A 256,747-nucleotide genomic window follows, 5' to 3' on the forward strand; every position below is an offset into this window, starting at 1 on the left:
TATGCTACTGGCATTCGTATAATTCTGATGGGCCATGTTATGTAGGAATCATAAGCCAATTAGTTTTTTTTTCAGGATCAGTTTCCTCCATAAAGTTAAAAGAGAACTTGGAAGGGGGGCGTTGGCATTGTGTGTGAAGGGACGTGTAGATTTGATGGCCAGAAGGTAATCTACTCTTGCTTTAATCACATAATGTTTGGAAATGTAACATAAAGGTCATTGCAGATTTTGATCAGAACTGTTTTAAAAGTGTTTGTCTTCTTGTAGGTTAAATTTATGCTATCAAATTTCTACCTAAGAGCTCCTGGGACAAGTTTATTGAATTGGTAAATTGGCAAGACTTCCATGCATTAATACGCAATTTGTTTAACACGTATTTTGGGTGACCACATTGAAAATCTAGAAATAAACCAATTTTGAAAAATGCGTATAATATAATACAAGGGTTGCAAAATTTCCAAATCCCTGGTAGCCCTTCGGGCAGGCACTCATAAAGAATTTAACAAGCCAAAAGAAAAAAAGAAAATTGGACTGGAGTCGAAATATCAATCAAAAACAAAACTGTAATTTCTATGAACTTCTATCCCGACCTGTCTTTTTTTTGAAGAAGCAGATCTGAAATGCCAGTGTAAATCAATGCAATGGCCTCTTAACATTTTCATACACACACACACACACAAACATACACACATATATTTTCAGAATTTTCTCCACTGCTTCTCAAAGTCTGTTCAAAATAAATTTTCTTTTTCCTGAACCAGCCTACAAGATAGGAGGAATGCCCCTACTCCATGCAGACAATAGAATTATTTACCAAAATGTTCAGTAAATAATAAACAAGCAAAAAAACAACAGTCATGAGTGGAACTCTCGTTTTACTTCACTTATGGTTTCACCAAAATAAAAAAATAAAAAAGTACAAACAATAGGAGAACAACAACAGTTCTGATAGAACCTTTAAATGGTACTCAGTTCACTCAAAATTACATTACAGATGTTACTTTCCATGTCAGATATTTTTTTTCATGTCAGTCCACATACCGGAGTGAGAATCACAATCCAGAGATACATTTTACCTCACAGTAGAGCTGAGCTGGTGATATGGCAGGATAATTTAACCAACAAATGGCAACCTGTTCAAAAACATCTCTTTCTTACAAAAAAGTCTCTTCTTTCTTCAAACACAAGAAAAACAGTTCAGTGAAAATGTTCAAATATCAATATATTATTATTATTATTATTATTATTAATTATTGAATATATGATCTCTCTCTCTCTCTCTCTCTCTCTCTCTCTCTCTCTCTCTCTCTCTCTCTCTATATATATATATATATATATATATATATATATCATCCACATGAGCTTTTCCCATAGACAAGGTGTTTTTTTGTTTTAAAGAAACCACAGTGATGCAGATTCGCTCAACAAAACGGCTACCAGTTCAGAAAGTTTATGCAGATATAGGCTATGCAGAAAGTTTGTTCAAAAAGGATTTTCAAATCTTAAAATAAAGTAAAAAAAAAAAAAAACACTGCAAAGTGTCCAAAAAAGTAATTATAGAGAAAATATAGAAATGAAGAAAAAAAATTCCCTGGGTCAGTGGCTGAAGTGCTGGAGGAAAATACTTTCAGAGAAAAATTTCAAAGAGTTCGCTATGCCGTTTGCATCCACATAGCGACACTAATGTGTCAAAAATGGCAAGCAAGGATTTTTCCTTTAAAGGGATCCCCTGGTGTTGAGACTTGTATGGCTTAATATAACATAAATGATGTCTCTTACTGAATTATGTAGTAGAAAACCCATGAAAGATCTACGTTATTTAAAAAATCGATTTTATATTTGGACCATGGGCGGCGCCATTTTGTTTGCGTTCTAGGTTGATGACGTAGAATGGTTGAACTCCTCAATCAGCTGGCGTTACCCGTAGCTATTTTTACCACAACGCAACTCGAAAATTGTTTCAGAGTTAAACAAAACCAATGAATTGCTTTGTAATTGTACTAAAAACACACTCAAACATACATGTGCACACAAACTCACCTACACAAGTCACAAACAGATCGGCAGGCGGGCACACACACCTGACAGACTGCGCTCTCAATCGAGATTTTGGGCTGCTCAGTCTCCACGACAGGGGCTGAATCCGAAATCGACCCCCTATACCTTGAAATAGGGCATTATTTGAAGGGACGGCCATTTGTAGTGTTGTCCGACACCATAGGGACATGTTCGAGTGCAGTCATTCAGTCTCACGTTCACCGCAATAACGAGTGTACAGCCGATTTACACACAACAGCTGTCCGACTTCACGCACTCGATCGTCTTCATTCACTCCTTCAAGTTGTATTAGTGAACAAAAGTAGCGAAAGTAATTTGTGTCTTAAAAGTGAAAGTTTAAAGATTGAGGTTAATTCACTGAGCTTGTGCTCAAACTTTAATGCACAAACCAATCCCATGCATCATCACCAAAACATCCTGCCTCTCTTCCTCACGTTAACTTATCCCATCATCCTACCTAGATATTTCCCTCTGCTGGATACATTAGGCATTACAGTTAATCTACTGCATATCAACAGTCTATCTATGATATCAACACAGGGAATAGTGATTGAGGGTTATGTATGCGCGCACGCAGTGCGTGTGTGTTCGCGCCGATCTGTTGGTGTGTGTGTGTGTGTGTGTGTGTGTGTGTGTGTGTGTGTGTGTGTGTTCGCGCCGATCTGTTGGGGTGTGTGTGAGTCTGTGTGAGCGAGAGAGTTTGTGTGCACATGTATGTTTGGGTGCGTGAAGTCGGACAGCTGTTTGTAAATCGGCTGTACACTGCGGTGAACGTGAGACTGAATGACTGCACTCGAACATGTCCACTATGATGTTGGACAACACTACAAATGGCCGTCCCTTCAAATAATGCCCTATTTCTGGGTATAGGGGGTCGATTTCGGATTCAGCCCCTGTCGTGGAGACTGAGCAGCCCAACATCTCGATTGAGACAACGCAGTCTGTCAGGTGTGTGTGCCCGCCCGCCGATCTGTTTGTGACTTGTGTAGGTGAGTTTGTGTGCACATGTATGTTTGAGTGTGTTTTAAGTACAATTACAAAGCAATTCATTGGTTTTGTTTAACTCTGAAACAATTTTCGAGTTGCGTTGTGGTAAAAATAGCTACGGGTAACGCCAGCTGATTGAGGAGTTCAACCATTCTACGTCATCAACCTAGAACGCAAACAAAATGGCGCCGCCCATGGTCCAAATATAAAATCGATTTTTTAAATAACGTAGATCTTTCATGGGTTTTCTACTACATAATTCAGTAAGAGACATCATTTATGTTATATTAAGCCATACAAGTCTCAACACCAGGGGATCCCTTTAAATAATAGAAGCAAATCACTCGATCTGCATCAGCTTTATTCCAAAGCAAAAAAAAAAAAAAAAATCTCAGTGTATTTTCTTCTGGATGTCAACTGCAGTTAAACAAACAATGGCGAAAACTCACAGTAAAAGCTCCCTTAAATCGGAGAGACTCGGTCAGACTGTCTTAGGCCCCGATCACACAGAACACCTTTTTCAGGTTTGAAAACGCGAGGCGCATATAAAGCAGTGCGCTGCGTTTTTAAAAAATATTTCTGGGCAACCCCCTGAATCAAGCTGTCCTGTCAGTCAAATCAAGGTAAAGGTCAACACAACGGAAGGCCCGCCTCTCTATTCATTCGATTGGACAACAGAAAATAAATGCGATGACGTCAGACGTTTTCCCGCTTTTTCCCAGCATAACATTGCCCAAAGCATCACACTGCGTCTGCCGGCTTGCCTTCTTCCTATAATGCATCCTGGTGCCATGTGTTCCCCAGGTAAGCCACGCACACGCACCCGGCCTTCCACGTGATGTAAAAGAAAACGTGATTCATCAGACCAGGCCACATTCTTCCATTGCTCCGTGGTCCAGTTCTAATGCTCACGTGCCACTGGTCACTCAAGCGCTGCACCTCAAGCGCTGAGACCCAGTCGTCTCGCCATCACAATTTGCATCTTGTCAAACTCGCTCCTGCTTCTAACACATCAACACTGAGCACAAAATGTTTACTTCCTGCTTAATATATGGTGCCATGATGATAATCAGTGTTTATCACTTCCCCTATCAGCGTTAATGATGCTATGATCGGTATGTATACCCTTTTTGGCTTCAACATCTCCTCTTCACTGATAAGCTGGTGTGTTTTGGATGGTCTGGTGCAATATGGCTGCCATTGCATCATCCACATGGTCCTGCACATTGGTGGTGGTTGAGGAAATTCCCCTCTTCCATATTCAGTATTTAGTGCTCCACTCGTATTTAATTAGGTTTGATTATCTGACCTGCTTCTCCCGAAATTTGTTCTAAAACATCACGACATGAGCTGTAGAAGCAATTCAAGTATATTACAATAAATCTATTCAGAAAAATACTTCTTCATTCAAAATTGACCAAATTAAGCCTAAGCCTACTTCTCTATGGCATCCTTTTGTCCACAGTTCCCCATTGTTGTAAACCATTGCATTTGTTCCCTTATAGTCAAAGTTCTCTACAAAAGCTACTCACGTTTTTATGACCGGTTAAGATCATTCAGAATGAGTTTCTTCACTATAAGTGCTTTTATTATATGTTTTTCCATAGGTGCTGGAGAATCATGCACTGAAGTAAGTTTTCTGAGTTTAAATCTGTTCTTCATTACTGTTTTCATTGACGTTATTATTTAATTTAACCTTAGGTTACAGAGAATCTGCACTACTCATGCATGGGAAGAAACCTCAGCTCCATACCAGCAAGTATTCCTTCATCGGTTCAAACTCTGGATTTCAGTTTTAATGTTTTGAAACACTTACAGAAGACTGTATTCCCAGTTTTGTCTTTTCTACGAGTCCTTGATCTGTCAAGGTAAGCAATGTTGTTACCATCTAAAACTCTTTTGTTGTATAATGCGTTGTTCCATAAAAAATATTAAATGTATGTATTTTCTTTCAGATGCCGCATTAGGCATATTGAAAAGGATACTTTTTTCAATGTTAATAAATTGACTACATTGATTCTCACTGGAAACCCTATTACATATTTTGGACCTGGATGCTTGAATACTTTATATGATCTACAAAGACTCGTTCTTGTGGATGTTGGTCTCACATCATTACAGCTTCAAGTGAATAACCTAACCAAGCTGCAGGAACTTAAAGTTGGAACAAATAACATTCAGTCCCTGTCTCTCCCTCCATTTATGAGCACCTTTAAAGACTTCTGTTTACTTGATCTACGTGCCAATAATATATCCATCATCACAACTGATCACACAGTTGTGTTGCGAGAGATTGGCAGAAACATGACTTTGATTCTCTCTAGGAATCCATTAATACACATTGAACCAGGAGCGTTCAGAAACGTTTATCTCAGACAGCTGGATATTCGATCTGCCTTTGTTTCATTTGCTGCTCAGAAAGTTGGTCTAAAATCACTATATGGTCTTAATGTCAAAAAATTGTTATTTGGAAAGTACAGGGGAGATTTCAAATTTCAGTTCTCAGATGCTGATGCTTTAGATGGCCTTTGCTCTATTTATTTCCAAGAAGTATATTATTATATTAGTGAAAGGCCTGATGAACCGTTTTCTATCTTTCGCTGTATGATTAATGCCACAATTGTGGTTGTGAAACATGGTATAATTTATGAAATGGAGTATGTATTTTTTCATGAAATCAAGGAGCTTTACTTGATTTCCAATCACTTGGGTACTTTGCCAGGTAAACAACTGTCACATATTCTTACTTTAGAGAAACTAGTTATCACCGACAACAATGAAATTATTCGTGAGGAATCCTTCATAGACATGCCTAAGCTTCAGTTTGTGGATCTGAGCGCCAACCAAATGACATTAAAACGATGCTGCACAACACTTTTATCTGGCACCCCTCAAATTAGGTATTTGAATTTGAGTCTAAATGCAGAAATTAATCTTGATGGTCCAGCATTTGATGGACTTGGTTCTCTTGAGATTCTAGATTTTCATCACACAAGGGTTGTAGGAATAGGACACATTTCACTTTTGTCTACCTTAAAGTATTTGATTTATCTAGATGTTTCTTATTCCAGTATAACTTTTTCTAGCATATATTGTTTTTATGGATTGAGCAATCTTAATGTTCTCAAGCTGGCTGGCAATATTTTTCAGGGTGATGTAGTGAGATATTTATTTAATAATCTCACAGTTCTAGAGCACCTTGACATGTCATACTGTCGTATGGTAGAGTTACACTCAAGCTCTTTTAAAAGTCTTCAAAGACTTAGACTTTTGAATCTGAGAGGAAACAATTTGATGACTATAGATTTTCTTACCCACCCATACCTGAAACAATTAACATCATTTTATGTTGATAAAAACAGCATTACTAACATCCCACTTCATGTTCTCCAAAAGTTGCCCACAAACCTTTCAGAGTTTGATTTGTCCTCCAACCCCATCGATTGCTCCTGCTCTCAGACAGATTTTATTTTGTGGATTATGCAGAATCAGAACATTTTGAAGCAATCAGAAAATATTTTCTGTAAAACCTTATCACCAAGCTCAGATTTTAGAGCAACAGACTTTGACATTGACAGCTGTGTGCACAAGAAAATACTCACAATTGTTTTATTAGTAGTTTTTGTTACATTAGTAGTTTTGTTATCAGCGTTGGGTTATAGGTTCCAGTTTTATCTTCAGTATTGCTGTATTCTACTGAGAGGCTACAGAACACCTACTCAACAAGAATGTTCCTATGACGCATTCGTGATTTTCTCCAGTTATGACGAAGTCTGGGTCGTGAATGAACTGATGGAGAATCTGGAGAACGGTTTTCCATCTATTCATCTTTGCCTTCACATGCGGGACTTTCAAGCAGGGAAGTCCATCACCTCCAACATTATCGATGAAGGAATATTGGGCAGTCGTAAAGTCATTGTGGTTGTGTCTCAACACTTCATTGATAGCGCCTGGTGTCGCTTTGAGTTTGAATTAGCCCAGTCGCGGTTTATGATGGAACGCAGTGCCAACATCATCATCATCATTCTGGAAGATGTGGAAGAGAGGAAGACTAAGAAAGTGTTTGGTCTTCATAAGTATCTGAAAAAGAACACATACCTGAAGTGGAGCAGGGACCCTTTGAGTAACATGAGATTCTGGATACGGCTCAGGAGAGCTATTATTGACACAAAACAATAACATTACCTACTTTTTATACAGCATACATGTTTTTAATAAATAAACTTTTGCACAAATTTAAAGAAGATTTATTGCATTTTATGTTGTCCAACCATTTTTCAAAGAGTAAAGTTATTGCTACTTTTAAAGGGGGGGTGAAATGCTGTTTCATGCATACTGAGCTTTATACACTGTTAAAGACTTGGATTCCCATCCTAAACATAGACAAAGTTTCAAAAACTAATGTTGGACGTTTGATAGAATATTTCTGTGTCAAAAATACTCCTTCCGGTTTCTCACAAATTTCAGAGAGTTTTTTTCGAGTATGGGTCTACTTGACGTTAATAGAGCGGAAGGTCCTTGTATGGGCCGTACGGGCTCTTCTCCCGTTAGGGTGCGCGCGCGCGTGACTAGAGCGAGAGAGGAAATGCACGCCCATAAACAATGCTTTCAGCTGCAGATCCAGTCGTCCGTGAACACTTATGGCGTTATAGTCCGCGCCGCGCTCCACTTTATTCCTATGGGGGACATCAAGCGACTTCAACACTTCAGCACAGCATTTCGGGAAGGCAGCGCTGCATTTGAACCGATTTGAACGCAGAAATGACGGGAAGCTTCACAACATCGCGGATCTCCACGGTCACTGCTGTCAGGACTTCACCAAATCATACCAAAGAAGTGTGTTTTTGACGGAGCGGTCCCAGCGATAAAGGTTCACGGTCGGTGAGTAAAACTGCTTCAAATGTCTGTGCTGTTGGCTATCGTCGCGTGAGTAAACATCAGTGAACGACACGATTGCGTGCTTCATCATTCAAATGCGCTAACGTTACTCAATTGTTTTTCTTTGTATAACGTTACACTAGTCTGACGTGCAAAACCGTTTTGGTTGCTACTGCTAAGGTTTAGTCGCATACAATAGTCCATAAACCGAATCATGTCCTCATAAACCTTCGAGTAAAGACACACAAATGTTGACAGGCCACTAAATACAGTACATACCACAGAGACAGACGTCCTGCTGTTGCTGTTTCTCCTGTTCAATTTATTTCAGCCTCCGAATGTGATTCTAGATCACGTATTAGCTGAATCCGATCGATAGCCATGAGTTTCTCCACGTTTGAGAACGTCACCGCTTTGTGCGCACTCGTCATTCTTTAGCTCCGCCCACACGATACGCCTCCAGGCGCTCGTCTTTTTCTGGAAAGTCTCGATACAGCCCATATTTCTTTTATAAATATAATAAAACTGAAGACTTTTCGGAGATATGAAGAATGCAATACTACTCTATAGGTACTCAAGATTGACATGAGACTGACTGAAACTGAGTGTTTCACCCCCCCTTTAAGTACTGCACGTAAAGCTTTCTATTCATCATGGGAATGCACGTTAAATATGAATAACTTCCCTTTTGAAACAAAAGGGAGAAGTAAGAGTTGCTTGCACGCATACAATACTTCGACAAAAGAGTATGAACAGATTTATGCTAAATGGTGAGCTTTACATTATTAATAGCCTAATATTACAGCTTCACAACCACTGATGTGTGTATTGTTGTAAAGTAATATTCCAAATCTTGAGATAGAAAATCTTTTAGTGTGCTGTTGAATGATTTTGGATCTCCTGACTTTTTTTTCTTTGTCACGTCAAGTTTTCCATAGATCTCGTTCATTAACATTTCTCACAATGATTATGTCCTATCGGGAACAGATGATTTTCATCTGCTCAATCTTAATTCTTGTGAATGCTGGAGAGGGACAGGAATGTACCACGGTAAGAACAATATATACAGTTTCTAAATAATTATTGTTAATATAGTTTATACTTGGAATTACACTAGGTTCTTAGATAATACTATTTGCTTAACTTCTGTTATAAAAAATAAAAAAACATTTTTACAATCAGTTAATGTAATTTAAATTTAAATTGCTTAAACATCCAAGTTGATTGTACTTAAAAATTTAAGTCAGCATCTTTTATTTATTTATTTATTTTACAGTGGTGTGCCCAATTATTGTAGTATTTTGAAGTAGTAGTATGATTCATAGAAGGCTATAGTATTATAAACATGCCGAACTTCTTATTTTGCATTATTTGACCCTCATGTTCTTTATTGTTCTTTATTGTTCTCCAATATTATATTATATTATATTAATTTCCAAATTAGCCTCTTATTCTATCTATCTATCTATCTATCTATCTATCTATCTATCTATCTATCTATCTATCTATCTATCTATCTATCTGTCTATCTGTCTGTCTGTCTGTCTGTCTGTCTGTCTGTCTGTCTGTCTGTCTGTCTGTCTATCTATCTATCTATCTATCTCTATGAATATAAAGGACTTTAAAAATTAGAAATACCAAAAATATGTTAAAGTAAAAATAAAAAATTGGCTTCCTCTGTCTTTGTTTCATTAATAGATAATAAAGAGTATGGAATACTCATGTTCTGGGAGAAATCTGACTCATATTCCCAGCAGTCTTCCCTTCACTGTGACGTATCTGGATTTCAGTTTCAATTTCTTGAACTCTTTACATAAGTGTGTATTTCCTGTATTGTTTAATTTGCAAGTTTTGGATCTCACAAGGTAAATTAATGCTACTGTTCATTAATCATCATAGTTTACTATTTAAACATGTTAACTATTTTATTTTTTATGCACTCATTTGAAATCTTTTGGCCTTTCAGATGCCACATCAAGCACATTGAAAATGATTCTTTCTACAATGTGAAGAATTTGACTACATTGATTCTCACTGGAAACCCTATTACATATTTTGGACCTGGATGCTTGAATACTTTATATGATCTACAAAGTCTAGTTCTTGTGGATGTTGGTCTCACATCATTACAGCTTCAAGTGAATAACCTAACCAAGCTGCAGGAACTTAAAGTTGGAACAAATAACATTCAGTCCCTGTCTCTCCCTCCATTTATGAGCACCTTTAAAGATATTAGATTACTAGATCTACATGCCAATAATATATCCATCATCACAACTGATCACACAGTTGTGTTGCGAGAGATTGGCAGAAACATGACTTTGATTCTCTCTAGGAATCCATTAATGCACATTGAACCAGGAGCGTTCAGAAACGTTTATCTCAGGGAGTTTCACATACAAGCTGCCTTCGTTTCAATTAATGCACAAAAGAGGTGTATAGAGGCTCTTACTGGTCTCAGTGTGGATAAGTTGTTTATTGGAAGTTACAGAATGCAATGGAAAATCAAGGTGTCAGATTCAAATTATCTTGATGGTCTTTGCTCAATTAATTTCAATGAAATACATTTTATTCAGAAAGAATGGTCTGATTCTGAAATACACATGTTCCATTGTATGATTAATGCGACCAAAATCACAGTGAAAGGTGGATATTTCAACAGCATGGAACATGTTCCATTCCACCATCTCAAGGAACTGTATTTAGGTCGCACTTCATTATCTATTGTACCATTTGTTTCACACATACCAAGCTTAGAAAAACTGGTGGTGAAGAATACTATGCATATGACCTTTAATGGTGTCCATGACCTCCCTCTTCTTCACTATGTAGATTTGAGTGGAAACTTTTTGATTTTGAAGGACTGCTGTAAACAATTTTTTCAAAGGACACCAAATATTCGACACTTGAATCTCAGTCGAAACTCTGATATAAGGATAGTCGATAAGGCATTTTCTGGACTTGAATTGCTTGAAGAGTTGGACTTCCACCATTCAAAACTAGTGATAGTTTTTTACCTTGGGTTTTTGCAAGGTCTAAAAAATCTAAAGTATTTGGATATTTCCTACACAAGTATTACTTTAACAAACTACATGACTTTTCAGGACCTGCAAAATTTGACTGTGCTTAAAATGGCGGGAAACACTTTTGGTGAAGATATATTCAAATATCTCTTACAAAATCTGACACATTTGGAGGTTCTTGACATCTCACACTGTGGCATCGAAGAAATATCCAGGACATCTTTTACTGGCACACAGAAACTAAGGCATTTATATTTAAGTAAAAACAAGTTGATGATTTTGGACTTTCTGGCCCAACCAGAGCTGAAACAGCTTACATCATTTTATGTTGATAAAAACAGCATTACTAACATCCCACTTCATGTTCTCCAAAAGTTGCCCACAAACCTTTCAGAGTTTGATTTGTCCTCCAACCCCATCGATTGCTCCTGCTCTCAGACAGATTTTATTTTGTGGATTATGCAGAATCAGAACATTTTGAAGCAATCAGAAAATATTTTCTGTCAATCTATTTTACTAAGCTCAGATTTTAGAGCAACAGACTTTGACATTGACACCTGTGTGCACAGGAAAATACTCACAATTGTTTTATCAGTAGTTTTTGTTACATTAGTAGTTTTGTTATCAGCGTTGGCTTATAGGTTCCAGTTTTATCTTCAGTATTGCTGTATTCTACTGATAGACTACAGAAAACCACAAGAATGTTCCTATGACGCATTCGTGATTTTCTCCAGCTATGACGAAGTCTGGGTCATCAATGAACTGATGGAGAATCTGGAGAACGGTGTTCCACCTATTCATCTTTGCCTTCACATGCGGGACTTTCAAGCAGGAAAGTCCATCACCTCCAACATTATCGATGAAGGAATATTGGGCAGTCGTAAAGTCATTGTGGTTGTGTCTCAACACTTCATTGATAGCGCCTGGTGTCGCTTTGAGTTTGAATTAGCCCAGTCGCGGTTTATGATGGAACGCAGTGCCAACATCATCATCATCATTCTGGAAGATGTGGAAGAGAGGAAGTCCAAAAAAGTGTTTGGTCTTCATAAGTATCTGAAAAAGAACACTTACCTGAAGTGGAGCAGGGACCCTTTGAGTAACATGAGATTCTGGATACGGCTCAGGAGAGCTATTAAAAAGCAATAATCTGAGCATGTACATGCAAATGTATTCAAATAAATGGACGCTTTTTTATTTCAACTAATCTAAAATAGACATCATATTTTATTTTGTAGTAAATCATTTTTCACAGGGTGCTATTGCCATTGTTTTTTTGTTTTGTTTTTGTGAATACTGCACACAGAGGACTTTCAGCTCAACTTTTGGCAGTGCACATGAAACAAAAGGGAGAAGTGAAAGTTGCATGCACAATACAGTGTAAACAGATCTTTATCAAACACTATTTTGCTTTGTGGTCAAATAGATTTAAGCCCCACATCTCATCAATGTGTTACTGGAAACACTGATATGTACATTTTTAAGTAAAATTCTATAGCAACAGTTCCTAGTGCAGATGACTATGTAGCTGTATTTACAACATTCTGACTATAGTTTGTTGTTTTTCTCTTCATTACATAATAATAGTTTCACATATATATTTCCTTCTGCCTGAGCATCGAAAGTTCACATACACATTTTAATGAAAGTTATTAAAAATTAGTTATTATAATTTTGGGGGCATTTCAAATGTCATATCCATTAAATTTATAATAATATTTTATTCTTAGGCACGTTTATAAAATCTACTTATAGGTGCACTATGTAGTATTTTTGCAGTAAAATATCCAAAAACCACTAGGCCAGTGTTATATATTTTGTTCAGTTGAGTTCTTACAATATCCCAGATGTTTCCAACTATTTGTAAATTATGAGAAAATAGCAATAACCAATGACCAGGACGTTTCAGCATAGCGTTTGAGGGAGTCGCCTGTCAATTGTGTCAAATCTGCGCTACCCTCGGTTTTATTGGGCAGAAGCGCTTTTCTCTTAGCAGTCTGACAGCAGCGTCGATCGAACGCACAGAGTAATGTCATAACATCATTTTAACCACACTTAAATGTATCTAACATGATAAACAGAGCTGCTTTACCTTATACTCATGACCAGAAAAAGCGGAAATAGTGCGGGCGCCCAGCGACTGTGTCCTGTCCCGTCACGTCATAATAAAAGTCCCGGTGTTCGCGAGGCGGGTGTTTGTATAACAATCGCTCCAGCGGCCGTGCTCAGCTCTACAACACTCGGTCCTGCTCTGCTTTACACTACAGTAACGTTAATAACCGCATCCATGAACATGATTTCTGCCCGAGTCCTATTTTCCACCGGCTGTGAGGTGAAGACCACATGTCCCAAGATGCTGCGCTCAAACTTGGCGTCATCAAACTACACCTTTGTTTTGAATAGACGCCCTCCAGTGGACGGAAAGTTGCATAGTGCAGATTTAAAGGTCCTAATTGAACTAAGGCTTAATCTAAGCCCTTTAAAATCGGGCCATGGAAATGTATGGAAATTTAGCTTTCATTATAGTACGGGGCTGTTGAATGCTTTTTCTTATTGGTTCATACATGTTCTAAGGTGTGCAACTAATTTCTAGTAAATGCAGTTAAAGTAGTTCCAGGCATTTCTTGACCGCATTACACTTCCAGATCACTTCTCTAGGGTATTTACATGATTTCAAACGTCCTTCCAGCCTACAATAGCAAAGGAACCAAAACCCACAAAGACACTGACCAAGCAAATAGATATAACAATATTATAAAAATGACAAGCTATTTTTCACCACAAAATTATGTTTAATTATCTATGGAATTCTCCCATATACAAACAGCTGCAAGTCATTGAGTGGTCCGTCATCAATTTTTCCTTACTTAGGAAACTTACACACCATTAACCTGACTATTGTGAACTTAACCATAAAAAAAAAAAAACTGAAACCGCAGACTCTTCACTCCTGGTTTACTGTCAACAAAAGGGCCTTTGTATGAAGATGTTTTACAATGTTTATGTTACAACATTCACATTTTTGCTTTTCTCTTTGTTCTGACATCAGTTGTCACACCTCTTCAGGAGATGTCACCCTCTAACCTGGTAAACTGGTTTATCACACATGGTTCACATTCCTCTATATAATGAATGTGTCAGTACAGTTTCATTGAAACTCTTTTTCACCCCACAAGCTTGTCTTTGGATTATGCAGAGAGAGTTTTATCATGTCTCGGAGGAGTACATCAAACCAAAGCCAATACAGCACTCTAGAAAAACCCAGAAGGTACGGAAGGTACAGCAGCTCCAGCAACCGGAACAGCTCCAGAGAAGTGCTTTGTGATTTCTGTCTGGCAAAGAAGAACAAGGCAGTGAAGTCATGTCTGACATGCTTAACCTCATTTTGTGAGACTCATCTCCAGGCTCATTATGAGTATCCAGCTCTGATGAAGCACAAACTGGTGGCCGCGACAGGGCAACTGCGTGAGAAGATCTGCGCTGAGCATGATAAACTTTTGGAGGTTTTCTGTCGTTCTGACCAAGCATGCGTTTGCGTTTTGTGCATCATGGAGGAACACAAAAAACATGATATTGTTTCAGCAGCAGCGGAAAGGACAGAAAAGCAGGTGAGCTTATCAACAGTTAATATTTATTGTTTCACTTAGTGAGAAGATAAATTATCTAAAGATCTAACTAGATAAAGATGGGTAAACTATCCCTTTAATAGTTCAGTGTCTCACAAATGTGCTTTTTTGTCAACAGAAACAGCTTGGAGCGAAACTGATGAATTCGCAGCAGAAGATTGAAGAAAGGGCGAAGAAATGGCAAGATCTCCGTCAGGCAGTGGCAGCGCTAAAAGTAAGAAAATTGGGAAGAATCCTCTGTTTATATCTATTATATTACTTAAAGCTTCAGTCCGTAACTTTTTTGCACTCTAGTGGTTAATAAACAGAACTGCATGCGTCTTGCGGAAGAACATTCCAGTCGGAGCTACTTCTCTCTGTTTATGTCTATGGCGGATCACGCAGGGACTGTGCTCCTCCGCAGCGGAAATAGTCCCAATATAAATACTTATTATAAGTGTACCATAATGATTCAGGGTAAGACAAAAACACGGTTTGGAAAATGGATTCATGTTGTACATTCTCATTATATAATTTTTGTACATCCTGAACACAAAAAAAGTTACGGACAGCAGCTTTAAATACTCATAAAATTCTGCTGTTACACTGACACCTTCTATCACACCAATGTCCAAGACCATATAAGTCTTTTCTGCTTTATATGATTCAATTGGAAAAAAATTACTTTTTTAAAATGGTCGTGTGTTGTCACTTGTTGTCACAATACCAAAATTATGACTTTGATATGATACCAGTCTAAAATACCTCGATACCAATACTAAATCGATACCACGGCCAAAAACAAACAAACAAATATTATTCCTTGTTTTATATCTTTTTAAAATAATAACTCACTTGGCCAGCATGTTCCTGTCCTGTTTTTGACCATTCCCTCCGCTTATTGTGATAGTACTTACATGCCGGTGTGAACATCATTATAGAGATGTTTGCAAAAATTACATTATCAATCATGTTAATGTACCGCCACGCAGCGGCGTAGGACCAAATTTTGGGCCCTGGGTACAAACCATCTTGCTGGGCCCCTGTACCAAATACCATAGTGATACCAATGGGTGGGGTATTGCATTTCTATCATAAAAACACTTAAAATGTAAACAAAATAAGCCACACTCTGATTAATGTATATGTATGTATAGAAAACGTCTCGGTTACGTATGTAACCCTCGTTCCCTGAAGGAGGGAACGGAGACGTACGTCAGAACTGAACCGACGAATGGGATCTCATTCGTCGGTTCAGTTCTGACGTACGTCGAACGTGACCGACTGAAAGGGAACTGACTTAAACTGACTAAGCCCCCCCGCCTCGGGGCCTGGGTACCCCCCTAGTCTGACGCCCCTGCGGCCACGTTTTATTTTCTCATGCATGCATTTATGTTGCTTTCTTTGACATGTGCTGCGCGTAGGCTTTATGTATTTGACTGTTCGGCTTTGTTTAGAGAATGGTGGAAGTAGAGCTCTGCACTCATGTCCTGACTCCTGCTGTCATGCATTAATGCAAATTGAGAAATACAGCTCTTATTAGCATGTAAAGAAGCGTAATAAAATCGATATCATATCATTTGCAATAGCAGGGTATCGCGATTCTTTTCTAGTAAATCATGGTTCCAAATGAATGCTTTAGGTCAGGGTTTTCCCAACATTAAGGAAACTGGGGCTTGTGAGTTGATGAAAAGCTAATAATATAATTATTATCATAAAAATGTAAAATTAAAATTAATTAGTGGTTTCAAAATAATAATACTTTTTAAAACAAACAAACAAACATGTTTTCTATTTGAATATGCTGAATCTTCTTTCAGAATGCTGACTTGGTGTTCAAGAAACATTTATTATTATATTGTCAAAATATGTCGTGCTACTTAATATTTTTGTGAAAACCGTGATACATGTTTTTAGGATTGTTCGAAGAACAGAAAGTTTGGAAGAACATCATTTATTTGAAACAGAAATATTTTGTAGCATTACAAATGTCTTTTTTGGATCAATTGAATGCATCCTTACTGAAGTAATAATTAGTAGAATAAGTGGATATGAGTTGTTTAATGGAATTTAAAGTGTATTTCAGATGTAAATTTGAATAGTGTACTGGTATACATGTTTTTATCTGCAGTGAGAGAAGTTAAAACATTAAAATGTAGTTGATGTTAATTTCTGCATATCCTAATATATATTTAATATCTTTTGTTGATAAATGAACATTAATTAAATAAATATACATTCATTATTGATGATAAATGATGTAAGTTTTATAAATTCAATCAATAATGAATACTTTAAAAAATTGTTACTTCATGATATTTCATACATTGTCAATAAATCTCATTCCAGCATTCATCTCAGAGTGTGTTGGATGAAAACGAGCGTATTTTCGCTGAACTGCTGCGGGCACTAGAAAGGAAGCATGGAGAAGTGAAGGAGATGATCCGAGCCCAGGAAACCCTTCTCTTGACACGCGCAGAGGGACACCTGGCCAGGCTGGAGGAGGAGATCACATTACTAAGAAAAAAACATAATGACCTGGAGCAGCTGTCTCAATCCGATGATCATATCCACTTCTTACAGGTATTGTTAAAAAAGGTGCTGTGGACCATAAGCACATTTACCATTTTTTTTGCTAAACAGTTCCCTAGTATGATAAAATAACATGTCTGCTTATTTCCGCCATATAGAGCTGGCAGTCTCTTTCTGCTCCTTCTGGATATGAAGACTTGTCTAAGGTGACATTAGCACCTCTGCACACTTTTGACAATGCAAAGAAAGCCATCTTTGACCTGAAAGTGCAATTAGAAGACATAAGCAAGGAAGAACTGACCAAAATCTACTCAGCAGGTGCTCAAAGTCCCTTAAATTACAAATATATGGACATTTGGTGTGCGTGTGCGTGAGAGATTTTATGTTTTTGGAAGAAGTCTCCCATGCTCAAATACAGTAAAAACAGCAATATTGTGAAATATTATTACAATAAAATGTTTCCTTATTTGAATATATATATATATATATATATATATATATATACATACATACATACATACATTTAATTTATTTCTGTTCTCAAAGCTACATTTTTTAGTATCATTACTCAAGTCTTCAGTCACATGATTTATCAGAAATCATTTTAATGCTGCTTTGGTGTTCAATATTGATGTGCTGCTTAATATTTTTGTTTCCTTTTAAAAAAAAATATATATTTTTTTTTATTTGATCAATTTAATGCATCACTTCCCGTTGCATCACTTCCCGTTCCCCATCACTTCAAAATTTATTTGATCAATTTAATGCATTGCAAATCTTACTGACTCCAAACTCTTGACCGGCAGTGTGTGTGTGTTTGTGTGAGTGTGTGTGTGTGTGTGTGTGTGTGTGTGTGTGTGTGTGTGTGTGTGTGTGTGTGTGTGTGTGTGTGTGTGTGTGTGTGTGTGTGTGTGTGTGTGTGTGTGTGTGTGTGTGTGTGTGTGTGTACGTGTGTGTGTGTACGTGTGTGCGTGTGTGTGTGTGTGTGTGTATACGTATTACACTTATATATTTTTTATCTGCAGTGAAGGAGGTTAAAATTCTCCAGACTGTGGACCCAGGAAAAAGGGAAGAATTCTTAGAATGTAAGTTTATAATCAATATAATCAACAGCGAGACAATGGTTTTATATAAACACATTTGTTTATTCTGGTTAATTTAACAACACCCCTTCTCGATGTAGACTTCTGTCAGCTCTCAACAGATCCTTCAACAGCCCACCCCAACCTGCACCTGTCAGACAAAAACCGAGTGGTGCGGATGAGCAACGAGCCAAAGTCGTACCCGGAGCATCCCGATCGCTTCGAATACTGGCAGCAGGTGCTGTGTAAGGAGGGTCTGGCCGGTGGTCGCTACTACTGGGAAGTGGACTGGAGTGGCACTGAAATAGACATCGCTGTGACTTACAGGGGGATTCAGAGGAAAGGAAATGACAAAGCCGGCAGCTTTGGGGGGAATGACAAGTCTTGGAGTTTGTACTGCTCCGAATCCAAATACTCCTTTGTACACAACAACAAAAGCACCACTATTTCTGTCCCCAGTTCCTCCACGATAGGAGTGTATGTAGACTACGAGGCTGGAACAATGGCATTTTATAGTGTGTCTGACAAAATGAAGCTTCTGCATAAGGTTCAAGCTAAATTTACTGAACCACTCTACCCTGGACTTGGAATCTGGGGATACGGAACTACAGTGCGACTGTAAATATAGCGATAGGCTACATTTGTTTGCTGAATGTTGATCAGAATGTGGTTGTCACATATTTATCTTGTTATTTTTTAGTCAGTTCAACGGGAAGTGAGTCTCTTTGCTTCCCTCTTTGGGCTTCAGCCTCATAATAAAATAGGAATCACTGACACTCCTTCTGACATGTATCCGTGGCTATATAACACATCAGTTATTACTATCAGCGTTGGGCCGACCTAGAAAATAGCAAAAGTCTTATATATTTTCATGTGTAATACACAAATTAGCTTATTGATGTATTTACTATGTCTTGGTACCAAAGACCAGGGGTGTCCAGTCCTGCTCCAAGAGAGCCACTGTCCTACTGAGTTTAGCTCCAACCCAAATTAAACACACCTAAACCTGTTAATCAAGATCTTGTATAGAACCTTCCAGGCAGGTGAGTTGAGGCAATTTGAGCTAAACTCTACAGGACAGTTGCCCTCCAGGGCCGGGTTTGGACACCCCTGCTCTAGGCCACTCAGACTCCCATCTAAAACACAGAGGCTGGGAATATTTTGTGTGCATAGTAGATATAAAGATTATCTAAATAAAAGGACACCACTCTTAAAAATAAGTTTTTGCGGCTCTTAAATGGTTCTTTGGCAGGGTGTATGGTTCCATGAAGAACCTAATATCCAAAGAAACTTTCCATTGCACAAAAGGTTCTTTGTAGCACATGAAGGTTCTTTAGTCTATAAAATGGTTCTTTATAGAACCTTTCACAAACTGTTTCTTCAGTGAACCAAAATCTTAGTTCTAACCCTTTTTTGGTTCTTCCTGGCAACTTTATTTTTAAGGCTGTATGCTGTGTTACTGGTTTATGATTCCAATTAAAAAAATACACTATATTTGTATGTTTAACACAGGAGAAAACTATACTGTCTTTTATTATATATCTGAAATAACTGTAATCAAATTAAATGTTTGCATTGGCCTTCTGTTTTTAGTCAAAAGTCCATATGTGGGAAACATATAGTATATTTCTCCACTAGATGGAGCCATTCCAAACTTGTTGAAAGTTATGATTTGTTACAATCATTTTCTCAGTAATAAGCAACTCATGTGTTTTGTGTTGTTTATCTTGAATTTACGAATTTTCAAATCTATTACAATGACTGATATGACATCATTGTGAGGTTTAAGAAATATTTATATGCTCTGAATGAGACAAACTTTTCACAATCAATATCTACATTCACAAGTCTGTTTTTATGACTCATACATCACTCATTCTTCTGACCACATGTTCTTATCCATTAATATTATTTTCATCATACGCAGAATATGACCAGCCGGTTATGTCAGAATATCAAAAGAACAAAGAAGATGCTGGTGAAGAGACATGCACATTGATTTGCTAGTGGACTCTTCAGTAATTGCACAACTGTGAAAGTGTGTTTTCTTCAGATTGGCTGTATGGAAAATAGGAGAAAAAAGGAACTGTAATTATTTACTTGTGAAATACAGCCTTTTTTTTTGTTATTGCTGAGTTCTGTTTTCATCAAACCAGGCAATTCTGTTAAATGTACAGCTCTGAATAAAGTGCAAAATGTGCATTGTAAATATATTTTTGCTCTCTGATAATAAACATTCAATATGTAGGCTACGTTTGGTAACAGCTATTCTGAAAATCTGACCAACCCAGTCAACAGGATAATAGTGCCAGCTGTGATGCTTGTCTGATAAAAACAATGAGCTTTTTAAACAATGAGCAATGCATTGAACATTACAACAACTAGCACATCTTATCAAAAGGGAACTGACATCAGAATGTACTAAAACTCTGATATAATTGTTTTATATCATGGGAAGTACATTTTGTCTAGCAGAACATATTTTGTTACGTAATATAACTTATCATTATGTTCATTCAGCATTGTTCATCGTTTAACTAATGTTTATAATGTAAAGTTGCTTAACTCTGATGCACTCATCACACATTAGCTTTTCAGGACAACAGATAGTCAGGCCCAAATTTAGTTTTTTAACAGAAACATTGCTGGAACTAAATAAGTATGACAGAAAAGAAGCAGATATTCTGACTTCTGACAGTTTCTGATGACAAGCAATTTATCATAAAAAATATTAGCCTACCCATATTTAATATTTTTCATTGGTTGTAGGCTACTATCTTATTTAAGTCACCAAACAGCTACTGGGGGAAAAATAATAGCCTATTATTTAGTATGTTTAGGCTATTACAAATATTATTGTGTTTTAACATTAATTTGGGTTAAGATTTAAAAATATAAAAAACAGTCGGCGACTGTATTAGCTTATCACAGATGATAAGAACGGCCAAATCAATTAGATAATTTTCAGCAAGTAGCCTACGTCATGACATTTCGTCAAATAATTTTTTCAAGCTTACATAATGTACAATAGCCTTTCCATCAAACAAATACACGTAGTTAATCGAAAACTAAAATTCACGTATAGCCTATGCTACTGGGGTCACAGGTCAAAAACGACATGTTAATTAAAATATATATATATTATTTCAATGAATGTAATAATAATAATAATTTCACCATTATTGTACAACTTTTTATTATTTTGGGAACATTTCATATAGGCTAGAAGAAATGGATCCAAACCACATTTTCTTCACGAGACAATGCACTATTAATTGCACCAGTTTGGAGAATATTGTAAATAAAAAAGCAAGAAAGACTTATTTTTAAGGAATATACTTTTTGATTTAATTTATCTTACTCTGGTATTTTTGCTCGTTGTTCTTTTATTTTTTATGTGTATTAATATTGTTATTTTTTCTGGCAAAAAGTTGATTAAAAATGTTATTAAATTCGACTTTTTGTGGGGGAGAAAAACGTTATTTAGATAAAATCTTCTGATAATGTTTTCACGTGATTCGAATTTTTACGTAGGCCTACTCACATGTAGCTACAAACTCATGTTGAATAGCTAATGTGATTTTACTTTATTGTTTTAGTGTAGGCCTACTGCATATCTAAGGAGTAACTCAACTGATAGTTAAGTTAACTGTGGCGCGTTTTGTTGTTTTGACTCGAAATTACAAACATTTTGTTCAGTGCATGGAGTTTCAGTGCATCAGGATGCAGCAGTGCGTGTGTGTTGTTTTGGGGGGGAGGAGCTACGCGAACAGCTGGACGCTAGCGTTCAGTCCCACACCGAGGTACACGAGACAGCGCTTATAGTCCGAAAGGAGCGAAGCACCAGAATCCTTTCTGGTAGAGAACAGAGAAGCACAGAGAGCAAAGGAAGATCATTTGGACGCTTGAGGAGTAATGATAAACTAGTAGCGGTTACTGGTGATTGTGTAATTCGTTTGTGAACTGTCTGCGCTCTGTCTGAGGGTTTAACAAAAGGTGGGAGACACGTCTGCTGTTCCCCTATCACAGGGGGAAGGTGAGATACAGTGTCCACTCTCTACACTACACACACGCTATTTACACTTACGTTAAACTGCAACTTCAATCGGCCATTTTGCTTGTTTCCAAAATTTATATTGTTCTATATGCTTGTAACGCGTCTCTTACCGTTTTTCAGTCAAGTTTACTTGTACACACCTATTAGGCATGGAGCAGTTATTTGCAGGCAGCAAAATGTTCTATGGTTTCTACAGGTCCAGAAAAGAGCACAGAATCACAATTACACACTGAGAGTTAAAAATGCTTAAACAAAACGTTTAGAATAATGCAAAATCCACAGCTTTGCAAACAGGTATGCATTGTGCAATATAAAACTGCCAGGTAACAGTATATTTATCACAGTAGTTGTCATTGTTAAGATTATTTCTTTTTCCTCACAGATATGATATTTTGAGATGAGCCAGTTTGGGTCATACAAGTTATAAATGCACATTGATGAGCAGAGGGAGACAGGCTGGCGAAGGCGAAAGAATGTGGATGATTTGCGGGGAGCAGTAGAGGATCGTGTTGCTGGAGATGTCTCTGTGGATGATCTTACCTGTCAGCCTCCCAGCTCCTGACCATCACTGGAATATGGGTCGTGTAAGTCCATTTTATTTTGTGTCAAATTCAACGATCATGGATATAAACAAAAGAACATAGGTATGGGTAAAACCTGTGCAGATGTCATGGATGCTCTGATTTAAGATTACATAATTTTCAGGCTAGTTTGATTTTTAACTGGATGCACACCACAATGTTCTTAGAGGTATATAGATATGGTCTAGAAGAATAATTGTTGTATAGTTGTAATTGTATATGCCACAGATTGTTTTAATTGTGTGATGTAGCCAGTACACGTAGTCACAGTTTTAGGTTTGGTCTGTATTGAAATGGTAGCCTTCTCTCCCTTCCAACACTCAGCTAACAGAGAATTTTCTTAACTTTGGCATGGTTAAATTTATGAACAAATGATCTCCCAGTAACATTAATAGATCATGCGTTCAATCTAGTGTTTAATAATGTTCTCAAATCGTTGGCACAAAAACATACATCGTTCATATACCTTTGTTGCTAAATGTTTTAGTTGGACATTCATTACTTCTATTTGAAGGTTTAGAAGAACCAATTAAAAAGTAATATTCCCATAATGTTTGCAACATGAGAAAATGGATGTTCTCTTAATGCTCACATAAACAAGAAAACACTTTTTTGAAGCATTCAATAGCTGAACCTTCAGGGAAACGCTGAGAAAGGGCGTTTTCAACTTGAGAATGTTATGAAAAAGTTTTTAGAAACATGAAACATGCATTTTTCTTATTGAGTGTGACATATGGAAAGGTTTATTATTTGTGCAAGAAAGATCTGAAATGCAGCGATATTCAGGAGCATTCTCTCATTTTCCTTAACCTGCTCTTTGGGAAGTGGGCTATACATAAAAAGGCAAGCTTGCCTACAACTGACTTCGCATGAACTTGCCTGAAAAATGTGGAAGACTTTGAGGTCATTATTAGTAATGTTTTTCATGGTGCAGAAATGGAGAGTCATGATGTTCTGGAAGAGCTGTGCATGAACCGCCATGTGATTGATAAGAATTGTAGGGAAATCAGATTTTTGACTGGAAGTTGTTGGAAGATTTGCAAGGTTGTGAAATACCTTTTATACAGTTTTATTTGCTTAAAGGTGCAGAGCTGTGCAGGCGTATCATTGCTTGTCCCTACTTCCTTCCTGTGGAATGCCTGCAGGCGCCCTGCTTCAACAGGGAGTTCAAGATTCCCTTCCTCTCCTGTAGAGCCTTGAGTCTGAAGCGACAGAGGTGGTTACATAAGCCTCTGCGAGGAGAAGAGCGAGTAAAACAGAGGAGGGCAACTTAGAGCAGCATCAGCGCCTTCTCATTTATAGAGAGAGAGAGAGAGAGAGGAGAGAGAGAGAGAGGAGAGAGAGAGAGAGAGAGAGAGAGAATGTTTGGTTTATTCTTTCCATGACTCCTGTAGTTCTGGGAGAAGTTCCTAATACAACATGGAATAAACGTGTCCCGTCCCAGAGACTTTTTCTTCCATTATCTATGCAAGAAATGGCATGTTTTCATAGCTGAATATGGACCCTCTAATTATGACCTGTAAAATAACGTTACTAAAAATGACAGCACTAACAGTTCAAAGCACAGCTGAAACTGATTGGCATATTTTTCTCACATTGAATTGTTCACAATGCAAGTTTTTTGTTTAGTTGAACACTTTGGTGGAGGCCGTTTTGAGTAGTATGTATGTAGTTACACCCCAGTGGAATGGTTGTTTAAATTATTCAGGCTACATTGTAAAAAAACAAAACAAAATAAACATTCCATTTAGGCAAGAGTAAGTTTACAAGCCAGTGTTTCCATTTGAATGTTATTTCTATACTTTGAGGACTGTTGTTTATGGTAACGTCGCAGAGGCTTAAATAAGTCCCACGATGATGTGCTGTTCCCTGCGACGTTGAACGTACTGTTTATGGCAAACAACATTGAGAATATTTAATTCATAACAAAGGCTTTATATTTTAAAGCTTGTGCCCTTTAACAGCTGAAACTGTCAGCGGCTACATCTGTGTCCTCACTGGTACAATACAAGCTTTGTACCTCTCTGGTTGGAGATGTAGCGTAATTATCCATTCAGATCAGGTCTGGTCTCTGTTTTGATTGGACCTAAAGCTCCTGGGGATTCATTTCTGGCACCTGCTGTGGTTGCATAGCAAAAGGTGTCTTTGTGATTGACTGTGAGTACATGATGTGGAATGGAGGCGGTATGGACACTGGTGGAGTCTCACAGCTGTTTAGGAGGTTGTTCATAAAGCAAATTGATTCAAGAAGGTTAATTAAAACAGGTTTCTAACATGATGAAGCATCCACCCTCTCCTCTTCATTAAACAGCCTTTATTCAGAGTGCTGTACCTTATTAAGACAACTAAAATTAAAGTATTATATATGTAAAATGCCATTAAAAAGTATGGGGTCTGTAATTTAAAAAAAAAATGTTTTTGAAAGGCTGCATTTATTTGATTGAATTTACAGTGAAAACACTAACAGAAACGTTGGGAATTGGGTCTATTTTAATATTTTTTTATGTAATTTTGATGGCAGAGCTGAAATGTGTATGTATGTATGTATGTATATATATATATATATATATATATAAAGAGAGAGAGAGAGAGAGAGAGAGAGAGAGAGAGAGAGAGAGAGAGAGAGAGAGAGAGAGAGAGAGAGAGAGAGAGAGAGAGAGAGAGAGAGAGAGAGAGAGAGAGAGAGATACTTACACATGTGTGTATGCTTTTTTTTTAAATCAAATTTATAATGTAAAATTTTTTTCCATTACAAATCATGTGGACATACACACAAACACACATACACGTACGCACACGTGTATGTATATGCTGTTTTTAATCAAATGTTTAATGTTAAAAAAAAATTATATGTATAATAAATCATGTTGTCACATATCGGTTGCAGCTTTTTTCCCGCTTCCAGTATACAGTTCTTAGACATGCTCTTAAATCTATTACTATTCCTTTAAAGTGAAAAAACAAAACAGAATGCAAACAAAAGTGTATAAATGTATATACATCCCCTTACACAAACAGTCTTAATATTTTTTGTACATTTTAGTTTTGACTTGGAATAACCCAATGTACAAACCTGAACAATACACTACATAATCAAAAACAGTAAAGGTCATAAGTGCAATCTCATTAATATTAATGAGTTAAAGCAAGTCTTTTATTTAAAAGGGAAATTCTGTCATGATTTTCTCCAAACAAAGACTTGCTTTCTTTTGAAAACGCAAAAAGATATTTTGAGAAATGTTTGTCTGTTTAGTCCATACAATGGAATCAGCGGTCATCAAAATGGTTTGGTTACCAACATCCTTCAGAATATATTTTTTGTTCACAGAAGAAAAAACTCATACACAGTAAATGATGACAGAATGTTCATTTTTGGGTGAACTATCCCTTTAAAATCTTTGAGGTTTGTTGTGCCCTGCTCAAATAAATAAATAAATAAATAAATAAATATAGAAGTAACAAATGTTCTGCCAAAAAATTCTCCATTGACTCCTGTCACGAATTACTTTAGAGAGAGATTCCAAATTTTATGGTGAACAGATGGGCTCTGGTATCAGAGCGGGAGCTGAGCTACTCTGTAGCTAGACTGTGTTCTCTGAGGCAGGTCTTGTGTGTCTCTCTGGGATGTTGAGAGTGACCTGGTAACAGTCTGCATGATTATTCACAACACCAGCCAGGGCAGATGGCAGAATGTTTGTTTACCAAATGTAATTTCTCTCAGCATTGTGTTAAGTGTAGTGCAAGGCTCAGGTGATCTCACTGTGGACACACACACACACACACACACACACACACACACACACACACACACACACACACACACACACACACACACACACACACACACACACACACACACACACACACACACACACACACACACACACACACACACACACACACACACACACACACACACACACACACACACACACACACACACACACACACACACACTTACAAGAGATGAAAACAAACCTAATTGCTGCTTAGCCCACGCCTGACCCTGTGTGCTGTCAGATGCAGTTATGTTGGATAAATGCAAATGTGTTTGTGTGTGTATGTCAACAGTGAGATCTGCATGAGAGAAAGACACATCCATTGGCAGGTGTCGATTGTGTTTACTTTTCACAGAGCGCTTAATAGACTTGTCTCATTGTCCATTTGTAAGTATGGAAGTTTGTTTCTGCTATGGAATAAAATAATAATAAAAAAGTCATTACGACTTTTTATATCACAATTCTTAATTTTTTTTTTTAATTGCAAGTTTATAGCTTGCAATTTGGACTTGCGATTAGAACTTGAGAACCTTTAACGGCTTTATATCTCTATCGAGTTTATATATCACAATTGCGATAAATGGTCAGAAGTGACTAATACTAAACTAGCTATTGAGACCCACACATGTATAAATACGAACAGGATACCAAAAAAGTTGGGACCCTAACTCGAACTCTAACCCTAACCCATACAAATTGTAAATAAAAGTGCAATAATTTACAAATCTCTATATAATAGAATATAAAATTCTATATAATAGAATATAGATAACATATCAAATGTTGAAAGTGAGACATTTTGAAATGTCATGCCAAATATTGGCTCATTTTGGATTTCATGAGCTACACATTCCAAAAAAGTTGGGACATGTAGCAATAAGAGGCTGGAAAAGTTAGATGTACATATAAGGAACAGCTGGAGGACCAATTTGCAACTTATTAGGTCAATTGGCAACATGATTAGGTATAAAAAGAGCCTCTCAGAGTGACAGTGTCTCTCAGAAGTCAAGATGGGCAGAGGATCACCAATTCCTCCAATGCTGCGGCGAAAAATATTAGAGCAATATCAGAAAGGTGTTTATCAGAGACAAATTGCAGAGAGTTTGAATTTATCATCATCTACACTGCATAATATCATCCAAAGATTCAGAGAATCTGGAACAATCTCTGTGCGTAAGGGTCAAGGCGGAAAACCATACTGGATGCCTGTGATCTTCGGGCCCTTAGACGGCACTGCATCACATACAGGAATGCATACTGTAATGGTAATCACAACATGGGCTCAAGAATACTTCCAGACAACATTTTCGGTGAAAACAATCCACCGTGCCATTCGCCGTTGCCGGCTAAAACTCTATAGGTCAAAAAAGAAGCCATATCTTAACATGATCCAGAAGCGCAGGCCTTTTCTCTGAGCCAAGGCTCATTTAAAATGGAATCTGGCAAAGTGGAAAACTGCTTTGTGGTCAGATGAATCAAAATTTGGGGCGCCATGTCATCCGGACTAAAGAGGTCAAGGACAACTTAAGTTGATATCAGCGCTCAGTTCAGAAGCCTGCATCTCTGATGGTATGGGGTTGCATGAGTGCGTGGCATCGGAAGCTTACACATCTGGAAAAGCACCATCAATGTTAAAAAGGTGTCTCCAAGTTCTAGAACAACATGCTCCCAATTACAACATCATGGCTGCGTAGAAGAAGGATCCGGGTACTGAATTGGCCAGCCTGCAGTCCAGATCGTTCACCCATAGAAAACATTTGGCGCATCATAAAGAGGAAGATGCAATAAAGAAGACCTAAGACAGTTGAGCAACTAGAAGGCTGTATTAGACAAGAATGGGACAACATTACTATTCCTAAACTCGAGCAACTTGTCTCCTCAGTCCCCAGACATTTGCAGACTGTTATAAAAAGAAGAGGGGATGTAACAGTGGTAAACATGGCCTTGTCCCAACTTTTTTGAGATGTGTTGATACCATGACATTTAAAATCAACTTATTTTCCCCTTATAATTATACATTTTCTCAGTTTTAACATTTGCTATGTCATCTATGTCAGTGGTTTTCAAACCTATCCTAGAGGACACCCAGCCCTGCACATTTTGTCTCCCTCATCTAACACACCTGATTCAACTCATGAGCTCATTAGTAGAGATTGCAAGACCTGAAGTGGGTGTGCCAAATATGGGAGACATATAAAATGTGCAGGGCTGGGGGTCCTCCAGGACAGGTTTGAAAACCACTGATCTATGTTGTATTCTGAATAAAATATTGAGATTTGAAACTCACATTATTGCATTTTTTTTAATTCACAATTTGTACAGTGTCCCAACTTTTTTGGGATCAGGTTTGTATATTTATTTGCAGAATGTGAGATATAAACTTCTGAGAAAAAACTGTCCAAATCGTGGTTAAAAAAAATCACAATTACCTTTTTAATTTTGTATTCAGTGGTGGAAACAAGCTTCCATAGTAAGCAATTTTTGCTTGCTCGGAAATTCTCTTTCATCAGATTCTATAAAAGTCAGTAGGCAAACGTTTACTTTGACCATTATCTGATGGTCCTGTGTTCATTGACATCTTATGAGGGTCAGTGTGACAGGATCAGGAGTTTGATGAACTTGTTGCATCAGCATGAGCAAAGAATGACACACATTAACTGGGTAAGCTGAAGATGTACAGGTTGTGTTGAGTAAATTTGCAAAGCTTACTGGTTTTTGGTTCTGTGCTAACAGAAAATTACATCGAAAGGACATGCATCTGATTTTATCAGTGAATACACAGGCTGTCGCATTAGTGAAGGAGACCACAGGCACAAAACCAGTCATAAGGGTCAATTTTTCGAAATTGAGATTTATACATCAAATGAAAGCTGAATAAATAAACGTTCCATTTTATGCATGGTTTGTTAGGATAGAACCATATTTGCAGAGATAAAACTATTTTATTTAAATTCTGTAATCTGAGGGTGCAAAAAATTCTTATTATTGAGAAAATCACCTTTAAAGTTGTCCAAATGAAATCCTTAGCAATGCATATTACTAATATAATACATTTTCTAAATATTTACAGTAGGAAACATTACTAAATAGCTTCATGGAACATGATCTCTACTTAATATCCTAATGATTTTTGGCATAAAAGAAAAATCTATAATTTTTACCTACACAATGTATTGTTGGCTTAGGCTATTGCCACAAATATACCCATGTGACTTAAAACTGGTTTTGTGGTCCAGGGTCACATGTGTACCCTATAACTTTTTTATAAGTTTCAGCTCTTAAAGCCATACTGCATCTCTTTGCTTAATTTTAGACATCAGTGGTTTACATTACTCTTGTGGTCAGCTTTGAAACAGTTTTTATTTTGACATGATCATGGACATGTTTTTATGAATTGTTTGTGTCCATTTTTTTGGATAGTGTTTTTCATGAGATATAATGGTAACACTTTACAGTTTGTTAATTTGTTAACAAGGCTAGCTAGCAAATGCTATAGAAATATATTGTTCATTGTTAATTAGTTAATGCATCAAAATAAAAATTCTGTCATCATTTACTCAACCTCAAATTGTTCCAGTCCTGTATGAATTTCTTTCTTCTGGCAAACACAAAAGAAGATACTTTGAAGAATGTCAGTAACAGTTTATGGGCCCCATTTACTCCCATAGTATTTTTTTGTCCATACTGTGGAAGTCAATGGGACCCTGGGCTTACTTGGTTACCCATCTTCTTCAAAATATCTTCTTTTGTGTTCAGCAGAAGAAAAAAATCAATACAGGTTTGGAACAACTTAAGGGTAAGTAAATGATGACAGAATAACATTTTTTGGGTGAACTAACCCTTTGTTAACAAATGCACTTATTACATTATGTTGCTAATGTACCATCATTTCTATTTTCCCAGGTATGCCATGGCTTTGTATAACCAACATGTCTGTCCTGTGGACAACTGGTAAGATGTTTTTTTTTTTAAATAATATAAATATATCCTTGTGTCCACTTTTCATTATTAATTTAGCTTTTTAATTGTAGGATTACATTGTACTATGGTATTTTTAAATTGTTTATTCAATTCAATTGTAATTTAATAGTTACATGTATTAAATATTTCAATATGTTCAATAACATATTTTAATGCATTTAAAATGTAAAATATAAATAAAAAATATTTTTAAAAAAAGAGTTAAAATTCAAATATTTAAAAATATGTATTATGCTTTTGTTAGAGTATTTGTATTTGTATATGTTTATTAATATATTGGTAACTGAAATATGCCTATTTTCATCTTTCATTTCATTTGAGCTCTGAGGATATTAACCATTTACTGATACTGAACTAACACCTTTTTAAAATGCACAATCAGAGACAACCTGACATTGTGTCTTATAACTTCTTCTGTGTCATCTGCTCTAATGAGTAATGTATTTGATATGAGATGTTGAACGAGTGTCCAGATCCTTTCTTATTAACTTTCTTTTTTATTAACATTGGCTCAATGCCAATGAAGAATTTAACTCTGCAGGTGAACTTGTGCTTCATACCATGAGAGTTTTTAGTCAAACATTAGCATGTTGAGCATGGCGGTGTCTAGGTAACTTAAATGGTAGCACTGCTGTTGGGCTTTGGGAGTTGGCACACTGTACCTTAATTATTTAAAGCAGTAATAATGGCATCCATGAACAGAGGCAATCCGAGATGATTACTCATCATTAATATGATTTATGAATAAAACCCAGTGTCTCAGAATATCAGTGGAAAATGTGTACTTTATGTCATGTGTAAAGCAAGTAAAACATTTATTTTGTTAATAGTGGATAGTGGAGCTGAAGCTGAGCAAACAAGATCAAATTTGGTCTGTTTAATGAAATGTGACCCAAAGGCCTCTTTTACCTTTTTAGGTGCTTTGCATTCCTGAGTAATTTTTACACTCTGGAAACAACAGTGGTCTTTCAGTCTTTTATCCTGGTGGGAGGAGCATTAGCTCCTGTAGCATGGGATGTGTTTGCTTTAGTAATGAAGTGTAGCCACTTTATGTTTGCCTTGAATTCTACATGGTGTAGTATGAACCGAAGTGATGGCGGCTGTCAAAACACGTTTATACTGGAAGTGAGTTATAACTCTGACCATATCATCCAGAGTACAGTAGGAATGCAGCACTGTGTAAGTAGTTCAAATTCACAGACAGGTGCAGATTTTCTAATACTCAGGTCTGTCTGGTACTGATTATTATTCATAGCAAGTGAGCAAAGTAGATACCCAAAAACCTCAAAGGCTCAGAGTTATAACTCCATAATGTATATGTTTGTATATTTAGGTCTGTGTGTTTGTTTGCTTGCAGGATGTATAACCAGTCATGTGAAGTGGATCTGCCAATGCAGAGGGGGACAACCCTATGCTGTACTCTGGACAATGTTCCTCTCATAAGGTCTGTATTAAATAACAATAAGAAAAAACTATGACAATGGGTAACTGTAGGAATGTAGATATAGTGACATATCTTTTGCAGTTGTATTGTATTTGTATTTTTAATATTTCTTCATGAAATACGTAACAAAGTTGCTTGAGCTTTAAAATCAGAGGAAACACTACAGTTTGTAGAACATTGAGAAAATGGGGTTATGTCTGTGTTACAGTGTAATTATGTATTGAAGTACTGAGTGATATTAAGTAACTGCATGTACTTACTATAGGGTACAATAGTGGTTGATTTAGGGTTAGTTGCATGTAATTATGCATAGTTTATAATTATTATTACAGTAACTACACATGTAACAAGGACACTGTAAAATAAAGTGTTACCGAAAATGGTTATTATGGAGATTTTTACATTCCATGCTGCATGTCTAATTTCTGTCATGCTGTAAAAACATCCAAATTATGTAACTTCTTAAGGGTCACAATGTGCTCTATGTAGATTATTACTAAATATTAAAAGGATAGTTCACCCAGAAATGAAAATTATGTCATTTAATTACTTAATGTCGTTCCAAACCCGTAAAAGTTTCGTTCATTTTTGAAACACAAATGAAGATATTTTTATTAAATCTGAGAGGTTTCTTTTCCTCAATAGACAGCTAAACAACACTTTTTGATGCTTTAAAAAGTTCATAAAGAGATCTTAAAACTAATCTATATGAATTGAGCGTTTTAGTCCAAATGTTCTGAAGATATATTTATATTATTTCAAGTAACGAAAATTTCAGTTCGTCCCCCCTCCACCCTTAAAACGAGATTTATTTTGAACCCATTGACGCATAAGAACACACCGGTGTGATTAGAACGTTCAATGCATCACTGATAATCAAATGTGCTTTTGCGCTTTAGCTGGCGCTGAGCTAGAGACGGATGTGCTCAGTGCTTTAGAATAATTTGTGTTTTCAACCACATTATGTTTATCTGAGGTTTTACCGTTTTAGAACAAGTGAAAAGAGATCCTCTGAATTGCGGTTCAAACTCTTTGTGTGTTATATCAACTAACATGATAATTATAAAGGCGTTTAAACTGACAAAACACATTCACTTCCACATATTTGACAATTGTAATATATTAAACAATTCATGATATAGTAAACAAGTTTTTGAATATTTTGAAAAAAGGGAAAAACTAAATAAACTGTCTGTGTGGCTTCATGACATGACACCAAGGAAATAAAACGTCCTCAAATAATAATGTTCTACAATAAGAGTCGCCTCAAAAAACTGACGCTGCGGGAACTAGAATACATAATAGAGCCTCTAGAAAGATACCCCCAGGGCACACACAACCAAATTCAGGAATAATTATTCAAGGTTTCTCTGAAGAAGTTACATTTTTCAATTGGAGTTTTGCACCCACACAGAAGACTGCTTGCACTACAGACTTCTTGAGTTAGGTCCTTCGACACATCCGCGATCAACAATCATCTCTAACATTTTGTTTAGCCTATTCTGATTTGTAGGAACTTATTTGTAAAGGAAACTTTCCATTCTTTTCTTCAATTTTTTTAAATGAAAAATGTCATCCTTTTAACGTCTTCATCTCTATATTTTTTTAAATTTTCGCTTATATGCTCCTGACAGGTGCTTCTTTCCGTCCATCATGTTCTTTTTTGATGTGATTAACACATCATGCGCTGTATTTTGAAGTGACGACAGAGCGTGCTCATGTTCATTTCTTACTTTCTATAATTCACAGATTTCAATTGTATTTTATTTTATTTAATTCAATGTTTAATAATTAACACTGATCAGTGAACATAAACAGAAGCTCAACCGAACCTGCTTGACGTGCGAGAACAAACCTCATTGGTTCTTGCGGAAGCTAAAATGTGCTGCGTACATGCTTGAGCTTTTGTTTAGCACAACTGATGTGCGAGTTGATGAACGTTTATGTTAAAACTTTGTGGACCATTTATATTCGTAAAAAGCTTTATTACACACTGCATGAAAGGTAACATGGACGATCCATGTGGGAAAGCACCCTAATCATTCTCACTACCAAAAATATGAAATCTGTTTTCAATGCATTTAAACTCTAAAGTGCAGTTTATTCTTGGAAAGTGCCCCTTCTTATCTTGCCTCCATACCTGAAGCAGTGGTCTGTGTCAGCACATTCTTCACTCGACAACCCCTTCCTTTCCTCTGCACACATCTCTTGTTTTTCCTTGTGTGCAATCTTTATTTTCCTCCCATCTAAATTACTGAGGGAAAAACAAAACCTGTTAGCTAAAATCTGTTATTAATTTATTTGACTTTTCCAGGCATTTTCCCATCAAAGGGAAATCTGACAATGCATATATTGTGTATTCTGGAATAGTTAGTGGGATCTTTGCCCCTAGCTGTACAAATAGGCCATCTGTCTTTGTTGCTTTCAGAGCTGTGTGGTTTATGGAGTATGAGAACTTCAGTTCTATGTGAAGTGCCTTTGGGTGTGTCCATGATCTGCATTTCCACTACCAGCAGTGTGTGTGTGATTGTGTGTGAGTTTATTTTGACTTCTACCCACCATAGTCTGCGGTTCTTAGCCCAGAGGTATCTTAAGTGGGTAAAAGGTCAAATCCACACACACTCACAAAACCTTGGAACAGCATACATACATTTCTCGCTTATCATTATAGAGATTAACACCTCAGTGATTTATTTATAGAAAGCATTTCTATATGTAATCCAGTCAAGGCTCATTTGGCAGAAAATTGGTTTAGCTGAATTTGCTTCAGGGAATTATTAGAATTTACTAAACAGGGCAAATTAGCATGAGAGCGCAATCCTAAAAAAGTGCCGATAAGAGTGGAAAGTTCTGCCACAGACACAGCCGGGTCATTTCCATAATGACCAAATTAGTGTCTGGTTTAAGATATGCTTATTTTGGGTGTTAAATGATAGCGAAAAAAACAGTGAATTGACTAGCGTAAACCTTAGTAAATCACTTTGCATGATTCATTTAAATAGTCTCATCCTATAAATTTTGCGTCTGAAAGAGAAGCTTGTTCTGCTGAACACAGATGGAGATATTTTGAAGAATGTTTTTAGCCAAGCAGATAGAGCAACCATTGACTACCATAGTACCCCCCCCCCTACTATGGTAGTCAATGATTTCTCTATATCTTCTTGGTTACAAACATTCTTAAAAATATCTTCTTTTTTGTTCAGCAGAACAAAGAAACTCATACAGGTTTAGAACAACTTTAGGGTGAGTAAATGATAACATCATTTTTATTTTTGGGTGAACTTTCCCTTTAGTATCACTCAATGAGATGGTGGAAAGTTGGCCGTTTTAGTTTGTTTACTCCATTCTGTATACAGCTGCATCTTCTTTGAAAAGCTTCATACCATGGTGACATGTCAAGGCTAGGCGCTTACACAGTCTTTCACCGGTGGAGGCCCTATCTTTGCTTATCTTTTGTAATTTCCCATACAGTGTGACAGTTGTGTGAGAATAGCCGAGGGTCCTCAAGCCCTCTTCTAGCTCCATCCCTCATTTTGCCAATAATCTACAGCTGCCAGTGTGCTCCTAAGAGCCAGACAGGGCTATTTTAGTCAATTGCCAATGGTAGTTCATCTCTCAGGACCCTTTGCTTTGGAATGCGCATGTATGTTTGCATATGTGTTTATTCATGTGGTGAGAACCCTGGGCATCTAACCTCTGCTCTGATGTTCTGATCTGCAGTAAATGCGGCACACTTCCTCCAGAGAGCTGCTTCTTCAGTCTCATCTGCAGCACTGGATCCTTTATGGGTGAGTTTACAATATGTCCATAAGATTTTGTAATGTTTTGAAAGAAGTGTCTTCACGCTCAGTAAAAAGAGCAATGTGAAATATATTTTAAAATTCAAAATAAGTGTTTTCTATTTTAATATATTTTTTTAAATGTAATGTATTCCCATTACTTCATTCTTCAGTGTCGCATGATCCTTGAGAAATCATCCTAATATGCTAATTTGGTGTTTAAGAAAGAGTATTAGCAATACTGAAAACATTGTGCTGCATATATTTTTGGGGAAACCGTGGTGAATTTTTTCAGGAATCTTTGATCAATAGAAAGTTAAAAAGAACAACATTTGCTTGAAATAGAAAACTTTTGTAACATTGTAAATTTCAGTAAATTTTAGCATTCTTGCTAAATAAAGTGTTATTATCTGTGTTATTATATAAAAAGTGTTATTATATAAAAAATTCTGACCCCAAACTTTTATACATTAAAGTTTTAGTTCACCTAAAAATGAAAATTAGCCCATGATTTACTTACCCTCAAGTTGTCCTAGGTGTATATGACATTCTTCTTTTATACGAATACAGTCGGAGTTATATTAAAAAATGTCCTGGCTCTTCCAAGCTTTATAATGGCAGTTAATGGCTGATTCAGTTTTTAAGTCCATAAAAGTGCATCCATCCATCATAAAAGATGTCCACATGGCTCCGGGGGGTTAATAAGGTCCTTCTGAAGCAAAGTGGCGTGTTTGTGTTAGAAAAAAATATCCATATTTAAAACTTTATAGACTAAAATAACTAACTTCCGGCTGTTTACTGTATAGTGTATAGTTTTCTCTGCACTTTAAGCTAGGATATAACTTTTCCCCTCTCGTTTACAACATTCCTGAACTTGATTTTGATTTTGGAATTTCAGATCGATCTGTAGTTCACTCCCCAGTAAATGATTCCCATCTGTAGCACAATGATGCACTGTCTGGGCTGCAATCAGCTCAGGAAACCACAGGCTTAGTGTTTGCGTATGTGTAATATCACTGCCACCGGTTGACGAAATATACAAGGCCAACTATCTTTAACATTACGGATGTGTTTATGTGCACTGATGTCAGATTTTTAGGAGAAGCCATTATCATCTAAAAGCTGACAATACACACTGCTCATTCTCTACACTTTCCCGGAAAAGCTTTGAGTGTCACTTTGATATTTCACAACTCAAGCTGGGCGGATATGTGCATTCAAGCATTTATAAAACTGAACGGTCAATGCAGTCACTGCACATTACCAGACATTGTCATCATACTCCAAGTGAGTTGCTGAGGATGAATCATCTTCAGAAATGATCTGAATTAGGATGAATCATCTTCAGAAATGATCTGAATTTAATTTAAATCACATCACAGCAAAAACATGACCCGAGGGCTATTTTAAGGCAGATAAACAACAGAAATCCCTTAAAATACAAATGATAATAGCTAACATTTTGATATCTGAGCTATATCGGATTACAAAACATTTGCTTTTTAAAAGAACTGGCGAGTCATCCATAAGTCTTGCTTATGCTGCTCCCCGAACATAAAACCTAGCTGTGTCTTGTGTGACCAATCCTTGCAGATACTGTCAGTTACAGCCGAGTGCAAACTATACAGCAGGTCTGTGAAAAAAGAGAGAATCATTGATTCAGCGTGACCTCTGACCTGAGCGTCTGGGCCTGGTGGCAGTGTCCATGCTGAGAGCTGAAGGGCTGTATTGTTGTGTTCAGCCCTCCACCCTGTGTAACTACAAGTGAGAGTGTTCTCCTGCTGGGAGACTCGTTCTCTGCCTGTTTGCACAAGGAAATTACCGTTGTTCATTCAACAATACAAGAAAGTTGCATTTTGTATTCTTTTTTGAAAGTGTGTCTTATATAACTCGACTATCAAACAAAACCTTGTATGCTACGTGACTTATTGCATCACAGTTCCAGGACAATAGGATCTTAACGGAGTTGTTTACACTAAAAAAAGTGTATAAAACGCAATGCACACCTGCCAAAAAATTGCATGCCGACTGTTTGATGAAGGGTGACCATCAGTTCCCCAGGGCTGCATTGTTTTCTCGTGGCTTATATAATACTCAGTGTTCCCGAATCTGAGCTTCCAAGAGCTCCTTTTGAAGTCAGCATGGCACTAGAGGAAACATCTCTCAGCGGTGTAGTGCTCTAACAGAAGGGAAGCAGGGTGGAGAGAGTTCACAGCAGGAACTGACTGAAGCTAGTTTAGGCTCCCGAGGACCTTGTGACAGGGCAGTTGTTTACCTTTATCTCCTGTTTTTTGTTCTCTTGAGGGAATTCAGCACCACAGTGAAAACCCGTGATCCATAAATACACAGGTGTCGTCTCTCTAATGTGTTTGGGCTGTGGTATTTCCGCCACATTTCACCCCTTACAAACTAGAATCTTCTTTGTGAATACACAGAAATTAAGCGAGGTTGCGGGTCTGAGATATTGTATGAGAGCTGATTTAGAGCTCATTCAACAAGACGGGACACAGTCGCCGGGCGCCCGCACTTCCACTTTTTCCGGTCATGATTATAAGTTAAAGCAGCTCTGTTTATCATATTAGATACATTTAAGTGTGTTTAAAATCATGTTATGACGTTAAAAACGTCGATTCGCTCAAACGCTATGCTGAAACGTCCTGGTCCATTGGTTAAAATAGCAATTTCCTCACATTTTACAAATAGTTGGAAACATTTGGGATTTTGTAAGAACCCAACTGAACAAAATATATAACACTGGCCTAGTGGTTTTTGGATATTTTACTGCAAAAATACTACATAGTGCACCTTTAATTCCAAATCAATTCAGTTTTGAATGGTGCACAACCAGTTTGCAAGCACCCTGTCTAGCATTCATAGGGTGCTCACTCTATCATGTTGATGCTAGCCCAATGACATGCTCAAGGCGTATTACTAATTTTGACCTTGCAAAATCTGAGATACGTAGCTTAAAGGGGACGTATTATGCCCCTTTTACAAGATGTAAAATAAGTGACCAATAAAATATGTATAAATACCTTTTTATAGCATGTTAAAATTGCTACTTTTTGGGGTGAGCAAAAATGCACTGTTTATGTGTGTCCCTTAAATGCAAATGAGCTCCTGGCCCCCTTTCAAGGAGGATCTTTAAGACCTCATGTTCTATAGTGATGGGAAGTTCGGTTCTTTTCCGCGAACCGGTTCTTTCGAACAGTTCGTTTCCATGATCCGGTTAAAAAAACCGGATCACCGGTTCTTTTACGTCTTTACGTAATGACGTCAGTTCTATAATCCCTGCGGATGAAAATACATTCAAACACATCCATATAAAGTATTTGTAATTAAAACTTAGTATAGTAATAATTATAATTGACATCATCATCATCTTGGAAACATTTTTTCATTTATGTTTTGCAACAGCACTAAATACAGTTCACCAAATCGAACTGAATCGATTGTTACAACCTCTACGTCAAGATATTAGTTCTATTTCTAGTTTGAGAGACTGTCACTGTCACTGTTGTGCAAACACTGATGTTTTACACGGATTAAATAAACATACATTGACATAATAGGCCTACTTACACAAATCCTCAGTGTTCACCCGGGCTCATGTATTATCAGCATCAGCTGTCCCAGTCCGAGAGAAACAGTTCGGTTACGACGCTATCACGCATGCTCAGTATCTCCGCTCACCGGTTCTCAGAATCGAACATGTCCGAAAGATCGAACGTGTCCGATAGAATAGGTTCTCGATTCTGTACCGGTGATCCGTTGCAACCGGTCAATCTGACTCGAGAACCGCTGTATCAGTGTGTGTGTGCGTGCTGAGCACAGGGTGCTGAGCTGCGAACTGCTGCAAGCTGAATAGTCTATATCAAACCTACTGTTTTGATTACATGTATTTTAAAATCTGTATCGACTTAGAAATAAGATAAAAGCTGTTCCAGAAAATATCATGCATTATTGATAAAACAAATAAATGTTTAATTTGACCGTTTTACAATCCATTGTTTCCAAAACTTTAAAATAATATAGTGACAGCTTTGTTATGATGTTTCCAAACGTGATTAGTTTTATACACTTAAAGGGTTACTTCAGCGATTAGCATATGGCTTTGTATCAGTAGAAACCCTGGAATATATTCAAATTATTGTGCTTTCCCCCCTCATATCTCCCTGAGACAAGAGATTTATGCATTTTATTTCTGGAAAAATTCCTCCTATGATGCAAATTGACGATTTTTGCATCATAGGAGGAATGTTTGCCCAAAGGCTAAAGACTACAGCCAGCAGAGGGAGCCATTACCGCATGTTTTGAATCTGCGCATGGGGATGGGAGATTACACTCAGCTTGCAGGGAGAGCTCAGCTCAGCTACAGGCACTCATTTAAACGGAGCTATGGTGAGCAATGTAAGTGTTTTAACTTCTCAAATTAATTTCTATGAAAGTTAAGCTTGCAAAGGCATGAACTGAAACGTGCCAGACTGAACTCGAGTTGTGAATGTATGCCGCGAGTGTAGTCGCGATTACCTCAGCTCTCATCACTCGTGCAGTTAGTGCTCAGTGCTGTGATACTCGCGCGGTGACTCACTCATTATATTGAACAGGCACGTTCAGTTTTTAATTGTAGTGTCTTCTCTAACTCAGTCGCAGTAATCAAGTTGTTGGCATTGGGAATGGCCTCACAGGGCAGCGATGCATTCTGGGAATTGTAGTCTTTCATCCCCATGGGACAAAAATACATTTTCTGTCTTTTCTCAGTCTAGAAGACACCAAATTAAAAAATAATTTCACATTTCTACTGCATTGATGAGCCAGTTTAAATACAGATTCATCTTCCCAGCGCTGAAGTACCCCTTTAACCTGCATTTCGTTCCTCTGAACAAATAACACGCATGCGCAGCTCATCGCCTCATCAGTTCTCCGTATCGAACGTGTCCGACAGAAACGGTTTTTGATTCTGTACTGCTGATCCGAGGATCCGACAACCGGTACCTTCGGTTACACGCGCATGCTCAGTATCAGCTGCTCATGAGTTCATCAGATCTCTCAGCAAAACATGTCTCACTTCAGCTAACGATTGGAGTTACAGCATCTACTTCAAGATATTAGTTTTATTTCTAGTTTGAGAGACTGTCACTGATGGCAGAAAGTTAATATCTACAGTATTTGTGGGATAAGCTCTGATTTGAGACGCGAACCGTTTAGAACGATTCAGTTCGATTTGGTGAACTGGTTCGACCGGTTCACTATAAAGATCCGGTTAAAAAGAACGATTCGTTCGCGAACCGGACATCTCTAACATACCAGCAGCAACAAAACAGGACAATATCATACACTAAAAATGTCAGAAGTTGTCACTAGTGTTGTTCAGTCATCTGTCATCTGACTGTACTATGCATAATAAATGCTCATTTATAAATTACACACACGGCGGGATAAAAATGACAACATAGCTTTAGTCTCCAGGTATCTTAATGTGCTATCAGAAATTTCATAATTCCCACTTCTGAAGTCGTTATCACGAGTTTGTCACATTCAAATGGGCAACTTCAAAGGGTATTCATGTGCAATTTTTAACTAGGAAATCGCATTTACGATCATTCTGATAGCTTGTGAGGGCAGCATCAGTGAAAACAGGCAGAGACAATGGTAGCTTTAGCAACATTAGCCATACAGACAACAAGTTCTTTTAGAAAGGCAATTTGGAAGGACTCACAACAGTTGTGACTTTGTCTGGATCTGAAGTCTGTGCACAAAGTGTTGTTATTAACCTATCTTTCACAATCAACCTTTTTGAAAAATCAGCGTTTGAAAGCCCCTTGTTTGTGAAACAGTCCACCACAAATTGGCGCAAACATATAATACTTCAGCGATTTTCTTTCGGGTAAATTCCTTTGAAAATGAAATTTAACCACAATGTCCTCTCTTGGACATGCACATGGAGACTCTTATGTGCATTGGGGCATATATTTGGTGCAAACATTGTACAACTCCAGCTGTTACGCCGCATTCACACGGGGCGTAGGCGTTAACGCTTGACGGAGGGCGTGGCTGAAGCTGGGTGCTGACGCGATCGTCATAGTGACAACAGCCAATCACATTAACTTGCCGCTTGGACCAAAACACAACACAAAAAAGCGCCTTTTTTGGTTGAATGTGCGAGTGCGATTGCCCGTGTAGTTGTTGTCAGCGCACTGCACAGGTGCACGAAGCTGTTAAGTACATTAAATCCTGAAAAAGCGCCGACAGCGGGAAGAATATCACGTAGTGGTCCAGGAGCTGCGTCTGGATTTTTAACGGTCTATGGTCTGGATGGTTCACGGAGCAGTAATGAACGCAATTGGCTAGCGTCTGCTGAGGATATTTGCATACGGCGATCTGATTGGATGACGCCTGCGCTGGCGCTTGAAAAGTTGAGAATTCTTCAACTTCTGCCGCTTGCAACGCGAGTGAAGCGCCGCGACGGAACCCACAATTCAGTTCGGCAACGGATGATGTCACCCATTCAAAGTAAATGGGAAGCGTTAACGCCTACGCCCCTTGTGAATGCGGCGTTCGAGTGAGGATACAGAAATGGCAGACTCTGTGCTTCTCAATTAGGGCTGTGTCTATGCTAATAGGAGAGATCGTCACCGGCTGTGGGCAGGGCTTCTCCCTACAATGACGTCATCGTAGGGTGGAATCTGAATCAGTTCATTTGAAGTCATTTGACTGCTTTTGATTTATTGTTTTATTTTTTTAAATGGACTGCATTTATATGGACTGCATTTATATAGCGCTTTTATCCAAAGCGCTTTACATTTTTGCCTCACATTCACCCATTCATACACCGACGGCGATGGCAGCCATGTAAGGCGCCATCCAGCTCGTCGGGAGCAGCTGGGGTTAGGTGTCTTGCTCATGGACACTTCGACACTTGGTCAAGTGGAACCGGGGATTGAACCACCAACCTTCTGGTTTGTAGACAACCTACATGAACCACTGAGCCACTGCCGCCCCAGCTTTTTAAAGCTGCAGTCCGTAACTTTTTGCACTCTAGTGGTTAATAAACAGAACTGCATGCGTCTTGCGGAAGAACATTGCAACCGGAGCTACTTCTCTCTGTTTATGTCTATGGCGGATCACGCAGGGACTGTGCTCCTCCGCAGCGATTCCTACCAGTCTGGCCTGAAATAGTCCCAATATATATACTTATTATAAGTGTACCATAATGATTCAGGGTAAGACAAAAACATGGTTTGGAAAATGGATTAATGTTGTACATTCTCATTATATAATTTTTGTAAATCTTGAACACAAAATTTTTTACAGACAGCAGCTTTAAATGAGTGAGTGGATTTTGCCATTATAGGCTGGTTGTATTCACACACTGCCGACACACATCTGTGTTCAAACACTTTATAAAAGGGATTTTTGCATAATAGGTCCCCTTTAAAAGAGCTACATTTTCGGGATGACCATGAGTTTAATTGGGATTGAACACAGCTTTATTTGTATGTGAAGTTTGGTGGTAGTTACACAGCATAAATAATAATTGCCTATGTCCAATGGATACCATGTGTTTCTGAGTCCCCAGTCTTTGTTTTGCATTCTGAGGCCAAGAGCATATTTCCAGGAAACCATGCTTACAAACACACCTACACACAAACATATACGCAGGCAGTTGGAAAGACCTTTTTTTGACCTTTTATGGGCTTTTGTTACGCCCTGCATTTATGGAATCTGGGGTTGTGCAGCACACAATAAGTTCAAGTCAGGTATATTTAGCAGGTATACTTAGCTTTTTGCAGATTGCTGTGTATGCTGAATTCCCATTGTTTCCTGTGCCCGTATAACTGAAGGCCTATTCATGAGGGAAACAGCTACAGCAGATGCTTGGGAAGGAATACATCAGCTGACAGTGTAGTCTAATGCAGTAAACAACCATTACGAGCCACATTATCTGTTTCTGACTGTTGTGCTGTTTCGGCTGGATTTTATTAAACAAGAGTTAATTTCCTTCACCTGCAGACATGTCGTTTGTGTTTCCACGCTCGTAACTTCTCCTACACCATGCTGTAGAACATCTTAAATTATTTGCTACCACAATAGTTACATATAGCTTCTTGGATGTAAAATTTGTTTCTTGGTGAAATGACCAGCATGGATGGTTACTATGTGGGCTCTTGATCTAGCTTAACCAGCAAGACTTTTTTTGATCAACCACATTCACCAATGATGGTTGACCTACATCATCAGTTACTGGTTAGCAACATGGCTAAAATGGTCCATAAGCATGGCCAGCACTAACCAGCTTTAAAAAAAATGCTGGTCTTTCCTACAGTGTTTCTGTACTTTAGGTGAATGTGTCACAATAGCCATAATGTTGACTCAGAAGAACATCTAGGAACGTTCTGGTAGGCGGATTGGGCTGAGAAAGGAGGGGTGGTTTATTGTCTGTTCTCCCCCCCAAACACTTTGCCACTCCAACAGGCCACATCTGCCCCAGTCAGTTTTCATTAAGCATTAACCCAGCAGTAAAACAGTTGAGCAGATTGCAGCAGCTTGATTTACGTTAGAGATGTCACCATGATGCCCCTCTTTAATTCGCTCTCTTCTCATCTTTCCACGTTGCCTGCCTATTTAGACTTTCCAGGAAAACAATGACTATTTTCTTGACCAAAAAAGATTACTGGAACTGATTGTTTTGTCAAAATGAGCCTGACTGGTTTGGAGACGAGTAAAGAGATTATTCTGTTTCTGTCTTTTGTCTATTTTATTTTATTTTTTGGTCACACATAGTAAGATAATGTACTTTATGTCATCAAGACATATTCATACAAACGGATCACTTTCCATTCATACAAAAAACTAAAAAAGAGCAAATTAACTTGTTACAGAACTTCAGATGAATTATTTTAAAAAATACAGTATGTGGGTATGCAACACCCTTCAAAAAGTTTGGGGGCAAGTACATTTTTTTTGTTAAAGAAGTTAATACTTTATTGAGCAGTGACGCACTGAATTGATAATACAAAAGTGACAGTTTATAATGTCACAAAAGAAAGAAAAAAAAGTTGTTCTTTTAAACTCCCTGATCAAGAATCCTAAAAAACACTGTAGTGCAGTTTTGACAAAACTATTAAGCAGCAGAATGGTTTTCACCATTGAAAATAATAAGTACATTTTTTGAGCACCAAATCAACATATTATAATGATTTCTGAAGGATCATTTGGCGTAACGTCTGCTAAAAAATATTTTAATTTTAAAATATATCCAAATAGAAAATAGTTATTTTATATAATAATAATATAACATTTATAATAATATTTTCACAATATTACTGTTTTACTGTATTTTTGTAAATAAATGCAGCCTTTGTAAGCATAAGATATTTCTTTCAAAATCTAATTTATAATGAAAGAAAAAGTTTAAATATATTCTTATATATATTGGCTATAACGTCACTTCAGCATCACATTGATCATATAGAGAGTATCCTTAAACTTGGTTTAAAGAATGGATTGATGGATTTTTTTGTCATTACCTGGACTACTTGAAATGAGTCATTTAAAATGAGCCATCCAGTCTCTCTGTGAAAGTGCATTTATTTACTTATAGTTTATTTAATAGGGAAAAATACAGTAAACATAGATTATCTTCTTTAAGCAAAGTGTTTAATTTGCAACACGTTTGGCTAAAAACTGTATAAAAAACTATATATTGTGTGATAAATTTGTAAAGATGCATTATATTGTTGTATGCATTTTAGTAGCTTATGAAATTAATATTTAACCTATATCTCTACTTAAAATTCTGGAGAAAAAAATATAGATATATAGATATAATCCTAGATATACCTGAAAATTAGCCAGATATAGTGAAAATTTGAGTTGAGGGCATGTCACAACAGATTATTTAGTTTCTTCTGTTTTGCATTGCATACATCACTTTTATCCGTGAGGGGCTGGCTATCTTTCTTACATTTACACTATATTAAATGCTGAAGTACCTTTTAAAGCTACCTTTTCCCATTTGACCCCTGTTGAGTGTATAACATGTATACCTTGAATGAACTTTGGTGTCTGCCAAATGAGATCATCATAAATATAAACTCACCTACTTTAGAAATCTTAAAAACTGCTACATGTTGTTATAACATGTAACAGGGAACATCTTTGTAACTGTTGCAAGTTGTCCTGATGTTTTTTTATTTATTTCAAGACTGCTAAGCTTTTGCCATTAGGGAATATATATATATATATATATATATATATATATATATATATATATATATATATATATATATATATATATATATATATATATATATAAAATACAATTTTATTTTTTATTTTATTTTTGGTAACACTTTAGTTTATGGTCCAGTTCTCACTATTAACTAGCTTAATTAGCATGCATATTACTAGGATATTGGCTTTTTATTTGTACTTATGAAGCACATATTGGTACCTTACTCTGCATAACCATATTCTACATCCTTCCAATAGCTTAACCTAATTAACTAACTATTAATAACCAGTAATTAGGAGTTTATTGAGGCAAACGTTAGTTAAAAGTTGGGTAATACTGAGAATTGTACCCCAATCTAAAGTGTGACCAAAAAAAAACATATTCATTGTCTTTAAATTTAAGTTTTTATTTGTGTTTGTTAATTGTTTGTAATGTACATTTTAATAGTGGTATTTCTTTATAAAATAACATATATATTTTTTCTCACACTCTGTTTCTTGTTTCTTCTCACTCTCAGTGATGGTGATTGTGTTTCTACGCTATGCCCATGTGATAGAGAAGCACCAGAACTGTGTGTTAAATACAGCAAGTCTTTCCACTGGATGGATCTGTGCTGCAGGACTCATCATGGTCGGCAACTTCCAGGTACAGCTTACATAAACCATACTATCTTACTCGTTTCTACAAACTGCTCCTTAGTAGCCCAGTTTTCTTCACGGTTGGTTTGAACATATGACTACAGAAGAGGAAATATTTTAAGGTCATAAGAAACATAAATTCAGTCCAGTGTGTCCAAACCTTGTTTCGTGCTTATGTTTGTATTTGCGAGTGTATCTTAGCATGCAATTTAGTGTATGTGTATATCAGACTGTTTGGATAAGTGTTTTCTTTTAAGTATTTTTTGTGAATACCTGTGTCATCCAGGCATGAGTGATACTTTACTCCTGTTCTACCTCGGTTCCTCCTCCACGGTGTTTAGATGAAAGGCAGACTCCATAAACCCTCTCATGCAGAGCCACAAGCTCCTTCGAGCCCTGTGAAACCAACATCCTTTACCTTTATTCATGAATCGGTGTGAGCCCTTGGCCACAGCGTCTTTGCAGGTTGATATGTTTGGACATTTGGCTGAGTGCCCAGACGGCTGGCGAATGGGGAGGTCGGCCAATGGGGGCATCACAGGTTTTTATGGGCTGGTTGCCATAGAGAAAGGGGGGGAGGCAAATCTTTCTCTTGATAATATAAGCACCCAGATCTTAACTATGTACTCCAGCAGAACCAATGCATAACCCTATGTGTGTGTGCGGGAGAGAGCACAGGTTCAGACTTGTTTGTCTATCCCTCACTAAAGCAGTCTGTATTAATGTTAACTTTCATAGGCAGGTGTTATAAAAAGAGACATGAACCTTTGTCCTTGCAGCATTATGAACTTAATTCATCTTATCAGCAATTTTGCTATTCACTTAGTTATTTTGGTTTGCTGCCCTTGCATATCTGAAATGTTTTTAAATCAAGCAATGCTACTCCCTTGCATTTCTTTAAGCATAGTCAGCTGGCTAGCCATTGAAACGTGTTTGTTTTTTACGTCCTTTCGATTGTTCAGGAAGGACTGACATTACAAATGGCCGTATACACGTGTACTTTAAAAATACGATGGATGAACAGAATTAATTTGGACATTTATGTATACACATTGATCAACACACTATTTTTTTTTGGGAGGGGGGGGGATGCGTAATGCTTTTGATCTTGATTCAGTATAGTATATATACTATACATAATAAGAAAAAATATTTTTGTTTTAGCACTAGTTTAAACATTTCTTGGGTCAAATTATATGTGCCATTCCTTAATATTCACTTGTGAGTGATTATATAAGTATCATTATTCATTAAAAATATTAGGATGCAAGTTATTCAAGTTTTGAAATTTCACATTTAAAGAAATCTAGTGTTTGATCATCATATCTAAATATTTATTAGAATGCAAAGACTGCAATACTTTTTTGAGCAACTAGATTAGATACATGGATATTTATTAAAGAGCCATAAGGCACCTACTGGTTAATGGCATTACAAATAATGTACTATTTATGTAATGTATGTGTATTACTTTTTTTTTTTGTGCCACAAAATGACTGTATTTGTCCTCTTTGATTTGGAATTCTCTATTTTAACATTAATTACTAAACATATTGTAATATAAATATTAGAAGAAATATATACAAATATGAAAAGAAAAATATTTTAAGTGGTCATTTATTTACAATAGCCTAATTGTTGCACAAATAGTATTTAGTACCAAAAGATCTCCTCAAAATATTCAATAAATATAATTTAATGAGTATGAGTGTGAGTGTGACCAATTAGTAAGGAATACCTGAGGGCTAAATACAAGAATAGCATTAATGTTAGCAATGTTGCATCTCTATCACTCTCCATAATAAAACGATCCTGTAAATATGGCTGACTTAATAATCAATACACACTAACACTATGCTGTACTGTTTACCAAAACTTGCAGCAAACATCTATATGGTGAAACTGTTGTGTATCCGCTTAAGCCATTTAAATTCATTGGCACAGCGCTAGAAGTATTGAGCGCTCATGGGCCACGTGACCAGCGCGCGCCGCAGGGAGACGAGAGCATGCAACTCCGCTTTTCAACGCCTCTGGCTTTAACATTATGCCACATTAGCGCCAAAACGCTATTTATTGTTTGAATTTCATTAAAACACATTTTAAAAAAATAAAGCTTATAGCTTTGTTTAATATCAAAAGCAGGTTTGGCAATTTGGCGTGAGATTGAGTTGGGCGGAGTGAGAGCGTGAGACAGAGCCTGAAAGCGTGAGTCTCACGCCAGATGCGTGAGAGTTGGCAACCCTGGAGATTACTTTTAATTAGTCTTCCCATTAATGCCATCTTCATTCAAGCCGATTTCAGAATGTGCATGTAAACAAGAGGCGGGATTTATCGCATTAACCAATCATATCTAATCATAACCACTCATAACCAATTAAAGACATTCCCTCCTCTCACGTGACTTTCCCCTATTCATTCCCAAGCTGTCTCTCATTTCAGGGAGGCTTATGGGTTTAAAAAGTAAAAAGTATATAAAACGTATATATACTATAAAATGTATTATGGGTTTGGACGACATGAGTGTGTGTCAATTTATCACACTCTATCAATTTAACCAGAAAGATTATGATATCTGAGAAGCATCTCCAATTTAAACCTAACTTGAACTTCATGGCTTTTCAGCAGGGAAGATAGCTTTAATGCCTCACGTTAAGCCATTATAATGATACGAGGACCACCCATGCTGTGTGGAGCTACATTGTGTACTGAGCAGAGAGATCCATGTTTGGGTCGCACATGTGAGGTCTGCAGTCCATTAGGTCACGTTTGCCAGGCCCCTCCCCACTTTGCTCTGCTGTTTTCTTCCATCTGTAGTCTGGAGCTGGTCAAAAAACAAAATAGGAGTCTGCTCCTGTAGTCCCTCCCTTCTCCTATGTTTGTGTAAGGAACATGTGTTTGGAAAGTTCCTGCCCACCGCTTGCCACATTGTGTTCCAGTTGGGCCTTCATTTAGATGAGCAAAAATGTTACAAGGATGCTGTTTGCCACATAAAACTCCCATGACATCAGAAGAATAAAAGCTAAGTTGCAGTAGTGATTTGTTTTTAACTAGATTGTAAAGAAAATGTTAAAGAATGCAAATAAAAATGAGAGTTTTATGACTTTTAGTCTTTGAGGCCATCTGTATGCAAGTGTGCTCCTTAATGTTCACAAAATTTAGCAGATATACACTTTCATTCAAAACCTTGAAGTCAGTAAGGTTTTAATTAATTTAACGTTTCTTTAGGCCGAGACACACCAAGGCATCTGGCAATGTCGAGCCGTTTTTGAGCATTGGTCGGCTTAGTTCTTTAAGTGTGTTCCGCACCGTTGGCTCTTGTCGGATGTTGTCAGGGTTTTGGGGCCGATTCAGCATGTTGAATCATTGTCGGGCCGTTGGTGAATGAGAACTGTGATTGGCTGTTCAGTTAAGCGAATGAGTCAGTGGACGAGAATAAAAACAAAATGATGAAAGCGAGCAAAGAAGTCAAGACGACACTGATAGAAGGCTGTTTTACGTCACCTTAGTTGAGTGTTCGAATGCACAAATATTTTCATAGTACATAAGCCAACTGGAATGAAGAAAGTGATCCGCGTGATTTGATATTCAAAATGTTAAGCATGCACTACTTTGTTTACGGTTTGTATATCTGGAGTCCTAGTTTTAGTTTAGTTTTTTTATTGACGAAAATAGACTATTGATATCTGGTGATATTGATGATCAGTGCCTGGGCACGACATGTAATGCAATAGTAATGCAACATGTAATTAACTGTGTTAATTCTAATCATCTGATCTGAAATAATCTTTGTCTGTGTCTCAGTAAATCAAATCAGTGATTAAACGTCAACTTACTCTTGTCAACTAACTTCTCTTAGTAGGATGAATTTGTTTTATCGGTGATTCAATTCTATAAAGAAAGTGATCAAAAAAAGTGATTAATCTAATCAGTTTAAATTTATCTAATCTAATAAATATCAGTGACTCCCGTTTTATTCAACAAATCTCTTAAAGGTGCACTATGTAACTTTCCGTCCACTGGAGGGCGCCTATTCAAAACAAATGTGTAGTTTGATGACGCAAATTTTGAGCGCAGCATCTTGGGACATGTGGTCTTCACCTCACAGCCGGTGGAAAATAGGACACGGGCAGAAATCATGTTCATGGATGCGGTTATTAACGTTACTGTAGTGTAAAGCAGAGCAGGACTGAGTGTTGTAGAGCTGAGCTCAGCTGCTGGAGCGATTGTTTAAAAAATACCTGCCTCGCAAACACCGGGAGTTTTATTATGATGGGACGGGACACATTCGCCGGGCGCCTGTACTGATCTGGTCTTCCGGTTATGATTATGAGGTAATGCAGCTGTTTATCATATTAGATACATTTAAGTGTGTTGAAAATGATGTTATGACGTTACTCCGTGCGTTCACTTGTTCACACTGCTAAGAGTAAAGCGCTCCTGCCAAATAAAACCCGAAACCGAGGGTAGCGCAGATATGACGCAATTGACAGGCGACTTCCTTAAACGCTATGCTGAAACGTCCTGGTCCTTAGTTAAAATAGCAATTTTCTCACAATTTACAAATAGTTGGAAACATTTGGGATAGTGTAAGTACTCAACTGAACATAATATATAACACCGGCCTAGTGGTTTTTGGATATTTTATTGCAAAAATACTACATAGTGGGCCTTTAACTATATCACATTTGCACTGTTAGGGAATATGAAAGCATTCGTTAGTGTACGGAAACTGAGTTTCAATGACGAGATCACTGCTTTCATTCGCTCAACAAAAATGTGTCTGTGATCGGCTACAATGTTCATCTCTGCAACCTTTCATGCCACGATCTAAATATAATGGCATCTAAATGTAATGCAACACTTTTCATGATTAGTTAACCAAGAGAGCTGTAATAGTAAATACGTGGTAAAACAGAGCCTAATACTATATCAAATGGAAAAAGACATTAGCCAATCACAGCAGTGGGCGTTAACACTGAACTCTCACAGCAGACAAACCCCTTAAAACAGAACGTTTAGAGCAGATGGAAAAATGCCTTTTATTTCAAAATTATGACAGTTTTTATGAAAAAAGCATTCTAACATTATAAATGCACTCCAGGAAACATCATAAAGCAATACAAAAACACAGTTCATGATCATTAATATATTTTTGAAAACCCTGATACGTTTGTTTTTTTCCTTTGATGAATTAAAACTTTAAAAGAACAACATATATTTTAAATATAAATATTTTGTAATATTATAAAAGTGTTTACTGTGACCAAAAACAGACCAAAAATATTGTTGACTCATCCTGCAATACACTCTAGCATCTCACTAGCAAATCATGGTTCATGGCTGTGATGTAGCAAAAAGATTTCATTTTTTTTTAAACCCTGCAAAATGTCCTACTTCTAGTTTCAGTTGGAAATATGTCAACACAGGAAAGAACACTGCACTTGTAAACCGACTTCATGGGGTCTTAAAAGTCGTGAAGTGGTATTTGCAAATGCTTTTACTTCCTTAATGTGAAATATTTCCTAGTGAATGGAATATTTAACAAGAAAAATGTGTAGTATGGGACTTTGTGATTTTATCCATCTGAAATTAATTGGATTGTGAAATGTTTCAGTGGAACCAGGTGCTTGGATGGAAGAAGTCGAAAGATAAGAGGGCTTGGAATCTGACCAAAAAGGACAGTTGTTTCAGAGGTTTTCTTGTTTTGACAAACATGTTTCCTTAGGATAAAGTGCACCAATGAAGCATTGACAATAAGGTCGAGAAAATATACAAAAGGTGTTTTTTTGTAGTACAGATTATTGAATGCAGTAACCATTTTATTGTGACATTTGAAAATCTACCCATCACCAAAGTTGTATATAAAAATAGGCACTTTCGTTTGGAAAGAAAAAGGAATTGCTCCATCCTTCCTGTTTTCTATGAAATGGAGGGAACGTTACTGGAAATGTGGGTAAATGAGTCACGGTGCACCATGTGCTGTGTGTATGGAGTACAGAGCTTCCATGATCTGACAGGCAGGAGAGGCGGGAATGAGCACGTGGCCCAAACGCCACATCTGCACCTCATCAGCGGGCCTGCCTGCCCTTCTGGCGCTTTCCACCGCTGTGGTGTAGGATGACAAGGGCGCCAGCAGACTCTCATTATTACCATCAGAAAAAAGGGAAGTCATGTTATGTAACTCTGGCTGCGCTGTTTCAGTTTTCCAGATTTGATAGAACTTGATCGTCCTGATGGTCTTGGAATTTAAGTTTGTTTCGGAATGATGTGGTGTGTTTCCATAGAACTAGATTACAAAGAACAAAGCTTTTTGGAGTGTGTCCTGTTTTGATAGGTACAGGTGTGTGGCCAGCCTCTTCCAGCAAACCTGTCTGAGCTTGCTGAAGAAGCTGCACTGCCTTGTATTTCTTAATAAGCTTAAGCCCCATTCAAACGAGTCTAGTTTTCCTTAAAATGTCCACAACACTTTGCACAACAAGTTATTTTGACCTTTGTTGATTTATGCAACTAAAATAAAATGTCTTGTTGTGGTGCCTGGTACAGTTGTTCACTTTCTGGGTAAAATAATACTTGGTGGTACTTTTGACAACCCTGGGTTTAAGGGACCATGAATGTGGTTTGGATTTTAGCAGTGTTCATCACCATAGTAACTTACACTCCACGGCTAACCTGCTTCAGGGCAGATTATGTTCCAGGTATGAGGTCTCAAACTCAGAGGACCAATCAGCTGTGAGCAAAGTGACACATCTCTGACTAAATAAAGTCACTGACTAAAAAAAAAATACTAATTTAGAGACATGCAGGGGGAGTGGCTTTATTGGATTATATGACATTTTGCTCACAGATGATTGGTCCTGTTTTGGCTTGCAAAATCTAACTAAAAATAAAACCTCCTCCGGTTACCTAACAGGTGAGCGTGTATTGTTAGTAACCATGACAATAAGCACCACTAAAAACCAATCCACCATCAGACTAATCTCAAAATGACCAGGGTAGGAACTGAAACCAGCTTCATGCAACAAGCCTCTGCTTAAACCCTGCCCTGTTCTTCAGTTGAAACTGAAACCAATAGAACCAAAAAAATTATGAAATTTTTCAAAAATCTGTTTGATGATGCACGTCGCATTACGAGTAATATATGTTGCTACGCGTTTCATTGCGACTTTATCCTTACTTGCACGTGGAATATAACGTGTATAAGTGTTATTTATTTTAGACCACATACCCATCTTTTTATAATCCCGATCTCATCTGATTAATGCTTAAGTAAGAGTTTCTGAGAACTACTAGAGTTCCTGTAAGCATGTGTGCATGTTTTATACGTGAGTGTAAGTGTTTATGTTTATATGTGTGCTTGTTCGTCCTCTGTAAACATTTAGCTACAGCCAAACTTTCCTGCTCCGAATTTGACTGGATGAATCATCCTGGATAAGTGAAGGATGGTGCTCTTCCTGTGTTCGACTGTTTAAGTGTGTGTCGTTGTGTGTGTTCTGTGCATAGAGTTTCTCGCTTGCTCTTGGTCCTGAAGGTCTGAGAGCTAAAGGCTGCCAAAGCAAACTGTACTAGGTTCCTTCTGCCAGCTTGTGAAGATCTTTTCTTCTGCGTTCCCAGAGCAGAGAAAGGGGCCCCTGAAGGAAAAGATACGCATAGACATGATGAATGAAATACCTATTTTAGATTTCATTGCTTATTATTAGACCTCTCAGTATAAAAGTATTTTTGGCGCTGTCAGAGCAAATCAAGTTTGAAGGGCCACCTCTATGCTTTGGTGAAGTCTATTATTACAGCTACTACGGACAATGTTCCTCGCCAAACCTCACTTACCAAGAGCACAGAATGAGTGGAGCTGTTCACAAAGGACACGTTACTACTCAATAACAGAACACAAAGTTCAAAGTTGAACTACTTTAACTTCTCACAGCATCTTAAAGAGGACTGATTATGCTTTTTCACATTTTCAGTGCTTTCTCTCAGGTTATAAAGTTACAAAGCACAAAGTTCACTCCAAAGGGAGTCTTGATTTTTTTTTTACAATATTCCTCATTTAAGTAATTTCCGCACAAGGCATACACAAAAAAGGGGCAAGGCCTGGTTGAGTTGCATTAGTAGTTTGAAACCATAGACTGTAATTCATCTCTTGATCTCTAAATCTGCACTGAAAATACATTAATTTAAATATTACTAGCAACTAAAGTGCTTTTTCTGCTGAACTGAGATAAACAGTAACAATCAATGAACTCAAACGCTCCTGGTTAAAAAACAAAACAGAAATCTCATAACATAATTTTATGTTCATTCACATTTTATAGTCTCTACCTAACTAAATGTGGGCTATCTTCAGCACTGCTCTCACTGTGCTTCAAATTTCACTGGTAAAAAATCATTAGCAATATCATCCAGAAACACAAACAGGCAAAAATCAAGTGCCACCAGTGTTGGAAAAACACTGTCTGACACATTGTCTGAACTTCAGTGCATGTGAGAAATTGGCTCATTTATTTTCTGCGCCCTTACCTCAGACTGCTGAGGATAAAGGTGTCTTTAAAATGTGTATGGCTGAATCAGAAATCGCCCCTATACCCTAAATAGGGCATTATTTGTGGGGACAGCCATTTGTAGTGATGTCCGAAACCACAGTGGATATGTTTGAGTGCACTCATTCAATCACATGTTGCACCACAATAACGAGTGTACAGCCGATGTACACACAACAGCTGTCCGACTTCACGCACTCGTTTTCATTCACTCCTTCAAGTGAACTGTAATAGTGGACTAACGTAGGGAATAGTGAATGAGGGTTGAGGGGCCAATTTCTGATTCAGCCTCTGTTTTGCGCGCCGCTTTCTGCTCTCAGTCTCTTCACTGCAGGCGTGACTGCACGTCTAAACTTATAGTGAGCATAGTAACGTTGCCTAAATTGGGTCGCACACCGGACTGAAGCTCATGGGCGCGTCTCAGGATCTCACACCGGACGCTCACATACGCGCAAGCTCAGTTTTGAATCGGCTTTTGACAGAAGAGCTGTATTACATTTATATTATATTTCCCTCAAATCGTCCATGTACATACTGATTTCACCCTGTGCTACAAGAGATACACTCATCGTGCAGTTCTTATGACAGAAGTCGATTTAAAACTGAGCTCGCGTGTATATAATGTGTGCGTCCGGTGAGATACGTCCGAGACGCGCCGCTGAGCTTCAGTCCGGTGTGCGACCACTTAACTGTCAACGCAACCGTGGCAACATAGGAAAAACGGTTCTACTGAGCTGCCTGATATAAATGTGATTATTTATTTATTTATTTTAAATCACATTTGGCATTTATTTATTTCATTGCGTCAAAAGGCTTCGTGGTCCGGATGGATGCATCTCGCGGTCCGAATCCGGACCGGAGTCCGCCAGTTGGCTACCCCTGCACTAGACTAAGCTTACTGTTGTAGATGGTTTATAATGGTGTCTGTTACTGTCAAAAACAATTGTTGTGTTGTAACAGTTATTACACTGCATAAATAATGTTTACATTTACAGAAAAAAAGTTTTTATTGGCATTAGCTGTAACCTCAATCTGTCAATGAACTGACATATACATCACATAGCATTCATATCTCCCTACGCTACCATTACCCTGCCAGTACATACAAAGATAGATAAAAGTGGCGTTACATTAACCAACCGTTCAGAAACGTCCTGTTCGAGCCTTAATTGTCAAATTTTGTTGGGGCTGTCATCTTGTTCCGGGTCCGACTCCGGTTCAAATTGGCACAGATGTGTCCTCAGAGACTCCCAGAGACTTTTTTTCTCCAAAATATACCCTCAACTGTTGTCAAGACAACCATCCACATGTGTTGTGTCAAAGCGCCCCACAGAACAGAGGTGCGGGTGAGCAAAGCTCATTATAATTTAAAGTCACATGCACTGAAATGGCTTGCTGAAAACAGAGCCTACCTATTGTTCTTAATTATTTTGCACTTCAATCTGTTTGAAACATTTGCTTGCTTTATACATTTTTGTGTATTCCTTTATTGTATTTAAATGTTTAGTTATTTTTGTCATAAGAATTTCATTAAACCTAGAAAATGTTATAACTTTTTTTGCCACTTTCGTTTCTGTGATGATACCGTATACCGTGATAAAAGCTTGAGCAATTAATCGCAACATGAACATTTTATACCATCACATGCCTACTTGAGATGCTGAAAAACAGCAAGACCTGACTTGAATTTGAATAATGTTGTCTGATATTGTGTATTCGAAAAAGATGTATTTCTGACAGCCCTGTTTATTATATGCTGTCAAACTCTTAAACATGTTTTATTGTTCTTAAATCCCTGTCTTCACGAATGGAGATAGAGAGAAACAGATTATTTTTGTAGGACAGGCATTCAACCACATGTTAAAACAAGTCCATAAGAGAGAAGCTGCTCTCTCTTGCTTATTTGACAGCCCAAATAACCAGCTTTTACACTTTTGCAACTGTGGTTAGTTGAGAGTCCAGAGGCTTCATTTTTTAAAGACGTGCGTATAATATTCCTAATGTAAACACATAATTTTCCGAATAAATTCTTGTGTTCTAATGGAATTTTTTTTTATTTATAAATCACAGTTAATCTTAAATTCAAGCACAATGTGCAAGCGCATCATATCCGACCCCCAGATATCTCATTATGGTTCAGATGTCTGACTCTCATCATCAATGTTCTACAGTGACTTCAAATGTGCTTTTTTTTGGTAAGCATGGCCTAAACAAGATAATTGATGTATGTTTAATTTCACGATTACGATTATTTTCACAAAAACAAGGTGTGATTAATTGTGATTACTGAAATTAAGCGTATACCAATTATCCTGCTTAAAACATTTTTTTTTTGTGTGTGTCATTATTTGCTATTTCCAGCAAAGTAAACAATCATATTTAAGGGTGATTCTCACAAAACACTATTTTTTGCAAGCTTTTTTAAATGGGAATGTAGGTGTTTTTCCCAAAAATGCTGCTATTTTCACTCATCTATTGCAAATCATGCTTAGTACAAAGAAAATACTTTGGTGCTAGTTACATTATTGCTATTTGTACTTAGTGCAAGTAGCAGCTGCCATATTATTATCCTTTAGAAAATCATTCATATAAATGAATTAACTTCAATGATGTAAAAAAAAAAAATAATAATAAAAAAATGGGATACTACTATTGTATATATACTATTGAAGTTATTAACCTCCCTCTTAAGTGGGAGGGAAATGAGTGCCCATCATTTTGTCTGCAGATTAAGACATCAAGTTTATTTCCATAGACAGGTCAAATGATCACAGTCTCATCCATTATGCCTGTTTCCCACATGACACCTGAGATGCCCATAACATACATGCACATTACAGAGCTGAGAACCCTGTCCTAATGACAGGCGGAACAACAGCTCAGTATTTAGACAGAAATGAAGAGGAAATCTTCGCCTCAGGGAAACATACAGGATATCATTTGCTGAGATAATCAGTAGTTCACTGACAGAGCCTGGAGTTGATTTATGGTTTCCACAGTTCCTCCTGCAACATCTGATACTGCGCTTTTGTTTGTGTGACAAAAAAAGAAGTAAAATAATAAATAACACGAAGTTATTGAAAAGGATATCTCTATCTATCTATCTATCTATCTATCTATCTATCTATCTATCTATCTATCTATCTATCTATCTATCTATCTATCTATCTATCTATCTATCTATCTATCTATCTATCTATCTATCTATCTATCTATCTATCTATCTATCTATCTGTCTGTCTGTCTGTCTGTCTGTCTGTCTGTCTGTCTGTCTGTCTGTCTGTCTGTCTGTCTGTCTAAAGTATAAGGTTTGAAACAATGCAATAATAGATATTTAAAACATTAAGATTCTACATTGTTGTGAAATATACTCACCACGTTGCATGTTTCATTCAGTGTCATCCAGTTGGTTTTAAGAAATTAGTAATATTAATAATTTTGTTCTGATAAAATCCATTCAATTGTTTAAAAGTGACAGTAAATACATGTATGTGACATTGATGTCAGAAAAGTTTCTATTTCAAGTAAATGCTGTTCTTATGTTCTTTACTTTCTATTCATAAACAAGTCCTGAAAAAAACTTCCCAGTTTGCATAACAATATTAAGCAGCACAACTGTTTTCAACATTGATAATAAAAGACTGGATTACATCACAGGAATAAATTACATTTTAAAACATCACAATAGAGTTTTTTAAAATTGTAAAAATATTAGTTTTACTGTATTTTTGACCACATAAATGCAGCCTTGGTAAGCATAAGAGACTTCTTTAAAAAAAAAAAAAAAACTTAAATAGTAAATATTATAGTAGAATGAGTGATATGGACTGATATCATTCTCCAGTGGTATTACAGATGCTGGGGCTGATTGTTGTGGGTGCACTGCTGCCCTCTGCTGGCGGTGACAATCGGGCTCCGGAGTTGTGTGTGATGTGGCATTGTGAACTCCCTTTTCTCTGCCTTCAGCTCTCAGACCATAAACACCACACAGTCATGTGTGGCAGGCACAGTAAAGCTTGCAGCTGTAGAAGATGCAATTCTTCATAAACAGCAGTTTTCTTGTATTTCCTAATGTTACATGACCTTTTTGGGAGTGTGATTTTGTAACTGAACAGAAACTGAATTTTTCTCTCTGATATTTTTAATCCACCCTTCATTGTTTTAGTAACAAAAATGCATTGTGTACTTATGTATGTGAACTTATTGTGAGCAAATAATATTTATAAAACGAATAACACTGATAATAACATATTTTGTCTACAAAATATGTTAACACGTGTTTTCAATAAGAGTTTAATGTGTTGCAATATGACTCATGTTTTGTGTGGTTTTAATTTGTCCATCCTAAACTTTCTTTCTTTCATTCTTTGTACTGAACAGTCAGGGCTCTCTGAATATGATTTTCCACAGCTGGGAAAAATGAAAATGAAATTTCCAAGAGCTATGGCTATTTTTAGAAAGGAAAATACACTCCAAAATGTTGCTTGTGGTTTTTCCATTTCAAATAAAAAATGCAGAACTTTTTTTTCCTTAATGGGTACCATGGATCACCCCCACACACATATACACACACACACACAGCATATTTTTTTATGGGAACTTTCCATAGAAACAATGATTATAATACTGTACAAACTGTATATTCTATCCCCTTACACTAACCATAAACCTACCCATTACAGAAAACTTTCTGCATTTTTACATTTTCAAAAAACATCACTAAGTATGATTTATAAGCTGTTTTCCTCAAGGGGATTAAAAATGTCCCTGCATGGACAAGGATTTTGTATATTGCCATCTTGGTGGGGATATTTTGTGCCTATAATATAGGGTTTAACAGGACACACCCACACACTATTCCCCAGTATGTGACATCTGTAGTTTCGATTGGAGAATTAGTACTCACTTTTTCCTGTCGTTGTGTTTCTCACAGGTGGATAATGCCAAGGTTCTTCACTATGTTGGAGCAGGGGTGGCTTTCCCCACCAGTATGCTGTTTGTGTGTCTGCAGTCTGCGCTGACCTACCGCCTGGCAAAGACTCAGGGAGAATATAATATGGGTCATTTGCGCCTCTTTATGACCTTGCTGGCGTTTGTAGCCCTGGTGCTTAGTATCCTTTACATTATCTCTCATCCATATTGTTATTATATTATCTATTTGTATTAGGTATTGTACTGTAAAGTATCCTTTACAGTATCTCTCATCCATATTGTTATTATATTATCTATTTTTTTATTGTATTGAACCCAGGATTAGGGCTGTCAATCAATTAAGATTAGGCTGTCACAAAATTAGATTTTCATGGTAATACTTTGCAACACAGTCTCATTTTTTAACCTTAGTTAAAGCATTAACATGAATTAAAGGAAATGTATGTAAGATTCTGGCCAAAACTGGTACTGCAGGTGTATCTCCTCTCCCCCGCCCCCCGACTCGAAAAGAAAATACATTTCTTACACACAGTTCCTTTAAAGGGGTACTTCAGCGCTGGAAAGATTAATCTGTATTTAAACTGGGTCATTAATGTAGTAGAAATGTGAAATATTTTTTAATTCAATGGTTTCTAGACTGAGAAAAGACAAAATGTATTTTTGTCTCATGGGGATGAAAGACAACAATTCCCAGAATGCTTCACTGCCCTGTGAGGCCACTCCCAAAGTAACCGCTACTAGATTACTGAATCACTTTCACTTTCCCACCGCGGCCACGTTCATTTTCATAAAATCAGTTCAGTTAGAGAACAGAATCTACAATTAAAAACTGAAGGTGTCTGTTCAATATGTGATTTAACCGCTGAGGGAGTGTCACAGCACAAACACTGCTTAAGTCAGATTACATACATTTGTGATGAGCTGAATGAGCTCTCGTGATGAGAGCTGAGGTAAACACGACCACACTCGCGGGATAGATTCACAGCGCATGTTCAGTCTGGCGCATTTTCAGTTCAGGCCTTTGGAAGCTTAACTTTCATAGGAAATAATTTGAGAAGTTGAAACACTTACTTTGCTCCTCCGGCCGCACCGTTTCCATGAATGCCTGAGGCTGCAGCTGCGAGCTGAGCTGTGAGTGTGATCTCCCATCCCCCATGTGCGAGTTGAAAACATGCGGAAACACCTCCCTCTGCTAGCTGTAGTCTTTAGCCTTTGGCCAAAAATTCCTCCGCTGACGATATTTGCATCATTGGAGGATTTTTTTCAGAAATAAAATGCATAAATCTCTTGTCTCAGGGGGATATGCAGAGGGGGAGCACAAAGCCATATGCTAATCGTTAAAGTAACACTTTAACAATGGGCAATATATTTTTTACCAGCATTTATTAACTTTTGTTAATGTTAGTTAATTCATGACAGCTCAGAATAGTTGTAGCATGTTATTGAATATGGCAATGTTAATGTTTTTGATGCGCTACACTGCTGCTGTTGATTAATGCTGTGCTGCTGCAGTGAGTGTATGGACTTGCTACTGCTAATAGATACACAGACACTGCTGTGAGCATGTAAGATATCCTGCTGCTGCATAAACAGACATCTATGAGTCCAGTAGCCTGTCGGGTTTCAGAGGCACTGATAGTAAATTGTAGGACCAGCTTATGGTAAACCAAACTATGTAAATGTTGAGAAAGCAATCTCATTGGCTGCAGGATCAGCAGAGGCCAATCAATTTGTGCAATGCGGTAATGATGTGATTACTTTCGGACCTATCAGCCAATGCCCTCTAGAGTTTAATGACTGAACTATGACCATATTAGTAAATGCTGAGATTAATATCAGCTAAGATTAATAAATGCTTTAGAAGTATTGTTCATTATTAGGTCATGTTATCAAATGTAGTTAACTAATGTTAGCACATGAAACCTTGAGATAATTATAGGAATTTAGGGGGAAATCAGTCACATTAATTTCCTCTCTTTTGGCCAATCAAACACTAAATTTTTTTTAATTTAACAATTCCACACTTGAGATTTCATTTTCATCATGCGATTTCATTCATTTTTAACGGCTCTAATCTGTATCTTTTATTGTTTCAGTGGTCAGGATAAATTGTCTCAGATCTCACATATTCCCAGAATGTTTGATGAATATCCCATAGTATTCAGTTTTTAGGTTTTGCTCTGCTTTTCTTTTTCTGTCATTGAGTTCATGCATGTTCTTTATGTAATGCAGACAAGCCTGAGCATGAGTTAAAAGTTTTCACTATGATTCCTTGACCAAACTTTCCTCAGGCGGGGTGTTTTTTGTCCAGGAAAGTTTTGTCCTGCAACATGCATCCGCCATTTTCGAGTGGGTCTTCTGTGTCATTATCATGCTGTTTTATGGGACATTCGCTTTTGAATTTGCTGGAATATCTAGTGACACAATGATGGTGCTGGCCCGAGGGCAATCGCTACGGTCTGCAAGCCGAGACCACAAAATGGAGTCTCTCGGTGGAGCCAGTCAGCACCAGCCTGAGAGCCTTTCTATACTGTAGCTTCAGTGTCCTGCCTCTCTCAATGCTAAAAATAAAAAAACACTACAACTGCAGGAGGACAGAAACAGAAACTCGACCTGGCTCTTGTAACAACCGGCTTACTTTGCCCAAAAAAAAATCCACCTTAAATTTTGCACATTTTTTGGAGACGTCTTCACTCTCTGGGGACCTTTTGAATCCAACGGCTTCCATGCTGGGAAAAACAAAGTTCATTGCCTGGATGTGTTGGAGTTTCCATTATTTTAAGTTTCTGTGTAACTTGGATAAAGGAACTACAGACTGCTAGTTGGCTAAACTATCAACATCCATTGGTGAAACCAGAGGAACTCTACATCAATGCTGTAGTAAACTAAACCAAAGCCTTCTGCAAGCATTTTAACATGGTGCCTCAAAACAAAGGTTATTGTGTCAATTCCAGACATTGCAATCCAAAAATGCTGATGTTTTCTGTGCCTTTAGTTGTTTTCAAAGGCAGAGATGGTTAAATCCATGTATGCTGTCTGTTAACTGATCATGGTGTTTCATTTTGCCTTAATCACCATATGCTGTCTGAAACGTCTGGTTCAGGAGATTGTCATTACCAGCGTGCCTTATACTGAAAACCAAATACAGATATTTAATAGACCTGTATGTCTATGGCCGTGCATAGCATCAGAAAACTGCATTGTATATGTGAGGCATGTATTTTTTCATATGCAGCAAAAGTTTATGCTAACAGCTACAGTTAGGTGAAAAAGAAAGGACACCCTATTGAATGGTTTTCCGTATCAGGACGTCACTAAAATCATCTGGTCCTTGGAAGGTCTTAAAATCTGGAAAAACTTATTTTTAGAAATTTTAGGACTTGCCAAGGACCAGATGACTGTTTAATGAAGTCCTAATACTGAAAACCATGAAATTCAATAGGGTTTCCTTTCTTTTTCATGTGACTGTATAAACGGTTAAGCTGAACGAGATCAGCAAAAACCTCTCGCAAAACAGGCGCATAAGCTTATCAAATTAAGTCGCCAGTAATTGGTGCCATTCTAGAAGTCATGTTAGAAGCAATGGGTATTGCTGTACATTGTGACCAAATGTGATTGAGAAGAGCACTAGTTCGTCTTGGTCTGTGTGTTCATAAGGTTCCCTTTCTCTGCCACTGTGGAATTGTGTTGATTTAAGGTTTTTGTTACAAGGACATGTCTGCTAAATGAAAGACTGAGTTTTCTCAGAGCTTTAAGGTAAAGAATGACTGGTTTATGTGTTCACAGATGTACAGTAGTTCCGTGTGAGCTGTGTTTGCAGACAAAATGACATGCAGCAGGACTGCAAGATCATAATTGTTTTGTTTTTTGGGGGAACAGATGAAGCTTGGTTTACATTGGTCAAAAGTTTTCATACTACCAGCATGACAAAAAAGCATAATGGTTCCTTAATCATTATCAACAGAGTTTTGTCATTTAATCGGTCAGGATAAGAGCCACGCGCTTATCACCATCTTATGCTACTAGTGCCATCCGGAAAACATCTTTCGTGTCATTTCAGCTCAATAATTCTCCACGCTCAGGAATTTCAGATCTGTCTCTTGTCACAAATGTTCCCGCTGTGTTCAAGACTGCGTTGATCAACCAAATATGAGTAAAAATGTTACCGTGTCAGTTACTTGTTTGGAGCATTTCCATCAAATAGTGTTCTTTATTTCAGAGTTAACCCAATCCTTTGGTTTAATTTGATGATTAAACCTTTATCCGATGTACCTCAGAAATATATTGCTTAAAGGACTATAATTATTTTCCATGGAAGTCAAAAGAAATTTGAAGAATCCTTACGTAGCTCGATTCCACACTGTGAAAATTCACAGTAGGACAACCAAGTAGCTCAAAAGACTTATTTGGTGTATTTAAAGCCTTCTGAAGCCATACAATTGCAATCTTGGTGAATTTGAAGTTATTTCACTGTTAATCTTCTTCTTTGCTGAAGCTGTGAAATCTAATTTGCATCAGCATTCAAAATCAAAAATGCCGTTATGATGCAACATTCCTTGAGTGCCATCAAATGAGATTTGAGTGATGCAGAATAGGGGAAGATTTTCTGTGAATAATGACTTTAATTTAATTTCCCCTCCCGTTTTATAAGGCTTTAGAAGACATGGAATATAGCACACAGGTCACACTACAGAACACTTTTTTGTGCTTTTAAGAGCTTACTTGAACTGAATTTTTGAAGTAACAAGAAAGAAAAAAAAAAGAAGAAAAAACATTCCACAGGAAAGAGAAAATTATAGAATTGTCATTTTAGACTGTTCAATTAAAAAGGTTCAAGTGTTAATTTTCTGTGTTATCTTTTGCCTAGACTTGTTTTTCCATGTATTATCTATTAGTTTGCTTAAAAAGCGTACTGCTGCAAACCTGCTGTCTACATTCAATAAGACTATGCCATATATCAGAATTTAATGACATGCTGCAAAAGAAAGAAAAAAAAACCTTATGTGCCTTTGTTTCAACCAAAGATTGGCTCACACATCAGAGAAATGTTTTGTTTTTTGGCAGAATGAGTTTGATTGTGCTGTAAATTTGCCTTAAAGTGTATGGAAATAAAGCAGAATCAAACATTACTCTCATTTTCTCTCTCTCTGTCAATGAGCAATGAACTTTGCTTAAGTCATGACAGTGTCACACAATTCCTGTTAGTGTTTATTAGTCACCACTCACCATGGCCTTTGGGTTCGCTCAAACATTGAATTTGGTTTTTGTTTGACTTGTCAGGTGCTTTGCTTATAATTTTGGTGACCTATTACAAAACTGTATATATGCTATAGTAAACACATTCTTTGTGCATGTTAAACTTCAATGTGCAACATAATAGCAACCAATAAATTAGTGAATCGTTGTTCAAAGACGTCCATGTACTGACACTGGACAAATATAAAGAATTTTCCACACTTTAATTATTCACAATTATTTACATGTCAGATTTTAAAGTTCAATCTTAAAGACACACGCTAAAAATCTGAAAGAAAACTGTAATAATAAGATGGTTTACAGTGTTAAGGATTAATGCCTCTGTTGAACAAATGAGATTACAGTGGCTTCCACACACACATCTCAAGTGTGCAACATAATCTGGCTTTGTTCATAACCGAAGTACACATGCTCACTCTCCAGTGGTGACAATCAATGTAAGACCAGCACAGGATCTGTACATGTAAACAACAATATTCTCATATTAATATCCCCCTGCCATTATCCAACAATGAGATGAAGTCAAAAAGGAAGCATAAAAAGCAAATCCTCTTATGATGCAAGAAAAAGGCACAAAAATTAGACCCTTTTAAGACTGTAAGTACATGATGAGAGGAATATGATTCTCAGATCGCAGAACATGTAAAAAGCCTAAAGCTTGCAATGGTCCACAATTCCATGTCTCCTCACAACTCTAGCAGTTTACACCCACTATGAAGAAAGATATGAGATGGCTCAAGACAGAGAAGAAAACACTGAAAAACGATTTGATATATAAAGCTGGAAAAAAAGTCTAGTTGAGCCAGTAGCTATATTCACATATAGCTGTTTTAATGCGAATTTCGGGATGCTGCTGCAAAAAAAAAAAAAATTTTTTTTTTTAAAACGCTGGATAGAAACGCCAAGCGCACAAATTCTAAAAAAATGTGCATAAAAACATGCGCTCAATTGATAATAAGACATGCGCATAAGCTACGACGGAAACACGTTTAACGAATAAATCCCCTGATGCCTGATGTGAAATACTGGAGAGGTATGTTTGGATGGATGAGATCCGATGATTCTTAAACATCATTTTTTTAAAGAAGTGACTTAAATTACTGATAGAAACAAAGTCTGTCATCAAAATGGTAATTAAAGTAATTAATACCTCCAAGAATCTGCTTCCGAACTCAAGATTGTGTTTTGTCTGAGGCACAAGGTAGGGTAAATTTACATGAAAACGATAGCTACTAAAAATGGAAAAGTTGTTCTTTTGCGTTTTTAACGTACAGGCGACAACGTTGTCAAAACCATCCCTGTTCACATGGGTCCGCGAAAACAACCAAAAAGGCGGTATTCTACTGCCTGGCCAGTATGGTGATGTAAATTGTATACAACGAAATAAACATATAATACACACGCGCATGACTTCCGTTTTCAAAATGTCCTGTTTTTTAAGTTACACGGAGACAAGGTTACAGTATCTTTTTCAAAAACGTGTATTTTGAATCACATTTTTAAAAGCTTGCATTTTCAGGTCCCCAAAACGCTGTTGTCATGTAAATTAACGGCCAAAACACATCTACACATATTCACAGAGATGTTTTATGTGATTTTCCAGTTAAAAGTGCAGTATGTAAAATTGACAGCGAGTGGTTGAAATAGGTACTGCAGTCCAAAATCAAAATATTGGGGAGTAAATTCACAACTTTAGGTGGAAACATACACTCTCAGAAACAATGTGCAGCATGTCACTGGAGCAGTAGCCTACCCTCAAAGCAAGTGTATGTAAGATTTTGGTCAAAACTGGTACTGCAGGTGTATCCCCTCTCCCCCTCCCCCTCCCCCCTGACTCGAGGTTGCCAGATAGGCTGCAGGAGCGTTTGTAGATCTGCAGCTGTGGTAACTAGAGCAGAGCTGGTAAACCGGATGCCCAAACACTACTGACTTTATGATTGGTAGATAGGTGGAGGGTGGAGCTTCAAGCCAAAACACAACATGTCAACATCAACATCAGTTGAGGGCTGCAACAACAATTTTTAAATGACAATATCCTGGCTGGACTACTGTTGTCATTAATAAAAGTATTTGAAATTAAAATGATTTCTTAATGTCTAGTGACATATCAGGGCCATTTTAAGATTAATTGAAATACATTTCTTACATACAGTTCCTTTAAAAAGACAACTTTCAAACGTTATACCCTTAAACGGTATTGCTACTCTAAGGTAATAATATGCACCTTTTAGGATAAGAAAGGTACACCAATGTCTTTTAAGGGTACACTGCCCCAGTAAAAAGCTGTTTTACAACTAAGGTAACATTTTCTGAGAGTGTACAAAAGAGTGGAGTAATGTTTTGATAGCATCACAGATGAGTCACAGTATTTATATTTTTCAGGTAGCCTAACTGATTACATAAAGTTGTCTCTATACGCCAACCTTAAAATGATACAATTCAGCGTTAAGGAATGATTAATTGTCATGGGTGTTGATGTGGTGAGGGATCTTTTTTTCCTGACAGACTTCTAAATAAAAGACTGGATTTAATTTCTCAGTCATGACATTTACAGTATATTCATCTAATCGGAAATGTAGTGTATGCCATAGGAGAACCAAAATCAGCTGGGAGAGGAGCACGGAAGGAAAGAGCGACTGAATGACTGAAGGTAGGGCTTGCACTCCTCTCTTTTTAAACCTTAAGATTCTTGGCCATCTCCCAGGGGAAATCCGATCGGCCGAAATGACCGTAGCAGGCGGTGCTCTGGTAGAACGGCCTCTTCAGGTTCAGGTCCCTGTAAGTGGAAAAAAGTTATTTAGCTTTTCACCAAACAGCAAAAATGCAAGAGTACTTATTCAATATTTCACTAAAATTGCACATGGAATTTAATTAATTTGAATGAAGAGACACTTAATATAAAGTAGTACTGCTACAGAATAGGCTACATCGATGGTAGCAGTACTCCCTCTGGAGGAAATATTGGGAAATGCCATGCTTTATACAGTGAGGAAAATAACTATTTAAACACCCTGCTATTTTGCAAGTTCTCCCACTTGGAAATCATGGAGGGGTCTGAAATTGTCATCGTAAGTGCATGTCCACTGGGAGAAACATAATCTAAATTTTAAAAAATCCAGAAATCACAATATATGATTTTCTAACTATTTATTTGTATGATACCGCAGCAAATAAGTATTTGAACACCTGTCTATCAGCTAGAATTCTGACCATCAAAGACCTGATAGTCTCTCTTCAAAATGTAAACCCCCACTCCATTTATTATCCTAAATGAGATGCACCTGTTTGAGGTCGTTAGCTGCATAAAGACACCTGTCCACCCCATACAATCAGTAAGAATCCAACTACAAACATGGCCAAGACCAAAGAGCTGTCCAAAGACACTAGAGACAAAATTGTACTCCTCCACAAGTCTTGAAAGGGCTACGGGGAAATTGCCATGCAAGATCTCACCTCGTGGGGTCTCAGTGATCCTAAGAAAGGTGAGAAATCTGCCCAGAACTACACAGGAGGAGCTGGTCAATGACCTGAAAAGAGCTGGGACCACCATTTCCAAGGTTACTGTCGGTAATACACTAATACGTTGTGGTTTGAAATCATGCATGGCACGGAAAGTTTCCCTGCTTAAACCAGCACATGTCCCGGCCCGTCTTAAGTTTGCCAATGACCATTTGGATGATCCAGAGGAGTCATGGATGAAAGTCATGTGGTCAGATGAGACCAAAATAGAACTTTTTGGTCATAATTCCATTAAATGTGTTTGGAGGAAGAAGAATGATGAATACATTCCCAGGAACACCACCCCTACTGTGAAGCTAGGGGGCGGTAGCATCATGCTTTGGGGGGGGGGTTTCTGCCCATGGGACAGGGCAACTGGACTGTATTAAGGAGAGGATGACCGGGGCCATGTTTTGCAAGATTTTAGGGAACATCCTCCTTCCCTCAGTTAGAGCATTGAAGATGGGTCGACGCTGGGTCTTCCAACATGACAATGACCCAAAGCACACAGCCAGGATAACAAAGGAGTGGCTCTGTAAGAAGCATATTAAGGTTCTGGTGTGGCCTAGCCAGTCTCCAGACCTAAACCCAATAGAGAAACGTGGGAGGGAGCTCAAACTCCGTGTTTCTCAGCGACAGGCCAGAATAGAGTGCTGAACAGACTGATATAGAGAAGATCTGTGTGGAGAAGTGGGCCAAAATCCCTCCTGCAGTGTGTGCAAACCTCTGTAATTGCAAACAAAGGCTACTGTACCAAATATTAACATTAATGTTCAAATACTTATTTGCACCTGTATCATACAACTAAATACCGTATTTTCCGGACTATAAGTCGCTCCGGAGTATAAGTCGCATCAGTCAAAAAATGCGTCATGACGCGGAAAAAAACATATATAAGTCGCACTGGACTATAAGTCGCATTAGGGCAGAGCTGGAGCCGCGCGCATGCGAGCACGCGAGCACCCGAGCACCCGCGCGCGCATGCGACCACCTGCTCGCGTGCACTCGCTCGTGCCCGCTTCACTGCATAACCCGAGCAGAAGAAAGAAAGTTTGAAGTGAGTGAGAAACTTGTAAGGGACTGGCGAAAAGCAGATGTTACTTTAATTGTGATGAAGAAGAAAAAGAAATCTACTTGCGGACTGTAAGCAAGATGGCCAGAGCTGAAGGAACGAGTCCACAGAGGCTTGAACTCTCTGCCGCGCGAGACGAACGCTTTGAGAATCGTTCTCCGCTGCATGTTTTACTACATGCTGTTTGTATTTTGCAGAATAAGATTTTCTTTATGCGAGCATTTTGTTTGTGTTCAGTCTTTCTAAGTTGTTGTGTATAAGTAAATATTAGGCTACAGGAGCAGCATAGAGCGCATTCTCGCGGCTATATGTTTATTCTTGTCAGTCAGTATGAATTAAATTTGATATATAAGTCGCACCTGACTATAAGTCGCAGGACCAGCCAAACTATGAAAAAAAGTGCGACTTATAGTCCGGAAAATACGGTAGTTTAAAAAAATCATAATATTGTGCTTTCTGGATTTTTTTAGATTATGTCTCTCACAGTGGACATGCACCTACGATGACAATTTCAGACCCGTCCGTGATTTCTAAGTGGGAGAACATGCAAAATAGCAGGGTGTTCAAATACTGATTTTCCTCACTGTATATATATCACAATGTAGACAGAACAGGATTAGAATCAGAGTAAACCTTAACGGGGTACTTCAGCACTGGGAAGATGGATCTGTATTTAAACTGGGTCATTAATGTAGTAGAAATGTGAAATTATTTTTGAATTCGGTGCTTTCTATACTGAGAAAAGACAGAAAATGTATTTTTGTCTCATGGAGATGAAAGACAACAATTCCCAGAATGCTTCGCTGCCCTACGAGGCCACTCCCAAAGCCACAGCTACTGAATCACTTTTATTTTCCCACCACTGTGGTTATCTTCATAAAATCAGTTCAGTTAGAGAACAGACAATTAAAAACTGAATGTGTCTGTTCAATATAATGTGATTTAGCCGCTGAGGGAGTCTTACAGCATAAGGATGAGACAATATACTCTCACACACACAATATACTCCAGGGTTTCTACTGATAGAAAGCCATATGCTGATCGCTGAAGTAACCCTTTAAGTTTAAAAAATATATAAGATATATGAAAACTTTAGATCTGCACAAAATGGCAAGAAAAAACAAGTAAACTTGAACTAAATTATGTGCTAGTCAGAATGTGTAAGTCATGTTGTTACTAGCCTATGCCCTTTCCATTACAACACATTAAAACAGTAAATTAATAAAGCGTAAGAAATTCACAATATTGTATTACAGTAGTGTACTAATTGTAGTGTAATGTTAAGAGCTTTAGGTTTTCATAAAAACATTTCCCACATGTTGTGTTTGTTAAACATTGATGTTTAAAATAATATGAATAATTATCATTTGATTTAATATCGCACTCTTTCGTCAACTAAAATGTAATTTTTTTATTAACTAAAAGTAGATGATGTTTTAAATATTTATACAATGGATACAATTACACTGGGTTTGTATAGAAACTTTAAAATGAAATTACAGGACTTCCAAGGAATTTAAGCATTACTTTTTTGTTTTTCCAAGGACTACAATTAGAGAACTCACCTATCAAACAATATCTTTATTATTTTTCAAATTCTAAAAAAGGTGAAAAGCTGTATCAAATACTTGGAAATATATGAGCATTATTACGCTCATAGCTGTGTGAAATGGCATATCAGATGGACTGCAGTGTGAAAATATGTCTATGTGTGTGTGTTGTTTTTTTTTAAAAACTTTTTTTTACTGCCTTTCAATATTTGAAGCAAATACATATGCAATGTTTTCATGTTTTTGTTGTGAATTTTAAGTACTTCAAGCACTTTAATCACTTTATACAAACCTTGATTACATGGCATTTATTGCTCAAAATGTAATATCTGAGAATAACCCTTTATTCCCCCTTTTTTTAGTCAATCCTAAACTAAATAATGTTATTATTTGCCTCCATATTAACCCACCCACACAAAGTACTGAACTTTTGAACTATTTGCTTTTTAAAGCTGAAAAACATAAAGTGTTTCGTTCTTTCCTTAAGTGGAAGAACAAAATAAGAACATATTATCTTATTAATTGTTTACCTAACAATGACACCTGGTCGGAGGTCAAAGTTCTTGTTGACAATGTGTAGCAACTCCTTCTCTGTTTTTTCCGATGAGCCGTAGGTGAAGAGGGAGATTGAAAGAGGGTGGGCAACTCCAATGGCATAAGACACCTATGGAACAAATTCATTATTCACAATACCAGCTCATCCATTCCAGTTTTAAACCATATCGTTTTTCACCGTTTTTTTAACTTGTGAGATGTTGAGGCATCTCACCTGAACAAGCACTCTTCTGCACAGTTTGGCCTTCACCAGAGACTTAGCCACCCAGCGTGCGGCATAGGCTGCAGAGCGGTCCACCTTGGTGTAGTCTTTTCCAGAGAAGGCCCCACCACCATGAGCCCCCCATCCACCATATGTGTCCACAATAATCTTCCTGCCCGTAACACCAGCATCTCCCTGAAAAGCAAAGATTATGTTTTGATTTAATTATTTTTGTAAAGAATCATGACTAATTCTCAGCTCTTCACCTGAACTGAAGCTTATATCTAGTCTGAGATTGTGCCTAGGTTCATTTTTTGTGTGTAAAAGACAACATCCAAAGGGGGTATTCCAGAAAGCAGTTTATGTGACATACCTGGTATTTTTAAGATTAGTCAACTTTCCGATCCAAAAACGGAGGTAACTTTCAGGGTATGTAATTAGCCATAGCAACTCACTCTCTGATAACCTGCTCTGGAGCAGGTTATGTTCCAGGGTTAGTTTGCTCAAGAGATATTCAAATGTGTGTTACATAAGTCATATACTTATATTAATATAACTAAATGTGTTATATAAGTACAGTTGTATAATATACAATACTATAAATTAATTCTAAAGCACTATTATAACAAGGCAGTGTAAAATGTTAGTTAAATTCAAATACATTTATTATTTATTTAATTGTCATCTCACACATGGATCTGCATTCAATAATTAGCATCAAACGAACAATATAATCCTAATTCTCAGGTGGCGATGTGCACTAAGTAGTTTATGTAAATCGCCATTAAACAAAAGAAGAAGAAAGAAGTAGAACGGCGTATTTTTTTGCTCTGTTGACAACGTCTTAGGTGTTGTTAACAGGGTCCGAACTTACTCACGTTTTTTGGAACCAGCATCCCTCGAGTAAGCAAGATTTGGGTTAATCAACCGAGAGTTTAAGGTATATGTGACAGGTAAGTTAACTTTGCTTTCTGGAACACCCCCCAGATCGGATTCAGAGCAATGATCAAAACAGATGGATACCCACAGCTTTTACAGTCCTGTAGCTCATCCTGGGTCAACATTTCATTCAGTAACATTAGGCAGTTTTGATTTATATGCTGTCTAATGATTGATTGATGATGATCGGTTAGATGATCGTGTTATTTGTTTACATATGCATCTGCTCACATATGCTATCACCCAGAGGTGTGGACTCGAGTCATGTGACTTGGACTCGAGTCAGACTCGAGTCATGAATTTGATGACTTTGGACTCGACTCGACAAAATGTACAAAGACTTGCAACTCGACTTGGACTTTAACATCAATGACTTGTGACTTCACTTGGACTTGAGCCTTATGACTCGAGAAGACTTGCTACTTTTTGGCAATTTTTCTTTCACACGGCCGCGCTGCTCTCAGTGAAAAAAAGCTGCACCTGTATGCATGCAGAGAGCACGCGCGCTGCCAGCACGAGTCACGACATCCAATCATTGTAGTCCCACGTTGGTTTGATTCGACAGTATCCATAGCTACCAAGTCCGCGTATAACACGTGACTTATTTGGGCTTCTTTTTTTGGTGAGTCGCGGCAAAAAATCTCAAGTTGCGGGTCGCGGTTTTTTGGGCTTATTTAAAAAAATGTGGTTGCTTGTTAGGAAAATATGACAAGCAACTTCGTTTCTTTACATTTATGGTCGCTGTTTTGTCCAAATACATTGCCTGATACTGTCTTCTCACAGCTAATAGCCATAGTGCAACGATACAAGTGCTGTATTCATTCGTCCTCATACATCCCGCCTCCTTCCCCTCTTTGAAGAAAAATTGCGTTCAACGTGCAGGCATGTGATGTGATGTTATAAATGTAATGATAGTTTGTAGACGTAAATAGACGAATACATTTTATTATTATTTTTTTTTACAAACAATGCAACAAGCAGAGATATACAGAGATGGAGAGGAAACAGGAGGTAAGCCACCTAATTTAATTTTAAAAATATTTTTTTATAATGTAGGCTATTTATTATGACTATTATTATTTGGCTATTATAAAAATAAATAATAAAAAAGTATAGGCTACTAATAATAACAGTAGGTATGGTTCGAATGTATATTATTATAAACATGTCTCTATATTGCAGCGCTCTCAGTGTTTTCCTATGCACCAACTCCCAATCATAGACTGTAAAAAAAGTGCATAATAATCCTAAATAGTAGCATTAGTGTGACATTAGTAATTTTCAACACTCTTTAGGGCAGATTGCACATTGAGATGCAGGGCTTATCCTTTTTACGGTTTATAGTGTGCATGTTCACCACTGCTCCTTATATGTGTGCAATAACTCCGACTGGAGTTACCATAATCCTTCACGTCACTTTTTCTCTTTTTCCATCTCCAAACCTCTTCTGTTCACAGTCTTTATTGCAACTTGAAGAATTTTGTAAAATCCAATCTTTTTAAACTCCACGAGATTTCAATTTAATATGTTGCAGGCACATTTATTGATACATTATTAATCATAAATTATACTGATGATGATAATAAATAATATAATAATATTGGGCTTGTTTTGGGCCCCCCACCCCTCTAGGTATTCTTCATACCTGAGAAGAATATGAAACAGATGTCAGGAAATCTATAGCCTCACATGTTGCATTTGAACTCTTTACTCATATCAATGTTGTTGTGTCAATATTCATTGTCTATAATACACTACGGTATACAATAATATTTCAGTTTCAGTGTATGCAATATTAAGAATATTTTGACTGCTTCAAAAGTCATAAGAAAGCCCTTTCCCTCCAGAAACTGAAGTCATATGCTTTGCCATGGCAAGCAGGCATAAAAAGTATAGCAAAACAAAATAACAGAATAAATTAAATTATTAAAGTAAACCAAATTAAACCAAAAATAAGCTAAACAATATTCCCATAATGGCCCTAAGTTTAGGCTAAAAGGACCTATATCTATTTGAAAGTTGAAGTTTTGCAATATGAGGTCAACACAATACAGGACTGAAGCTGCTGTGCATTGTTCTAGTGCAATATGCTGTTGAAATACAAGCATTTTCTGTGAAAATTTACATTTTCTGTTTTTTTACTGTATTTGCTTAATGTCATTGTATAAAAATAGGTTTAAATAAATACAAATCTTACAGACATACATAATTTGTATAATTTTTATTTTTGTGGTAAGATGACTTGAAGTGACTCGAAACTAAAATGGTAGGACTTTGGACTCGACTTGAGACTTTTTGGCTTTGACTTCTGACTCGACTCGAGACTTGCCTCATCTTTGACTCGACTTGACTCGGGACTCGAGGGCAAAGACTTGAGACTTACTTGTGACTTGCATAACAATGACTTTGTCCCACCTCTGCTATCACCTGTTTCTACTCCTTCACGTCTTTTGATTTAGTGATTTTGTACTCTTTCAGAAGATGCCTAACAGTGCCACCTACCATATAACAGTGAAAACACGGAAAGCAGGAAAATTTCATCAATGGTGAGGAAAGAGGTAAAATGCATTGTACATACAACATATTAGTTGTCACAATACTGGACAACTAAAACTTTGATACGATACCTAGAAAAGTATCGGTATTCGATACCATTTTCAATACTACGGGGAACAAAATGCTGCATATACTGTCAAATATTTTATATATATATATATATATATATATATATATTTATTTTATTGTATTTATTTGTTCTATTGTTAGTCAATTGTTTATTTGCCTTTTTAAATTCAATTTACCATCTGAAATCTAGCTTCCTTGTGCTGTGTGTAAGCTATTGCAACAAAATTACCCCACTGTATATGTATATATACATATATTTTATATATATATATATATATATATATATATATATATATATATATATATATATATATATATATACACACACACACAGTGGGGCAAATAAACAATTGACTAACAATAGAACAAATAAATACAATAAAATAAAGATACAAATGAAATAGACTGCTTTATTCTTTCAGGTAGCTCTAACAGTAGTATTCAGGTAGGACACTGAATCTTACACTGAAAACACTGAAATTTAAAATATCATTGGATAATCTTCATTGCAAAAAATTAAATACAGATGAATGCATTAAAGTTATGCAAGTTAATCAGTCAAGAGCAGTAACTGATCATTTGTCTTTTTGTAGTTTGAGTAACATAACAACATAGAGAGTGCCACATTTATTCGCACACACATGCACTCGGACACACATGGATTCAAAATACTGTTCCTGTTACACATTCGTCTTGAACTGTTTATGTTAATACTGACTGTGTTTAAGTTAATACTCACCAAGATGGGCATTTGACATTATTTTTGAGTGTATTTGACCATTAATAAGCTGAGAAAAGGAGCTCATTTTAAAACTTGTATGTCAGAGGCGCTTTTATTACTGTACGTGTATGTACTTTAGATGTGAGTGCAAAATTTGCTGGGATGAGTAGTATTATGTGCAATACAGTGCAAAATGTATACCCGTCACACAAACACTATTTAACCGGAGTGAATGAGAGGAGGCGGGTGCTTTTCAACTTGCTATCAATTGGAGAGGAGAGCAGGAAAGCGCAGCTTGTATCGGCGTATCGATACTGTAGAAAGGAGTATTGGTATCATTTCAGATATTTCAGTATCGATATAAATCGAAATATCTATAATTTTGTCAACACTTCTTCATATTAAACCATAGAAAGACAGAAGGTGCTCACCTGAGGCCCTCCAATGACAAAGCGCCCACTTGGCTGCAGATGGTAGACGGTCTTGTCGTCAAGATATTTTGCTGGCACCACAGCTTTGATGACCTTCTCCTTCAGAATACGCTTTTGCTCCTCCAGTGAAATGTAGTCGTCATGTTGGACAGAGATGACCACTGTGTGGACACGCAAAGGAATCACAGCGCCATTCTCCTGCTTGTAGTGCACAGTGACCTGGAGTTATGGAAAACATATAGGAAGACATCTGAAGTCACCATTTCAATCGACATGTACGACACAGGGAATGTGACAAACTTTGGACATTTCCTGCTGTATGGTCTGAAAATGTCAGAACTCTAAAATAGACCAGAGGTTTCAGCTTCCTGCGAGCTGCCCAGCTTGAGTTGCTGGCATGCTCCTGAGATTGACGGGTGCACAGCCGTGTCCTCTGCCCCACTGGGAAAAGTAAGGATCGGGGGCCCTGGGTGTCATGCTGGGGGTCATTTTCTTATAAGCGTTGAAAGAGGCCGCCTCATGGTCACTATCTTGCTCAACAGCTGTCACACCTATTGGCCAATGTACTGGTTCAATGAACATTTGACTGATAAGATAGCATGGTCAATGTCAGTCAGGGGCTCTGAACCTGCACATTGTAGCTCTAATAATTATGTCAACTTGCAATTGTAAGTGTGCAAAAAGATTCGTTTTTGTGCTAAATATTTCGCTCTAATATTGCTGACCTGAGTTTTTGAGTCTGGGCGGAGCCATGGGATGGTGCCATCCCGCCGAAGCTCTGCCATTTTGGCGTTGAGTTTGTGAGCGAGGACAATAGTGAGCGGCATGTACTCCTCTGTCTCATCAGTGGCGTAGCCAAACATGAGCCCCTAAAACACAACGGAAATGCAACATGAAGGTGTTTATCATAAATTATGAGCTCAAACACATTTTTTACACTTCCGTTGTGTTCGGACCTGGTCTCCAGCCCCAATATCTTCCTCATGTCTGTCAACATGGACACCCTGCGCTATATCAGGAGACTGCTGCTCGAGAGCCACCAGAACATTGCAGGTTTTATAGTCAAAACCTGAACAGAGGGAAGAGCAAAGAGTGGAAGTATACAAATTGATGGATGAGTTGGTAAAGATCTAAAGTACCAATAATGATCAAAATATTGATGCTGACCTTTTTCGGAATTGTCGTAACCAATGTGTTTAATGGTGTCACGCACAACTTTCTGGTAGTCCACGTTGGCACGAGATGTGATCTCACCGCAGAGAAGTACCATACCAGTCTTACAAACAGTCTCTGGTGATTAAAACAATCTTAATTAGTCAAACAACCCATGACAAAGGAACATCTTCACTGTATGATTTATTGCTAGCTTGAATTTAAACATGGGGATGTTAAATGCCGTTAAACTTTAGGGATTGAAAGAGTGCAAGAAATGGTCACTCTATAACTGAACAAGAGTTGAGATAAGTGACCAACTGTTGGACTATGAACTTTCAAAGAATATTTTGACAGTCGTGTTTATACAGAAAGCCTTTACGTGTTTATTTTGTTTGTGATTAAAAGGTTCACTCACCGCAGGCCACTTTAGCATCCGGGTCCTGCTTCAAGTGTGCGTCAAGAACTGCGTCACTGATTTGGTCACAGATTTTATCTATTAACAAAATCACACCATTATAAAAACAAAGTTATGTTGATTATTATATGTTATCAGATTAAGGTTCAAGTGTATGTTTAAGTGTTATACCAGCACGTTTCAGTTTAAGAGTTTTAATGTCTCTCCTATAGCAAGACTCTATAGGACAGAGGAATCCCAACAAAGCAAAACCACAGCTGATCGGCTGGAGGACAATACCAGTGGTCCTTTCCTTTCAGAATCATTCACTCAGTCTATATTTGGGCTGCTAGCTGAGGCAACAGCTTAGGTGAGTTACATCAGAAACTACACTGTCCAAAACAACATCTCAGGTGATAATATGAGACAAACAAACCAAATCTATGAGATCGCTTCAATCTGCAACATTATGGAATAGATTTTCTGTGCCTTGCACATGCGCGCATATTGATCGATCTGCTGAAATTTGTGCTGAGGGGAGATGTTTAGCAAGACTCAAAACCAGACAGGTTAGTTTGCACTGTTGCAAAATCTGTCTAGGAGGAACCAGACTAAATGAGATTATGCATTTAGAGTCATTAAGAGTCATTAAGTTTTCTGTAAAGCAGCTTTGTAATATTGGGAAAAGCACACTTGACATCTGACGTGACTTGATATTTCAGGAGTGCAGCACATGAAACCGTCAATAGCACTTTGGCCTTGTATCATGACATGAGAGAACTGCAGTATGGTTGATAAGAAATGTGAGGTCTGGCTAGTTCCCACATGAGGCAGAAAAAAAACAAAGCCAAATCTGTTGGTATACAGGTGCGCCAATGACTGACATACTAGACAGCCATGGGATGGCAAGTAATTCATTGCATAAGTAAGTTCATTATTAAATAAATTGCATAGTAAATATGCTACTGAGAAAAGCCTCCCATGAAGTGATATGCTGTAATTTAACACCCCCTGTAAAAGTCACGACCCCTAATTTACTATTTTTGTCTACTACACTTTCACTCAATGAAATACCTACTGAGCACATGGCACTATGGAAGTATTGTTACTAAGAATGGTAATGAACCCTATTGAACTGTTGCCTCACCAAAACGGTTGCTTAACCAGCTTACCACTTCTACAGTAATGTTATGCTCCGAAGACTTGTCGAGGCAGGTGAATTATTCTGTAGGTGCATGTCTTTAGGGGTTTTCTCCATGCAAGTACACATGTACCAAATCAAAAAGCAGTGCAGCAGTTATATAGTCCATACTACAACATTTAAAAGCCCATTTCTGAGAGTTTAAATTAAAAGGGAAAGATTGAAAATCACCTGGATGGCCTTCTCCCACAGACTCTGAGGTGAACATGAAGGATCCGTCATCATGAACGTCATTCAGTCCTTCCATGTTTGCCAGCAACTGAACAGATTTTTTAAATCAACAGGACAAAATAATCTATCAAAGGGTCAATAATTTTCCTCCAACTGTGGCAGAAGCAGGCCAAGTAAGCTTATAGTCCGAGGATATAAAAGATAGAAGGAAAGAAAGAGAAGTTTGCTGATAGATCACTGACTATATAACACACAACCCTGTCTCGAAGCAAGTCTGCCCCTATATATGGCAGAAAGAAAACACACACACTAGGCTTTACTAACTCTCTCACGCACAAACATACACACATACACACACGTGTCATGTGAACGAGTGGGGCAGACCATTCCAGGGGGTGTTGTTTGGGGGGAGGAGATTCAAACTTTCAGAAACTCCATTAACCCCTTGTGTGCTCAGCTCTGTCATAGGAAGGTTTTTTTTGGGGAGGACTGCTGTTGTCAGTGGACACAGTAGACACTTGTGTGCTAGAAATCATCATCATATCTTCCTTCTAATCCGGATCAGGGCTATAGTGCTTACAAATAGATCTGAAGGTGATTTACAATAAACTTTGTGGAGAAGTTAAGACAATTAATATCAGATCTGAAGAGGTGTGGTAAAGACTACTGCAGATGTGATTGGATGATACAGCACACCTCTCATTTGAAAAGAACATGTGCTTGGCAAAAACAATGTATTTTATGGTTGTGTAATAGATGCATTGCAAAACCATTTTGTGGTTAAACGTAACAATTCCAAGATGTGCTGTGGAAATCTTTGTTAAATTTTGATCTGCCTGCTCAGTGCTTATAATTTGTAACGTCTTTGTCATCTTCTAGGTTTGAATTAATATGTATCAGGATATGCCCCCTTTCCATTATTATTTTCCCTCTGCCAATATTAGATTGAAGATTCTAAAAGTTTCTAAAGATTCTCCTTTAAGCCCTCTTTTCATGCTGCAGTGAAATGGGTCAAGCCTGTAATCAAAGGTCAAAATGTCAAATGCACTGAATCAAAACAATTGTGAATATTCCCCCTCTCTATATTTTATTTAGCTGCTTTGTGATGCATGTTTTACTTTCAAAATACTTGAGGAGCAGTTATACATAAGGTTAATGGCTGATAAAGGCAAGTTTAATAGTTAATAGTTTATTGGCAGATTCTTACAAAACTTTTAGTATAGTAATTGCAGGGCCCTCCCCTGAAATAATCCTGTGCCTTTCTGCCAAAGTCACAATGGTGACAGCGCAGGATTGTGATCTTAGTTACTTTCCAGTTCTTTAGGCACCCCTGCATGGGGTTAAACCTACAACATTTGTGTTTGAGACCAAAAAAACCTATAGGAACCTACAGGAATAACCTACTTTACTGAACTGGCTGAAATATTATGGTGGATTGCTTGGATGCTGTACAAATGTATTGATGGCTATCTTTTGAGTAGATTTGTTTGTTTAACATAAACGTTATAAAAGTGAAGAAATTCGCTGTTTCACATGGAGGTGAATTATCGAGTGAACAAATAAGTCAATGAAGTGAGATGGTGAGACAAAAGTCAATTTCTTGTTGAACTCTCGACCTGGGACATGTGGCATATGCGATGACCTCTGAGAGAAAAATCAGATCATTCTTTTTTTTTTCACCAGTGGAATTGAACAATAAAGTATTTTAAATCATTATTATTAAATTACAAAATTATTTATTGTAAAATAATAATAATTAAAAACAAACAAACACTGAAAGCTTTTTCTGAACAGTAGCATTGATTCCTCGCATCATGTAAACTACACATGGAGAAACAGGTGAGCACGTGAGACCACACTACATCAGACTATGATCCTTTAGCTGTGAGTAGATGTGTGGTAGTGGTTCAGCAATGGCCCAACAATCTTCTCTGAAAACAAACTTGATCAAATAAGGATCAGATAATTAAACTGATTCAAGCAGACTATTAGCCTAGCAGACTATACATTTGAAATGAAGGGTGCTATGGCTGTTAAAGGGTTTTCTTAACTACAGATACAAACCTTTATTTTTAAAAGTGGTAATCTCTAAATTAAATCAGGTGACTGACATTAAAGGAGCTCTATTTTAACGTCATGTAACCTCACAAAAGGTTCTTTATAATGGAGAAGTTTTGTATATGAATTTGTTCTTTTCAGAACTGTTCACTGAAAGTCGTTGTCTATTAGCCTGACAAGCCAGACCCATATCAAGATGTTTGGTCTGGAAACTCACCATAGACAGGGCTCAATCCGAGGGGCGGGATAAACGGTTGTCTTTCAAACTCCCTCTGCACGCAATTGGATAGCGCTACACCAGAGCAACGAAGGTGAAACAGAGTTTGTTGATAGATTAAACATTCACCTTATCCGGTCGGCTAAACTCAGAACACGTCTTCCCTTTTTAAGAATGACTTCAGTGCCGTTCTTTGTTCTTTTCTCAGAGAAAAGCTTAACTCCAAGTCTTCCAGAGTCGCGGTCAAAGCTGATTCGAAAGACCGCCACCGCGGCCAGTTTCTGTGTTTACTAGAAGCACGCGCAACTCGGCCGTCGTCATTATGGCCCCGCCCACCGACTCTATACACGATGTGATTGGCCCGTCCAGATTGAGAGGACTACAGCGTTCCTAGAGGACACTTGCGGGCAGATTAAATTTGCTGCCGCTAGGGTGCGTCTAGATTTCTAGGCTAGTTGTCTATGGCATCACTGTAAAAACTCCTTGTGGAACCTTTATAATACATGCTAACATTTTGAAGATACACATTTGTGGACAACTGTGTCAAACTGTAACAACAGTGATGTTATTTTGGGATAGGTAAGTGTCAGTTTTACAGACTGTCCAGATGTTGACCCATTCCTCCAAATAGTTGTTTCAACTAGTTTAGTTTAACAATTTTTCAACTAGACAATTCTAGGGACATTCATCTTTCCTTTCATTTCACTCTAGTTTGTCCTCGTGTTTGAGATCGTTGTCCAACTGAAAGATTAACTTTCTTCCACGTTTTAGCTTTAACTTTCTAACACATTCTCTTATGGTATTTCCATCCACTGAATAAAACACAGTCCTTTAGACATTTTAATTTGTGGGCATTGTTGGATTTTGACTAAGAAGATTTACTAAAAAGTTCTATTTTGCGGTTATCCGACCACAGAGGCTTATCCAGCAATGCTAAAGGGCTTTTTTGGCAAACTTCAGATTTGGCTTCGGATTACTCATACAGGCCTCTATAATGCAGAGCTTTGTTGACTGGTGCACCATAGGTATAGTTGGTTTGTGGCTTGTTTAAAGTGAAAGAAGGCTTCTCTATGTCTTTCCTTACAAATGTTTTTATGATTCTAGGAAGAGTTTTAATGAGAACTTATGTGCGCATAGCATCCAGAATATGATTACATTTGGTGAGGGTGACATGCATAATTTCCGTTTTACTCAGGAAGTGAAGGTGTTATTGTTGCTTCTGCTTTAGCAAGAGAGGAAATTAATGTTTTTTAATCCTAAAACAATATATTATGTAGGTTATATACATACAATATTAAGTTCCACTTTATATTAACTGTCTAAAATTTAAATGAACCATTTATCACAGTGCATCTGTACATACTGTACATGTTTTTACATAGTACTTATATTTACTTAATTACAGCTTAATCACTTTTGACCCTTCCATTACACCCTTAACCCACTCTTAAACCTAACCAGATTTATTTTACATTACATGCACTTCTAATGTATTTACAGTGTACTTACCCACAAAAGTACTGAGTGTAAGGAACTACATGGGTTCATTTAAGGTTTATGGGTTCATGGTTAGCAGTGTCAAGTACATATTGTTGATTATGTATGTTCATCCAAAACATTGTACCTAACAATACATGTTTTTAAACTACATTGTAGTTTAAGACACCTAGTATAAAATGTGACCAAATATTATGTTGTACTTCCGTTTGCTTAAAAATAAAATAGATAAAACACTTTTAAAACAGCATGTTGATTCGTTTTACGTCTTTACGTTAGGCAGGTCAGTTGTATCAAGATTGTGATGTCATTGTGGCAGAAATACACAGGTTGAAAGGTTGATGTGAGTCAAGGTAACACATCTGTTTATATTTTGTTGCAGTTCTTTCTGTAGTACAGAACGTACGTGGTTGCTGCTGGTTGGTGTCGAGTGATAAACACAACTTATTACCTTTCCTGCCCCCCATTTTTTTAAAAGTAAACTCTTTTGATAAGCATGAAGGAGTGAAGTGCGTCAGCCAATGGGTAACTGAGTCTAGAACGTTTAGAAGGTGGGGTAGGTATGCTTACTGCTGATTGGGCCGTAACCCAGACATGCTCACATTAATGGGTAAGACAGAAACTCTTGAAAGTGCTCCAGTGAGGTGGACCTAGGTGAACTTTACAGCTGGTGCTGCTATGAAATATGAGCACCAGATGGATTTAAGACTGTGCCTACTAATAATTACCTTTCATTATGAACACAATGGATCAATAAACTCATGCAGTCTCCACCCCAACACTCACTGTAATTTCATTGCCATTTTAGAACATTCAAACTAAACCTTAAGTAAACCAGTTTTTTATTAAAAATACAATTAATCACTGAGACTGTAGTTAATTACCATAATTTTCATCATCATTACTGTAATAATCAACTGGAATTACTGTAGCTACAGTTACCACTAACAAATGAAGGAGGTTTCCCACTTTGCCTCGGTAGTCGGCTGGAATGCAGCAGCTGCAGGAGAGGGTGGGATGTTGGGACAACTTTCATCTCAGCACATTCCAGCCTACAGCAGTCAGAAGCAACTGGCCTCTGCCCCTCTCCCCTAAAAATAACCATTACCACCAAAACAGAGATGGCCCAGATCTGCTAACCCAACTGTATCGTCTTACATAATCAAGTTCTTAACACTTGTAAGCAAACACACCCTGGACTGACTATGTAATGTGAAGGAAAAGATCCCAGGAACTAATTGAAGACAAAAAAAAAATCTGGGCTGTGCAATGTTCACTTGTTGAAAACAATAACTTTATGGCTGAGATTAGTATGAAAGCTTAAATATATGAGCATAAAATGTAATGTATAGAAACATACTTAAACCACCATCCAGCCACCTTTCTCTAAACTCTTTCACAGACCCCACTTTGGAAAGTCCTAAAGCATCAGGACCACAGTGACATAAGGTGCATGAAATAACAAAAAGGTCTCACCTTTTTGTAGCATTTACAGCAGAAAATCCCATTGAGCCTGTCTGACCCTGAGGAGTGTGACGTACAACATATTTACAGTTTTTTTTTTTTTTTTTTTTTTACATTCTGCACATTTCTCAATACTAAAACGCTGCATGCAGTTCTCCTAACCAACTTTCAACTTGGCACAGTAAACACATTCAAAATGCACTAAGCCTACCAAAACACTTCAGTTTCAAAGCAACTCATTTTTCTATAACACTAGCAAAGGTTGTCAACCAACAAACACACTTTGTCACTCATAAAACAATTTCTTTACAAAACGAGAATGACACGCTGATGTTTAGAATGCACTGTGCCACATGGTCCATGTTTACATTACAATACAAAATTATTCTTAAGTTGCCCGCTTTTGTATACAAAATATGGTAATGAAATTGAAAGTCTAAAACCTGTACCGGTGTTCGGCTAGCTACATCTAATTGTATTGATAGTATTTAATTTTTAGATTCGGAATCTATTTCAATATGGTATTACTGTAGAAATATAGCAAATTGCTTCTGTATTTTGTTACGTTTTGATTGTAAGTTTTAAAAAGCGTATGTAAACTTCTTCAAATTGGCTTGTATGTAGAGGTTTGGAAATGGTTGTGTTGTGTCTAAGTGAGAAATGTATTCATGTAATTTGAAATAGGTTGTCACTGAATGTTTTTTGTCCCAAAGCAAAACAATTATTCAAATTAGCCCACATAGACTAGCTTACGTTGTGCTCACTGAACCAAGCATTGAGAAATGTGTCCAGGTGATTGAAAAGGAAAACTGTACATGTCAAAAGGTACATGTCATAAATCATGTCATGCCAGCTATGTACAAGGCAGTACAGTTGCCTGTAGAGGGCAGTAATGTGCTTCTTCTTCTTTTTCTTTCGGCTGTTCCCTTCAGGGGTCGCCACAGCAACCATGCGACCGAGCCTCCATCTATTCCTATCCTCTGTATCCTCTTCTCTCAGACCGACTACCTTCATGTCCTCCTTCACTACATCCATAAACCTCCTTTTTGGTCTTCCTCTCGACCTCCTGCCTAGCAGCTCTAACCTCAGCATCATTTTACCAATATATTCACTCTCTCTCCTCTGAATATAGGCCTATGTCCAAACCATCTTAACCTGGCCTCTCTTACTTTGTCTCCAAAACATCTCACATGTGCTGTCCCTCTGATGTACTCATTCCTGATCCTATCCATCCTCGTCACTCTCAAAGAGAAGCTCAACATCTTCAGCTCTGCAACCTCCTCGTGTCTTTTCCTCATTGCAACTGTCTCCAAACTATACAACATCTCTGGTCTCACTATAGCACAGTAATGTGCTATAAATCCGTAATACGGTCACAAGTTTACCGCTACATGATGTAGGCCTACATGTCTAAAATGTAGGCTCTATGTGTTAGTAGGGGATTTTACTTCTCTTCGTTGCGTTCATTATCCTTTATATGAGAATGGGTGTGCGTGTCCACGGTAATTAGGGCCAGTGTATGTAAGTGTGTAGACAGGAACCCTTCTAACATAGATTGTCATACCCGCCCCTCTTCCGGTTATCGATGTCACTTGTAGTCGTCTCAGTGACGGTCGGTCCCTGGAAGTTGCGTTAAGAGATCATTGAAAGCTTTAAGGTACGTCGGCGATTGTGGTGTGGGTTTTATTGTTAGTTGGCTTTAATGGGGGTTATTGTGTGTTTTTAGCAGGACATTCGCGAGTTTATTCTGACATTGGGGTAGGCCTATGTATGATCTAGTGAATGCTCGTATTGCAGAAGTAAATTTGATTGACTTGGAGTACATATTTGCTTGATGTTTGTTTGTTTTGCAGTCTCGTGTACCATGTGATGTGATGGTTAACCCAGGTCGTGCTGCTGCTTATCGTGATTAGATGTTTGGTTGGTTGTCGTGAATTGTTTTCATAACTTTATGAATCTCTGTATTTTGCTTTTCTTTTTTTATTAGTGTGGTTTGTTATATTTGTATTGCAGTTTGGCCATTGCGACTAGGTTGTGCTGAAATTATTCAATAGCGGAGGTGCATTCTAACAAACTGTCTAAAACTGATAACTTTGGGGTCCTACCTAGTGCCGCTGAGGTTGGAGGAATTTTATCCACGTACCAGCTGATTTGGTCTATCACCAGAATTGTCTGATTTTTGTATACCGGTATTTGCACTGTACTCACTTTTTTTCTTTCCTTTCTTTTTCAAGTAAGGGAGTCCGCTGAGGGGGAAGGCTATACCTGGGTGAAACACGTTTGATGCACCACTTCTTGTTTTGGTTTGCTGTGCACACATATAGGGTGGAACACTTATTTACAGCTAGTTTGCCGCCCCGGGTAAGCTAGGCGTGCTTTTTTAAATTTATTTACATTTGTTAATAAATTTATTTATTTGGTGACAACGTTTTTTTTGTGTTTGATCTGATGCAGTATCTGAATCGTGCATGATTGGAGGAGTCTTTTTCTAACCACAAGCATTGATATGTTTAGCATTGTGACAACAAATGTGCTAGTGATTTATACCATGATTAAATGATGCCAGTGAAAATATTTAACTTTCTGTCTTAACTTTCTGTAAGTACCCACAGTCAGTGATGGTCTGGGGTGCCATGTCAGCTGCTGGTGTTGGTCCACTGTGTTTTATCAAGGGCAGGGTCAATGCAACTTGCTATCAGGAGATTTTTGGAGCACATCATGCTTCCATCTGCTGAAAAGCTTTATAGAGATGAAGATTTCGTTTTTCAGCACGACCTGGCACCTGCTCACAGTGCCAAAACCAATGGTAAATGGTTTACTGACCATATGATTGCCTCCATGCCACGCCACATTGAAGCAGTCATTTCTGCAAAAGGATTCCCGACCAAGTATTGAGTGCATAACTGAACATAATTATTTGAAGGTTGACTTTTTTATTTTATTTATTTTTTAAATTGGTTGGATGAAATATGCAATTTTTTTTATAGGAATTTTGGGTTTTCATGAGCTGTATGCCAAAATCATCAGTATTAAAACAATAAAAGACCTGAAATATTTCAGTTGGTGTGCAATGAATCTAAAATATATGAAAGTTACATTTTTATCATTACATTATGGAAAATAATGAACTTTTATCACACATGCTAATTTTTTGACCTGTATGTATACATACAAAATAAAAATTATAATTTTGTATTTCATAGTTGTTTTGAAAAATAAACATAGCTTTCAAAATGGAGGTTGTCTTGTTGTGTTTTTAAATACAAGCGCTGAACTTTCACTACAAACTCTTATTAGTTCTGTTAATATTGGTATGACAAACTAGTAATAGTCAATCTGTATATCAGTAGTCATATGTGAAAAATTTCCCATCAATCACCTTTTTCACCGGTCTGGAATTGTATGTAGGCTATTTTAGACCGTTGTGTAAACTGTAAATAACATTTATTGCATTTTATATCAAGAATCTTGCCTGCCCCAAAGAAGTAAACAAATAAAATGCCAGACTCAAACAGATTTGTTTGAAAACATTTGTTTTAGCCATGTTTTTTGCTAACAGGTGAAAATATTTTGCAGACCATTCTGATTAAAAATATTTAATGTGTTTATATACTTAAAGGGGTTAAAATTAAAGTAATTAAAATGAATAATTCAAATAAAGGGATGAGGTATCACATAAGAAATTATAACTGTAGTAGGCTATAGAACTGTACTTGATATGATGTTAATATAGCTATATGCTAGAAAAACACATGCAGACAGTTGTATACAACACTTATTTTATTTTTACATTGCTCTGCAAATTCATACCCAGGACGTAGATGGGTTAGTTCAAATAGAGAATTTACTTTTTTGTCCTTTCTTAATATATATAGCCTTCCTGCAGCCATTTTAGATTTCTGTGGCTGGATGTGTGTTTGAGTGCTTGAGTTTAAACTCTTTGAGGAAACTAGGCTGGACGCTAACAATGCACTGTGTGTGTGTCAATAAGACTGTCTCATGAGGAATGTGAAAATGACTAAAAAATAAAAAGGATTAAATATAGTTTTTATTTTTAGTAATTTTTACACTGTGCCTATTTGCTAGTATATTAAATTACATGAACGAAGGGTAGGTAAAACCTCGTCGCAGACCCAGGCCAAGTGCATATTTATTGCTGCCTGTCTCTTTAAGTGGTTATACAGGCTAGTCCTCCTCTGACTGAACCATAGGAACTGAACGCGCATTTTTGACAGCCAACTAAACAGACCTGCAAGCTGTGAGTAATGTAGTATTCAGTTTGTTGTGCTATCAACCCTTAAAAGTAGCGCTTTAATGCAGATATTAATATTTATGATAGTTAATCTTAAATAGTCAATGCTGCGCCTGCTTGTATTTTGCAATGTAACAACTCTGGCTAGGCGATCTAGCTAACGAGCAAGCGTTAGCTTGATGGACTTTAGCCTTCTGTGCAAGCAGTGCAAAATATAAAATAGTCTTTATGCTGGCTCGGCATTGCTTACATCATTTTAACATAAATAAACCTTTTTTAAGAAATAGTGCAGGCCTTTAATTAGTTTAAACTTAGTTTAAACAGCAAGAAGAAGTGCGCTTGCTTAATTGTGTTCTGACTGTGCACTTGTGGTGGTTTACTTCAAATCCTTAAAGGGGTAACGTTAACGTTAGTTCACCCAAAGATTAAAATTCTGTCATTTACTCATTTTGAAGAATGTGGGTAACTAAACAGTGGATGGGCCCCATTGACTTTAATAGTATTTTTCACCATACTGTTTCGTTACCCATATTCTTCAAAAAAAGTATCTTCAATAACTCTAATAATACTTTTAATAATGTTTTGTTGTGTTTCAACGAATTACGCATTGTGTATGTGTTGTTGACTAAGCAGTCTACTAAAGAACCAGTACATTATTATTTTAACTTTTAATATAGTTTAAATAGCTACTTAAAAAAAGTTTAATTACAAATGTTTTAAATAAAAGTTTCAATAGAAATTATATTACAGTATATTTTGGTTTACCATAAATGCTTGTCACTACATTCGGTAGTAAACGTATTCAAAGACAATAGAAGTAAACAATTATGCAAATACATATAAATATAAACTTAAGTGGGTAGAAAAGCACACTAAAGTTCAGCTAATTGCATTTAATATACATTGTCATTTAATTAACATTTAGTTGAGTGTCAAAACATTCCATTCACTCAAGTATATATTGTTTTAAAGAGTATTTTATTCAAAGTATGCCAGAGTGCACTTCCAGTTCACAAGTGTTCACGCCCACAAAGTCCCAATATTTTGAGGGTTTCATTTTAAATAATAAAAAAAAAATGTTCTCTCCTTCCTTTCCTCTCCAGAGCTTTCCACTCAACTTCACTTTTACCCAATTGGGGAAGTTTGGCTAAACCTACCCTGGATGTTGCAATGGCCCTCATGCGACTACGGCCCATGTGTTTGACCCATTTGTCGCCAAGAGGAAGAATTTCTCTTAGTGTAAATTGCGATGTCAAGTACAGAGTTTCTGTGTCCCAATCTCTCCGGCATCTAGCCATTGATAAGAGAGTCATAATGCATAACTTAAGTCCAAACTATCTCCCACTGACCATCTCTACATGCCAATCACCATTCATGTTTCCCACATTTATCAACGCTATAAGCATTCGTGCTATTTCGACAAACTGGCACTTCTCGAGGGGAAACCAGAACAGCCAGTCTTCCTTTAGTAAGAAAAAAGGTACTGCTCCTGCCCCGTCATGTCTTGGTATTGAGGTGTGTTATCCACCTTATTTTTTATGCAGAGGTAAGGAGTTTTCAGTGAATGTGCAAGACTCCCAATTTATTAGCCACTATAGGGAAATAACAAGAATATATCAAAGCGCAGTAAACTGTAAATCCCTTTGCACTACAAACCAGCGTGTTTATAATTAAGACAATACGTTGAAATAATATGGTAAGAAATACCAGGTTCCAATATCAAGCAGCATAATGAACTGTTACAGCTAAAAATAACTGGAAGTGAATGGCAGGAAGCCAGACGCATTCAAATTACAAAAAAAAAAACAATAAGGTGGATAGAAATTACATGCTTGCCTTCAGTAGAGACTCTTTGCCTGCACTGAGCATTTTTATTTGACTCGCTCACGGTCATATATAACAATATAGCTTCCACAAATGACTTTTTGTTATTGAAACAATGTTTCAAGTAACCTACGACACTATATTTTCACTGCAGTGTCGTCATCTGTCCTGGAGGGTGAGACGCTTGCCATGGGCATGTGGTCACTAGGTCTTGGTGCCGTGGGGGCCGCCATCGCCGGCTTAATATTTGCAAACACTGACTTCCTGCTGACTAAACCGGCACCTGCTACTGTAGGGTATCTTGGGAATGCTGAACTCAAAACCATCGACAGTGGTAAGAAATGAAGTAAAATGAAATTGCTGTCATAATTAAGATCAGTGGTATTTATTGTGTTTTTTTCGTCTGTATCCGTTCAGATGAGAGGACTTTTAAAGCGAAAATTCTCTGGGAGAAATCTGGTGGAGTGATCATGGCTGTTCGGCGACCTGGATGATTTTTGTGCAGAGAGGTAAAGTATGTTTATGTTTCTCATAATAAAGTTTAGTCAAAGGCTCTCTTCACTGCACAAACAGAATATGAATTCTTTGTGCATTTTATGCTCTAATTTAGGGTGGAAATCTGAGTTAAAGAAACATGACTGTTGCATTCCCAAATGCATGTTAAATTTGCGGCACATGCCGAGTTTGCTGCATTCAGAGTGTACTGAGCCACTGAAAATACCGGATCACAAGTCGATGCCATTAGCAAAGCATTAGCTTTGGTTTAAAACGTGCAACGCAACATATATACTTATTTAAAGGTTTCGTTCACCCAAAAATGAACATTCTGACATCATTTACTCACCCTAAAGATGTTCCAAACCTTTATGAATTTCTCTTTTCTTCCAAAACACAGAAGAAATTATGAAGAATGTGGGTAACTAATCAGTTGACATTTGCCAAATATAGATTGGAAAAAAATACTAGCAAGTCAATGGCTACACACATTCTTCAATGTCTTCTTCTGTGTTCAGCAGAAGAAAAAATTTCACACAAGCATGGAACAACTTAAAGGTGAGTAAATGATGACATCCCTTTAATTATTCCATTAATAATTCCAGGCTGGTTAAAGCTGGTATAGTGCTGGTCTGGCATAGATTTTCTCAAGCAAACCTGAGTTGGTGTAGCTGGTCCGGCAGAACTCTGGAGTTCTGGAGGCTGGAGACCAGGGGCCTCATTTATAAAATGTAAATGTTTTGTAGAAACCATCCTACATTTGATTTTACCGTCATTTGTCAAATGTGCATTCAGAGAAAGAATGTGTACATACACACACACACAAATGCATGCGCTTCTTCCTGATGTGAAATCTATAAGCAGCTTAATTGTTTCAGATCTACACCTTGTGAAGGCTGCCTATTTTTTGGCGTTAACATATATGTCTAAATCCTTTACTTCTTGCGCGTGACAAGAATTGCTGATTTCCAAATTTGTAAAAATCTACCTGCAGTTATTCAGCTCTCTACCACAAGGAAAAGTGTGTACATCTGCTTAGACCCCGAAATGGTGTGAAGCACTTTTTCATGTCAAAGATTGTTCTTATAAATCTGAGCATTGCGTACGCTTGTTTTATAAATGAGGCCTCAGCAAACCAGCGTCCTATGCTGGTCCCAGCCTGTAAACATATCTTATGATGGTGACCAGCAATGCTAGATTTTTCAGCGGGGTTGCCAAAGCAATGGTGCAAAATACAAAAAAACTGGCCGGAAATGAATGGGGAACTAGTAATGGGAGTCTATACATTGAATGTATGAAGATGTTATTGTGCATCTGCAGGAGGCCTCTGAGCTGTCCTCTCTGAAGCCCCAGCTGGACGAGCTCGGGGTCCCTCTGTATGCTGTCGTGAAGGAGAATGTAGGCACAGAGATTCAGGACTTCAGGCCTCACTTCGCAGGGGAGATTTTCTTGGATGAAAAGGTTAGTAAACAGTAAACATTAAACATTTAATGAAAACTGCTATTTCTATGCCTCTATTGAAAGTCCAGACAACTAAAATCTTGTTTCTTCAAAAAGTTCATAATCAAGTTGTTTAAAAAGTCTTCTGAAGAGACACAATGAACAGATTTTATTTATGCTTTTATTCATATATAAACATTGATCAATGCACATTATTTATATATATATATATATATATATATATATATATATATATATATATATATATATATATATATATATATATATATATATATATATATAATAACACACACATACATAAGCACATCAAACATGGTAATTGGAAGCTTAAATGTACTAAATAATGCACATAATGACCAGAAAATTATCGTTTACACATTGTTTTATCTGGGTGTCTATTTGTGCACAGCAAGCGTTTTATGGGCCACAACAGAGGAAGATGGGTGGGCTTGGTCTCATTCGCATGGGAGTTTGGCAAAATTTTATAAGGGCCTGGAGGTCGGGTTACCAGGGCAACATGAATGGAGAAGGTTTTATCCTGGGAGGGGTGTTTGTCATCGGATCTGGTGAACAGGTAATCTGTTAGATATTTCATTCAGTCATTGCAAACCAATTCAGAGATTTAGCAACTTGACTGTCCTCATATATTGGGTTTTGTCCACTTTCAGGGGGTTCTTCTAGAGCACAGAGAAAAGGAGTTTGGAGATAAAGTCAGCTTAGAGTCTGTTTTGGAAGCTGCTAAGAAAATTGTGGTAGAAAAGTAAATTTTGTCTAAAGTTTGATCAAAATAGAGATTAAGGAAAGTTTTCCCTTGATCTAGATTAAAAACCACCTCTTCTCACTCATTCTGCTATTAATGCTGTGAACAGTGAAAAGCTCAGGTTATGTTAAATTGTTGGTACTGACTGGTACACTTTAAGAGCTAAGTGATAATGTCACAGAGTTGCATGCAACCTCATACTTGAGAGTAATGTTATGTGATTAAGTAATATTGGTTTTGCACTTTAGAAATACTTTGTCATGAACCATTGTATTGTTTTTTCCCCTTATCGCGTTCCTTTGGTTTCCTGCTGCCACGTGCCTCATGGATTTTGGTGCTGTGTTTTAATGATAGTCTGACTCCAAACTCCATGTTGAAAGAGCAGATTTGATGCCAACACATGCCTAGATACCCTCTGGTGTTTGGTCAGTGAGCAGCCAAAGGTTCAGCTGGGGATTGACACAATGAACAATAAACATATCACCTCCGAATATTCTGTTTGTCTGTACTTGTCATTCTTTTGTGTATTGATGTTTGAAATCTCATTCATTAAGTTGAAGAACTATGTATTTTTGACTATATACTAGTGTTCAAAAGTTTGGGATCAGTATTAAAAAAAAATGTATTCATTAAGGATGCATTAAATTGATCAAAAGTCAGTGAATATACCAGCTTTTTTTTGTTTGTTTTTTGCCAGGTGGCTTTTTTAATTATATGATGTCATTGCGTTGTCTTGACGCCAGCCAATTGGTGCATTGCTAATCGTGGTTTCGAGTATTGGTATCTGCATCTGCCCTCTTCAGGAACAGAGGCACAAGCAGTGATCTCAGTTAACTTAATCCAATCTGCAAAATCGTTTGAAGAACCAAATTAGCCAAAGATCAGTTATCACGATTAAAAGATCTGGGATCTGTCAAATCATCTCAGATGTATTAAAGGGTTAGTTCACCCAAAAATGAAATTTATGTCATTAATGACTCACCCTAATGTCGTTCCACACGCGTAAGACCTCCGTTCATCTTCAGAACACAGTTTAAGATATTTTATATTTAGTCTTAGAGCATATCTGGCACTTTACTGTCCTTTTCCAGAAAGGAATAAAAACATCATCAAAGTAGTCAATATGTGACATCAGTTAGTTAGTTAGAATCTCTTGAAGCATCGAAAATACATTTTGGTCCAAAAATAACAAAAACGACGACTTTATTCAGCTTAGTCTTCTCTTCCGCGTTTGTTTTCAAAACTTAAATAAAGATTCAAACGGTCACGAATCAGCGTATTGATTAATGACAAATTTCATTTTTGGGTGAACTAACTCTATAAGCGAGGTATGAAGAACCCCTTTACATGGTATTTCTCCACCACACAACTTGTGTACTATTCTAATGCATCGACAAAGACATTGAGCTCTAATCCCTGATTAGTAAATGAAATGCATATGAAACAGATTTATTTTCTTAGCCGACCTACTGTAATGCTTGCATTTTAAAGGCAGAGACTTCGAAACTGCCCTCATTAGAGAATTTGGCATATTGTTTTATCACGGGTTTAAATCTGTGATTCTGGGTTCTAAGTAAGAGCCGGGGCACCTTTGCAGCAAGCTCAGACAAAATATAGTCTCAGGCAGTTAGTTTAATGTCTTTATTACATTTTTCCAGATAAAATACACACAAGGATGTAACAAAACAATATAAAATGCTGGAAAAATAACACAACGAGCACCAATAATAACTATAATTGTGCTAAAGTGGGTCTCCCGGGAGTGACATTTATATTAATGACACATCACAATTTATTGTCCTTGCGTTTGTCTGCACCTTCCACGCTATAAGTGACCTATCAATAAATATGTGCTTTAAGCATCAAGAATATGTGCAGTGAAACAAATATTTATTCTTTGGTAAGGTCTCATTTTTGTAACATGCCAAATGTATTTGGTGTGACAATCTTTCTAATTTTATCATGATCCACATATTGATGGACAACCATAATGTTATATGTGTAAATAGAAAATAACTAATGACCATTTTATCTTGCGTACATGCAATTATAACATGGTTTAGGTTAACTTAATGAATACATTTGTACACTTCTGCATGAGATCTCCAATACACATTGTCAGTGGTCTAGTGCAATTTACAATAATAAAACATCTGAAAGAACTTGCTAAGTAATCTGGTGTACTTTTAATAAAGTGTTACAAACTGTTTTGTGATTAAGGAGGATATGACAGTGCTGACAGTATAATATCTGTTGAGACACACCCTGGTTTAAGTTTGGAACACTGTCTATTTTGTTGAGCATCACTGTAAAGCATTATGTGACATTTGTTAGCATTACATGACTAACTGAACTTGCGCTGGTGCACTGCATTATTATAGGAAGAATCAGTCTTGACAGCATGTGACATTTGATGAAACAGGACATTCCAAGAGGAAATTTAGTCAGTCATTTTTGTATAAATCACAATCACATAGTTGTATTTGCATAACATATCCCACAGTTCTCTCCAGCAATCATCATTAACAGAGAAATTGTGCCTTAAAAAAAGAAAGCATCAATCCCTGACTGCTTTCCACTGGGCTACTTATTTCAACAGCATACTTATGTAACATAATGTGCTTAGATATTAAGCTAAACAATATTTGCCTACATGGAGTGCTCAAGTCAAAAACAAACAGATCTCTGTTGCCACTCAGAGGACATGATGGGAAAAACAACAAATCAATGTGCCATTCCCCCCCCCCAAAAAAGCACAGTCTGATGGCAAAGAAACACTGTAAATGTTTGTTAACTTCATCAACAAAAACAATAGGAACCAAGCAACAAACACTACACTCTGTAACATTACCAAATGTCAGGGAAAACACGTTTGATCTTATTCGCTCAGATTACAGGAGGCCATTAAAGAACTTACAAAAGGTTAGGTTACATCATACACTACAGACACGATGACTGACATCATATATATATTATTGATACAACACCTCATATTCCCCCATGACAACAATAAATAAGTCTGATTGTTGTTCTCATTTTTGTTAATGTCTGAGATGATGGATGATCAAAGCAGGGCATATAAAGCAACTTCTCTTCATACTCTGGATGAGTATATTTCATCTATCGAGCACGAGTAAACTCTGTTCGTATAAATTGAGAGATGTAGTGCTTCTGTCTATAAGCCCAGACACATCCGTCCCATTAGAGGGAATTATTTATACAATCACACAAATGCTAATATGTATTAAATATTCAAATAGATATATCATTTTGACCTTTTCACAATTCTTCAATAACAACACAAACTACAATCCAAACATCTCGGATACTTTCGCAAAGACTTAAAACCATATGCAGGCCTGTAAGGCTTAAACAGAAATAAGGAAGTATGGCCTGTAGAAAGTCAAGATGTACATCTTGTTCTCATGAAGGAGTGTTAGCACACCGTAGGACTTCTTTTGCAGTACAGAGAGTAAAGCACACTGCATTTGCTGCATAAGTGCACTTAATGGGCACATAATGGAGCATGTAAGGTGGAAATACTCCTGGCAGAAGAAAGTTTAATATTTCTAGAACTGTATTCAATAATAACATGCATGTGAGAAAACTTTGAGCCACAAACCTGCAAAAAACTTATAGCCAAAGAAAAACAATGAAACAGATCTTACAATACTTATATGGTAATCTAGAATAAATCAAATAAATTAATTTACTGGTAAATAAGTCAACGTGTGTGTTGTCAACAGATGGGTTTTAAAGCATCAATGCAGCAGTTTAACATTCAAGCATCTTTAACGAAATCCAGCAGCAAGTTCTGGCCTTCATTGTACATTTTTAGGATTGTGCAATAGCATGGGTAAAATTGACAAAAAAATATATAAGTCAGAAAAAAAAGACAAAAGACATCTAACCTCAAAGTTGTGCCCACTCACCTCCGGTGCAAAAGAGGACAACAGAATGGGCTGCAACCTAGACTCTTTACAGACCCTTGTTAAAATAAACCGCGGTGATGTGAGGATTGCTTTGTCGTATCCTGTCTTGAAGCTCCGGCTCCAGGCTGCTCACCTTCATAGAACTTCACAGAGACAGAAAGGCATCCCAATTCAGCACATCGAACAAACCAGGTGACAAATAGATCTATATTAGCAGCACTCACCTCTTCTGTGGGAACAGAGCACAGCACAGCGGAGTGGCAAACACCAGGCTGTGGGGATGGATATTTAAAATGAACCATTCAGTCATTGTTTTAAACCAGGATTGCAAACAAACACTGCAAAAAAACAAAAAAAAACCTCACCAGAATCCAACAAGTCCAACTTGAACAGGGGCATTGAGAACTGGGAACCGCTGAAAAATGGACAGACATTTTGTGATGCAACAAACATCCATAATGCTGTCAGATTCAGAGGAATGTTTGAAATGAGCCTGTGATCCTTACCTTCATGAAAGCTTTCTTCTCTAAGGCGTTCATAATAACTGGAGGAATAGCTGTTTGAGAAAACAAATTAATAAAAATAAAACACAAGGACAACACTCTTAATTCCTCTCAATTCAATTTTTTACCACTTCACAAAAAAAATACAAATAATATATATATTATGAGAGAGAGAGAGAGAGACTCAACTATTTAACATTTAAAAAAAAAAAAGCTTACCCATGGCTGGCACTGCCATGCCAATACGAGACACCACCACCTGCACGATAGCTTGCTGAGCAGCTTTAGTCGATTCTCCGAGACGTTCACCCTCAGCATCAGTAATAGGAATACCATACTTCAGCTCTCTGTTGAAGTATTAAGAACTAATTCAATGATTGATTCAACATTTTTTAAAGCCAATTAATAGGACAGTAAGCGATTTCACAAACAAACACTGTTGATATTTGAATCAACCCAAACAAACACAACCCTCCCTTCAATGTATGTTTCTGCATCATAGCTGAAGTGAAATCTGTAGAAAAATGTAGCTGAAATTCTGGAAAGCAGTCTTTTTTTCACTCACCTTTGTCTCATGAAGGGTATGTTGATACAGTTTGCTGCTGCCACTGCAGCAAAGGGAACAAAACGCCCCATAATGGCAGGCAAGTGCTGGAGAGGGAGATAAGAGAAGATTCCTATTTTAAATACTGTTCTTCGATTTTTTTCATTCATCAAAGAATAATGATTAAAAACAATTAATTGCAAAAATATTTCACTAATATTTTTACTGTAATTTTGATCAAATATATACTATATGTAAATTGAATATAAAAAAACATGTACAAAAATGTATATTGTATAAATATATATAGTATTTATAAAAATATATACTGAGTAGTAAACCAATGATTTTAAAGAAATGTTTAAAAGTCACTCTGTAATAAACTATAAATATTAGGACAGTTTAAGTAAAGGACAGACCTTGGTCAGAGACTTCAGGCCAAGTGCTGTTATTACAGCTCCAGTGGTCGCACTGACGTAGGCCGCACCAAGCTGACTGCAGAGGTGAAAAAATGTGCATGTATTGTTATGTATTGTATTGTTACTAAGCAGATACTAAGCAGAAAAAAAAAAAAAAGCCCATAGTTCAGAAAGAGCAATAATGTTGTTACTCAGGCTCACTGAGTAACTTCCAACAACTGATGTGATAAAAAGGATACAGGAAATTATATTGTTAGATTAAAAACGGCTAATAAATACGATCAGAATGGAATGGAAACATGAATAAATTAACAAGCTATCTGTAGCTGCATGCATTCAGCATGTGTAGTGATTATGAAACAAGACATCTCTGCTTCATGGGAAGTTCATGAAGTGAAAGTGGTATAGACTCCATTTGTGTCATGGCTTATGAAACAGCTTTCAGAACACTAAAGGCGGATGTACACTCACTATTGTGAGCCATTGCACACGCCAGTTAACCTGATAATCGTATCAAAGCAACTGGTACATGGTTAAACTACTTCATAGCGAGCAAGCTGCAATCCCATAAGCTTTCGTGTTAAACAGATCTTTCAATATTGCCACTATACCTTCGGATAACGAAATAATAAATTAAAAAGACGAGTGTGCAAATGATTTGAAAAGCAGAGAGCAGCACAGCCATTCCTTTCAACAAAAAACAAAGTTTGTGTGTCCGTGTACGCGCACGGGTTGCAGCCACATAGATCTAGCCTATGAGACAGTTGTGTATGATTCGGCAATAGGGTACAGCCTATATGCACTGGTCACAATCGGTCCACTCTCTGAATTTTTCAAACATGTTTAAAAATGATCGGGAGGTCGAGAGATGCTCGTTACTTACTCGGCTCAGCTCATAATATTTCTCACACATTGGGCCTTGTTCATTTTAGATTGATGAAAGTTGATGCATTTTCAAAAAATAACCTAACAGGTGTAAATGGACATTTGAAGTTTCTTTAAGGTAAATTGATGCCACTGCATTAATATTTCAGTATTTCAGCAAAGCGTTAATTTGCCCTGTATCTTTATTTTTGTAATGAGAGTTAAAAACTGTTCAACTTTAAGTAAAACGCTCGTCACTGTCACTTTTTACCCAGCCTTCCAATCACAGTGGAGGAGGGACGAGACAAATACTACACCGACCAACCAAATCCCACTTGTACAATGACTGAACAACAATGGAGAAGTTAATATTGCTGGTTACTGCATTTTATATTTAGTAATATTCTTAAAAATTAGAAAGTATTTTCATATCTGCAAAGCAACAAAAGTGTTTTAGCTGGAAAAACACTGTGCCTCCAAAGCGCTCTCCAACGCCACCAGCTGGCCGTTTTCAGAAGAGCGCCTGCCTTTTTTTTTAATGATTTGGAGGATACATGTTAATTGAATATTTATTGTTAGGCATATGGCCAATTAATCTTCTCAGGATTTATGCATTATAGTGGAGCTAAACCTGAGAAGTCCAGATGTGATTCCACAGCATTCATGGAGAGTTACATAGTTGCAAATGTGGACAAAGCGGTTGTGAATCCAGAGAAGATTTTTTTTGGAAGGTCCATTTTACGTGCAAATTACTTAGAATTAACACATATATTTACAATAGTCTAATGAATGAGGCCCATTGTGCGCTGCAACCATACGAGCATCAACAATTTCCACACAATTCCCCCCGAGAGAGAAGGGTAGAAAAATGCAACAAATGCCTGCAAGCTCGTGTGACATCAAAAATCGCCCGGCTTTAATGATGCAATATACCAACAAGGTGTGGAAACACATCACACCATTAAAAGGTGCGTTGCCATGAGGTGTCCAATAGAACCCTGCAGCTAGACTGTTTCTAGTAGTGATCTTAGCCTTCATACTTCATGGTGAGTGGTGCGTCTCCACTGCGGTTAGTGTAGTTGACAATGGCGTTGAAGGACTGGTTAACCCACTGCCAAAACACCACTGCTGGGGTTGTCCTGAAAACACAGACAGAAAATGCAACTTGTATTTAGTGTTTTAAAATAAAATACATGTATTATGATACTTCTTGGACAATGCTGCAGTCATAAGAATCTCCCACACAAGCCTGTAATTTGAGTCACATGTTGATTTTCCTCAAAATGACTCATTTTCAGATGACTCACTGAGTAATAATGCATCTACAAAACCAGCAAAAAGAACTGCACCCTTAGTCAAAGTATTATTTTACACTTGGCCAACACTTTTAAAAGCAGAAAATACTACTATAACACATTCAACCTTCTCACCCTTAATCAAACCACCAAACTTAGCCATTCAGTAGGACTGCTGTCTTTTCCATGATGACTCATTTAGGAAATATTCCCTGGACTGAGCGGCAATGTTTTATCCCAGCCATGGAAAGATTTACTCCCTTTCCTTTTCTGGCTCTAATGTAAATAATTTTCTGGTCTAAATACACTTCCTCTCCATATGTTGTCCAGAACAATGAATGATTAAGAGTGACAGTGCTCTTCTTACCTATAAAAGGTGAGCATGCAACCCGTAATGGTCATGTTCATGGGCACTTGTGCAGACATGCGTCCAATTAGCAGCATTTTTTCTCCTGTGTCTGGGTGGAAAGCGGAGTCGTAGATGTATTTGGCCCTCCATAGTTGATCTTCTGTTAGCCCAGGCTTCACAACTCCCAACCTGTGAAGGAGGGCACAGCAGAAAGAGATTTTATTCAACACATCGAAACGACAGCATATAGAGATTAAATAATAATTACAGTTTAAGTGTGTAATTTTTGGATTTTAAAACAGGGTTGATTCCTATGAAAAGCTCTGTGGCGTTTTCAAAACATTGCTATTTTTGTTTGAGCATATCAACCAGCAACTCTGACCAATGGCATTCAAGGTGGGACTGGGATCTGTTTCTCTGACAAGTAAGGGGGGAGTGTTTGACAATAGCCAATTATAAAACTTCTGAGGGCGTCAGAGCTAGCAACAAAAAACAATCAAAAAAGAAAACACCATTCAAAAGTTTGTTTTAAAATATTTTTGAAAGAAATATCTTATGCTCACTAAGGCTGCATTTATTTGTCCATATGCTGATTTGCTGCTCAAGAAACATTTCTTATTATTATTATCAATGTTGAATATAGTTGTGCTTCTTATTGTTGTGGAAACAGTGATACTATATTTTAAAGGTTCTTTGACAAACACAAAGTGAAAAATAACAGCATTTACCTGAAATGAAAATCTTGTTATGTCACAAATGTCTTTACTGTCACTTTTAATGTGTTACTGCTGAATTAAAAAAAAACTAGGGATGCACCAAAATGAAAATTCTGGGCCAAAATCTGGATGCATTTCAAACCGAAAATATATAGTAGTAATCATAAATTTCATGATGTATCCAAAATGTGTTCATAAAGGAGCTCACCGCACAGGAGCTCAAAGGCAGTTCACGTCCCATCATCCTCATCTAGCAGTTTTATCATTAGTAAAATATAAAATGAGTAAAATATCACAATACATTGATTTCAGTCAAATGCAATATGTTAACCCACAATGTAAAAACCACAGATGTGGCAACCCTGGTTGCACAGATGTAAGGTCTGAACAGCATTTGCTTTCAAACAACAAATCCATGCTACAATGTTTAGAAAAGAAAGTGAATATTTATTATATATTGCTCCCTAAAACATTTCCAATAATGTAGTGATTGGTACAGCTACAGTTTCTACAATATCATAAAGGAGAGCATTTCACCCCAACAATTCAGCCCTTTGGGATCACAGACCTGTAGTCCTCCACAATAACTCTGGCATCCTCCAAAACCTCACTGGACAGCAGCACGTTTCTGGGGTCCGTCACCATGAAGAAGTGTTGAGCCCGGCCCATGAATGTGCCTTGGTCCCATCTTGGTTCTTTAATGTTGATATTCAGTGGCAAATCTCCAGACATCCTATTCACCTCCTGTGAAGATCACAAATAATCTACTGAGAAACTCACTCACTTACTGAGAAACAAAACATGGTTTCCAAAGTTATTTTCACACTTAAGGAAAAATTATTTTAGCGTCTGTGTCATGAAGAATGTTGAACTGGAGATATGCCAAATATTAGCAGTATGTCAGGTTGACAGAAAATAGTTTCAAGGGTCAAAGTAAAAAAGAAAACTAATGCCTAAAACCATAAGGGGAAAAAATCTCTTATACCCTGTGTATTAATAAACTACTTAATTGATGCTTATTAGCACGGTTATTGTCATGCAATAAACATTGGAGACTAGCAATACATGTCAAAAGTGCAAGGACACGTCGGACTTGAAAATATGTTGATTTGAGAAATATGTAACTAAACTGCTTAACGACTAAATAAAAGTGTATCGTTTATCTAACATGGAAAAGCGAGCGATATAGACGGCATAATAACAGCTCTTGTAGCTAATGCTAGCTGCTATGCTGGTGGGATATAAACAACAAGGACGTGTAAAATAAAGGCATTTCGTATACACTGAGATTCGGTTATTTTTGAATAAAGCTGTGAATTGTTATGTTTTGCTATGTTCGCTTATAGAATAAGCAGTGTTAATACGCATAACATGTATCCCCTTCAACCTACTAAGATAACGTTAGCTAGCTATAACAATCTCACCTACATGAACACAACAACCACATCGAAAAGGAAAATCGTGCATTTTTGTTCAAAGAGTCATTCAGTAAAACATGTGACGCATACCTTGTTAAATGACCACAGGTAACGTTCAGGTGGCACCTTGAAGCAGATGACCTCAGCGCTGACTGCTTTCCTCTGCGTGATGACAGTCGCACTTCCGGTCTTGCCTTGAAAATCTGCGCGAGATGGTTGAAATGATGAACGTGCGCTTTTTGTGTGAAAAGGCGGTGTTTGGAGCAGAGAGATCTGCAGTTGGCTCGAGAAACTGGGCGTGGGTGAGAACTGCGTTGTGATTGGTAGATGGTCCTTAACCGGGGCGTGGATAAGATCTGCGTTATGATTGGTAGATTGTTCTAAACCGGGGCGTGGATAAAATCTACGTCATGATTGGTCATCTGCTTCGTGAGTCTCTGAGATAGGAGAGTTGCTCTAAAAGTGTTACAAACTTCCTTCATTCCTTCAACCACATGCCTTTGTCTTGCAAAGAGTATTTCTGATTGTCTAAGCAAACAAAGGCTGGCCACTCTGTAGACTTTTAAATTAATTAAATAATTTGACTGTCTATCAGAGATGTGTCAGATATGTTATATCTCAAATAAAATGGCAGAACATAGACTTCACTACTGCTAAAAGTATTGGGACACTCCTCCAAATCATTGAATTCAGGTGTTCCAATCACTTCCATAGCCAAATGTGTATAAAATCATGCATGCAGACTGCTTCTACAAACATTTGTGAAAGAATGAGTCTCTCTCAGCAGCTCAGTGAATTCAAGCGTGGTACCGTTATAGGTTGCCCCCTGTGCAATACATCCATTCGGGAAATTTTCCCTACTACTAAATATTCCACATTCAACTGTTAGTGGTTTTATAACAGAGTGGAAGCAATTGGGAACAACAGCAACTCAGCCACGAAGTGGTAGGCCACGTAAAATCACTGAGCGGGGTCAGCACAGTGGGCATATCCTTACATCACCAAGTGCAATGCACAGCGTCAGATGCAGTGTTGTAAAGCACTGGACTCTAGAGCAGTGAAGATGTGTTCTCTGGAGTGATGAATCACACTTCTCTGTCTGGTAATCCGATGGACAAATCTGGGTTTGGCGACTGCCAGGAGAACGGTACTTGCCTGACTGCATTGTGCCACGTGTAAAGTTTGGTGGAGGGGGAGTATGGTGTGGGGTTGTTTTTCAGGGGTTGTGCTTGGCCCCTTAGTTTCAGTGAAATGATTACTTAATGCTTCAGCAAACCAAGATATTTTGGACTATTTCATGCTCTCAACGTTGTGGGATGGCCCCTTCCTGTTCCAACATGGCTTTTGACAATATAGTGTATGTACCTATGGGATCAAAATAAACGGCCAGCTTTAAGGTAAGATTTTGATGTTGCAAACAATAACAACAATTGTTTGCATTTTTTAATAAAGAGCTGTAGGTATATTTGTTGAAAAGATGGAAAAAACAGAAATACCGACTTTACATAAACGATGGATACTCTGTTCTTTGGTTATTTGGATATTTTTAATACAGAAATTCTCGTTTTTGTGGCAAATTCAGTTTACATCGCAATACAGTCTATAGTTCCATTTACCCACTTACAAACCAAATTCAGAGCAAATACTTAAAGCAATGTTGTTAAATGTCCACTATATGGCAGTGTAGTGTCGTGAAATATGCTCCAATCTCTTTGATGCTATGAAGGGGATCAATTACAATTTACCTCTAAGACAAAATCACTATTTAATCAAAAGACAATTCTCTGGCAGTAGATCAGACACTCAAAATTGCAAACATTTACCCCAATGTAGATCATTTAATCTCAAAAAGAAGATTTTTTTTATTGAAGATTTTATGACTGATGGCAACGGGCGCTAAACTGCAGACCAGCGTCAGATATAATTGGATCTTGTTCCACTAGACCACTGTTCATATAATACTCTTATGCTATGAGTGACGAGTGTCAAACACTGGTCCAAATGAGTTTGTGCAGCGTCCTTCTGAGCTGCTTCATAATCCAATCACCTGCCCCGAGAGGCGGGTTTAAAAGAGGCTAATATTAGGCTTGTTTGAGATGAGCAAAATCTGCGCAGAATCGATCACCGGTGATCAGCGCGAGATGCATGCCGGTTAGAAATGTGTCCGAGGGCGGTCCGCCTTGCTCTGATGTCATGCCGACGTATGTAAAAAATCTCTCGCGATGGCAAGGCGGACTTGTCGGATTCTGCAGTCGAGCGCAGTTGCTCTCCACCAACTGCGCGGAGCAAAAGCATGATGGGAAACGACTTGCTGACGACACAGCTTAATGCTTATTGGTTTAAACAACCGTGATGTATGGTGGATTTTTTTAAATATTTGATTTTAAAACTCTGATATCATGTTTTTATGTGTATAAATTATGTGTGAATATTCTCAAACTCTCGGAGAGTGCGATCTCTCTGTTGGTTATGTGATTGTTGTCATATTAATAAAAAAATATATAAAACGTGTGTAATTAAAGTAAAAATGCTTGATAAACAGGCCTTTCGAATGGAAATAAATAACAAAAACTTTGGGTGTCTTGTTCATAATATTTATTTTCATTTAAAAGCAACAGAACTTAAAGCAGCACTAGGTAACTTTTCAACCTTCATAATATATTTTTTAAGACTCTTGTGATGATAAATCGACTTACAATAGGTTGAATGACACGTCTGCCATAGCCTGATGGGGTCTGTATCGTTTTTAATCGTACTTTTAAACTTCGGGTTTCGGGTAGTAACCCGAGAACAAAAAGAACTACAAAATTCGACTGCTTTACGGCATATACGTCACTTCCACCAACACACACACTTCCTTATATTCAGACGTGCGAGCCCAACTTTGTTCGTCGGATAATATAGTCATGTCCGAAGCAGCACAGACACATAAGAAAGAAAATGTTTTGTTGGAGGAAAGCAATAAGAGGAAACGAAAAAGTGATGGGATTAAAGGCAGGACTAGGATCAAAATGTGACCAGGGTTTGCTCGTCGGCGTGAGCTGGAGGAGGCGTGCCCGACCGATGCTGTCCTGCTTGTTACGGTGAGCTACCACTCAAACATTGAACTGAAGTATCATATAGATTCTGTAAAACGGTAACCAATAGACTACTATAATGACGCTGGCTTGTAAACGTGAGCATCGTGATTATTTGGCGTTTGAAAAAAATAAAAGCCATGAAATTATATTCATATGACATGCTGAAGCATATGCCACTGACTGTAACGTTACCTGGGATGAAGACATTTCACACGCGCCGCCAGAAGAACTCGAAATCCTCTTGCAGTGTTCAGGGGAACTGTTAGTGCTGCACCATGTGCTGCACCGATCCGCAGCGCCACTTTTATGAAGTTATTTGGCCGGCACCGCACCACTGTATATATTTTTACAACCCGCCGCGCACCCGCGACCATTAAATAGACATACGGGGTCCGCGGGTTATGAGACGAGCCACGCATCACTAGTTCAGGGCTATCAGGGTTGTCATGTCAACAAATGCACGCGCGATGGCATCCCCTGTTGTAGGATTACAGCGCTTACGACAGTAGTTGAGGACATTATTTTTTCCAAACTGTAGGGGGACCCCGAGAGCAAAAGTAGCCAAGTGGGGCTTTAAATTACATCCAGTTTATCAGCAACCGAGCGCACGAGTGTGAATCCCGCGATATCTGCAACTGATCTCGCAGGTGTCTGATCCACTACGAGAAGAGAGAACTGTCCGGATTGCCTGCTCTTTTTTCACTCCTCCCCTCACTGCAGCCGCCTAGTCTCGCCTTTATTTCAGGCGAGGCAAGGCGCATCTCAAACAAGCCTATTGTCTTTGTCTCAGGTGAGGTCATGCGGCACAACATGGAGACAGGTAACGGCGTTTAACTTCATCGAACTTTGTTTTTCTTGCATTTAGCCATTATATTAACAAAAGACTGAGTACATAAAGTAAATCAGTTTGTATTCAGAATGAATCTTACATGGTAATGCAAATGATTTCCTGCTAACCTGTTGACTTCATCTGTTGCTTAAGGATCTCATAGGATGATCTTTCTATAGTTGTGAGATATTCTCACTTAGAATCATTAAAACTAGGCCATTTACTCTCGAAGACCAAGTCAACACTTTATGTCTGAATGTTGTCTTATATTGTTCACTGACGCGTTTCGATGCGCTTTACGCAACCTGTTGCGTGTGCGCTGTCCGAGGTGCTGATGATGCCAGTCAGTCGACAGAACTTCCTGTTAAGAATAACAAAATGACGACATAACTTTCTTATCTTAAACATATAACGCATGACCCAACTTGTCCCTACATGAACGCTTAGGGGGTCAATGCGTTTTGGATTCAGTGGAGGAAAATGAACCAATGTTATCGTTGCTTTAAGGGTAATGGACTAATTAAAAAAATATATATTTTCATTTGTTTACTTCTCATGTACAAATACAATAATAAACAAAAAATTATAATAATATCGATAACTATAACTAACTTGTTAGCTTGAATGACAAATTTCAATGTGCTGGCAACTTTTTGCAGATTATATAACTATGATCCTGGCAGAAAGAAGTAGCAGGTGTCACTCCGAAAGTCTGCACTGCCATTTGGGGGAGATTCTACACTGCTTTCTTCTGTTCTGAGGGAAGACATTTTCATATGGGTCACCTGGACACATCTGATGACTCTTTATTATTGTTATTTTTAAACATTTTATAATCCTAAAAAATGTTTAGCAGTCTTAAATGCAACCAACCACTTTCTTTATAATAAGAATCTTTTTTCAAACTCCAGATATTCTTTCAATCAGTATTATGTGCTGTTACCTGGGCACTTGTTGGCTGTTTTCTTTCATTGTTTTGTACACATACACTGTGAAAAAAAAAAAAAAAAGTTAATTTTGAACTTTTGCAGTACAATCGACTTGGATGTTTAAGTTATTTCAACTTAGATTATGTTAAACTGACCTTAAAACAATGTAAAAACATATGTTGTCATAACTTATTGAACATATCATTTTTTTTACAGAGTAGACACAACTTTAAAAAATAGGCATTCAGTTTAAAAAAAGTTTATCATCCAAAACACTTATTCTGTGTGTGTGTGTGTGTGTGTGTGTGTGTGTGTGTGTGTGTGTGTGTGTGTGTGTGTGTGTGTGTGTGTGTGTGTGTGTGTGTGTGTGTGTGTGTGTGTGTGTGTGTGTGTGTGTCTAAACCGTCAAATGATGTGGAAGAAGCCGATGTAAACACTTTCAGTCATATAGTTTTCCAAAAGTACAAACCAAATTGAATTGAATTCATCCATTCAGAATATATATATATATATATATATATATATATATATATATATATATATATATATATATATATATATTCTGAATAAATACTGTTTCCACAGCAAGAGATACTTAGCTGATGTGGACCTGTTTTTTGTGTATATATATATATATATATATATATATATATATATATATATATATACAAACAACAGGTCCACATCAGAAAACAGGTCCACATCAGCTAAGTATCTCTTGCTGTGGAAACAGTGCAACCCTTAGCTTTCCAGAATGCAATAATTGCTGATATCACTTTACCTCCCATGGGAAATTACTCATTGCGCGGCTGGGTTCTCACAGATCTTTCTCTGTCGTCTTGGATCACTGGCAGGTAAAGGTGAGACACTGAGGCCCGGGAGGACCAGATGACTGACTCCTGCCAAGTAAAGCTCCACTGGCCGTGAGGAGGGACTCCAGCCCAATGCTCCAGTCTAACCAGCAGACTTTCAACTCAACAAAAAGACCTGAGCCACTTTTATACAGCCTCTGTTTTTGTAGAGCTCCCTTTCGAACAATGCACATAAGGATACACTTTGTTTTGCCACTGCTTGGATAATAGAATTTGTTTATCAGCTGTTTTATGAAAGGATTATAATTATGTTGGAGTCCTTTGGATCAAATCACTCTATGAAGATGCATCACAATATGGCTTGTAATCTAAAGTGAACAATGCTGGATCTATCGCAGTTCCTTCCTGCACACTTGCAGCAGAGTTTCCTTTTGTGGAACTAATCCTGTGGACTGTAATCCTTGTGACTGGTATTGACCCACCGGACCTGTAATTTCCCCCCTCAACCCATCTTCCCTTTAGGAGCTCAGGCCCTGGATGAGGGTCAGAGGGGAGGTCGGCCCTTTGCCATGGCTCATTCGTCTGACACGGCACGCAAAGACATGACGAATGGGGCTCATCCCAGTGCCCAACCAGGGCCCTCGGGCACATCTACTCTACCACGCTACCTGCACAAGAAGCAGCAGCGTCAGAGAGGAGTAAGATCTTCCTCCCCTATGGGCAGGGTCATCATCATCAATGCACCTGTCGATGGTGAGTCTCCAACAAGTATTTGCACTTTCACATGATATAGATGCAGATGTAGATATTTTTACATTTTGCCAAATTGGTGGCAAATTGGTATTATTCCATATGATATCAGTCGTATGATTTCATTTCAAATTAAGGCTTAGGTTTTATCTAAAAATCATGCAGTTTTGTACTAATCAAATCATACAAATTCATATGAAATCGCCAACGCAAGTTACTTTGTTTTACCATTTATTGACTTAAACTGTCCCCATGTTTAGAGAATTCAGTAGTTACAGGCATTGTGTTCGCTGTGTGAAAATGATGGTTATTGTAGTATTTCTCAAAATGAAAACGTATAATATTATGCAAATCTGCAATAATGAAATGTTAAATAACGCAAATATACTTTATGTACTTATTCTCACTTTATTAACCACTGTCTTTGCTGCTTATCTTCGATGACGAAGTTCAACCATACTAATTCAACTAATTCATACTTTAGATGAACATCACTATTGATAGCGTTTTTTGTTTGTTTGTTTTTTGCTGAAGTAAGAGGGAGGAACTTTCTTCTCCTGCATCCAATACTTCTCCAATTCAAAATGGCTGCTGATTTCACTTTTGGTGAAAGTGCCTTTATATTTGCATATATCTCTTTTCTTTTTCTTTTTTTTAAACAAACAAGCAAGCTCAGAAAAAGTAGCGTAACACATTACTCTCCATAAAAAGTAACTAAGTAACTCCGATCGGCCATAACTTGAAAGTTATTATTTGTTTAGTAGGAACAGTCAGAACTGTAATATCTATAGAGTGCAATATCATGCATCCCTAGAACAATAATAGTACATCATCAATCTCTGAAATAACATGAACAGGTTCCTGTGATGCTTTTTAAACAATATTGAAGGGGTTGTTAAATGCTTTACAATTGTTGGCAGCCTTTACTTCCATTTAATGATGTTAGCTAACTGCATGATTGGTATTATCTTAGAACTGTATATTATTCTGACATTATGGACATAACTTGGACACAGTCCCCTCTGATAACAGATTACTCTAAATGGTAATGTAGAAACATGTGTTTTCTGTAAAGCTGCTTTGAAACAATATACACTGTGAAAAATGCTATAGAAATAAATGTGAATCGAATTTAAAAACAAAATGTTTAATAAAACATAACAAAAATATTTTGTTTTTTAAGGAAATTCATACATAGAAACATCAGTTGTCTTATATTATATTATATTATATTATATTATATTATATTATATTATATTATATTATATTATATTATATTATATTATATTATATTATATTATATTATATCAGAGAAACCCTTTTGCTAGGGAGTAAAAATCCATGAAAGAACTTGTGCTTTGAATTAAGAATTTGTTCTCAGAGGTTCCTTGTATTTGTGTTTGATGCCGTGCCCTGTAGGTGGGGATGACTGTGAAGACATTCACACAATCACTGTGGACAAAAGTGAGGATGGCAGGCTGGGCTTCAGTGTGCGGGGAGGCTCTGAACACGGCCTTGGAATCTTTGTCAGCAAGGTGGAGGACGACAGCACTGCAGGTACACCTGACAGCAGAATAATACACGATGACACAAGACTGAGACTTCCATACTAAATGTTTTATTAAGTCTTACAACAAAGTATATATGTATAAGCTATCGTTGAGTTTCACATCCATCATTTTGTTTCCTCATTCCACACTTCAGAGTTGGCAGGCTTGTGTGTTGGGGATAAGCTGGTCGAGGTGAATGGCATAAGTCTGGAGAGCATCACCATGAGCAGTGCTGTAAAAGTCCTGACGGGAAACAATCGTCTGCGTATGGTGGTTAGACGCGTGGGGAAGGTGCCTGGTATCCGCTATTCAAAAGAGAAGACTACATGGTAAGTGGTTCAAAATGATTTGCTATTTTGTGTGGTTTTATATCAGGCTAAGCACATTCCATCAGGCTGAACATCATTAGTAATGTTACTTCTGCACCAGTGGTTCTCAAGACCTCTCATTGTACAACACATTTATTCAAAGGCCCCCCATATTGGATTACTTATTCCCTCTGCTATTTGTACTATAATTATATTATTGTTGCTTGTTTTCGAACTTTATTTTGGTATATTTAAGTTACACAATGTAGTTAATAAAACAAAACTGCATGCATTTTGCAGAAGGACCTTATTTCGGTTGTGTTTCGGCTCTGTGTGACTGTGCAGATGTATAAACTCTGTTAGAGAGATACATATGGCAATTTATCTGTACAATAAAATACCTTACACACCTGTTGGGTAAGAAAAATTAAATGGCTTCTCCGTGACGCTTTTACAACAGTTCAAATCCCTTATTTCTTCATCTCTGAAAAGGCAAACCACTGTTATTTGTCGTTTTATCCCGAGATCTGTTGGGTTCTGTCTTTTCCTGCAGACCCTCCTCTGTTCGGCTTTCTTTTTTTCTCAAGATTTAACTTGCTTCATGCAAACTTTCTCGCTTATTCCCAGACAGCAATATAGTGTCGGCCCAGATCCGGTCCACTTCTGGTACGCGTTGAATCCACATGTACCAGATGTGGCTCGGATCTGATGCTGTCTGGGTTGTGTCACTCCCACACCATACACACGTCAAAGTAGCCAGAGCAACTTCTCTATTTATGGATATGATGAGACATGCACAGGTAAGGGACATTCTGTAGATGTATATATATGTATGCAATATGATATATGTATACAAAATTCCTTTTACATTTTTTTTTAAATATAAGCATGTACGATCAATAGCCTTACCTTAGTGAATCAGGGTAGGACAAAAACAAGTTTTAGAAGAAGGATTAATGATGCATTTAAATCATTATTTAAATTTGGTTAATTTTAAACAAAAAAGTTAGTGTATCTTTAAATTAATTAACCACAATTCATTTTGTGATTCTAGAATATTAAAGATTCTGATTCTGTATGTTCTTCAATAATAATAATAGTTATTAAAGGGAAGAAAAATCAATCTATTCTATCTTTACATATTTAAATATATATACTTTAAGTATAGGTCTTATTTACATATAGTTAATATTATTCAATAATTTTAAGTCATCCTGTGGCCCCCTTTGAAGTTTACTGAGAAAAAATGGATTCTTCTTATTTTCATTGCTATACAGATAAGTAACAAAATGTACCAACATGACCTTTAGTAGTCTGCAAGAGAAGTAGTTGTTTGTATGGCAGTTTGACCGGTCTTTCACAAGCCTGCCTCCTGGAGGTTTTCAAGTACCCTGTGACGACTCATTACAGAAGGGAACAGAAGTGTTTTGTCCTTGAACATTTAAAGGTTATTTTGGTGGCCTGTTTGAAATACTGGTACTTTAGGCATTTGTTGCAGATGTGCTGAATGATAGGGTTTAATTAGAACGACCGAACTGAAACGATAAGCAGAGTGATGGGCTACCGCCTCCCTGCCTTGACTAACGGGGTGGAAACCCTGTGACTCCTGGCCTTTGCTTGTTATCTTTTCCTTGAGCTTCTGTTTCAGCATACAGCGGTGGTAGAGTTACCTCAGTGGTCTTCTCAGCCATTTCATTAACTGATAGTAGAGCTAGTAAGCTTATTACAGAAGTATGTGTGTCCACCTGAATGTTTATGTGTGTGTGCTTGTGTATTTTTTTCTTCTATCTTAACTTAATATGCAGAGACAACTATAAGTAAACCATGTGTAGGTTGATATCCTCAAAGTGTGAACACTGTGGCTCTGTGCCACATTTAAACGGGGCTCTGTTTGTTTGAGCATCGCAACCAGCCCGATACATAGAACCAATGCCGTTTGTTTGGGAATTTGGGCGAGGTTATCTGTTTTTCTTACCAATGAAAGAGTAGGATCATTTTGTTTGGACACGTTAGTAGTATATATATATATATATATATATGTGTGTAATTTATTTTAGTCTTCACTGTCACATGATCCTTTAGAAATCATTTTTATATGCTGATTTGGTGCTAAAGAAACATTTCTTCGTATTATTATTATCAATGTTAAAAACAATTGCTGCTGCTTAAGTAGCTGCCGCTGCTTAACAGTTGAGTAATGTATTTGTTTATTAAATATATATGTATATGTATGTATGCAGGGTAGATCTGATCCACCGAAGGATGGTAGTGGAAGAAAGTGGTCGCACACCTTCAGAGGCCAGTTCAGATGGAGCGCTGCGGAGAATAGTGCATCTTTACACAACCTCAGATGACTACTGCCTGGGCTTCAACATCCGTGGTGGCAAAGAGTTTGCCCTGGGCATCTATGTCTCGAAGTAAGACATTATGACCTGGCATTTGGGACATACATTTCATGTCTGAAATCTGGATGACATTTGTGGCCTAGATGTTATGGCTAACTGTTTAACTTTATTCATGTGATGATTTGTTTGATTTTGCGATTAGGCTGGACCCTGGTGGCCTGGCGGAGCAAAATGGAATTAAAATGGGGGATCAGATTCTGGCAGCCAACGGAGTGAGTTTTGAGGACATCACACACAGCAATGCAGTAGAAGTGCTAAAGAGTCACACTCACGTGATGCTGACCATCAAGGTGAAAATCTCTCTCTCTTATATATATGTCTTTATATGTGTGCACTAGTTTTCGGCAGTGCATTGAATTGATCAAAAGTGACAGTAAACACTTCAATTTCAAATAAATGCTGTTCATTTAAACTTTAATTTCATCAAAGAATCCTGAACATTAAATTCCAACATATTAAGCAACACAACTGTTTCCAACTTTGATAATAATGATGTAATGTTTCTTGAGCAGCAAGTTAGCATATTAGAATAATTTCTGAAGGATCATGGGACACCAAAGACTGTTGAAAATTCAGCTTGGTCATCACATGAACACATGACATTTTAAAATATGTTAAAATAGAAAACCATGTCATTTAAATTGTAATGATATTTCACAATATTACTGTATTTACTGTTAATTCAGTGAGTAAAGGGACCTATTTTAAATACATTTAAAATTCGTAATGATCCCAGAAATTGGCTATATAGCTGGATTGATGGGTGAATGGATGGATGGATATAACAAAATATTCAAGAATAAAATCGAGAAATAATGTAATGTCATATATCAGTGAAGTAGCATCTTCTGATGTTCTATCTGTGGGGAACTTATAAAACATCTTAGTTCATCAAGACAAATGATTTCCAAAGTGCTGTGGCATATTAATTGCCTCCACAGCATGTTAAACAACACAGCCTCTTATTGCGTCTGGGAGTGAGAAAGCATAGCAAAGCAGACAGCTGGCATTTAGCCGTCACATTCCTGGTTGCTCGCTTTACTCAGGCAGAGCTCAGGTTCCACCTGTGAAAAACAGCCAGCGGGTGTGCATTATTCACCAGGCCTTAGGGATCAAGTTATAATCAGCAGAAAGCCTCGTTTTATGGCCTTTTCTTATTGCCCCCACGGCAAGCCTCTATCAAACCTGCAGTGGTGCTATAAGTATATAGGGCTGCTAAATGCCTGCTTTGTTAGCTATTGATGCCACTTTGTGGTGGTAAGAGTGAGCTCTGCTGGTGATAAATGAAGTGACAATGTGAGAAAATGTCAGATTAGGATCAACACAAAGGAAGAAAGGGATTTGTTTTAAACTGTGCTGCAGTCTGTTTGAATCCAGCTCCTGTATGATATCTGTCCTCACAGTGACTTGTTTTCCTACAAGGCAAGTGAGGCTGCCACCTACCATCATCTTAATGGTGTTCAAGTTCGTTTATGCTTCTAAAGAAAAAAAACTTACTGTGACCTCATGAGAGCCCATAGTGAGGTCAGCCTACACCTTGGGCATCAAAAAGTAGGTCATAAGGACTTGCCTAGTGGAAAATGTTGTTTTTAAGTAATTTTAGGCTGTTTAGACAGAAGTATGTGTGTCCACCTGAATGTTTATGTGTGTGTGCTTGTGTATTTTTTTCTTCTATCTTAACTTAATATGCAGAGACAACTATAAGTAAACCATGTGTAGGTTGATATCCTCAAAGTGTGAACACTGTGGCTCTGTGCCACATTTAAACGGGGCTCTGTTTGTTTGAGCATCGCAACCAGCCCGATACATAGAACCAATGCCGTTTGTTTGGGAATTTGGGTTCCACCTGTGAAAAACAGCCAGCGGGTGTGCATTATTCACCAGGCCTTAGGGATCAAGTTATAATCAGCAGAAAGCCTCGTTTTATGGCCTTTTCTTATTGCCCCCACGGCAAGCCTCTATCAAACCTGCAGTGGTGCTATAAGTATATAGGGCTGCTAAATGCCTGCTTTGTTAGCTATTGATGCCACTTTGTGGTGGTAAGAGTGAGCTCTGCTGGTGATAAATGAAGTGACAATGTGAGAAAATGTCAGATTAGGATCAACACAAAGGAAGAAAGGGATTTGTTTTAAACTGTGCTGCAGTCTGTTTGAATCCAGCTCCTGTATGATATCTGTCCTCACAGTGACTTGTTTTCCTACAAGGCAAGTGAGGCTGCCACCTACCATCATCATTTCCACTAAGCAAGTCCTTCTAAAGAAAAAAAACTTACTGTGACCTCATGAGAGCCCATAGTGAGGTCAGCCTACACCTTGGGCATCAAAAAGTAGGTCATAAGGACTTGCCTAGTGGAAAATGTTGTTTTTAAGTAATTTTAGGCTGTTTAGACTTTGCACGTAATTTGCACAATGAATTATATCCAACACAGTACATTTGAACTTGTATGCAATGCAATTAAGGCTGTATATCCTTTTCTGACTGTAAATTTTGTCTTGTGTAATATCCAAGGAGGCTGGCCGATATCCTGCTTACAAGGAGATGGTGGCGGAGTACAGTTGGCTTAATAAACGTATGTAATAACCTGACTATTTAATATCTAATTACTGTATGTTACATATTAAAGGATAGGTTGCATGCCTTTTGTGACCCATTCATTTGCACTTGTATCTTATGATAGAAACACAATTTTCATAATTAAATTGATGGTGTGCCCTGGGAATGTCCATCTCCAGATTAAAGATGAAAACCAACTGGCCACATGTCAAGCCAGATTTTTCATTGCCTGTTTTTTCCATTTAATATGGATGGCGGTGTATGAAAATAGCCACGGATTAGACCGTAATGTTCAAATTCAGATAAGTCATCCGGGATTGTGCATGTTTGTAGCATCAGGGTTATTCAGGGGTATTTAGGCTGCAGGACAGAAGCTGAATGTAATTCTGCTCTGTATTTAACACTAGTGACATTGATATAATGTTCATAATGACTTTCTTTAATATTTATGAGGCTTTTAGACTCCATTAAGAAACCTACATCTAAAGCTGCCTGAAAAAATGTATACCTGTAAAATGTATCAAAAAATTTATAACGGGAGTTTTGGCGCTGTTTGACAGCTCCAGCGAATGTAAAGATTGAGTTCTTTGATCGCTTTTTTATATAATTTAATCACACTTTAAATAATTCAATTTAATTCAATAAAAATAATTCAGTAAGTTTGTTCTCCTACTTAGAGAAGTTCACCTACTAAGAGAAACAATTTGAAGTTTGAAGATTTACTGACACATGACTGTACATGAATCATTACATATCAGAAATCACTAGTCACAGATCAGGCATTAGCATTAACACAATTACTTACATGTTGTTGCATGCTGTCTAGTCTATATTATATAAAAATAAAAGTCTTTTTGCTAAGCCTGCAAAGAAATTGCGACTGATTTACAAAAGAATACACAGTGAAATGTACCAAATACAAATAAATAATGCACAACTGAGACATTCACATTGTTGAAAATTAATAACCACATTCCTAGCATCAGGATCCTTTGGATGTAATAGATAGGTACATTTCACAATGAGTCATTCTCTGGGCTTGGTTACAATAATGCACTAACAAGGAAGTTTTCAGTTCTGAAACTTACAGGATATTCTTATAGTATGATGATGTCTTATATGTCAAAAGCTCAAGGGAAATTTTATTTCTCAGTTCATTACCCCTTTAATAGAAGTTAAGTGATAAATACATTCTATTCATGACATTATTTTTGAAAGTATTCTCACTTTACAGCATTTTTACACAAGTGCCTAAAACTGAAGCTTTGCAGGTAAGTAAGTGTCTTGGAGAAGTCGCACAGTTCTTGTCTATCTCAGTGTTTTCTGTCAATGATGGTGAGATCAGATCATACCGGCTGTTGTCAGACTCCTTGTGCATACAAAAATCTTACTGGGTTATTACAATTAATGGCAAAATGAATGTTTGGAATTGTAAACTGATATTTCCTTCCAACACACTACAGCAAAATATATAAATAGGCTAACTGGCTTAAAATTTTGTAAAAATAAAATAATGTGCCTAAGACTTCTGCACATTTTACCAGTGGATGTAAACAGTTTTTTTCAGTGTAAGGTGAAAAATGGCTACTGTGAACATCCACTAAGTTATTCAAAGGTTTGTTTTTTCTTTAGGTCAACACTTTAAAGTGTTGACCTAAAGAAAATAAAATCTTTGAACAACTTAGTGGGTGACAGACCCTTTACCCTTCGTCAATAACTGTGTAACTTAATGATAAAAGATACAAATAATTGTGTTTGTATTGAAGATACATGGAAGCTGTGTGCTAAATGGGCATGACTGGTGTTGCACTGTAATGTACATGTGTAAGGAGGTGGACATCATATTTTCAATCTCTAAAAATATTACATGAATGTCTCTCTTTTTCCCTTTTAGTATCTAATGGCGGTCAGCCCTCTTCCTCCCAGGGTTCAGATTCTTACTCCTCCACATCTTCTCTATCTTCCGGAACGCCGGTCAGCTCTCTCAGCGGCCTCTCGCAGGTCATGTTCCCTCCTGCATTTGGCTCAGAGATGGTGGATGTCTGCATCTCCACCGAGGACCGATCACGCCGGCCTAGCTCTGAACGGATAGAGACCGCCATGCAGACCGACCCACAGGAGCTTGACACCTCATCAAGAGCTAGCAGGGTCATAACCACAGAAACCAGCCGAACAGTTGGTGAAACTGTACTGTTGAAAGACACCGCGATCCGGAGTGGGACCAGCCACTCTCGGACAAGGACCTTTTCTGCTGGGGACAAAGAGACTCTGGAATCCCCTAAAACGGCAGTCCTCATGGCTCTCAGCAAGCCTCGGAAACCCATCCGCCGATCCCAGAGTCACATCACTGTGTCAGGTACTGTAAGGCTGTTTTGAAGAGATAAAAAGTGTCAGAAGGCTGTGAATCAAAATGCTGAGAGCTTCTCAAGGCTGTCCTCTGTTTGTGTGTGTCTCTGATGTAACTCATATCTCAGTTGTAGTGCCCGGGCCCAAGGTCACAACGAGATCAGTGATGAGGATCTTGGGTTATTTGATACACACACCATGTTGTGGAAGCTCTGCTCAGAATAGAAAATGCAATGTTGAAAACCAGCAATTGACCTTTAGAGCCACGCTGCTGCGTCTGTTTGTCAAATATATAGCAGTGTGCTGCCATTGTATCTGCATTTAAATGAAGTTGGTGGAATGCATAATACATCAGCATTACTGCATGGGATCTCCCCGTGAAAGATTAACGGTTCAGACTGGAGAATCTGATTCCATGAGAAATGTACGCTCAAAATCCACACAGCAAAGTGTATATCATCCTGTTTTATTTGCCAGGCTTAATACCGCACACTGAGATAAATGACTGGAGGTTTTGTGGCCTTTAACAAATACATTCAATCACAACTTAACATAACAGGCGCTTCTCGGGAGAATCCCACCGAAACATGTCTGGGCCGTATTTCACCCCAAAATCAAAAGTAGAAAAGTAAATTAAAGCCTATTTTAGCACCATTAAAGTCCTCATGAAATCAAAATCGATCTTATTTACCTTGTTAGCACATATTACAGGCTTTGGGGTGAACAATTAATCCGTGCAAGTTAATACACAGAAAAAAAATGTTTGCCGTGGTAATCTTTAATCAAAATCTGAAAATTGTTGAGAAACACACTGCTCGCTTGCAGCGGGACTTTTATTATGACGGCGGGACGGGACACATCCGCGGGTACAATTTCTGCTTTTCCGGTCATGAGTATGAGGTGTTGCTCTGTTTATCATATTAGATACATTTAAGTGTGTTTAAAATGATGTTATGACATTACTCTGTGTGTTCGCTCAGCGGCTGCTGTGATACTGCACACTGCTATGAGTAAAGCATTTCTGCAAAATAAAACCAGATATGATGCACTTGACAGTCGACTCCCTTAGACACTATGCTCAGACGTCCTCCTTGGTTAAAATAGCAATTCTTTATGCAAAAAAAGTGAAAAATATATTTGTCTAATGAAATATGAATCAATATTTAAATGTATTTAAAGCAGCACTTGGCAACTTTTGCTCTCGGGGTCCCCCTACAGTTGGGAAAAAATAATGTCCTCAACTACTGTCGTAAGCTCTGTCATCCTACAACAGGGGATGCCATCGCACATGCATTTGTTGACATGACAACCCTGATAGCCCTGAACTAGTGATGCGCGGGTCGTTTCATAACCAGCGGACCCCGTATGTCTATTTAATGGTCGCGGGTGCGGGGCGGGTTGTAAAAATACATACAGTGGTGCGGGGCGGGCCAAATAACTTCATAAAAGCAGCCCCGCGGGTTGGTGCAGCACTAACGGTTCCCCCGAACACTGCAGGAGGAGTTCACATGCAGGTGTTTTTCTGGCGTCGCGTGTGAAATGTCTTCATCCCAGTCAGTGGCATGTTTCAGCATGTCATATGAATATAATTTCATCGGTTTTATTTTTTTTCAAACGCCATATAATCACGATGCTCACGTTTACAAGCCAGCGTCATTATAGTAGTCTATTGGTTACCGTTTTACAGAATCTATATGATACTTCAATTCAATGTTTGAGTGGTAGCTCACCGTAACAAGCAGGACAGCATCGGTCGGGCACGCCTCCTTCAGTTCACGCCGACGAGCAAACGCTGGTCACATGTTGATCCTCGTCCTGCCTTTAATCCCATCACTTTTTCGTTTCCTCTTATTGCTTTCCTCCAACAAAACCTTTTCTTTCTTATTTGTCTCTGCTGCTTCGGACATGACTATATTATCCGACGAACAAAGTTGGGCTCGCACATCCGAATTTAAGGAAGTGTGGGTGTTGGTGGAAGTGACGTATATGCCGTAAAGCAGTCGAATTTTGTAGTTCTTTTTTTTCTCGGGTTACTACCCGAAACCCGAAGTTTAAAAGTACGATTAAAAACGATACAGACCCCATCAAGCCATGGCAGACGTGTCATTCAACCTATTGTAAGTCGATTTATCATCACAAGAGTCTTGAAAATTATATTATGAAGGTTGAAAAGTTACCTAGTGCTGTTTAAGGGAAATTACCTCAAAATGTAATTGAAAGGCTTTGTAAATACTGTATTCAGCAGGTGTTTTTCAACTAAACCATTTCTAGTGCTCTACTGCTCCTGCCCTGGAGTGACCTGGGGTTAAATGCCCTGCTCGAGGCCACAGTAGCAATGAAACAGGATTGAGATCTCAGTAACTCTCCAGTTTCTGGGTCACCAGGGTTCAGGACTGAACTTGCAAACTTTGTTTCCTATATAACTTGTATGTTATCACTTTGATGCTTTCCATATATTTATTTATTCAAAATAGTTAAAATTGCTAATTTAACTCCCTTGCCTGGAGGTCTTTTTTTACACGTTTCTGTTTAAATGTTAATCAGAGGACAAGCAGAAGAAAAGGAAACATCAGAAGGACAAGGTAGACAAGGAGGAGGGAAGCACCCTGCAGCGATCCAAAACCTTTGTCAGCTTGCTCTTTAAAAGTGGACGCAGGAGGGAAAGGTCATCTTCCAGAGACAGGAAGGACACCGGGACAGGGGACGGACACAGAGGAAGATCCAAATCCCCGAAACATTTGGATAACGAACCGGGTGAGTCCACATATGGTTTAACAGACTTTGATGCGGACATGTTCTGTGGATACCATTGCTGAGGAATAAGTGAGACCAAGGGCAGTGATAGGTTTTTGCATTTGAAAAGCCAGAAAGGAGTATAATACGTTTTTAAAGTAGCTAAATCAGGGAGCTGTATACAGAACTGCAGTAATTCCCTTGGAGTGGCATTGAGTCTGCCCCCCGTGGTTTTGCTCAGCTAATGATGGATTGATTGCAACACACAGAGACACACTTGAAAACTTCAAGATAATCACAGCTTGTCAGCCAGGGAGATTTGCCAATTCAAAACGTATATTAATAAAGCACAGTGGTCTTTTTGTAATGTTGTAACATACAATATAGTGTACATATTTGCAGTTAGTTACATAAAATAGACTGTTATGTTTATGAATGCATCTAGTAAGATCAGACTGAATTTGTTTTTATGCAAATAAGCCCTTTAATTGCAGTCAGCGCTTGTAGACTGACTGTAGCACTTCCGTCCTCAGGTAAAGAGCGAGGTCGGCCCATGATTAACCTGTTGAGTTCTCCCAGAGAAACTCGTGCCGGTATTAGGGAGCACAGCACCATCCCCAGCCCGGAGTCAATGGCCATGTTGGAGGACATGGCTCGCAAGCTGCTCAATGATGATGAAGTGGCCGCTGTCATGAGACACTGTAAAAGGGTGAGTTAGCTATAAGTTTGCTGAGCTGAAGAGCCTCAGTCCTGCAGAGTTCAGCTCCAACCCTGTTAAAGGTCCCATTCTTTGCGATTCCATCTTTCAAACTTTAGTTAGTGTGTAATGTTGCTGTTAGAGCATAAATAATACCTGTAAAATTATAAAGCTCAAAGTTCAATGCCAAGCGAGATATTTTATTTAACAGAAGTTCCCTTTCAAAGCCTACAGCGAACGGCCGGTTTGGACTACACCGCTGCACTTCCTGCTTTAATGACGCAACTAAAACCGTTTGTTGACGAACCCTCCGCCCACAAGAACACGCAAATTCGGGGGCGTTGTCCATTTGCTCTCGCAGGTCGAGAATATGAAGCGTTGTTTTTGTAGAGTGTGTTTGTCGCCATGCCATTGAAACGCTGTTATTTTCATCCCGGAGTCAAATCACCTTTGTTTGGCCTTCCCACGGACGATGTACGAGATCAATGGCAGTTTATGGTTAACTCGGTTCTGGAAAATTATAATCACAATTTAAAACTATGTGCAGCACATTTTGCTGAGGACTGCTTCCTCAATTTTAATCAGTTTAATGCCGGATTCGCAGAAAGATTATTCTTAAAAGATGACGCAGTTCCCTCTTTGTCTGGAGAAGGCGTTGTTTATGGTGCACAACCGGTAAGTATTTTATTATTTAAGCTGGTCCGTTTAACAGTTTATGTAACTCATGACACAAAGTGCAACGCTGTTTAGCTTTGTTAACTAACGTTAGATGGTAATTGAAACTAATCCGAAAAACTTACCATATAAAAGTATAGTAATTCATTCAGACACCATCGATTGTTAGTGTTTGTAATGATCAGTTTAAACTACTGAATAGACAGCGTACCATTCTGAAACATCCTGCAAAAGTCTTTCCTGAGCAGGTTGTAGTCGATCCTCTTCGATATTCTCCGGGTCTGATTCCGGCTCAAATTGATTAGGCAATATAGACATTTTTGCAATAACATTGAGCGCGCGGATCTACCCGTTATGGAAAGAGGCGGGACCTTTCCGTGCAACGTGCACTAAGCTGCTGTCCAATCCCAACACGGGAAGCGCTGGCCTAATCAGAACTCGTTATGTATTTTTGAAGGAGGGACTTCATAGAACAAGGAAATCATCAGGCCATTTTTAGGACAGAGGAAACAGCGGTATACAGATAAGTAAATTGTGTCAAAAATACTGTGTTTTTTTACACGCGAAACATGAACTCATGTTATATTGCACACTGTAAACATAATCAAAGCTTTGAAAACACGCAAAGAACAGGACCTTTAAAACTCACGTCTGTAGCTTCCTAGTAAGCAACCCTTCAGACCTTGATTAAAGGGTTAGTTCACCCCAAAATGAAAATTCTATCATTAATTACTTACCCTAATGTCGTTCGACACCCCTAAGACCTCCGTTTATCTTCGGAACACAAATGAAGATATTTTTGTTGAAATCCGATGGCTCAGACAGGCCTTCATTGACACCAATGTCATTTCCTTTCTCAAGACCCATAAAGGCACTTAAGACGTCGTTACAAAGCCCATCTCACTACAGTGGTTCTACAATAATTTTATGAAGCGATGAGAATAGTTTGTGTGCCCAAAAAAACGAAATAACGACTTTCAAAACAAAGAATCAGCGTATTGAATTGATTCATGATTCGGATCATGTGTCAAACTGCAGCAGTTTCAGCAGTTTCAAAACAAAACATTGTTTTGAATTTGGCCCACCACTATATAAGTCGTTATTTCGTTTTTTTGCGCACAAAAACTATTCTCCTCGCTTCCCAAAATTATAGCTTCCCTCGCTTCCCACTGTAGTGAGATGGGCTTTGTAACGACGTCTTTAGTGCCTTTATGGGTCTTGAGAGAGGAAAGGACATTGGTGTCAATGAAAGCCTGTCTGAGCCATCGGATTTCAACAAAAATATCTTCCTTTGTGTTCTGAAGATGAACGGAGGTCGGGTGTCGAATGAGAACGGGGAGTCGAACGACATTAGGGTAAGTACGGTAATTAATGAGAGAATTTTCATTTTTAGGTGAACTTACCCTTTAAGTCACTCAGGTGTGTTTGATTATGGTTGAAGCAAAACTCTGCATGTGGCTTCCCATGACCGGAGTTCAGCACCCCTGCTTTATACAGATACTGATTATTCATGTTCCAAATTTTTCTGACAAATCAGTGTGACTGCCGGTTATGCTTATGTAATCGGTCTTACCTGTCCCGCTCCGAGCGGGATTCAAACCGGGTTCTCCACCATGGGAGGTGGACACGCTAACAAGGATCCTAAAGACCGCACATGTAGCACCCCTCATGAGGCCAAGGGAGTGGGGTTTACATCTACAGCTCTTACTAGCCTATGTCCGTTAAACTCACCCCCCATAAACCTCACTCCCATCCGGGTCACAGCACCTGAGCGAGATTGCTCTAAGCAGGATTTGGCATGGGAGGCAGGCACGCTAAAAAGGATGCAAAATACTGCTGCCACTATCACACACGGGTTTACAAGCACTGGCCTACATCTATTACATGTACAAAATATTAATTTGACTTGCCATTTATGATTGAGATCAAGTGTTTCAGATCATCCAAGCTCTACAATTAACAGTGCCACACTTACTCATTACACACAGAGATAAATGCAGGTGCTATCCTGATAATGCTCTTGGAATACTAGCAGGCATTAGCATTAGAGTGCTTCATGCTTTAGACAAATTTGGTGAGATTTAGAATTTCTGATCCCAGTGCTTGTGATTAGTACACATTATCTGGACTAAATCGCTGACTCCAAAAGTTCACAATGTAACTAGGGCATCTCCTCTACCTGTTCTTAGTTTCTGGTTGAGCGTGTGGTTGAGGATCTGGTGCGCCCCCTGCTGGCCATCTTGGACAAGCCTGAAAAGCTTCTGCTGCTGAGGGAGATCAGGTGAGGAGTTACAATGTCAGGCTTATGTACTTCACTCAAAAATGTTTACACCATTCGTACAGTCACTTGCTTTGTTTGCAATGTTTGCATCTAACATCTAACTATCTTTTATGCAGAATGATCATCCCTCCCACAGATCTGGGCCGTTTTGACAGTATGGTTGTGCCCTTTGAGCTTGAAGCCTATGACATACTAAAAAGTCGTTCTGGTAAGAAAACCTTTCTCTTGAAGCTTTTTAAATTTGAGCTGCCTTATTTGAGTAGTGCTTATACACTAGTAGTCAAAAGTTTATATGCCTACTCATTCGGTAGCAATGTTTTTCATATATTTATAGTTATTAAATAAATAATTTGTTTTGTAAAGAAATTCTTAAGTAGGCACAATTGTATATTTGTCAGAAAAATCAATGTCAAGCATTTATAGTTTTTAATTTATATAAAAGGTACACACACACGCACACGCACACACACACCTACCAGATAAATTGCGCCATCTGGATAGAGTGAATTTGATTGTGGTTGGATGAGAAGTATAAACATATACCATTCCGACACCCTATTGGTTTGTACCATAGGGTTTAAAAAGACTTCTGTAGAAGTTGAAGTATCAACTGAAGCTTTTTCCTCAAGTAAAAGTGTAAAAGTACTGGTTTCAAAACTACTTAAAGTATCAAAGTAATGTAAGGAAAAAAATGCCATAAAGAACAAAAGCTTGCAACACAGGGGCCTTAAGTGCACTTCCCCACCTAAAGGCCATTATGATTATAATGTTATATTAAAATGTTTATTTTGAAAAATTTAGGATGCACTAGGCTACCTGTTTCAGCTGCATATATGCCCATTGAAAATTAACATATTATAGTACAATGAACATACATAAAAGAACTATATATGTGTACTACTTAGCATTACCATGTGTTTCATAGTGCCGAAGATATGATGGCTAGTTGCCTATAAGTATTGTAGTGGTAAAAAAACTTCAGAGGCATGTTATCAATAACCTTTATGTACATGTGTGACCAGTATTGCCAGATTGGATCGACAATTTCCAGCCCAAAAGCTCACCAAAACCCGCTCACTCCAAGAAAAAAACGCCCCAAAACTATATATATATATATATATATATATATATATATATATATATATATATATATATGTGTGTCCAGTATGGTTAATGTGAACTGTTTATGTTTTTCAGCGAGATCTCCTGTCCTGCGTTCTCCTCGTCATGGTGGAACACCCCGTCGTCATTTAATAACACCCATCCCAGGTAACATCCCTGCTGATGTGAACTAGAATGTCCCATTCTTTCTTCTCTCTCGTGTTTTCACTGCTGACTCATGTCTTTAGATTGATCCTAATAGGAAATTATATAACCAGAAGACACAAACTCTCCTCTGTACCAGCCCTTTCATATCCTGAAATGAATTTCTGTCCTTATCTACTTAAACACATACATATACTACAAATTTCCTGTGCCTGATATTTAACCCGCACCCACATACACACACACACAAGCCCTTGTCATTGTACCCTACCATCACTTTTTGATAATGAGTGTGACGTTTGGATCATTGTAAGCTGCCATTTGGGACACACATGCATCATTTGTGTCCTCAACATGCATCGGTTTTATTGCCAAATAGCCTGCTTGTCTTTCTGCTGCTGCTGACACTGCATGACCTCATGACCTCTAACCTAAGAGCGCACAGTACCAGCTGTGATTGTACACAGTGCCGGACTAGATGTGCCTCTGACTTTTAAATGGAAGTCATTTCTGAAATGCAAGAAAGGCTCCTTGCATTGTTTAACCTCCAAGCGTCCACCCACGCAGGTCTGAGGCTTAATGCAGCCCCTTTGTACCGTCCACAGAGGAGTAATTCAAAACTCTCTGTGCTAGAGGCCCCTGAAATCTGAGTGAGATGTGCGTGTATGCAACGCCACACCACTGCTTACTCAATGGATATGAATGTGTGATTGTCGTTCACATTTCTGGATGAAAGGGAAAGTGTGTATGGGAGGTTTTGTAACATCTGCACTGATTTAAGGAGATGTAAATTAATCTGAACACATGTTTGTGGGATGAGAAACGTGTGTGATCGTGATTAATTTTTAGATTCTGAATTATCAATTGTGTCCTGTATGTATATCTATAAAATGTATCTGTCTGTGGTGGTACAATGATGATATCAGATGGCAAAACCATATTAAATAATTAAAAGCAAACTATTTGTTCTAGTTTTCCACTCTTTATTTACTATGGCATTGGCAATTCATTTGATCTTCACACCTGTCAGTCTATAAGTTTATCATTATATAGCCTACTTAAGTTCCTTGTTTCCTAAGTTCATTGTTGGCTATTGTTTGTGTGTAGACATGCTGTTCAGTTGGATTATCTGTGTTTATTTTCTAATTAAGGGACATTCATTTTGAGATTTCTCGGCTCGTCTTCATCTTCATCATCGTCATCATCACAAAATAGATGAGACGTTTCAAGAAAAATTTACATTTAGATATATTAAATACTTGTATTATTATGTCCAAAGAACCATGGTATATAGAGGTATACAGTATAGAGAGAGGTATATACCATGGTACATCTAATCAATAAATTAGTTGTTATAAATTCGTTACTGGTGTAAGAGTGTGTGAGAAATGGTATTAATATCCTCTTGTATCTTCTCATAGATTACAGGGGTGGGTTCCACCTTCAGCCGGTGCAGGATCTGGAGAGAGAACGGCTGCTCGTTGAAGATATGGAACGACTGCGTTTGGCCGGTTTACCGACTGGACGACTTCCTCCTCCTAGGGCGTTCACACCTCTCTTGGATGTACCGGTGGACACCTACATCTCAGGCTCACTCCGTAATCGCTCCTTGAGCCCAGCTCGGTCCGTATGGCCCCACTCAGAGTCCCCTCACAGCACGGAACGCCATGGACGCTCCCCCCAGAGAAGAGACAACGGTTTCCCCCAGACATCACACCATGACTCTTTATGCAGCAGGGGGGATTCTGTCCCAGAGCGAGGGAGATCCCCTCATAGGAACGGACATAGAATGAAAACGGACAAATCTCAGAATGGTAAAGAGGTCAAATATACCGTAATGAGTGCACGTCATCGGAGCAGGACATCATTGACCCAGGTGTTTACACCCAGCTCAGATCAGGACTGGAAAGAACCAGTCAATGGACACTCAGAAAGCCCACCAGAGCAGGAGTATGAACTGACCACGGTTTCTATCTCTAAGACCAAACAGTCCCTGGGTGAGTTACTTGGATTCATTGTCCTAGCTATATATTTCTCAAATGAACTAAATAAATGAACCAGATTTATATACATTTATTAAAAAAAAAAAATTCCCGCCAGGCCGCCACAATGCTAGGGTGTTTTGGTGGTAGCCAGGTTGTTGTGCATTGTTTTATCTTGTTGTTATATGATGTTCTGGGTGGTTGCTAGGTGGATTCTTACTGGTCCAAGTTCTCAGACTCAAGTTTCTGTTGTATTCTGATCTATAGACATGGTTTGAGTCCCTCCTTCATTGTGACTCATGAAGTTTTTATCATTCACCAGGCATAAATTATAAGTTTGATCACTAAGAGAAGTAATCCCTTCCCAGAAGGCCAATTTGAGATGTCATTTATGTCGGTAACATAAACAGTGCTGGATGACATATATATAAGTTTTAATACTTAGGGTTAGGGGTTTGTTCAGATCTCTAATTCTGAGTAATAGTATAACTAAAGCCTATTAATACCATAGATTTGCAAAGCATGTGATTCATCCTGGACACACAATGCCCTTGTGTACACTGACAGACTTAAATTCTTTTGTGGAAACGTTTTTATTATCACAAGAGATTATCCTTTAGTTCCTCTTCTCTCCTCACCTGAAGAGGGCAGTGAATTGCCCAGTGCAAAACTCCCTTTTTAAGAAGGTCTATAATAGAGGCACAACTGACAGACATCTGTTTAGTTTGAATTATAATCAGAATCTGCACATTCTTAAGAGAAATTAAGTCAATGGTTGACATCTGAATGGCTAGATGATTTCTACTCTTCTTTGTGCAGGAATAAGCATCTCAGGTGGCATTGAGTCAAAAGTGCAGCCAATGGTGAAGATAGAGAAGATCTTTCCAGGAGGAGCAGCCTCTACCAGTGATGTTCTGAAGGTAACTGATCCTCCTCATATAGCCTCAGCTACAGTATGCTAAGTAGTGCAGTAGTCGAGACCAGCTTATGAGACTGAGACAAGGAGAGGGTTGAGTGTGACTTTAAGACCAAAACCCGAAGTCCATTACAAGTAGAAGATCATTAAAATATGGTCTATGTTTCAGACTCAGGAGCACATGGACTTGACCCTCTTCTTGTCACTGGTCTTGATTCAGATTTGAATGTGCTGGTCTCGACTACAACTTGAACTGAACAATCTTCAGTCTTGTTTTGTGCGCTTCGCTTAATGACACGCATCCAAAACATGATATAGCACAGACCTTTATGTTACCATCTGCTTGATTCTGTCATTTTTGTGTGGTTTCATTTGGGATTTTAGCTCAGCACTATATCAGCAACGTTTCTGTGCAGGTTCAGGTGTTAGTGAGAATTTCAATGAGTGATAGAATGTAACAAATATTTTGTTTTCTCCCTCTGATTATTTTTTTTGTTAGTCATTTAGTATATGCTTTATTTATACATATAGTATAAATTTTATATTTATTTATCTTTCAAAGCCAGACTTTTGACTATTAGTTGAAAGTCTGGTCCATACTGCAGCTTGCAATAGCTCCTTAGTGTAGACATGAAGTGACCATTTGACCTACATGTAAAGTGACCAGCCATAGTTGGCAGTTTGAGGAGGTGTATCTGAAATCAGATAAACACAGGAGCATGTTCCCAAGTGGAGGTGTGCTCAAGTGTACACTATAAAATAGGGCACAATGTACTGAAATGTGAAAATATGAAATTTTCTGTACTGTTCAGTATCTCATCTACTCGCAACTATGTGTCTTAACCTTTTCTAACACTTGAACATCTTTCTATGCCATTGCTGGTAGCACAGTTTGATGAATATTGTTTGACTATTGATCATTATTTGGAGGGTCTGGTAATGATCAGCGGTTGCAGGCCTCGTAATTCCTTCTGTTGATGATGTTGTCTGTTTGTGTTATAATAACTAGCACTCCCATACTTTAGCTGAGCGCACCGCAGAGGCATTTTTATATGCTTAAGTGGCACAAATCATTCATCTTTGATGAATTATATCAGCCAGGCCAGGAAATGTAATATTTGAGTCTGCTATTCTTTTTAAGATAGCTTTGTTTCTGCACATATGCTTTACATCTCTGTTGAAGAGACCAGCTTGGTCCAGGCTGGTTTATTCTGGGTAATATCTAGTTTGGTGCTGGTCTTGCTGATAGATCAACATATTTTGTTGTTTTTTTCTTGATGAAGCTGGTTGATCAAGCATGAAGCTGGTTGTCATGCTGGTCTTTTCATGTCAAACAAATAGGGATGCGCCTGAAGCCGAATTCTATGTTTGGAAAGGAAATGACTCATTCTAAGGAGCCCCTAAAGGCGACATGGTGATGAAAAAATGAGATGGGAGGAAAAAAAAATTTTTCACTGCTTTTGCATTGTCTCACAAATATATAGTTGGGTTTTTTATTGTGTGTAATACGCGGGCATCAGTGCATTCACATCGCTTTTGAATGCATGCTCGCTTTTGTGCTTTCCAATTTGTGATCACACATACTGTGTATAGGGAGTGGCGGTACTGACCACACATTTTTACAATGACACAGATCTGTTGCGCACCAAATCCTCCAACATCATCCTGTCAATCATCTCTCTTTACTATCTTACTATTTTTCTATGATGTAACCGACTACCACAGCAAGCCAAACCATGTCCCTTTAGGGGCTAAATATTTTTTAATTTCCCATGCCTTTCTGAATTGGCAATTAGACTTCAGGGGCACATCCCTACTAAACAACATCCAGGTTGCATTGCATCTGTACTAGGTGAGGCAGAATAAAGTATAAAGGTCAATGCAGGTGAGGGCACAGTACCAATGGCACCTCTGTGACCTCGCATGCAAAGTTAAAACCCTGGAATCCCATGTGTGCGTATGTTTGTGTATTTGTCAAGAGAAAACGTATCCTTGTCAATCACAGCCTATCAGGTGACAGCACTTCCCTGGCCTTCTCTGAGAGGCTTGTGTTGCCACACTCAGGAGATCTGGTGTCAGGCTCAAAACCCTTCAGTTGCCAAGAGCATCCACTCATCTCTGGCCTCCACCTAGGCTTGGTGTGAAAGACTAGTGGGTATTTCCATTCATTCCAAAGACTGGCTAATTCACATTCCGCTCAATTCACTTGTTGTCACACCCTGAAGCCGCGAGAGGTTCTTCTAAGCAACTATCTACACTGCAGCTCTGCAGATTATCAGGCCTGCAGAGGAAAGTGTGGAGCGCCCTGTTGACATACTTCCTGTTCCTGTCGTCTAACTGATAACTGCATTATCTGAGCGGCAAGTATGCGCCATGGCATGGAGGTCATGTTTCTGTCACACACTGTCTGCAGTCACATCCCTCTTATCAAACGTTGTTGACACGCGTGGCAGACGGAGGTCAGGTGTTGTGTATGTGTCGGGGCTCCACAGAGTCTGCTCATTCAGCTCATGTGTAATTAGTCCAGCACTTTTTCATCTTGATTATAGTCTGTTGTCTTCATCTTAACGGCCATTCTTCAGCTGATAAATACAGAGGACAGTTTAATAACAGATTAAACTACATTTCAACATTTTCTGAAAAAAATGGAGACATTTGTGCAAAACTTGCCACCATGAGGTAGCTTGACAACTTTTCTAGTATTTGTTCTGGGTTATTGCTAGGGTGATGCTTGGCGGTTGCTAAGACTTTCTAAGAGTTTTTTTTAAAAACGCAATACTATTAGGCCACATACACACTATAACGTTTCAAGAGCGACCACGTAGAAATGCGGGATTGAGTCCCCTAAATTATTGTTCCACATGTGTGCAGAACACACTCCAGAAACTGTGGAATCATTGACACTGTGATAACCATAGCAACGTTCTGGCTTCTCTCGTGTTTATCCGCTATTCTGACCAAAGAAATATTACAGTGACAAAAGAGTTGAAAAGAGAGACTGTGCTTCAATTAAAATTGTGTTTAGCAATTTTAACTGAGGCACAGTCGATGAAGGCGTTTACACGACACTATTTTCAACTTTGTGTTTTGGGGGCCTGAAAATGCGTGAATTCGTGAAAACGGCAATATCCCGACATGCATATGTATATAACGTGTTCTGTCTGTAGACACGTAGTGTTTAACAAAGGGACATTGCCCACTACTAGCCTGGCAGCAGAATACAACATTTTAAGTCGTTTTTGTGGATCCGTGTGAACGAGGATCATTTTGACAACATTGTCGTCTGTGCGTGAAAAACACAAAGGAAAAACGTTTCCGTCTTTAGTACATCGTTGTTGTGCTCTTGTAGTGTTGCCATTTCCACGTCTAAACGTTTTGGTGCTTGTTGTTTAAGTTTGGCTCATAAAGCGATCACATTTACAGCGTTATTAAAGTGAACAGGTGTGGGTCGTCTTATTTTCAGCTTTTGGTTTAATTTCGGTTTATTGTGGGCTTGTTCTTGTTCGCTGTTTTTCTAACAATACGAATGAGTCAAGGCTCATACCGTTTTCCCTGTTATTTTTTGGCACTCTCATTCAGAAGAGAGACTTGTCTCTGATGCACATCAACAACTAGTATTTCAGTATTTTAGTTCAGTTTAAATTTGGTGCTTTCTATACTGAGAAATGACAGAAAATTTATTTTTGTCTCATGGGGATGAAAGACAACAATTCCCAGAATGCTTCGCTGCCCTACAAGGCCACTCCCAAAGCCACAGCTACTGAATCCCTGTGACTGGTGAGAACTGAGGTAATCGCGTCCACGGCAGTCGTTCACAGCACATGTTCAGTCTGGCGCGTGTTCAGTTCATGCCTTTGGAAGCTTAACTTTTAATAGGAATTAATTTAAGAAGTTGAAACACTCACTTTGTTCCGCACCGCTCCGTTTACATGAATGCCCGCAGCTGCGAGTTGAGCTGTGAGTGCAACCCCACCCTCCATGTGTGGGTTAAAAACATACGGAAATAGCTCCCTCTACTGGCAGTAGTCTTTAGCCTCTGGCCAAAGATTTTACAGATAACGGAAATTGACGATATGTACGATATCAACGGAATGTTTGTTTTTCTAGAAATAAAATGCATAAATCTCTCGTCTCAGGGGGATGTGAGGGGATGGAGCACGATCACTTGAATATACTCCAGGGTTTCTACTGATAGAAAGCCATATGCTAATCGCTGAATTAACCCTTTAAGTAATAGAGTTCCTCTGGTTATTCTCAGTGGTTGCTTACTGGCCTGAGTAAAAAGAGCCCACCCTCAAGTTGCTATAACAGTATGGTCCTGTGGTTCAAGTGCCTCTCTTACTTTCTAAGCAGTTAAACCAGATAAAACAAAGATCTCCACAAGTCACATGATTTAACATATCCATACTGTAGGCCTGTAGCAGGGTGCAGGAAGAGTTACACACCAAGATGTTACAGTGTTTTAAATCGAAATTCAAAAATGGGCAATTTGTGGGAATTAAAATATTAACGGTCAAAATACAGTTATTATTATTTTTGGTTACAAGATTTTTTTTTAGTGCTACTCACTGTTGATGACATATACCAAAATGTATTTTAATACCCAAAGCATTGCTTACAAATAAATAAAAAATAGATAAGCACTCACTTATATCTTCTTAATACATTTCATTTTTCTTATGATGCAACAAAGCACGTATGGATCATTCGTATTTATTTATTTTTTTTGTCACTCAACCTTCATCAGTGAATACAACAGTACTTCCCCCTGAAATCTTAATACATCCAGTAAGCTTATCATTATATATATATATATATATATATATATATATATATATATATATATATATATATATATATATATATATATATATATATATATATATATATATATATAATGATAATGATATTTATTTATATATAAATATATATATAAACTCCATATTTCCACCTTTTCAGTACCAATAAAAGTTAAATCTTTAATTTCATGATTATGGTCGTGAAAATGTCTAGCAATTGGCCAACTGACATCACATCTCCTAATCGCAAAGCATTACAAGGATACCATCTCAATTCCTCAGCGTCTTCACTGTCAGATTTATGCGTTACATGCAAATGATAAGATGCATCATACATTTGTATGAAAGTTTTTGATCAACACTGGTTGACCCAAATTTGTGATTTGGCTTTGAAGAATCAAAATCTGAAAATATTTTAAAAAAATTCTATTTAGCTGTAGGAGTGCTAAACATAGATTTCTACTCCTCCCTGAGTCATTCTCTCTCTCTCTCTCTCTCTCTCTCTCTCTCTCTCTCTCTCTCTCTCTCTCTCTCTCTCTCTCTCACACTCACACTCACACTCACACTCACACTCACACTCTCACACACTCACACACTCACACACTCACACACTCACACACTCACACACTCACACACTCACACACACACACACACACACACACACACACACACACACACACACACACACACACACACACACACACACACACACAGAATTACACTCCTATGCACTGATAAATGACTCTGCTTGTCCTCTGTAAGCATAGCATGCTTTGGTGATTTGTTTTTAGTCAAAAAGGCAGACGGCATACAGAGAAGACTGATGATGTCCCTGTGGTCTCCCTAATGTAAGTGCTATTTGAAGGGGAATGTCAGCTTAAACAAATCTTAGGCCCCTAAATGGCCATAAAGGGACAAAAACAGACTAAGTATAATGTTTTGAAATGCTCTTCATAATGCCGCTTAAGTAGTTTGGTTCTACTTTAGGGTTCACTTACCTTAGTGTAAAATTGTGTGCTATATTGTAAGCATACTTGTGTAACTTTAATGTTAGTGTAAGTAGATGTCGTCAAATAATTTTACATCCTTAATGTGACATTTCCAAGTAAAACATTATATTTTATAACATTATGTATAACTTGGCATTCCATACATTACTAAAATGGTTATTTTCTCACCTTCATGTCATTCCAAACCTGTATGGAAGATGTTTCTTTTGTTTCACAGAGGAAAGTTGCTCTACAGATTTAGAGTAACGTGAAGGTGAGTAAATGAGGACAGACTTTACATTTTGATGAGCTATTCTTTTATTTTTTCAGAACTCTATAATGTTTTGTCCTTATGGGACATCCCAAATGGAATCTGTCCTCATTTTCTGATGTAAATTCATATTTAAACATTGGGTACACTCTTAACTGAAAGCTTTATTAGTTTAGCCAACATTTTTGTTTTTGTGAGAATGCACAGAGAAGTATAATGTCTCTATAAGGGGACAATAGTGTTTGTTCTGACTGATGAAGATGAAAACAGACCCTAACCACTAAGGATGGGTGTAGAGAGAGTTCAGCAAACAGGTGCATCCTGGTAAGGCATCGTGACTGAGGAAATGTGCCTACTTTGAACTAAACGTGCGTTTGTGAGCTCAGCTGCACTTTGTACTTTTTTCCTGGCAGGAAAGACATAATTCCAAAGACACACTCCTGCATCTGTGAGAGTGTTTAACTTTTGGGTTATGCACACCTATAAATGGTGTATATAATTTGGTCCTGCTCACTCTGAGTTGACTGTTCCTCCTAATTTGTAACATTGTTTATGCTGTTAGTGGTGTCAGACATAAGAGAATGAGTTTAGAAGAGAGCAGATGGATACGCTGTGTGTTTTTGTCCTGAAAGTCCCAAACACATCTGTGCTTCTGGTCTGCCAGTGGTTACAATCAGAGAGAAAAACATCCATTTCTGAAGTATAATAAGCTGATGTCATTCACTGGCTGAGCTTTGACACACATACACAGTGTCTAAAGCAGACCAGATGAGATCATTCACAGGTATTAGAAGGAGAACAAAGGAAATGAGAGGCATCCTGTGCCTGCAGCATCTGCTTTTTCCTGCCATTCAGACAGCGGTCTGTCTGCACTCTACCAGGAATACTACCAGGGATGTGTCAGAAAAACAGACATCTGCATTAATGATCAAATCTGACATCTGAACTTTTCTAGAAATCTTTCTTTTTGTCTGTGTGTGTAGGCTGGATTCGAGCTGGTGTCGGTAGATGGAGAGTCCCTTCAAGGTGTCACACACCAGCACGCGGTGGACGCCATTCGGAGGGCTTTCAGTAACAAGGCCAAAGACCCAATGGAGTTCATCGTCAAAGTTCCCAAGAACCCAAGAGACTGACTGACAGCATCCTGATACCTAATGTGTTTGTGTTTAAGGCCCCGATATACTCACGGCAAAGCTCTTTTTTTTATTCTTCACTCAAGCCCTGTTTACCCTTGGTATTAAGATGCGTTTTCGTCGATCGGATCACAAGTGGATGATGCTAAGTACAGGTGTAAGCATGGTCTGAAACGTTTTGAGTGGACACTTGACCACTTCCTTTCGTTCTGTAAACGCTCCGTGCAAAAGACAGGCTACTCTCCACCTACTGACCTAACGTGTAAACTTTATGGTAAGTGCGCTAGCCAAACGGGATTTAAACATTGTCTGCTGAAGACCCATGTTTGATTTGAAGAAAAAAAAAACACAATGTTCTTTCACCATTCCTAATTTCTAACATGCACTCACAGCGTTTGAAGTGGTATTATGGATATCAGAGCAGAAACAAAAGCTGCTGCTCTGTTTTTACCGTGCTAATTTTGTCCATTAGATCAAAAGATCTGAAAAACACATACCTGCCCATAGACCTTTCCCTTCAATAAATCAGGACAGAATGAGTTAAAAAGTGGACAAAAGAGACAAAACACAAATGACAGCGGTGAGAAAACAGCAGTTAAGAAAATATCTGGTTATAGGAATGTGGATATGTTTGCACATGCTCTGCAATTCGGCACTCCTAACAAGTCACATCTCGTTTATTAATAGCACTTTATGCAATAGATTGCTTTAAAGCAAGCAGCTTCACAGTATTAAACTCAGAAAAGTGTTACTTTCACTTTTAGAATCTCAACTTCAATTTCAGCTATTTAGCCACTCTGCAGTGTGTTCATTTGACTTGATGGACTTCCACTGAACAGAAGAAATGGACCAGAGAGGATTTCCAAGTCAAAGAAGGCAGAGCTACAAGCCACACCTACCTATTATGTAATCGTCATGGACCAATGGTGGATCAAAGGCGTTTACCAGCCAAAGCGAACTTTCCCGGAGAGTTCACTTTGGCAAGCTGTTTCAAATTTCAGAAACAAAATCCAAACAAACTAAGTTTTCGGTCTGATTTTGTTTGAAATTACGTCACACGTTCATTCTTTGATTTCGCTAGAAGTATATTGGGGCCTTGATGCTGCTGGGTATAGGGTGCATGCTTGGTTTGGAAGAGAAATCATGCCATCATGTTCAGTGGGGTTTGAGGTGAAGAAGACCCCTCAGAAAGAATTCAAAAATGGGCTTCCACAGCGTGCTATTGGCCATTCACAGATGCTGACCATTTCTTTTCCTTTGCTGAAAATGATTCTCTTTTTATTCTGTTGCTTTTCTAATTCATATATATATTCTGATTACTTGAATTCTAATAAAACAGTCATAACATGTCAATTCCACATCTAAAGGAAACCCTAAACATGAGATATTGTGGGTTTCTATTTTTGGTTGCGGTTTAAGCCGGAGCGCACTGGTATGACATGCTCATAATCATAATTCATATCACTATATCCAGGCTACGGTCTCCACAGCCATGCCTGAAAGAGATTACAGTATGGATTGAGATTAGGTCTTTTTTTCCTTTTAAATTGCTGGTTTGATTTAGTAAATGTCTGGGGGATTATTACAAATGGAGATCCCTGTCTCACTTTACATCCTGTGCTCTAAGTTAATGTCTATTTTTGGCAATTAATACACTTGCATTTTTATATTTGTGCCTTAATGCTGCACATATGGACTGTGCAATTGAAATATAAATGTTGTGATGATTGTAGGATCAGTGTTATATACTGAACATTTTACTCTGTAAGCATCTAAAGAAAGCATATAAAAAGCATCTGGTCTGCATTTTTGCATTTCGTTTTATTACAAAAGGCATTGTGTGATTATAAATAAAAAAAACTTCCATAGTTCCAATGTTTCCATTGTGTAAGCTCTTTTGACTGAATCTGATATGAAATAATGCTGCACAAATTACTAAAGCTACACTATGTAAATCATAAAACTACAAGTTACTTCCGGAGGAACAATATTTTGATAATTGCGTTTTGAAAGAAAGACGGGTATGAAAAGTATGTCTAATGAGCAGGGATGTAATGCTGTTTTGTTAAACATTACAATCGGGCTGGGCAATGCTGACTGTTAAAATAGATTGCTATTCATATCAGACAAAGTCAAACAATGGATACTATACTGTATGGCTATAACTTTACTAGTAGGCTATTTATAGGCAAATCGAGCACAGTATGGAGGATGGTATTTTTACCAATTAATGTTTGGTGAACTCAGTCAATGCCCAGCAAATGTGATTATGCAAACTGAAACGTATTTCTGAAAAGCCAAACCGGTGTGGATTTGTGTTTTATTATAAGCAGTTACTTTATTTTTTGTTTGCAATCTCTTCGGTTTAAGGTTAAATTGTTGTCTTTAAAGGGGGTATAATGCTGTTTCTGAGCTTTTTATACTGTTAAAGTCTTGGATTTCCATGCTAAACATGGACAAAGTAAAAAAAAAAAATAAGTTATGTGATATGTGTTTCTTCCGCCACACCGAGAGAGAGGCTGGACTCTACCACTCTGGAGTTGCCCATGGCGAGAGGCGGCGGCCTGGAGTGGGTTTGCTTATAGTACCCCAGCTCAGCCGCCATGTGTTGGAGTTCACCCCGGTGAACGAGAGGGTCGCTTCCCTGAGCCTTCGAGTCGGGGATAGGTCTCTCACTGTCATTTGTGCCTACGGGCCAAACGGCAGTGTAGAGTACCCGGTCCTCTTGGGGTCTTTGGGAGGGATGCTGGAAAGTGCTCCGACTGGAGACTTCATTGTTCTACTGGGGGACTTCACGTGGGCAGTGACAGGGACACCTGGAGGGGCGTGATTGGGAGGAACGGCCCCCCTGATCTGAACCCGAGCGGTGTTCTGTTATTGGACTTTTTGTGCTAACCATGGCTTGTCCATAACGAACACCATGTTCAAGCATAAGGGTGTCCATCAGTGCACATGGCACCAGGACACCCTAGGCCGAAGGTCGATGATCGACTTTGTGGGCGTCTCATCTGACCTTCGGCCGTGTGTCTTGGACACTCGGGTGAAGAGAGGGCCGGAGCTGTCAACCGATCACTACCTGGTTGTGTTGGATCCGATGGCGGGGGAGGAAGCTGGACAGACTTGGCAGACACAAACCATACTGTGAGGGTCTGTTGGGAACATTTGGCTGAACCCCCTGTCAGAGAGAGCTTCAACTCCCAACAGAGGCAGAGCTTCAACCAGATCCCGAGAGAGTCTGGAGATATCGAGTCTGAATGGACCATGTTCTCCACATCCATTGTCGACGCGGCTGCTCGGAGCTGTGGCCGTAAGGTCATGGTCATCCATATCTGGATGTTCTTGATGTTAAGTTTTAGGTTGATAAAACTATATTACCAAGTCCAAGCAAAGAGTTTTTGGTATTTAAATAATGGCATTATGTTTTTTGCTTGTTTACATTGATATGTTAAAAATGATATTCAGATTTGTGACAATTTTTTTTCTAAAACACTGCTGGTCAATTTCAGAAGTTCTAGCGATGCTTTCTTTTCCCAGAAAGAATGTGAAACAGTTTTTAAATTAAAAAAAAATATATATATAATTTAAATAGATTTTACACACTAATCGCAATATCATATTGCATATCACATTATTAAACAAGTTATTGCATATTGTTATATTTGTTATACTTTGTTCTCAAATTGTTAATGTTTACTTTTCTGGAATACAATCCCCCATCAAAATAAGTTAAATTATTTCAGCTGCTGTGAGAAAATGCTATAAATGATCCTCCTCCTGCAGCATCCTCACACCAATACTAGCCGGATTCCTTCTTTATGTGACGTAATGAAACAAAGAACGTCTCCATGCTTGAATTTCCCATGGAAAGCTACCAGTACCACTCATACAAGCTTACCATTGTGAATCGGGCTAAGGTAAGGAGGTAGTTTTGAACACTGGCTGGTGTAATTGCAAAAATTGAAACCCCAAAAAAGTTACGGATTTAGGGATGACGCAAACACGCACGGAGAAACCTAGTTTCCTGCAAAATCCACCTCAACATCTCTTAAATATAAATTATTATAGCCTTACTGTAGTAATTCAAGGTAACGCAAACTTATTACTCATTGAAATTGTTAATTTTATGTTCTTGCGTTACAATGTTAAAATATTTTCTAATCAGGATATCAATATAATGTTTAAAGAAAGACGTGAAAATGATCTTTTTTTGTAAAATTAAATTGTTGACTTTGTAGTTAAAACTAAGTACATCTTCAAAAACACCAGACTTTGATGTGACTTTCTTTAATTAAAAACACATTTTTACAAGAAATATACAACATGAAAATATACAGGACTAAAAACTACAGATTGACAAAGGAAACATACACAAGCACATACATGAGGGCAAAAATATTAAACGTTAATTTGCTTTGGTCTATTCACAGTGGTAACAACTTCAAAATAGATATTTTGCGTGTGTAAAAACAAATGTATTGAATTTGTCAATAATATTACAATATGACGAATATTTACATGTATTTTCATCCGGGGTGTGATTGACTTGTCAGGGAGTGATGCGCATGACAATGTCCAGGGGTGAAAGAGTTTTTTCTTACACTCATAACACTCAATGCTACAGAGTTGATGACAACAGGAGGGAGGATAACAAGGTGAGAAACTGTAATTCATATTTTTATTTTCTCAGGTAGTCAAAATGGCCAGAAGCGACACAGGACCAGACCAATCACAAACAATAATCAATTCTGACCAATACTGAAATTAATCATTTGGCCTCAAATGAAAAATACAAAAAAATGATGGCATAAATAAAGTGTCTGTTTTACTGTAGAATCATGAGTATATCACATTGTTTTATATATATAAAAAAGGAAGCACTGAGTAACGAATGTGTAAATGTATTTACCATACACCATTTAAAAGAATCTGGAAAATATCTAACAGATTATCTTTGGTTGAGATGGTGAAAATTAGACTTTATTGTCATTCGATTTTATCTGTCGTCCCTGATGCCAAAAAATATTGTTTTCGTGCAATGTTCTTGCCAATTTTCTACAACATGCTCAAAAATGCGATAATGCTGTATATTATTAACAGAGAAGGACATGATAAATACATGTGCGGTAAAATCCATGAGAATATAAAAGCACCAACTACTGTATGAAATACTATCGGAGCTGATGGCAAATGATCCCTCTGGACAACAGTGTGTGAAATATGCAATTCATATTTATTAAACCCACAAAGTTACCTGTGTTACCACAAAATAGCTTGAGGTGCTATATATAAAAATAAACATCACATATATATGTAATTCTTCCTATCTTTTTTGTTTTAAAGGATCTGTTCTGTAAAAACAACCGTTTATATTGTATATATCCCTTTAAGAAAATTACCACACACATTTGATTAGTATTTCTTAGACTGTATGCAAATCTATTATGATATATGCATTCATCATCTATGTCATTACATTGCAGAATTGGTTGGAAAAACCAACCCACTGACCTGTGAAGCCATAACGTGACTCGACGCCAGACTGTCTGGCCACAGAAATGCTACGGTGACATGCACACATGCTATTCACTCTGTACAGTGTGCAAGGCAATACTCAAAAGAAAAGAAAAATAGATTTGCCTCTATATTCGCTAGTTATACCTGCTAATATATCATCTAATTATAAAAATAACACTTCTACATCAGTAATTAGTATCAAATGTAGTGTAAGCAGCGGGGCTGTGAGATGAGGTGACAATTTTTGCTGCATAGTGGAGTAAATGGCTGAGAAATGACACGGTTACTGAGTACTAAACACCAGCACGGCTAGAACACCACGAATTAGATAGAGACAAAACTGCAGCGTCTGTGACCTAACATGAGTGCCTCCAAGTCTCTTCCCATCAGAGTTAATGCTGGTACAATGGGCGAGGCGAGTATTGTGCTCTTTCCATTATAGGATATGATAAACTCCATGAAACCTTTAGCCTACATGCTGTATTTCTTCCTCCCAGTTCTTCGATCTCATAGCCATTTCAGTATTTTTCTTTGCAGAGACTTTTTTCAGTTGAACTTATGAAAATATTTTAATCAATGCTGCCAAGTGCCAATCAATTTTAATTAAGTATTAAAATCAAATGCAAATAACTGCATACATTAATGTTTACTGAGAAAAAAATGTTGCAGGCGAGTAAAGTATTGATAAGACCATTTAATATATTTAGATTTTTTTTTCTTCTTAAGCCCATCATTGGTCTACGGTCCACAACAACTCGTTTAGCAATTGCGTTTGTCAATCTGTCCAAGGTAGTTCACAAAGGACGTATTCTAGTGTTCTCTCTACTACACTACAAACTATCCTGTCTTTGGCCGTTATGTCTCATCTTGCTTTTTGTTTCAACAGCTTGTACTTCAAAGAAGTAAAACTTTGGGGAAAAACATCAAGCTCTGCATTCTGTTCAAAAGTGTAGTTATGTTTCTCAACTTAAAAACACGTCTTTTGTGAACTTCTGTGAACTTTTTGTTCAACTTTTGTGAACTTTAAAAAAACGTAATTACAGCCCTAGTTCTACTAGAGAGGTTTTTCGGCAACGAAGCACCATTTTTGAGGACATCCATCCCTTTCTCAATGGCATCGATTAACTGTTGTTCACAGTCATTTTACATTCATCTGTAGTCCCTTACAGGTTTCCGAGGCAGGAAGAGATCATAAAGATGTCTAAATACAAACATTCCATGTTTTATTGACCTCTGCGGACATCACAACAATAACTTGCCTTGAACCTTGAAGTCTTTTTGAAATAGTGTAGAGAAGCATGCCAAATCTCACGGCAGAAGGACTGTACTCCTCACACAAGCACAGTGGAGATTCATTTTGTGAGGGCAGAGTAAGATGTGGTTAGATTTCGGTGGCAGTGATCTCCTCGAAATGGATCTCGTTGCTACGCATGTCAAACTCCTCCATGTCCCTGTTCTCCAGCTCCAGACTAAGTTCCCTCATCACACGCTCCAGGTCTCGGTTTCTGCGGTACATCTGGATGTAGTTCTGCTGCAGCTGCTTCTGGTAACGGATCACCTTGTCTTTCTCCTCTTGCCACACCCTGCGTTCCTCGTCAAAGCCCTCCAGCTGGTCCTCGCTCCGCCGCCTCTCGTACATCAGCTCTGCCCGAAGTCGGTCCACCTGCTGACGAAGACCATGAAGCACATCCACGCTCTGGCGTTGCACCTTCGCTTCATCACTCTCGTATGCTAGAAGCTGCTCTTCACTGCTCTTGTCCCGGAAAGCGGGGCTGATCCCGTGAATGATCGCCCCACGGCATTGGGGCAAGGGCAAGCTCATGCATTGGCCTTTAGAAGGTAGAGCTTGGGACATGGGCACCGCCAAAGCCTCTTTAAGACGGGTGCACTCTTCCTCCAAACGGCCCACCTTCTCCCGCAGGAGCTCCGCTTCACTCTTACGGCGCTGTAGCTCATTCTCACAAACCTCCAGCTCGAGTGTGCGAGTGCGGGCTGTGGCGTGGGCTTCCTGCGAGCGAGTCTGGCTAGCTTGAAGCTCAGAACGAGCCTCTCTCAACTGGGCCTTCAAAGCAACAATCTCGCTGGCCTTCTGACCAAGATCTGCCTGCAAGTCTTTCAGCTGCTGCTTCAGCAGAGAGATCTCACCTGACTTCTGACACACCTGCGAGACAGAAACATCCTGTTTCATTGAATGTATTAATTAATCATTGCTAGATCCACATGGTTAAAATAGTCTTACCTCCCACTTTGTCTCTTCCAGACGAGGACCTAGTTGAGTCTGCTCCCTCTCAAAAGAGGCACATCTCTTCTCCAATGCCTCCCGTTCTTGTAGCAGTTGGGAGAAGTCCTCCTGTAATTTCTTCTTCTCCTGTTGCAGCTGAAACACCTGCAACTGCAGAACCTGTTGCGCCCGTTGTGCCTTCAGCTGCACCTGCTTCATCTTCGATGCACAGCTCTGCCGAAGGTCCTCCAACTCTTGCTCACAGCGCTTCTGTTTCTCCTCATACACCTGCGTGGAGAAGACACATGATTTGACTTGCGTTGCATCCACTGTAACTGACACTAATAACTGGAAGAAAACGAGATTATCACCTGACAGATGGCTGCCTCATTCTCATCCAGGTTATCCCTAAGTTGCTGCAGCTCCAGGTCTCTTTCTCTCAGCTTCTCCTCAAGCTCCCGAATGACACCTTCATAACCTTCTCCTGGAGCTGGGGAGCGGCCACACGATCCGCTGTCTGAGAGGGGCTGGCCACGCCCACTTAAAGACCCTGTACTCTTACTCGATGATGACCGACCGCTGTCGGAGTTGGAGTGTCCGTGGCCACCGCCGGAGCGTGTGGTTTCCATGTGCCCAGTGGGAACTTCATTCTGTGCCAGGCTGTACCCTGTGCTGCTGTAAGTGGGTAGGCTGGAGAGGGAGTTGCGGCCTGAGTCGGACATAGTGCAGGACTGGCTACTTCGTGCGTTGCGCCCCCCACTGTAAGAGTTGCGCTTTTCCTGACAGCCCAACCCGGCTCCATTGGCTGGAAGTAAGAGGTTCAGGCTGCCTTGGCTTTCGGATAGACTGCCCCCTGACCGTGGAGACAGGTACTGCACAGAGTTGCGATTCTTGGGCACGACAGGCTTAAAGGCAGTGGGACGGATCAGTATCTTCTCCATGCTCTGTAATCAGAAGTAAATGGTTAATGTGACTTAATTAAAACCATTTATTTGATCAAAATACAGTAAAAGTTTATTTATTCCTATGATAGCAAAGCTGAATTTTCAGTAGCCATTAGTCTCCTCTTCAGTGTCAAATGATCCTGCAGAAATGATTCTAATATGCTGATTGGGTTCTCAAGAAACATATTGTATTATCAATGTTGAAAATAATTGTGCTGCTTAAACTTTTTGTGGAAAGGGATCAATTCTTCTCCGAATTCTTTCATGAATAGAAAGTTAAAAAGAACATATTTAATTAGGAACACTAGAAATGTCCTTACTGTCACTTTTGATCAATTTAATGTGTATTTGTATTCATTTATTTAAAAAAAAAAAAAATCTTGCTGATCACAAATTTTTTAACGGTATCTGCACAATAAAAAGCTAAAGCATGAAGCCACCAACATCTATTAGTGTAACTGAGGTGTCATTGGTTAAATGTGCACTGTAAGTGATGGCACATTGATGCATTGCAGTGATTCATTGCTCCTCAATCAATAGAAATGAATAGCCAATTAGATGTACTACTCACTGTGTGAAATAAGCATCAGCAAAACCACCAATCTTTAATTTATTTTAGAATGAAGGAATGAGACTGAGACAATGAAATGACAGTGTTTTGATAGAGTTATTTAAAGAAATGGTTCAAAAAACTGAATTTCCATTAATGCACTTTCAATGGACATCTATATGTTACCCGGCGTGTGTTGGAAGCTTCCAAGGCTGTAAGCAATTGTAAACACAGTTAATGTTGTCAGTTTTACCTTATCAGTTCTAGTCTGACTCGGATTCTGAATATGCGGATAATTGAGCTGATAGATTTGAACCAATTTTGCAAGCACGAATTGAGCAGAACGTTTTTCAGTGGAAAGTAGTCTTTTAACAGGGTGATCACCCGTCCCGCTTTGTGTTGTACCCTATTTACAGTCTATGGTTGTACTGCACAGCATTTTCACCCCTTGTTCCACACGCTGTATATTGAGTCTGTTGGTTTCTAATTGTCATATAAGAAGAACTGATTCAAAAAAAGTTATGATGCCTGCTGCTGTCTTTTGGCACATGTTATATTGTTATGTAATGGTGTTTTTTAAAGAAAAAAGTATGTTTGTTTGAGGAAGTAATATCTGGACTTCGATCAAGGTGTTTAATCAGGCCTGGAACAGTCTTCTCTGTTAGATAGAATAAAGCTTTTTATGGGAAACTATAAGCTTTATAACTTTGCAGATTGTATAAATGCACAAACAGACATTACACACTAAAGGCAAAGTAAAACAGTAAAAAGCATCATATGACCCCTTTAGGGCCCGATCAGACAATGGGCTTTTGCAGCAGCAACAGGTGCCTTTTTTGAATAGATTTCCGTTGGTAGAGAGCTTTATGCGCGCTGCTTATGTGGCCTGAGCGCCTCGCGTTTTTGAAGGAGCGCTCTGAGCGCATGAAGTTGAAAAGAATTAACTCTGAGCAGAAAAGCGCCCGACGTCATTGCATTTTTTTCCTTGTATTGTCCAATCGAAAGAATGGAGAGGCGGGCCTTCTGTTGTGGTGACTGTTACTTTGATTCGACTGACAGGACAGCTGATTCCTAGCAACATTTTTTTAAACTGCAGCACTCTTTTCTAGATGAAAAAATGTCAACCAAAAAAGGCGGAGTAGTGCGCCTCACGTTTTCGAACCTTAACGCGTTCTGTCTGATCGGGGCCTAAAGCACTTGTGTTCATTTTCAGGCAGATGGTTATGCGGTATAGATGTAATGTTTTGTGAGTTGAGACTATTTCTCTATGGGAATAGTCCCTTTATAATACCCTTGCATATGTCATGAAAGTCACTGCCTTTACAGATGAACAACTAAAAAAACATTAGCAAATGATTGTCACACTATGGGAACATGTATGTTTAAAACAGTGTTCTATGATTATTTTGGAGCAAAGCCTTAGCTGTAGACTTCCATAAGTGTAATTACACTAAATGCAAAAGTTAACATTTTAAATATAACAATGTTGTCACTAATTTACTATTTATTGTATAATACAAGCACCACCAGACTCACCTTTTCCAGTCTGCCTGACACTGGGACGAGTTTGGGCGGGGGGCCACCAATATTACCATTCATGCCTCTGTTATCAGGAGGCTCTTCAGTATCACTGCATGGGCTGCGTGTGGTCACATGGTTATCATTCCAGTCGCCCACTGGCTCATCACTCAAATAGCCATAGTTGCCATTGCCAGCAGAGATGAGGGCAGTGGACTTGTTCTTAGCAGGTAGAGGAGGCTGGCTGGTGAGAAGCTGCTCCTGTGAGCTGGTACTGCGCAGCGTGCCCTCTTGCTGTCGGAAACAGCTTATAGCTGGCGTGGGTTTGCGATACTTGGCACCGAAGTCGCTGACGGCTCGGCAATGTCGCTCCTGGTAGGTACGTCCAGAGATCAGGCTGCTGACGGAACCCATGGTGCCTGCCACAGCTACGGAGGGGGAGTGAGACACTGAGCAGCACTGCTGGACGTCAGCGCTGGGGTTCGGGTGATCAGTGGGCACAGGCAGTGCCTGAACTAGAGCCATGGCGAACACACGCCCAGGATACACACTCTGTGGAGAGAAAAGCAGGAAGTGTATCAGGGTTAAATTTGTGGATGAGCATTATATATATATATATATATATATATATATATATATATATATATATATATATATATATATATATATATATATATATATATATATATACACATACACATATCCTGCTGCGGTGTGCTAAGAGGAGTCTCATCATGTGGAATAATCTGCAAAAAGCCTGCCAGTCCAATCAATTACACACACCCCCAGTGCACTCCAGAAAACCCTCCCAATGCACTTCAAAGAGACACATGCAGGAGGAACACAGTCTGATTCGTCAGGAGAGATCATACCGCCCTGACTGCACTGGCATCCCAATGACCTCTCTAAAGCAGGGACAGACAGGCAAAGAGACAGCCAGCGCCATTCTCACTCAAACTTCTCATAAAACATTCCCTGTTCTGCTCACTCATCCACAAGCAGCCCCCTACATGACATTTTAGCTGAGGTTTGAATTCTGATGAAGTCAAAGTAGCAGACTTCAGCATGGGAGGACCGCGTTTCTGTTGTCCCAACCTCCCTGTCCCGTCCGTCACAATGTCCTTAGGCATAGACTCCTCTGTGAGGAAGATTTCATTTTTGAGTGAATACTTGGTCTTAATGCATTATCGTCCTCTTATATTATATTAACCAGGGTATTAAGACCTATATTGACATTTAAAACACAGCCAAACAAAACCAAAGTGAATACTGTGATGAGGAGGTACAGAGGAGCGAGATCTGGAGGACGGGTCCCTGAACGGCAGGTTTAAAGTTCACAGGGTTGAGCGGGCCAAGGAGGTTTTAGTATATTATCACAGGCTTTGGGAGAGCTTTCGGGGTTATGATTGGGTTAGTTTATTTGTATGAGGAGGAGAATACTGAGGCTCTGTGAGTGGTTTGGAGGCCATGCAGCTCATTTTAAGGTAACTTTAGGGTAACAGTTGGAATCTGGTTAGGTATGGTGTAGAGGTTGGGTTTAACAAAGAGTGAGGACTGGCTTTGAGGAGGGGGTGGAATGAGTTGAAGCGTGTTGAGAAAGAGTGAAGTGATGCATGATGATCCCAGCTCGATTTTACGTTGTCTTTTTATGGTCTTGGACTTTCTCAAGAATCTGAGTAGGGCCAAATAATTTTCCCATCACATGACAGATTTTTTTTTTTTTTTTCACAGAATGATTTTTTAAATCGGTCATTTTCAATTTTGAAAATGGATATGTACCTTGAATTTGTTTTATTGGCAAAGTGCCTTCAGTGAGAAGAGTCAGGTTGAAATGTAGGCAATTTTATGTAAATCTAACTTTACATATAGTTGTGCAGTTTGACTCTAACCCCCGGTTTCACAGACAGGGCTTAAGCTAGTGCCAGAATAAATGCGTGCTTGAGCAACTTGACATATCTTAAAATATTCCTGTGCTATTGTTTTTCTTAAGCTGCACACCAATAATGTAATTTTTTAAGGCACGCTTATAAAAGCTATACTTAAATGCTCTAATTGAAGGAAGTCCTAATCCTGGCTTAATTTAAGCCCTGTCTGTGAAACCAGGCCTAAGAGTTGTCCTGTATAACCCCTTTTGCAAGTTTAAAAAAAATATATATACTTATTTTATACTTATATTATTTTGTTGTAGCTGATGGTGATTTGCATTTAAGGACTGATTGTTGTGCACCGAGGGCAGAGCACAGAGGGCAGTTAGCTGGACTGGCTGCGGGAACATACTTCATAAGAAGCGCTGAAGCAGAAATACCTGATAGCCACGTTAGTGGAACCATGTGCGTAAGCACTCGCAGAGAACCGCCCTGGAAACTGTTACTCTCAGCGAGTCACGCTATCCCTCTTTCTCCTCTCTCTCTCAAACTTTCTGTTTCATCTCCTTCACAGCACCGTTTTATCCAAGTATTTCTATTAATATCCACATTCTCTGCTGTGACAGAAATATTCCTACTGCTATGTCAATATGCACCTGGATTTATTTAGAGGATACAAAGATTTGAACGATTATGAATCAGCGTATTGATTTACAAATTCTGAATCAATACGCCGATTCATAACCGTTCAAAACTTTGTTTGCAGATTGAAAACAAACATGGATGAGAAGAAAATGCTGAATAAAGTCATGTTTTTTTTTTTAACCAAAATGTATTTTCGATGCTTCAAGAGATTCTAATAACTAACTGATGTCACATATGGACTACTTTGATAATGTTTTTATTACCTTTCTGGACATGGACAGTATACCGTACTTACATTCAATGGAGGAAGAGAAAGCTCTCGGACTAAATATAAAATATCTTCATCTGTGTTCCAAAGATGAACGGAGGTCTTACGGGTGTGGAACAAAATTAGAATAAGTAATTATTGACCGAATTTTCATTTTTGGGTGAATTAACCCTTTAACTGCGACATTTGCCTCAATATACTGCTTATTAATAGTTAGTAAGTTTACGTATTAGGTAGGATTAAGGGATGTAGAATAAGATCATGCAAAATAAGGTATTAATATGTATTTACAGTATAAACAGCCAATGTCCTAGTAATATGCATGCTAATAAGCAACTAGTTAAAGAGTTAGTTCACCCAAAAATGAAAATTCTGTTATTAATTACGTACCCTCATGTTAATTTAAACCCGTAAGAGCTTTGTTCATCCACCGAACACAAATGAAGATATTAGTGTTGAAATCCGATGGCTCAGACAGGCCTCCATTGACACCAATGTCATTTCCTCTCTCAAGACCCATAAAGGCACTAAAGACGTCGTTACAAAGCCCGTTACACTACAGTGGTTCTACAATAATTTTATAATGACTTCTTCTAAAGTTCTTATGAACTTGAATTCACGATGCACCGCGACGCAACGCATGCACGAGAATATAACGCGGAAGCGAGGAACTTTTGTTTACAAGCAGAGGAAGTCGTGCCATATAAACTGTTGAATTCTACATTTGTTGTGCTTTAGGTCTTGGCATAGTGCTCAAAATGGTGCTAAAGTGTGCCTTTCCTTGATTTTTAGGAAATAATAATAATAATAATAATTCATTACATATATATAGCGCTTTTCTAGACACCCAAAGCGCTTGTGTTTTGGGTGAACTAACCCTTTAATGTCAATCTTTAAATTCATTTTTTTTTAACCAGACAACATGCTGACAGTATTTCAATTATACATTTTTTTTATACTATTACAGTAGTAAGAAGCTTTTGCCATTTTTTAAATTTATTTTTATATTGCTTTAATTTTTATTTTAGTTTGTTTCAAACTTATTTTAGGTTATAATTTTTGTTTACATTTAAGTTTATAATGTATGAATTACATATTTTTGCACTTTTTAATTTCCCCCCATTATTTGCAACCGTGTCCACAGACCCCCCAGCACTCCCTTGCAGCCCTGAGTTTGAAAGTCCCTGTATGACACATTTTTCACTGTCCTGCACTAACTGAGGGTTAAATCGACGAACGCCAGCAGCTCTCTCACTCTTGCTCAGTCTTTGATCTCTTCAGTCTTGACAGTGAGAGAATAGCGCATCTCTCTCTGCTGCAGGTGTTTCTAATCAAACTCCACAGCGAGGTGGCTGGTGGCTGAAATCTTGTTATGATAAGTCTTAATAGCGTTGCTGCCGCCGGAAAGGATTAGCGGTGAGGTGTGAATCCCCGGGGAATCACAGAGCTTCTCTGTGGAGTCTGGAGCAGAATAGGATGGAATGCCAGCATTGAGCCTGGAACCCAGCAGAGCTCCAAATCTCTGGGCAGAAATCCCTAAACCCTTAATCACATTTGGTCTCTCTGTTTGGTTCAAGTGCAGTTGCAGGGGCAGGATATTTGATGTGTGTGATGATCCCGATCAAAGCCTCTTCCCATGGAGGAGTTAGACATGACATTGCGGCATCCAACAACAAAGCCTTTGTTCTGATAAAAGCAAGCTTTTTCCCTTAACTGTGCATAGCGTACCTCATTATAGTATACTCCTCACTTCACCTTAAGACATCAAATGAATCAACTAATTTAAGATTTTAGGTCATGCAAATACCCCATCGAAATACCCCAGACAGTAAACTTGCATTACATCACAAAAGCCTCACAGGCACACACAGATCCACAGAAACACAGGAAACTAGAGAAAAGTGGAGGCAGCACAAAGGAAATGCTGACCTCATCTGACTGTTGCAAATGCAACCACACATCCTCATTAACACAGTGTGCGTGTTCCCCAAAAATAGAGAGGACAAAAGTGCACGCTTGGATAAATGTAGCCCATGGAAAGAAGACAATTAATCCACAAGAATGACTCCTTGTGCTGTAAATAGGAAAAAAGTGAGAGCTCTCAGTGCGCTCAAGTGAAAATGATGTGAAACTTTTGATATCGTGTTTACCGATTGCGAAGCTTTGGGCAGAGGAGGAACGTGTGAGGTCAGCTCTGTGTATTTACATTCTTAAGGGATCTCTATGCCCTGATGACCTTCTAGTCTTTCTCATTAGTCACTCTATCCATTCCTTTAGTTTCTTTTAATCATTCTTCATCCTTCCTGCTCTCCCTCAGAGTCAAACATTTTAATTCTTTGAATGTCCCAGATACATTGCAATTTATCAACAGCATTTGTTGCATACACGTAATGTTCGTACAATGTCTCTGCAGGGATAACAAAGGAAGGTAATGTGACTTCATTGTTTGCATGGAGCTTCAAGTTATGTTGTCTTGATTTAACAGAACAAAACTGGTTTCCTTCCTGTTGTCTGCTTATGTTAATTATGTACAACAGCAACAAAAACAGCCAGAAACAGTCAAAACAAAAGCCATTTGCGACATTTTTAAGTTATTTCAGTATTATTTATATAGGCCTACTATTATAGTATTATAAAATAATTTGCCTTTACTTTTATATTTTCAGTTTTCCTTTTATTTTTTTAAGTTTTAGCAGTTCTGTTATGTGCTTTTGTAATTTTTATTAGTTTAGTTAATATTTTCCATGTAGTTTTAATTTTTATTAGTTTTAGAACTTATTTCTGTTAAGCTGACCATGACAGCATGTTTCATTTTCGTTCAAATTTTTCATCGAATAACCATTTTTTTATTTCAATTACTAAAACTGTGAAAGTTTAGTTTACAATAAAAACACTAATATCTGTGATGAAATAATGTGCCCACAATATTAGTCCCACCACAAAAATGTACATTTTCTAAATCGACATTTTTGTGGTGGGTCTAATACACTTTGCAGCTCTAAAAAAACCTTTTTTTAATTAAAACATTTTTTTTGGAGCTCCTCAGATTTTCCTTTTATGTTGCGTCATCATCTAGCAGTACTGTACATCTCTCTTTCATTAGGTCTCTTGCATGTCTCCCACATTTAAACATTGTTACATGTATATCAGTGTTGATATAGATATAAATCTGTGTCCTGCTTCAGTCACACGTCCAAACCTCCCCCCGGGAGCTCTAAACGGCCGCTCTGCAACCTGCGGCCCCGCTCCGAGACTTCCTGCCAGCTGCACTGTTATTGTCCACTCCATCAGATAACATGCACAAAGATACAAAAACACTCACAGTTACATTCACAAACAAACCGAAAAAAGATCCCGATCACGTGACCGTAGCAGAAAACTAAACATACTGTTAGTGATCTGAAGGACCTACTTTGAAAAACACAAAACAGCTCTGATTGGATTGCTGCAATTACAAGGTGTGCGTGTGCTCATGAATTATTCATACATGCCATGGAGAGTAATTGTAGCAGTAATTAAGCTTAATTAACATAGTCTGTGTTATTTAGGGTGAGGGAAATTAGCAATTTACAGCTACTACAACAAGAAAAACAGCACAATTAATTAGACTGCTCTAAATTAGTTTAGTACCGAATGCCACTAAAACTACAAATGATGAGACCTAAAAAGAAAAAGGGTGACATTTTGCATTTTTGTCAAAGTGTTAAGTTAGTGTGTTTTATTTTTATCTATTGAGCTGATGATTATAGGAATGATTATAGCACATAAATCATAATAAATACCATGGCTTTTTATGCTAGTGTAATTTTAGCCTACTAATGCTAAATCTCAATCCGCATACTATTCGTCCTAGTGTGCCCCAAATTGCAGTAAAAATGAAACAGTATGTCAAAGGACCCTGAAATGTAATTTCTTATAGAGGGAATTTTTGAAGTGTGGATCCATGCTTTTAACATCCACAACCCCACTGAAGATCTCCACTGTGACAGACCTCTTTTACATTTTCAGCAGTACGGAACAAATGCAGAAATGACAAACAGCTAATTTAACTATAGGGCTGTCAAGCCAATGGACGGCCACGGGTCAACGTTGGACCATCATTCCGTCTGTCAGGCTAGTTTTTACAGTATGTTTCACACGTCGACTGTAGTCAGGCTAACGCCGGCAGCAGTTCACCCGATTCAGCATGTCAGGGCCATCGGTAAGACCGCTCTGTTCAGTTTAGTGAACAAGTCAGTGCACAAGAAGTGATGAAAGCAAGCGAAGCAGTCGAACATAAGGCTGTTCAAATTTTATGTCATCTTACCTGAGCATTCCAATACGCAAATGTTTTTTCGGATTACAAAATAAGACGCCTGGAATGAAGAAAGAGATGAACGAGATTGACATTCAAAATGGTAAGCAAGCCCTGCAATGTTTAGGGATTGTTTCCCTTTGTGAATGACAAAAACAGACTATTATACTTGCCAATATAGACCATTATTTCTTTGCATAGTTAGTTGACAGTCACCTGTAGTGTTTGCGGTGAATTTAGGTGCAGGTTTTCGGCTCAGACATAGCCGATGTGAGGTGACAACACAGGTGGCTTTAGTTAACTCAAGTTCTCTGACGTCAGCTTGGTGTGTGATGGCCTTAACACGCAAAAGAGAACAATTTAGTACTGGTGCGCCGTCTATGAAGCGGTTCTCTGTGTTCACTAGTGACTAGTCTACTCCAAAAAAAGCACAGGAAATGACCCTCGATGTTGGACGCTCATTCGTTCACTCATTCTCTAATTCCTAGAGCATGGCAGTTTAATGCACTATATCAACAAGGAGGCACTACCTTCCTTCTCATTTATTTAACTCTGACATAATACTTGGCCACGGCTGTTTCTCATGAGTTTTATCTCTGTAAAATTAGGTATTGGCAACTACAAGGTAACAACACTGATAGCCACCCATCATTTCAAGGTTTTGTCACTGTAAAATTTTAACACAAAAAAATATGTTGTTTAATAAGGGAAATGTAAGGCTTTGTGTCAGGGGAAAAACTAATTTACTGTGTAAAAACGCTAGTTATCTTGTGTTATTGGTGTAAAGTAAATGGAGTCGTAGCGTCGATTCCTTTGACTCCTATTGTGGGAGTCTAGGGTTAGAGTCGACTCCTAAAGTCGAAACCTTCAAATACCCCTATTGATAACTCACCAGAAATGCGTGCTAAGAAAGCTGCTTTAGTCAGCATGCCATACAGCATTGAGTTCTCGATTACACTTGAATGTAAAAAATAAATAAACAGTCAAAATGCAAAAACGATCCGCATTAATATACGTCAGCCTTTAGGTCGCCAAAAGCGTTTTTTAGCGTTTTCTGTCCACCAAAGCGTTTTGCTGCATTTTCCTCAAAATTGAACCTTCTTTAACTCTCGGCAACCGGTAAAAAACGCTGAACGCTCAGCGTTTGAGTGTGAAATACTCGCTCCTCATCTCGTTACGCTAATGGCGTTCTAAAAACGCAGTGCTCTTATTGAAAACAATTAAATACGCCAGCTAGCTGTGAAAAAAGCTTTGGTGGACACACGGCCTTAAGGCTGCAACATACTCCACAAGAACAGAGAAAAAAGTTCTTGCCTTCAGGGCTGTGAGAACAAAATGATGTCATTTTGTTCTCGCAGCCCTGGTTCGGGAGTTCTCGCAGCTTGTTCTCGACACATCGCCTGAGCAGAACTTTTTTCTTGCAGGTGTCCGAGAACTATTGTGTGATTGGTCATATATTTAAAATGGGCGTGGTTAATGCGGAGAAACGCAGATGATCGGCACCTGCTTTTCTCGTGAAGTATGAATGTACTGGCCTGAACGAACTTTGTTCTTGTTCTTGCCACCTCGAGAAAACAAACAAATTTCTTTGTTCTTGCAGAGTATGTCTCAAGCTTAAGACTGCAGCAGGTTAATTAGGCTCACGTTTATTATGCTGTCACTTTATGTCATTGATGTAAATTCTATGAAAATAGAAAATCACTCATAAAACAAACATATACATTCTAAATTATTTAGGAGATTCAGTGTGAAATTTTTACATTGTTATATCAATATGCAATTAATTAATTACATTAAATGTGTAATTAATCGATTTGTTTTTAATCAGATGACAGCACTAAAATGAACACTCATTTGCACATGCTGGTCTATACAAATGTTTCTGTATATTCAAAATGATTTACTTTTAGTGCATAGCAGTATACAGCTTCAGGCATGTGATGTCAGTTACTTTTTACATACATCCTCCTCTGTCCTTATCAGCTAATGTGCAAGACTCAAATAAATTAGCTAAAGACTTCATAAATTGAATTATGCTGTTGGCCAGTCTGAAAAGTCCACCGGCGCCAAAGTCTGGAGGAACAGACTTTAGTCATGAATGACGCATTTGCAATAGTAGAGTCAAAGAGCAAAAGAGAGGGAGTCATTACCGTCAGTGGACCCAAATATCCTCCTCAGTGTGTATAAAAATGCTCTGACAGACTGAAATAAACAGATGCACTGTCTTTTCATCCCTTCATTTCTCATTCAGGAGTTTTATTCTGAATGATGACAATGAGTCACTGATCACACTTTCACAGCTTTGCTGTCTGAGAATAAGGATTATTCTTTCTGGCACAAATACAAAAGCACTGAGTGTATTGTCATTAATTATGCGTGTAAAATTCTCCATGTCAGGAAAACAAAGCAGAATGAGAACACAGGGAGTGTGTGTATGATTTATTGATAAGGAAGATGAGAGTCTTCTTAACTTCTTTACGATGTCTTTGCAATACTTGTTTGGATGTCAGGCTTCTATAGTAATAGAACAAAAAAAAAATACACTTGATCACTTCATGTGTTTTACTTTGGTTTGAGTGGTTTGATTAGTTAAAACTGCTCCATACACTCGGCCACATAAATGTCTCCAAAAGTCCTGCAATATATAAAAAATGTACTTTCAGTTATACTTTTATCAAATTTATACTAAAATCTTCAAAAAGTCTCTAAAATAAGTTTTTTATATTAAAAATACAACGACAAAAAAAAGAAAAAAAAGAGTAATATTGTGAAATATTATTACAATTTAAAAAATGTATTATATATATATATATATATATATATATATATATATATATATATATATTTCTACTTGAATAGATTTTAAAATGTATTTTATTACTGTAATGCTAAGCTGTATTTTAAGCATCATTACGCTGATTTGATGCTTAAGAAAAATGTATTATTATTATCAATGTTGAAAATAGTTGTGTACATTTTTTTAGCATTTTTTTGATGAACAAAGTCCAAGACAACATTTATTTGAAATAAAATCTTTTGTAATTCCAGAATTTTTTCCAGCTGATGAACGATAAAATCTCTGATAGCCAATCAAAATGCTTTAAAGCAGCACCAGGTCACTTTTCAACCGTCATAATATATTTTCAAGACTCTTGTGATGATACATCGACTTACAATAGGTTGAATGAGACGTCTGCCATAGCCTGATGGGGTCTGTATCGTTTTTTATCGTACTTTTAAACTTCGGGTTTCAGGTAGTAACCCGAGAACAAAAAGAACTACAAAATTCGACTGCTTTACGGCATAAACGGCGTGCACAAGTTTGGTAGGGGCTCCATTCTTGCAATTAAATAAATAAGATGTACAAAATCATATTTTAGGATACCTAACATGTCTGTGATATTTGTTTATTTGTCTTGCCTCAAGCTATAATGCAAATCGATTTTTCAAATTTGCAGATTCATCTATGCTATCTTGCTATATGGTTATTACCTACCACTCAAACATTGAATTGAAGTATCATATAGATTCTGTAAAATGGTAACCAAAAGACTAGGCTACTATAATGACTTGTAAAAGACTTGCTGGCTTGTAAAAGTGAGCATCGCGATAATTTGGCGTTTGAAAAAAAAAATCAAACCCATGAAATTATATTCACATGACATGCTGAAACATATGCCACTGACTGTACCTGGGATGAAGACATTTCACACGTGACGCAAGCAGAACACCTGCATGTGAACTCCTCCTACGGTGTTCAGGGGTATCATGGTTCACGTCAACAAATGCACGTGCGCATCCCCTGATGAAGGATGACAGAGTTTACGACAGTAGTAGAGGACAATACTATTTCCCAACTGTAGGGGGACCCCGAGAGCAAAACTTTAATGAGCTTGAGCATTTAAAGCAGCAGACGATAAAACTGCAGCACACGCTTATGACAGAACAATATCATAACCCTAACATTAATAGTTACTTTATCAGTTATATTTATAGTTTTCACTCTGGGTGTGAACAGGCCTTAAGAGTTTCAATTTTTGAAAAAAAGATTTTGGCACAAGAGAATTTACTCAAATTTCAAAACTCTTAAATAATGACACTGCAAGATCGATTCCCAGAGACCACATGGCTGCTGTTAAATTCTGTGTAAAGTGACTCATTTTTCATGGTAAATCTCTGTAGGTCTCCTCAACTCAATTAATTTTATGTTTCTTTGTTGAAATGCTGGATCAAATTAAAAACGGAAAGGAAGCACTGGCTGTAGAACAAGCATTATTGGCCCTGCTAGTTTCACTGCCAACCTGTTGCTGTTACAGGCTTTTGGCTTTTGGCTCTGTTTGGGGCTGTTGCCATGACACTTGAGGCCTACATGTGCACTGCCTGGGGTGAAAGAGAGCGAGAGGGGGAGGGAGCCAGAGTTTGTAACAAAAACAGAGGGAGAACTCCACAGAGAAGAGAGGAAAGAGTGGGACAATGAATGACAGATAGATTATAAAGGAAAGACAAATTAAAACCTGAGCAGGTGGAGTGCTAGTAAACATTCATAAATAAGTCAAAGGGAGCCAAAGGCCTGAGTGAAGTAGTGGAATCCATAAAGGAATGAGTGAGAGAGGGAAACTCAAATTTTAAGAAAACAGCAGGCTGGTCGGCTCTTTAGCATCTCAAAGCATATGGGCTCTATTAAAGGCTCCCTTGAACAGGGGCCCATGCCGCCTCACAAACCTCCCGAAGACAATCTCTCCTGTCTCACTGTCCAAGCCTCCCTGGGCATCTCATCCAGCGAGCCTTTCAGAAGAGAGTCGGCTGTCTCGAACTCTAGAATGAGATGCAGCAGGCGAAGTTATTTGCACAATACCACACAGGAGCTGCTGCCATCTGGACTGACACTACTTGCCAATCAACAGTGGACATTTTGTTTTACCCAGTGTGCAGTGCTAGACTCACTGGCACAGGCCCAGACGCCAGCCACGGTGCCCATTACAAAGCATCTGCCAGCGGGAACAACCTCCCATGGCCTTACTGGTATAAAGTAGATTGAGTGCAAGCATCTCAGGAGCTGAGTAATCTATAGAAAGGTTTATATAAATACACACAGGTCCTTCTCAAAAAAAAATAGCATATTGTGATAAAGTTCATTATTTTTCATAATGTAATGATAAAAATTTAACTTTTATATATTTTAGATTTATTGCACACAAACTGAAATATTTCAGGTCTTTAATTGTTTTAATACTGATGATTTTGGCATAGAGCTCATGAAAATCTAAAAAAATTAGCATATCATGAAAAGGTTCTCTAAATGAGCTATTAACCTAATCATCTGAATCAACTAATTAACTCTAAACACCTGCAAAAGATTCCTGAGGCTTTTAAAAACTCCCAGCCTGGTTCATTACTCAAAACCGCAATCATGGGTAAGACTGCCGACCCGACTGCTGTCCAGAAGGCCATCATTGACACCCTCAAGCGAGAGGGTAAGACACAGAAAGAAATTTCTGAACGAATAGGCTGTTCCCAGAGTGCTGTATCAAGGCACCTCAGTGGGAAGTCAAGTGGACTGTTGCTCAGTGGTCCAAAGTACTTTTTACGGATGGAAGCAAATATTGCATGTCATTCGGAAATCAAGGTGCCAGAGTCTGGAGGAAGACTGGAGAGAAGGAAATGCCAAAATGCCTGAAGTCAAGTGTCAAGTACACACAGTCAGTGATGGTCTGGGGTGCCATGTCAGCTGCTGGTGTTGGTCCACTGTGTTTTATCAAAGGCAAGGTCAATGCAACTAGCTATCAGGAGATTTTGGAGCACTTCAAGCTTCCATCTGCTGAAAAGCTTTATGGAGGTGAAGATTTCATTTTTCAGCACGACCTGGCACCTGCTCACAGTGCCAAAACCACTGGTAAATGGTTTACTGACCATGGTATTACTGTGCTCAATTGGCCTGCCAACTCTCCTGACCTGAACCCCATAGAGAATCTGTGGGATATTGTGAAGAGAAAGTTGAGAGACGCAAGACCCAACACTCTGGATGAGCTTAAGGCCGCCATCGAAGCATCCTGGGCCTCCATAACACCTCAGCAGTGCCACAGGCTGATCGCCTCCATGCCACGCCGCATTGAAGCAGTCATTTCTGCAAAAGGATTCCCAAACAAGTATTGAGTGCATAACTGAACATAATTATTTGAAGGTTGAATTTTGTATTAAAAACACCTTTCTTTCATTGTTCGGATGAAATATGCTAATTTTCTGTTTTCATGAGCTGTATGCCAAAATCATCAGTATTAAAACAATAAAAGACCTGACATATTTCAGTTGGTGTGCAATGAATCTAAAATATATGAAAGTTTAATTGTTATCATTACATTATGGAAAATAATGAACTTTTATCACATATGCTATTTTTTTTAGAAGGACCTGTATATATATATATAAAAATCACCTTCATTATTACACTAAGATCACACAAAATAAACTCTTTCCCCACCAGCGTAAAAAAAAAAAAAAAAGTTGCCAGTCACCACCAGCATTTTTTTATCCTAGAAATCTAGACGCACCCTAGTGGCAGCAAATCTAATCTGCCACAAGTGTCCTCTAACAACTCTCAATACCCTTCTGAGCTGTAAAAACCAAACTCTGGTCAGGCCAATCACATCGTGTAAAGAGTTGGTGGGCGGGGCTTAACATAATGACGGCTGAGTTGCAGTTGCGTGCTGCCTACTAGTAAACACAGAAGCTGGCGAACGGCAGTCAATCGAATCAGCTTTGACCGTGACTCTGGACGACTTAGTTTAGCTTTCCTCTGAGAAAAGAACGGCACTAAAGTCATTCTTAAAAAGGGAAGATGTGTTCAGAGTTTTGCCGACCGGATATGGCGAAAGTTTAATCTACTAGCTCTGCTTCACGTTGCTCTGGTTGGTTGTAGCGCTTTCCAATTGCGTGCAGAGGGAGTTTGAAAGACAACCGTTTATCCGGTTATCGGATTGAGCCCTGTCAATGGTGAGTTTCCAGACCAAACATCTTGATGTGGGTCTGGCTTGTCAGGCTAGCATTTTTTATCATTTTCACAAAAACATTTTGATCGCCTTTTTTCATATCATTTTTTTAGTAATTGTCATAAATTAGGTATCATTCAAAAGCTTACGAACTCAAATTTCATCCTGTGAAAAGAGTTTTAAAATCAGACGTTGCGTTACCATGGAAACGGTACTCTAAATTCTTCTAGCAGGCTCCTCCCCTAGTGGGCGGTGTCATGTTTCATAGTACGAAATGTATTTTAACTATCAAAATCTTTTCTAATCTTGACAAAACACTGTTTTATGGTGGAAGTGATATTTGGACAGAAATTTACAGCACCTTAACAAAATCTCATGGGGACTTCAATTTTTGTGATATCAACTTCAAATTTGGAACACAGCATGGTTAGACATGTGGCTTTGGTTTTATAGTAATTTTAGAGTAATTTTTTGTGTAAAATATATATTTCATGTTTATAAAAAATATTTAGTACAGTGTTTTTTTTATTTTCAGTAAATTTAAACTTCCATAACTTTTTCATTCGTTCATATTTTGAAATGCTTTGACTTCAGCAATAATCTGCTGTGTGTCTGCTTTAAATCAAGACCAAATTGTCTTTATTACAAAGCATTAGTGAATTACAGCCCTTTAAGTTTGGATAGTGCATTTTCGTGACTATTCTAAAAAAGGGGGGTGACCATTAAGAAATAATCACTGCAGTTGTCATGTTAGCCTCCATGTAGCTTTTTAGTTTTGAAAAGAGATTCTGATTTACATACATTTTGCACTATTTTTTGGTTTGTTCTGTACAGCCATTCATGGTCTTGCACTACTATGCCAAATTTTTCTATGCTGGTTTTTGATAAGGTAGATAAACTTGACTGCTGAAACAAACATGAACATAAAAACAATATGAACGGTGACTAGCTGCTTTACATGGCAGTCAAACAGCTTTTACCTTTGCAAGTATGCAAAATGAGCAGCAAAATGGATGAGGCATCATGCCTGAAAGTCTGGCTACCGAAGAATATTCAGACTACCGCTCTGTGGTCAACAATATTTGGTCAATCTGACCCATTGCAATTCTGGGCATTTGCAAGCAGTCCAGCGTGGGAATGGTAACATCCAGGAGCCAGTTGTTTCTGAGTCAGCTGCTCTTTGCCACGGTAGGAATTTCCAACCACTAATGATTATTCAGTTCAATCCAGTGGTCAGAAACAGACACTTGGAATAACAGCAGAACGGAGAGGAGCTGTGGCTCCACCTCAGTGTTATTACTGTGAGAGTGGCCATTTTGAGGAGATGCCACTGATAGGCTGGTGGAGTGGAGTTTTTAAAATGCAAGTATGGTCAGAAAAAAACAGTACTGATCAATCAGAGTGAAATCCAGACCTTCAGTCATAAACAGTGGACAGGACAGACAGTTTGGCTTTTATAGAAGAGCACTTAAGGACAAGCTGGCCCAGCAAAAATTACCATAATAATAATAATTCTTCAAATTCAAAAGGTATATATATATATATATATATATATATATATATATATATATATATACATACATATATATATATATATATATATATATATATATATATATATATATATATATATATATATATATATATACATATATACATATATACATACACACTCACAAATACTTATTTTTTTCTACAAAGCTTCAAAATAAATATTTGAGTGTAAATCCCTTACAAAATATTTGCACTTTGGTATTATTGCCATATTCTGGTACTTCCAAATAAATAAGTGTCCAAAAGTATGTGGAAATACCAGTACTTTTTTGATGATATCTGATCATGTGGAAAACAAAATTTACAAAAAAAAATATTTTACAGGAAAACATTAAAATGCTATACAGCAAAATCCTGTTAAACAACTTTAAAATAAACAACTGTATAAAATACCTTAAAAGTTATTTTTCCATTATATTATAATAAACATTATATATAATTTAAATATAGTTTTGTTTTCAGTTGTGTTATCAGTATACATTAGAGTGCTTTGTTACATCACCTATTATTAAGTGAATTTGTGTTGCATTATTTCAGTCACATGTTTTACCTGATGGTGTTGATTGTCTGTGTATATGAACCTGTGCACTACATAATGAATATTGACAATGTTTTTATGGACAGGCCACTTACAATGAAGTCTGATTCTAAGATTGCAGTCTGATTCTTATGGTTATCAGTACATTAAGGTAAACACTTATTTAGTAAATATACAAAATTAAATTAATAAATATTAGCATTATATTGATTCATTTTTCAGTCATAACTTAAAATATGTAATATATATAAAATAGGGGTGAGCCCGTATAGTCGAAGATTCGATGCATCTATATACGGAGCCAGATTCGACCACTGTATGTTCTGCATTTCGATCGCGGCTTTAAAATGTTATGAGAAAACGTTTTACGAATGTTTATCCACCACATTACATTTTATTTAAACCTAAATAAGAAAGCCATTGTCGGTTCGTCTGTCAGTTGGCAGGCCGTTTTGGTCGCTTTATTAAAAGTTGTTGCTGTGGGCTGTGTGTAAAGGAAAATAAAAATAGTTTTACCCTCCTGCTGACTATAGTGTTGTGCCCTCCCAGCCCATTCACACACACATAGATGATTCGACTATCAGTCGACTATAGAAAGATTCAACAATTCTGATTCGAATGTGTAAATCCTTAGTCAGGGACACCCCTAATATACGGCGTCCTGTACCAGAAATAATATCAATGTATATTTTACAGTGAGTTCTGGCAACCACCTTTTACCATACATTTATCAGGATATTTTTACAGTGAAGAAAAAATAAATAAAAATGAACGACTTTAGAGATAGAAGGTTGTGTTTTGCCCGTTTCATGAAGGAACGATGGGTACATTGTTTTTTTAATGGACCACAGATAAGTTTTTATGTGCAGCCTCTCCGAGTTCTTCAAGTCAAGTATTTCTTTACTGGTTGTGGCCAGTGATCTTCTCAAAATGGCTTCTCTGCCTCCTCTCAAAGCTTTCTGAACCAAACATCAGCAGAAAGAGACCAATAAATAATCGTGTGGTGTTTCTGACAAACCATATTCATCCGTCTCATGATCAAACTGAAATCACAGCGCAGATATGCACTGCAGTCGGAGGGAAAAGTGGCACAGCGCACATACCGGTAAATTAATTCCACACTAGCGCTTACATAACCAGCACGGCCTCAAACAAACTATGCCAGCATGAATATGTAATTCATCTCAAAAGTGCAGAGATGGTGAACCACGCAGGAGCCGCAAACAGAAAAAAAGACAACCTTGGAGCTGGTCGTGAAACTTGAAAACACGCCACAGCGAGACCAGCCACAAGAGGATGTGGACATACAGACACTGTCCCAACAGATTCCAGCCAAGCTCAGATGGAGAGGAAAAGAGTGGCATGGAAAGTTGTGATTCAGTGCAGTCAGCTGAGACCGAGTCGACGTTAATGAGCTCTCCCTCTGTATATACGTCTGCAGGAAGCTACAGCCTTACATAAATACTTGGCACATAAAGGCATCTCATAAATGGAAACAGTAAAGGGATGAGAGGAGATGGTACGAGGTGTTTTGGAGAGCCTAAACCTGTGAGGCACAGCTAGACAGTGAGGCACATTCTGTCCTTACAGAGACAGTGAGCTGAAGGCATTTACTAAGGCTGTATTTCAGAGCCCTGTAACATATGAGAGTGATTTAACTCATCTATTATTTTCCGACTCACTGACGCAAGCACCTTTCCACCCCCCTAGGTGATCTCATCTGGAGTGGAGTCTGGACGCTGCTGCTGACACGCAGTAACGGGCCTCTCTGTTTCAGGCTTTTACTGTATAAGAATGTGCCATGAGCTGAGTCACATCTACTTTAAACACAAACGGGAATCTCAATATACTTGGGGGCGCTTCAATCTAAACTTCATCCTATTCGAAAACGAAATGTCAATAGATCAGGCTGCATGCTGTGCAAGAAGCTTAGTGGTGTCTGACTAGCTTGAAGAAGCTTTGTGTAAGCACTCGGCAAGGAGTGATTGGAGTGTGTGTGTGTGTGTGTGTGTCGTTCCAGTCTAGGCCAGTTGTTCATACATCAACTTTTTACTTCAAATTCACAATAAAAAAAAACTAAAAACTCCAAAAGGGAGTTTTTCATCATTATTCAATTGAACAATTTTGGACTCCCCAAATAACCTTTCAGTGTGAAGAACCCTATGCAGTTTTCCACTAAAGATTCTTTTGTGCAATGGAAAGATTCCATTGATGGTTCTTCATGGAACAATATATGCTAATGAAGATCCTTAATATTTAAGTGTGCACTTCCAAAAGACTACTTTTCCACAATAAAGTCCACAAAAACTGCTTAACCAAGTTCTGTAAATCAATCAGTTCACAAGGCCCTCTCTCTCTCTCTCTCTCTCTCTCTCTCTCTCTCTCTCTCTCTCTCTCTCTCTCTCTCTCTCTCTCTCTCTCTCTCTCTCTTCAACAAACACTCTTTACAAAAGATATAAATACCTATAGAAAACAAAAACACACAAAAGAAATCTTCCTTACATCTCCTAGACAAGAATTACATTAAAATGAGAACAAATGGAGACTTTCGTTTAAGCCTCATGCTTCACAGATATTTCTCCTGTGGGAAAAGCCTCAAGTAATCTCATGTGTATCCGAGTCCCAAATAAGATCTCAATAAAATCAGATGTCTGGAATAGTTTGAAATCTCAATATAAACTCAAACATTTGTTGTCAAAATCTTCCATGATGTAAGCTTTTGTTGTGCACATTCACATCTCACAGCTATTTATTGTGTATCCAAAAAGTAGGAATTTCAGGAGAGACATTTAGACAAAGTTGATACCTAAATGAAACAATTGAGATCTCAGCATGCTTTTCTAACTCTGATACAATAAAAACCCCTTTGTGTAGAAAATTCTACTTGCTCTACCCTCAAAACAACTCATTATTATTAACTCTGTGCCATGCAGTCGTTCTCACACAGATCTCTCTTCAGAAGAAAGCACTAACACTGCTCCAAAACTTCAAAGAGCTTCGTCTCACCCCAGTGTGATCAGCTTTAAGAAAGTTAATCATTCATTTCACATCACTTCAAAGCTCTTGTGAGCTGCAGTGGTAATCTGAACTCTCGTGCATTCAGAAGGAGTAATAAATACAGTCGTGTTGCTGACATACCCATAGTGCTCTGCATGGCTGCCTCCTCGCGTCTCCCCAGTCTGTCCTGGAGGTACAATCCCAATCTGCTCACAGTGCTTGAGTTGCTGCTGCTTCTCTCTCTCTGTCTTTATTTTTCTCTGCTTCTCCACCTTATGCCAAAGTTTCCTCTCTTTTCTCTGGTAGAAACCCCCTTCTTCTCTGTCCTGTCCTGTCCTGTCCTCTCTTTCCCTGCTGTTTGCCGCCACAGTACCGCCCCCTTCTCCTGCAACCCTCCTCCCTCTCTCACTTTGTCTGTGGCCCCTTCCTGCTCCTCCACCACCCCCATCCTCACACACATTTAATCCCTCCTCATGCTCACTCCCTCTCTTTTTCCTTGTCTTTCCTCTACCTTATCCTTTTCTTCATCTTTGTCAACTCAAATATCTGTGGAAAATGGAAAGACTGTCATTCTTTTTTACAATCTGACCCTCAGCTGCTTAAATCCTATGTAGCCTACTATATCGTATTTAATACGCAATTTACTAAGGCCTCTTAATGTGCAACATGATCAAAACGTAGCTGAAAAAACAGTTTTACACAATATTCTGAATGCCTACTGGCATCTGATTGATACTTCATACACTTTTAGTAAGTAAAAGTCTTTTTTAAAATGGCCCCCTTCAGGTTGTAATGCATTTCTTTTTGATGTGAAATGTTTCAAGATTTGTAACTTTCGAGTAAACTCAAGAGTGACTAAGAATATATTGTTAGTTTTATATAGAATATATTGTTAATCTAGCTAAGGAAATCATCTTGTTAGTGATATACTGTTCTACAGATCTCATTGATTTACATTACAAGCTATCAGAATCTCATCTTACATTTTGGCCATATACATATCAGCAACTGCAACACATTGCATGTTTTTTTACTCAGTTTGGGCCTCTGAATAAAACATATGTGTCTTTCCTCCTTAAGTATGATCTCCATATTCTCCTATATCATACACTATGAGCATCTATGAGGATATTTTAACTCCATAACGTACGGTTTTACTTAAACCACACAGACGTTGTGTTTTCATGTTTTATGGGGACTTTCCTTACACTTTAAAAATTCAATACATTTTCTTGTGACTGATCACATCTAAAAAAAATTATTTGGCCAACTTGAATTTCTGTGAATTAAATTGCATTAATTCCCAGAAATTCAATTTAGCCAACTGAAAAATTTAGTTTTGATCAGTCACTAGAACATTTTCAATTGGAAACCTGATTTTTTTTACAATGTAGACATGATTTGTATACTGTATAAACTGTACATTCTATCCCTTTACACTAACCCTAAACCTACCCATTACAGAAAATGTTTTGCATCTCATACATATTTGAAAAACATAATTTAATATCATTTGTAAGCTGTTTTCCTCATGGTAACCAAAAAATGTCCACAAAAGCACATAGATTTCGGATATTGCCAAAATTTTATACCCATAATTTTGGGTTTACAAGGACACACCCACTTACACAGAGACAACAACCCTCCGACCCCCCACCCCCCACCACACACACACACACACACACACACACACACACACACACACACACACACACACACACACACACACACACACACACACACACACACACACACAGGTAATTGCTGTGTGAAAAAAGTTTGTTGACCACTAACTGGATTAAAGTGAAACCTCTCCAATCAAGTCAAACTCTTTATCTGTTTAGTGGATTTCCCTGGGATATACGTTAATCTCAAGGCATGCTGGGACATCAATGCATGACTCACTCTAAACATTGACTCATCACATGCCCACATGCCTTGCTAATGCTTTAACATACAAAAAAGCATAATAAAAACACACTCCATCACCACAAATACACACATCAAGAACACCACAAAGGGTCTGTTGTGCCACGTGAGGAAAGAGGACAAGAACAGAAAACCACATTTGTTTTTTGTTTTTCATTTATTTATTTATTTATTATTTACTTTTGGTACATTTGGCCCTGTGTACTTTTATATAAAATGTACTTTTCACTTTTTACTAGTTTAATTTATTTAACATTAACAATGTCCATCAGTTGTCAACCATGCTTCACAGGAGAATGCAGCCTTTAGCATTTTTTTTTAAATAATAATAATAATAATAATAATATATTTTATTTGTAAAGCCCTTTTCATAGTTAAAAACAATCCCAAAGTGCTAAAGTTTTAGGAACTCTTATAAAAAAATGTATGAACCAACAAATGCGACGGAAATGATGATGATGGAAACAAACTGCTTGTTTAGTCACTGTTGACTTGTTACCTTGGTAACTCATTGGTTAATTAATAAGTATCACCTGTTCCTTGTTTAGCCCTTATTTTGTATATGTATTCATAGCCTTGTGTTTCAGTTCTTGGTTGTCCGTTCTTGTTGTTGCTTTGATGGTTTGGTTTTAACCATCACAGGAATAAATTACATTTTTAAAATATATTAAAATAGAAAGCATTAAGCTGAACGAATATTTCACAATATTACTGTTTTTCTGTATTATTTTTTTTTGCCTTAATGAGCATTAAATACTTTTTAAAAAAATTAAGACCCCAAACTTTTACTGTAGTGTTTAGTATATATACTATAAATAAAAGACATCTGAAAAGCAAAAATATCTAAAATAAATTAAATGTGACCTTAAAGTAAAAACATTTTAATGTAAATCAATCGACACAAAAGTTCTGTATTTGAAGAATCAGCCATTTGTCTAAAGGGTTGCCTTTCAACAAATCCCATTCACTCGATTTTCCCTTCCAATCGTTTTCCACTTCACTCCCTCATTTACTGGCCATTCTCAAACAAAAGCGAGAAAGCATGACGTGTTACTCCTAACCTGCATGTGCAGAGACCAGTAAATACAGACAGACAGGACACAGAGTGTGGAACTCTTGAGTGAAGTGAAAAGGAGAAAAGGGGGAACGAGAGAGGCAGGGAGGAAGGAGAGCTAATGAAGCGTTAGGAACAGATGAGCATCTGAGTGATTAATGGACACTTGCCCTCCGAGGGAGTTATCATATGAACATACACTCCACATATACTCACTGGGGAGCTTAACTTGATACTTCCAACCTCAGTGCACACACACATCTTAAAGTACATCCGGTCTACAGTATTCTCCATACTGAAGCGACAGCACATGTACGACTGCTTAGAGACCTTGCTCGGTAGTAACTGATTATTTTGTTGCTGTCAGGTGGAAACCTTGTATCTCCTTATGTTGTCTTTTTTTCATAAATCATTTGGCCACCCTTTACATCTGTCTGTGGGTTTTGCAAATGTTTAACCAACGAAAAGTATTAAAAAGAGCTTTTGACTAAACCTCTTAACTCCTTTGGACCCTCCAATTGTTGGTAAAACCTCATAACTCCACCTCCAGAAATGAAGTGCCGCACATTTTGGATATCTTCCTGTTTGCAATGCAAGGGTATATAAAGAACAGTTTTTTTAAATATGTACAACAATACATAGGAGATTTTGTCCAATTTACAGAAAAAACTGAGTGCCCACATAGCAACAAAAAACGTTATAACCTGCAAGTTAATGAAAATGTAATGGAATGCACTTACTGCATCAGTTTGGCCGACAGACTAAAGAAAAATGTATCGCATACTTAAGTCAAAAACTTTATTTGAACTTGATTTTGGTCAAATTTTAATAATGATACACCATTTGACCTGACATAAAGCCACAAGCTAATTTTGATGACAACAGTGTTTTTTTCCGTTTCCTGAAAAGAAGTGGTTTTCCGCCCTACAGCGGCGATATGTATTCTGGATTATGTAATCAGATTCCTAAAATTAAATCCTCGTAATTGTAATCAGATTACAGTTACTTTTTATTGATTACATAATTACTTCATATTCACAAAATGGCAGTAAATTGTTCATGATTCATTGGTTCTCACTATTCTTCTTTTTTAAGTTTTACCTATTACTTTCTAAAATTAAACTGGAATGTCTGGAAAGTTTTGTGGAACTGCACTCAGCCTTGTTTTACAGCCATGTAAAATAGATTGAGAGGGCACACAGCATAAATAATACATTTCATTTTTTTGTTGTATTTTGATTGTTTTTATTTTAAAATGTTTATTCAAATTTATATATTTCTTTTAATTGAAAATTTTTAAGCATTATTTATTAACTTTTCATCAGTTTACGAATCCCCTGCAGTAGAAACTCCATATTGTTGATTAAAAAAAAATATCAATATGGGACAAGATTCTCCTGTTCAATTGAGAGTGATAAAAGTTAAGCAAACTTTATCTAAAAGTAATCTGATTGCAGTATATTATCTGAAATGTGGAATGTAAAAGATTACATTTCAAATAAAATAATTCATGTAATCATGTAATTTGCACTATAATTTGTAAGTAATCTATCCAGCACTGCTTACAAAACACCCTGGACATGAACTAGGGAGTAAAGTACGTTTCTTCCAGTACTGTACTGGTTAAAGCTGTTGTTAGCGGGGTAATGAACAGCCCTGATTAAGTATGAATGGGGGCAAGGGGAATTCTCAATCCCCCCAAACTTCCCAGTCCCGCTGTCTCTTTTCAATTCAGAGGGGAAGAACTGGAACGGAATGGAGTTGGTTAGAAAAGGGAGAGAAAATTAATGATATGAAGGACAAAAGACTGAACATGAACCTAATCCCCCTTCCATCCCCCACATGCACGCACACACACACACACACACACACACACACACACACACACACACACACACACACACACACACACACACACACACACACACACACACACACACACACACACACACACACACACACACACACACACACACACACACACACACACACACACACACACACACACACACACACTGATTTGATCAAGCATGCCATGCATACACGCATGCAGATGGACACACAAAATGAGAGGTCCTCAGAACCTCCAACAAAACACTTGACCCCTCATCTACTAAGAGAGCGAGAGACAGAGGAAAGAAAGAGCAAAAACACAAAACAACTGTTGAATGCCAGACATGGGGTTATGGTGGGGGCTCTGTGAGTTTCATTGCTAAAATGAGTAGAACTCCACTAATGTTTCCATATCCAGGTACTATCACTCAGAAAATTCCCACCCTTTTCATACTTCAATTATTTGCAATAATACTGTTCTGTTTAAAGTGGTCATATGCCATTTTACAAAGTCTTGATTTTGGGATGTACTAGAATATGTTTTCATTTCATAAAAAAAGCATTTTTCACATATTTTACATTATTACAGTACCTCTCTCCCATATAACTGGTCAACTTGTCTGAAAGAAGAATGACATATACACATATGGCTTGAGGATGAGTAAATTATAGGTTAATTTTCAATTTTTGGGTGAGCTATCCCTTAAATGATGGCATCAGTTTCGTCGAGTTTCAAGTCTGATTCTGACCCTGATAATGTTAATGGACAAGAGGATAGTCCAGACTGGATTTCATGCCCAGACTTTGCAAGCACAGACTTCACAGGACGTTACAGTGTGGTATGTTTTTTGTAATTTCCTTATACATAATATATCCAAAGTTATCCACTATTTATTCATAACATTTGTCAGAAAACTAAGGTAATACAAACAGTAAACAATCACAAAACCATGTCTAATTTTCCTAAGGAGCGGTAAACTGTCTTAAATACGCTACAGAAAACAAGCTGTTCTCCATAAAATGTGCAGCACTAAGATAAACGTTTGGGTTTTAATGTTCAGTAACAGTGTTTAAAATACATTTTAACCACTCTAAGTTCACCTTAGGAAGGTCATACAGTTTTGGAAATGGGGGTAAAAGCAACATCTTGTGCTTTTACACTGTCTTCTCAAATGTAGCTCAATGAGGCCTCGCCCCCTTTTTTGCGCATTCCGTGGCCGGATATAATTTAAATGAGTAACATTATGACGTCATAAGATCCTTACAAATCATGATGTAGTCCAAGCTGTTCGTTGTAGTTCGGGTAAAAGGTGATTCTGTGAAGTACAATAGTTCCCTTTGGACAGGACTTCGTGCTTTGTAACCTTGCAGATATTTTTGTATGCACAAATAGCAACATTACACACTAACTAAAGTTTTTTATTTAAAGGGAAAAAGCATAATAGGACCCCTTTAACACATTTTACAATGTTTAAAGTCAGCTTGAACCCGTTTAATTTTCAATGTGCATTTATAAGGCATTATTCATCAGTTAGTGCACTTTATTCCTAAAAAAAAGTATTTTTTTGTAATCTTTGATCATGATGTAATAACATTCTTTGCCTCTAAACCATAGTTGGCATTTAAACCATGTTTCACAATCCAATCAAGTTTCCAGAGAAGGGGCCGAAGACTCAAAGTAAGTTTATTTATAATTAAGCTATAGTGAGTCTGCAGAGAGCCATCATCTGTTTGTCTGAATATACACATTTTCTTAAAGAAATGAATACTTGTATTCAGCAAGGAAGTTTAAAAATTATCAAAAGTGACAGTAACTACTTTTATAATGTTACAAAAGATTTCCATTTCAAATAACCTATAATAGTTATAAATATAAATGTAACTATAACATAATCCACTATAATATTTACACTACCTATAATATTCAAATAAAAATAGTTCTTTTGAACTATTTATTCATTAAATAATCCTGAATAAAAATCTATCAGTTTCCAAAAATTAAAATTAAAAAATTATATTATATATATATAAGGGATGTCCCGATCCGATCACGTGATTTCAGACTCGATCGGAATCGGAATCGGACGTTACATCCCGATCAGGACACGGATATATTATGGGGTGAGGTGAGCAGGGGTGCCGTGTAAAAGGTGCGCACTTGCACCGCGGTTCATCTCACATCTGATGACGCATCAATAATATGGGTTGTAACTTGAAAATAATGCTTTATGTATGTTTCTGTAGATGGATACACGTGCTGGCTCCTCAGTGATACATTACAACAGCGCTAATGAAAGAAAAACGTGGGCAAATCTGTGTAAACTTTGTTTAATTCATGCGAGTGCTGCCGTATGTTCGAATATGAGCAGTCATTTTCATCGTCATCACCCGTGTGTAGAGAAGACGCGAATGAGAACGCGCGCGCTGATCTGTCTCTGTGCGGTCATCCGAAAGCTCGCACTCGTCTCACAGCGCGCAAATATTGAGTTCTCTTTCAAGTCTTGCGCTTAAACGGACCAACTCACACAAGAAGTATGTCAACAAGTATGTCCAGACGTCAGGATATGCCTTAAGAGGACTTTATACAGTCGAGAAAGACGACGCAGAGCCTTCCATTAGGTCTTAAAGGGGCAGTAGCCTTTACTGCTGTCTGTTTAATGTCAAACAAAAGATAAGGAATCACTCACTGCTCTTGATTGAATAGCTTTTGTAAGGATTAGTCTTTAATTTATATGATTTATATGATATTATGATTTTTAATTTATATTATATATATATATATATATATATATATATATATATATATATATATATATATATATATATATATATATATATATATATATATATATATATATATATTAGGGCCGGACTTTAACGCTTTAATAAGATTAATTACGCAAAAAATAAATAACATAATTTTAACCAGACTTATTTTTGCACCGCGGAACGTTTTTCAATGAATGGCCTCGTTTTGTCCTGTGTAGTAAATATACCCCCTACCCCATTTATTTCAGTTCTTTGTCTGTTATTGTCAATATCATTGTTTGGCTTTGTGTGTTTCCTGTGCTCCAGTTCTTTGAATTTGTTTAACAAAGACTGCTACATTTAGACCCTTCCCTTAAATCTTCCTTTGCCTGCAACAACTTGTGACAACTGATAATAATAATAATAAACGTTTCTTGAGCAGCAAATCACCGTAAACCCTAATATTTAAATAATAAACTGGTTTGATAAGGAAAATTTAAAAAGAAAAACAAATTAGTTCAATCAAATGACCCTTTATGAGTTTTTAGAACTGTCTTTTTAGAACTGACACATTTTAAATCATCTAAATTATTTGGTTTGGGTTTTATGAACTTATATCTTTTAATCAACACGATCTCATGGTCATGCGTATAAATAGTACGAGTGTGAAATCTTGTGCAATGGATACGCCAAAATGAGTTTTGGCGTGCAAATGCTACGCAGGTTTTTTTACGTGCATATGATACGCACTTTATGGCGTGCATATGACACGCTCTTGGGTAGGTTTAGGTTGGTGAGGTGGGGGGTTCGTATGTATAATACGGCATAAAGTGCGTATCATATGCATGCGAAAAACCTCGTACCATACGCACGGCAAAACTCATTTTGGCGTATACATTCCACGAGATTGCAAACTCGTACTATTTATACGCATTTTCGTGAGATCGAGCTCCTTTTAATTTAGACAAACTTGCATTTAAACTGGGCTTAGAGTTCTATTTTACAGCATGCTTTGCCTTGGTACTCGAAACGGAGAGTATATGCTAAAATTCTGTTATATAATATATTATATATATTAGGGCCGGGACTCGATTAAAAAAATTTATCTAATGAATTAGAGGCTTTGTAATTAATTAATCGAAATTAATCGCATTTAAATATTTGACCTGAGAAAAGTGAGAAGTAATTTTTCACATGGATTTTTAGTATACCATTGAATAATGACTGAATACATAAGCTTAATCAACTAAATATTTTTTATTTATTTCAGTCCAGCGTACCAGTGCAATGTTTGCCATTAAGTGTAGCAAAAGCATATTTGTGATATTTGAGGCTCGATGTGTTGTGATGATATGCAAATTCCTTGTTGTATAGCTTGCACATAACCATGCTCTTGTCGACGCTTCCATCCTTTCGTTTAAAAAAATAATAATTCCCATCCACGGAGCCAATCAAAGCGGTCTCATCAGCTTCTTCGTAAATGTTCACTATGGTTTGTTGTTGTCGTGACCATAGGTCGTGATCGTCGTGACTCCTATGCGTGACTCGTGAACGCTAGTTGGTGTTCCAGTATAATCAGTCCGTCGAAACTCATTCATTGAAAAACGTTCCGTGGTGCAAAAATAAGTGTGGTTAAAATTGTTATTTATTTTTTGCGTAATTAATCTTATTAAAGCGTTAAAGTCCGGCCCTAATATATATATTTTTATATATATTTTTTTTTTTTTTGTGTGTGTGTGTGTGTGTGTGTGTGTGTGTGTGTGTGTGTATATAATGTTAAGTGGGAGAATTACTTATGTCTCATCGTTTTGGAGCATAAGGCTGTGAAAATCTGCTTCCTTCTTATTTTATCCATGGCAGCATGCTGTGCTTCGCCCCATGATAGGTGTAGTGCTTTTAGTCCAGCTTCTACAGTCCTCCTCTAGGTTGTCTTTAGCCTTCCTGGCTTCCTTTTCCCAGGTGGTCTCCGTAGCTACTTTTGGGATGCAGTTCTCTTACATCCGAAGGACATGCCCAATCCATTTCATCCTATGCTGCTTGATCTCTATCACCACATTGTGCGAGTTTGTCTTCTTATATAACTCAGCATTTGAGAACCTCTCTTGCCAGAAGATGTTGCAAACTGTGACAACTTGCAGTGCATTTCAATACCATCAAAAGTGGGAGTTTTAGTAGTTTAATGTTTTGCTCTGCTAATTTAGAAGTGTTTCTGATATCTGCTATTTTGGGGATTACCATCAAGGTGACGAGTTGCACATGAGCTTGGCTTCAGAATGGGTATATGTTAAATGTTCTATAATGCCATATTCATTCAGAAATTGCTATGCTATACGAATGCTCTTAAAGTAGTGTTACCAATTAGCAAGTTAGCATTTCCTGAATTAGCTAGTTAAAGCTAGCCAAGTTTCCACTACCAAAACTATTTAAATTGAGATTACATGATAATTTTAGGTAAAAGAATGAATTAGCTTACTCAAATATTTCAAGTTAAGAGCAATTAAAATGTCTGAGTACAAATTTTTTTTAACAAAAAATATTTTAAAAATGTATGAATTTCTTATAGCTTAAAAAAACGGATTACCTCACCATTTGTGAGCCAACTTATTCGGGTGTATTAGAATGATTTCAGAATGATATTAGAATAAAGGATCATGTGACACTAAACACTGGAGTAATGATACTGAAAATTCTAAATGCATTCAAATACAAAGTTATTTTAAATTGTAATATTTCACAATATTACTTTTTAAATTTATTTTTGGATCAAATGCAGCCTTGGTGAGAATAAGTGGAGAAGAAAAACTTACCGACCCTAAACTTTTGAATAGTATTTTTTTTTTGTTTCAAATGTGTCACTTTTGAAAGCAAATTGGGTTTCCAATGCAGTTTCACATTAATAATCGTACAGATTTTTGAAAATCAGCATAAAATGAATGCATTTCAACTGATTGCATCTGGGCCTCCTAATGAGGAACAAGTCACGAAAAGCATGCTGGTCCAGTACACGGTGCCCTTCCTGATGAGACCTGAGACTCTGATGGCATGAGAGGAGCGTGCTGACACCATCAACTCTTTAAGCGGAGTGAAAATGGGTTTTACCATCCAAATGATCAAAGATTGCAGTGTGGAATGCGCACTAATCTTTGATGAACCTGTCTGCTGCTGGCGGTAGATTACATAAGAAAATCATGGGTTCAGAGTCTGGTCAAATCTGGGATTGTGTATATAGCCCCGAGCTCGGACCCCACAGGATCACAGGGCTCCATCACAAAGCACTGCTAAACACATCTGGTGTCATAACACATCCCATACACTCTCCATAACAGCACACACACGCACGCACGCACCATCAGTGACAGAAACACACATTCACAGTCAGTGCTGGGTATTAACTGATTATATGGATTCTGGACTGGGTAATCAGATTACAAAAATGTAACTTGTAATTAGATTACGTTTTAAAATACTCATCATACTACAATTTCATGTTCACAAAATGGAAGTAAAGTATTATTATTTTTAATCTTTTAAAAGGTCCTTTCTAAAACAGCCTATTGCTTATGTACAAAAAGTATTTTTGGTGGAATTACATAAATCAGAGGATAACAAACAGCATAACAAATAAAATATTTACTTTTCTGTGTTTTGCATACATTTTTTTATTTTAAAATGTTAAATTTTTATGTTTTAATACATTATTATACTGTATTTTCATCAACCCCCCTGCAACTTTGCAAACCCCAGCCTGGGGAACCCTGACGTAATATAATGTTTAATACACTTTATATTTTGTTGATGACAAATTTTCAAATATTTTGTTGTTCTTTTTGTATTTTTTTTTATCACTATAGTAGCCTACAAGATTATCTTATTAAAATTATTGTGATAAACAAGTTAAAGGTAAAAGGTCAAAAGTAATCTAAAAGTAGTCAGGTTACATTTGATTAAGCGATTGTTATTAACTACAGTTTCATCATGTTATTTTTATTCAGTAATTGACTACAATTTGTAAGTAATCTACCATAACTGCATATAGTACATCAACATAACAAATACACTTCAAAAACATATGCAGAGCCCTGGCCTAAGCTCTGTAATGAATGGTGTGTAATGAAACTTTATGTGTGAAGCTGCCAGCAGGTTTGAGCATTGTAAACCAATCTACTTTTACTGCCCTGCTCCCTGCCATGGAAAAGCAATAAGAGTACTGAGGTGATGTGAGGAAGGGAGGAGGAGGAGGAGAAACTGAGGGTGCTCTGTGCCCTTTGTGTGCTCTGTGGAGTGGGATTGCAGACAGCTTCATGCATATATATAAAAAATTACAAAAAAGCTTGGCCATAGAGCCGAGGACATATGGGCATGATGCACCTCTACTCTTCTGCGCAATGTGCTGAAAATAAAAAATGTACTGACAAAAGTATTTGGAACATTGAAAATTCTTTACTTTTCAGAGAGTTTACATTGTTGGAACACCCTTCCGTTAACGAATGGCCAGCTCTCCAGCTAAAGCATTTATCATCATCATCATCATCTAAACATAATTGTTATGTAAATAAAACTTTTTATTTTATTTAAACTTTATATTATTATTATTATTATTATTATTATTATTATTATTATTATTATTATTATTATTATTATTATTATTATTATTATTTTATCCACAGGTCAAAATTCTAATATTTAATTATGAACTCAAAATTCTCATCAAAATCTTCTGGAAGATCAAATAACAATATTTAATTATTATTGTTTTTATTGTTGCTTGTATTATTTTAAAAGTTCATGCATTATTATGATTAGCTTATTATTATTATTATTATCATCATCATCTTATTATTATTATTATTATAATCATTACTTTTTTATTATTACACAATGTTGATTTGTAAATAATACACAACTGAGAACGCAATTAAGGCTCCTTAGCTATAAAAGAGCAACCTCAGAGTTGCTCAAATTAAAGAACATATTTTTATTTTTGAGCACTGGCATCAAAGAAAATAAAATAATGAGGGAAGAATTAAGACAGAGATATCTGAAACACACCTGTTCCAACACCAGCCGTGAAACACAAGAGCTATTAACGGTGTTTTATGAGCTCAAAGGGTCGTGTGAGGTTAAAGGTCAAAGGACCGGTGTTTTAAAATAGCGCAAGAGTTTGTGGTTCCAGTAACGATGTGAACTCAGGTGGAAACACCAAAATAAGATAAGACAAATAAGATAATTTCTTCAAATCAGTGGCCATAGCGAAATGAGAACATTTTAACCGTTTCATAGGCTGTGATCTGAAGTCAACATGATGTTAGACATGCCTCAGCACACTTTAACAGAGAATGGAAAGAGTAATAGATTTCTACAAAGGAATATAACAGCTACAAACTGTTGCAGAATTAGTCATTGCTATCGGAGAATTGCTAAGATGTTTTACACAGTTATTTCCCATAACTAAACAAAAGTGATTAATCTGTCTATGGAGAGAAAGAAAGGAGGATGATGAGAGTGGGGGCAGGGAAGGGGGGTCAAAGGGCAGCGAGACATCTGAAGAATTCTTCAAGCCATTCAGGGAAAAAGGTTACAAATCAAAGAGCGACACAATCACTGCTCTGCTTTTATAGTATGGAGGAAAAGGGGGTAACGTGTGGCGTCTGTTAAACTGTGAACCCACAAATCTCAGGGCTGACCTACTCTTCCACAGTAAATCTTAGCAGGAGAGAGGTGGGAGCAGGCAATGTGTCAGATAATCTTTACTTTGTCTGTCTTCTCATTCCTTTCTCATTAACCCCCAGCATGCTCGCTGTTTATGTTCCACTGCCATGAAGAGAGGACCATGAGAATGACAGGGTTTGATGAGACTCATAAACAAAAATAACAGCTTGTCTTAAAATCTTTAGAGAATATATCCACATGACATTTCACCCAAAAAATTAATTTAATAACTTTCAAATATGGACCATATTGACAGTAAAGGACTTTCCTCAGCAAATTCTGATTACTGGAAATATTTGCTAAAGTTATATTTGTGTTTTACAGATCACTGTTTCCACTGAAATATTAAGCAGCACAGCTGTTTTCAACATTGGTAATCATAAGAAATGTTTCTTTAAAGGGGTGATGAATTGAGAAATCAACTTTCCCTTGAGCTTTTGATATATAAAAGGTCATGGTAATATAAGAATATCCTGTAAGTTTCAGAGCTGAAAACTTCATTGTTATTCAAAGAAAAGCTTTTATAGACACCAGGCCCACCGCCTCTACAGATCGTGTAATTCATTAGCCCCGTCCACGACTCATGGAGCCGTTCGGATCGAGCTAGCCAGCAGCATTAAACATGCAGAGGAAGGTAGCAAGATATTGCGCTATTCCTGGTTGTGGAAGAAAACAGTCGCTGCATAAGCTTCCTTCAGATCCTAATATTAGGAATGTGTGATACTTCATTTATTTTTAATGAAGTTCTAGCTGATGTGGGGAAGACATTGTACGCATGTTTGCTTCATTTCACTGTGAAATCGTTTGTAAACAAGTCTCAAGTCGATGCTGGATTTGCAGACATATTGAGATTAAAGGGGGGGTGAAACACTCAGTCAATCTCATGTCAATCTTGAGTACCTATAGAGTAGTATTGCATCCTTCATATCGCCGAAAAGTCTTTAGTTTTATTATATTTATAAAAGAAATATAGGCTGTACCGAGACTTTCCAGAAAAAAACGAGCGCCTGGAGGCGTATCGTGTGGGCGGAGCTAAAGAATGACGAATGCGCACAAAGCTGTGACGTCCTCAAGCGTGGAGAAACCCACACTGTAAAAAATTATTGTTGGTTTTTGTTGGTTTAACTTAAAAAAGTAAGTAACCTGGTTGCCTTATAATTTTGAGTTTATTGAAATGAAACATTTGAGTTGATACAATGAAGGACATTTGTTTAATAAATGGAATACCAGGCAACCAGGTAACTTTTTTTCTAAATATTTTTTTACAGTGCATGGCTATCGATCTCAGCTAATATGATCCAGAATCATTCGGAGGCCGAAATAAATTGAACAGGAGAAACAGCAACAGCAGGACGTCCGTCTCTGTGGTATGTACTGTATTTAGTGGTCTGTCAACATTTGTGTGTGTTTACTCGCAGATTATGAGGACATGATTCGGTTTATGGACTATTGTATGCGACTAAACCTTAGCAGTAGCAAGCAAAACGGTTTTGCACGTCAGACTAGTGTAACGTTATACATAGAACAACAATGGAGTCCGTTAGCGCATTTGAATGACGAAGCACGCGATCGTGTCGTTTACTGATGTTTACTCACGCGACGATAGCCAACAGCACAGACATTTGAAGCAGTTTTACTCACCGACCGTGAACCTTTATCGCTGGGACCGCTCCGTCAAAAACACACTTCTTTGGTATGATTTGGTGAAGTCCTGTGACAGCAGTGACTGTGGAGATCTGCGATGTTGTGAAGCTTCCCGTCATTTCTGCGTTCAAATCGGTTCAAATGCAGCGCTGCCTTCCCGGAATGCTGTGCTGAAGCGTTGAAGTCGCTTGATGTCACCCATAGGAATAAAGTGGAGCGCGGCGCGGACTATAACGCCATAAGTGTTCACGGACGACTGGATCTGCAGCTGAGAGAGTGTTTATGGGCGTGCATTTCCTCTCTCGCTCTAGTCACGCGCGCGCGCACCCTACCAGGAGAAGAGCCCGTATGGCCCATACAAGGACCTTCCGCTCTATTAACGTCAAGCCGACCCATACTCGAAAAAAACTCTCCAAAACTTGTGAGAAACCGGAAGGAGTATTTTTGACACAGAACTGTTTCACTGTGATCGAGAGAATCATTCCGGTTGCCGCTTTCAAAACAATCCCTCCCTCAAGTGAGCTGAACTGACAGGGGAGCTGAAGCTTATTAAATATGCAAATCTTATCCAATCCTAGCCGTGGGCATTTACTAATAGGTCTTCAGTGCGTCACGCCCATCAAAACCCAGCGTTTTGAAGACAGCCTCAAAACCAGTGTAGAAAATAGCCTATTAGTTATGATGTTTTTGAATGTAAAAACCACAAGAACATCATTAGTTGACCTCAGACAACAGTATAATTATTTTTTTAAAGCCAGTTAATAACACCTTTAACCCCAAATCATATTATTTCGGAAGGATCATGTGACACTGAAGACTGGAGTAATGAGTGCTGATGAATATTCAGATTTGCCATCAAAGGAATAAATTACATTTGAAAATATATTCGAACAGAAAAAAGTTATTACTGCAATATTACTGTATTTTTAATTAAATAAATACAGCCTTGTTGAGCAAGAGACTTATTTCAAAAACATTTAAAAATCCTACTGACATGGAAATAATGACACAATACAAAAAACTCTTTTTTTTGTTGGTATCAAACACCTCTATGCCACCAAGAAACCCTTATTGTGCCTCTGCATATTATCCTTACAAAATACAAAACGATAAAGTAGAAACAAACTCAAAGTCTGTTCAGTAACTAGGCCTCAGATGCCATTTCCACCACAGAGAGGAAGAGATAGAGCAGGGGTCGATCTCCTGAAGGAAACAGACAGCTGCTAAGATGAGTGTGAGCATAGATTGAGAGCTGCAGGGTCGGAGCAGCTGCTTAGACCACACACACACGAAACAAAGTCTTGAAGAATTGCCAGTCATGTGCTCGAGCTCTAACTGCAAACTAACCAGATGAGTCAAGCCAAAGGGGCCAAATCTGTAATCAAATGAAAAGAACGCTCCTAGAAAAAACAGTCAAAAGAACCAAAAATATTTTCTAGTATGTGAAGGGAAAACACCACTGCCATGGTACCATGTCAAAAGCATGGTATTACCATAGTAACATGTATTATTTTTGTTAATGCTTTCAATTACTCCATGCCAACAATAATTCCCATCCTACAAACCTTGCCCTCTGACCCCTACAGCCCCTCCCATCTAGACTCAGGTCGGCCAGTATCCATGCCACTGTCACACTCCGCATTGGTCATCCATCATGAACCTGAGCCCTTACAAAGTACACTTCAAAGTGTTGGATGGGACCTTTATTGAAATTTCCCTGTGTGGGGTAAAAACTCAGCCAGACACATATTCACACCATTAATCAATGTCCAGACTCCTGCAGAAGCGATAATCAGCTATGACAGCAAGGAAACGCTTGTTCCCACTGAGTACAACTCTGCAGATGCATAATTTTCAGTTTTCATAATGTTAACTTAGTTGCTTTCACCACATTTAAAAGCAGTCACTAATTTTTTAATGCTGTTTCCTAACCAGGCTTCACCTAAAAGGATTCTAACAAGCAGCAATTTTTCTGGTCACACTGAAAAACTGTGCGACAAGAGCCATCCGTCACAAAACACTGTATAACTATCGCTTCGCAAAGCTTTGACACCCTTACAAATCACTTTCAGTGATTCGGACCACGTATCAAACTGACAAAGTCATGTGATTTTAGCAAAACGAGATTTCCGCACATATCGTTTCAAAACGCCTAAATATCTAATGGAATTTACTAATATTATTTAAAACACATGCAATTGTTTCCTTGAAGAATTTTTCCTTGAAAATTGTTTTTTTTTTTTTTTTTGCAGTGTTCTCATTGCATTAACATAGCTTCAAATCATTGTAAATCATGGCTAATCTGAAATTGATTGTAGAGACCATTGTGCCAAGAACAGTTTGTGGACAAGTTGCCTTTTTTGCACATGGAGCCAGATTACCTGGGGGGAAAATTCACAGAAAAAATGTTTAAATAAAAACATTTGAGGTTTTACAAAACTAACTTAAATGTACAGTAAAAATTTTAATTGATTTAATGTTAATTTACCAACTCACTGAAGTACTAATATCTGTTTTGCAACCACCAAAAACAGGTGATGATGAGAAAGTCATGAAATCAAAGCTCATCACAAGCTAAGAAGGTAAATAGTAATATACAGAAGATGCACACAGTGTCATTCACACAAACTGTATTCATGACCACCACCATCACCTTAGATCTAACTTAAAACCCTAATGTACATAACTGATTAGAACCACACAACAAAAAACTAAGAAGAAAATTTCAACAAAAATACATCAAATGTTAAGCGTCAACACAGGGAATTCTGGTAATATCCATTTATGTATTTTCACTGTAAATGATATAATGACTTGTTCTTTTTCACTTCCCAAAACTGTAAATGCAATGATATTTTACTGTAAAATGACATCAAGTGTAGATTTAGACAGTTATTCTCAGCATAGAGTAATTTTATTCTTTATTTTATCATATTTTTACATCATTACGATAATTGTATACAGTGTGGATATTGTGACGATAAGTTATGAATTCCTTTCCAGGACTTAATTTGTATTTGTGTCGTAATTTAGTTAAACTGTGGCCAATATTGAACTAAAACGAGGAAACAAACTGTTGGTGACTAATTCGCCAGATTTTACTCATTCATTCCTCAATTTTTATTGAGTTAAATCATAGGGCATTGTTCAAATAACTCTACGCAATTGGATAGTCCTTCAACCAATCAGACCACAAGAGGCGTGATCAAAAGGCAACGACCCATCACTTCTCTATCCGACATCGTGTTAAACCCGCCAATAGTGCGCCAGGTGGAAAAGCCAGTCTGTGATTGGTTACCGCAAAAGTGTAACACAAGCAGATGAAATGAATGTACAGGTTTCCAGAGTTGCCGAAATCCAATCGCCAGCAGATCAGGCTGGGTTTACCCAGTCTAGGCTGTCACTAAAACAAGGGAACAAATTGTGATCTATATTGTCCTAATTAATTTCCTTGTTTTAACAAGGCCACAATTTAACCAAAACAAGGGTGCAAATTAAAAAGCTAATTAACATCTACTTTCCAAGGAGATTTATTTGTGGGCGGGGCTACCCATTATGACTACTGTAAAATGCTACATCATCTAATTAATATTCATGTGCAATGCCAATAAGATATACAATGCATTCCTTTAACTTTTCAGATCCGTCAGCCTTGATTTAAGAAAACCTGGGTGCATTTTCATCATGCTTTACAGATCATTAGCTTTTAGTGTCTGAGCCTAATTAAAACTAACACAGTGAGGGGTAAAAGTTATGATACTGATGGCAGAGTCCATTATACCCTGCTTGTTTTGTATGCTTAAGCTAAATGAATGCTGGAAATCAATTCCATATGTCATGTCTGTTTCTCCAGTACTGACAGGGAGGAAGTATATAGAGACGTACAGGGACTCCTCACATGTCTTACCTTGCACAGAGGCCCAGAGAGCACCTCCTAAAAGCTGCAGAGATCCAGGACTGATGGAGACTTTACACATCCCCAGAGTCCCACCGCAGTGTCCACCTCCACTCACACACACACCTGCAGGGATAACCACACGCACTAGGGTTAGGTGAAGTTCGGAAACGCAGTGGAAAATTTCACAATTACTATTAAAAAGTTCCAACGTCTATTTAAAACAATAAGAAAGTAGAGATTGCCCAGAGAATCTCTACCATCTCTACAGTCAAGACGAAAGAGTTCAAGTATGCATACTGTACGTCACACACCTGCTATGGAGTATTAGTTGCAGCCGGGTGTCAAGGTGAAAAGCCTGTTATTATGTTACCATGAAAGCATGATAAGGTCATGGCTTTCTGAGAGGCCAGAAGTTTTTCTTTCTTTCTCTTTGGCCCTCAGACAGTGAGTTTCACATAGGTCTCGATGGACACGGAGCCAGGAGAGATCATATTTTGCCAGGTACATTATAATCTGTGAAAGTTTTAAGTTCCTCAAACTAAAATATCTGCTCAGCACATGTCATTTCTGAGTCAAGTGGAAGAGCACACTGCCCCCCACTGGATAACAACCAACATTACCTCAGTGTGAGAAACCATAAAAAACCAGTATAAAACTTAACAGCCATTTTGTCTGACCTCTCAAACAAAACCTGTTGTACTAAATAGTACTAAATAAACAAAACCAGTTAAAACAGCAAGACCTGCTCATAACTCATGGGGACGTGAGACACGGTATCCCCCACAGTCCTCTATAGCTCAATCTGCAGGGACTTTCCTCTCTCCGTACCCTTATCCACTTACTCAGGAATGCTAGTTAGTATTTACTCTGTGTTTAATAAAACCAGTGAAGAATGAAGACGAGATTAGAGAGGAATGTGTGTGTGGTTATCTTTTCTCTTCAGTTATCAGTCTCATCTAGTGTGTGCTACCACTTCCAAACTGGGTCACATCTACATGGGCTGCCAGCCAGACACAGACACACACACACACACACGTGGAGAGGAGAGGGGTAACAGAGGTTCACACGTGCCTGATCCTATATGCTTCACAGAAAGGGGGAGCGACTGGGAAAATAAATGGGGTGAATGGAGGTCTAAAACACAAAGACAGTTAAGCGCACACACACACACACACACACACACACACACACACACACACACACACACACACACACACACACACACACACACACACACACACACACACACACACACACACACACACACACACACAGCTATAGTGTTTTAAAAAAGTCTCTCATAATTTGAGAAAGTACAAGTTACTAACAAAAGTACCTATAAAGCTACTGAAGAAGGCAATATCTTATAAGAAATACACGAAACAACAGTGGATTTATGGCTATGGCCAAATTACATATTAAATAAATGAAAAGGTCTGTATTTTTTTTTTTTAAATGTCTCTAATGTTTTTGAGACTGCACTTATGTTACAATGTATAGTAACATCTTTTTTAAATTTACATAATTACAAAATGTCTTCTATTAAACATAAATTATTTAAATATATTTTAAATGTAATTAATTCCTGTGATGTTAAAGCTGAATTTGTCAGCATCAGCAGTGTCACATGATTCTTCAGAACTAATCCTAATATGATGATTGGCCTCGCAAGAAACATTTATTATTATTAATGTTGAAAACTGATAATGTTTTTGTGGGAAAATAGAAGACCTAAGCAGTGCACACCCTTACTATGAAAGAACAGTTCAGATGATTATTTGAAAAAAATTAGTAGCACTATAACTACTTCTGTTCTATGCAACACTGTACAGCACACGCTTATGTACACAATGGATTAATAATAAGTTTCATTCCTGCTCATGTGCTCCTCCTCTCCCTTATCGGCCACACAGAAACATAAAAACATTGTGCAGTAATTAATCACTGAGCCTCTGTCTGAAAACTGATACAATATGGCCCATTGATTTTGCCATGACCTCAACTGGCCTGTCTGAGATAAACGTAAGCCTGTTAATTGGCACAGCTCTTTGGTTTCAAGTCGCTGTATTACCATTCAAGCTGATATGTCTTCCATTTCCGTCTGAAATTAGGCTCAAGTTCTTGACAATAAAAGCGCTGATTACTTCCAGAACTCAATGACATTAGTTACAAGATACAGAGGATCAGACAGCAGAACATCTGCCTGACTGGAGACAGTTTAAGAAGTCAGACTCTCATCAGAGCTGTTACAAAGTGCCATGATGTTCATCCCTTGGGAAAAAAGTGAGCTTGTTTATACTGAATGTGCACTTTTAGTGTACTTCACAATATTCAAAAAAGCTGTACTTGCAGATAATACAAAATTACCTAAATAAAAGGCCACTTAACTGTACTTAAAGTATAGTCATGACTGTTCCACAACACAACATTTGTTGCCATACTTTAAGTACACTTATTTTTATGTTGCATAACATCCTAAAGCACATGTTAAATACTTGATTATATTTTTAACAGTGTGTTATTCATTATTACATTTAGAGTTAACATTTTAAATGTAATAAAAGTGCAACTTCATCATTAATCTGTAAATACAAATATATTTAAATACATACACGGTAGCAAATAACATTAAAGTAGCCTATATTTTAGTTAACCAAAAATGCTTGTCAGTACATTCGGCAATATACTTTACATACATTTGAAATACAATATAATTAATGATTAAACTACACATATACACAAACATACATATATATATATATATATATATATATATATATATATATATATATATACACTCACATACTTAATAAAATGTAGGATATTATTGACTAAAAATCGTTCTTTCTGTCCTAGTTATTCAAGCACATTCAAAATGCAGATCTTCATTTTCTTCTCTACTGTATATTTAGTGTTCTACACTTCCTGATTTATGCAAATACTGTTAACGTATTGCAAATGCACCAGGAGTGCTAGAGCAGATGGTATATTTGAATGGGGGAATTTGTCCTGTTTGGAGCTTGACAGATACTGGTCACCATTTACTTTCATTATATGCAAAAGAGTGAAATTTGTGAGTTCTATGCAACAAAACCAAAAAAAAGTGTTCCGATGATGATTTTTATTTGAAGCAAACTATTCTGTAGAGGATAACATTCTCCCCATTAACCTTAGTGTCTGCCTCTTCCTCACCTGCTCCCGTAGGCAGAAGTACTGTTAGCTGAGGTAAATGTGTATCTGACCCATTCTGTGCTCAGCGAGAAAAAGAGAGAGCCTGCAGGGTGACAGATGGCAAGGGCCAAGCATCAGGGACTCGAGGACGGAGTGGCATCAATCCATTTCTCTCCTCCACCTCCACCTCCTCTCTGACCCCATCATCCTTCCAGACGGGGACGCAGCGTAGTGTCTCTCATCATTTTCCCATCCCTGAGAACCATGTGTATGGATACACAGCAGGACAATACAACGCCAGCCGTGCACCACAATACAGACGCTGATTGTCTCCCTCTGAACTTGTAATACATGGACTGGGAGTTATGAGGCACCCGCACACACATGGAGAGAAACGGCCCGAGGTCACAGACTGGCCTCACTTAATTTAACCTGAGGATTAGTGTGTATATATATATATATATCTTTTGTATATATTCTTTTAACATACAAATAAATTACTTGAACTTCATTTGCATGCTGTTAAAAGGTATCGATACATTAGAATAAAATAAAGTAGAAGAGAATATGTCTAAATGCCACACTGTTTAATGTCATAATTAATTCAAAATAATAATTATAATAATCTTATATTCTGATTTTCCTAGGTAATCCCAGATCACACAGGTTAAATTAGTTTTGCACAATATACAGATATCCATCCCTCAACTTCAGATCTCGAGGCCATGACTTCACATTACATGGATATGACAAAGATCTGGCCACAAAATATTATCATGTTGCTGCGAGTTTATATATTGTATTCCTATGTATGTTACGAAGTAAACCGGACGTCTATCGGTGACTTATGACATTTTTATGCTTATTATATAATTTTATATTTAATCATTGTGACAGAACTGTGTATGTGATAGATAATGAAAGAAGTATAACCAGAACTTTCAGGTATGAGGAAAAACTGGACTGTTGATTTGTGCTGCTATTTATTTCTGTAATAGAATCATATTACTGTCCCGCTCGCACTGAATCTGAGCTTTGGGATGGCATTAGCGCTTTTCATTTTCATAAAACTAACAACTGAGCCACATTTGCTGACCTCTGACTGCAGCATTGCGATTTGGTTCAGAGACAGGATACTCGCATGAGCTTAAAAGAGCCTGAACTCATCATAATACACCTGCTTTGCTTCCTGTCTGTATCGTCCTAGATTCTACAATCAAGACCCCATCTCAAATAAAGTATATACATGTCATTATGTAGAACATCCCTAAACTGTTCCCACAAAGTTGGGAACATGAAATTGTCCAAAATGTCTTTGTATGCTGAAGCATTAAGATCTACTTTCACTGAAACTAAGCAAGGGGCCAAGCCCAACCCCTGAAAAGCAACCTCACATTTCGATGAACACTCAATTTAAAAAATAAATAAATATAAAAAAATGATTCTATAATTAAGATCCCATCTCAAATAAAGTCCTTTCATAAGAGCCCTCTCCTGATCTGAACACAAGTCAGTCAGGTTCAGTGTATCAGTACCAGTGATCCAAGGTCATGAGTTTGATTCACTTTGGATAAAAGCATTTTCCAAATGTGTAAATGCAGATGCACTACAGCAGAAAGTGGATTCATAATGCATGCCTACAAATCACACATGAAGGTTTGTCTGGAAACCCAATAGGTTACAACAATTAGACAACAACACTGAGTGTGGTAGCACTGTGTGTCCAGGCTGTTTTCAACATTGATAATAATAAGAAATGTTACTTGTACATATTAGAATGATTTATGGTTCATGAAGACAGGAGTAATTTATTATTTTACTATATTTTAGATCAAATAAATGCAGCAGGTTTTAGGGACCATTTACATAACACCAGTAAAAATGTGTTCCCTTTCGAGAGAGGTTCCTCGTATTACGTATGGGAAAAACTCCTTTTCTCGAGAATGTGAAGCAAAACTTTTAATAAAGGTATCTATGTAAAGCGCAGTGAGCTGCACGGCCATAGCCCAGCGCGAGGAGCGCTCTGATTGGCCGGGCTGCGGCAACTGCAGGAACCTATGGTGAGGCGGCTGAGAGGAACGAACCAATGGGGGGCGTTCCAGAAGCCCGCCGAAAAAGGTGCTTATATTTGCATACAGGAGGCTATATAAGACCCTAATTCGCCATAGGTGTCAGATTTTATCTCCTTCAGCGATACCTTCGCTGGTCTCCGGAAGAAGCACCGCCGTTGAAAAGGCACCAGCGGAACCTGCAGCTGAGGACGACGGACTCCCTCTCCGCCTTCTCTGCCGTTCCAGCTACGCCATCCGGCGTTATATATCCTTTAAACTGTGTCTATGTTGAGTGTTATATGTGTTTGTGTGTGTGTTGCCGCTGCAACGCCACTTCTAGAGCTTACAGGCTTGTTCTACTCGAGGACTCTCTCGTTCCGCCGCGTCGTTAAGCGCCGCGGAAAGACGGAGCTCTTCTCACTCTCCCTCTGCTCTCGTCCCGTCGCGCTGAATAGCGCCGCGGAAAGAGAGAATGTTAGAGGACATGAGCACACTCAAGCCGAAGCTCTCTTCACTCTGCCGCCGCCGCGGCTCTTCTTCCGCCGCTGCCACAGAGTTGTTCCCACTCTTCTCTCATTCCGTCGCGCTACAGCCGCGGACAGAGAATACTAGAGTGAATAGGCGAACTCGAGCCGAAGCTCTCGTCACTATACCGTCGCGCTGAGGAGGCGCCGCGGACAGACGGAGTTTTTCCTCAGTCTTCCTCTTCTCTAGTTCAGTCGCTCTATCGCCGCGGACAGAGAATACTAGAGTGAATAAACAAACTCGAGCCGAAGCTCTCGCCGTGCTAGAAGCGCCGCGGACAGAGTTTTACCTCACGCTTCCAATTCTCTCGTCCTGTCGCTCTATCGCCGCGGACAGAGAATACTAGAGTGAATAAACAAACTCGAGCCGAAGCTCTCGCCGTGCTAGAAGCGCCGCGGACAGAGTTTTACCTCACGCTTCCAATTCTCTCGTCCTGTCGCTCTATCGCCGCGGAGAGAGAATACTAGAGTGAATAAACAAACTCGAGCCGAAGCTCTCGCCGTGCTAGAAGCGCCGCGGACAGAGTTTTACCTCACGCTTCCAATTCTCTCGTCCTGTCGCTCTATCGCCGCGGAGAGAGAATACTAGAGTGAATAAACAAACTCGAGCCGAAGCTCTCGCCGTGCTAGAAGCGCCGCGGACAGAGTTTTACCTCACGCTTCCAATTCTCTCGTCCTGTCGCTCTATCGCCGCGGAGAGAGAATACTAGAGTGAATAAACAAACTCGAGCCGAAGCTCTCGCCGTGCTAGAAGCGCCGCGGACAGAGTTTTACCTCACGCTTCCAATTCTCTCGTCCTGTCGCTCTATCGCCGCGGAGAGAGAATACTAGAGTGAATAAACAAACTCGAGCCGAAGCTCTCGCCGTGCTAGAAGCGCCGCGGACAGAGTTTTACCTCACGCTTCCAATTCTCTCGTCCTGTCGCGATATCGCCGCGGACAGAGAATACTAGAGTGAATAAACAAACTCGAGCCGAAGCTCTCGCCGTGCTCATTCTACCGCCGCCGTGCTGAAGCGCTGCGGACAGAGAATACTAGAGTAAGTTAGACGAGCGAGCTCGGGCTGTTGGGTATGTCAAGAACAATGTCGCTGCAGCGCGCGCTTACTGCCAAGGAAGTTGTAATGGCTGCCTTGTCATGATAGCGCGCGCCCCTTCCACAGCGCGTTGCTGACTAGAGCGCGGCTTACGTCATAGCACGCGCTCACTGTCAGAGCATAAGGGCGTCGGAAAATGGCTGCCAAGCTAAGCCCCTTTTTTCACTCTATCACTTCCAGTCCCCTTTATTCAGGCGGCTGGAAAGGTTTTTACACTGTAGACAAAGTGTCCACTACACAGTGTGCACCCCTACATAAGCACTGTTAATTCAGCCTCACAAAATCACAAATAAATCCCGCCGCGGCCGGATTACACCATATAAAGTCAACTAGCCTTATTGCAGTCAACTAGCCTGTGGTCAAACACGCTTGTCTGCATGCGCGCTTTCAGTCTAGACTAGAGCATAACGGCATTGTGGAATGGCTCACATACCACCCGCACTTCCTTACATTCTCCCAGTTCCCTTAAGTTAAGTGACTGGAGATGAAATATTGCAGTCAACTAGCCTGTGTTAAACACGCTCGTCTGCACACTATGCTGTGTGCGTTTACCCCTGTGGATTTGCTCACTGGTTTGCACCGTGGGTATTCTACGTAGGTTGTGCGCCACTGCACATTGTTTACACTACACACAAAAGAGCTTTCTATGTAGGAAATGTGCCCACTTTACAGTCTGCACTCCTGCACCCAAGCACTTTTCACAAAGTTCACTCTCGCACACACAATATAAATGTGAGGCGTGCGCCCACTGCAAAGCCTGCACCGCCAAAACTAACACTATCCCCACAGTGTTACAAGCAGTGTTACAGCACAAGCAACCCGGCTAACAGGCCCCTATTACTAAGCGGCCAGCCCCCGAATCTAATTCAACCCCTGGCTTTACGAGCCCAGGCCTGGCAGGCCATTCCTGGTATATAATATTGGGTGTTGAACATATAAAACGAGGTTCTCGCTACAGTTTTCCTCGCAGACCCCGCGATTCAAGCCGTGGTCGAGCCCTCTGTAAGAAGCAGTGTCAGTCACGTGCTTCTCGCTGAGGCATTGAGACTGTTAAAGGAGAGAGCGGCGAAAACAGTACACCCGACGCTAGCGAGTCAGGTTTTTACTGTCGCTAATTCCTCATGCCGAAAATGGGTGGCGGTCTCAGGCCCATTTTCCAGGCATCTGAACAAAGCACTTATGACACGCTCGTTTCAAGGTGCTGACGGTGAAACAAATCCTCGCGCACATTCGCCCCGGGGATTGGGTTTTCTCAATAGATCTGAAAAACGCATACTTCACGTTACGATAACCCCCCCACCCCCACTACAGGCCATTCTTGAGATTCGCCTTCGAGGGGCAGGCTTATCAGTACAGTCATTGTCATAGACTCAAGACTTACGGCATAAGAACCGTGCATGGCTAAGCATCTCCTTTTATGGGCAGAGCACAATCTGAGCTCCCTAAGGGCGGCTTACGTGCCAGGTATTCTGAATCAGGGTCCGGACATGTTATCCAGAGGACCCATGTCCCCAGGGGGATGGTCCCTTTACCCGCAAACAATTCAGCTCGCACAGCACACGCTGCCCAATATTTTTTCTGCAAACGCAGGGATGCCCTGGCCCCTGTTGGCCCAGACTCCCTCTATATGTTCCCTCCGATCGCGATCCAGCTGCAGCCTGTGCTTTTTAATAGCCCCACTTTGGAAGAACCGCACATGGTTCTCCATACTGTTTCAGCTGTCAGACACAGCCCCATGCCTATTCTGCCAATGAAAGGGAAGGTCTGGCATCCCAATCCCGAGCTGTGGGCCCTCCACGTATGGCCCATCAACGGTATCCGGGAACCTCTCTGACAAGTTATGAACACTATTTCGGAAGCTAGAGCCCCTGCTATCTGGCAGCTCTGCTTTGAAGTGGTCAGTGGTTTTCTAACCAATGTGCTACGCGAAACATCGACGCACACTCATGCGAACTGGCGGAACCGCTCGCTTTCTCCAAGAGCTAATGGATGCGGGTCGTCCCCCCTCCATACTCGGGGTGTGTGTCTCCGCCATAGCAGCTAGCCACGCTCCGATCGCGGCACATTCACTAGGGAAAAGTGATCTTATTGTGTGTTTTCTTAAAGGGGCCAGGAGATTCAGCCCGCTTTGCCCCTACCTCGGTCCCTATTTGGGACCTCGCCATGGTTTTGGAGGCCGTGAAGGGTTCCCCCTCCTAACCACTTCAGAACACGAGCTTGAAGCACATATCACTCAAAACCGTTTTTCTGCTGGCTGTGGCCTCGGTTAACCGAGTGGGTGGCTTACCTGCACTCTCCGTGAGCCCTTCCTGTCTTGAGTTTGGGTCCAGCAACTTCAAGGTTGTGCTCAAACCGAGGCATGGTTTTATGCTGAAAGTGCTATCAACCCCTTCAGTATGCAGGTCTTTGCACTGCTTAACCCGCGTCTCAGAGAGAATAAGACGCAAACCTATTCTGCCCAGTCAGAGCATTGAGATTGTATCTAGAGCGCTCCGCCCCCTTCAGGCAGTCGGATCAGCTCTTCATTGCTTCGGTGGCCGCACTAAAGTTTGTGCTGTCATGAAACAGTCTCTCACACTGGATAGTGGATGCAGTCCCACTAGCATATAGGTCCAGGACCTAACCTGTCCTACAGGCATTTAAGCCCACTCCTCTAGAGGCATGGCCTCATCTTGGGCTTGGTCGTGTGACATTTCTTTGGAAGATATCTGTGCGGCGGCAGGCTGGGCCTCTCCGTCCACTTTTATCAGATTCTACAAGTTGGAGGTTCCAGCTCTACAAGCAGGGCTTCTCTCCATCTAGGCTCTATCTTGACCCTGGCAAACAGATTGCCTTACATTTTGGCCTGTACACATTAGTCCTTAAGCACTATTCATTCATCATAAGATCCGACTATGTCCGATCAGCTGTTCAAACGAACCGACTCTTCCGGTTCTTCATTCCCCTTATAAGCCGCCTCTGTCGGTGTCTCGGGGGTTTATAACATGTGCTTTGGGTATACTGGGTCAGTCAGCACACACGGCGCTTTACATTGTGTTCCCATACGTAATACGAGGAACCTCTCTCGAAAGGGAACGTACTCGGTTACTTTCGTAACCTCGGTTCCCTGAGAGAGAGGAACGAGTATTACGTTCCGTGCCGTGTTTATGCTTCTCAGGTATCGCTTCAGTCGATCTTAAAACCTGACACCTATGGCGAATTAGGGTCTTATATAGCCTCCTGTATGCAAATATAAGCACCTTTTTCGGCGGGCTTCTGGAACGCCCCCCATTGGTTCGTTCCTCTCAGCCGCCTCACCATAGGTTCCTGCAGTTGCCGCAGCCCGGCCAATCAGAGCGCTCCTCGCGCTGGGCTATGGCCGTGCAGCTCACTGCGCTTTACATAGATACCTTTATTAAAAGTTTTGCTTCACATTCTCGAGAAAAGGAGTTTTTCCCATACGTAATACTCGTTCCTCTCTCTCAGGGAACCTAGGTTACGAAAGTAACCGAGTACGTTTTGGTCGTTCATTTACACGACAATGGCATTTTGGGTGACTGAAAACGGGTTTCAAAGTACACAGTTTTGAAAACAATTGTTATTGTCTCCTAGTAAACAACAAAAATGTGAATTTGTGAAGATGGTGACATAATGAGCATGTGTATTATGTGTTCAGGAGCGTAGTGTTTCTTTACAAACACCGCTAACTACTGGCCTGGCAGCAGAATAACAGCATTTTAGTCATTTTCGCAGATCCGTGTGAACAGGGATCGTTTTGACACCGTTATCGTCTGTACGTGAAAAATGCAGTTTAGTACATCGTTGTAATGTAAACATACTTCTTTTAAAAAAGGGATCCAACCAACCAAGCGCTAAAACAGGGATCCAATCCAACCAAGCGCACCCAACTGAGCATGAAATTTGTCGATTTTGATGTCTGTTGTATTATTTGATTAATTATTCCATTAAAGCTGTTTAAAAGGTTTGGGTTAGGGTGTAAAAATACACCTCTGATGGTTAATTTTACTCACACAAAAAAGCACACACCCAGAAACACATTCATAAGCTTACATTTCTCAACTGAAACTTTGGATTATGACAGCAGCAAGCTGTACTCTTTTCCACAGACGTACATTAGACCGTCAGTGTCAGTAACCGAATGCTCCTCTGCAGTGATTAATGTCGTTAATCTCCACGACTGTGTCATTAGGCAGGCGTAATGGGTCTAACAGCAGCACAGTCATGTCAAAGTCACACAGCGTCTTCAATCATCTCAGAGATGACTCAAGGACACGAGAGCACAGCTCTGATGTGAGTGATGCTCAGCACTCAAGCGCACATCTGCCGTTTCTGTGTTTAAGACGCTTACATACCTCCAATATGACTCTCAATGTCAGGATCCTTTTGCTCACTGCTTTACATCTGCTGTTATACCTTATTTCCTAATGGACTGGGTGTAGTATTGTGACCACGGAGGTATCCACAAGCATAGCTCTCTGTCCTTTCATATTCCATATCATCACTGCAGAGACACCTCACATTAAGTCCCAAGACAACTGCGATTTAAGCATGAAGGACGCAGATGCCTGAAAGAGTTACACAACAGTCTTATAACACCAACTGAGAGATTTCTCATCTCGGTGCTGCTTACTCAGGACTATTTGTGACCTCAAAACAACTGCAATAAAAAGATCTCAGTAATTCCTAATGCAATTCTAACCCTATACCCTGTTTGATAAGTAAAAGCAGTAAATCTCTCCATTTTTAGCCAGTTCTTCTAGCATTGTTTTCCAGGAAAGTAAAAGCAGCTTTGTTGTCCTAATGCTCTGCTGACTGTCCTAGTTTCCACTATGTTTATTGTGCAAGCACACATACATAAAATATGATTTGCTGCTTCAATTTATAACAACACTCAAGCTAGAACAACCCCAGAGAGGACACAGTTTAGCGTTCACCCTGTGAGAGAAGAATGGGTTTAAAGAGACTCGGTGAAAGAACGGTACGGAACAAATATGTCACAGCAAGAAAAAAACAAACACTAAGTGATTATGTTTTATGCATCTTGAAGTGCTCGTTTCCATAAGCAGCAAAAGGTAAATACCCACACAAGACAACAAGACACAAGAGAACAGTAAACATTGATATTATTGATAAAGAAATGTGTTGTTGACAATCTATAACATTGTCAAATATTATATAATCATACTATAGAGTAGAAAGAATATATGCATTTGTTTTATGTCTTTATGTATAAGCGTCAACATTTTAGTTACAAATCACAGCATTAGCCAGTATTTTAGTATTTAATATTATTAATTTAATAGTATTTTTATTTGTTACATTTTTACTAATTTTGCTTTTGTATTTTTATTAGTTGTTTAAAAATGTCTAAATACATTTTTAGTTTTAGTTAAACATAATAATAACCCTGGTTGAAATAAAATATAGTTTCACATTTAATTGTACTAAAAGGGAGCTAAAGAAATTGATCAAATCAAGAAAATACACCTCTTAACTTTAATGCACAAACTGCAAAGAAACATCAAAACTTAATATCCAAATAATGCAAGGCTCTACGACACACCAGATGCATTTTTTTCTTTGAAATGCAATATAGCAAGAATATAATATTCCCACAAATAGTAGTTTTACAGTTACTCAGCACCTGTAAATCTTCCAAAGGATTCATATATTCTGAAATGATGGTAAAAATAGCAGTTTAGCCTCATACCACCAGAGGGGACACGACTGGGAATGAGAGACTATAACTGTAAAGGCATCTCAAAACAGACTGCTTTTATTAAAGGCAAAGTTTAATTGATACTAACTAGCTGCATCATTCCATCATGTGACAAAGGGCCAAATACGGGCCAAACCCCACCATAGTAAGAAGGCTTCTATTGACAGCTCTAAAGGACTGACATGAGATCAAATAAAGTTTTATAACGACTGTGTGGAAAAGTGTGAATGGTCCAGTTGGATTTTTCCCCCTCTATGCTACTCCAGAAATTCCTCAGTTAGCCTTCAACATAATTCTTGATGAGGCAGAAAAACTCAAAAAAAAAAACTTCAAAAGAGAGGAGCTTCTCATGGCGTCTCTGCCTGTCGGATAAATTTCTCACAAATTCCATCTGCCACTCCATTCTTACTCTCTCCATCCAGCACTCTCAAATTCCTTCTTTCCCTTAACTCATTTTGCTGAAAGGCAGAGGGAGAGAGCAAACAGGACCAAACCTATCACAGATGCACAGATCTTTTATTTGATATTTGTGCAGTTGTTTAATAGTTTGCTGGAAACTAGGAGGAATAAAATGTGAGGAGTCACACAGAAACAAAGGAGGACAGCCTGCAGCATACTATAAACAGTTCGCACATTCTCTGTATGAACTGACTGAATATCTGGATGGCATTCTACATGTTTCCAAAAATGAGCACAAAATACTCTACCCTATAATGCAATGTGCTCAACGTGACCTTATACCGCCAAATGTGACATCTGAACCAGAAGTTTGAAAGAATGATTCACTGACTAACTCGTAAAGACTTCACTTGTTCATTACTGGCAGAATCAATATTTTTGAACGAATCTCTTAAATGATTCAATGACAAATACATTTTTCACTAGTCGCTATTGGCGTAGCGATGTAATTGATATAATCTTTATTTGAAGGGTCAATTTACTTTTAAAAGTTGATTTGCTCATTTTTTATCACTACAATAGACCAGTGAATATATCCAATCGACAAACTGTGATCATTTGAAATAATGAAACTGTGTGGCTGAAAAGATACCTATACATGACAACTGCTCTCGTTGGATCAGCGACAGTGCCAACACAGATTTGAATGCCTATCATCGTTCTTCTCAAAGGTTTAATAGATATAGCCAATTCATTGCCAATTAGGAATAAGATGCATGGATAATTTAATATAGATTGCAATCTTTTAACGATGAATCGTTCACCTCCAGTTTCCACTGAGATCACATCAGAGAGGACACTGAGAGCAGACATTAGCATTAGTCTTAAGTTGACTTCTCTTCTGGAGCAAAAAAATTAGCAGTATTAGTCTAGGCACAAAGTGGAAGAACAGACAGGACAGGACTGCTGAATTTAAGTGGACTCTTAGTTGTTTTGGGCTTTGTTACAATACTGCAGGGGGTTTGTTATTCTAACTTTGCCTTCCAAAATTGAACAATCATAGCCTTGTATAATCAACTTTCACTTCAATGAGTCTTTCAAGACTTCATAACCGCCTAACCGACTCGGTTCACAGTATTAATGGACATTTCATTGGTGGTGTGACCACAATTTGGCAGCCAAGTATCTTATAATTAGACATTTTATGTGAAATACAGGACCCCTTGCTTAGTGACCTTAGTGTTCATTTGAATAACACATTCTAGATCCAAGTGCCTCTAAGAGCCAAACAAGCATCACATCTTCCTACCAGAAAGCGGAACCACACAACAGCCAAAACTGAAACAAGATTACAGAACATTACAAAGATTTTATCCCACAAACTCAAATGGGAGGGAAAATAAGCTTTTTCAAATAACTGTAAAAGCAATATATAACACACAACCAAGTCCCTGTGGGCGAACTCCTGAAAAATGACTGCTATTGGACCATGATGAAACACACTGTGCAGACAATGTGGAAACACAGTAGAATCCAAACATTCAGTCCATAAACACAGACACAAACTGCATGAGTGCATGTTATTAACGCTCCTTTTCAAACATGTTTGAGGTAAATAAACCAAAAAAGAAGTATAAAAAACATGCATTCGATTTCAATATGCATTAGATTAAAATATGCTGTTGGTCCTCCACATGTTGCCAAAACAGCACCGAACCAATACTTTAGCAGCAGATCCTTTACGTCCTTTAAGTTGCAAAGTGCAAGCAAACTTGTTGGTCCAGCACATCCTGATATTCAATTGGATTGAGACCCGGGGAATCTGGAAATCATGTCCCTCAAAGCATCCCCAATCAATTCTGATGCTTGTGTGACCCTTGTAGATGCATTTGACGGTGGACACGGTAAAGTGCGATGCACTGTGCGTTGTGACATTCCTCCCATTACCATCATTCAAATTTTGTGTCACTGTAGACCTTCTGTGGCTCGGCCTAGACGGGAGAGCATTTGTTGCCCTCATCGCTGGTTTGCGGTTTGTCCCTCCTCAGACCACTGTTGGTAAATTCTCACCACTGCTGACCGGGAGCAACCCACAAGCTGTGACATTTTAGAGATACTCTGACATAACAATTTGGCCCTAGTCAATGTCACTCAGATCTTTATCCAACACATTGACAAGAACTGTTATTTGCTTACTATCTAATCTACCCCAACCATAACCAGTTTGCTGTCTTGAGTCCCATGGAGGAGCTCTGGAAGGATAACAGGGAGAGTGACGACAGTAGAAGACTAATGCGTGTATTATAAAAAATACATTTGACTTGACATTGCAGATAAATGTGGAGCTATCTTGCACTAAAGACATAGTTTGATTATTTCGGTTTGTGTGCTGTGTGAAGGGAGCCTGGTTTTGTTTTTTGCTTTTTGCTTATGCAAAAACTTCCACACAAAAGAGGCATCTAGACTTCCAGTGCTATGATGGCACAGAGGGTGACATTACATTTTTCCCACATGAAACCAGATGTTTGGAAAGGCAGACAGCAGAGGAATGCCACTTCCAAAGGGCTCTTTCAGCGTCTGTTTCCAGCCCGGACTAGACTGTTTCCTGTTCTGGAGTGTCAGGATGAGCCAGTGCTCTCTCTCCTCTCCACTCCTGCCCCAAGGGCAGAAAACAAACAAGGCCAATGAAGTCATCAGCCTGTTTGCCCTAAGGGAGGCCTTCGGTTTCCCTGACCGAGCAGGGCGGCAGGAAAACGTGCGTGTTTCTGTATGCGTGTTTGAGAGAGTGAGCCACTCAAGGGCCAAAGGTTAAAAAATACTGCTCTAGTAAGCAACAGCAGTAACAAGAGTCTGTGTGTCTCTACTACATGAATGTAGGAGCACCACTGATGAAACTTCAGAGAGATACAGGATGCGTGATATAGCTCAGCTGAACACAATCTCCCTCAGCGCATAATCTCTGTAACAGATGGGAGCTGTGCGAGATCAAAGCTATGATGACACTGCTATGTTACTGCTGTCAAACACAGGATTTCACATATGTATAAACATGCAACGATGTGAAGCCATCCGAAATGGTCAGACTCCAGTTTAATGACTTCTTGACTTACATATGAGAAGAACAGCGCATTACAACAGAAATGAAGCAAATACACAGCCAAAGCGCAAAAAAAACAATCACTCTCTTGAGCAAGTCTTTAAACCTACGTAAAATCCCTTAAGAAAGCTTTAAATGTGGTGAGAACGTGAAGACCTGGAGAAATAGATCGGCCAAAGAGCATATATTGCTATCTAATCCCTCTGGGACACTGGATCAGAATGTGCAAGGTTACACGATAAGGATTTGTTAACTCAGACAAGATAGATGGATTACACATGTGTGTTTAGTGTCATTAATAGGATGAGTTAGTGATAAAGAGCTTTTTGTTTTGTGTTATCCATATTCATAAAACAGGGAAGCTTAATGTATTAAATAAGGAAGTGTTTATATGCGTTTATGAACCTCAGGCAACAACATTTGTTTGCATTTACATTTTTGAAGAGTTTTATGTGCATGAGAGTTTTGTTTCAAGCCACAAGTGTGTAATTATACAATGTGCAAACTCGGGAATGTCATATCACATTAAATTAAATCATATGTATTTAGTCACACTACAGTATTTAGGATGAACTATGTAGAAAACAATTAAGCTATCAGCATTAGCTTAAGAGTCCTTATTTGTAACTTTTATTTATAATTATTAAATTTAGACTGCTGTTGTTTTTACATGGCATTTTCTCTTTAAAAATTACCCTACAATATACAGTGCAGACACACAGCCCTGCAAAACATTTTCTCATACAGTATTTACTGTATAGTCAGAGCGCATTTACGCCACGCCCACACCTCGGGGGAACAATCCAACGCTCTCCATTGAATTTGTATTCCCGTCAAGTGGTCGCCTTGCGTTTTTACTTATAATAAAAAACAGAGTAATGTCTAAAAGCTGATATGTGACAAGGTGGACAGCAAACAAGGTAAAAAACACAAACTATATTTTTATAAGCTGTCGACCCCCAAAAAAAACAAGTGTTTAAGGAGACAAAAGTGGATACAGGCAATAAGACGTGAAGCTTCAGCAGGAAGAATGGGTCAGTTTTGGGATTCTGACAACGTTAGCGCCTGTATGTGAGAAACACAAAAGGAAAACTTTTCTGTGTTTAGTACATCATTGTGTAAAGAAACACTTAAGTTTGTTCTTTTCTTTATGTTGTGTTGTTTATGCTGTCACACGTTTTTTTCCCTATCTTCTTCGGTTTGGATTTAAAATAAAAGAGTGCTGCAATTAGATCCCCTTCTAGCTTTTGCCGGACCCGCCGTAGCATCACCCTTTGGAACAACAAGAAAACCTACATTACATCAAAACAAAATAACGATTAGAACCGTTTTTTATTTATTTAATATATATTATATATATATATATATATATATATATATATATATATATATATATATATATATATATATATATATATATATATATATATATATATATATATAAATGCTGAATGTCTTATTTGGAGTGAGTACTCTGTGTGTGCGTGAGCTCAAGTCCATATGGAGATCTGATGGGGTCTGACAGGGCGCAATGCTTCAGTGAAACAGACCGGCCAGCCCCACAGCAGGACACTCTATAAATACCCCATAACTCCCTCTTTCTCTTCTCCCCTCTCTCATTTTAGCTCATAAAACATGAAAATGCGGCAGATGCATTAATAAACAAAGAGGATTGTGCAAATTAAGCATAAATAAACCTCAAAATCATTATTCCGAGTTTCTGTTCCAGACAGCCATGCTTATGGAGAGACTCTGGAGGGAGTTACATAATTGACTCTAATCCTTTTTGCTTTGTGGCACAAAACCAGAAGAAGCGGCTTCACTATTAAGAGTCAGGACAGCTTCTATATCTGTTTATACTTCACAATTTAGACTTGTTTCCTTAGAATTGCAAGTTTATATCTTTAGAATGGTAAAACATTCTAAAGATAAACAATTATCTTCCATAGCTCTGACAAATATACATAACATTTGAGTAAGACATTCTTATTTACCACATAAACCATAAAGAATCAGAAATACACCACCATAGGACTAAAATGTAAAGCAAATGAGCTGATCGCAGTACTGTGATATTGGAATCTATATTCTTTCCGTACTTAGGTTCAGTAGAGAAATGCTGAGTCACCAAATAAACCAAAGTTCTCTCAAATCAATACTGACACACAGCATCAGTATTCTGCACTAATCTGGCAGCAATTCACAAAGTAGCCTGTAGTGGCTGGTGAACATCGAGCACATTCTCACTGGCTGGTCTCCCAGCTGTGCTGTCCTGGTTTAGTTCACCTCTCCATGCTGCTGCTTCAATGACAAGCGATGTGATGCTCAATTAAACCTGACTCACTTTCTAACAAATCCCCACCGAGAGGTTCAGACAGGTTAAAGTTCACAAACACAGGACAGACTCCTACTTTAGGCATCTGACCTACATGAAGAAGAGGTCATACTCAAAGGTCAACCAATTTAACACTTTGAATGTCATCAGGTTTTGATAATTAAAAAATAATAATAATGCAAAATACAATTGTCATCAAAAACAGCTATTTAAAGGGATTCTGTCATTATTTACTGACCCTCATATCATTCCAAATCTAGAAGACTTTTGTTTGTATTTGAAACACAAATGAAGAAAGCCCATACCACTAAAATATGACTCTTCAAAAAGTTATAAAGTCATTGTAAAAGATATCTACATGAACTGAGTGGTTTACTCGAAGCCTTCTGAACAGACAGGATCTCTTTTTATATGATGAACAGATATCACCTTATCTTTTGTGGGGTTTTATTTATTAGGTGTCACTACCAAAATGAGATGGAAAAAAATCCTTGCATTTATCTGCTACAAGTAGTTGTGGTGCAAGTGCAACGCTAAAGTGTTAAATGACTTTTGAGAAAAATATGCATGTATGTAATCCACATATGGCTTTATGTACACCTATTTCTTTCTACATGGACCACAGGAAATCCCTCCTGCTCTATAAGGACACATGATAAGAGTTCCACAAAAATGTTTATGGATGCTAAAAATAAACTACTAACAGCGTCAGATAGCTGAAATTGCCCTATTCAGTTAAAAGCTTATAGCTACATAATTAATATTTTTTTCTGTTTGAGCTGGTTTTAGTTTGCACCCAGGCCAAGAAAGAAAGTAAGATGATGCACTAAATTGATGCTGCTATTTTAACATTTCTGTTTATTAAAGAATCTTGAAAAAAAGTGCATTACATTCTCCACAAATTAAGCAGGGCACTATGTTGTTAAGAGCAGATCCTTTAAGTCCTGTAAGTTGCAAGGTGTAGCCTCCATGGATCTGACTTGTTTGTTCAGCACATCCCACAGATGCTCAATTGGATCTAGGGAATTTGAAGGTCAAGTCAACACCTCAAACCCGTTGTTTGTGCTCCTCAAACCATTCCTGAACCATTTTTGCTTTGTGGCAGGGTGCATTATCCTGCTGAAAGATGCCACAGCAACCAGGGAATAGCGTTGGAGTGCACATCTATGTTTAGGTAAGTGGTACGTGTCAAAGTAACATCCGCATGAATGGCAGGACCCAAGGTTTCCCAGCAGAACATTGCCTAAAGCATCACACTGCCTCTGCTGGCTTGCCTTTTTCCCATAGTCCATCCTGGTGCCATGTGTTCCCCAGTTATGACGCACTAGCGCCCGGCCATCCAGGTAATGTAATAGAAAACGTGATTCTTTAGACAAGGCCACCTTCTTCCATTGCTGGGTGTGATGAACTGTGTTTTCTGACACCTTTCAATCAGAACAGTTAACCCCCCACCCCCCAAGGCCAATACAGTGCAATTGCTCCCACTGTTAAGTGCAATATCTCCTAAACTCAGGTGATTACTTATAATATTTATATTTTTTCTTACCACCCAAATGCTCAAATTCTATGTCTTTCTGACTAAATGTAACCATGACCTTATACTGTTTATATTTTTCTTCATATTTTTCTTCTTAGAATTTTTTTATTACGGTGTTGTATTTATATTGTTTATGTGCACTGGAAGCTTCAGCAGCAAAAACAAATCCTTGAGTATGGAAGCACATTTGGCAATAAAGCTCTTTCTGATTTCTGATTTCTGAACAAGCAAGTCAAACTTGCTTAAATCCTTAAACTTGCTTATTTTTCCTGCTTCGAACACATCGACCTTGAGGACAAAATGTTCACTTGTTGCCTAATATAGCCCATCCACTAACAGGTGCAGTGATGAAGAGAATATCAGTGTTATATATGTCATAATGTTATGCTTGGTCGGTGTATATACATATATAGAATCATTTAATATGGTATGACAAAAAAATATATATTTTAAGTTGTAATATCTCATATGTTTTTTGAAAAAATAAAATACAGCCTTGGTGAGCGTAAGATACTTTTTAAAAAACTTTTTATTAAATATGAAACCACATGATTTACAATGATTGGTCAATGAATTAGAAATTACTACAGCTATATGTTTTCTTGTGGATTTGAGAGAGGGATTGGCTCAAAAACAAATACACATTACTGATTCCTCCATTAACAGAGCAGCAGCATCAGACCTCTCCCTAAAAATAAGCTAAGACGACAGAACGCCCAAACAGCATGAGGGGAAAAAATATATAATCAACAACCATGCCTTTAAATCAAGAGTACTCAGTGGAAATATGTCTGCCCCCCTCACAGCTTTATATGACAGCTCGTCTCAGCCGTGAATGCTGTGATTCAGAAAGTCTCCTGGAAATGTCAGGGAAGTTTTTGGACAAGGTGGTTGTAGTGAAATAAATCAGAGTTATGGGGTGGGAGGAGAGGTTTAGTGTTTGTGTTGTTGAGGAGAGGGGTAATAAAATTACTATGGGGCTTGAACTGAACCCCAGAGCTCACAGGCGGAGCTGCGAAAACATCAGAAGCCAAAGAGACCATTCCTCATCTCCTGGCTCCAGTGAAGGGGTGGGAAGACAGAGTCAGAGGGTGGACGCCACACCACAGAGAGAGGAAAAACAACTATTTCTCTTCTTTTTCCAACTGTCTGCACTTATGGTAAAAAGTGAATAGCAGTACCATTCATAGAGACAGTTTATGGTACACCCCTACTTTCTTTTAATTTTGGAATGGGAAAACACACGACAGAGAGAGAGAGAGAGAGAGAGAGAGAGAGAGAGAGAGAGAGAGAGAGAGAGAGAGAGAGAGAGAGAGAGAGAGACAGACATAGAGAGAGAGAGAGACAGACATAGAGAGAGAGAGAGAGAGAGAGAGAGAGAGAGAGAGAGAGAGAGAGAGAGAGAGAGAGAGAGAGAGAGAGAGAGAGAGAGAGAGAGAGAGAGAGAGAGAGAGAGAGAGAGAGAGTCAGCTGATGGAGGGGGCTGAAGAGGGAACAGCACCACAGGCGATCTGGCAGAGTCATTCACTAAACTCCATCCACATGGGCTCACAGTAACTCCACTTTCCACAATTACACAAAGTGCAAAATTTCTCTCACACACACGTCTGGTTCACTATCTTTGTGGGGACTCTCCATAGACGTAATGATTTTTATACCATACAAATCCCCCTACACTGGCCCTAAACCTACCTATCACAGGAAACATTCTGCATTTTTACTTTCTCAAAAAAACTCCTGTATGATTAGAAGCCTTTTGAAAAGTGGCGACCGTAGGTGATCTCAGGTTTTACTATCCGTTTTACATTTTGTCCCCACAATGTCATAAGGACACACATACACAATACGGCAATGCTGTTGAAGTTCATTTGATTTTATTAATTTGAGAAATGGATTGTAAATGTGTTGCACTTTAGGACTAAAGATTCAGAGAAGCATGGAGATGGAGAGTTGTGTATAGGGCGCCGGGGGGGGGGGGGGGGGGGTGACATCATATTTAGGCCAATCCTGAAGTTATCATCCCCCTGGTTCCTTCGACAAAAACCCAATAGGACTTTTCCATGTGCTCTGTGACTGTGACCAAGTTTATGATTCTTGCACATTTTGCTCATCAAAATTATCTTTATAAATAAACACAACTTTTATGAATTTTGAAGCCTAAATGCAAACAAGCAAATAGCAAAAAGCTAAAAGAACTACACCACAGTCTCATGTGAAAGCGCTGTGTGTGAAAAGGTGGCTGTGAAAGCGGACGAGTGAGAAGATGTTTATTGTAATGGCATTTATGTTGTAGAATAAAACATGAAAATGTTTTCATTCAGGAATTTAACCACTCATTCAGAAAATGCCTTGATTTTGGGGCAATTCAATAATTCTAACTTTTTTCCGGGTTTTAGGACTCATTATTGCAGCATTCTATTGCAGAGATAAGAAAAGAACAACTATTACTTGGTATAGGCTCTTTACACTGACTAATATTGTGTGCTGGCAAGAGTGTCACAATAAAATAAAAGTTACTGTGTGAAAGTGAATTCCGCTGTCTAGAGTACAATCACAGTGCTTACGCTTTTTGGAGAAACATCATCAGACCTCACTGACGTTCAAAATATAAAACACTGAGTGTGCGTGTGTGTGTGTGTGTGTGTGTGTGTGTGTGTGTGTGTGTGTGTGTGTGTGTGTGTGTGTGTGTGTGTGTGTGTGTGTAGGTTGTGGTTGCTAAGAGCTTGCATCATACCTTTAATAATTGAAATTGATACATTGACAAATTCTTAAATAAAAAACTTATTTTAATTACATTTTAAATATTAAAAACTATTTTACAAAATATTCATTTAAAATGTTATAACTAAAAATGGCTAATTATGCTGACAAAGGGCTAATGCTTCTGTTGAAATGTCGATAACTATAAAGAACACTATATTAGAGTTCACACCAGCAGATGATGCTGACGTTTATGCTTGTCTGCCGCTTAAAATGCTCAAGCTTGATACAACAGCATGGATTCTGATTGGCTGTCAATGTTTTTATCCTTCATCAGCTGGATAAAATCATCCTGAAAGTGATTCCAACTGTGATTATAGCTGTGGTGTGCACTTTGCTATAGTGAATGATTTTTAGAACTATATCTTTATCACTATCTTTATACTTATTTTCATTGGTGTGACTGTGAACAGACCTTAACAGTGGATATACAGCATGTATGGATTTATAAAGTGATGGCAATTATAGAGAATAATCAATGTAAATGTACTGTCACATGCAGATGCCAAACATTATTTGTCGCTACTAGAATCTAATATATAAATCCACCTCAAAAAAACAAACTGAAGAATGAGCAAATCAAGATTTCAAACTTTGATTGTGTGCCAATAAGCCTTTCTACACAATACATCAGTGCAAGTCAATGGAATGTCAGAAAATGTGTACTTCATTTAATGGGACCTCCGCACTCAGTTCGGCTCGTTACTCTTAAACACTGCCATCCTGCCAAATGCTTGCTCCGTTGGTCAACACATTCCAAGCTGAATACTTGCCTGTTATAGATGCTGCTTGATCAACATGTCAGCTGTCTGGACGAAGTGGTCATAATGGACAGCAATGAGACAGTATTGTGTCTGCTGGACCATCTCCTGACACCCTGACCTCATCTCATTACCTTCAGGTACTTCATAGATGCCTCTCAACATGGGAACAGCAGAGAAGTAAACAAGACCATTGAGAGAGGTCAACAACATGGCTACATTCACTGAGGGCTCAGACGCTAATAAGTCTGTCCACCATGTGAGATGGGGGTGGTTAAGGACACAAAATGAGGGCTGTTTAAGTTGCTGTGCTATGCTGTGTGGACATAATCCCCTCGCAAAACGGGGCACTCTAAGCCTACATGGCTCTTTAGACATGCCTGGGAGACTGCCGTCATGGTTCAGCATGACTGGACTGAACATAAACCCTCTGGTTTATGTAGCCTGCTGTGCCAAAGACAGAGACGCATTATTCCGAGCTATCTGCAATTTTTTAACCGGAGGTTCCCATGCATCCATCAAAAACACAAGTGACAAATTCCACTGAAGATTGATTTCAGGATTATATTACATAGCTGGTAAAAACCTTCAGAGAGGACACCAATGTAGGATTTCTTCATCTCTATAATTTATTTGCTAAAGGGCTGTGGTCTTACCTTTTTTCCTAATAGGAAAACTTTAACACCCATAATACCTGTCGATTCAACTGTCAGAAGAGATACAAAAATGCAGAAGTATAATCAGTAGTTTTCACGCAAGCTCTGGAGCTGTCAAAAGGTGCTTTGCGTCATCCAGTGGACTTTTGCTGACAAATAAACGTGAATTTCTCGGTCCAGGTAACACAAAGTACAAGTAAACATTGGTAATTTACATATACTACAGACATTCAATACAAACTGAGTTGAAAATAGGCTAAATTACATTTTAAAATCTCACAAAAATACACAAAAAAAGACAATAAATTTCAGTGTAGGATTTGAAAACATGTTCATCATAGGAATATAGGCTACAGAAAAAAATGACCACAAATGTGATTAATGATGAATGCTAACTAAAATGTGTGCCATTACGTATATTTGGCCTCAACCCCTCCCTGTTGGATTGGTTTTGTGCGAGGTGGGCATGACCACACATAAACACACACAAACACACACACACACACACGCGAGAGGAATTAAAGGGTCAGTCTGTATAAATGGTGCTGACATACTGGTTAAACAGCTTTATTGCCTCCAAACACAAATCTCAGCCTCTCTTCCTTGCTAAAACAGATTGCAAACTTGGCATTCCTCTACCGTATTCCACTCTTGAACTAATGTTTACACACCCAATTACAGATCAGAGGTTAAAATGCAGGCAAGGTCAACAGTTGTAAAGCAGGAAACTCTGGCATGTCAAACAGTTTGCTTGTTTGTAGTCAGTGGGAGATGCACTGGACAAACCAGCAGCACAGCAGAAAGAGGTGAGAGTCAGAGCGTCCCTCGGGCAAAGCGAGCGGCTTGTCTCATATAATAACTCACATCACTATGGGACGCACTGTGCAGTGAAAACAGTCGTGAGCTGAAGACCCCTGTGTTGCATCAGCTTGGAGACTTAGATGGAGAGAAAGTGCTGCATGCGTTACATCTCTCGCAGGCCAAAGATCATAAATCAGGGGACGTACAAAAAGGACAGTGTTTTCATAATGTTTCTCTCTCAGTGTGGGGGTGTACAGAATTGCAGAGCCCTTTGACAGGGCAGATTCCTGACTAATGAAAAGCAGGCCAAGCACAAGTTGCTAGACTATTTCAGTAAGCCTTTGGTGCACCAAACAAATATTATTCTTTATAACTTTTTTTAAAATTATCAATGGCATTCATTTGTCCTGGTTTTCACCTTGTTTTTTAATATTTGTAACTTCAATGTGTGAAGCTTCAGGAGTCAGACAAATCCAGTTATTTTTAGCTTAACATAAACTCTCCATTTAAAAATTGCTATTTATTATAATATTTTTTCATTTATCATCATAATCATAAACTTTTATTGTATACTACACTGTTATTCTTTTAGTTATTTACCTATAGCGGCTAATGAATCGGAAATCTTGCATGTTAACAGAAATTGGCTTACTTCCTAGTTCAATCATTACCAGTCTCAGAATAGTTTTAACATTGAATTACCAAATATGGCAATGGTAATGTATTTGTTATTGGAGGACTAGATCTACACTTGTTGATTATTGCTGTGGCTGCTGGAGAGAGAGTATGGACTTGCTACTGCTATAGATACACAGACACACTGCTATGAGTATATAAGATATCCTGCTGCATAAACTGACAGGACCGTTCGGTTCACTTGTCTCGGTTCAGAGCATGTGCGTCTGACAGAGGGTGTCCTTTTCACGGAAAATAAGAGGTGTGAGTGGACATACAATAAAAGAAGTAAAATACAGTAAAAGTGGAGTGCTGCAGGCCATGTCACGTGTAGATGGGAAAGATAAGGAAGGCTGGCCAGAGTTGGAGGATGCGGCAGCGTCGTATAACGCCGACTCTACAGTGCGTTGGCAGGGCAGAAAACGTGTGTATGGAGAGCGGGAGCCGCGCACACCCGTGCATTCACACTGCCAGCGCTTGTCTCGTGCAGCTGAACCGCGGCTTGTGTATTGCAAATACAGACGAATATCATCCATTCTGTCACCTTTTCCGGTGTTCTCCTCTGACACCTGTTATTCTCCTGCTTTGATTTATGATGGTCAGCATATATCTGCTGCAAATGCAAATGTTCGGGCTTTGTTTGTTTCTGTTTGATAGAATTGTAAATATATCTATTAAAATGCTGATATTCTGCTCTATAACTCCTCCCTGAACCTCCCGCTGCCCTGTATCTCACTCTCTCATTGGCTGTCGGTCATCGCCAATGCAATTTTCAGTCAGAACTCATTTCACACAGCAGGAGTTTCAATCGCCGACAGCTCCAGATATTTATGCCAAATATCTCACCGGCGTCTGCAACTCATCTGCGATTCTCTCTGATTGCGTGTTTGATTATTCACACTGCGTGATTGTCACTCGCGTGCACAAGCACCGATCTGCCTATTACCTCAGGCTTTTGTCGGCGATTTTACAAAACCTGTCGGCGACTCAAAATCAGGGCAAAAATCGGGCAGTGTAAACTAGGCTTAACAGCCATAAATCTTGTAGCAGTGGTGGAGGGTTTCAGAGGAACCCTGTAAGCTGCAGGACCAACTAACACTGTACCAGACTATTTAAATGTTGAGCAAGCAATCTCATTGGCTGCAGGATCAGCCGAGGACAATCAGTGAAAGCCAATATGGAAGAAATGTAAACTGCATTTCCTCAACTGGCCTCTAGGGACAGGCTCCAGAAGGGAGCAGAATCTCATTGAGCCCCATGTTAAAATTCTCAACTTTACAGCAGAAAAAAACATGTTTACAGCCTGGTACAAATCGTGGTTTTGGCCTATAAGGCTAATTTTGACCTTCATGACAAATGTGAGGGGGGTGAATTTTTTTTATAACTCATTCGTTTCCGTTATATAAAGCCTTAAGGTTCTGAATAATTAAGGGCGTGGTTACAAGTGGATAGTCATTTATCTGCCGTCTATAGTCATTGAGTCACCTCAGCTCCGCACACATCCCGCTTTTTTTTGTGCCCATTTTCTGTTATCTGGGAGAGACACACAATGACTCGCTCGCAAGATGGCAACGCCCAGCTCGCCCCTACTTTAAGCTTCAGAACAGCTTATCGGAATCCTATGGTGACGTCACGGACACTACGTCCATATTTTTTACAGTCTATGATTGTGCCATGCGATAATGATGTGATTTCTTGTAGATTGCCTTTGCCCCTCTAGATTTTCATGACTGAACTAGATATTTTAAAGAGGTGATAAATGCCCCAAAATAGTGCTGTGTCATTGCCATAAATTAAGTCATGAAGTCTACAATAATAATCGCACCGATTATTCTTATTTATACACGCAGGTGAGCTTCTCACAAAAAAAACAAAAAAACAATTCAGCCTAATTAACAGCAATGCATTTGCATAAGAATTTGTTCATAAACTTCAGCAACCATGTTGCCAAGGTTAGTAATTTGCATAAAATATAGCTAAACCCATCTACATAGAAGAACTTTCTGCACAACCTTTCATCATTCTCAGTGACATTGTGCACACACAGCAAGATCCTTGAAACAATGGAGTTCTTTCTCAAAACGACTTAAAACACAATAAACATATTAAATACTTTTAAACAGACAGAGATTACAGACCTCCCATTAACCCAGGGGTGTCCAATCATGCTCCTGGAGGGCCACTGTCCAGCAGAGTTTAGCTCCAACCCAAAATAAACACACCTGAACCAGCTAATCAAGGTCTTTCTTGGCATACTAGAAGCTTCCAGACAGGTTTGTTGAGGCAAGTTGGAGCTAAACTCTGCTGGACAGTGGCCCTCCAGGACTGAGTTTTGACACCCCTGGATTAACTATTATTAGACATATTTGATGAAATATATGTTTAATTTATTCTTTACATGTTTATGTGTGTAATGTGATTGTGTGTATGTGTGGTTTCACTTGTTTCTAAAATTAAATTTTTTGAAAAATGTCGAATACATTTTAGTATGAAAGGTATAGAATCATGAATTGTTTATGAAAATGCTCATATCCAAATTCCACTTACAAATATGTGGGAACGTATGGTGAATAAATAAGACCTATTTTCTTTCTTTTGCAAACACGTCTCCTTTCGGTGTAAATTAGCTCCATTATAAATTATATATAGCCATTCCAATTGAGAGGGTTAAAACAAAAATTAAACTTATCAGTTATTGTAACTACCACAAAAAATTATTATTGTTTCATTATTATCCCTAAAATTGCAGTGCATCGCTAATTCTCTCATCATGGCCAAAGTATGCTACATAATACTGGACACATCACTGGGAATGACGTCTTGTTGCTAAAAGACCTCCATAGAAAGTGAAGGGTCATCTTTGTGGGAGGAGCTAACAGACTGTCACTCTCATTGTGCTGACTTCACACTCTGAGGTCAACATCACAGCGGCCAGCACTACACTGACATCTTGACTATGGGTTTAGCAGAATAATGGCTCCTCGCAGCTCTCATTATCAAAACCCATTCAATCACTACGATTGATTCATTTATTCTGTGTAAATGAATCTGATTGAACAGCATTTCTGCCCAAATTAAAACTGGTCAGTGTTCTCTGCTCTGTGATAGATTGAAAATGAGGGATCCAATCAACAGATAGGCCTATCGACCAGAGCAATGCAGAGAGTACTGCTCCTATTTGCAGAGTAACTACATGTGACATATTAGTAGAAATAGAAAGACGAAACCAAGAAAACAGAGCTGCATAGTGCATACATTGATTTTCTCTCAGGGATATTAATGTTTGGCTCCTCCCCCAACAAGATACAGATCAACTGCTTCCATACACCCATAAATAGACACATACACTTATGCATATCTCAGCAAATCTGTCTGCAAGTGGGCAGGCTTAAGAACACTAGATCTACTGTCAGGACTCCAATCACATAAAAATACAATTTTTCATTGAAAACATAGACAGCAAAGTATTGGTGAATTTAATAAATGGCTATGTTAGAGCAACTAAATCAAAGATGCATGGGATTCTCTGAGCCATGCACTGAATTTTTCCCACACTGAACATATTAGAGATAACCTCGTAAAATTGGTGCTTTTTCAAGCATGTTCGTGTATCGATGTGCATTTCCAGTCAAGACACCAGGAGGCAAGGTTATAGAGCAATGCCTGCCAAAAGCCATCCAACATCCTATGAAATTACAAACTCTATCTCCATTGATCCGGTATGATGCCAAATTCATTCATTAAAACAGGTGCCCTCTTCATTTTATCAGTCTCTATATTTGTCAAATCAAACACCTACTGGAAGTTAAAATGAAAACTGATTCAGTGAGGCTGTTGGTTAAAAGTTATATGAGCAACATGGAATGTATGTCATTTAACCTAGTGATCAGTGATTCCCACACACTGTCAGCAACAGCTGTTCATGCTGTAACCAGCCTTCCAGCACATTGACTTGCCTCTCTCCACACTATAAACACTCTGACAGCTCATGTGAGTGATTCCCCTCGGCTTGACGCATAAAAGCAGTCTGTTGATATTAAACAGCCTGCACTTGTGAAATTATAAAACTACATGCAATACAACTACAGAAATGTACTGCATACAAAACAGTTCTCTCTTGGGAAGAAAGCAGAGAGATTAAAATACTGACAATGTATACTTTACATTTGATTTTTCTCCACAGAGAGGATATATATTATTCAAAAATAGCTTTAACCCCTAACCCCTGAAGCTATATATTCTATACTTTAAAACCTTTAACTTCAAGGCCTGAAATGAAACAGCTTCCAGGATAGTTTGTCAAATATAGACATTGCTATCAACTGTAAGGTACACAATCATAAATGGTTTCCCATAGAACAACCAGTGCATTACTAAATATTCCACGGTCTACTGTTAGTGGTATTATAACAAAGTAGAAGCAATTGGGAACAAAAGCAACTCACCCACAAAGTGGTAGGCCACATAAAATCATAGTGTCATCAGTGGTGCAAAGCATGCCACCCCTGGACCCTAGAGCAGTGGAGATGTGTTCTCTGGGGTTGTGCTTGGCCCCTTCGTTCCAGTGAAAGGAACTCTTAATGCTTCAGCATGAGCATACCAAGACATTTTGGACAATTTCATGCTACCAACTTTGTGGGAACAGTTGACTGCGAGCCAGGACTTTTCATCCAACATCAGTGTCTAACCTCACAAATGCGCTTCTAGATCAATGATCAAAAATTCCCATAAACACACTCCTAAACCTTGTGGAAAGCCTTCCCAGAAGAATTAAAGCTGTATAACTGTAAAGGGTGCCAACTCCATATTAAACCTTACGGATTAAGAACGGGATGTCATTAAAGTTCATGTGTATGTAAAGGCAGGTGTCACAAAACTTCTGGCAATATGGTGTATATGGCACAGTGAGAAACTGAAAGGACATATATTTGGAACTGGGTGGGTGAAACGATTATGAAATATAACTTTGGCAACCACCCACTTCCATCCTAAATATTTCCAGTGGGATGCCTGAAAGCAGCTGGGAACGCCGGGCCATATGCAGTTCCAGGATTCAGAGTTTCAGTATATAGGCAGTGCCGGTGGAGCAGTTAAGACCTTCAAAATCATAAAGATGGTTATAAGTACAAGCAATGGTGCATGAATTCAGCATATCCTGTTTCACATATGGTTAAAGCCCTCAAAAAGACAGATAAACTGCTAAATATGTCTCATAATAAGACTGGAAGTCCAGAGAGAGGTTTCGCTGACAGTGTGAAGAATGTCTTTATAACAGCAGAATCGTATCTAGTCTAATATTTCATCTTCCACTGATGGGAGATGGGACCACAGGTTCCTAGAGTCTTACATTAAGGGACTGTGTGTTTTTAGTTAATAAAATTAAAATTTTCAGTTGGCCAAATTAAATTTCTGTGAATTGATTCAATTTAATTCAAAGAAATTTTATTTGGCCAACTAATTTTTTTTAGATGTGATCAGTCACTAGAAAATTTTCAATTGGAGACCTGATTTTTTTTTTACAGTGACTGTTTTTGAGCATGACAGATAAGTTGTTATTGTAGTGTGTTTATTAAGTTTAGGCACTTCAGTATCTTGGATGGTTGGATCGTTAAATTAAAATTGTTCCAGTGATTTGCTAAATGGGATATTTTACTGATTTACATTATGACTAAGAATAACAATGCTTTACATTTAACACAACATATACCAAAAGCTGTTGACTGCACACAACAGTTGGCTTTCTAGATAAAAAACAACAAAACTCTCTAGAATATCACTGAGAATCTAAAAAAAAAATCTACCTGAGAATAGTTGATAAATGTTAGATAAAAGACCATTAACACACCAGCAAAACCTTTAAAAGCTAACGGTTTTGTGAAAAACACACACAGCATTCATTCCCATATAACATTAAGGGTAATTTACACACAATTACCATACAGTGCATAACACTTGGCAAAGGTGAGATCTGAACCTACTGTGAATAAACTACAAGGATTTGTGAGAATGTGTTAAATACAAAACTCAGAGCTATTCACACAATGTGTCTCCAGGAGGGACGCTCCACATGCTGTAATTAAAAAAGACACTGGGATGCCATAATTACTTTTGCTGAGTTAAATTGGTGTTGGCCTACATAATTATGACCTTTGTAAGATAAAGCACTCAGTCACTTCACTCTCACAGCCAAACAAACAGCAAAAACAACATGCATAAGCACAAATGCAGATGAACTGAGATGAACTTATATTCTAAAAATCTATCAGTAAGAGAATCTACAAATGTTGCTGCAATGCAACATTTTACAGTTTGAATAAGTCAAAAATAAAGTTTAACTTTTAATCCTACTAAAGTAGACTACACATTTATCTAGTGAGATTTTTAGCATCAACTGTTGCAACAGCATCTCATAGATAGCTACAGTAGTCCTATCTGTTTAAATCTTCAAAACGAGTGACAAACAGTAGTTTAAATTAGGTGATATTGAAACAACAGCTTCCCATTTAATTCAATGTCAAGGCTTTTTTTTTTTTTTTTTTTTTTTTTTTTTTTACAAAAAAACAAAAACAAAAACACCAATAATGCAAGTCACTTTCCACTGTTAAAATAGCCATGGGATACTACGGGCTAGATATGTCTAATATAATATCTAATGAAAAGTATCCGCCTAACGTTACTAGTATCTAGTGAATTTTGTGTCACTAGTATCTAGTGAAGTTTAAAATAAAACCTTTGTAGGCAGTAGGATTACTTAGGCTACTAGTAATAAAAGTACTAGCCTACATTAAGATACAAATAGCCTGTATTATAGATAATTGCTTATAAGCAATGCATGTTAATCAAAAACAAAACAAAAATAGACAAAGCATCTGTAACGCTGTGGGATAAAACTTTTCAAAGCAAATTTAAGTCACTCACCGATGACTACGTGAAGAGCGCTTGAGCAATAGCGTCCATAAAGAATCAACGTTTCTGAAGAAACTGTGTCCTGGTATTGTCAAAGCTTCCCGAGGCTGGTGAAGTTCACACAGATCTGACCCGCCGTTTCTCTACGCTCATCTAAAGTGGTACAAACTCCCGTTGCTGAAGGTTAATACGCGGAGCCTCTGCGTCCATCCTCCTGGAAGGGACTGCTGCAAACTGCCTTGAATCCCACTGCTCCCTGCCCCCCTCGCTCCACACTGGACCGCCGCTGGCTGAAGCGCGAGAGTGAGTGAGCATGCCTCACATTCGGTCCCGACCGCTGATCTGGAGCGACAAGCTATGGGAGAGTGGCCACGTGCAGGGGGCTCGCGACAAACGACACGACACGCTCAAGTTCACGAAGCACCTTTAACTGTATTGTAAATAATGGTGAACGTCGAACCAACTGTAAACAGACACTGCAGAGTGTGTTTTAGACACATTTAAAACTGACGCTAAAATATCGACTACGATCAATTCGTAGGCTATAGTCTATAAAAGTCACGATAAACTCAATGTACAGGGAATAGCCGCTCCCTGCTTTGTCAGAGGTTTAAGCAAGGTCAAATGAAGCTGTTGCCAGTCCAGTATGTCCAACCATTAGTGACAATATATTTGTTAACAAATTTATTGTTTGATATTTTCGCTAGGCTATATTTTACGTTTGCAGTTTTGTAAATTGCTTTGTTTCATAACTTTTTTTCTGTGTAAATCTGCTGGAAAATAAATCCTACTCAGTGAAAAAAATATATATATTTTAATTATTTATCACAACTTTTTTCTCTTTGTCACTCAAATTAGCTTGTCATTTATGTGGTTCAGGAGGTCCTGTCAATCTTTTTTAGGGCAACCAGGTTACTTACTAGGTTAAAGGCACAGTATGTAATTTTTTTTGGATTAAATGTGTCATGAACTGCCTTTTTTTTCTTTTTTATACTGTTGTCTGAGGTCAACTAATGACGTTTGTGTGGTTTTTACATTCAAAAACATCATAACATCAATAAGTTATAGGCTATTTTCTACACTGGTTTTGAGGCTGTCTTCTGAACGCTGGATTTTGACGGGCCTGACGCACTGGAGACTTAAGCTTGGAACACTCTGCAAAATCAAAGAAATTTGTTTATTTTCTTGAGGTGGCAAGTACATTCTATACTTCAAGAGAAAAGCAGGTGCCGATCATCTGCTTTTCTCCGCATTAACTACGCCCACATTAAATATATGACCAATCACACAATAGTTCTCGGACACACGCAAGAAAAAAGTTCTGCTCAGGCGATGTGTCGAGAACAAGCTGCGAGAACTCCCGAACCAGGGCTGCGAGAACAAAATGACGTCTACTGATTGACTGTTTACTAGAAGCACGCACACGCGCAACTCGGCCGTCATTATATTAAGCCCCGCCCACCGACTCTATACACAATGTGATTGGCCCGAACAGAGTTTGGTGTTTACAGCTCACAAGTGAATTGAGAGTTGCTAGACGACACTCACGGCAAATTAGATTTGCTGCCGCTAGGGTGCGTCTAGATTTCTAGGCTAGCCCTTGAGGCTTGTTTACAAACAATTCCGCAGTGAAATGAAGCGAACACACGTATACACTGTAAAATCCAATAGTTGTTCTTACTTAGACTTTTTAATTAACTTTATTTTAAGTCCAATAATTTGTTGAATTTAAAAATATTTAATCTGAACTATTTGCATTTGTTACTCAGAAAACCCAAGTAAACTTTACTTGACTGGTCTGAGTACCATTTTGCCAAAGGAAAAATAAACAAACAAAAAAACAGGTGGGCGGGCAAAAGGTTAAGGTGGGGCAATTCTTAATAGACTTTTCACTAATTTCCTCTACTTCTGCAGTCATCGTTCTTCTTAGTTGCATTCACTCATTTTCCAGTCATCTTGAATGTTATTGAAAATACAACTAAATACTTTGGGAGAGCGTCACATAAGCTGACTTCATAAATTTATGTTGATTTACTAAAATTTCTCACCATTATGGTGATCAGTGTTCCCTTTGGTTTATTAATTTATATTACTGTAAGTATCTTCCTTATATATATATATATATATATATATATATATATATATATACACATCTACATACACACACACATGTATATAATATATGTAATATATGTAATAAATATAATGCCTCAATACAAGTAATGCCCCACATAGTCCTTGTTGTTTTCTGTAACTGTCTATTCTAAATCCCCTGGCCAGGAAGCATCTTTGAAATATGATTCATTATTTGTTTGAGGTAAAGGACTAAATAAGCACAAAGGATGAGCCTTAAAGAGCAAAGGAGTGGTATTTGTTATATCATAAAGGTACAACATGTTCTTGTCCAGTGACTGCTCAGGGCAAAAACATTACGTTAATTGACTGAACTTTTACATAATTTCCAAATATCTGACAGCATCAAAGACAGACACACACACGTCACAACCATTCAGTTAATCAAAAACTTTATATAATTGTCACCTTAGAATTATAAGGTTCTATTTGACATTTTCGGCAAAATTTAGTAATTCACATATTATTATTATTCTGTGACAACTTATTTACATTATAAGTTATTTATAACTCATAATTTAAAAACATTTTTTAAAAAGTTGTGCACATTTTGGGACTTTTTATTTAGAAAACGAAAAGGTTTGCTCTACAGTCAAATGGAATGCAAAAATTTTGAAGTCAGTATCTCAAAACCTCTCAGAACAGAAGGGGGCGAAATATCTACATATGTTGTATATATACAATAGTGAATCATACACTATACTGCCAAAAGTATTGGGACACCCCCTCCAAATCAGTATGTATCGTATCACTATGTATCACTGGTATTATAACAATGTGGAAACATTTGAGAACAACAGCAACTCAGCCTCAAAGTAGTAGGCCATGTAAAATCACAGAGCAGGGTCAACACATGCTGAGGCGCACAGTACGCAGAAGTCGCCAACTTTCTGCAAAGTCAATAGCTACAGACTTTCAAACTTTGTGTGGCCTTCAAATTAGCTCAAACACAGTCTGTAGAGAGCTTCATGGAATGGGTTTCCATGATCAAACAGCTGCATTCAAGGCTTACATCACCAAGTGCAATGCAAAGCGTCGGAGGCAGTGGTGTAAAGCACACCTATACTGGACACTAGAGGATTGGTGACGTGTTCTCTGGAGTGATGAATCTCGCTTCTCTGTCTGGCAATCCAATGGACAGGTCTGGGTTTGGCGATTGCCAGGACAATGGTACTTGCCTGACAGTATTGTGCTGTGTAAAGTTTGGTGGAGAGGGGATTGGTGTGGGGTTGTTTTTCAGGGATTGGTCCATTAGTTCCAGTAAAAAGGGACTTTTAATTCTTCAGCATACCAAGACATTTTGGACAGTTTCATGCCCCCAACTTTGTGGGAACAGTTTGGGATGGCCCCTTCCTATTCCAACCTGACTGCACACCAGTGCACAAAACAAGGTCCATAAAGACCTGGATGACCAAGTTTGGTGTGGAGGACCTTGACTGGCCTGCACAGAGTCCTGACCTCAACCCGACAGAACACCTTTGGGATGAATTAGAGCTGAGACTGTGAGCCAAGCCTTCTCGTCCAAAATCAGTGCCTGTCCTTACAAATGCGGTTCTAGAAGAATGGTCAAAAATTCCCATAAATGTCTTCACTTGTGGAAAGCTTTCCCAGAAGAGTTGAAGCTGTTATAGCTGCAAAGTGTGGGCCAACACAACATTAAACCCTATATATTAAGAATGGGATGTCATTAAGTTCATATGCATGTAAAGGCAGGTGTCTCAAAACTTTTGACAATATAGTGTATATACAATACTAAAAGAAAGGCTGTAGGTGGCTCACTGGGGTTCTCTGCAGAACAAAAGTGTCCCATTATTCATTGTTTATAACTTGACTTTAAAGCCATGCACTATAACATAAAGAAACTATAAGCTAAAGAGTATATAAGTAGCTAAAGAAACCATGAATAATGGCAGTAATCATGCAAAACAAAACATAACCAACAGCAGATCAAATGACATGTGAATAAGCTATCATCTTTAAAAAAAAAAGAATCAACACTGTTACTCTAGCTCCGTTTTTTACTATATGTCTACTATAGATACCATAACTTTCACATTAGTATTCACATAATTCCACAAAAGTATTCAAAGATTGTGGAAAATGTGTTTATATCAAGTTCATATTAATTTTGACTCCAACACTGTGAGAGTTGAGATTTAATTTTTTTGCATTCACTATAGATGTTTTATTTGTTGTCCCCATAATTTTATCTGATCATATTAGTGTAATGATGCACTCTGAAGGAAGCGTGTGAGCAGATGGTCCAATGAGCATTTATCACTGCCGGCCCATCATGCATTTCACTGCATGTTTTCATGCTTCTGTGGATTCTTATATGCATTCATTCAAAAGCAGCCACTTTGAAGTAATGCACAATATATCATGATTGACTCTTACAACTGACTTAAATATGAAAAAAAAAAAAATTGTGTTTACACTTGGCAGTTTAATGAAATGCAACTGCAGATCTGGTTTAGAGCCATGGATCGCCATAAACAAAAATAAAGGCTCTTAGTTCATATGAGTTCATTAAACTAAAATGTCATGGGGCTCAATTAGACATTCAGTTTCAGAGCAACGTAGCAAGCCTGAAGGGAACATTTGCATAATTCAAAACCTGTTAAATCAGCGGAGCGCACTGCAGCATAAACATTCTCACATGTATACTGTACACTTTTGTACTGTACGACCTCTCATACAATCTCTTTGTCCACTAGCTTCCCCATATGTGTAGAGTAGACAAAGACAAAACTAGGCCAATAACAGTCTATTTTCTCCCTCGGCTTGTTTGAAGCGCTGTTAATTGTTGTGTTGTCCTTTTATAATTTGAGACTTTTATTTAAATATGAGTAACAAAGTCAGTTATTTCACACATTACAAATTCCAGAATAATTGAAATAAGATATAATTGCAATAGATATTCTGTCTTTTTCAGACATGGGAAATCATTATTATTATTATAAGTGAATTAATAATAACTGAAGCTGCTTTTTGTCCCCTTATGCTTGGGAAAATCAAATTGGATCCGGGCTGTTGAAAGAGGGTGACCATCACTGTGAATTATTATTATACCCTGTAGACACTCCAGAACTGTCACACACATTATACAGCAGCAAAGTGCTTTGAGATAACTGTCCACTGTAGTCTCCATATTGAAGATTATTTAAATCAGTTTCAAGCCTTTAAATATGTATATTACAGACAATAACATGGCAGACACAACACTGACATAAAGTAAAAACCTCAACATATTGTGAGGCATTAATAGTCAGTTGAAAATTTATTTTTGTCGAATTTTGCAACCCATATTTACTCTTAAAGTAAATGTAATCCTTGGACCCGTTTTAAATTGAAAACGACAGCCAGGGCATCTCATTTCTCCAGCCAATTTCTCAATCATTACAATATTGAAGACAAAGATGGAAAGAGAGAAGGGAGAAAGAGAGATAATGTGCTGTTTATCTGGCTTCATTTAACTTTTCATATCATAAGTATCTCAGGTTCAGAGTTTGATGCATTAAAAATGGACATATTTTGCAGGTGTGATTTATAACTGGGGAAAAAAACTAAAAAGTATTTTTTTTCATTATAATTAAAAAAAATATTTTTATTTTATTAAAACAGAATTTAAAAAAATAGCATTGATAGGATGGCAAAGTCATTTCATTTTCCATATCTTGGTCAAATTCTGCTAAAAATTGTTACGTCACAGACAAAGGAAAATGGTGCGAGGACTCAAGTGCAGAAAAATTGATAATTTATTAACAAAATAAAACAAATACAAAAACACCCATGAGGGGGCTAAACACATAATAGAACATAAACCAAAAACATACCAAAAGAAGTCACTGGGGAAACGGGAGACGTAGACATGAAACAAGGATCCGACACAGACTGACAAACACAAGGAGTGTATAAAGGGAAGAAATCAAGAGGGGGCAGGTGGGAGAAATGAAACACTAATCAGATAACAAGGGGGAGGGATCAGACAATGACAGGAGCACATGCTTAAAATAACAAAACCCACAAGTGCACACAAGACAGGACAGGCATGTGACACTACCCCCTCCTTACGGAGCAGCTACCAGACGCTCCACTAGGGACGGGAGGGACAGACCAGGGCGGGACGGGAGGGACAGAGCAGGGCGGGACGGGAGGGACAGAGCAGGGCGGGACGGGAGGGACAGACCAGGGCGGGACGGGAGGGATAGACCAGGGAGGGACAGACCAGGGCGGCACGGGAGGGACAGGGGAAACAGACAAGGAAGGAACAGACAAGGGAGGGGTCAACAAGGGGAAAATGGGGAAAACAAAATTCATGAGTTCAGGCGCCCAGGGTAGCGCGGTCATAGCAGGGCGCCGGGTCGGCGCAGGCAGAGCAGGACCCACCAGAAAACGATCCACCGGGACCCCTGGCACACAATCCACTGGCACTGGATTCCCTGAAATAGAGACCCCCGGAACGGTCACGGATGAAGCCTTCCTTCTCCGTTTCGAGACCACCGGAACTGTCTTCCTCTCCTTGGCCACTCGCTCCTGCTGGCGAGCGAGACCCTCCACTATCGCCTCAAAAGTCCACCCATCATATATGTTCCTAAAAAGCTAGTCCATGGGCCCATCGAGTGCATAAAAGAAAAGGTCCTTAAGAGGTCCCTCATTCAGCTTCAATCCCTCCGCCACTTCAAGAAACTCGACCGCGAACCTCCTCAGATCGGTCCCATGTTGGCTAAGGTCTGGAACCTCAGGATGCGCTCGTAGTGGGGGCACGAGACAGTAGGAGCAGGTAGATGGGGAGAAACCCTCTTCCACTGAGTCCTCGACATTGGTCGGATCCTTACATCACAGACAAAGGAAAATGGTGCGAGGACTCAAGTGCAGGAAAAATGATAATTTATTAACAAAATAAAACATAAATACAAAACAAACACCCACGAGGGGGGGTTAAACACATAATAGAACATAAACCAAAAATTCAACAACATACCAAAAGTCACTGGGGAGACGTAGAACTGAAACACTAATCAGATAACAAGGGGGAGGGATCAGACAATTACATGAGCACATGCTCAAAATAACAAAACCCACAAGTGCACACAAGATGCATCTGTCCGATTGGCTATATGGTTAATACTAATATTTAGCCCAGTGTTTATGCCAATGCGTTTATTCCATGTACATTGGCGTTGTGACCAATTTTTGGAACCAGTGAATTTGGACCACCACCATGTCATCATGCTTATTTTAAAAATATGTATAATTTACTTGTACCAAGGTCCTCATGATAAATGAACAGATGGTTATGTGAAAAACAATAAAAACACACAAACACACTGTTTTGTTTAGTTTGTTTTGGATGCAATGGCCTGAACACTAAATTTATTTACCACTTTTTAAGTCATTTTCTCAGAAACATCCCACAAAGTGGCCAGAATAATCAATGTAATGTAAACAGATATAATCTGAATAACAAAGACAGGATTTTTTTTTGTAATTTGTTGGAGAGAGTTTACAGAAATCTCTTAGGGTTTTGAGGATGAAAAGCATTGCCACATTTTATAATGCCTACCATATTTTCTGGTGAATTGCCCATTTCACAAGTGCTCCAATAATGAATCAGAACAAAGTACACCATCATCACTTTCGTCAAACAAGCACCAGAAATAAACAGAATCACTAATTTATAATTTATTACAGATTTTCCAGATGGAAATTTTCAGTAATGCTTTGCAGATTGAGGTACATAAGAGACGCAATGTCAAAGATTTAATTATGGAAAATAAATCTAAATCGATCTATACGTGAGAAGAGTGCAAGCACCAAGGGTACTGGGCAGCATACTGTACATATCCGAGAGGGATCATAATTACTCTATCAAGTGACTTCAAAGAAAATCCAAACATAATGAGTGCAGAATAACACTAGATTCTGAGCCGGACTTTAATTACTTCAGCTCCTCTGGAAAGCTCTTACCAATAGCCTACATTCTTGCCATTCCTGGGATTGTACATGGCCACAAAATAGGATTATACATTTATTTAAATGGGTGGTTTCCCGGTAGGGTTTGCTTCATTTGGGCACTGCAGAGCAACTTGACAGTGAGCAGTTTTAGTCGAAGTAGACTAGTTCAGAGTCGCTCATTGTGAAGCAAAGCCATTGTGTGGCTAAATTAAGCACCCTTTCAATTCAAAGAACCAGTCTGTAACCCTCACCCAAGCCCCAACCGACCCACTGAGTGGCACCACAAAAGTGTCTTTGCTTACAGAGGAGCATTGTGCATATAGTTAAGAGTATCTGGCCCTTTTCATGGTATGGTGAACTGCTTGATTATGCCATTGCAGACACCCAAAAAGGGACAAGTGGAGCCTCAGATCAGCAGTGAGAGATTTTCAGACACTAAGGCTCCGTTTCCACTTTGTTTCACTACTTTGCAGAGTTGTAGAAGTGGAATGAGTGCAGTGTTAAGCAGCTGAATCCTACATTGTTTAGTTGCCAAAGCTGTAAGCACAGTGTTCCATTACTGTCAATGGTGTGCACCGCAGCATCCTGAATCTGTGTGATTGTGCAAGTTAAACAGGATGTGGCATAGTTGATCTACATGGGCATTTTTTTATGTGAGAAAACATTTGTGTGTGCACATGTGTGTGCTGTGTATGTGTCACTGTTACATAAGTGCTCACTGCTGTCCTGAGGGGGGTGGAAACCAAGAGCTGCAGCTTACTATGAAACGTCTGTGAAACAGGCCCAGATCTTCTGACTTTTTCTGCACTATTTTTAGGGGAAATCTGCAGGAACAGGTTTAAAGATGGTTGCAGACACCCAGAAATGTGCAAGAGGGAGTTGCACATTTGCATATTTGAGTCAAGTGGATTTGTTGCATGTAAAAAAAAAAAAAATAGCAACAATTCAAGGCAAAAATTTAATATTTCTGTGTACAGTACCTTGTGAAAATATTCATACACCTAAATTTCTTTCCACCTTTCTTTTTTTAATGAAGAAGCCTTACATTGCTAAACTGCTTCAAATTACGCTGTTTTTTAAACCAATCTAAAAACAGATTTTTGACAACTTTGCTAATGTATTAAAAGGGAAAAACTGTAAAAATTACTTTGCATAAGTGTTCATTCCCTTAACGCAATACTTAGTTTACTTTTTTGGGTATGATGCTATAGCGTGACAAGGTTTGCACTTCTGCATTTGGGAACATTTGGCATTTCTTCTCAGCAGATCCTCTCAAGCTCTGTCAGGTTAAATTTAAACCGTCAGTGGACAGCTGTTTTCAGGTTTCTCCAGAGATGTTCCATTGGGTTCAAGTCCGTGCTCTGGCTGGGCCAATCAAGGACATTTTTCCTGCGCTGCTCACACTAAATTAAAGCCACAGTGCATTGTGCTTGATCAAAATACACTCACTTGACAAATTTCACCATAAAATTATATAAGTTTGATGTTCTGTGTTTTACAGTTACCATATGACATTCAGCATTGTAAAAAAAAAAAAAACACACACACACATTAGGAGTTGGGAGTTTTTTCCCAAACTTCAAAAGGCCTGTTTGAATTATTCAAACTAGAGGTATATCATAACTTTAAGATTACTTTTATCATATAAACTACATAGGCATATATACTACATGTTTATGAGGGAAAAATGCCTGCATCCCAGCTTCCCATGACAAATCAAAGAATGTTACAGGACGTGTTCATAGGAGAACACCTGAAAAACGAGGCACAATGGACAATACTTGTCTGTATTTGCAGTACACAAGCCACGGTTCAGCTGTGCGTGACAAACATTGCCAGTATATGAAAGCACAATGGGCGTGTACCGCTTCCATTCTATATACACACAGCTTCTGCGCTGCCTGCACTCTGCTTGTGTACACAGTGTAAAACAGTCGTAGCTGTGTGCTTATGGTCACTGTCTTGTTAGAAGGTGAAGCTTTTGCCCAGTCCGATGTTTTGAGTGCTCTGGACCAGGTTGTCTTTAAGGATATCTCTGTATTTTGATGTATTGAGCTTTTCTTTTTGACCGGAGGAGTCCCTGTTACTGAAAACTCCCCCCCAGCATTATGCTGCCACCACCATGCTTTAATTGGGATGGTTTTGTGCAAGTGATGATCAGTGATGTGTTTCCTCCAGAAACGTTGCTTGAGGTTCATTAGACTGAATCTAGTAGGTTCTCTATGTGGATTTTCATATGTCTTCATTGAGGAGAGGCTTGAGTCTGGCCACCCAGATCAGTGGAGTGTTGCAGTGGTGTTTGTCCTTTTGTATGTTTCCTCCCATCTCCAACATGCAACTCAACCACCATCAGCTTTTTGGTCACCATTCTAACTAAGGCCCTTTTCCATTGAATGCTCAATTTGGCCAGGAGGCCAGCTCTAGGAAGAGCCCTGGTTCTTCCAAACTTCTTCCATTAATGTTTATAGAGGCTTTATTTGTTGTATACTTCCCCAGATCTGTGTCTCAACACAATCCTGTCTCTAAGCTCTACAGGCAGTTCCGTTGACTTCATGGCTTGGTTTTTGCTCTGCTATGCATTTTCAGCTGTTAGATATTTCATTGACATGTCTTTCCGAATCACCTATTCAACTGAATTTCCCTCAGGTTAAATCTAATTGAAGTGTAGAAACATCTCAAAGATGATCCAGTGAAATTGGAATGCTTCTAAACAAAATGTCAAGTGTCACAGAAGAGAGTATGAATATGCAATTGCAATGCAATTTAAAATAATTTTTTTGGCTTTGTCATTATGGTGTACCCTTACGAAACAAAAATATATTGCAGTATATTGGAAAATATCATGTAATACATTAGGCGATATATATTTACATATATGGGATTTAATATTTATATTCTCCAATATATTGCAATATATTGAAAGCGGCAATCATTTATATTATAAATATAAATATAAATGTATATTTTGCAATATATTACAAGAATATATAATTTATTGTATAATACCATCAATATATTATTCCATGTATTTACAATATATTATAATATATTTCAAGCAATATATTGGTAAATATATTTTCCTTTCGTAAGGGTATGAAGTTTAGATTAAGATAGTGTGGGAAAAAAGTAATTTAAAACAGTTTAGCATTAGGCTGCAACATAAAATGTGGGGTTAGGGGGTATAAAGTAACTGTTGCCCCCATCAGAAACAAGAAGGATTTAAAACATAGGATCCAATATAAAATGCACACACACAAAAACTGTGCACTCATTCTTCACTCAAGCTGCTGGTCAAGGACAGGTTGTCCCAGTGCTATATAGGAATTTTCTCTGTGGGATTGGACTATAACAAATTCTCCATCATCAGCTTCTGTTATGTCAGATTATCACAAAACAGGATGCTTAGTGACTGCAGACTGCAGCGAATGAAAGACCTAAATCATCAATTCTAAAAACACCTCAAAGCTGATGAGGAAATCCCTGAGAACTTCTGCTGTAGGCGAGACCGTGGTAAAACGCTTTCATTGTCTGATAGAAAGGATTCTCAGTGGAACCTGCAGAAAATTGTGAGGACATATAATGAAGAAGCATATAAAGGGAGATAAAGCTATGGCACAGTGGGAAGGCTAGTTTTCATTTGTCTACGGTGAAGATGATAGGATCTAAATTGAGGAAGTGGGGCACAAAGAGTCGTCTCTGATGTTATTGAAATCCATGGGGCAGACAGAGATAAAACTGAGCTTTATCAAAGAACGAAGCACAATCTATTTGCATCTCTCACATAACACTGCCACTACACAACACACACACACACACACACTTTTCCTGCTTGTGTTGTTCTTAGAGCAGGTGTCATCATTAGCCATGATAACATTGAGCCTAGCACCCTTCAAACAAACACAAGGACATACAGGCCCCGACAGCTGTTAACTGGGTGTAAACACACACTTTCAACTGTTTGTGTGACTATGGTGACATTTTAAACTCGCCACAGGGAAAACTCAAGCCATTTCAAACTTTGTTAATGCCATTTCTTTTCTGTCGATGGGTTTAGAATGGTAAACAATGCTGGCATGATGTGGGCTGTAGAGAAATAGGTGATGGGTAAGTGTTTGTTGTCATAATATTACGCCTCTCTTGCGATTATTATTAGTACATAATAAGCGGTGTTAACCATTTACGTTAATCTTAATGAGGCCAAGATGGAATCTACAGGATTGCTTTGCATGCTATACACTGAAATTTTAAAGTGTAATACAATTATTAAATTCTGCAGATTTATCGATTTAAAAATTTAAAAGAGAATGTGTAGGAAATTAGTTGCCAATGACATCAAGTTTAGTGGTCATGTAAGTTAGTAGTTGTAATGGAAAAATATGTAGCCTACTCACCAAATAAATATTATATTATGCAGCTCTGTTTCAGTAATGGTCTAAAATGTACAAACCAACCGCCCAAGCAACAAGACGTACATAGACAAGGAGTAATATTAATATTGAAGTCTCTGAGGAACTACACTAATTGATGCAGCTTTTCCAAAAGTTGGAATTTTCTCACCTTTTACTTAAAAATTAAAACTGGATTGAGCTTGTGAAGTGTCATTTGACAAAGTTTATAATGTGAGAATTCTGTGTTAATGACATTTGTTTGTTGCCATATTTACCATAAGAAGACTCCTTGTTCTTGTTGAGTACTCATAAAAGAGTTCTTGTTGAGTACTCATAAAAGAGTTCTTGTTGAGTACTCATAAAAGAGTAGGCAAAAGGTACCCAGATTACTTCTTTTGGCGAGATTTATGAACAGCAGTGAAGTGACATTACTGATGCTGGGACGGGCTAGGTCACATGATAATGACAACATGGCGAATGTGGTACGTCCAAATGACATTCATACCACACATTCATACTATATAGAACATACTTTTTTAGTTGTTGTGAAGTCATTTTTCTAAATATTTATCTACGCAAGAGAGTATGTGATTTCAGACACAGCCTCTTTTTCTGAAATTGCCCCCTACACTCTCATTTATTTTTCCCTAACTCCACTGATATAGTCCACTTGAAAGACTGAATAAAAATGAGTTAGTGAATTCGGAAGTGCGGCGAACTAGCAAGAAAAGAGAATGAATTTGTCACGACCCTCAGTACAGCTAACATTGAGTGTACACACTCATTATCGTTTGTTGTTGCATTAATGAATGAGTGATCTCGATAATATCCACTGCGGTTTCAGACACCACTACAAATGACAGTCTGGCTAGGGGCTAGTGGTGATTTCGGATACGAGATAAATGAAAAGTTCTGTTTTTTTTTTTACCAGAATGAGTGCTCTGATTTACAGCTTTAACATGGACGATGAGTGAAATCTCCCACTCTTTTACAAACAAATAAAGAGGACGCGAGGTATTTCTGTTTACCAGCACATTAAACTGCTTCATGGGGGGATTTTTTTCCTCTCTTGCTCACTTGGCAGCATTACAGAAAGCTTTGCTTAAATTACATGGGTAAATTCATCAATAAGTGATGTAACACTTGGACTAAAGTGAGTTAAGCACTTGGCTTCTTCCATCCTGTGAAACGCAGGCCTGTAGTATGCCAGTGGCTGAACACGGCCTCCCTAAACTCAACAGAGGAAAGAATGATAGCTGGATCCTGAGCTGCCACAGCAGCTGTGGAAATGTTATGCTTGGCTGAAACAAGTACCAACAGCCAAAAGTTCCCATGGATGATGCATTGATGACTGCTCAAACACTGGCTTTGTTCACCAAAATGGGCTTTTCACTTCTTCAACGTGTTAACTTTAAGCTACAGGAGTGATGGGTATATTTTCAGAAACGTATTTATCTTTTGGTTTATTTTTGTGTTGGCAATCGGACACATAGGAGAGTGTTTTTTTATTTTATTTATTTATACCAACATATTGACCCTTATTTTTAATCATTGTGGGAACTTTGAATTGTGTTGAACTGCTTTTGTTTTTATACTAAGCAAGTTATATTTTCCAAATGATAAAAACCTTTTGTGAGACAGTGTGAGGGTAATATTTTTATCAAGCCGTTTCCTCATGGGGACTGTTGGCTGGCTTTACAAAGAAGGTGAATCCAGGGTTCATCATGCTCTTGGGAACATTTGGTTTAAAGGGGTGATGAATTGAGAAATCAACTTTCCCTTGAGCTTTAGATATATAAAAGGTCATGGTAAAATAAGAATATCCTTCCTATGTTTCAGAACTGAAAACATCCTTGTTAGTCAAAGAAAAGCTTTTATAGACAAAAAAAGCTTGTGCTAGCTGGTCAACAACAATAAACATGCCGAGGAAGATCAAGATATTGCGCTATTCCCGGTTGTGGAAGAACACAGTCGCTGCATAAGCTTACTTCGGATCCTAATATTAAGAATGAGCGGAATCATTTGTAAACAAATCTCCGGTCGAGTGTGGCCACTAAAGGGACAGTTGAATGATTTGAATGATTCAGTTAAATAAATTATTCAGTGAAAAATGATTCGTAAAGTCCCTTTTTTTTAATCAAGAATGAATCAGAATTTTTGAACAATCAGTTAATTGTAGTGACAGTCAGGCTGCGTTAACCCCACTTTTAGACTTTTACACTCACAAACTAACCTAAGCACTTTCCCCGGGGGAATCCCCACCTGCCATTTTGAAGTGCGCTGCCGTTAAACTTCTTCAAGTGGACGCAGTTTATTTGGACAGACCCTTGAATTTGACAGAGGGAGCGAGTCTACTCAATACACACTTCAGGTAGATCATAGACCACAATGCAACACAACTGTGACGTCACAGCAGATCTTGCTTATATTACCCCCACCCAACTTATATTGAAATTATTTTGATATTTTACCACATTTAAAACTTGTAGCTACTACCTTAACCTGGCTGGTTTTTTTTAGTTACAGTTTATTGTATTGTTATAATTTTTGTCTGTGTATTTTTTATATTTAATATAAATATATACATTTTTCATATTTGATTATACTGGATATTGAACAATGTAACCTGAAAAATGTCACTGTGTCACTGTGTCTTAAAACCCCCCACAACTAATGCAGAGGCTGACAGTCGAGAACAAACACAGGCAAGCGGAGTGATACAAAGACACAGTATATGGACAGTATAGCAGTGCTGCACAAGCACTCCTGGAACGCTGTTTGACCAATCAGATTAGGAGACTGAAACAAACTGTTGTATAATAAAAAGGTTAATGTATTTTGTTAAAGTTACAAAAAAATTCATATTCTGTGTAAGTGTTACATCTGTAAATAACTTCTGTATTATGTATAATAAATTATATATAATGCTGTGACTGATATAATGTCTTAAATATAATGCTATCACTAAGTGAATGTATAAAATGCATGAATACAGAAGCAGGGGTGCGATTGAGGGTAAACAGCAAATTGAAGCCATTTCAGGACACTAGGAAGACTCAAGGGAGGTTGTCATTCATTCAAGAATATAAGCTTCAAATGACGGTGCAGTGCCTTCAGCAGCACTGAAGTAAGTAAGTGCACTGATCGACTGTTCAATGCACTGATGAGAGGAGACGGGTTGGGGCATAGAAGCATCTGTTTTTAGTGTTTCCTCCCTCTGTTTCACCTCCATGTCCTTCCGCTTTGGTACTTAGACCAGAGAAGGTATATCCAAGCTGTCTCACAGTTTTAAAGCAAGTTTGTAAGTTGCTTCAGGACAGACAGTATCAGTGGTGTAGCAAGTCTGTCCCGGGCCTGTATGCAAAAAAATCTAAAACTGTATAGCCCGCCCCATCACTTTAGCCTATCAGAAAAAACACCATACCAAACAATACCATAACAAAACACTCTAGCCAACAACTTCTAACAACCAGAACAGAACTAAAAAAAGTCTAAAACAACCCAGGCCTAGCTAATGTCAATTCAACAGCAACAAATTCTACCTGTCAGATTGTACTACAGCATCATATTCATGTGATTTAAGACTTTATTAATATCCATACCTACCCCTACCCTAAACCTACCCTCAGTGGCCTAGCACCAAATTTTGGGCCCTGGGTACAAACCATCTTGCTGGGCCCCCGTACCATGTATGTGTATGTATAGAAAACGGACTTCCCTGCCTCGGGCCCTGGTTACTCAGTACCCTTTATCCCCCCAGTCCCACGCCCCTGCCTACACTGTAAAAAATTATTTAGAAAAAAAGTTACCTGGTTGCCTTAAAATTTTGAGTTTATTGAAATTAAAATTTTGAGTTAATACAAAGAACATTTTTTGAGATTCGACAACCTTTATTAAAATATTATTAAAAGATTTTGTAAACATATTGGGTAATTGTGTGTGTTTTATTTCTGATGATGCAGTGAAACCAAATAGTTCTATTTTTATGATTTATCAAATTTTTTATGTGGTTCAGATACAAAAATATTTTGAGTTTCTATTTATTAAACAAATTTCTTTCATTGTATCAACTCAATTTTTTTATTTCAATTACCTCACAATTTAAGGCAACCAGGTTACTTACTTTTTTAAGTTAAACCAACAAAAAACAACAATATTTTTTTACAGTGTACCCTTAAAACTTTGTAAATATATAAAAAATATATATATTAAATATGTATGTGTGCATGCGCAGTAAGCCCAGGTAGGACAATCTGAGGGGTAAGGATGAAATGTCAGGACAGCGGCCCATAATGTAAAAACACAAACGTACTCACTAATTTTAGTTGCATTCTCTGAGCCTTTCTTTAGGCAAATTCATCCTAATTTTGTTTAAATCATGGCTTTGAGCATTCTCAATTGAAATAATTGCTATTCCCTAGTCCATTTTGTGACATGGTGCTCTGCAAATATTTTTTTTTTATTAGTGTTAGTTTTGAAAATGAGTTCTGCACTGAAGCAACAGTAACAGGGATGGTAAGAAAGTGCAACGAAGCTAGATGTGATAGAGAGAGTTGTTCTTAAAAATCAAAACACTGGCCAGACCTGGAACTGTTAACACCCCAGAGATTTGCCTTTTAAAGGCTGCACAGAATGCGATCAATTGTTGTGGAAGCAAGCGCTGGAGTTTTTGTTGTATCTCTTCACTAACCTTTTGCAAAATATTTTCTTTTGTTAAAATTTGTCGCTGCAATGCAGCAGCGTTTGCATGTAGTACAGCTTCATTATAAATGACGGTGTAGTTCTACGGCAGCCGTGGGGATGTAAAAAATAACAGATGCACAGAAGAAATTTCAGAGGAACAGGAAATGACTGCGCATGACATGCATACAAAAAAAATATATAAAAATGAATTCCCTAATTTTAATTAAAAGGTCCGCCTGGGTGGGCCCATAATCCACCCGGGCCCATTTGCACGTGCATACCCTGCATGCCGACATCCATTCATCCATTCATATATGTTCATCTCAAATGTAATTTGTTAAGATACATACATTCTCGACAGTCACCATAGCACAATCTTTAAAATAAAGCAAAACATTTTAATTATAAGAGACAGTCAGTTAATTAAATATAAGAAAATTTCTCAAAGATTCTTTTTTGGTTAGATATTATCAGCCATGTAAGAGGAGGTGTTAATACTTCACATTATGTCACTTGCGCATAAAAATATATATTCTATATATTATTTTATTGTACATTATGTACATGCTCTTTCCACATCCAAATTCCATAATACACAAACCGGTTATGTCCATGTACCAGAAAACATTTACACTGCAGCCTGATGATAATTTTACAAGCATCATATTGTAAGATACAAAGATACAATATTGCTCAAAGTCATCTTCACAGCAAATACAAAAAAGAGCAAAGCTATTCTTCTGTACCTAAATGGTGTATGTATGCATGTATGGATGAATGAATAAAGAATAAGCTGGGACTTGCTTAGAAAGTTTGCAGAATGGCAAATGATCAAAAGACAGGAATAGAAAGGAAGGGCTGCTCTTAATGTGGAACGGCTGAAACTCCCATGGACAACATCCACGTGTGCTATATCCAGCAACAAAGATGACAGACTATTTTAGGCACCATGCATTTAAAGAAACATTGCTTAACTGTTAAACTGCCACATTTGCTCATTAGACGCAACACACACACACACACACACACACAGTACAACTTCAAAGCTCATTAGGCACAACACACACAAAGTGCAACTTTAAAATAATGGTGCACATTTCAATCTACTAAAGGACTGTCCAGCCATCGGCACAGCACACTCAAATTTTCAAATTGTGGGACATGCTACAGAATGAATTCAGCATTAAAGTTGCAAAGGAAGAAAAAGGACAGAATTGTTCTAAGTGGAGTATGGAGAAACGGGACTGAAGCTAATTCCTCAGCTTACTGACCCTTCCTTGGGGGGGGGGGGGGGGGGGGATGCTGTTTCACACAAGTTTCGGAGAGTTTTTTTTCGAGTATGGGTCGGCTTGACGTCGATAGAGCGGAAGGTCCTTGTCCGCTGCATTTGAACCAATTTGAACGCAGAAATTATGGGAAGCTTCACAAAATCGCTTCAGTCGCGTCGCAAAGTGGATCTCCACGGTCACTGCTGTCACAGGACTTCACCAAATCATACCAAAGAAGTGTGTTTTTGACGGAGCGGTCCCAGCAGTAAAGGTTCACGGTCGGTGAGTAAAACTGCTTCAAATGTCTATGCTGTTGGCTTTCGCCGCGTGAGTAAACATCAGTAAACGACACGATCGCGTGCTTCGTCATTCAAATGCGCTAACGTTACTCCATTGTTGTTCTATGTATAACGTTACACTAGTCTGACGTGCAAAACCGTTTTGCTTGCTACTGCTAAGGTTTAGTCGCATACAATAGTCCATAAACCGAATCATGTCCTCATAAACTGCAAGTAAACACACACAAATGTTGACAAGCCACTAAATACAGTACATACCACAGAGACGGACGTCCTGCTGTTGCTGTTTCTCCTGTTCAATTTATTTCAGCCTGCAGATCTGATTCTGGATCATATATCTATTAGCTAAAATCGATAGCCATGGGTTTCTCCACGCTTGAGGACGTCACCGCTTTGGGTGTGCTCGTCATTCTTTAGCTCCGCCCACACGATACGCCTCCAGGCGCTCGGTTTTTTCCGGAAAGACTCGGTACAGCCTATATTTCTTTTATAAATATAATAAAACTAAAGACTTTTTGGAGATATGAAGGATGCAATACTACTCTATAGGTACTCAAGATTGACATGAGTGACTGAAACTGAGTGTTTCCCCCCCCCCCCCCCCCCTTTAATGAATGTCTTGAGAAAAATGACAGAATGTATAAAAGTTTATCTAAGAATTTTAATGAATGAAAAAGTTAGGAAAATAAAAGACAAAATGAGTTAAATAGAATAAAACTACCATATAAAAATTATTCTTATGGTAGCACTTCAAAATAAGGTTCCATTCATTAACATTAGTACATTAGTTAACATGAACTTACAAAGAAAATACTTATGAAGCATTTTCTTAATCTTAAAGCAATAAAGCAAGATGTCAACACCGTTTTGGGACATTGTGGTGAGAAATCGAGTCCCCCAGGAATCGGGTCTCCTTTAGGACCCAGAGTGATCCCATTGGTGGACTTTTAATAGGTAGCATTTTTAGTGCCTGATTACAATTCCTGCAAAATCATGTTATGATTTATATCTTTTAAAATGTGTTATAATGACCATTTATGTCTTTTAAATTACATGGTTCATAAAGCCTGCTAGTATATAGGCTAACCAAAGTTATAGGTTGTGAAATCAAGAATTTATTTTAGATCAGCATGCTATCTTTTATGAATGCTAGCTTAGTTTATATTATATTTGGGGACCCACTTTATATTAGGTGGCCTTAACTACTATGTACTTGCATAAAAAAGTGCCTGTTCATATTGTATTGCAAAACACTTTTGCTGATATTGAGGCGGGATAAAGGTATACAAGTTAGTTACAGGTGTGTGTTGGTTTGGGTAAGTTTAAGGATAGAGTTCGGTGTAAGGGAAGGGTCAGCAGTGTAATAATAAATTTAACTAGAGAAATGAGTTACAGATGTAATTACTCGATTACTCATGACAGCGACAGTTAAGGTGCATCGTCCTACTGCTTTTGAATACGGATATGATGAGACGCACTGGTGAGAGACGCATGTACACATCTCGCAATAACACCCTGACAGGTATAAAATATAAACACTTACAGGCTTACCATATTGAACCAGGTTAAGACAAATTTTGAAAGAAGGATTGATGATGTGTCGTCTCATTATTTAAATTTTGTAAAATAAAAAAGTTAAGTGTACACTTAATTTTTTCTCAGAAAAAAAGGTACCACGGAGGTACAATTTTGTTCCTTGGGGAACAAAACACTTGTGAGTCGCTGTCCTGCAGAGTTTGGCTCCAACCCTGAAAGACATCTATCTTATTGAGAATTAACAGAGGTTTAGATTTTGATGTTTTCTTGAAAATGTTTGGTCACCATTATGGAGATCAGTGTTTCCTTCAGTTGGCCAGTTTGATTCGAATTTTTAAGTCATGGTTTTTGTTACAGTGTAAACAAAAAACGTAATTGTTTAAAACAAAAGAAGCCATTAACAGAATGTATCAAGCAGAATAATGTTTGACTAAACTCATTACTTAATAAAAATAATAATAAAGACTATTCACCAACAATAATTTCTTGCCACAGATCAGATGTTCTAAATTTTGATTTTTTTAAAACATTCTGAAGGGGGAAAAGTTTAGACGCACACAGATATCAAGAATCAGCATATGAATCTATACAACAGTGACATACTTAATGCTGCGATGCATGCTGGGAGCCATGAGTTTTATACTGTGGTGGCTTAGAAGGGTTGGAGCTAAACTGTGGAGGACATTAAATCTCTAACTTGCTTACCACTGACTTAGAGGTACAAAAATGTACCCATAAAGGTACAGCCCCAGTGACGCACTTGTACCTTAAAAGGTACAATTTTCTACACTTTTTTAACCTTTAACTAATAGAAAGTTATTACATTTAATCTTTTAGCAGACACTTTTATCTAAAGCAACTTACAAATAGGGAGAGCAATAGAAGCAATCAAACCAACAACAAGACAACCAAGTGCTGTAACCCCAATTATTCTAACACATGACAGTTTTATAGAATAGTAAGTTTTATTATAACATACTCATTTTTAGTGACTTTTTTTCTTACTTGAACCTTATTTAATAACCAGTAAGGGGTCTACAAAGGGAAATGCATTAAAAGCTGTTAAGCAATGTCAGAGTGGTTAACTGAATATGTTCCTGATTTAGGTCTCAGTGGAATAGTTGGAGATGGCTTTTAGCTTGGTTGCATTTGTTTCCTGTCTGTAGCTGAGGATGTGGAGGGGTGTTCCTGAAGAGGAATGTGCTGTGAACTGAAAACAAAACCGGAGCTTATGTGTTAACTGTATGTGTTTATGCGTTTACATATGCGTTACTGTGCTCACATTCATATACTGAGGATGAGAACTGAGTTAAACCACCTCGGCGGCTGTGCGTTTGTCATTCTTGGTATTTGTACATTCACATGGGAAGAAAACGTCGGTACATGCAGCTGTTCACTGTCTTTTTCTTTTTACTATCCACCCCCTTTATTTCTCTCCATTGGGCTATCATCGGGGGGGGGGGGGGGGGGGGGCTCTCCTTCACTCGTTTAAAAGCTTTCATTTGCAATACTGAAGGAGTATGGTTGATACGAGACGTGGAAATACTCAGATATAAACATCATCAGGCTGGATCTTAACTGCTGCATAAAAAATCCATCATTGTACTTTGCTGTTTTCACTTTATGCTACTTTCCCATAGGAAAAAAAATTCATCCCAGATGTCATTTATCCCAGTTGTCTCACCTAAATAAAAATTCTAAAAAACACAAAATTAACTGAAATTATTTTTCCTAAATAAATACAAAGTTCTATCATGAAACTCTAGATGGCACAGGCTGATATTTGTGTAATCACATTGTTCTCTACAGAGCACAGTGTGGTTTAAGAAACCCTTCGCGTTCCCCAGCTCCACCTGCTACAGTTAATTTGTGTATGATATACTTTATAGCAGCAGCATGTCTTACTTGCTCACAGCAGCGTCTCAGTGTATGTTCTGGTAGTAGCAAGTCCCATACTTGCTCTGTAATAACCAATACAGATATACACCAATAATATTAAAGGAAGTGTATAAGAATGTGGCCTAAACTGGTACTTCAGCGGCTAAATCACATATTGAACAGACACGTTCAGTTTTTAATTGTAGTGTCTGCCCTTGTGAAAAAAAAGTGCACTTTAGTGTACTTTTTTAAAGTGTACTTATTACACAGACAATATACTTATACTAAATACACTTAATTGTGCAATTAAATGCAATGTTTTCGGTGTACTTAACACACATTATATGTAATTGATTTCAAATTTATCACATATTAAGTTGAAATAAAATACAATAAGTTGCAATTAAGAGTGATTTTTTGGAACAACTTAAGTGGTACTTAAATACAACTTTATTTGTACTTTCATAATCGCTTCTAGTGTATTAAAATTGTAATTAAAGTGCACTGCTCAATGTACTGACAAGCAATTAATGTGAACTAAAACATACTTTAATGTCAGCTAAATATACACTTAAGTGTGAATTAAATGCAATGTTTTCGGTGTACTTAACACACATTATATGTAATTGATTTCAAATTTATCACATATTAAGTTGAAATAAAATACAATAAGTTGCAATTAAGAGTGATTTTTTGGAACAACTTAAGTGGTACTTAAATACAACTTTATATGTACTTTCATAATCGCTTCTAGTGTATTAAAATTGTAATTAAAGTGCACTGCTCAATGTACTGAAAAGCAATTAATGTGAACTAAAACATACTTTAATGTCAGCTAAATATACACTTAAGTGTGAATTAAATGCAATGTTTTCGGTGTACTTAACACACATTATATGTAATTGATTTCAAATTTATCACATATTAAGTTGAAATAAAATACAATAAGTTGCAATTAAGAGTGATTTTTTGGAACAACTTAAGTGGTACTTAAATACAACTTTATATGTACTTTCATAATCGCTTCTAGTGTATTAAAATTGTAATTAAAGTGCACTGCTCAATGTACTGACATCCATTCTACTGTCTTAAAAACAAGCAATTAATATGAACTAAAATATACCTTAACGTAATTTACATGTACACTCTAATATAATGAAATACATTCATAATTAAATTTTTCAAATAATACAGCTGCAATTTCGTGTAATGAACACATCCAAATTTAAATCCTCTACATTTATTGACAAAACAATCTGTAAAACAAATATACAAAAAAAACTTTTTTTTGATGCCCAAGAAAAACCCAAAAAACTATTTACACAAACACAAATTCATTTAGAAAGAGTCTGGAGGACAATGAGGATTATATGCAATTATATGTAATTATATGCATTATTATATATCTCCCTCATTCAAAGGTACCTAAATCTACCCATCACAAAAAAATTACCTCACACAACAGATGAATAAATACAAACAAATGGAAAGAAAAGAATCGTTTCATGTACAACACTAAGATTCAAAACTTTGGGTAACGTTTAATTAGTTAACTACTTAATTTAACATGAACCTAGAATGAATAATAATATAAACATTTATTTATCTTAGTTAATGTTAATTTCAACATTTACTAATTAGGGGTGTAACGGCACATGTATTCATACCGAACCGGTTCGGTAAAGGACTTCCGGTACAGTGCACGTGTGTACCGAGCGGTACGAATGCAATCTTTAACAGTTAACAGACGGCTTGTTTAATGAGTGGAACACACTTCAATACAAGTTTTCATAAGAACATATGTATTCTGTCAATTTTATCATTAAATTCAAGTGATGCCATATTGATGCTCTTTAATGTGACATGACAGATCACTGTAAAGACACATCAGTTCAAGCAGCACCGCGGCACGAGTGAATGTGATCACCTTGTCATAGTCAAAGAATAAACATGAATTAACATCAGAAGGTATGTTAAGGATACATTACAACTTACTAAAATGTATCACATTGTGTAATCGTTCAGTGTTTCAACAGCAGAAAGACGTCGATAAAACACGAGAGATGAACTCTTTCACTAAATGTATGCATTATATTAGCCTATATATTCATCATATTCTACTTAACCTGAAAAAAATCTAACCTATAATTAGATTTATAAGTTAATGCAAAAACGGTCTTATGAGAAGTTTACACGTTTGCATACAATGCAAGTGCAAGTAAGGCCTCCCTATATAGTCTACACTATACAGCATTCTTTGTGGTTTGATTAAACAGAAACAACAAGGCAATTATATATTACATTCTGAATCAAATTATAATCTTTGTGTGCCCTTTGTTAGAGTTAAGCTTGGTAAAACGTCCTTCAAATATGTCGCAGCCTCAGATTGGAATTTGCTCCAGACTGAGTAGAAGCTAAAAGATCTGGTGACATTTAGTCATTTTAAAATTTTACTACATCATTTTGAGAGTAAATGAATGGTGTGTAATTGTTTTTGACTGGTTGTATGTTTTATGTTTTTTATGTGACTTTTTATGTATAACTGTACATGCAAACACAGCTGGCTATCTTGGCCAGGACAGGACATTTTAATCTCAGTGAGTTTTTCTCCTGGTTAAATAAAGGTAATAATAATAATAATAATTAGTAGAGATATTTTTTATATTATATTTTTAATTCTTTAAGAAACCTTTAGATTAGGACAATTACAATTTATTCAGTAAACCAATAAAAAAAAGAAGCATTTTTATATTTAGTGTTCCTCCCCGAACTGTCAGCTTTGTGTACTGTTACACCTCTATTATTAATGCAATCTTAAATGTTAATTATTTAATGCATTGTTAACTTGCATGAACAATGACTATAAATTTAATTAACTAGCTTTGAACTATTATTTATTAAGCAAGGTCAACAACTATTAATAAACACTGTAAAAAATTAAATAAAATAAATAAATAAAAAGAAATCACTGTTAGATCATGTTGGTCAATTCATTAAATAACGTTAACAAATTAGATCTTATTGTAAAGTGTTACTGAACTTATAAGCTCTTAAACCTTTACTAGCACCAAAATTAGGACCAAAAGGTTTATTCTAAAATCTTATTCCAGCTTTAGTGAATGAAAAAAAAAAAAGAAAAAAAAACTGAAGAACTCCAAAGGCACACAAAATTGTTTGTCACCAACTCTTTTCAAGTTGTTTGGAAAGTGCTGTTTATGTCAATGTCCCAGAAGCTCTCCATCAGTAGGAAACTGGTGCATCATCTCTCCACAGTAGATGTGAATGGACATGTTCCAAAGAGGCAGGAAAGCAAAAAAAGATATACCTTGAGGAAAGAAAAAGAAAACGCAAAGAAAAAACTTGTTTATAAAACAGATCTATCCATTATTATAATTGGCTCAATTAAATTAAAACGATAGATGTACAGTTTATATTCACACAGCAGTATCTGTATGAAAAAAAGAAGAAAAAAAAGAAATAGCCATAAGAGGGATCATAAAAATGAGCATGTTGTCTCTTTTTAATCTAGTACTGCCCTGATGAAGCAGTTTATTCTGCATGGTGTGTGTAAGCTTTTGACCACAACTGCATCCCCTATGTGATGAATTACCTCAGTCGTCAGGGTAGAATGATTGGAGAGGTTCCTTCACGTATCCCACTGAGCACATCATCTTCACTGACACTGGACTTTAAAAATAGAGAACATTTTAATAATGGTTTTTATTCCTACTTTACAGGGAATTAAACATAACTTAAATATAGATAAATAACCCAAGACCAATGTAAATTGAGAAAAGTATTCTTGAATTTTCCTCATCTTGCCTTGCAAGTTTCAGCTTACCTCGCCCATCTCCATGAAGGATGTTCCTGTATTTACCACGCCTGGCACAGCAATGCTGCGGCTCCATTCCTTTGGGTGTGTGGCCTGTAAAATATATAATGATTAGGGGATCTGTAAATGCACAAGTGGGAATGTATTACTTACAAATGGACAAGATGCAAAGCATTTAAAAGCTAAAGACTTGATAGTTATGTTTTAGCTTGTGTGATCAGTGTCATGGCTGGGCATAAATTCATAATTAACATTAACTTGACCTCATCAAGATGGCTCCGTGATTCCACACAGCTTGCACTGGATCTCCAATAACACATCTGTATTGATCCTACAAAATAAAATTAAAAATAAGCACAAAATATTAAAAACACAAATAGTACTTTAACATCTTACTCTCCAAATGCAAAAAGAAAAGAACATATTAAAATCATTATTTCATTACTGGTTGTTGTTGTTATACGTTAAGTTAATATATGGAATAAATGTATATAACGTTAAATGTCTTCTGTCCATTTAAAAAGTAGGAGATCGATTAAAATATTGTATTTACAGCAGACAAATTCATTGAACATGCCCACACCGGCGATCACATTCCGATTTAAGAAATTATTATAATGCAATCTTAGATACATGAATATGAATAATACAATCTTAGATACATAGGAAACATGATTAATGTTAATTCACCTCCCGAGTCCATATTGCGTCTATCCTATCTGCGATTAAACTAAATAACTACTACACCGTAATAGAGAGCTACCATGTTACGGTGAAAATGTAAAATCAAGAGAGCTTATATCAAGATATACTTACTTGACTCGTTATTTGTAGCATATAATGTCTCATCTGTAATGATCCAAACGGTTCGCTCCTCTGTTGTCTGTTCTCAGCTTCATTTTCCTCACGCATCGAGATGACGCAATCATGGCGGAGGCGGACCGCGCATTTTTCAAAATCATGACGTAGTATTTTTGGCGCATGCGCATTGAAATATTAAGTATAAATATAAAATAAGATATTTCGTGCATTAAATGTTGATTATAAATCACTTATTAATTATCCATTTCTGTTCAGGTTGTTCTAACACACTGTGTAGTTGGACTGTATTTCAGAGAACTTGACTCATTCACCTAACTAAAAGTCAATCATGTTTAGAGTCTGATTAAAATTAAATGTAGCCCATTTTAACTGAATTTTAATGCAAATTAATTTGGTTTAGATTTGTTCAACTTTTTCTTGGAATTAATGCAATTAAATGTGTGTTTAATCGCCATACAACAACATAATATTGAAAGTAGGTTATTCTACACAGATGTAAAGTAGCCTACAGTACATTAGACAACTCCTCTCATAAAGATTGACAATGTCAAATTATGTAGAAAACTGACACTTGTAGTTGAGTTCATAGGAGCTAGTTATAACATTTCAACAGTATGTTGTACTGGAGTGTGAGCGAGTGAAATTTTGAAGAAAAAAACATTAACCAATGTAAATTTGGACAACTAATTTTTTTAAAAAAATCATTTATTTTCCATGTGCTTTGTCATTAGTAAAATAAGTGCACTTTATGAAACAAACTCATAATTAAAATGGTTTAAGTAAATTTAGGTGTAGACATTATTACAAGGTGCATTTTTAAAAAGTGCACTTAAGTGTGTTTATAAATATTGTCATACAAGTGTACTTTCTTTAAGTGAAAATTAATTATATATTATTACAAAGCGCACTTATTAAAAGTGCACTAAAGTGTGTTTATAAATATTGTCATGAAAGTGTACTTTTTTTAAAGTACAAATTAATTATATATTATTACAAAGCGCACTTATTAAAAGTGCATTAAAGTGTGTTTATAAATATTGTCATGCAAGTGTACTTTGTTAAAGTACAAATTAATTAGATATTATTATAAAGTGCACTAATTAAAAGTGCACTAAAGTGTGTTTATAAATATCGTCATGAAAGTGTACTTTTTTAAAGTACAAATTAATTAGATATTATTATAAAGTGCACTAATTAAAAGTGCACTAAAGTGTGTTTATAAATATCGTCATGAAAGTGTACTTTTTTAAAGTACAAATTAATTAGATATTATTATAAAGTGCACTAATTAAAAGTGCACTAAAGTGTGTTTATAAATATCGTCATGAAAGTGTACTTTTTTAAAGTACAAATTAATTAGATATTATTATAAAGTGCACTTATTAAAAGTGCACTAAAGTGGGTTTATAAATATCGTCATGAAAGTGTACTTTTTTAAAGTACAAATTAATTATATATTATTACAAAGTACACTTAATAAAAGTGCACTAAAGTGTGTTTATAAATATTGTCATGAAAGTGTACTTTTTAAAAATACAAATTAATTAGATATTATTACAAAGTGAATTTTAAAAAAGTGTACTTAAGTGTGTTTAGAAATATTGTCATTAAAGTGTATTCTCTTTAAGTACACTTAAGTGGCACTTAATTTTAATTATATCATATTATCTACAAGTGCAGTTTTTAAAAAATATACTTTAAATATATTAAGTGCACAAAAAATACACTTTCAATACAATTAAGCACACTTCTTTTTCACAAGGGTGTTCTCTAACTGAACTGATTTTATGAAGATGAACGCAGTGGTGGGAAAGTGATCCGTGATTCAGTAGCGGTGGCTGTGGGAGTGGCCTCGTAGGGCAGCGAAGCATTCTGGGAAATGTTGTCTTTCATCCCCATGTGACAAAAATACATTTTCTGTCTCTCTCAGTCTAAAAAGCACCAAATTAAAAAATACTTTCACATTTGTACTACATTAATGACCCAGTTTAAATACAGATTCATCTTCCCAGCACTGAGGTACTCCTTTAATTTTAAGGCAAAAACATCCTGTGTTGGAAATGATATTTGATTTGGAATTGATGCCAATAAAGTGATGTGATAAAATGTTAACCCTGTTGTCTTTGTTCTGTATTTTGCTTGATGATTTTTATTTATTTATTTTGGACAGTGAGAAATAAAAAAATAGCTAAAAACGTAATGTAATAAAGTGTCTTCGGAGTTTTCATGGTTTCTACAAAAATCGAGGGTAACACAGGTATGATGTCATTGATCGACGTTAAAATGGCTTATTTCTCTGGTTTAAACATTCTTGGAAACATTTTGGATAATGTAAGTACACAAGCCAATTGTTTGTGGTTATTTTAACCCCAAAATCTTATCATTTAAAAGCAGTTTTGTCATAATTCCAGCATTAAAATGTTTTAATATCTTATAGGGCAGGTATAAGTGAGGGGTTTTTGAATATTGTGTTGGACAATGTGGACTTTGTAAAAATGGCCTTGAGGAAATTTCAAAATGAACACATTTTTTCGAACATGATTGCAATTTGATTGTTTGTTCATGATGGACATGAGTGGATGACTAAAACACAAAAGTATAAACAGACCTTTAAGAATGTAAAGTAAACCTTGTCAGGTGATGAGTGTTCAAAGGTTCAACGGAGGACTGTGGAAAACTTCTGCGGGAAAAATTCTCAAAATCATGAGTAAGAACATATTTTATCTTGCTGACAGTCCATGAGCAAATACAAAACAAGCAGTCATTCTACCTATTCTTAAATAACGGTTCCCACAATGCGCCAGTCTTTAGCCGAAGCTTCCAGCAGATGTGGGGTTCAGATTCCTCACTGTCATTATTGAGGCCCTGCTTCAGTTCAGAATGACACACAAAGAAAAGAAAACCTCTCAGCTGGAGACAGAGATCATGTGTCTCAGATCATAAAACAAGTTTCTCAAATTTCGTAAGCATGTATAAGAAAATGATCAGACATTTGCATCAAAATAAACCCATAGAGTCAATGTGTCTTTGCCATTAAGATTTTACAAAGGTCATATAGCTGCAATAATTGCACCTTTAAATTAGTATTTTCAAAGCAGTGTTTCTCTGTTTACTGAAAAGTGCTGATGTTTCAGATAACATGGTTCAGTGAGTGGACAGAAGGAAACAGAATAAAGTGCATAACAGCCAGTTTATCTGATCTGGGATTGGAGAACTGGAACAGCACCAAATGTAACTCAGTGTATATTTAACTATTTGTATACTTAGTTGCATATGGGTAGCCTAGAAATCTAGACGCACCCAGCAGCAGCAAATCTAATCTGCTACAAGTGTCGTCTAGCAACTATCAATACCCTTCTGAGCTGTAAACGCCAAACTCGGGTCGGGCCAATCACATCGTGTATAGAGTCGGTGGGCGGGGCTTAACATAATGACAGCGGAGTTGCGCTTTTAGGTTTTATCCTATGGCTTTATCACTGAGGTGGCCTGCACATTTATTTTAACAGATTTCCATGTGAGAAACAGGCGAAGGGCGCATGACATACGCCACGACCAAACGTTAGCGATTGGTTATGGCAGATCCAATAGTTTTAAACTTCAACAGAGTACCCACCTTCGTGGAAGTAAAGACCAGGCAAGACTCAGTCTGGAAACCTCTACATTCATTTCTACCTTTTCTGTTACACTTTTGCAGAAACCAATCACAGACTGACGTATCCACCTGGCGCGCTATTGGCGGGTTTAACACGATGACAGATAGAGAAACGATGGGCCGATATATCCCGTTAATCACGCCTCTTGTGGTCTGATTGGTTGAAGGACTATGCAATTGCGATTTATTCAAATAATGCTCGTTGATCACGCCTCTTGTACAGTAGAAAATACAGAGCAGACTCCCCAGACCAATGTTCAATTTTAATAGGCTTGATCTGGTGATAGCCAGACAAGAAAGCTGTGACATCCTTAAACCTCCCCTAGGTTTAATATGAAATAATTCATTTAGTTCAGCATATTTTCTCACTCTTTGTGTATTGCTGTTTTGGGTGGTTTTACAATAAACAAACTGACACATATAGAGAGGCCAGCTAAACAAATAAACACACAATACATTGCATTATGTTGCTTACTTGATGTGCACTTATGCGCTGAAAGCCAAATAGACATTTGAAGCAGTTTTACTCACCGCCTGAGGTTACAAAGCACAACCGTGAACCTTTAGCGGACCATTCCATCTTTCAGCATTAGACGATCTGCAAATTGGCGTCTAACTGGGACTTGTTAAATAAAACAATCATGGCTGAAATGTAGGGAACAAAGGGGAAACGGTTGTCTTGCCCAGACAATCAAAAACAAACTTCTTTGGTGACATTGATGATTTCATAAAGTCCTTTGACTTCCCCCTAAAGCAGAGCAGAGCAGAACGCGTTCATTATTGTACTGCTGGTCGAAGTGAGCACGCGCGCCCTTCCAGCCCATTCAAGGAAATTCCACCTTTGTTGACGTCATGCATATCGAAAAACTTTGCGAAAATTGCGAGAACGCGGAAGGAGTATTTTTTGCATAGAAATAGTACTCCATCAAATGTCCACTCCTTCAAAACATAATTTCCATGTTTAGCAAGTCTTTAAAAGCTCAGTATGCATGAAATAGCATTTCAACCCCGACCCCCACCTTAGGCTAATAAATAAATAAATAAATAAAACTTTTGAAAGATGATGTACAATTTATATAGGTTTCAGGTATAGCAGTCAAGCACCTGAATACAAGCACCACCCAGCCAGCAGGTGTCAGTATATTTCGCTCTGAACTGGTCTCTAGACTCTCGTCCTGACCATAGACTGTAAGGTCCTGACCATGTCCTGACTCTTGTGTGAACTTTGAGGACAGGACAGCACTGTGGAAAGTAACAGTTGAGTTTGAGACGCACTGCCATCTGCTTCCACTAGCACACTGAGTGCGCCTGTATTATTAACTGGGTTAATTCCCTCTGGAACATCCTCTGAGAGATAAACGCCCTGTGAGATAATCTCTAATCCAGGATTTTTATTTTTTTTGCAGCAGGATCATCTAACTCAATTAAAGTTAACTTCATTTGCGGTCAGAACTCAGAGTAAGCTTCTGCTGAGAGCTGCTGTGTGACACCGAATAGATCACAGGAATGTAAAGGGAGGAGATTGTTGCAGCTGCCTTACACATCTGGATTAAATGGCATACTGACAGAAAAAAAAGAGAAATTGCAGCATTTACCTCACAGAAAGAACACATTCTTAACACTGTGTCTGGGGTCAAAACAGCGTACTGTCCACTTGTAATCTCTTGATAACTCGCTTTGTCAAGAAAATGTTTCATCTTTTCAGGAAAGAATTCAGCCTCTGGGTATTGAGTCACACAAATGGAAGGATATAACATTTATCCATCCAATTTTAAACAAGCAGTGATGGGGAGCTGAAACAAATCACTAAATAAGAATTTATAAATAGGACTACTTTCATATTTAAAGTTACCATTAAATACAATTATTAAAATCCATGTGTCCTCATAATCTATTCTATAAATCAAAATAACTTATCCCTTTTGCAATGGCATCTATTCTCTGATGACGTGTGTTCTAGTGCTGTGGTTGAGACTGAGACCAAGACCAGAGTCTTGGAATTTGTGGGCATTTGTAGAATTTGGGGCATTTTACTTTTTTGAGACAATCATGCACTGATATTGAATCCGGCAGAATTAAGTAACACAACGGAATCACATAAAAAATTAATTGATAGAATTTTAAGCAGTAAGTTTTACATAAAATCACATTAATGATGTTAACAAAATAAATCAGGCAATACACCAGCAATTTAGTGATATCCTCACAGTTGGGGTTGACCGGTCCTGAGATAAAATCCTAAATCCTTTTAAAATGCGGTCGAAACTGAGACCGTACCAGGACTTTCAAAAGAATTGTCTTAAGACGATTGTCTCGAGACCAACTAATGTTCACTGCCGAATGGACGGCACAACCTCTTCCTCAAGTTGTATGAGTTTCTTCTGCTGAACACATAAGAAGATATTTTGAAGAATGTCTACAACCAAACAGTTGATGGACCCCATTCACTTCTACTGTAGGAAAAAACTATGGAAGTCAGTGGGGTCATTCAATTGTTTGGTTTCCAACATCTTTTTTTTAATATATATATATATATCTTATTTTGTGTTCAGCTAAAGAAAGAAATTAATACAGGTTTGGAACAACTTGAGGGTGAGTAAATGATGACAGAATTTCTATGTTTGTATTGACTATCCCTTTAACAGTATTCAGAAGCATTCCTTAAAAGGTTAGAGAAAGAGAAAGAGATTTTTGGATGGACTATCACTTCATCAGTATTCAGAGGCATTCCTTAAAAGGTTAGAGAAAGGTTATGTAAATGGAGAAAGGCATGCTTCTAAGTAAGCTATAGGCCTATAATGGTTATACTATTTATGATAAATCAATGGTGCCTATACTCTGAGCTCGTGTTGAGCAGTGCTTGTATTTTACATTGTTGATCACTAGGTGGCGCAATACAACCAACAAACGATCAGCTATAGCGAGACTAGACTGTAAAAGAGAGAAATCAAATATGAAGGCTATTAAAGTTTTGATGTTTTGAGATGTGAAAGCAAAAACCCCTTTCTGAAATCACAGATTATAATTGTGCTTTATATTATCAGGCATCATCCAAAAGGCAAAGTGATAGTTAATGATCTTGCATGTTTATCATATTCTGAGGAATATACTTATCAAGAGCCATGCAGTGTCAAAACGAACTTTGTGGGGAAAAAGAAGAGCAAATGCATGCCATTAAGACGGTAGAAAAATGATATTCTGTGCAGGGTTGCCAACTCTCACGCATCTGGCGTGATTCTCACGCTTTAAGGCTCTGTCTCACGCTCTCACTCCGCCCAACTCAATCTCACGCCAAATTGCCAAACCTGCTTTTGATATTAAACAAAGCTATAAGCTTTAATTTTTTAAAATGTGTTTTAATGAAATTCAAACAATAAATAGCGTTTTGGCGCTAATGTGGCATAATGTTCAAGCCAGAGGCGTTGAAAAGCGGAGTTGCTCATGCTCTCGTCTCCCTGCGGCGCGCGCTGGTCACGTGGCCCATGAGCGCTCAATACTTCTAGCGCCGTGCCAATGAATTTAAATGGCTTAAGCGGATACACAACAGTTTCACCATATAGATGTTTGCTGCAAGTTTTGGTAAACAGTACAGCATAGTGTTAGTGTTTATTGATTATTAAGTCAGCCATATTTACAGGATCGTTTTATTATGGAGAGTGATAGAGATGCAACATTGTTAACATTAACGTTATTCTTGTATTTAGCCCTCATGTATTCCTTACTAATAGGTCACACTTATACTCATTAAATGATATTTATTGAATATATTTAGGGAAGATCTTTTGGTACTAAATACTATTTGTGCAACAATTATTTTCAATATATGACCACTTAAAATATTTTTCTTCTAATATTTGTATTTCTTCTAAAATTTATATTACAATTAGTGTAGTAATTAATGTTAAAATAGAGAATTCCAATTCAAAGAGGCAAATTAGAGTCATTTTGTGGCTAAAAAATATTAATGTTTATTTGTAATGCCATTAGGTGCCTTATGGCTCTTTAATAAATATACATGTATCTAATCTAGTTGCTCAAAAATATATTGCAGTCTTTGCATTCTAATAAATATTTAGATATGATGATCAAACACTAGATTTCTTTAAATGTGAATTTTCAAAACTTAAATAACTTGCATCCTAATCTTTTTAATGAATAATGATACTTATATAAGCACTCACAAGTGAATATTAAGGAATGGCACATATAATTTGACCCAAGAAATCTTTAAACTAGTGCCAAAACAAACATATTATTATGTACAGTATATATACTAGATATAAACTGATACTGAATCAAGATCAAAAGCATTACCCCCCCCCCCCCCCCCCCCAAATCTCACTCCAACCTGAACTTAAAAGTTGGCAACCCTGTCTGTGTATAAGTTTCTTCAGTAAGCCTGCAAAAAACAAACACGTCTTGGAGACAAAAGGAACAACTTGGACAATATCTTACAGTCCAATGTTGTTACTTTATTGCATATAGTAACAGAAAATGAATGCCTACAGACCACTGGATAAGCCACCATAAACCATGAAAGGAATAGTGAGTTAGTGAATACTAAAGTTATGGTAGGTTAAAATGTATAGGCAAAACTAGATATTGTAGTCATGTAGTAGGCCTACCAGCATACGTCTTTCCTGCAATTCAGTACAAATTAAAAAACAATATTTTGTTGCTTGGTAACTACTAGGCTATACTATAGCACAGCAGAAGTACGCTGGGTTCCCAGAGTGTGTTTTGCCTGTTACTGAGTACCTGGAATTCGCCTACACAGCACAGCTTAAACCTTCAAACACCTTATTATTAGCCAGTCAGTGATACTACCTGAAGTGCAGCTGAACGGGTAATTCTAGCGCGGGTGTGGTAAAAGTGCAGCGCTCTGATCAAATAAAGCTCCACCACGGATCACTGCACTTTAACCTTTAACACACACACACACACACACACACACACACACACACACACACACACACACACACACACACACACACACACACACACACACACACACACACACACACACACACACACACACACACACACACACACACACACACACGGTTTACTTACTCAAAGACACGTTAATGCACAGCACAGCTGCATATCAGTACAGTGAGTGAGTGAGTCATAATAAACAATTGACATAATAGATAATAATAGATACAAAATAATCAAGCAATAGAAAGGTCACGAGTGACATTGTTTTGACTCATTTTGCCTGCCTTATCATAATTAAATATGGACAGACAGAGATATCTGTGACTAAGCAAAAATGCAGGTAGGCTATTGGGTGTTTTTTTTTTTGTCCAGAGTCTCCAGAGGTAGGGCTGGTGACTCACTCAGTTTGTCAGAGATTAAGTTAATTTTAGGGTTATTTGTTAAAATTAATTGTACAATGTGAGTTTTTCTATTGTCCTTCTGTTGTCTGACAGCGATAATTGTTCGAGATCTACTGTCCTGATTTCTGATTGCAAGGTTATTTACAGCCAAGAATCTGTCCTCTGACAAATGTGGTCACATTTACCATTTTTTGGACAAATTAGTAGCTAATTTTGGTAGGAATCCACTAGAAAAGTCTCCCCATGGAGATCCCTTTTCGGGGGTTTAAGGGTAGGCTAACTCACCCCACAGTTCAATGTGTCTATCTATACTTTAGATGGGACTGGTGTTGGGTGAGTTCACACTTGTAGTTCAGATGGCTTGGTTCATTTTGTGTAAAAAAAAACTAAAAAAAAAAAAACTAGGCCTAGTCCTCACCCACTTGGCGTTCTCATTAGCATTTTTAACACTGAACCTAAATATAACCTAAAAGCATGGGGATGTAGGAACACATGATTGGTCGGTTATAGGATTCTCAAACTGAATTTACCAAACATCCAGAACTGGTCCTGCTGTGTGCTGGGCAAAAAGTGCTCGTTGTTTGTGCATAGCCTACACATGATGGTATTGTGACCAGCTGAGACCTCCTGAAGAGCTTATAAAATGTGTAAAGGAGTCAAAACACTAGAAGGAATACCTTCATCCCACATACACAAATGACAGATCTGCTGTGAGGAGACTGGAGGCTACATTATGACTATGAAGGGGGGGGGGGGGGGGGGGGACAGGTAGGCCTTTAGGCATATACGCCATCCTTATTAGGGTTGCATCTTGTGACATAATGTCCAGTTTTTAGGTGCATTCACATTTGGCAGGATTGGGTTTAACAAAAACAAACTCTGTCTGGTGCGATTGCTCTGTTAGTGCATGTGGCTCATTTGAATAAGCGTGAACACTGCCATCCAAACCCTGGTGCACATCAAACAAGTGGACTGAGACCCTTGAAAAGCTTCCAAGGGAACTCTGGTGCGGTTCCACTGAAATATGGACACAACATGGACCAAAGACATATAAATAAATCCACTACAGGCTATACGCAACTCTTTAAAAGGACAGAAGGCTAAAACATGGCCTACCTGTTTTTTTCAGTCATAAGAGCTACGTTACCCGTTACAGTTCCGGTTCTGCGTCAGAAACTCTGTGTCCTTGCAGCAGATCTTTGTTTGTGTGCAACTGAGGAATTCCTGCCGCTGTTTTGACTCCTTTTACACATTGTAAGCTCTTTAAGAATTTTCAGCTTGTCAAAATGCTTTATATGCACATAAAATGAGTGTATTTAACCCAGAACATGGCATTTATTTGGATGTTCGGTAAGGTCTGTTGGAAAATATAATTAGGTTCGAGCTTAAAAATGACAGTGTAAATAAGTAAACCAGGACTAAATGCATTTCTTTTTTTCTTTTTTTTTTGGTCCGGACCAACAGAGACCAAGAGAACTAAAGTGGAGTGATTCATGATTCTGATCGCCAATGTCACGTGATATCAGCAGTATGACACACGATCTGAATCATGAATCAATCCGCTAATTCATAACCGTTCTAATCTTTATTTGAGGACTGAAAACAAACCAGGAAGAGAAGACAATGCTGAATAAAGTCGTAGTTTTTGTGATTTTTGGACCAAAATGTTTTTTTCGATGCTTCAAGAGATTCTGATAACTAACTGATGTCACATATGGACTACTCTGATGATGTTCTTATTCCCTTTCTGGACATGGACAGTATAGTGTGCATACAATTGCATACTTTCTCGGACTAAATCTAAAATATCTTAAACTGTGTTCTGAAGATGAACAGAGGTCTTACGGGTGTGGAACAACATTAGGGTGAGGGGTGAACTAACCCTTTAATGAGATACTTTCCATAGACTTCAGCAAAACAAAACTAGGCTACACTCCTCACGTACAAACACTGCTTATCTCCGTTTCGTTTATCCTGTATCATTCCACCGGGCGAAACCCACATTATGAGCAGCATAACCCCACACCCTTTTGTTGTCATGTGACGCCATGGTTTACTATGATACTGTAGGTTTTTGAATGTCTTTAGAGATTGATATGATTGCTCTTTCAGAGGTTACAGTATGTCACTATGATGAACGTCATTTCACCAAGTACAACATGTTCCTGGATCAACATCTTTGTTGATCCTGGGACAACATTCCAAACAACACATCAGATGTGAGGGACACATTTATGATTAGACTAACAACCAGGGTTTGCTGCTTCTACATCAGTGTTATTCACATATTATTTCCCTCTGGGTCCAACTATTGACCAAGCGATAATATTTTGAATATATGTGATGGTGACAGATTAATACCCCTTTATGCAGGATGTGTAGACCAGATTAGATTATAGCACACTAATCGACGATAATAGCCTACTTTTATGAATAGCACTTCTCAAACACTTAAATGGACTAATCTGTAATGGAGTGCTTTTTTTTAACTAGT

The 256,747-nt window shown here is 38.0% G+C and overlaps 9 protein-coding genes and 1 long non-coding RNA gene across 13 annotated transcripts; 6 read left to right on the plus strand and 4 right to left on the minus strand.

Annotated features, from left to right (window-relative positions):
* Positions 1–3,095: 3,095 nt before the first annotated feature.
* LOC137044857 (toll-like receptor 4) lies at positions 3,096–7,240 on the plus strand. Its single transcript, XM_067421208.1, has 3 exons — positions 3,096–4,675; positions 4,747–4,913; positions 5,001–7,240. Exons 1-3 carry the CDS (start codon positions 4,490–4,492, stop codon positions 7,222–7,224), a joined length of 2,577 nt encoding a protein of 858 aa, XP_067277309.1. The 5' UTR covers positions 3,096–4,489; the 3' UTR covers positions 7,225–7,240.
* A 1,429-nt stretch (positions 7,241–8,669) lies between these two features.
* Positions 8,670–12,246, plus strand: LOC137044936 (toll-like receptor 4). Its single transcript, XM_067421331.1, has 4 exons — positions 8,670–8,693; positions 8,852–8,973; positions 9,622–9,788; positions 9,890–12,246. Exons 1-4 carry the CDS (start codon positions 8,672–8,674, stop codon positions 12,090–12,092), a joined length of 2,514 nt encoding a protein of 837 aa, XP_067277432.1. The 5' UTR covers positions 8,670–8,671; the 3' UTR covers positions 12,093–12,246.
* A 578-nt stretch (positions 12,247–12,824) lies between these two features.
* ftr14l (finTRIM family, member 14-like) lies at positions 12,825–20,500 on the plus strand. Its single transcript, XM_067421484.1, has 7 exons — positions 12,825–14,030; positions 14,120–14,551; positions 14,688–14,783; positions 16,898–17,131; positions 17,239–17,398; positions 18,106–18,165; positions 18,264–20,500. Exons 1-7 carry the CDS (start codon positions 14,013–14,015, stop codon positions 18,782–18,784), a joined length of 1,521 nt encoding a protein of 506 aa, XP_067277585.1. The 5' UTR covers positions 12,825–14,012; the 3' UTR covers positions 18,785–20,500.
* A 2,237-nt stretch (positions 20,501–22,737) lies between these two features.
* Positions 22,738–66,234, plus strand: zgc:154058 (Transmembrane protein 150A-like). Its single transcript, XM_067421113.1, is given in 8 exon segments — positions 22,738–22,776; positions 22,778–22,803; positions 30,483–30,530; positions 31,918–32,004; positions 35,725–35,792; positions 46,538–46,665; positions 60,126–60,303; positions 62,416–66,234. Coding segments are annotated over 8 exon segments (819 nt in total). The 3' UTR covers positions 62,661–66,234.
* On the minus strand, positions 65,567–80,227 carry mat1a (methionine adenosyltransferase 1A). The gene is made up of 9 exons (XM_067421109.1): positions 79,895–80,227; positions 78,544–78,621; positions 78,141–78,263; positions 77,930–78,042; positions 77,699–77,842; positions 76,974–77,192; positions 72,270–72,452; positions 72,031–72,164; positions 65,567–68,156 (listed from the first exon to the last, which is right to left on the minus strand). The coding sequence occupies exons 1-9, from the start codon at positions 79,968–79,970 to the stop codon at positions 68,054–68,056; spliced, it is 1,173 nt and encodes a 390-aa protein (XP_067277210.1). The 5' UTR covers positions 79,971–80,227; the 3' UTR covers positions 65,567–68,053.
* On the plus strand, positions 78,874–94,415 carry selenou1a (selenoprotein U 1a). 3 transcript variants are annotated; one of them, XM_067421110.1, is made up of 7 exons: positions 89,317–89,388; positions 90,486–90,862; positions 91,361–91,540; positions 91,624–91,715; positions 93,022–93,162; positions 93,572–93,736; positions 93,831–94,415. In XM_067421110.1, exons 2-7 carry the CDS (start codon positions 90,553–90,555, stop codon positions 93,924–93,926), a joined length of 984 nt encoding a protein of 327 aa, XP_067277211.1. In that variant the 5' UTR covers positions 89,317–89,388; positions 90,486–90,552; the 3' UTR covers positions 93,927–94,415. The 3 variants fall into 3 exon arrangements, with proteins under 3 accessions (XP_067277213.1, XP_067277212.1, XP_067277211.1); XM_067421112.1 differs by lacking the exons at positions 89,317–89,388; positions 90,486–90,862 and adding an exon at positions 78,874–78,892; XM_067421111.1 differs by lacking the exon at positions 90,486–90,862 and having other exon boundaries at positions 89,236–89,388.
* Positions 94,416–95,548: 1,133 nt separating this feature from the next.
* On the minus strand, positions 95,549–104,197 carry sfxn3 (sideroflexin 3). Its single transcript, XM_067420798.1, has 11 exons — positions 104,053–104,197; positions 103,113–103,288; positions 101,847–102,017; positions 101,225–101,323; positions 99,321–99,396; positions 98,923–99,008; positions 98,577–98,704; positions 98,361–98,410; positions 98,220–98,269; positions 98,079–98,126; positions 95,549–97,997 (listed from the first exon to the last, which is right to left on the minus strand). Exons 2-11 carry the CDS (start codon positions 103,274–103,276, stop codon positions 97,901–97,903), a joined length of 969 nt encoding a protein of 322 aa, XP_067276899.1. The 5' UTR covers positions 103,277–103,288; positions 104,053–104,197; the 3' UTR covers positions 95,549–97,900.
* Positions 104,198–110,181: 5,984 nt separating this feature from the next.
* On the plus strand, positions 110,182–138,834 carry pdzd7a (PDZ domain containing 7a). The gene is made up of 15 exons (XM_067421567.1): positions 110,182–110,365; positions 111,782–111,919; positions 112,067–112,241; positions 114,461–114,637; positions 114,768–114,915; positions 117,134–117,194; positions 119,073–119,534; positions 122,069–122,278; positions 122,791–122,966; positions 125,819–125,910; positions 126,027–126,118; positions 127,108–127,179; positions 128,598–129,173; positions 129,978–130,078; positions 137,117–138,834. The coding sequence occupies exons 1-15, from the start codon at positions 110,182–110,184 to the stop codon at positions 137,264–137,266; spliced, it is 2,814 nt and encodes a 937-aa protein (XP_067277668.1). The 3' UTR covers positions 137,267–138,834.
* Positions 138,835–141,534: 2,700 nt separating this feature from the next.
* Positions 141,535–219,029, minus strand: lzts2a (leucine zipper, putative tumor suppressor 2a). 2 transcript variants are annotated; one of them, XM_067421124.1, is made up of 6 exons: positions 218,475–219,029; positions 185,985–186,098; positions 148,032–148,565; positions 145,373–145,945; positions 145,020–145,289; positions 141,535–144,941 (listed from the first exon to the last, which is right to left on the minus strand). In XM_067421124.1, exons 3-6 carry the CDS (start codon positions 148,536–148,538, stop codon positions 144,162–144,164), a joined length of 2,130 nt encoding a protein of 709 aa, XP_067277225.1. In that variant the 5' UTR covers positions 148,539–148,565; positions 185,985–186,098; positions 218,475–219,029; the 3' UTR covers positions 141,535–144,161. The 2 variants fall into 2 exon arrangements, with proteins under 2 accessions (XP_067277225.1, XP_067277226.1); XM_067421125.1 differs by lacking the exons at positions 185,985–186,098; positions 218,475–219,029 and adding an exon at positions 167,302–167,519.
* Positions 219,030–241,829: 22,800 nt separating this feature from the next.
* Positions 241,830–245,328, minus strand: LOC137045119 (uncharacterized). Its single transcript, XR_010898692.1, has 4 exons — positions 245,254–245,328; positions 244,447–244,768; positions 244,216–244,292; positions 241,830–243,930 (listed from the first exon to the last, which is right to left on the minus strand). It is a non-coding gene; the product is annotated as an uncharacterized lncRNA (long non-coding RNA).
* Positions 245,329–256,747: the final 11,419 nt, after the last annotated feature.

Source organism: Pseudorasbora parva, chromosome 17 (genome assembly GCF_024679245.1).
Source record: "Pseudorasbora parva isolate DD20220531a chromosome 17, ASM2467924v1, whole genome shotgun sequence".
Classification (NCBI taxonomy): domain Eukaryota; kingdom Metazoa; phylum Chordata; class Actinopteri; order Cypriniformes; family Gobionidae; genus Pseudorasbora; species Pseudorasbora parva.

What these genes read in the sequence shown, in the direction of transcription:
- sfxn3 (XM_067420798.1), bottom strand. Translation starts at nt 103,276, where the DNA reads ATGTCTGGAGATTTGCCACTGAATATCAACATTAAAGAACCAAGATGG. An exon ending in GTTATTGTGGAGGACTACAG is followed by an intron (nt 102,018 to 103,112) that starts GTCTGTGATCCC and finishes CCTCCTTCACAG; the next exon opens with GTTGGGAGTTGTGAAGCCTG. An exon ending in GCCTGAAGTCTCTGACCAAG is followed by an intron (nt 99,009 to 99,320) that starts GTCTGTCCTTTA and finishes CTCCCTCTCCAG; the next exon opens with CACTTGCCTGCCATTATGGG.
- ftr14l (XM_067421484.1), top strand. An exon ending in GACCAAAATCTACTCAGCAG is followed by an intron (nt 17,399 to 18,105) that starts GTGCTCAAAGTC and finishes TTTTATCTGCAG; the next exon opens with TGAAGGAGGTTAAAATTCTC. An exon ending in AAGGGAAGAATTCTTAGAAT is followed by an intron (nt 18,166 to 18,263) that starts GTAAGTTTATAA and finishes TTCTCGATGTAG; the next exon opens with ACTTCTGTCAGCTCTCAACA.
- LOC137044936 (XM_067421331.1), top strand. Translation starts at nt 8,672, where the DNA reads ATGAACAGATTTATGCTAAATG. An exon ending in GAACAGATTTATGCTAAATG is followed by an intron (nt 8,694 to 8,851) that starts GTGAGCTTTACA and finishes TGTCACGTCAAG; the next exon opens with TTTTCCATAGATCTCGTTCA. An exon ending in AGGGACAGGAATGTACCACG is followed by an intron (nt 8,974 to 9,621) that starts GTAAGAACAATA and finishes TTTCATTAATAG; the next exon opens with ATAATAAAGAGTATGGAATA.
- pdzd7a (XM_067421567.1), top strand. Translation starts at nt 110,182, where the DNA reads ATGGCTCATTCGTCTGACACGGCACGCAAAGACATGACGAATGGGGCT. An exon ending in TCAAAAGAGAAGACTACATG is followed by an intron (nt 112,242 to 114,460) that starts GTAAGTGGTTCA and finishes GTATGTATGCAG; the next exon opens with GGTAGATCTGATCCACCGAA. An exon ending in CTGCTGCTGAGGGAGATCAG is followed by an intron (nt 125,911 to 126,026) that starts GTGAGGAGTTAC and finishes TCTTTTATGCAG; the next exon opens with AATGATCATCCCTCCCACAG.
- lzts2a (XM_067421124.1), bottom strand. Translation starts at nt 148,538, where the DNA reads ATGGCTCTAGTTCAGGCACTGCCTGTGCCCACTGATCACCCGAACCCC. An exon ending in ATGAGGCAGCCATCTGTCAG is followed by an intron (nt 145,290 to 145,372) that starts GTGATAATCTCG and finishes TTCTCCACGCAG; the next exon opens with GTGTATGAGGAGAAACAGAA. An exon ending in TGGAAGAGACAAAGTGGGAG is followed by an intron (nt 144,942 to 145,019) that starts GTAAGACTATTT and finishes TCTGTCTCGCAG; the next exon opens with GTGTGTCAGAAGTCAGGTGA.
- mat1a (XM_067421109.1), bottom strand. Translation starts at nt 79,970, where the DNA reads ATGGAAGGACTGAATGACGTTCATGATGACGGATCCTTCATGTTCACC. An exon ending in GGATGCTAAAGTGGCCTGCG is followed by an intron (nt 78,264 to 78,543) that starts GTGAGTGAACCT and finishes TTTAATCACCAG; the next exon opens with AGACTGTTTGTAAGACTGGT. An exon ending in GCAGAAGAGTGCTTGTTCAG is followed by an intron (nt 72,165 to 72,269) that starts GTGAGATGCCTC and finishes TTTGTTCCATAG; the next exon opens with GTGTCTTATGCCATTGGAGT.
- LOC137044857 (XM_067421208.1), top strand. Translation starts at nt 4,490, where the DNA reads ATGGCATCCTTTTGTCCACAGTTCCCCATTGTTGTAAACCATTGCATT. An exon ending in CTGGAGAATCATGCACTGAA is followed by an intron (nt 4,676 to 4,746) that starts GTAAGTTTTCTG and finishes ATTTAACCTTAG; the next exon opens with GTTACAGAGAATCTGCACTA. An exon ending in CGAGTCCTTGATCTGTCAAG is followed by an intron (nt 4,914 to 5,000) that starts GTAAGCAATGTT and finishes ATTTTCTTTCAG; the next exon opens with ATGCCGCATTAGGCATATTG.